Source organism: Sciurus carolinensis, chromosome 5, assembly GCF_902686445.1.
Source record: "Sciurus carolinensis chromosome 5, mSciCar1.2, whole genome shotgun sequence".
Taxonomy (NCBI): Eukaryota; Metazoa; Chordata; class Mammalia; order Rodentia; family Sciuridae; genus Sciurus; species Sciurus carolinensis.
In genome coordinates, this window is record NC_062217.1 from 7,050,127 (window position 1) to 7,338,484 (window position 288,358).

A 288,358-nucleotide genomic window follows, 5' to 3' on the forward strand; every position below is an offset into this window, starting at 1 on the left:
TCCAAAATATATTACATGCCTCTCTTTTGATTTTTAAAAATTGTATCTCAAATATATTGCATTAATAACTGTGTAGAGGTTATAGAACATTTTATTACATGTATTTCTAAGTATTTGAAAATGATCGATATTATTGTACATGGTATTACTTTTAAAAATGTACAAATGACTTCCTTAACAAGACTTCTAAAGTGCAAGAACTAAAATTAAAAAATCAATAAATGGGATGATGTCCATGAGATGATATAAATTCTTGAATATGGATTAGTGCCACTTTGGGTTATAGGTTTTTGCCAAAAGAAAGAGTTCTTGTGTAATATTAAATTGTCAAAGTGATTATTTATTTACCTTTCCAAGAAAATATAATTATACGAAACAAGAGAAAATGTTTCCTTGGTTGCTAAGGTAGCATTTTGACATTAAGAAAAGAATGAGCTTTTAGATACTACACAAAGGGAAAATGTTTGGTTGTTCTTATTAAAAAAAAAAAAGAAAAGAAAAGAACGCTATTAAGCACCTGAATAGAGAAACCACTATACTTGCTGTTTGAAAAGGAGACTTCCATAAAGATCAAAGAAGAATCCACTGTGATGAACCAAAGGAGTTTCCTTGCTGTATGTGTTACCATCACTTTATCAACTAAGACGGCTCATGGCACACTGGATGGTGTGAGTCCTTTAGAGGTCATTCCCTCTGAATTTTTAAATGAATATATGAATTTTATACAAGTTCTCAATTATGATGCTATTGTATTACACTTCAGGAATAAGACTTTTTCCCACCCTCACTATCTCTGCAAATGTAAAACTGAGAACTTAAGCTATCAACAGCACCCGGTACCCCTGCAGTGTAGAGTAACTGACCAGCTGCTAAGAATTGTCAACCATTGCCACAGTGCAGGAAGTTAACATATTTATCAGATACTTGAGATGGAAAAATGGTATTTCATGGGGACTTTTTACCCTATGCCATCTGGTCCTGAGGTGCCTATTACATCTATTATTGACTCATTAAAGTCAATGAGGTGAATAACACAATTAAACTTGTTTACTTGTCATGTAACAGTCAGTGAGCACTGAAATGCAACTTCAAGTTTCTGCACCACCATGTGGCACAAACTCACCCCAGTAACACTTAGGGACTCCCCAAATTGATCTCAGATTACTATCTCTCAAAATTATAGTGTCATTTAAAAGTACATGAATATTTGAGGCTACTTTTTAACATGCAAATGCCATATCACAGTCGCCATGAAAATTAGTCTTCATAATTAAAACAATAAAACAGAAATAAATGGTCAATGAAGACCCAGCACCGGTTATGTGCTCCTGCCCCCCCACTAATCATTTGGCTGCAGATGGCTTGCACATTTGAAAATTGCTTGCAGAAAATATGGTTCCATTTGTGTAGGCAGAGCAGCAATAGGCAAAGTTATCAGAATAAAAAAGCTCCTTTCCACAAGGCAGTTTAAGAATTCATTATTAGATAAGCTTTTAAACATGTACATAAATGGCTGTGGTAAAATAAAGATATTATTCTTATTTTATAATATTCCTTCTATATTCCATCATAAAATGATAGAAATACCTTGTGATTGGACCTAAGAAAAAATCAACATAACAAAAGTTTTAAGACTCTATAAACATTTATGTAGGTATCTAGAGTAACACATTCTAAAAGTACTTTTCTGTGAGATAATACTTTAAATAATATAATATGTATATTTTTCATTTATAAATTCATATTGATATAAAGCAATATGTGCCATTTGATCATTATAGATATTGAAAGCTCAGACACATTAATGGAATGCAGCTTTAAAATTAAAACTTCCTTAATAAATGATCCCAGTTTTCAGAAATAAGCATGATCTTCATCATTTTCAAAGTAATTGTTCATATATTATGACACAGATATACATCTAGGTATATTTAAATCTCTATGGATAGATATGTATCTGTATATAGGGAGATACTTAAATTACATATAGATATGTTATATCTATATATAAATCTATATCTGTGTCTATATCTATATCTCTCTCTATATACACACACATATATATATGGATATGCATATATGTGTGTGTGTGTATATATATATATATATATATATATAGAGAGAGAGAGAGAGAGAGAGAGACAGAGACAGAGAGACAGAGAGAGAGAGGCAGAGAGAGGGCCAACCACAATTGCAGCATAATGAAATAATGTCTTCTGATAATTTTTTTAGTCTGAAATAATTGCAGGTTTTTCTCACTTTTCTCTGTATACACCAGCCAAGTACAAACAGCTAAAGAGAGACATGATTGACTGGCAACTGCCATCCATTTGAGGTGAAAGACATATTTATTCAACTTAATAGTACAGTCATCTTTCTCAAATATAAATCTCTCCCCATCAGGATTCATATACAATTTTCAAAATATACACATACTTTACAATGATATCAATATATCTTTTACCAAATCTGGACAAATAAAATCTACTAGAAATTATCCATTCAAATGCTCAATCTCAATTGCAGACAAATAGCCTAAGTGCTTTCCATCAACTAGAAGACATACAGAAGCATCGTTGGTCATTAAACTTAAATAAATAGGACAATGAAAGACACATTCCCCAAAGGCCACATGCCTTGTCAACAGTTATTTTTCAACCCAAATAACTCAATTTAGAATTCACATTGCACACTATTTAACAAGATTAAGTGGCCAATGATCCAGACATTCAAACCCAACTCTCTAGGTTATTATGACTTAAAAGTTGATGCTTCTCATGTTACAAAAATAAAATAGAATACAAAAATAAAAACAAAAAATAAAGTAGAATGGTAATACAAAAAATATCTATTGCCTCAATGTACTGCACAATGATGAACAAAACTACAATTGAGTCACTGTGTATTTAAATGTGGTCCTTCCATGAAACTCTCCTAAATACATCTCAGACACTTAGTTTAAATATGACAAAGTTGCTTCTTTACTGTAATACATACAGGAAATATTTAATGACCTATGAAAACTAAAAATAATACCAGCTTCAAATTTTCAGGCTTTTCTATGAAATAGGTTTATCATGTTTTTAAAATACTATTAAAAGGACCTAATATTTTACTCTTAATATTAATCATTTATGTTAGACTTTGATAGAACACTGATTGTGCTTCCAAATGTAATGTTTTCATGTACATTTGAGGAACAATTGTGATGTTTTCTAGTCACACATAGATAAGGGCAAAGGTTAAGTGGTGTGCATGTTGACCTTATTGATAATTTTCAAGTAGTAAAAGTCCTTCCCATTAATGAGCGCATAGCAAACAACACTTCAAAGAAGACACAACATAAAAATTAGATTTCGGTTCAGCTCAACCTCATGACTATCTAATCCATTTAAACAGACAACGGAGTCTTTAATTACCTAAAGAAAAACAAAAGTCCATTTGCTTTTCCACAAAGAATTTAAATCATGTAAAAGTAAACATACATTCAGAAGCCCTATAAATTCTGGATGGTGTTCAACAGGAAACGGCTTGCAAACACACTTCCAAGAAAAGAGCCTTCTATCACATGAAAGTCTGCCTATATGATCTTCTTAGAAAAGATAATTGCAAAAATTAGGCTATTAATTGTCAGATCAAGTAACCTTCTCGAAAAGGAAAATTGATCTGCAAATGGACTCTTGGGATGAACTGAGAGCAGCCAACCCTTATGGACCAGATAAAGTAAACATAGGATCAAATGTTTCATTTTTGGAACCATGAGGAAAGAAAGAAGATTTGAAGTTGTGAAAAGTCACTTATAAGTATTTTTAATGTGTGCGATGAATCCAGAGCAAAATCAATTTAATGATAAAAAAATGTTGGCTGAAAGAAAACAGTAACTTTAAAACATGCAGTATTTGACATGGAGGCCATGATTTCTTATAGAATGTTAGCAGTAAGACTGCCTACCGTGAATATAAACCAGTGGAGGGAGATTTTTAAGAATCGGTGGTATATAAAATGCATGGTAATTTTATTTTATAACTTCATGAAAAAAACAAATTCACAACTCATGTAAAAAGTTAATTTGAAAGGATTACTCAGCACTTTTCAAATAAGGTACAATACGATGATTGATAATATTGAGTAAGTAGTAATAGGGACACATAAACTTAGACAAGAACAGCATCCACAGCAACGCAGATTAATATTTTTAGCAGGATGAGGAGGTCCAAGGCCCATGAGTGCTTCCAGGTAGGATCCGAATGTCACAAGCTCTTCCTCTCCCAGAAGCCTCAGGGGTTTTTCAAAGGGTTCTGAGGAGCATTCTGCATAAGTTTAGATCCACTTTATCCAAAGAGAACTCCTCAGCATCTTTATTTATTCTGGGCAAAAAAAAAAAAAAAAAAAAAAAAAAAAAAAAAAAAAAAAAAACTCCCTCTTCTTTTTTCTTTTAAGAGCTCTGAAAATTATCAAAAAGTCTCAATAATCTTCATGAATATCAAAGCACCTTAAAAGGCCAATGTTTTGATGATTGAAGTGTAAATGAATAAAAAGCATATGAATTAAATTTCCTGTAAAGCACACAGGCTTGTAAAAATGGAGGGAAAAGTAATTCCAAGAGGGACATTTGGTAATTTAACTTCCAGCGTTTCAAAGCAGTTCAGGATGTCATGGAGGAAAAGCAGACTTCAGGCAGATCACCTCACTTGGACTGTGTTTTGTAGGACAGGGATGATTCTCCACTCAGCAAGTTTGTGCTGAAATACAGGATAGAATCTTAGAGGTTCTTTCACGCCTTGACGAAATCTTGCAATGATGTTGAGATAACAGACATAAGCAAATAATGTGTCTATGTTTCGCTTTATATTAAAAGACCAGATTTAACTGACCATTTTTAAATTATGTTAGAAAGTAGTTAATTATGCTTTAATTAACATCTTCTCGACTAATTACGTTTTAGATTATTTTACTGATGCTTCATCCTGAAAGGAACTCACATCAGGGAGCCTAAAATAAAGTAGAGAAATAGAAAATTGTTGTACTTTTGGGCAAAGGAATAAAAGATAAAGTTCACTTTCTCTTGGCAAGTAAGCCCAAACCTCTTTTTATCGTATTGTATTAATTTATATCAATTTATATACCTCATAAGTCACTTCTTTCTTGTACACTGGATTTTTTTTTTTTTTTGGTATATTCAAAGCCATAGAACCATTATGACAATTTTAGAACACTTTCATCACTACCCAAAGAAACTCCATTCTTTATTTTTAATTTATTTGTTCCTTTTAGTTATACAGGACAGTGGAGTGTATTTTGACATGTATATACATGGAGTATAACTTCCCATGTTTGTGGCTGTACGTGATATGGAGTTACACTGGTGGTGCATTCACATATGAACATTGGAAAATTATGTCCGAGTCATTCTACTCTCTTTCCCATTCCCATTCCCTCTTCCTTCCCTCCACTCCACCCTGTCCAACCCGCTGAATGTCCCCTTCTTTCCACCCCCCACCCCTGGCCTATTGTAAGTCAGCATCCACACATCACAGAGAACATTTGGCCTTTGGTGTCTGGGGACTGGCTCATTTCACTGAGCATGATCTCTCCAGTTCCATCCATTTAGTGGCAGATGCTATCATTTCATTCTTCTTTATGGCTGAGGACCTCCATTCCTCCTAGTCGTCTTCGCCATTCCCTCCAACCCTTCTCCACCACCTCTAGCCCTTGCAACTACTAATCCTCTTCCTGTGTCTAGTGATGTGCCTATTCTGGACACTTCAGATAAATACATGATACATTTAGTAGGGCTGCTTTTGAGGTTTAGGAATTGTAGTGTGTTGCAGTACTTATATTTATCACAAAATCATGCTGCACTATATGGTATCAAATTCAACTTATTTTTTCTTGGGTTGGTGGACATTGGGGCCATTTCTACTTTTCAACTATCACTACTCCTGCCACAAACATTCACACACGAGCTTTTGTGTGGATATGAGTTTCCATTCCTCCAGGTTATGTGCCTATCATTACATAGCTGTGTCACTTTGTCACCTTGTAGTTAAATTTTGAGAAACTGCCAGACTGTTTTTCACAGTGGCTGCACCACTTTGCTTTCCCTCCGGCAGGGGCTGAGGTTTTCAATGTCTGTCATCCTCATCAGCTCCTGCTAGTGTCTGTCCTTTGTTCTAGCCATCTCAGTGGATGGGGGTGGTATTCTTTTGTGGTCTGACTCCTGTTTCCCTGATGGCTACAGCTCTCTAGATACTCACATTCTACTGGAGATCACATCTTAGTTTATGCAGCTGATGCATGCAGATAAAAAATAAAACATGACTCCAGACAGCTAGAGGGTGACCATGTATAACATAGAGTAATGGGACATAGATCAACCAGGCACCAGAAGGAACCACCTGACAAGGTGACCTTTGTGCTCAAAGAGGAAGGATGAAAGAGAACTTTGTCACGATGGCGAACATAACTTGCGCTAAAGAAGACTGGTCAAGTGCAAAGTTCCTAAGGCAGAAATTAACTTGGCACTTTGAAGGAATCTAAAGCAACCTAGAATGAGTAGGGCAAGGACACTGAGTGGGAGGCAGGTGACAGAAAGCAGGACCAAGGGCCATCGTGCATCAGATGCTCAGTAAATGCTTCTTGTTGGTGTTATTTTACTATTGCTTGTGTTACCAGGGATGTCAAGATTTGAATTGTTAAAGGAGAGGTGTAACTTCAGCCGATGAAATGTTCTGCAGTTTCACCACTTTTAAAATGAGTTTGTCCTTGAAGTCAGGTGGTATAATGGGAAAGTCAGAGGTTTGGAAACCCTGGATCAAAATCTCAGGATCATCACTTTCATAGCAAATGTGCAAGAAGTAGGGGGTCTGGAAAAGAGGGATTGGCGTCTTTCACAACTATCTGCAGAGTTTGCGTCTTGAATTTGAAGATGTTCCAGTTTTTTTTCGGCTTGACCAATCTGGGAATTTCCTTTACTCTCCACCAGCAAGCTTCAGGGTGTCGTGGCACAACCCTATCCTGTGGACTTCCAATGTCCCAGGTGTGAGAGGGGCGTCTCCCCTCCTGTGAGGCTTGGGTGAATGTCAGATATGCCTTATGGTCAAGAGTGTAGGTGCCCATTTTGCAGGATTTATCGGCAAGCATGAGAGTTTCTGTGACTGACCTATCCCTGGGGTGTCATGACCAAGACAGACATGTGTCAGCTGTCTGCTCAGCCCATCAGTCCTCATCTGAATTCAGTCGGGGTGTTTCAGGTGTGCCCTTCATTTCCCTTGGCTCCTGGCTCTGATGGCAGATGGTCTTTGCCAAGACTTGACTTTGTCCCTCTTCTGACCTCACTTCCTCCTTCCCCAGGTCCCAGCCTCTGAAAGGTTAAAAGAAAGAGTAAGAAGGTAGAAACTGTATGTCTTTCCAAAGTTCTTCTGTAATATTCATATCGAAAGCTGTGACTTGAAAGGAAAGAATGTCTTGGTCCCTGTCTCATGCCATCTGTCTATAACCAGTTCTTAGGAATGACTGAAGAAAACTGGTGTAGAGTAGGACACCTTGGTGGCCACTATTTCAAGGGTAGGTCATTCCCCTGGATGGCTTCTTTTTGCCACCAGTTGTAAGAAGATTAACAGAGTGCACTCTCTCAAAGAAACATGGTGTTGGAGGGAACTTACTGTGCCCACTCTATCATGGAGTCTGATGCAAAAACCCAAAACGTTCCTTTTAGGTAATGAACCATATGGTGTAACCAAAGTCTCCATTTTCTATGCATTTGATTTCAGAGAGAGGACAGCTGGGTTCACATTTTGGACATCTTTCCTTTTCTCTGCTTATCCCATGATGGAGGATGACCTGGCAGCTTTCCTGACCCCCGCTTGCCCTGACCTCTCTCCCTCTCAGACACTTGGGCTTCTTGGCCATCTCCAGAGCAGCAGCAAACCTGGGCTCTCTCCTCTTTCTCTTCCCTCAGCACAAAATCATCTCTTGCCTTATGACCATGCGGTCCCCTATCTCATTTCCTGCAGGACATAGTTTGACCTTGGCATGACTTCTATACCATTAATATTTGCTTTTTCTTAAAACTATTTAATACCATATGACAGAATACCATCTGCTTCCCTAGGAACATTTTTTAAAAATATATTTTAATGCTATTTCTCCCAAGTTAAAACATTACCCAACAGAAAGAAGACACAATAAAAATTGGTTGAGAATGCTTGAATGCAATTGTTCTGAAATTTTTCATTAATGATGAAAAACAATTTGGGGATAAGGCAAGAGACATTGAGTTAATATAGAAAGAACTGAAGCAATCAGACTGAATGTGTGTTATTTTTATAAGATCAAGATTGACTGTAAAGAAATAAGACAAGGGTGAAACCAAATGAAGTCATGATTAGTAAGTGGGAAGGTAGTAGAAAGAAAGGAAGCAAATGGAATTAGGTGTCTATTTTAGGTAAATGTAATATAAAATATGACATTTTTCAAAACACTTAAGACCATGTTCCTTTGTTTTCTGAATGTTGTAATGATCCTATTTGCATCATACATTTTCTACTCAAATGATGACTTTCCCATTTTAACGATCTCTTTGGCATCGGTGCCGGCCACTGGGCATATGTGCTCCAGAGTCCTTCTACCCACTTCTGCATATTTTGCTCCTTGGAGAACCAATTTGGGAGGTGAATAATGAAAGTGATGCTTTCAAATTGGCCCAAAATTCTGGCACCAGTTATGAGGCTTTATTTCCTGGTAACTGAGGGTTATGACATCATGAAAATGGTGTGTATTTGAAGGTGGACCCTTCACTTGCAGGACAAATGTACTGTTAAGTATGTCTCCAAAGTAATAGACTGGAATTAGTCTCTCTGCTTTAGCCCTGAGCAAAAGGGAAGCAGGCAGTTGTTTTACTTCCATCCCAGTTTTATCCCCAGGAGAGTAATGAAAAGGGGCCTAACCAACTACATTCTCTGTTCTAGAAGTACAGATGGGTCAACCCAGAGGCAATGACAGTTCGGGGTTCAGGATTCTCCCAGGGTTAAAAATACACACTCTGAGACAGGACAGAAAGCATCTGTAGACTATTGCTGGATGTTGACCAGCCCTACCATGGAGAGGAAATAAAAAACAAGGAGAATGTAGTGTTAGCTCCTCTTTTTCTGCCACTGCATTCTCAGTGGGCTGAAAATGACTGGAATTCAGCTGTCCCAGAGAATGGAGTCCTCATGTCTTCACCAAAAACAAACAAAAAAATGAATAAGCAAATAAACAAACAAGTTAAACTCTAAAAAATAATAATAGTAGAAAGAAACGCTCTCCAGATAATGTGTTCAGCAGTAATTCCTGGACAGGTTTTCTCAGTTGTTGATTTGTTTGAGTAACAGACCTGGAGCAGACTCAGCATACCCTGTAAAGTGTTAAATCCTTGCTATTCCAAAAATGATTCCTGGTTGGTCCAGAATCATTAACATGGCTGGAGTTACTAAAAATGAAGTATCTCAGCCTTCCTTACACCTGTGGAATCAGAATCTGTCACCTTAACAAGGTCTCCAGGTGATTCTCAAGCAAGTTCGCTTTTGAGAAGCTCTGGTTAAACTATGCATGCATATTCACATGGGCCCAGGGGGAGGCATTAGAAAGAGAAACTTGGAGCTTTGGAAGAGGCAAAAATGATTGGGCGAGACTGAGGCATACTTGATAGAAAGTATACGGTCCTCACAAAGGACTGTAATGTGAAGGAAATACATTGTTCAGCAAAGGGAGAAATCTGCCCATATTTTCCATCTCTTGCTTGAAACTATGATTTAGCATGAGTTACAATAGAATGTTATTTCAATGAGATCAACTCTAAAGTGGTGCCAATTTTAATGAACTAGAATAGAGCTTTAGGTAACCATGTGTGAAGTTGAAGTGTATTTTAAGACAGTGATTATGAAACTTGGAGATAACAGGTCTCCAGGATTGGCAGGGAAGAGAGCAAAGGCAAAAGTGGATAAAATTAGTTTGCCCTCCTTTTCTAATACCCAGGTCCCTGCCTATGCTCAGGGCTCAGACATGGCACTGCTGGACTGTGGGGTGGTCAGACTAAGGTACCGCTATCGACTGACCTGTCAGTGCTGACGCCCATTGTGCACCTGCATCTGTACCTTCTCACCATTGATTGGGTTGTCCTGTATACCTTCCTACCTTTTTTACTATGTTCTTTATTTCTGACCTGTGAAAGTTGAACTATTACCAGCAGTTTATTCTTCATGAGTTACCCTTTCCTTTTGCTGTAATTTCTCTTATGCTACCAATGTTAATATTTTGTGTCTAAATTTCTGCTATTTTTGTTTTAAGTCTAATGTGCATAGATGACTTCAAATCTCACTTTTATAGCACAAGATTTTGTTCTACTCCTCTAAATACATTTGTCTGATAATATTAATTAACCAAGAAAAATTTAAAGGTGATATTTGACTTTGTTTTACACAATGTTTATTCATTTCAACGTTTTGATCTGTTTTTTTTTTTTTTTTTCTGGTTTTTCATACATGCTATGGGCTATTGAATATAAAATTGCTGTTAGCAATTGAGTTGTTTGCTTGCTCTTGATGGAGTAGTCTCTCTTAATGCTGACAGTTCTCTAAACTCAAATTCTCCAGCTTATTTAAGAATTAACCTGGGCAGTCACTCCAGCAGTGTCCCATCCTCTGCACTCTTAAACTTTGGGCTGGATAAATCTTCGCTGCTGTGGGGGCTGCATTGTAAGATCTTTGCCACCCACTGGATGAAAGTAGCTCCTCCCTCTCTGATTCAAGACATGCCTATCAAAAATATCTCCAAATATTTCCCAACACTCTGTGGATCACAGAACCACTCCTGGTTGAGAGCCACTGCTCTGCCGAAACTTGTCTTCTAGAAGCCACTTTAGAAGCACCCCGTTTTTCTGTTCAGCCTTCCTCCTGGCAGTTGAGGGCCGTGGCACTCCTGGGATTCCACAGCACCCTTTGGCTGCTTCTCTTTTCTAACATGGCTCTGATTTTCACTCGCTTCCTTTGCCTTCCCTGGGTGGCACCTGTTGTCACCACGTGGTATCAGGCCGCAGGAAGACGCTGGCTTCACGGCCCCCATCCTACTGCCCCTGCAGGTTGCCTTGTCTCAGACGCCCCTCGTTCCGGAGCGCGGGCCCCTGGACCGCAGCTCTTCACCCACGTCGTCTGTGAGCTGTGCTGTCTCCTTCCACATAGACTGTCCTGCTTCCCAGTTACAGGCCACTACTGGTACCTGCTTATTAAAAACACCCGCGTCTGGAATCCCATCTCTCCCTTTGGTCTCAGACCATTTCTAAAGCTAAAAATATTCTGTGGTTTCTTATCTCTTGTCTGCACTGCTTTTCTGTCCTCCTAAATGGTCTTCTGGGCTGACAGTTCCCAGACGCTGGTCCACTGTTGCACATTGGTAACAAATTTATGATCCTAAGAAATAAATTTAAATATGCCATTCCACTGATTCAAAGACCGCTTCTCTCATGCTCGGCTTTCTTAGTATCTAATGTAGTCATGGTTGATGGAGAGTTTGGAGAACTTTGCCGTCTGGTCCAACACCTCCAGAGTTCCCACCCTTCCAGTCTCCGGGCACCAGTAGGCTGACTGTGCTGCATGAACGGCTCTTCCCAGGCAGAGCCACCTGCCCTACTGCTGCCTCACAGTCGCTATTGATTCTTCCCATAGAAGCTCAGGAGAGGACGAAGGTCATAGAGCTAGAAACGGGCACTTGTATCACTACGTTCAATTGTCACACAATGTACTACAGCTATTCTTTAGACCTTCATTTTCCTCTTAGAAACTCTAAGATCATATGGTAGGACTTGCATCTTTTTGACAGCTAAAATAAAGATTACTTATTAAAAAAATAACTTAAATAAAAATTTCTATTGAGTCAAGATACACTTCACAATAAATTTAAGAAATGAAAGTAAAAGGTAACAGCACCTGTCGTACATGGGTATGTCCACACATGCACATATGTATGTATGTGTATATAAACAGAGACAGTGAGACAGTGAAGGTTGTCTGAGCTGCATTACTACAATAAGAAAATTTCTAAAAATATTTTTGCTCTTACATTATCTACATCATACAAATATCATAAACATACAATATGAGTTTAGTGAAAAAGTTATTTTGCATGTAAATGAAAATGAAACTATTTCACAAAGAGCAAAATAATATAAACATATTGTTATATGACAGCTTTCATATTTAATCAAATTAACTGCTAATAAATTTCATATCTCTCAGAAATAGGAATGGCAAAATATATTCCAAAAAGTAATAAAAGCAAACGTATATTTATATTGGATTTTCAGATGCCAGAAGTCCTCATTAAAGAGCTTACAAGCTGAGTGTTTTCCTTGCATTCTGCTTAAATGCATACAACTTTCTTTAACCTCAGCCAATTAATTCCATCATCTTAGCAGTACCCACATGTACTTTGGATTTCAGCTCTACTCATTCTGGGTTAAGGTCTGTGAATCATGGCTCAAAATTGATGCAATCTTGAAAATGAAAGACCAGCACTTTATCCTCTAATCTTCTTCAAAATATTGACCCAGTGTCCATGGATGTTCATCATTGCTCAGGGATAAATCAGTAAGGCGATCTTAATGGAGTTAGATCTCTGAATGCAGCCACACGTGTTGGCTGGGCCTAGCCTAATAACTAAGTCAATATGTTCAAACCCTTAGTCTGTGTGCAGTGATTTTATTAGAGAAAAGACATCTCTGCCCATTTTTCCTAATTGTTTTAGGAGTTGAAGCGCTGCCGATTATTTACTAAATTGACTTGTAAATGGAAGAAAGACATTTATTAGGCATTTCTGTTTTTCTGGTACCTTTGATCAAAATGAAAGAAAGAAAATGGAGAGATATGAGGATCAACTGCATAGGCAAAGAAACTTATCTTTCCAGTTAAGCAAAGAAGGAATGATCCATATAGGATTTTGAAGAGAGGTTTTCTGCTGCAGTGCACAGCAACCATTCATAATACAATGTCACATCTGCCAGACATAAATGTGGCAGGCTCTTTTCTCATCTTCTAGATAACAAAGTAAAATTTAAGCTCTGAATAGGTCCTTCCATCGAGATTTGTCCTTTGACCTTATAAACTCTTTATTCAGGAGCAGAGCTTAGTTCTAGAATATCATGCCTTATTGTTACCCACTAATGTAACTTTTTGTTTGAAGAATAGAATAGTGTGCAGCTGCTACTCTATCAGGTTGACTGACAAATCATTTCAGAGTTTCATCCTAATTAGATCAATAAAAGTTAATCCCTAGGAGAGTATAAATAAGGCTTGCCAATTACACACTTAATTTAGGGAGAAGTAGTGCTACTCTCAATAAGTGGAACTATTAAGACTATTCCATTGCTCTTCTCCAACATTTATTTCCCTGGATTACTGAGCTGTAGTTGTAACCCGTTAAGTGTGGGACAGATTTGGGGTAAGGTGGATGAGAGGAACAGTTATTGGGTGATATTTATGGCTGTTTTGATGTTTACGTTTCAATGCCTATGGACTGATTATAAAAAAGAAAAAAAACTTGATTTTGCAAAAGCTCACATGACTATAATAATTGCTCTAAATGCTTCTTTGAGTGGTACTAGCATGTAGATAATGGCCAGCGTCTATGTGAATGACTTAAAGCCATTCCATTCTGCCATCTCCAGCAAAGGCGAGATGCATTGCAAGATTCTGAGAACCACCACAATGTGATGCGGGCAGAGAGCAGGTCGATTGGCCATCATCACTGATAATTGCAACGTCAGCTCGAGCAGCTCCGAGTGTCTGAAAGGTAAGTGTGTTCACTAACAACAGAAGCACTTTCTATTGATCAGGAATTGATGCGGTCCTTCGCTTTATTTTCCATGTAGAATCACCAATTACAATGCAGTTATAGATATCATGGTTGGGTGCAAATTGACCATCCTGAGCTAGATGAAAACCAAAGAAGAAAAGTATAGTTTTTGTTCTGACCAAATAAATCAATTTGGGGGTTTTGTTATTTGATTTACAGTTTAGTTATTTGTTTTGCAGAACATATTATTACTTTAAAATTGATCTTTCCAGTTCGTTGACTTTCCCTTCCACATTTATTTTAACATAAAGTGATAGAAACATATTTCATTTCTTAACATCAGGAATGGGCATATACACACATGGATTTGTAAAGGTGTAGGCATCCAACAACTACTCAAATAAAATTCCATCTTTAAAAACTGCAATATGTTTTTATTATAGTTATTTAAGTAATATTTATGTTAATCCATAAAACAAAAAATACCTATTTTCATTTTAAGCATGACAATGCTCACAATTTCTATATGCATTGGGTTAGATTTATATCTAGGTTTTGAAATTCTTGGATATCTCTCACCTTGGTCTGTGTTTGGGAAAATTCGTGTACCTGATCCTGTAAGTGGAACGTTTCTCTCTTCTTGCCCATCACAGTGCAGATTGAGAGCAACCTCCCTGCTGTGCACCCTCCGGGAACAGGACCAGTGTTTTTCTACTAGGACAGCTGAGAGGGTCTTTATGCAATCTCACACAATATGGTGGTATGACCTTTATATTGAGCTCATAGCTTATACACCAAGACAGTGCATGCATTTTGGGTGATTATGCTGAACTAAACTTTATCATCTGTGTTTTGAGAAGTGAAAGCCATCTATATCTAGGGCAGGTATACGCACATTCAGAGAGAGAGAGAGAGAGAGAGAAATGTCTGAGAAACATCCACCAAAGTAAAATGAAACCATCTAACCATCTAGTTGCCCAGGCATTTGAAATTCTTCTGTTTACTTCTCAATGTTACATGGAAAAAATATAGCATTGTTGATGTTCACAGTGGCTAAATGTGAGAAAGCCACACTCTCTTACAGCTGAGCAAAATGGGGGATGTAGAGAAGGGTTGTCTTCCTTGCATGGCACAATACAACCATCAAGAATGAGCTCACGGCAGGGCAGTCCTGTGGTCTGCTGCGCTTTGGTTATAATCTCCGACGAGCAACTTCCCCTGGCCCAACTCTCCATGTGACCTGTGAGGTTCCAGCCTACCCATCCAAGCTTCTTTCCACTTTGGTCAGACACCAAGGCTAACTTCAGTGGAAGAAAATGCCAGAAAGATTAAGTGAAATCTATGAATGATGTTGAACAGTTACAATTGGAAGAAAGCCATAACAACTCAACCCTTATTTTCAAATAGACATCTAGAATAACATTATCTTTGGGGAGGGGGGATTTGAACATTACTCATTTTGAACACTTCAAATTTTCTATGGTTTCATGCATTCACGTTTACACGGGCAGGTGAGGAATGATCACGCACATGGAGTCTGGAGGCCTGCCAGCCTTCAATTCAGCAGAGGCTTCTCTGACCCCACGAAATGGTCATGTCACCATTTAATCAGATACTTGCGTGTAATTGTGTTTTGGATACACAGGTATTCAGACACCTACACAACTGTATTTAAACTTCAAAGGGAAACTTTCTAAGGGGTATTTGTTTCTTATGGAAATAAAATAAGAATGAGCCATATTCAAAGGGCGAGGAAAGCTATACACAGGAGACCTCTGTTTTATTGTGGTTTAGCTCATGGAGCAAATATGTTTAGTGGTTTCGGTCTACTTCCTTCGAAAAATGTCCACATTAAAAATGACCACCCAGGTTAGCAGAATCTGGCATAATGCTAACATCCTAGAAAACAGAAGTCTCTCTCCAGGGCCAATGTCCACTTCCAACTCTTACTAAATTTCTTTTCCTTTGGGAAGAGATTTAAGTAGAATCAAGAAAAGTTATTCTATGGATCTAAAAAAATACAATAAATTGTACACTTTAAACCCATAACGATTAAATCAAAATAATTTATTGTCCTCCATTTTTTACCATAAATGGAGACGGTCCACTAAGGGATCAACCAAAAGTGAACTGTTCCCCAGTTGGTTACAAAATTTATTCAGTTGTCACAGGATTGTGACCTGGTAACCTGCCTGATCTTAGAGAGGTGGAACGTTACAAATGAGAAGGTGGTTGGGCTGCATAAAATTCTTTCCTAAAACAGTACAGTATTGTCAAGAAGCTTTATGATCCCAACTCCATGTCACAGGGCTCTGGAATGGATTGCTAGTCTCATTCCTTTTGTTCCACTTTCTGTTCCCTTCGCTCAGCAAATGACGGATTCCTGGGTAAACCTGAGACCCCTAGGAGCCATAGAGCAAACTCTGCATCACTGCACCAAACCCCAGTTCTATGCAGGGAGCAAGCGTGAAGTTTGCTTTCAAAGATCCCATACTTACTTGAACATACAGATTCCTTGAACTATTTCTATCAGTAAGGAAGACTTGAGGAAGAATTGTATGCAATTGACATAAAAATAAATAGGAATGCTCAAAGAAAATTAATGTTATTGCTTCCAAGTTGAATAAAGTGCTTCTCTTTAAACACATTGAGTGAAAATTCTGGAACTATTCGGCATTGATCTTTATGACCTGACTTCCACCATTCAGATTTATTTAGAATGGATTAAATAACATTAAGAGTTTGCCTCGCCTATACAGTAAACTGGAGAAAATTACTAGGTAAATATACATGACATCAGCATTGTTTGTGGATTTCTCCTAGATTACCTGAATACTATTTTAATTTCACCTAGCCAATTCTTAACTGATAGCTAACTAAATACTATGGAAGAGTAGTTTAAAAAAAAAAATATACTTGATCGTCCAACTTCGTCAAATCTTGAATAATCTTTTTTCAAGTACATTTGCAGAAAAGAAGAGTTCAAACAGTTTCCTATATTGTAATAATAATAATAAAAAAAGTCTCTACCTTCTACCTGGGTACAATGCACATGAGATTTGATGGGTAAATGAAGAACTCCAATATTCATACCAGAGTTCCGTGTAGGAAAGCAAGGACTAATAACTTATTGAGAGGAGTTAACACTGACAGCAATTTTGTGACAGCTCTCAATCTTTTATCAGTGAGTTTTAGTTTGCAATAAAGAAACCATTTCCCAAGTTGTTAGAAAATCACTGAGTGGAGAAAGATACAGGAGGACTTGCTTCTGGAGGAAGAAACAATGCAGGAAGCGTGTTTATAAAAGGAACAAAACTGCATGCATTAGTAGAGAGTACTCACCACTTATTCCAGTAAAACACTGGACTAGCAAAGCATCCAATCAAAACAATTCAGTGCAAACAAGCACAAAATTCTAAATCAGGTAAATGAAATCACACCGTAGGGCTCTCGATGACTGTGACTGTCTGTTTAACCAACTTGGAGGATAGTGCTTCCCCAGATTGACTCTGAGTCCCGCTCCACAATCCTTAACCTTGACACCCATTACAGATTCCTAGATTGACAAGTTCAGTAAATCAACTAAAATGAAATTTTATTTTTTGACTTCTTTGCATTTATTCTTTATTAATCACATACAACACCTAATGACATTTTCTTAAAGGTGACATTGATGGTGAAGAACCTTCAAGAAGCAACAAACATGATGGCAGAATAGGTGAGAGATCGTGAATTCCTTCAGGACAGAGCCTGACAGACCATTTTAGAGTCAGTGCTGATTGCAGTGTTTGGCATCAAAAGGAAATCAATAATTGCTTTTGAATTGTTGAATTAACTCTCTTCATCTTGTGGTGAAATTTTTATCTTAGTTGAAGATTTATCTTGTCAACTAAAGCCACTTGATCGTTTAGGTTTGCTTTAATCATCTAGTCAATAACTTAATTGTTGCTGTATTTGACTCCCAAGTAATCCATATAATAGTGGCAAATGATATTGTATGCTTACATTAATCAATTACAGTAACTTGGGGAAAAATAGCCACATTACATTATAATACAAATACTTCTATAATTCATTGATTAACATGAAATGTAAGCTGTGATTTACTTTTAATGAAAAAAATTTTACTGTTATTCTGGTTCTACTAACAACAATGGAAAGGAAATACATCTTTCAAGTGAGTGATATTTTCAGTACAATTATTATCACAATTCCCTACTAATTTTTGTTTGTTTCTCTTTCAACTGAATAGAACAACTCTGTCTCATTATGGTCTTTTTCAATTAAAATGAAGTCATGTGGCTGAGCAAATATTTGCCTGGTTACAGTATTGGATTAATAACACCCACAGCAATGGCAATTAATTCTCTCATCACTGATGTTTAATATGTCCAATTTTAATCAAGTCTAGGGGGATGCAGTTGAAAATTTTTCTCCTATGATTTTCTTTGTATTTGCTATAAGATTTTCTTCTTTTCTTACACATATACCCTAATAATGTCCTCACCTTGGTTGTCATGAGATATATCAAAGAATTAAGAACTGATCATGAATGCATTCGATTTCTACAAGACAAGAAAACAAGAAACACTAAATACAGATCTCATTACCAAGACGAGATAATTGGTTCTTTGATATTAAAACTCCAAGTTTTATGAAGGGGGCTATGCTATTGTGAAGTTTAGGAAGTCATTTTGAGGAAAGTGTTGCACATGTCCCTGTAACAAAGAAATCATATATGAATGCCCACATGTGCATACCTGTGAACAACGTTGGGGCCTGTATGTGTGTGTGTTTGTGTGTGCGAGATTTGGAATCACACCAGGGCTTCATAATGCTGGTAAGCACTAGACCACTGAGCTGCTGCTTCTACTGAACTCACGCAATAACATATTTCCTAGTTTCAGGATATATTTAATGCAGCGCTGTCTCAAGGTAGAATGATTCAAATAGATGTCCACAAAATAGTGCTTTTCTGCAGATTTTTTTGGGCACTGGGGATTGAACCCCGGGATGCTTAACCACTGAGCCCTATCCCAGTCCTTTTTATTTTGAGACAGGTTCTCACTAAGTTGCTTAGGACCTTACTAAGTTGCCGAGGCTGGCCTCCAACTTCTGCCTCCGCCTCCCTAGTCACAGGGATTACAGCATTTTTATCAGGGGATCATTTAAAAATGCACACTCCAATACGATAGGTGTAGGGAGGAGACTGAGAGTCCAATTTCTGTCATGCTTCCAGAGCCTCCTGATTGGGAGGGCCAGGAACCACATTTTGAAGAACAAAATCCTAGGAGACAATTTTTGTTATTCCCCAACTTAGATTTGAAGACTTTGCTCACATGGGGACTAAAAGAGCACACACAGCTGTGGCCTGGCGTGAACAGAAGACTGCATTAGTGAAATGCACCTCATCCCTCGGAGTTGTTTCATTTCCCTTGGGGAGTGAGGCATTTCCTAGTGAGGTTTTATTCGTCAAAGCTGGGAGCTCTTCTACTGATCTCTGTTTCAGTAGAAGAAATTTGGTATTAATGAATTAATGATAGCATAGAGAAAGTGCCTGCCATGTGTTTTACAGAATATTTCACCTGTTAAGCAACCATCCTGGGATCATCAGTTTATATCTTTAACTTTCATTGTCTTTATATCTGATTATATTTCAACCTCTATAATCGGTGTTCTTAAATGAAACCCAGGAGATAATTTCAGGTACCCCAAAGTATTCTATTAAAACATGAGGATTATAAAAGCTGTATAATTTTATTTTCCAAAGATCTCATTCCCATAACGATGTGAGTATTAAAAATGAATTCACAACAAAAGTGAATCATATCCATAGTGATATTGCATTGTGATTTTTTAAAAAATCTACAACTTGACATTTTCTGTGCTTTTAAAAAAATCGAACGTAAGGATTTCAGAATCTTTCCTGAAAAAATAATTCAAAGGACATAATCCATGAGCTCTTCCTATATAAAACAAAAATAAAACAAAACATGAGCCAGCAGCCACAAGAGACCCTGGAAGGCTGAGGAGGAACTCAGGCAATACTGAAGAGACCTGGTGGGAAAAACAGTAATACTAGGCTGCATTTATTTAAGCATTTGATATTCTCTTAATCATGAAGCGTTTCCCTTAATTTTGAACGTTTGAAGTGCGCATGATAACATTACAGTAGCTGTTGATACTCTCTTCAATTCTACACTAAGTCTTTCCATTGAGTCTAATCTTGATCAAGAAAAGCAACTCTCACTAGGCCTTTTATTATTAAAGACACTTACATCTAAATTATTTCCTCTCTAATTGGAAAGAAAAAGCATTCACTAGTCTATAAACCACATATAAATTAGAAGTTTGTTTCCTTACTATTTTTTTTTTAATTTTTACAAATCCAACCAGTTTCCCAAATAATATGTTTACACAGTTGTGATAATGTCCTTGAGCATTTCCACTCTTCTGGAACTTCTGTTTGGAATCAGGCATTGCGTTCCTCTTGCCCCTGACATCCGCTTCTCCTCCTCCTCCCAACCTTCTACCTCCAGTTCTTAGACCCTCCCTTAGTGTGGCTCTCCTACGCTCTGCACTATAAACTCCAGCCTAAAAAGCCGATCACAATAAAGTCAGGAAGGGCTCTGAGACCTCTTCCTCAGATTATGTCAGAGCGTGAAGCTGCGTGGTTATCTTCCAAGCTGGTTCTGTCTTCTAATCAACTGTGTTTTTTTTTTTTTTCAATTATTTAAGAAATATGCTACTATGCTTTTACCCTAATTCTTACATTTTTGGCACTCTTTAAAAGTTTTTTAAAATCAAGCTTTAAGGCCTTCAACCTAAGGCATTGCTACCTCCTCCCTGGACCTTCTCACCGTCCCGGGCCACCATGGCTCTCCCCTGAATGTTCCCTTCCTAGACTTTCTCAGGGTTATATTTTCCTTCCAATTTTGATAGTAACAGAAGAGACCAGTTTTGCAACATTTGATTCTGGGAGTGGAATATAAAGAAGAGAGGAATAAAACTAAAGAAATGAAAACGTATTTGAATTGAGCTGCTATAAACATTGATATGGCTGCTTTTCTGTAGTTTGCTAATTTTAAGTACTTTGGATATAAACCCAGGAGTGGGATAACTGGGTCAAAAGGTGGGTCCATTCCAATTTTTCTGAGGATTCTCCACACTGCTTTCTAGAGTGCACTAATTTGCAACTCCACCAGCAATGTTAAAGTGTGTCTTTTCCCCCACATCTTCACCAGCAGCTATTATTGTTTGTGTTCTTGATAATAGCCATTCTAATTGGAGTAAGATGAAATCTTAGAGTTGTTTTAATTTGCATTTCTCTAATTACTAGAGATGTTGAACACTTTTTCATATATTTATTGATCACCTGTATGTCTTCTGTAAAGTGTCTGTCCAGTTCCTTGGCCCATTTATGATTAGGTTCTTTATATGTTTGGTGTAAAGTTTGGCAAGTTCTTTATAAATTTTGGAGATGAGTGCTCTACCTGAAGTGCATGTGGAAAAGATTTTCTCCAACTCTGTAGGCTTTCTTTTCACATTATTGATTGTGTCCTTTGCTGAGAAAAAGCTTCTTAGATGCCCTTCAACAGATGAATGGATAAAGAAACTGTGGGTATATATATATACAATGGAATATTATTCAGCCATAAAGAAGAAGAATATTATGGCATTTGCAGAGAAATGGATGGAACTGAAGAATATCATGCTAAGTGAAATAAGTCAATCCCCCAAATCCAAAAGCTGAATATTTTTCCTGATAAGTGCATGATGATATATAATAGGGGTGGGGGATTTGGGGGGTGAGAGAAGAATGGAGGAACTTTAGATTATGTAGAGGGAAGAGGGAGGGAGGGTGTATGAAAAATGGTGGAATGAGACAGACACCATGACCCTATGAACATGTATGATTACATGAATGGTATGAATCTACATCGTGCACAACCACAGAAATGAAATGATGTACCCCATTTGTGTACAATGAATCAAAATGCACTGTAAAAAAAAAAAAAAAAAAAGGTGTATTTGAGTGTGTTTTGGCCTAATTTCATCTTAGAAACAAATCCCAAACAATCTTCCCAGTATCTGCTCGGCTCCCAGCCCCCATGTTTACTCTCCCCAGGGACTCCACCAGGCTTTCCAACCTGTCTTTAATTGAGTCAAAATTCATTAAGTTTCAACTTTGTGATTGCATTAATTACTCTTCCTTTCATAATTTCCAACAATTTCCAATAATTTCATAATTCATCACACAATTAATTCCCTTCCTTTCCCCCCTTTCTTCTGAATATTTCTGTATGTCTTAAAACATTTATATTTTTAAATTAAAAATATAATTGTTTCCCCTCCTTTTGTCAGATGTATCTTACAATATCCATGAAATGTGGAAAAAAAATATGTCAACTTTTTGACTCAATGGACTCTTAAAGAAGAAAAAGAAGAAGAGACTCTGGGTTATTTGAGATGAAAATCATTACAATTCAAGAAAATGAAATAGTCATCAATGTAAATTTGCCATATCTGATAGTAGTTAGTAAATCTGTTTAGACACAAACTAAGCAGAGTATAAAAGAGTTGACTAGTTGAATTTGGCAACATTCCTCTGAGAAAATATAAAAACTAAAATACTCTTTTTGTATTCGCTTAACTTTTCCCCTATGTTTGCAAGAAGTTAAGAGAAGGTATGTGAAAAACCAGTAGTAAAATATCAAACTCTTCATGACTAAACAAGCAGATTAATGATCAGAGGGAACCACACATTTCAGAATCCTTTTATCCGGTCTTTACTATGTGCCTAAGCCTGTGAGTCGCAGGGACGGCTGGAATTGATCGCAGCTGTGGGCCTTCCTAGCACAGGCCCCATCTGTCATCGATACAGCTGGGGTCCATGCCTGTTTTCTCCCTACGATTAACCCTTGTTCATTCTGATGAAAAAGAGTCTAACGTTCTCTGCACTGAAATTCCATGTGCATCGCTACTTCTGATATTGTTCTTCTTACAAACATCGCACCACCAAGATTATTCACATGTCCCTAGTCTTTTTTTAATTCATTGTTAGAACTTCTCTGATTCAGAAGTAGTGTTAAAAGGGTCATCATCAATGAAAGTTTTATTTCCCCTCTGAACACTGAATTCCATGTGTGTACCTGGGTGTGCAAGGGCAGTACTGTGCCTGGTGAGTATGCGGTTAATAGATTCCTTCAGATAAAATAAATTTCTTGATTAAACTTTGAAAGATAAATAGTAGTAAGCACTAGTAACAAAGGGAAATTCTGGCCTCCATTCAGCCCAACTAACCCCCTTGGCAGGTTCCTTCTGACAGCATAAATGATTTAATGATCAGTGGATATACAATAAAGACTGCTTGTATTTTTTCACAGTGCTTTGTTTTTGAAAGAACATTAAGAAATGTGCCTACTGAGAGGACATTTTCGTTATACTTCACTTTCTTTTTTTTAAATAGAGGTTTGAACGCTTCTAAGGTAGTTAAAAATGTCCATAATAGTGTCTAATGAAAATCCTACTGTAAAATATGCATTTTGATAATAATTTTGCTGTATTATAAATCTTTCTCATCGAGTCTATCAAACTGAATCTTTCTTTCCTAAGGTAAAATTATGCAGTCTTCCTTGTGGTATTATTGTTGTGTTGGCTTTGTTATTTTTTTTTCTTTTATTTAATGTGCTCATTCAGTTCAAATTAAAGAAAGATTTTTATAATTCAACATCCACTCTCAACTTACAGTGAGAGCAGATAAACAAAACATCAGCTCGAATAGCCTACTGGGAAAATACTTAGGACAATAAACCCTTTAGCTTTTGAAGTGACAAGGCGCAAAGTAAGAATATAATGTCCATTTATTGACAATTTCACCTTGTTAATTGACTGTAACTCCTAAAAAAGTATTACAGCAACTAGAGTTCAAATACAACTTGAACAAATCATCATTCACACTAACATGTAAGTTAAGCTTCAAAAATGGAAAGATATATATATATATATATGTTTTTTTTTTAACTGAACAAAAATTAAAATCTGTTCAGTGAGAGGGTCAGTTGAATGGATTTTGTTGTTATCCAAATGCAGGCCATGACATTCCTACTGACCCAGCAGCAGGCCACACTGTAAGCATGGCTGGGTCCTGGGAGGCACAGAGCCAGTGTGCAATTCTAACAGTGTTAGAAGATTTTATTCATCCTGAACTGAAGACCTGGCCCAAAGAAGGTACTAAGTACTCCAGGTTGTGCACAGGTGGGAGAGAAATGTAGGGCCAAGGAGAAACCCTCTCTGGTTAAGGTCGAAGGCCTTTTCCACCCATTTAACCTTGAAAGCTACTCTGTGCAGGAGAACAGAGCTGGTAGCCATGGAAGGAACCCATTGCAGCATTAGGCCATCAAGACTATCAGGCCATAAGGGAAAGCAGCAACAGGTCCTTGGAGGGTCACCTTCAAAGGAAACTGCATGGCAGCATGAAATGAAGGCAAGGTCAGCGTGAATCAGGTTCCTGGTCGGTTGATACCTTTCACTACAAGCAATTCCTTTTTTGCCTAGAAACATTATAGGGCATTGAAGGACAACTTTAGAAAAGAGAAACCTTGAAATCAAAACGGTTCATAATGCATGTAAGTCCTCTACCCTATTACTACTGAAAATACTTCTGGGAAACAGTAGCTTCAGTGTCACCAAGGAGCTTGTTAGAGATGGAGACTCCATGACCTCACCCCTAAACTATTAACACAGTGTTTGTATTTTAACCGAATGCACCGGGAATGTTTTCACATATAAAAGTCTGAAAAACATAGCTTTATGAAATAACTGGAATGATAAAAGAGTTCTCTTTGTGGAATTAGTCAAATTTAATAAACATTTATTTTTGTAAGTGTGTTTTATGTTTAAGTAAGATACATGTGCATGTTTTCTGTGCTCCTTATGAACATTTTCTCAAGTAGTGACACCACCAATTCATCACCTCTTTGGTCATATTGTGGAAGGAAGTTGTTCTCAGGTCTGTGAATAAAATATGTGCTACACTACATGCAACTACATTTCTGCCTGAACAACTGTTTATCGAGGATGAAGGTCAGTATCATTTTCAGTCTCTGAGCCTACCAAATGTTTTAGTCAACTTTTTCATTATTGTAACCAAAAGACCTGACTCTAGCACCATAGAAGAGGAAACGTTTATTTGTTGCTCACAGTTTCAAAGTTCTCAGTTTGAAGATGGCCAACTCCATTGTTCTGGGCCCAAGGTGATGCAGAATTTCATGGCAGATGGATGTGGAAGAGGAGAGCTGCTCAGGAAATGGAAATCAGGAAGCAGAGAGGAAACTCACATTCAAGGGACAAATTATAAACCCCAAAGGGATGCCCCTAATGATCTACCTCCTCCAGACATATCCTACCTGCTGACAGTTACCACCTGGTTAATCCCTGTTAGGTTAGAAGTCGCATGATTTGATCATTTTGTGTCCGAAGTTTCTTGCATCGTCTCACGCATGAGTTATTTGAAGACACCATATATTCATACGATACCACCAAAGAAGAAAGCAATGACAGAAGTAAATAGCTCCAGTCAGGTCCTTGTTCACAGTAGGGCAAAGTGAGTCTTAGGGTCAAGAGAAGCACACATAGTTCTCCAGAGCCCTGAAGGACACATGAAAGCAAATCATCAATACAGAAACTTCGTCATGCTTGCCTCCATACACAAAATGAAACTTTAGAATCCAGAATCCCATTAGTCAGAGAAACAAGAAGATAATGGGAATCATGATCCCACTTCAGAATGCGGCTGACAAAAATAATGCAGAGAGCGATTTGAATTTCTCTGAGGCATTCATCTGAGTCTGTGCATCACCCTGCTCTAACAGAGACAGATGGTTAAGAATTAATGAAAGGAAGACACCGAAAAGCACTGAAATGATTTCAGAATCCATTTCCCAAAACATGGCATCTGGCTGGAAACAGATTCTGTGTCGTGCCTGTGAGGTCCATTAGGTGAATTCTTGTCTCAACCTGTTTGTTGTGTATTTTTTCTTTCTTTTTTGGTTCCTGTTTCTGTCTTTCCTCCTTTTCCTTATTTACCTCTGTCTCCTTTCCTCCCAATCCAGCATATGAAAAGCTTACAGTCAAGAGGTACTAAAAGCGATTTCTTATCTAATATTCTAGCCAAAGAGGCATCCGCGATGATGACTGTGTTGCCCTCAATAATAAGAGCTATTCTTTTTCTTTACCATATCAACATTTCCTTACTCCATTCTGAATGTCATAATAAGGATGAGAAACATTTTGCTTCTCAGAAATGGAGTGACTAATTCTGTATTTGTCATTTTAATGAACAACCACAGGAAAATACGGGTTCAAGTGAAGACTTAAAGAGGCATTTGACTTTCAATCGCAATGAGTTTCTGGGCTTCAGGAATCTTTCTTCTTTGTATCTTATTTCTGGAGAAAAACAGCTTGAAGCTGGAGTGACTATTACCATAGTTATAAGAAGACGGGTGATTAATTTTCTATGTAATGTATGCCCCAAATCAACTAATTAAAAAAAAAAATCTTAGACATTCTTAAAATACAGAGTTTAGGAAATGACTCAAAAATATGCTTATTTTAAATGTTTTATTGATCTTCTAATAAAGAAGAGTCCAAGCTAGAAATAAGAAATGTGTTAACCATTACTCCAGCTCAGAACCATCCTGTTTCATATTGAACTAGTTAGTCCTTGAAGGCGGCCCTGCAAGTTACCAGAAGACCGCACCTGAAGGAAATGATCTGCACTTCTAAGGCCTTAAATTCCATGCAGCGTTGCCTGCTCTGAACTAGTAATTTCCCCTGAATCCTGCATTTCCCTGTCTTGTCTTATTATGCTTCTCTATCTGAAAGCATATTTCATTATTTTCCAATAGTCATATTAAATTTTCTTTAGTTTTATTTGGAACTGTATGAAACCCTCAGGAAACTCAGAATTGCAGTTTGTGAACTGAGTTATGAACTCAGGATAGAGACCATTTAGATCAGCATTTTGTCTTTCAGAAAACATACATAAAGCCCTTTAAAATAGTCCCTAAAATGTAGTCATGGTTTTACCAGCATTGGATATAACTATTTTTATCACCATTGTTATATTATTTTTTTGAAATACTAAATTTTAATTTCTACACTATAAAACATTCTGAAAATTTAATATGACATTTCTACAAGTATCACCAGCCTGACCACCAAAATATATTTTGTATGTTCAATACCAAATTGCCTTGATTAATATTAAGATCATTTGTTATATTTTCTGGTATAGACGTGAAGAAAGAAAGTGCATTATAGTCTTGAAAAAAAACCCTGTTTTTATTATTTGTTCTAAGATTAAATATTCACAAGTCCTCTAATGAAAATGTAAAGTTTAGTCTGCTATTTATTTTCTTTTTGCTTTAAAAAAATATGGAAATTTAATATATTTTGAACATAAGCACCATGATAAGTATTTTTATTTTTATTGGGAGTAAATAATAAAACTTTTGATAAACATTCATTAGAGGTACTAATATATTCACCTATCATGTGCAAGAGGAAACCAAGGCTTGGACTACTTAAGTGAGGCCAAGAGCACGCGTCAGTGAGGTTGGAAGGGGGCTCAAGTCCTGGGTGTGGTTTCAGAGCTTCCTTTCTCATCCTCGATGCCCACAGCAAACACCCTCTAACAAGAGAATATGGGGTACTGCTGAGCTCTTCCATATCATTTCCCTTCTTACTATAATCCATCAGATTTTGCTTATTGTCATAGCTGCATCATTTTAGTGGCTCATAGAACATTTGATGGCATGGGGATTTTATACTTCTAGCCAATTCTTTTCCATGTTAGATTATGATTGGGAATGTTTTTGCCAATTCCAAATATGGCCCATTTAAATTTTTTTCTAATATTTTGTTTCATTAATTCTGCCGTGGAATATTTCTAATTCATAAAGGTCATTTCAAATATCACTCTTATAGGCTTATATTTTTTTCAAGTAATTTAATAACACTGTTTATCTTATAAGTAAAGTACCAACTATTTCTTAGAAGTCTTTGATAAAAATGCTTACTAGAATGTATCTCAAGACAGGCACTCTGATCATCTTGCGTATGAATATAAGAACGGTTGTACTTTGCTAGCTTGTTGACAGGACCTTCATGGAAATGGATAATAGGTTAAATGACCAGAAGAACAGTTGTGTTCTGTGCCTCTCACATGTGAAACCAGGACAGCCTTCGGTGACTTTGCTCCTTTAGGATGATCCTCATTTCCATGTCTTTTTTTTCTTATGCAGCAAAATACTTGTTTCCAGGTTAGATTCACAAGAAAGGAGATATATTCATGTATTCACCCATTTTCTCATTCTCCATGACTTTAGTGAATGTCTATCCAATCAGCCCAAAATACATTTATTTAACTTAATCATAAGCAGGACATCGTGCCAGCAGGATGAATTGAAGCCATGAGACCCACAGAGAGCATGCCCTGATCTGCTGCATGCTTCGCCTTTACTCCCAAGCCTTCCTGTGCTGCTGACTTGCTCTGATGTGAATCCTAGCCTTAGCTGTTTCAATATGATGTAGCCTCATGAAAAACAAGTATCTCCCTGAGGGTCTGACTTCCTACCAAGAGGACACATAATCAGCAAGGAAAATGAGATCAATGTATGCAGCTTGCATGAATGTTTGCAGAAGGTGTTGAAACATAAAATACATTATACAAAAAAAAAACATGAACATATGCATTGGCTTCAGGAATGTGGGATGTTTTGGATCTCATTTAGATCAAGGCTGCCTGTGTTTCCTGATGACAACATTCTACTCTCTTGGGCTGAATTCTCTCGCAGTCTAATATTAGTAAAACTCTCCTAAAAGCCATAAATGCACCTCCTCTCTTGAATATCAATTCTGTGAACACAGCAGTCATTATGTTCTACAGTTGCCCATGAAGCGGGTCTCTGAAATGCCTCTAGAACCCAGATCCCCTCCATACCATCAGTCCACTGAGTCCAGCGACACTGAGTCATTGAAAAAGGTAGGGTTTGCTGAGTAGGGGATTCTACAAAAATGAAATGTGACCATCAGGATCCTGCCATGTTCCCTCACACCAAAAAGATAGAACATAAACGTTCCTCTAGAATTTATATATTTGAATCTCTAACTCCATCAATAAATGAAGAAAAGTCATGAAGTATATGCTTGGAGAATAACTTTAGTCTCCTTTTCTATTCAAAATGTGTATTTCAGGTATATATTGTCCTCTTTAATAAAAATTTGAGAAAAATTTGTCCAAAAAAGGACAAGACTACATATGTGTATATACACACACACATATATATAACACAGGAGATATATATATGGATATGCACATATTTTATATACATGTCTGTTGAATGTATTGAATACCCTTATAACAAGTATATTAAATATTGAATGTTTCTTAAATATCAAATATTCCCCACTTAACCTACTCATCAGATATCTCTTTTCATTCACACATTAGACATGGACATATATATGAATACCCACAATTTGAGTGAAATTTTTAAAATTTTTTCCTTCTTTCTAGCAGTCTACATCTAAGAGAATGTCTTCTGTGTGTGATTTCTTAAAATCATAAGGGCAAATGGCTAAGGATCATTGTTGGAATCGTTCAGAAAATAGCAGGCTCTTGGTAGACATGATCTACACAGGAAACAGACCAACTATCAAACATTAGTGAAAAATTCAGACATTTTTTTGGATGTGCTAGTCTTCACATCTTCAGAAATAAGAACCAAGTCTACTAAAAGGACTTAATGTAAACTCGGTGGCTCCCCCAGCTTTGTATCTGCCTGGTGTGAGGAGAGGTTTGACCTTCCAAATTACCACTGGGTCCTGACAAGTAATTCCTCACAGCCACTCTGTCGGAGTTGAGAGATGAGTACCTAGACTAAAAGCAGCAACTTGAAGAGCTTAGGGAACAAAAGCACCATGCTTGTCCTTCTTTGTTGGGTGAAATCAGTAATTTTAAATAGCACATGCCATAGGAAGTGCAGCAGGTATGGGATCTCACGTTGCCTTCAGTGAAATGGTGTCACTTTAGATTAGGACAGGCTTTGGTTGTCACACCCTAGTCACTCAGAATCAGTGCAGTCTGGACACATGCATGTGGAAGTGTGTCTTCATTTCCTCATTTATAAAATGAGCACATGAAGAGCCATTGTTTACCTATAACTGATGAAATGTCACATTTGCAAGTATATTGAGATGACAGACTAATGGCATAGGCAAGATGGTGTCATGGATGCCTTACAATTTCAGAAAACATTGAGGCGTATTTCATAATCACATCAGCCTGCTTCCTGTAAGATAGCTTTGCAGCTACCTCCTCTGTGTGGTTAGAAGGTCCTCAGCTCCACAAGCTTCCATGTAAATAAGGCAGTGTGACCTTTGCTCTATTTAATAAAAACAGCAAATCAATGATTAAGTCACTTAATGATTTTTGGACTATCCAAAATTTCTATATTTTATGTTAAAAATTGAGTGATATTATCATTGTCAAATGTCAATTGGTCTAATTCATCTCCAGGAAAGAAAGTTCCTTTCATGGAGTTACTAAAAAGAAACCAAGATGTTTATATTCTATTCATTCTAAAATTTAGAAAGAAATTGAAAGGATCTAAAGTAAAACTTTTACCTCACAATAAGATAACTGAATTCCAAACACATTACACCCATTTTCCTTTCAACTAATACATAAAATATAACAAATCTAAACAAACCCATTATATTTATGAACATTCAAATCAAAATATCTTCATTATTAAGCCAAGATGCTTCTGAAAAATTGCAGCGACAAAATGAATAAGAAGTATTCCTGATAATCCTCCTAAATTCCTGAAGTACCAACTTGTGCGGTTTGCAGCTAAGGAATGTCTGCATTCTCAAATGCGAAGGCTCAATTTCCCCATGTTACCTGATTATTTCTTGCATATAACAAAGATTTAAGTCCTGTTCCTCTTTTGTTTATGTGATACACAAATATGTATTGGTATTACATTCAGAAAACATTAAATACATTGACAATGTCTTCTTAACATATCCACATTATTTGCAAGACTAATAACTATATTTGGTCGTATGCCACAAATACACAGCAGCTAATTTGGTAGCCACTGAATATATTTAAATACTTGACAAACTAGGTATAGGACTTAAAAGTACTTTTTGATTACTAATGAAATTTCTCACTAAATTTGTTAGTGTAGAGGCACCAGCCAAGATAGGTGGAGTAGTGGAACACATGGTGGAAGGGGATTAGCTAGAACCCTACATCGGAGCAAAGGTCGCCATGGTTGATTGTTTACTAAAAAGTCAAAGTGGTGTCTTCACCAGCTCCTTTGGAAAACAAAAGGCTCAAGGAATTATACTCACCTGCATGAGACCACTTTTAAAATAATGCCTCTATTTTGCATTAAGTCCTTTGAAAAATATGCATGGTTCTCCTTGATTCTTTGTTGAAAGTTGGTTGATATATTTATATGATTAAATTTGTAATACCAACGATTTGAATGTTAAGATGACAAACTTGATACCTAAGATTATTTTCCCAATTGGTTGTAAAAAAGATCACAACACGCAAGTAAATTAACCGGCAATATTAGAACACAATGGAAACAAGCAAATTGCTGCTTTCTCTTCCTTTCTCACCAAAAAATAAATTGAGTGTGGAAGAGGCAAAATATTTCGTGAAAATTAAAGACTGAACATTGAACGAAAGGAGTGTTCTCTGGCTTAAAGTCACCTGAAAACTAGGTCTCTGAAGATGCAGAGACTTCAAATAGAAGCCTACGCTGAATGAACCTTTAAAAGACAATGTGATTTTCACAGCTGTATTTAGATAGTCACAATTGCATATGATAAATGTTCTCTGAATTAAAAGAAATATTTTAAGAAATTGAATGGCTACTACGTGTATTTTATCAAAACCTTGAAGTATTATATACCTTAAAAGGAACAAAAAGTGGTGACTGCAAATATCACATGCTTAGTCTACATATTAATCTGATTGTGACAAGTTAAACGGCATTAAATAAATCATAGTCTGTCTTCAGGCTAAACTCATTCCTGTGAAGGGTAAGCATTTTGTAAGTGCTTAATATTTGTTGTTTTATTAAAAACAGCTCATGTAATACCATGCATCTTCAGCGCAAGCCCCCCTGGAACCATTACTGCTGTTGGAAGCCTTGGATTTTGCCTGTGGCTAGACCCTGGCATTAGCTTCAGCTGTAGGGATCCATTAGCTGGAGCAGTCCTACCTTGGTGGCTGATATCACTAGTCCCTCCAATGTTTAAAAACCTTTGTCCAAATAAAGATCAGGAGAAGGCTTTTCCAGCATATCAGTCATTTTCTTTCTTCTGATGAACAAAAAGAAACAACACTTAGGTTGAAAAATTACATTTAGCACTCTGAACACAACAGAATATTTTTACTTGCTATGTCTTAATGATTAATTTTGGCATTTTAAGAGTGTTGACTATTTCCTGTAGTCTACATTGTCAGACTATTTAGAATATTTTTGCTGTTATTGATTATTAGAATAACTTTGAGATAATTCTGTATTAAAGAAACAAACTTATGAAAAATAAATGCTACCTGCAAGTATATATTATTTGTCTAAATTTTTAGAAAAATACGATTCTATCTTTGCAACGTTATTTTCATTTTTCGCAATATTGGGGATATTTGTTCAGGTTCTCTTTTTATCTCTGTTTATGCTTTGCTTTCTCAACAGGTAAATTAATATCTACCACATGTGTTTAAACCTTTCAAGGATTTGACTTTCAATTGTAGAGGTTTTCCGAGTTTCAGGAACTTTGTATTTTCAGTTTTAGTTTGGAAGGAGATAAAGTGCTTGAAGCCAGATGCCAGTGCCGTAGCTACAAGGAAACTGGCCACCAGTTCTCTGTTAGTCAGATGATGAAACTAACCTCAAAATGCAATGCTGACATGTGTCAACAGAGAGTCAGGATATCCACCTCTAATCACCACAGGAGGTTTTTAAAAATTGTCTACTAGACGTCTAAAAGACTATTGACTAGGGCCATAGCACGTCACTGCCCTAGGTGGCAAGAACATTTTACAAACCATCTACTGTTTCCAAATTAACACAAGCATACTTGGCAATATGCAGCCAATTACCCATTTATTTTGAAACTAGACACCTTTGTTTTAAAGTACATATGTAAGAATAATGGACAAGGATTCTTTGGGAGACAATTTTCCATCAGTGTCTTGCATTTCTGCACATCCTACAGAGCAGAGGCCGTGATCATTTTTGTTCAGACTCTCCTTTCCAGGGTGTATTTATAGCAAAAGCCTTGCAGGACAGAGACAGCATCTTGCCCTATGAAGCACATGTCACATTTTTTATTGACTTGTATAATAAAAATAATATCTCTTTCTAGGACATAAAAAATATTCAGGTAGGTGAATGTCTTCCATTGCACAAAATCTTCTAGGTAGTTGTTTCCATGATTGTTTCAGCTATCACCACTTCCAGAAAGCAAATTAAGTTGCAGTGGAAATCCAGGTCAGACATCAGTCTTAACTCCTAATTAACAGGTTGGCCGACCTTTAGGCATATGGGAACACAAGGCCTCCAAAGATGCTGGGAATGCGGTCTCCACCTGAGTCGCCATGTGTTCAGAATAAAATGAAAGAGGAGATGGATATGAAGAGAGTGAACAAACACCAGCCCAAGTCCTTCAAAAGAATAATAAAAGGGGAAAGTGTGCGTCTGTAAGAATCCAGGAGTGAAATCTAAGGTAAAGTTACACAGGACAGACTTGGGTTTTAGGTGAACATCAAAAAGAAATAAAACCATGGTAAATTACTTAATAAATAGTAAAATATAAGCTCTGTCAAACTTAAGAAACTAGCCAGGAAAAATAAACAAAAATAAGGGTCAATAATGCATTGCCCAATTTTAAAAAATGTTGAAAGATAACAAAGTTTGGTAAGGATGTGGAGAAAATGGACCCTTATGCACTGTTGATGGAAAGGAGGGAACAGACCAAGAGATAAAATAGAATGGAGGTTCCTTAAGACATTAAAATTAGAACTACCATGTGATCTGGCATTCCCAGTCCAGAGTACATATATAAAGAATTTGAATCAGCATGTCAAAGATTTGTCTGCCCTCTCAAATTTATTGAAAAATTATTTATAATCCCAGGATACAAAATCCAACTGAAGCATCCACTAGTGGATAAATGGATAAAGAAAATGTAGTATACATGCACAGTGAGATACTCAGTCTTTAGAAAGAGGTAAATTCTGTCATTTGCATCTACATGGATGAATCTGGAAGACATTGTGCTAAATGAAAGAAACCAGGCACAGAAAGACAAATACACGTGACGCAGTTGTCTATGGAACCGAGAACAGCTGAAATCATAGACATACAGTGTGGAATGGTAGACGCCAGAGCTGGCGAGGGTGTGGCATGGAATGGAGAGCTCTTGGTCCAAAGGTATGAGTTTCAGTTAGAGTAATAAGTTTTTGAGATCTATTGCACTACCTCATGAGTGTAGTTAATAATAAGGTAACGTATTTCACAATTGCTGAAAGAGCCCATATTAAAATTTTTACCCCATAGAAAAAAAATAACTATGTGAGGTGGTAGATGTGTGGATTATGATTTAATCATTCCATGAAAGATGCCTGTATCATAACTTCACATTGTACCCCATAGATATATACATGCATGTTTGTCAATTAAAAAGAAGCAAAGAAGAAATAAGTTGTAATATGGGCATCTCCAAATTTTTTAAAAAAGGGATAAAATAAAATATAAGGAAAAACAAGACCAGTAAGGAGTTTGCTTAGAGAAAGAGGGCATAATGTAAGTCGTGTGATTAAATCAAACTTCTATTCGAAGCCTATAAACATGAGGCTATTTATATCATATAAAATAACATTCTTCTCAAACATCTTTTGATTCACTACTACTTACAGATCCAAGTTCAAACTCCTTATTCCAAAACTGCCATCCATTGCTGAATAGTGATCTTCATTACTTATCCATTCCCTTCATTGTGTCAACTATTTATTTCCCAACATCTTTGCTGACTTATGTTTCTAGGACTTGGAGTCAACTCCTCAGTTTCCTCCTTTCTTTCCTAATCCATGATCAGTTCCTGCCTTTCCTCGAAATCCTGCAAGGTCAGCCCCTCACCCTACCATTGCCTCACCAGCACGGTCCCCTCACCAGCCACCGTCCCATCTGCTCAGAAGCCTTGTGACGGTCTACCCAGTCGCTGTTCAGTTCCACCGTGGTACTACACAAACTCAGGATTGAGCTAGTATATAGCTCAGTGGTAGAGCACTTGCCTCGCATGTGTGAGGACCTGGACTCAACCCCAGCAACACACACACACACACACACACACACACACACACACACACACACCAAATAAATAAACAAATAAATAAGAGTGGAAGCCGAGTATTCCTCTAGGAGCTGAATCACACCATGGTACATCTTCACTCAACAAAACTCCAAGAAGCTTGCAACTCATCAGAAGGTACCAGAGGCCTTGCCTTGGACTGAAAGCATTTGTTCCGTTCCCTCTGAGCTCATCCTCTGCTCTTCCCCACTCACTCACCCTGCCTCTTCCTCACACGAGGGTGCATCTTCCCCAAACCCCTGTACCTGTCTCTCCCTGCCTGGCCCTTTCTCTTGTAGAAAAGCAAAGATTCTTCTTTTCTTTTTCTTTCAAACGTCTTCTCAAATGTGAGTTTCCTTTGGGTCACTTTAGACGTCATTGTACCGCTTTCCCATCGTCCTTTCTTCCTAATGTTTGGCACATTCTGCATGACACTTTACATTTTATGTGCTGATGGTTCATTGTCCCTTCTCTCTATTTAACTGTAAGCTCTAGGAAGATGGGAGATTTCTTCTTCCCCCTTTGTTTATCTAAAAGCAGTTTCGCCAGTTCCAAAAATATGGAATTGCATTTGTTATACGATCAGTAAATATTTGCGGAGTGAATTTGTGTAATTTTTGGGCTCTGTCGATTGTCCTGGAATACCCATCTTTTAATTTTCAGACCTTGTACACTCATTTAAAAACCCAGGACAAATAGCACCCCTTCCATTAGGCCTTTTAAATTCCCTCCGTTCTAATTAAATGTTCTCTCTGAAAGATTTCAAAGTATTTTAAATTCCTGTTATAGACTCTTTCACATTGTACCATGCTTTCAAGTTACTCAGTACATAGCTGTTCCCCCAGTAGAATGTAAACTACTTTTAGTTATGGCTATATTGAGAGGGGCAATCTGCCACAGGCCCCGAGGGTCCCTTGTATGTGGGAATGCCAGATAAAATAAAGGATGCCCAGTTACATTTAAATTTCAGATAAACAACAAATGCAATACTTGGAACACACTTATACTAAAATATTTATGCTCCTGAATTTCAATGTAAATTCTAGGCTATCTCTGGGTTTTATTTCCAACCTTGCTTAAGGCATAAAGGTATACATAATGTCTTCCAGAAATGAATGTAAATAAATCCTCACACTCTGTGGCTCTCCACTTCAATTCCTCTCAAAAACCCCCGATACTGCAGCCCTACAATCACTTACTTAGACAATCTTAGAGAATGTCTCCGCTGTTTAATTTATTTTAAAATTAAAATGGACTCATTAATAACCATACTCTATGCCTCATCCTCTGCCCCCAACCACATACTTCTAATGGAATAAATCTGTACCTTTATCCCTTCAAGATCAATTGGAGATCACGACAATGGAATTTTATAAGGTACTTGTGACATTAATCACTCACATTGTAAGAATACATTCTTATTATGGAATAATATTTGACTTACAGAAGAGGTGCAAAGACAAATTGGAGAATTCCCATATACTCTTTCCCCAATTCCCCAAATGCTGTCAGCTTATACATTGATGATACCTTTGTCTGAACTAGAAAGGGTTGGTGCAGTGTGATTAACTCATTGCTTGGCTTTGTATAGATTTCTCTGGTTTTTCCACTAACGCCTGTTCCCTCCAGGATACCACATTGAGTTCAGATGTCACAACTTCTTAGGTTGCTCTACTGGAAAAGTATTTTAGTCTTCCTTATTTATTTTTTTTAATTTTTTTTTACGATCTCAAGCTTCGAGGAGTACTAAGTAATTTGTAGGATGTGTTCTTATTTTTTTTTATGTTTGTCTGTGAGAAAACCCAGAAGTGTAATTACTATGATTAGACTGGTATTATCCCTGTTTAAGAAGGACAGCCACCAAGATAAGGCACCCTTCTCTTCCCACCTTTCCAGGGCCACATGGTGGCAATGTGACCCATCGCCTTGTTACCCTTGGGTACATGAGTAAGTTTTCTCTACTTCAAACATGAAGTTTTTCCCTTTGCATGATGGTGATTCGCTTTCATTGCATGTTCTGCTGGTTCATAAGCTGCCTTTCAGTCAAGTGCTTGGATAGACATAACTGTTCTCCAAATTATATCTCTCTGTCAGCAACATATTTATTTCCATTCAAATATAGTTACATTTTTATTTCCCTACAAAATTCAGTTCAAAAGCACCTGTAGATTGAAGAAAGAAGGCTACCATTAGTATCAGATTTTTTTAGATATGGAAGCAAAATCGTTCAAAGTATGGAACAGAATTTGTATTTGCCTTCTTAGAATAAACTTGGCGTTCAAAAGGAAGGCACGTTCAAGCTGTCCACTTATGACTGTGCAATGTTATTAGACTTGAAAGTTGAAATGATAATTTGGAGCTAACAAATTAAATGAAGGTAAGTAATATCTATATTGCATGATGTTTTTTTTCCCATGTCAAGGTATGAATCACATGGACGGCAATAGAATCCAATCTATTACTATTAACCTTCTTAAGTTGGGTTTCCCAGAAACACACAGTCAGAAGAGTTCTAAGAAAAACTTGTAAGGGAGACAGGAAGAGGGAGTGGAAATGGAAGGAGGCCGGCAAGTGTTTCCAGCCAGTGTGTGGAAGTGAGGAGGGCTGGCAGCTGAAGGGCACAAGAGGAAGAAACCCTGTGCAGCCAAAGCGGCTTGATTCCACCAGCTCAGTGCTGTCAGTGTCTCCGGGATGCTGCTGCCATTTTGGGATGCATGATCTGTGGTGAGGGACGTCCGAGAATTGTGTGGTGTCGGGAGACTCTTGCTATCCACTCATGGGGGCAGGAGCAGCCCACAGCTGTAAATTACAAATGCTTCCAGATATTGCGGTGTGTTCTGGGGGCCCCCCTCCCAAAGCTCCCACAGAGAAAGGCTGCTTGTGGAGAAACGAGTCAGTTATTAACTGGTAACAATCTTATGACTTAGGAATGTCTGGGTGTGATCATCCACGTCAGTTCAGTGCCCACTACCTCAAACTAATTGTTTAACTGACAACCCTTAATAAATTACCCAATTCTCAAGATGAAATGTAAGGACACTATTTTTTATTTGTAATTTTTCTGTTCATAACTCAAGGACAGAGGGCAACACAAACTTTAAAGTATGCATCAATCATGCCACTTTCTTGGAATCTGTCAATGCTGATCCCTTGAGTCTGCAATAATCTGAGCACCCTTTTCTAGACTGTGAAGCAGTTTGTAACTTGCTGCCACCTTCCTTTTGGATGCTCTGAGTCTGTTGCCTCTGGGTCCACCCCTGCTATTCCTTGTCTCAAGTACCTGCCTTTCCTATTACTCACCTGACTAACTTGTCCGTTTTTCAGTTTCCACTGAAGTATATCTATCATGTGACTGAAGTGTATCTATTTTGTGACTCACACTTGCTGCCTCACCTCTATTACATGCATGCTGTCTGATCTACAGAGTTATTCTCCCCATCACAGTATTTACTAATTCCTATGGTATTGTTATCTGGCTCTGCATTGAACACAGTCTTTGATACCTGTTTCTAAGACTCACCATCATATGAGTGACGACCAGTCACATGATTGACGGTTCCCATCACTAATCCTTGTCTACTCACAGAGAAAACCAAATAGTAGCCTAAGCTCAGGGGTTTCTGGTATCCCTGCCACTTTCAAACTTGGTTAGAAGATCACTCTAAGGGATGCAGGATTGTTGCATCCAAGCAGCAGACACAGGGGCTGACGGACTCAATCCAGAACTGCCAAGCTCTCCTTGGGATATGCTTCAGCCAGTAGGAATGAGCCAAAGCCATGTAAACGACATTACACCTTTCCTCCTTTTGTGGTCTCTTTGGAGTCATCACTTCTTACTGTTCTTAAGAGTAGACCCACCTGCAGCAGATGAGCCACCTGCTTGCCTTCTGTGGCTGGGAGTGAAGGGCAGCCATGTGGAGTGACATCACTCAACAGTTTGCATCTTCACTCACCTGTTTCTTACAGTGATCTCAAGTTGCAAATCCAAAATCATGCATCTGTTTTAATCTCAAGATTAAAATGTATCAACTGGTTGGAGGGAAAACTGGATAACAGAAGTTTGAACATGAATTTGTGAATAGAAATAAGTGTCACCAAAGACATTCTATGCCCATATAGTTTCTATCGGTTTTTAATAAGAAATTGTCTGTTCATCTTACAAAATAACATCACCTTGAACAAGGTATGCATTCAAAACATAATTATTGAACAAAATGTGTATTATTTTACTTCAAAATAGAGACAATTTCCACTGCAAACCTTTTAAATTGGTGAAAATCCAAACCGTGGACAATGCCAAAAGTACATGGAATTCTCCTGCATGGCTCGTAGCAGTAAGAAATGGTGTGCCACTTTGGAAAACAGTTCCATTATTTACCCAAATATGCTTAGAATGCATGTTTACACAATAACCTGCACATTGGGAATTTTAATGGTGGGGGTGGGTATAGGTGTGTGGTTGTAGAGGCATGGGGAAGCTCCACTTCTGCACAATGTTGCTCTGAATCTCACGCTGTTTTAACAAATGGTCCATAAAATCGTATCAGTTAAGTGCTCCCCCAAATCCCTTCTTCCTGAGAGGTATAGGAACATTCGAGTCCCTAAATCTATTACTGAAGAACTTAGTGTTTATACTATTGATGGCAAATGGCTATCTTAGAAATTTCATGGAGATATGCAAACTAGCTGTTCAAAATTCCCCATGAAGGATCTGCCTCTTCTTGACCCTACACAAGTGTGAATTACTTTAGAAAATACATCTTCATAATTCTCAGTCCTATGTTCCCAGCTTTGCCCTGTCACATTCTCCCACAACATCCATGAAGTATTTGGTTGAATGAGTGAAGGTAAAAATAGAGATCCTTTTTAATGCAGCTCTTATTTTACCATCCTGTTATGATCTCCTGGCGTCTTATTTAACGTGATGATGAAAGGACAAGAGCTGAAGGGATGTAACCTACAAAATCAGGCACTTCTCAACTTACAAAAGGTCCACAGAGTGAGGTAAGTTAAAGCGCATTGTTAGTTGGAGTGTGTGTGTGTGTGTGTGTGTGTGTGTGTGTGTGTACTTTTATGTGTTTAATAAAAGTCCAACTGGTTGGTCTCTGATAATGAGAATCCTGATTGAGAGAGAAAGAGGAAGGACTTGGGGGCTTGGCTATTTGCATGGAGGAGGGCCTGTGATGAGTGGCAGGGACAAACCAGCTCAGTGTGTGAGGAAGAAAGTGGCATTAGGTGGCAAGAAAAAAGGACAGGTGGAAGAGGTTCCAGGTAAATAGAGGAGCACACTTTTTCTGCCCTGTGATCTCAGTAAGGAAATAAGAGAGGAAGCAGAAGAGGGGGAAGAACAAATACGGAAGTTGGTAAAATATTCTAAACATTTCCTGACTGGATACCCTACTATATTAATTGTTAACCTAATTTTATTTTAGTTTCTGTCAGGTTTTTTCACGAATTTTATCATTCCAATGATACCAGCTTCTTTTTGTCCCAAGAAAACATGGTTGGATCTTTAAGAGACCATTGGATGAACTATCAGCATGGGACAGATGTGAGGTTAGTCTGCTGGTGTGGCCACTGACCCCTGGTCATGCCTGGCATTTTATTTGATTGAACATTGTCTTTCTTTGAAATCCTTAAGTATCTGCAGAAAGCATGTTTTTTAATCAGAATCTGCTTGACTTCGCAGGTCTATTTATATCTATTCCACACACAATTTGAATTTAGGCCCTGGAGACTAACCATATAGAACATCTCAGGCACTTAACCTGGGTGACTGAGCAAATGGCTGACAGATACAGGTCACACTAAGGTAGATCATTTGGGAAAATCAGCTCCTTGAATCCAAGGAGCGCTGGACAGCTCAGATGTAGGGAGGCAGGGCATTCCCTTGTTTATCAAGCAGAACAAAAAGCAGAAACCCAAAGCTGCCAAGTCTCCTTCCCTGCATCTGTCCTGTTGGCTTTCCTGCCTTTTCTCATAGTAGCTGGCTTCCTCCACGTGGTGGCAAAACCTAGCCAAGGACAACCCTCAAGACTCAAATCATGAGATTTTGATCAAACAGAAATAAAAGCTCTTTCTTAAATCTGCTGAAAAATAAAATCTCAGAAAAAGACTCGTATTGAGTGCACAGAACTGGATAGGCCAGTGGGCTCTGGAAGCCGAGGCTGCACCAGGAAAAGCAGCCTGTTTCACTACTGCAAGGGAAGAGGGGTTCTTCAACAGAGAGTGGTTGGAGAGTGGCCGCCAGGCCCAGAAGTTCAGCATATGGATTCTGAGTGCTCGCAGACCAAGGGATCTCAGGAAGCAAACAGCAAACTGTTCCTGCTGCCGGGAACATATCTTGACCTCTTCAGAGTTACAGCTCTTTATTTCTCTTTTGTTTGTTTGTTTGAATTGGATGAAAGATACTCTATGGTGAGACTCTCAGAATGTCACACAGTTAGGTAAGAGAGAGGTAGGAGGGGTGAGGTCGACGGAGATGGAGATGGAGACTACATTTTCTGAAAAGTAACACAGATTTTAAAAACCACTGTTTCTTCAGGGAGTTTTCAAGCTCTGCTCAGAAGCATTAATGTTAGTTTTGGACTCCACAGGACCGCAGCCATCTTTGGAGTAAAACTGAAGTCATTTGAGATTCAACATGTTACCCAACCCAGAGGGCAGAGGGGTCCTGAATTCCCATCATCTGGAAACACAGCTGTTCAACTTCTTTGTTTGCTTTTTGTACACTTAGAGTGTGAAACACTTAATCTTATTGACTAGATATTGTTTGAACAGTTTCAGTTCAACCTCACCAAGAACTGCTTGAGAAATCCATCTGGTTGAAACACTTAAACAAACTGACTATTATGAATGACATTGAATAAAATTATCCAGGTGGCATGAGCCATTGGTTAATAGTTCATGCTTAATAGTCATTTCCACGGCTTACCTAAATTATACAGAAATATGTAATTAACCCTTTTGCAGTTGCAGGCGTTTTGTTGCTATTGTTAATGTAATCCTTTTTGTTTTATTATTTCCAGTCACTCACTTAATTGAAAATGTCCTTGCTGTAAGAGACCCAAATTGTCCTTCTGAGAGAACTGTGTTTAATTAATAGTCTCAATTATTGGGGGGGGGACTCAAATTGTCCTTCTGAGAGAACTGCGTTTAATTAATAGTATCAACTATGGGGCGGGGGATGTGGGATTTAGAGTCATTTGAAAGTGTAGCTCAAACCCCATCCCCATCACCCTTCTTTGGTATCTCTGTTGGTAAGATGGGTAAGAAACATAGTACCAGGATGCTACAGAGGCTGAGTGGGTCTCTCCAAGATCCTAGAGAAAGCAGAGTCACACTCAGATATTTGTTTTCTGAAAATCTCTTTGGCAGCAAGTGTGATTAGAAGAACATAAACTTTTAGTATGAATTTTTAAGAGTGTTATGAATTGAGGCAAGGAATGTGGACTAGTGTAGAATTGTCAGAATCAAGAACTGAAATAGTGTCTATAAGGGTAACTCATAACTGAGGGTGGTTAGCAGATGAGATTCAGACCTCAGAATTCCCATGTCCCCCAGTTACAGTGTTTAAACCACACCGTGAACCCATGATCTATAGCACTAGTTACCTCTTCAAGGTTGGATGAGGCTGAGAAGTGTTGTTTTAACTCTGATTGTAATTGGAATTATCTGTTAGGTTTTTACGAAAAACTAGTTTGATCTGAATAAATTAAATCAGAATCTAAGATGCAGAATTCAGGCATAGCATTATTTATAAGATCCCAAAATGATTCTATAGAATAGTCTGACCTGGGAAACTCTCAGAAAGAATAACTAGGAAGATCATGAAAAGCCAGGTAGATGAAGATGCTGTTTACTGAGAAAGTGAACATATAAAAGTTAATGAGTTTGAAGGGATTTGACAGAGAGGAATATTTTTGTGCTTTTTGTGAATGTGTTGAACTTAAGGCACCTAAAGGACCCACCTGATAAGGATGGCTCAGAGGACATGAGGTTACTCTGGATCTCAGAAAGGAGGCACTCATTAAAATCTTACGTCAGTGTATCAGTGATAGTTAATGCCATGAGCAAAAATAAGATCTCCCAAGAAAAGCATTGAAACATTAAGTCACAAGCCTGAGTAACACCAAAATCAAGGCAGGGAAAGAAATGGGGTAAAGAAAGAGACACCAGGAAACACGTTGGTGATCACACAGGAAGGAGACTGGGCTGCATGTGGTGATTGGATCCAGCCATTGGCTATGGAACTACATACCAAGGAAAATTGGAAATGCAAAGAATAAAGTGGCTCCAAACCAAAAGCAGATGAACTCATTTGAACAGCCTTGCAAAGACTCCCCTGCCCCCTAAATGAGAATCAATTTATTGTAAGACAGAAAACTAGACTTAAGCAAGAGGCCCCACCAATGTCCTCAGCTTGTCCAAAGCCGAGCTCTTTGCAATGTTCTAGAAGTTATAATGTTCAAATTCTATAAATTAATTAACTTGCTTTGAGCAGTTGGAGAACAATATTTAAATCCTAATGTCTTTCCTATTGGGAAGCGTATAATCGTAGAGTAAAGAGGATTGCTTTGTATTTTCCTTACTCGCATCTGGGGAAATAAAACAAAACTGCATTTCACAGCCAAAGAATATTTTGGCAGAACCTTTCAGGGTTGTAAAGTACAGAAGTTACTCTAGCCTCTGGAATTTAAATAAGTAGTTTCATTAATTAGGAAACTGTGACCTGGGTCATGCAAGAATTCTCAGTATTTCTAGATTAAATCACTAAATTGTAACAATTGACCTTTATCAATTAAACATGCCTAGGGAGAACTAAGGTATTGTTAAATTTATTATTAATATGTTTTAAATATGTTCTACTCTTTTAAAAACAATGCATTTACTCTGTATTAGCTGCCTTCTCGGATCAGGCCTGGAGGACCTCAGCTTTGATCCCTCCTATTGCCTGGTGGCGGGGGCACGGCCAGAACCTGGGGAGAGTGTGGTCCATTGCTCCCAGGGGGTGTGTACCTGGCTCTTCCAGGTAGCTTCGGGAGAAATCCAGTCCTATCCTAACTCCGGCCTCAGATTCCAGTGTGATCTCCGGGTAATCCATCACCTGGAAAGAATGAATGGTAATAAAGAGAGCCGAATGGAAGTTTCTAGGTAAAATTCTGAACATGGAATTTTCAGAGATAATAAACCATAAATGCACAATTTTACTTTTGTTATAGTCAAAAGAAGAAGTATTTGTTCCCTAAAACTGGAAATCCCTTATTTCTAATAATAAGGAGTGTCAAAAGCAATACATAAAATTCTACATTTTCAGAGAGGAGGATTCTTTTGTTGTTGTTGATTTTAAAGAAACAGCCACTCCATTCTGTGTGAACTGTGTCTATTTCTGCTCCAGGCTCAGAGGGAGCTGGAATCCCAACTCTAGTCTCCTGTCCTGTGCTTCCTGGCACCTAGTGCACACAGAAGAAGTCCTTACTTCCGCTATCTCTTTTTCTGTTTGGCCACTGTTGAAAGTTGAATGACTGCTTTCCCCCACTCTCCTCAAAAAGATGTTGACATTTGATTTCCCCCAAATGAATATAATATGCATATATTACAGTTTATGTGGTAAAAGGGACTTGAGAGATGTGATTAAATTGTGAATTTTAAACGGTATGATCATCCTGAATTATCCAGGTTGACTCAGGGCAATCAGATATTATCACAAGTTTCTTTTTGTCTCAAGGTGGCAGAAAGAGAGTTAAATGCAGAAGAGATCAGGGCAAGGTGACCTAGGTAACAAAGACCAGATTGAGGTGACCAAGGCTCAAAGCATGCTTGCAGGCACCAGAAACCAACCGGAAAAGCCAAAGAATGCATCCCCTTGTGCTCCCAGAAGGAACCAGCGCAGTTCACACCTTGACTTTAGCCTCGCAAGTCTCATTTTAGGTCTTCTGTTCTCCACATATGTAAAAGGACGACTTAATGTTGTTTGAAATTACCAAATTTGTGGAAGTGAGTTACAGCATTCATAGTAAACCAAAACAGCCGCTTCTCGCACAATCTTAAAAGTGTGTTCACCCCTGCATGGTATTCTGGACACTGCTCAAATGACTCCTCAGAAAACTTCCCCAGAAAAACAGACAATTAATTCAAAAGATTTAGACCCCAAAATGACTGCCGATCTTCAACAGCAGTCTGAAAACAGGAAGACCATAAAACTACACCAGAAAAATTAGCCAAATAACTGAAGTGCTGGTAGAATAAAGATATTTCAAGACCTGCACAAATCCCTAATATTTTTCTCTGTAATTACATTTTCTCACAAGTCTATTATAAGATGAGCTTCATTCTAATTTGGGATATTTTAAGAAAAAGAAAAGCAGTAAAATCAGGAGGCCCGGGATGCATCCCCAAATTGGCAGTGGAGAAGAGACGCACACACTGAAGAGAACCCTGGTGGGAACCAGCCCAAGGAGGTGGGACCACTCCTTCAAGGAGGAGAGTGACCCAACGGGAGTGGGCATGATTGTGCACAGGGCTGCATTTGATTCCTAATAATACATGGAAAACTGACTAAATTAAAAGTAATTTACTCCATGAAAAGCAAACAAAAAAATGTAGCATGAAGGATAAACAATCCAGGTACACTATGTAGTTGGAATAGTAAACACAATTGTGTAAACAGGACTAAGGCTCTATCATATGTATGCTCATTTTCATAGGCAAGAGAAGGGTGGGACTGGGAAAGGAAAAAGAGCCATGTAATAATTTTGGGAAACAAATTATGACTCTATTTGAGGAATAAAAAACAGGAATAGAACACTGATATTTAGAAATTTGGGGGAAAAGAACAGAAATTTGGCCAAAGTCATTGAAAGAAGGGTGGACAGCCTCTGAGGGTTTTTGCTACTTTTCTTTTGGAAAGCCTGTAGCCTAGTGAGAAGGCACATACCTGTAATCCCAGCAACCATGGAGGCACGAGGACTTCAAGTTCAAGGCCAGCCTCAGCAACTTAGTGAGTTCCCATTTTTGAATGAAATGAAATGAAATGAAATGAAATATTAAAAAAGGTCTGGGGATGTAGCTCACTGACAAAGTGCTCCTGGTTTCAAACCCCAGGATGAGAAATGAAAATAAAATAGTTAGAGGTTTTAAAATTCTATTATAACAAATATAATGATGACACAGAAGACTGGTTCACACACAGCTAAAAGAGTAATCAACTGCACTATTAATTTTGGACATGCAAACTGTAATGGCATACCAATTAAAGCCTATGATCATGGTAAAATATGAAAAAAGGAGAAAGACCACATGTCCTGTCAAAATATGCAGAGGGCTGGGGATATAGCTCAGTTAGTAGAGTGATTGCCTCATAAGCACAAGGCCCTGGGTTCAATCCCCAGCACTGCCAAAACAAAACAAAACAAGAATGTGAAGATATGAAAAACCTCTGCAATATTGGTGGAAACAAACAGCACTGCCATTCTAAGAATGAGCTTGATCACATACTGAAGTCACATGTTACCCTATGGCACAAGAGGTCCCTCCCCCAAGTCCCATGTGAACACCCTGGAGAAGTACTTTCCAGAGGCTCAAGGTGTTTGTTCCTGCAGCATGCCTCGCCATGTTTTGCTGGCAAATAAATAAATAAATAAATAAATAAATAAAAATAAGATGACAACCTTAGTTGCATAAGAATGATATGTAAATAAAATGTGGTAAAAGCAAAAAAAAAAAAATGGGATCTTAAGGAGCAACGGAAGTCGTGCAATTATATTGACATATACACCAAAGTAGATATCCAGTATTAAAGATTGTACTGTAAGAAGAAATGGAATGAGAATTGTAGCAAAAAATTAATTACACTTAAAATATAAACACAAACCATAAATCTATTATCAAGGAAAGTTTATAAATCAGAAAGCATGTAAACATCTTGCCTAAAGGAAATTTATTACATACCAAAATTCATGTGTCAATTGGATTGAAAATAAAACTGAGAATGAAGTATGAAAAGTAATCAGTACAATAGAAAAGTACTTCCATCAAATTGAAAACAGCAAAACAACAAACGGATTAAGATATAAATTCTTACTCTGGTCTTAACCAATAACAAAATTTAAAATAATAATCAGAACATCACCACTGAGTGAGTAGAGGCATAGGAGATTGTATGAGTTGTGACAAGGTATTTAAGCATAAAATAGTGCTTTCATAACATTTTCAGCTAATAAAATAAATTCCTTAGGAAATCATAGTGGATAGAGGGTTATAAACTTTAAATGAGGAAATATATTTATATTTACACATATATGCATATGACTGCAATTTATATATATGAGTACAAACAACATCAATTTGTCGTGCACATTGACTGTAATGAACACAGTAAATTTTAGGGGACTTACTTCTTTCCAGGTAAATTTTCTTTTGATTGGAATCTAACAGAATATTAAAAGGCATTCCCATAATATTAATAAATAAACAAATAAAGTAACCAGCCTTACCTATAAATATAAGGACTGAGAAGAGACTCCAGAGGTAGAGTGCTTGCCTAACATGCATGATGTCTTGGGTTCATCCCCGTCCCTGGAAGGAAAATACATAAGTGAATAAATAAATAAGGCATTTTAGTAAAAGACCAGTAAAAGAGAGGAAGGGAACAGGAGGAGGGAGGATGGGAGGGAAAGGGGATGTACTGGGGACAAAAACAGAGCAAATTACACTCCATGCATGTATGGTTGTATCAAAAGGGACTCCACAGTATGTATAGCTGTAACGCACTAATAAAAACATTAAGAAGATTGAAAGTAGGTATCATGAAGTAACACAGAGAAGAATAACATTAAAACAGAAGAGTTTAAGAAAAAAAATTCATAGGAAGAGCTGGGAACAATCTATAAGTCCTTTGGAGATGAATGGTGAAGTGTGAGTTAAGAAATATTTATTAAAAAAGGAGGGCTGGAGTGGAGAAGGTGCCTTAATAGGTACTTTAAAACTTGAATATAATTAACTGTAAATCACCAACTCACTAATCTACTTGGAATTGTTTTATGAGTTGGTAATGGGCACCTCAACCTCTGTTCTCATGTAATTCTCTAAACACATTTTCACATGTTCTCATCAAAGCTATAGAAATATGACACAAAAACTCCTTTTGTCCTTTTAAAGCAATTTTTCAAGTTAAACTCCTTTTCAAAGTCTCTTGAAAGAAATGCTATTGTTCTTTCCAAATAGGAGACCAAGTGTCTTTTCATTGGGGAGTTTTCTTGTCCTGGATTATCTTATCTGCTTCTGTGGGTTTTGACTGTCCATATTTAATAGCTGTTCGTTACATTTGTTCTGAAGTTTGGGCTGCTTTAAACTGCCATTGTCAAAGACTTCCTATTATTTATTCATCTTTTTATTACAATTATATAGCCAGCTCTTTCATTACAAATGTCATTTCAGTGTATTTTTGTTTCATTAAGATACAAATTTCAGTATTATTTGACAATATCATTGATGAAGAAATGGCTATTGTTATAAATATAAGAACCATGTTTCTAAAAGTGATTTAATATAGGGAATATAGAGATTATATATACAATTTATTATAATATAATAAAGTCTAGAAAATCCATTCATGTTTGTCCATAAGATGCAAATTGGTTTAGAATCATTGGCTCTTTTAACATTTTTCTCCCTTGGACAATATTTCATATACTCTTTATTATTATCACCTAATAGGATTAATTGGTTGTTAAAGAACATATCTATATTGAAACAGAATTAAAAATTTCTCCTGATCCTACCCTGGCTGAAGTGGAACTCTTCGCTAGTGCTACTGTTTGTCTGATACTTCCAAGTGTTTAACGAATCCCTGCACCTGTATATAACCACAGTGAGCTTTATGTTTAATGTGTCAAATGACCTTCTATTCAAATGTCTAATTGGCAGATCAGTGAACTCGTACACCTATAAATTCATGCCATTTAATAATCCTACCTTGAGTCTATAAACTTGTGTTTTGAGTTATCTTTCCATCATTTGGTGATAATTCTGAAATATTGATACATTTTTCCTTGACTGTTGAAAACATCTGTCCTCTATCACTTTATTGACCTATTAATATTTTTGTTTTCTTTGCTGTCATCTCAGTTGAGTTGGATTTTTAAGGATCCTTGTCTATTGTCTTAGTTCATTTTCAAAGTGAAAGTGTTGTTTTTTTTTTTTCTTTTTCTTTTTCCAGGTAACAAAAGTAATAATTTATTTACAGAAGATCTATTGCACATTATTGAGAAACAGAAGTGGTAGAAAACTGATTACCAAAACCAATTCACTATCAAGAGAGGTACATTTTGTCATAAGAATTATAGAGCTCTAAGAGAAATAAAATTTGATTCAAACATAATTGGCAAACAAGAGTTCTGTCACTTGTGAGAGGCAAATAGATTAATCTAACTCTAAAGTTGAGGAGTTTCTAAACTTCTACTGAGAGGAATAGTTCATTTAAAATGCTTACTCACATACTTAAGTTCTAATATTCCCAAACTCAGAGTAAAAAACATAGAAAGAGGACTTTTAAATAGTCATTGTTAAGCTCATTCTACAGCAGTGGGAACGACTTTCAGTTACTGGAGTTGCTGTTGATGGGAGATGATCCTCCTTCCACTGAAAGTCTGCTCCATCCACGACATTCAGGATGGGGGCCATTGTGAGCAGTCTGGGGAGAAGGAGACACCTTGGGGCGAGAGGAGGTCACGAGAAATGGTTCCTCCAAGAGAGGCAACTGAAGTGGTAAGTCTGGGAAGTTTTGACATATGGTTTCTTGCCAGGAATGGGCATTGCTAATTATCTATGCTTATTTCTCTATCAACAGTGTCTTTGAACCACTATAGACGTCCTCAGTGACCCCGAGACCTGTGGTCCTGACCCTCGGAATGAGAAACACTGAATGCAAACCAGAAAGAATTGCTCTGAGCTGTGTTATTTTTGAACTACAAAATGGCTTACATGGTTAAAAATAGAAATCTGAATGCATGTGTCAACACTTACTGAATGAAACACTAGTGTCTTCTTTCAAATCCAGCATCCTCACTAAAGTAGAGAGCATTTTTCAGTCACGGAGGGTCAAGTAATTGCCATCGAGGTCCTGGACAAAATAGCTCCTCTAACACAGTTATTATCTCTTAATTACCTCTTATGGGTATCTTAACTTATATTTAGAATTGCATCGAACCAATATTAGTTATAATTTTATTCAAATGTACATCTGCATGTTTATTTTCCATTCATTTTATATACATACCTCAAGAAAAGTAAAACCTACGTAATTTTGTACTGAATATTCCAAAAACAGTGATAAGTGATGATAAGTTAGGTTTTCCGACAAGATGGAAGTTATTCAGTTGCAATTGTTAATAAAAACACTTTTTCTTGTGACTTTATAAATTGTCCTCCAGGAAAACAGATTTCCACCACAGTTGCAGTTAAAAATGCAGGAGCTGAAAATGATTTGGGAGAGATGATCATGATTTTAAATAGTACAGTAGTTTACATCAGACACACAACAGTAAATCTGGGCATTTAAATAGGTAGACATACATATTCAAGTTAAATCTGAAGCAGAGTACACAATGGAAGCACTTTATGAAGTTTTTCCTAATTATTCTTGTGTTAGAGATTACCTTTCTCTTATTTTAAAATCTTGCATGATTTATCTAATTACAATACAGCCAAATTATATAGAAGAATTTCGATGATTAAAACATGTATGGAGAGCCCTCTGGTGTGCTAGTTCATAAAATGATCTAGAAAACCTGGATTATTTCACTCTAGGAATGCATCCACTGTGAATAATCATCCACGGCATGCTTGTAAGAGTCCACATGATGTATTGTATGAAGAAGAAGACTGTGATTTTAATGAAGATAATTACCCACAGGGCTTAAACACACATGCTTCCTATAGGCATAATGAATATATATCTATATGCACAACAAGTACCTGGTATATGTACAGATCCTACCTGGCAACCTCCTTCTAAATCCACCAAGAAGAAGAGTTTACCCTGCATTTTAAAATAGGTCAGCTGACCATTTTTTAATAATACCATTAAATAATCACACTAGTGCTTCTACATCTGATCAAATTTGTTCTTTAAAGTCATCAACTTGGAAGACATTATGTTTATTCCACGATCGATATTATTCCTAATAATATTATGAAGAGAATATGTTGAGAATCCTGAATATCCTAAGTGGGTAAATCCAATCCTCAGGTCATTTGTCACTTATGAATAATGATCTTTTGCTTTTTTGATAGAACAAAATATTTCTCCTTTGAATTCCCATTCAGGTCTGCCTCCTCGGAAGATTTTGTTTTTCTTCTTTGGAGTTCCAGCTCAGTGAGCTCTCTTTTCTGAAATTATCCAGTATGTAGTCACAACCCTGATCCTACAAGAGTGCAGAATTTCCTCCCACTCAAGAGACTGCCTCCTTAGTGAGTGTTTTGCCTCTTATATTTGATTACAGGTCCTAAGAAGTCAGAAACCAATTTATATCTCTGAATATCCCAAGGCATATAACATGGCACATTAAAATACTGCATTGACCAAAAATATTTTCTTGAATATATATGGCAAAGAAAACTGTAGATCCTACTTGATATTGTAAAATAATTTCAGGTTCCAAATAAAATTACTATTAAATCTGAACTGGTAGTCACCGGTTAATAGGTGTAACTTAGACAAGGAAGGTAGAATTTAGAGATATAAAAAGAGTTGGGGTTGCTTCTCTTTTCTTTCCCTACTAAGTCATTTATTGATTTCCAAGCCCCCTGTATTTGTTATATGCTGTGTGTCAATTGTTGATTTGGTTCTAGGGAAAGAAAAACAAAGGTCAAACTCTGCTCACTCACTTGCCCATGCACCTGTCCTACTGGAAGCTCAGAGTCTGATAGAGACTTTTCTCATTTGCTCAGGTTCTTAAAATTGAAAGCTCAGCAGAAATTTGCCTCGTAAATTAAAATTACTCACGATCTAGTCCAAACCTCATTTTCTCTGTGAGGCCTTTCCTGACACTCGATGCACCCATGGCTAATAACTTCTACTGCCACAATCCCAAGGCACACAATTTCCAACTCTCACTTACTCGTCTTCTTGTAAAATAATTATATGTTCCAGTGATAGAGTTTCTTATTGAACAATTATTTATTTTCTTAAGAGCATGACTTCTTCATGGGCACAACACATCAAATGTAAAATTAACCAAGTATCTGTACAAATATTCTAATATAGTAATAAAAAGTGATGTTCACTATAAGAGGTTAATATTTCATATCAGGACAAAAATATCAGGATTATCCAAAATCAACAATAGGTAATAGGAAGGTAAGACATCCTGTAAAGTCAACTATAATAAAACTGTGCTTTTGAGTCATGTGATCATATATTGATCTTTCAAAATAAAAGGTTTCTAAAAGTGAGACTGGAAGCCATAAATAATTATGCCCGTATACAAGTAGAGTGCATATGGGATATAGAAAGTTCCCATTCAGTTTCCCTGTATTTGGGGGAATAGGTGCACTTTGATCAGGAATAAAGAAAGCCATTGCTAGGCATAGCTCCAGACAATCTATGCAGCAAAAGAGTCTTATTAATCTTATTTCTCTCCACATGAATGCTACTACAATAATTCCACTCAGGTCTCTTCCACCTAACACAGCATTTTGCTCTTGTGAACAATCAGTCCATAAATTTAACTTAAATATCACAAATTAGATATAAGCAAACCAACCAACGAAAAGGAGGATAAATCCGCATGCAGGTTTTGGAGCCAAGTAAATATGCTAATTTAAACGGGCACTCATGCATAGTGAATTATATTCTAATCCATACCACAATTTCTTTTTTCAGTTCTTTTGCTCAGTAGACTCTGGCATAATTTGTCTTAAACAGAAAGAACAACACTACTGCTCTTTTCATTTCCAAGAATTCCAAAACTCAAGTGCAAGAAAAAAAAAATATAGCCCTATAACTTCTGTTACAGGAACACAATCCTAAACATATGGGAACAGATACAGGGGTTCCTTGGGCAGGATCCTGTATTTGTTCTGGGTGTCACCCAGAGTTGCCCAGAAAAGCTCTTCTGTCCTGTTGTTCCACCCTCAGTGAGTGATTATCCACTTTCTTTTGAAGCTCTCACCTCTCTATACTGCTGACTCTGAGCTCAATCTTCCACCCAAATGCCACCTGGAAATATGCACCTCCTCTTAGTAGCTGTCTCAACCCAGCTGTTGAACAGGAATTGATAAAAGCATCATACTTCAAATATGTTTTCTCTCCTCTGTTTACTCTCTGGCTAACGGCATCAAAAGAAACATGCCACGACTTTTAAGGTTCTCAATACTACTTTTCTGATTGATTTATAAAATCTGGTTTTCCACTCCCCTTACAGTCTGACACACTTTGCTGTCTCCATCTTGGCCATAGAGTCTGTTAAAGTTATTTAACATCACACACAAAGTCTTCCCTAATCAGAATGTAGTATTTTCTAGTTTATTTTCTGCAACTTTACTTCACACAAGTATGTGAATGCAATGGCTTCACAGTACCAATCCATGGCTCACGTCTTCTAGCACAGGGTGGGCACGTTTCCCGTGCTGGTGAAGCATTGGCACGTTCTCTTCTGCTAATTGTCTTTCCATGGACTTTTCCAGTTAGGTTATTGGGTGACTGGTCCCTTTCTTTACAACCTCTGGTCATTATGAAATTTTACCTTTTGGCTAAAGTCTGTATTAAAACTATTCTCCCCAAATCTACGGAGTGTCTTTTGACTTTGGCGGGTGTTCCAGATGAAGTGTTGAGTTTCATTTGGTCAGCATGCCATTCCTTTACATTCACTCTCTTCAGAGTTTTCAGTTTCCCAAGAATCTTACAGGAGATCTATAGTTTTAGTTTTTAGCCTTGAGGTTATTTGTCCAGTCTCAATCCCTCCTCCTTCCTATTAAAATGTGTCCAGTTTTATTATTTTCCTAAGCAATAGTAAATATTAAGTTGCACTAGCTGCATTTGTTAATCATCCATATTGTCCTCCTGTACTGAAGGGAAATGGTCAACATCATCATACATCAAATTCTTATTTAACCTAGATCTAGGATCTGGTTTCTCTATTCAGTTCCATTGATATATTTGTCGGTTTCATTGATATTATATGTCTATAATATAGATAAGATTTCCCGTAGTTTGTAATGCTTCTCCTCATTCAATTTTCTGGTATTATTCTGACTTTTAAGTTTGCCTCCTTTTTTCTCTGTCTGGAATCCCTTTCCACTCTTGGGATAAGGCACTAGCAAAGACTTTCCCCTAGAAAGAAGATCATTGTTATGGGGAAGATTAGTCATGTATTTCTTGTGGTTGACTATTCCTCTCCCTATCCCAGAGTTTTAAAGACATCTTCCTAGGATCATTATCCTGCAACACTAATAGAACTCTAGAGAGCAAGCCCATGGACAGCTGCCACCCCATTGACAAACTTCAGCCACCATGTTGTCTCACTCTTATTAACCCACACTTAGTGCTAAAAGGTGCGAAAATTAAAATTCCTGTGAAGTGGCAGTGTAAGGCATTAGCAACTTCTGCTGTAGGGCAGTAGGTATCAGCTTTACTAACCTCTGGTACCCAGGTCTGCAGATATCCAAATAGTAGTTTGTACTATGTCCATTTGCTTATGGATTCAAGAAAAGTCACTGATTTTTTTTAGATTGGCCAACTTCTCCTATTGTAAAAACCAAAGTTATGACTTTTAAATTCTTTATATATCCTAATTGAAATTATTCACAATTTTTCATGAACAAAATGCTGCCTAAACATATTTTCAGAACATTTTTAATAAACTAAGGTATAGACTCCAAGTATACACCAGAATTGAACAATTATATAAATGAATGGCAGATGATTTCCTACTTTTGGTTTGGTTATTTACAGGAAAGTACAATGAGGAGTTTGAAATGACAAATGTAGAAGGCAAGGAAATAAGGCATGAACTCACACCTGGCTTAATATGGATGCAGATGATACATGCAAAAATTTTTATACCTATGCCCCTACACACAGTTACTACATGCATATATTGTCCTAGTTAAGTCAACTGGAGAAGAAAAGAGTCACACCACCATAGAAATGTGCACACTGTGTTCCAAAATCTTGGCTTTTATTGCTGTTTTCCAGTAAAATGAACATGGCATCCTTGGACAACAAAAAGCAGAGCAAATAGGGGAAGAAAATCCACAAAAAGGATCCTGGAGCATCTTGAAGTATCGCTAAATAAAGAAGTACAAAACACAAATATTCCAAAGCACGTAAAACTTGATGATGATATACTGATGGGTCACAGGAACCCAGTGAAGCAACCCCTGAAGGCCAAAGCTGCAGCCATCTGAGCCAAAAGGTTAGTGAAGTTACACTGCATTAATTCCCAAAATACGAAGTGAAATGCATAAACACATACCCTTACAAAAAAATGATTCAATTGTGAAATAAGAGGAAGGATGGATGAATATACAGTGCTATAGATTTCCAGATATTTTCTACAGATGCAGCACCTTTTGTGAACGGAGCGTAGTTATTCATTTTTTATGGTAGGCTGTATATAATAACTTCCAAAGAGTTGAGAATGGAGCAGCGAGGTAACTTTATAGTGGAAGGCCTGGACAGACGTCACAAAGGGCAAGCAACTGAGCTTAATAACAGGGATAAGTTTTTTTTTCACTGTAAACATCTTTGATAGAAGATCTTTCTGAAATCTTTGCTGTGAGATTTTAGTTCTATGACATTCCTCTCCAAAACAAATAATCCCAATCTATCCAATTAGAAAAGCATCCAGCACATCTCACTTCAGGGAGATTCTACAATGCCTGCCAAGCACTCCTCAAAACTCTCATAATTACTAAAGATAAGAAATGTCTAAGAACCTGATAGTCAACAGATGTCTACAAAAACATTATGATTAAATATGTCTTGTATATTCTAGGGCTCCTACAACCTGAAAGGACATTAGATGAAAATTAGGAGATTCCAAATAAAATCTGGTCTTTACTTAACAATATTGTGTCATTTTTGGTTCATTACTTAGAACGAGAAAGCCATGCTGATATTTGACATGAAGACGAGGAAACCAAATTTGAGGTATATGGGATTTATTTGCACTATTTTCACATGAACTCTAAATTATTCTAAGACAAAAAGAAATTAAGTAATTTTATATGAAATTCAAATATATGAAAACAGGCATAAATATGTCCATATAAAACAGTAATACTGAAGAAAATGTAAAGATTTGTCAAAATATATTGTAGTTATTTTTTTAGTTCACCATATACCACAGGGGAAGTAGCTTCTCATTCACAAATGTTTCCTTAAAATTTTCAGTTTTCCCAAGAGAATTCTGCTTTTCTGCTCTGCTCAGTTCAGAATTGAAGAACGATTTCCTGCATTAACATGATAACTCAGAAAGTCATGTCCTGAGAACTTTCCAGGGAGTAAAAGTTCACTGGCCCTCAATATCTATCAGAAGCTTAGCAGAGTGAAACTACACCTCTGTAATATTACTCCAATGAAATGAAATCCATCTATTCTGCTAAGCAATCTAGAATGTTGACCTTAATAATTTTTTCTGGTCATGATCTTTTGCTTAGTTTCTGGAACACTGTTGCCTAAAATATTCTGTACTCTTTTTTTTTTTTTTTTTTTTTTTTTTTTGGCAAACATTACTTTTACTTCTTTTTCACTTTCTGGGCCATGAAAAATCTTTTTTAAACAAGTCATTAAGATGAGACTCAGAGACCTTACACCCAACTATCCCTGGCTGTGGATCAGGTATAATGGCTACCTGGAGCCTTCATATCAATTTGAGTTATGTTGTTTTGAATTTCTCTTCGGCTTGACTTATTTTCAAGGATAATAGGAGAAACAGGAACCTTATGCTCAGATCAGTTTCCTCTGTAATGGTGTTTCCTTGAGGATATTGTACATTACATTACAGAGCGTCCTCATCCCTAGGGTTCCTGGGGGAATGATCTTTATATTCTTAATGTCAGGAAGTGGGAGGTTGAAGAATGGGAAGGCATGCTCAATTCCTTACCTTATTTTAGAAAAAAGTCAAAAGTTATTACATTTAACTTAAATTTGATTCTGTTTGGAAATATAAGTTAAGGTATATTTTGAGAAATACAAAAGCAATTTTAAAAATGTAATAAAAACAGGATGGATCTTTTTGACTGGAGAAAATAAAAGTAAATATAATACATGCAGCAAAAGAAAAAATAGATTAAAAGCAGCAAAATACACTTTACACATCAGATGACTGAGATAAAACCTCTGTATCAATTATGACAAACCTGGTTCAAGCTATTTTTAATAAAAAGCAAGAATTTCCTGAGGGACCACACTTCTTGTGTGGGAGAAACGTCTTATTTATTTTCTGACTGGTGACTCTATGGACACATTCACCGGAACTGCTTGCTTATGATTTGGGCCTTTATCTATTTTCATCTCTTATCTACTTTAATAATTTTTTTTTCAAACTAAACACATGCAATATACAGTAAATATCCCAAACACAAAAGAAAATTTAGAAAATAAAACATTGGTCCCAAGCATAAGACAGAGGAAAATAAGTCTGGCTATGTTTATATTAGAAAATAAGAATTTGAGAGACTAAAGAAGATTAAATAAAAAAACATTCTGTAAAAGATATATCTTACAAAGGACAAGTATTGAGCATGAATCTGAGAAGCACTGAATATACATTAAGCAAAAATGTATTTCAAGAGTGTGCCTGGCGGGTGGCACATGCCTATAATCCCAGCAACTCTGGAGGCTGAAAAAGGAGGATCTCGAGTTCAAAGCCAGTCTCAGCAAAAGCGAGGTGTAAGCAACTCAATGAGACCCCATCTCTAAAAGAAATACAAAATAGGGCTGGGGATGGAGCTCAGTGATTGAGTGACCCTGAGTTCCATTGATCCCACCCTCAATTTTTGTTTTTTTCAGACATATAGCAAGAATGGGAGATAACTATTTATTGAGAGGTCTTTTAATACTGCCGTTTTTGACAAATCAAATAAACAAAAATCCCCAAAAGCATCTGAATCACGTAATTGACAACACTGAACTAAGGTGCACCATCAGCACAGTGCTAGCCCTTCTCCAGCTGGTCATCTCAGACCCCAGACAAGCACTGTAGGTCCTTGCCTCTGATGTGAACAACTAGGAATTAGAAAATGGTAAGTTAAAAAAGTATGTACACCATTTAGCATTTGTGAGAACTCTGAAATATATATTGAGACAAAGAAATGCAAATATAAGTACTGACAATATACACCCTTTATGGGATAGAAAATGTTATACATCAAAGGAGTATATGGCTAAGTTTGAAATAAAGGAAATGCTCAAGATCTCATAAATTTGGTACAGTTCTGGTACTGAAAATTAGCCAAAAGTCCTGCAGAAGCAGCCCCGGGTCTCTTCACTCCATTAGGGTGTTTGTGCTGCGTGAAGCTGACTATCCATGTGTCTTTAGACTCACTGTAGAAGTTCCACTTCCCTGAGGAAGTGTCCCAGCCAATTCGCACTAAATCTAAAGTCCTGGTTTGTGAGCCCACCCTGGACTCTTTGTGCCAATAGACAGGTGGACAGGACACCAGTGAAATCATGGCTGCATGGAGCAGGCGGGAGAGGGATTCTGGGCACCAGGGAGCGTTCTCTTGGTACTCTTTGTATTCCAGTTCTCACTGTAACCGGGAAAGTGGAACAACCATAACCCAACAAGGAGCCCAACTCCTCTGGACTGAGGATCTAGGTCAGTGAGTGTGGGGAGGCTCTCCTAAGGGTGAGAAAGCAGGGAAACGGTGCATTTCAGTTACACTGCAGGGCACACAGCACCAGTGGGAGCCACGGCCTGCTTTACCAACTTCCTCAGACCCAGCAGCAACCAGGACCTTGGAGAAACCGTGACCAACAAGAGGAAATGTGATGTGAAAATCAGGTGATTCTGAGAAGGGAAAGAAAACTGTAACTCAGAGAGCAGACCCTCTTCCAGGATAGGCAAGTGCATCCTCCAGTTACTCTAGAGAGGCGATGCTAATGACTTTCAGCTACCCCCTCCAAGAGAGTGTCACACTTGCCTGGCAAAAACTGCCTTTTCCTGAGATGCTTGCAAACTTTTGCCTCCAGTCCTGTCTCCCAGGGGCCGCCCACATTCTGTAGCTTAGGGATGCTGGTCACAGAGTCAGCCGGGTTCCAAGTCTCTGAGCAGAACAAGCTTTGCATTGCAGTTTGCACTCTGGATCTCCCTATGAGATTGGTTGAGCTTAGACTTTTCCTTTTGGTGCCAAATTTTGTTTTCCTCAGTCCCTAACAGTTTTCTTTTCCTTCAAAGTACTAATTCAATAAATTCCTTGCATACCAAATCTATTTAAGGTCTTCGGTGTGGGAAATTCAACCTGAAATGAATATAAAATAGAATGTCAGAAGCTGAGCTCAAGTGAGCTGGCATTTTGTGAGACAATAATTATCTTATTAGGACAAAACACATCAGTAAGTCTATGAATATATTGATTTTCAAAAGAAAATTTCAATCACTGAAGAACAGATTTTCCATGGCACATAGCAAGAATCGAGCATATGGTCCATCTAACTTCAGCCCTTCTCTCATGTAATCAATGAGCTAGGAGAGATATTTATGTAAAAGCACCTTTTATCACTGTGACTGTTTTATATACTTCCTGGAGTTCTGGGGGAAAACATTAAGTAATAAAACAAATATGGAATAAAAATAGTAAAAATGAGTAGAGCAAATTTCTCTCGTGTTACCAATACTCTATCATGAAATATTATATAATAAATTCTGTTACTTCCAATAGATTCTACTTAAAAAATATAAACCATAAAATTAAAGAGTACAATAAAATATCCAGACACATGAAGATTAACAGACATTCAAAGCATGTTGATAACTAGTTTGAACAACAATAGAGGGATATATTTCATTCACACAGTATTTGTGATATGGAAAGTCATGCAAACGTACTTTCGAAAAAATATGAAATCCCACATGAAAAAAATTGTGAAAAATTATTGAAAGTTATTTGCACTATTTATGAACTCAGAGATAAAATAGATCCTAAATAAGGAGAGTAAATAGGACAAGAATAAAAATAATTTTTTTCTGAATTATTGAGTGTTCCACACAATGCAAATGTATCTTGTTATTTTATTAGGGGGCAATACAGTACAATTTTCTAAATTTCTCAGACAAAAATCAATATAAATCTTCTACAAGTAAGAACAATGATTGAAACTTGTGCCATTTACATAAATATTGTAGAATTTTCTAAATAGATAGACATAGGTAAGTTCTTTAAACATAATATAAAAAATTGAACTTGGTAACTTATTCCTATAGCACATTATAAAAAAGAATCAAAAACAGAAACAAAGATTTAAAGGTGAATTTCACATTAATTTTATACATTTTATTTTTAAAAAGTAGTAATTTAAACTGTTATTACAAGTTACTGTTACTTCAACTACAGTTTGAAATTTTGTGTGAGGCTCTGAGTTTGATCCTCAGCACCACATCAAGAAAATAAAATAAAATGAAGGTATTGTCTACCTACAACTAAAACAAAAGTATTAAAAATAAATAAATAAATATGCAATAATATAGTCATTGCTAAATTATTTAAATACCGTAAATATTTTTTGAAATAAATTTTAAAAACTATAAATAGGTAAGTAGACAGAAATATACATTTATAGAGATACGTAGTTAAATATCAATTTGCGGGTTACGTGGATTCCAGAATGAAAAGAGACCAAAATTCCAGCCATGCAAATACTAATATTGGTTGTTATTACTCATCTACTGTTTTACATATTAACAAATTTAACAATAGTGAATATAAATTACTTTCACAAAGAAAGAAAATATCCATTAAAAATAATTCTTAAAAATATAGTAATAGCTTAATCAATTTAATAATATTCAAATTTTTAACTGAATTATTAGTAATACATGTTTTAACTTCATTGAAGATATTAATGTTGCATTTTTTTCCAATGTTTTGTCACAATTACCCTGAAACATAAATTAGTGATGAGAAAATATGTAAAGTGAACTGACAAATCTGATAGACCTAAAACAGGTTCTGTACTATTTGGAAAAACTATAGAAGTCCATTATTCAAATTTGGGTGATCGCAGTAGATATCATGATTGTTTTAAGAAAAAGACAGTTGACAAAATTCTTATAGTCCCTCTTGTGCCATGATTTGCAGAAACTATCTTTTTTTTTTATTTGTTCTTTTTAGATATACATGACAGTAGAGTATATTTTGACATATTATATGTACATGAAAAATGATTCTAATTAGGATCTCAGTCTTGTGGTTGCACCTGATGTGAAGATTCACTGTGGTGTAACCATATATGATCATAGGAAAGTCATGTCCCATTCATTCCCCTGTCTTTCCTATTCCCATCCCTCCTCCCTTCTCTTTATTCCCCCTTATCTAATCCACTGAACTTCTATTCTCCCCACCCCCCTACTGTCTGTTAACATCCACAAGGTAGAAAGATCATTCAACCTTTGGGTTTTTAGGGTTGGCTTATTTCAATTAGCATGATAGTTTTTTATTTGTAATATCCTGATTTATTAAAAAATCAATGATAAGTAATATATATTTTTTCACTATATTAAGTATAATCAAATTCCAGCAATAGGTATAAAGATAAAGAAAGGAGGTTTTCAATAATTAAAAGACGTTAAACAAATTAGAGGATATGGACATAGCATCCTTCCTAATGTGGATTTTAACTGATATCAATGTAGGCTAAAATTACCACGTGAAAATGTCACCTGTAAGGTGACATTAAATGATCACATTTTTATTAGTAGTTCACAAATGAAAAATGGAACCTAAACATAACTCCACAATTCACACACATCTGTGCATTTTCTCCCTTGCAGGTCTGTGAAGAGGTTGGTCGTCCCTGTCACAGAGAAAGATTTCCGGGCATACACATTCAGCATCCATGCAATATACACACAGGATATTGCACATATACATTAGAATAGTACAAGCATTACTCTCACTATGCTCAGGCCATTGGGTTTAATCATCCCATGTAACAATATTATCTAAAGGCCTTGTCACACGTAAATAAAAATTCAGATTCTTAACTTACCAATTTTTTTACAGTAAGTGAAAGAATATGAGAACATAACACAATTCTAGTGACACATCTGCATTCTGTTCAATATGCAAAACTCTGTGAAATTGGACTGACTTCCATCAAACTGATACTTGGTAAGTGAAAAGAGGCAACACAGAAGGAGCCAGTGCTAAATACTTTTATGAGTGTTTAGGAAGAAAGAGAAACAAGTAGCAAGACAAAAGTCAAAGCATACAGAATACAAATTTAATGCTAATATGCATTTTGTGGGGAAAAAATTAATATTACTAAATCTTTCCTTAGTTTTCCAGATGAGTTTCTTTCTTTGTTCATCTACTCAAAAAAGGCAATTTTCTGATATGTAGATCTAATAATAAATGTATTTGTCATAAAATTAGTGTTTCTGTTCTTGATATAAATTTGAGTTTAGTTTGATTAAACTTTCCTTTAATATTAGTATTGATTGGTTGATTGATAGATACTGGGGATTGAACCCAGAGGTGCTTTACCACTGACCTACGTCGTCAGTGTTTATTTTTAAGTTTTTATTTTGAGACATGTCTTCCCAAATTGCTGAGGGTCTACCTAAGTTCCCAAGGCTGCCCTTTAACTTGCCATCCCCCTTCAGCTTCCCTGGTCATTAGGATTCCAAGCGTGTGCCACTGCTCCTGGTTTGTCCAGTACTCTCAATGACCACTGTTATCATATTGAACTGAAGTAAAAACATTTCAACATCAAAGTGTCCCTATGCTCTATAAAAGGGTAATGACATAGAACAGGCTGAATCATGTGGCATGCTCTTTCATGTTTTAACGATTCATCATGGGTCACATCATAACTGACTCTGCTCCGGTAATGACTGGGATCAACTCACTGAATTGAAATGACCAACTCTTTGGCTATATGGACATGACTTTATCACTGTATTGATAAGATATCGACAATTAGCTTCATCTTTATTGCGATCACCAAAGATTTTGTGCTTTATGAGGAAAAGAGGTTCAGGAAAGGGAGTTTTGGAAGTTTTTGTTATATTTTGTGGATACTTCAAAGAGCCGACTGCATTGCATTGCTAAAACATTTCAAGATTTTGCCGTCTTTAGCATTGTCAGGAATCATTCTAAGTAACTTTTTGGAGAAAGGAAGCATTTAAAAACAAACCTTTAAAATAAAAAAGAAAAGATTTAGTGCTTTTTTGTTTAATATTAAATAAATGCAATTTACTTATAAGTAAATCCATTGCATGATTATACAACTACATTAGGGACACAACAAAATTCAATTTAGTTATACTCAAGCTAAAAATAAACAACACTTGCATCTTCTGAAGTCGTCAAAGTAGAATTTTACTGCTGAAGGCATCTGAATATGTAGGGAAAAGTCTTTAGTTTACAAAGTAAACCAAAATGGACCCAAAAATATAAAATGCTTAAACTGAGTATTAAAAAAATCCATGTCCCTTCACTGATGTTGAAAACAAACAGCTAATCAATATTCATCCATGAAAATAAAATCATATATATGCAATATGTACAGAATAATACATTAAAAATTGCAACGGCTGCTACATATTTTACCACTCTCATTTCAATATTATTAATTTGATATTATATCATTTATAGCTAATATGATATAAAATTATTAATCATCTATCTAGATTACTCTAAATCAGTTAATTGATTCTGCTATGTTTTTTAGCTTATGTGTTTCTGTTGCCAAACATTGCCTAATTATAAATTCTAACCATATTCAGGAAATCAATGTTCCAAACGTTATATTTTCATTCAGATAGCAAGTTTTGGTTGCAAGTAACTGAAAGGAGTCAAGATTTATTACCTGAAGATGCAGAACCACCATGGCCATAAGAACACTATAATTTTATCTGATATGTTAATGAAGAGTAGTAACTTAGGTTAATGAGAAGAAACTAAATTTGAAGGGCAGTTCACATTTCATTATGAGAAATATTTTATATTGTTAGAAACTCACAGCATAATCATGGGGAATATATATTCAGAAAGTGAAAAAGTTGAACTTTCAATTATCTTTTAGGTGCTATACTCTTACATTGTGAAATAAGTGAATTGTGAATTTCACAATACTAATATCGATACTAGTATCTTTACTTACATGTCAGAAAAAAAATAAGTGCTGTGCATCCATTATTATAAAAATTAGGTATACCTTGTCCAGATCTGTTCTTCAAATTATTCACACACCTTTTTTCCTTCTGAGCCACTCAAAAGACGGTGAAGATATTTCTCTAAATTTGTTTATAAATACAATATTATCATACTCAAGAAAATAAATATCAACTCCCCAACATAATCTTATATATGTAGAATAATTCGAACATTGTCCTGAGTATTTTACGGCTTCTTTGCTGCTTTACTTTTTTATCCAGTGATTAACCAATTTTACACACTTTTCTGAGTTGTTTATCTGTGTCAGCGTTTCATCACTGTTAGCAAAATACTGGAGAAGAACAACATAGAGGTGGAAAGTTTATTCTGATTTGCAGTTTTAGAGGTTTAATTCCACCCTCAGCCGACTCCACTGTCCTAGGCCTGAGGTGAGGCAGAACTTCAGGGCAGAAAGTTGTGGCACAGGAAAGCTACTCTGTAAAGGGAGCTGGAAGGCAAAGAGAGGGAGGGAGGAAGGGGACGAGGTAGATACACTCAAGGGCACAGTCCCTGTGACCTACTTCCTTCAGCTACCCTCCACCTGCTTACACCCCCAGATTATTAATTAATGATTAATAAATAATAATTAGTATTTAATCAATATATTTAATTATTATTTAATTGATAATTAATAAATAATTATTAATCCACTCAGATTATTAGTTAATCAAATGTATTGAGCCACTGATTAGCTTATATCTCTCATCATTCAATCTTTTCTTAAAACCCTACCTCTGAAGCTTTCTGCCTTGGAGACCATGACTTCAACACACAGTTGTGGTAGTACACTTCATCTTCAAACCATGCATTATCATGCTGGTTTTAGTAATGTCAACAGTCTCCTACAGTTCAGCTCTGCATGGTTTTTGAATTTTTTAAATTCCAGTGACATTTTTTTTCTTTGATAGAACAATCTCTAATCCGGTTGTGATGCATGTAATGGCTGGGACGTGAGGTGTCCCCCAAAGCTCATGGGTGAGACAATGCAAGAAGGTTTAGAGGAGAAATGATTGGGTTATGAGAGCCTCAAACCAATCAGTAAATTAATCCCTTTATGGAATGAATTCAGTGATGGCAGAGGTGGCTAAGTTATGGTTGGAGAAGGTGGATCGCTGGGGGCACGGCTTTGGGGTATATATCTTGTATCTTCTGGGTGGAGTCTCTCTCTGCTCCCTGCTCATCGGGTGAGCTGCTTCCCTTCTCCGCACTCTTCTGCCATGAAGCTCTGCCTCCCCTGGAGCCCTGAAGAATGGAGCCGGTGGTCCGTGACTGAGACCTCTGACACCGAGAGCACCCACATAAAGTTTCCTCCTCTCTAATTGTTCGGGTCAGATCTTTCAGTCACAGCAGCAGAAAGCTGACTAAAACATATGTATCCTCTAGGGTAGGTCGTGCTACACAGTTTAGAAATAGTACGACATAGATATTATGGCACAAATCCCCTCACAAAGCATGGGGAGGAGGACATTCATATGTTCCCATCCTGGGTAGTAATAATTTGCACGAAGGTGGAGACCACAGATGCTTCCACAGTAAGGGAGCATATTTCACTTTGAAAGTGATCCCTAAGTCTTGTCAGAGTGCTTGGAAATCCTATGAATACTTGGTCAGCTCCCTAGTACCCAATGGAAGAAACTTGCATGAACAGTTTTTACAATGGAAGTTACTTGTAAAGTTAAGTTCTTATAATTGTACGTTTTTCTAAATTATGTGGCATTTTCTGTAAAATTTTCTTTCATTTTTCCTTGTCATATTTCTACAATTTCTGAGTTTACCATGTAATCATTATTTTTTAAAATTATTTATTTTTTTTTTAAATTTTTTACAGGCTGCATTTTTATTCATTGTACACAGATGGGGTACATCAATTCATTTCTATGTGCATGATGTAGATTCATACCATTCATATAATCATACATGTGCATAGGGTAATGATGTCTGACTCATTTCACCATTTTTCATACCCCAACTCTCATTTCCTTCTACATAATCCAAAGTTCCTCCATTATTTTATTTTTTTTTATTAAATGTAGTTTTTTTGTTTTTTGGTTTTTTTTGTTTTTTTTTTTTTAATTAGAATTTTTTCACAAAACGACTTAGGCTCCCTTTCACCCGGAAGCTCTGCGCTTGTAAACTGACTTTTTCTGAAATTGTGGAAAGGGGACTTGAACCCCCACTCCTCTTTGTCCACTCACAGTAACTATGCTCACTTTTTCTTTCACTGTTAAGAATCACCATTTTTATTGCTGATAAAATATTATTGCCATAATTATTCTTAGTCTGTTTTCTAATGCTATAACTGATTGCTATAGTCTGGGTAATTTATAAAGAAAAGAAGTTTACTGAGATCATGTAAACAGGGAAGTGAGGGCCTTTGTGCCATATCTAAAAATTGAAAAAGGTCAAAGATCAAGAAGGAACATGAAAACAAATAAGAAAGGATAAAAAGAAAGCTCAGGGGGCACCAGATTTTATTGTAGCCTGCTTTCATGATAACTAATCTACTCCTAAAACAATAGCACTAATCTATTCAGAGGGCTCAGCTCTCAGGAATCAATCACCTCCCATTAGGCTTGCCTTTCAACATCACCTGGTTGGGGATATATTTCTAACACATGTATTTGGGGGCCATAACCAAACCATAGCAGTTATTAATTTCACTCCAAAATAATTTCATCCCTAACATAAGAACTTCCAAAGTTTCGTCCAATCACAATAACAGGCTCAGAATCCAGCTTTCTGTGACCTCTATCATGTCCTGATATGTCTCTTCAGACATGCCCTTCATCTGCAGGCAAACAGACTAAAAAGTGTTATTTTTCATCCTTACATCCAAAATACAATTATGAAATGGGCAAAATAATCAAGGATAATATCTGGCCTGAGTTCAAGTGAGAAGAGAGTTCAACCAATCCATGTAAACTCACGAGGACTAACATGTTATGTTTTCCATTTTTAGGTGCACAGGTTTTAAAGAAACAATTTTTGGTTCTTCTTTTCAATTTAAAATCTTGAATAAAACAGTTTGTATAGATATTTAATTTTCTTTTCACTCAACTTTCTACTTTAATTTAATTTAAAAAAAATTGTCATAATAGCTGTTAAGACTAGAGACAGAATAGACTGGTTGGGCCTCTAAGCTGATTCTCTAGGCTTGTTAATGATGCAAGCATAAATGGAAACCATTAATCTTCCATGACCATAGGATATATTATGCCAATAAAAACAAAGGTTCCTAACCTCAGTGTGATATTGGATCAGCTTACAAACAGGAAAATAAAAATTAGAAGCAGTAAGTTATTAAGACTTAGAAGAATCACAGAAAATCCATCTATCATCATTAGGGAAATGTCCAGAGAAACTAAGTATTTTTAGAGCATTTGTATTTTAATGCTTAGGAGCAATTGGGGTCTCTTTCCTTCAATATTTGACTTAAAAACTTCCGCTCTAAGATTTACATCAATTAATAATATGTTAAAGCAAATGGATACTTAAAAGCTAATGTAAGTATAAAAATTTACATGATTTTGGCAAATGACCAATCTAAGGAAACTTTATCATTTTGATTTCATTTCAAAATCATGAAGTACTATGTGAAAAAAAAAAACTACTAAAACTTTCTTAAGTTAACCTAATTTTTTAACTATTACAAAATTTAAAACATTATTTAAAAATGTTATTTTTAATTGATGGAAACACTACCTCTTGTTAACTCTCTTATTACTGAGAACTTATAATGCCTGATCAATTATCCAATGAGAAGAACTGAATTTTATTGTCCAGCAATTAACTTTATGAAAATCTGATTATTTGATAAGTTAGATTAGGTTATATCATCCTGGAATTGTACAGCCAAATGTAATTTCAAGAGTCTTTATTTTAAACATTTCATGTCTCTAAAACTGAAGTTCTCTGGATTAAATGACTGGTCTAGGATCACACAGTAGGACAGCAGAAGTGAAAAGTACTTCAGGCAAGTGCCACTCTTTCATTAAGCTAGGTTCTTCAAATTAGTGAGAAATAATGAATTGAAAAACCATCATTTTTATATCTTTCTATAAAACTGAGATTTTTATGACAAGTAAATTTAATTCTAGGGCCATAATTGGACTTGTTCTATAAAATTAAAAAAAAAATAATAATGAGCATATATTTAAAATAAAAGACACTGGGAAAGAACCTAATAGGGATCACTAAAAATAAAATAAAATATGAGTTGCTGAATTGGTCTTCAATATCTTAAGGCTACAGTAGTTCACCACAGTGTCATTAAGGCATTGATAAGTGTGGGAAAAGTCTAAGAAATGCCGCTAGCATGACATTGATAAATGTGGGAAGGACACGTGAACTCTTTCAGGCCAATAGCCTGTTTTGAACCCATCTGCAAGGCTGCTTTACAGGAAATGACAATCCTCTCTGCTACTTAAAGAAAATGATTGTATCAGGTCCAAAGACAGACTTTTAATAATGGAACCAGTTGTTTGTATCTACTTTGCATTGATTTTTTTTTCCTCAGAAAATATAATTACACTAGCCGAGAAATTCTTTGCCATCCCATGTCATTAGTTTTGCACAGCCTACACCACTTTGGTGTGACAGATTTCACCCTCTGATTACAGCATGAAAGAAATCACTCACCTCAGCCCAGCCTGCTAGCCTCTGCCTCTCCTGCTTCCCCCAGTTCCTGCTCCTTATCGGCACATCTCCAAAGGCCTGAAGCTCTGCTGCCTCCCACCAGCAGCCCTGGAACAGGAAGCTGCCAATCAAAAACAGGGTGGGAGGAGCTGGAGGCGCCCTCCCAGTAAGCTTGGGTCAGATACAGTGAGACCCCATGAACTGCCCTGGACTCTGAACTTTATGAATCCCTTGTGTCTTGGGAAAGGCATCTTTAATTAGGCCATATTCCAGCTTGTGTGTACAGAGGGGACATAAATTAATCTCCCTGGGTTTGATGAGAAGTAGAGTGATTGCTTCCTCCACTGAAAACTGCTTCCCTGTGCCTTTTCATTGATGTTTGATCTGCTGCTTCACAATTGAGCTGTTCTTCAGGGATTCTGTGATTAAGAACAACATAGACAAAAACACTTCTCCATGAGTTGCTCTGAACCTATTTGCAGTTTGAGTGCCTCCAAACAAACCTCCCTGTTGATTGTGCTGTAATTTAGGGAAGTTCATAAAACATGACCAGCCACCTCTTGGGAAGAACCAGCAAGCCGTTTTAAATCATGTGTAACTTTGCACTCCAAGCAGTGACCTAAGCCACTTCTATACCTGTTAGTACAAAAGATGGGTTACTTGCCATGCAATCAAAAATTTCCAGAGTTATCTGCACTAAAGCTCTGAGTATCTGGGACAAACATAATGAATTATAGAGGATCATATTAAGTAAATTAAATCAATTATTTAGTGAATATATTTGTGGTGAATGCAATTTAGATGCTTGTGGATTTTTTAATAAAAGTTAAAAAACAGAGAATTAATATTTTAATATTTTAACTCCGACAATGTCAGTAACATGAGAATTATTTTTTAAGTACTGTCATCATATAGTAAATTTAATTTTGAATATTTAGAAAAAGCATGTGAAAGCTTGATAGGTAAGGACAAAGACAACTGATAATCATATTAGGACTGTAAAAAGAGCACACCTGTGCTCAGAAGGAAAAAGTGCTAGAAATATAGGTCTGCAACACACTGGGGTTATTTATAAGTTTTTAATGTGAGTATTTGTAAAGCCTAGTATCACTTTAGTTTCTTCTTTGGGCATTAAATGTTGAATTCTGGAAGAGTTCTGAATATACTCTTGTAAACCTCATGCCAGCCTTATTTCATGGCCCAGTTAATCTGATTCAGATTAATGATCTTGTTTGCACCCTATACCATAAAAATCAGTCACAAGTGACAAGGTATTTATTTTGGAAGCAGTCTACCAACATTTCAAATACAGAGATGTTGATGTGTACAGATAGTAATATAGATACATGAATAAGACATCAGCATCCATGTCCATAAAGGTGATTTGGTATCTGAAACATCTTCTAATTGGATAGCACCAGATAAAATTGATTTATTTCTTTTAAGTTTGGTTTTAGCAATTTCCAGGCAAATGATTTATTAGAATGACAGAGAAACATTGACAGTTCAATAACACTGATCAACGATGGAAACCAGTGGACAAATGGTACACTGTATGCTTTGGAATGGCATCCAGGCACGGGCCCCTGAAAAGACATTCAAGAATTCTAAGTATGAAATAATGTTTGTGGGTGTAAATGTTGTCTGTCTCAATGTCCATTATTCACTTTAGAATGCAATTTTACTCTTTTGTTAATGGCTCAATAGGTCAGATTTTGTGTTCAAACTCTTAGAGCCAAGAGTATTTCCTTGGAGTAGTTGCGTCTTTGTTTTATTTATGTTTAAAATCATCTGCTAGGTAGAAACTTATCTTCCATAAAAACACCTCTCTGACACATTTTTTTTCCTTCACCTTTTCCCCATCAAACTGGTCAGAGAATGCTAATTATTAAAACTGGGGATCTCAGTGGCTAAACAAATAGCCTTTTTTTTAAATTTACCTTTAATTTCAAAAATTATTTACCTTTAATTTCAAAAATGAAAACGAGTAAAATGTTTTGTAAACAAACAGCATTATCTCTTTTACAAACATACATGCATTCACAACATAACTGCCTTTAAAAGTCCTATTTTCACTTCTACTATTAAATCACTACTAAAGTGATTTTGCCATTATAGCAAACTCTATACTGACTAATTGCTTTCAGAATTTTACTTTCTGGTTTTCTCTATCTTACATAGATTCTAAAAGTAACAACAAAATCCAACTTTTTTTTTTTTTTCCCCACTTGCCAACGACAACTTTATTTAGATACCTTTTGGGTAAATTCTGAGGAATTGCTTCCCCGATTCTCAGTAAATCTCCATGAGAAAATTTGCATGTAAACAAATAACAACCCTTTTATGATGAAGAGCCACAAATCATTGTTTTAAATTTATCTGTTTTATATATAGTTACAGAGTGATTTTATTTCCTGCAGAATTTAATCTGTAATCAAGGGTCAAATTCTGCACAATAAATACTATAACAACTAATATTAGTGGCTCCTGTTGTGATGCAGTACAAAATTCACATTTTAGACAGGCCAAATTTAAGCTCTGGACCATCTTTCTGTTTTATACTAATACAGGTATGAGAAATAAGTTAAAGAGCCAATGAAAATATTTTCAGTTTTGATTTGAAGCATCTCCCAAAACTGACCCTGAAATAGGACTTGGGTGAATGTAGTTCATATAGAAAGTGAACTCAGAAAGCACAAGTAGAAAAAGGGAAAAGTAAAGAGAGGATGTGGAGAATAACCAATGACAGTTATGTTATGTGTCCACTTACCAGGGGAAGGAGCTAGCACACAGTCCCAAGGGGCGTCTGGAGAAACCAATTGAATTTCCCCTGAAGGACCAGGATGCTGGGTATTCAACCACCTACTCACATCATCCTTTGAATCCTCAATGTTAATGATAGGATCACGTATTTAATAAAATTAACCAACCAGAGCTGTAATCTCAAAAAAAGTTACATAGGTACAGCAATATTTTAATATTTTTAATATGTTTTAAGCATGTCAGTAATTAATGCAAAATATAAAGCACAAACATTTTGGATCTCTTTCACATTACTTGTTCTTTTTAAGAAAATATTAGGCTTATGGTATATAAATTTTTTTAAGACCTACTTAATGCCTTAAAAGAAATACACACACTAGGAGTCTGGAAAAGTAGTTTGTCAGAAGCTTGAATTCAGAGAAAATAATTTTCTCTGAAAATAATTTTCTCAGAAAAATGTTAAGTTAAAATAAAATGTCTATATCTCATGGGGCTCTCTTGATAGGGACAGGTGATCTCCTGTGAACCAAAACTGATCACTAATAGGATTTTGCAAGAGACAACTGAGAAGAGTCCCAGGAATATCCAGGTTTAGCTCCTCTTTACTGGAGGGGGCGTCTTCTTTGAGGAGCAATTGTGCTAAGTGTACACCTTAACCAAGGGAGAAGACCAATTCGGCTCAGGTTAAATGGAATTCATCTTCCAATTTATATGTATGGATGATTACGCTTGAAAATTAGGGTTATTCCAAGGAAAATTTCTCATACATTAGATCAGGTATTTGCCACATACTTTGGTTGCTGTACTCTAAATGTTCAGAACCTGACAACAATCCAAGGACTGGGTGAAGATCACTGCCTTCTTTTGTAACAATTATAACAACCTTTACACTGAATCAATGGAGCACAGTGACGCTCGCGGACAAGACTGAATTTGGAGACAAGTGGACACTGGCAGCCTGCCATTGCTGGGATCACTGGTAAGCTGCGTGCCTCCTTACAATTGGTTCTCTTTCAAAATACATCAATAACATCTGCTGCAACTGTTTCAAAGTTTTAAAATCAAGTATGCTAAGCTTTAGGCATGAACAAACAGTTCCTGCCTTGAATGTATTTCCATAAAAGCCAAGTTACTTGGCTTGATTTTTACACTGTTTTTTTTTTTATTGTTATTATTCCAATACAAACAGAAAAAGATTAGTTATGCAGAGGTTACATTTTTCAGAATGGTCAGCAAGGTTGAAACTGCTGTGACTTCCAGTGTTGAAGTTAATGCTCACAGAGGTGGGCCGTTCTTGCTCTTCTTGTGGTCCAGGATCAGAACAGGCAGGGGTCCCAGGACTGGCCAAAGCACAGGTCATGGTGCCCCTCCAGGCCTCTCCCTCCCGCTCCCATTGGAAAGTCTGGGGAGGGCAGCTGGTCTGGCTTGGAGCAGCCCAGCTCACTCACCCACACCCCTCTGCCTTACGGGGACAAAACTCTTCCTCTCCTCTTGCTGCATTGTTTTTGTCTGAGTTCACAGATGTGACCCCTTATTTCTTGGAATGGTAAATCCAGATACCTCAAAATGCATGTTGGGGTGAGTATACGGTGTAGCTATGTGGTCATTAAGCGAAGGACTGAAGATCAGAAAGGCCTATGGTCTTTTTTTTTTTCCCCCCCAAACATATGTTCTTAATTCATTCAGGAAAAATAGAGTACTCTACTAATTTCCAACTAAATTATTAGATTATCATGTTACATCAGGATGAAAGCCTAATGTCTGGACACTTGCCTTGGACTGTCATCTTCCTGTGACATCTGAATCTTGTGAAAAGAATGAATAGTTGTCAAAAAAGAAATTAATATTTTCTTGATCTCTTTGGGATAATATAATCTCACTTCCGTCTAGTTGAAATGTATAGCACTGTGCAAATAATCACCACATATTGTCCGCTTATTTCTTGCCAACAGCCTGTTTATATTTCTCAAAACTCCTGATATGTATATGATTATTTAGAAAGAAGGAAAAGTGTTATAGATGGATTCTCAAGGGATAAGACAATCATCAAATCTCTGTGTCACTTTTAACAATTCTGAATGGGAAATGCAAATAAAAAACTAATGAATTTCACAGTGAAAAAGGCCTGCAGACTTTTTTTTTGAGTATATAACATAATCATCTTCCTTACAATCAATAATGTTTTGAATCCATTGAAACTTTTATGACACGAACAGTAATCTCATCAGTCCTGTGAGTAACTTGCTTCATGAAGCTATTCTGAAGCACTGGGGAAGGAACTCATCGTTTCAGTAGCCATCCACACGTAGGGTCTTTCTGAGAAAAGCGACAGAACACATAAGAGTACGTGCACTTGTTTAGATGCTGCCAAAGATGTGTTGTTTTCATCGTTTAGTCAAGTTTGGGATGTAAATGTCAGAAAACTCAGCTCAAACACGGTTACTTTATTGATTTCGGCAACTGAGAAGACCAGAGCTTATCTGGCTTCTGGCTCAAGGGGCATCATCAGAACACAGCTTTGCTTCTGTTTCCTTCCCTCAACCTTGTTAAGTGTGTTCTCAGAATCCACCTGGGAACAAAATAACTGTATCTTCCTTGCAATTGGGGGTGTAGCTAAGTGGTGGATTGTGTGCTTCCCACGTAAGAGGTCTTGGGTTCTATGGTCAGCATCAGAAAAATGTGTATAAATGTGTATGTGCGGGGGGTGTACATACGCTCATCAATGTCTATAACGTTTATATATGTATGTCGATGTGTGTTTGTATGTTGATGTGTGTATACATAAGTTTATGTGTATGTATGTATCATATGTATAAATGTTCATATGTGTTTATGTACATATTTTTATTTGAGGTGGAATTCAGCAAAGAGATTTATTTATTCACTTTAACTGGGCTGACTGAACCAAAAGCCAAGGCATGCAGTCTTCTGATTAGCCTGTTTTGAGTAATGTGTCTTTGCCAACATCACATAAAATACAAAAAACTAAGAGTGTACAAATATTTTAAAGGAAGATGTTATGTATCTTTTACACAAATATTTTGTATGTTTATATATGTAATAATGCATAAAATGTATATAAACATTTAAATGTATTAAATAAAGATTTTTATGATTATACATACTCAGAAATACTAAAATTTTGGCATTTTTAATATGAAAATTGAAATCATCTAAAACTTAATTCAAGGTGATGCGAAGCAAGGAATTGCTTTTTAAAACTATGTAAGATATAAATTAAGAATTCAAGTGCTATTAAATCAGAATAGAAGGAAAACCACAAAAGGAATAAAATATAATACAGCATTCATACTTGACAAAAAAATTACACATTTAAAGACAGTCAGTTACATTATCTATTTTCTAATCTTAAGAAGATAATGTTATTAGCTATTAAATTAAATATTAAAGCTATTAACATTAAAAATTTATTAATCCTTTTGTGTGTCCCATAGGAAAGATGGTCTCTCTGATCAGTGAGGAAGTAGTTGAAAGGATGGAGGGATAAAGTCCCTGTGCCTCAATATCGAAGTGGGATTACATGAAAAAATCAACGCAGACTGCGAGTGAGGCTCAGTGGTACAAGTACTTGCTCAGGATGAGGAAGGCCCTGGGTTCCAACTGCAGCACGAAAAAGACAGACAGACATAAATTAACACCACTCATGAAAACTTATGGAAATTTGCATCAGTTCCATGAGTTTGTCAGTCACAGTTTTATCCTCTGCATGAAGCAACTTCCAGCATGTGTTTATCAATGACCTTTAATTATCATAATTACACATAAAGCGATACTTTTATCATATAAAGACAAATGATACTCTCCTGATTTACTTTCACCGTGACTGGAAATGCAATAATTTCAAAAGTGGAAGTGGTGAATAATGATTTAACACCAAACATAGAATTACTGGATAACTTAGTATCTCTAAAATTTCTGAATATTCCTGCAATAAAACAGCTAACCAAACAAAGCAACATGTATCATAGTGTCTGAACATGAATTTATTAGAACTTAATAATGGGATATATGTTTCTATCTTTTGTCTGCATACTATCCAGTGTCACTTTTGTGAAAATTGCTCCTCATTCATATTTTTGCAAAAGTAAAATCTGTGCTGCTTAAGTGCGTACCATTCTGCATTCAAACGACAAAACGACCTGGTAAAGATTTCATGAGGTCTGGGGCTTCATGTATGTTGCCACTGCTATTGTCCATTACTTATCAGAATTGCTGGGATTAGTGGGTAGATAAAAATTAGTGCAGGAACAAACCAGTAGTCAAATGAAAGATGGAAAATATACTTGGATACAATAGGCTTAGGACTGTCTGAAGTCAGCAAATGTGATTATTTCTCTTGGATTTTGCAGTAAAGGTTATACACTTCATAGTGAATTTTGTTAAACCTACAGTGAAAACAGTGAGACAATACGAAGCATGGTAAAGTTGGTAATGCTGGCCCACAAAGGGGAAAAATGAAGCAAGAAATTGGCACCTGGATGCTCTAATCCCTGAATTCAATCTTCTTAGAGACTGAGATTCTACCCTTCCTTCAGCTCTTCAAAGTCTTTGAAAATTGTTCCCATTAGCTTCTCTTTTTTACTTGTGAAAGATTGAATAGATTCAGTTCTCTATGGTGAGAGATTCTTAATATCTATGACAAAGTAGTTTTCATACATATTTTACTCCATGTTTTCTCTCATCACTTGAAGTAGTATGATTAATTTTCAACTTTCATATTTATTTGAAACGTGCATTTCAACCAGTGGGCCCCCACTTCTAAACAGGTTGCCACATTGATGTCCCAAACAAACAAACAAAAATAAAGGGAAATGCCTGTTAGAAGGTAGAGAAATTTAAAGGAGATAGAGAGGCTGAGGGAAGTGAGCCCGTGAAGTGCCTGGGCAGCAGCCTTTATCCATTCCTCCCATCTGGGAATGATCAGGTGAGAAATGGAGTCACTCTTGGAAAGGGTAATTGGCACACAGAAGAGGAGGTGATTTTTTTTCATGTTGTGAGAAAGGAAAAAATATGTGTTGAGTCAAGCTTACCTGCTTAGTGTTCACATGATATATATCCTTCCTCTGCTATAATTGTGTAGATATGCATGCAACAACCCCAACTTGTGAAAAGTCTACCTCTCACACTCATTTAAGCTTCCAGAACTTATCAAGATGCTAATTGAAGGAGAAAAGAGTTTAGAATGAAGAGTGAAGAAAAGAGAGAATGAGTATTAGCTGTGATGCATAAATAGATGCAGAACCCTCTAAGGGTAGGGAAGGCTAATGCAGAGATCCAGGCAGAGCCCAGCTAAGGGTTAAAGATATGTCTCACAGACAGATGAGCTCCCAGGGAAAGACTGGAAGATTTTTTAGTACCAGGCGTTTAAAGATTAAGTAATCTAATGTGCAGCTGGCTGGCCACTGAAGCTAATGGAATGGAGATTTCAGGGATGATACATGAAAAGGAATACAGAGTTTTTAGGATTTGCTCAAAAAACAACTGCATAATCCCCAGGAAAAATAAATGTTGGGGAGAAGAAATCAATTTTCAGAGTTGTCACATTTTCATGTTCATACTATCAATTTTAAACAAAAAATTCAATTTATGAATATAAGCCAGTAAATATAGTCTACATTCAGCAAAAAAGAAATCAGTAGGATTTGTTCAAGAAGAAACTCAGATATTATACTTCCAAGACACAAAATTCAAGTTAGTTATTTTAATTTATATTCAATAAGGCAAAGGAACTGAATAATGAATTAAAAGAAAGTATGAGAATGATAAGTCATAAAATTTAGAAAATCAATAAAAATAGATAATATAAAAATAAGTAGCAAAATAGAAATTTTGGAGCTGGAAAGTACAATAACTAAAATAGAAAATGCACTAGAAAGGCTTAAGATGAGCAGGTCAAAAAAAATCGTAAACCATAATAGATGTTTAAATAAATTATGGTGTATCTATATCATGGAGTATTTTTAAGTGACGCAAATAATAATAAAACTCTTACATGCTATAACAAAATGAATCTTGAAAACATTATGCTCATTGTCACAAGGATGACACAGAAGTTCCCTTATTGTATGATTATATTTACATAACAGATCCATAATAGGCAAATCTGTAGCAAGCAGAGTGCTCTATGTTTGACAGGGTATGGGTCGGGGGACAGTATGCAACTATTTGGAGCAGAGTTTCCTCATTAATTTGTATAAATATTCTGAAATTAGATGGTGTTTATAATTGCAAAATATAGTATAAATACTTAAAATGTGATATTTTCATATTTAATATGATAAAGGTTATACAATACATATGTAAATAAAAATTACTATTAAGAAAAAGCTTTAAAATCATACTTCTAGAAGTTTGGTATCTATAAGGGTAGTTTGGGAAGCAAACAAACCAGGAAACGGGAGGCTGAATCAGCCGTTTTAGTGCAAACCAATGGTCAGGTTGTACTGACAGTAACTTGAATGCAGTTGAGAACATCTCCTCATCTGACCAATGAAGGAAGAGCCACTCAGGAGAACATCAGAATTGTTAAACATAGGAAATGCATCGACATGGAAGTGTTATTTATCTCCTTAAGATTACCTCTATATTGCTTGATTTATTGTATAATAATATATGATTTGTGGGATTCTAGAATGATTAACTTTTTGCATAAAATTTGTTCTAAACTAGGAAGGATGTAAAAATTAGCTATTCTATCATATTGACTGAACTCTGAAATAATTCAAATTCTCTAGGCATACCATTGAGAGAAGATACTGACTGAAGTTTTAGGCGGCCTCAGTAATGCTAGATTTTTCCAGAAAGAAAAAGAGGAATGAATCATTCTGATTGGACAAGGGCTCTCCATCCATGGAAAGAGGTATGCTGTCAGATGTTACTCAATCTTCTTGACATCAGCTGACACATAAAGTAAAAAAAAAAGTCAGAAACTGGCATTTATAGGACATTCGTGACCTAGGGCTGGGGAGATAGCTCAGTTGGTAGAGTACTTGAGGCCCTGGGTTCAATCCCCAGCACTGCAGGGGAAAAAAAAAAAGACTGATGTAAAGGGAATTTGAGACTCAGATATAACTATTGCTACACTGATTAAGTATCTGTAACTCCACTGTATATTTTAAATGACTTTGACTTTAACTTTTACGTTAAAAAATTTTCTGTTGTTGCCCTATTTTTTGGATGATAAAAACAAGCTTCAGAAAGTTTAGGTAAATCCTCCAGGATTATAAGTGCAAAGGTATGATTTAAACCCAGTATTTTCCAACTCTAAATCCAGTTTTCTCTTCCTTATTTATATATGTTCTCATAATAAAATGAGAGAAGTCCTTAACTTTGTGTATCAAATCTCCAACTCAAAAATTATGTTAAGGAATTGTTAGATTACATGCCATATATGTTAAAGATCTACTAGCTATTTAATAAGCATAATAAAACAATTAGGCAAGTTTTCACTCTGCAATAACATTCAGAGTATATATGGTAAACAGGCATTAAGTAAAAGCATTTTACCATGAGCATATTTACTAAAACAAGTATTACTTTAACAGGGAAGAACCGATCCTGCATAATTCAGGAATTCTGCTTGCTTTTATCTATCCCGTTGACTTTTGTCAAAAAAGCATAATTAACTATAAAAAGAAAATTTCTTTATAGCATGTTCTATGAGAAACTGAAAAGGGAGCACTAGAAGATTGTCATTCTGATGTCTATTTTAAGACTATTTAAATGAGGCAACCCAGATAATTACACTGTGGAAGGTATCTTTCCCTATCTTTAGGAAGCATTTTAAGTAATAATGCAGTACAGAACCATTAAAGTCAGTGCAAATAAATGGGATCGATTTTCACAATGATCCTGAGGTGAGGGGCACATACAATGGCTAAAAAAAATAGAAAATAAATATTAGTTGGGTAGGAGAACTAAAATAAGCATGACTTCTTACATTGCCACACAGTGGTTCTCTAATGGTTTACAGAAATTAAAATGTCATTAGCTTTACAATATGACCCTTACCTCTTCACTTCCAATGAAAATTTAATGAATTTACTAAATATCACTAAATCTTCAATGAAGAATAGTCTAGTCTGCGAGGCTAAGTGGAGTTGGTTAGCAGGTGATACTAATTCAGAAATTTAAGGGTCCCTCTCCATGAGAACATTTAACTTTGCTCTGGTACCTGATTTTGTAACAACTCCTTGAAAGCTGAATTAAATGGAAAGACATTAGTAATACATATACGTACATGGGCCTTAGTATGAAATGATTGCCACAGGCCTGGATGACAACATCCCCACTAAATAAGAACAACTCTCTAAGACGGCATAATTTTGGAGGTGCATATCCTGAACACTCCTTCTATTCTGACACTGCCATGGTTCTCCCTAAAGAATTTCTGTGAGAGGATCCCAGTAAATTTTAATAATCTGCTTGAAGAATCTGGTCATGCATAATTTCAGTCCTGTCTGAAAAGACAATGCTATGATGTCTTTACTCTCAAGGACATCTCCAATAGAATGAAAAAATTAAAAAAAAAAGAAAAACAATATGTCTTAAGTAGGCCAAACTGAGCCAACAAACATATAACATGTTTTACTAAATTTGAATTTTAAGTAAAAATAGTATTTTAGTGTATGATCCAAATCTTACCTGTGGCATACTTATGTTAGAGTATGTTTATCGTTTATTTAAAATTCAAATTTTCCTGGTGTCCCCCATTTTCTCTGTCAACCGTGCATTCCACGTTAGTTGCAGATTAATGAACACAAGCCAAATAGAATGAAAATCTCCAAGTGATACATCTTGGTAGGTAGCCATATAAAAATCCAATTCATTTAAAGACTTTTTCAAATTTTTAGAAAAAATTTGGTTGAATTTCATATGTTGGTAGATTTAACAGGAGAGAAACTAGGGGGAAGAATCAGACTGAATTAATTTTGCTTGTTACCAAACATACTTGTTTTAGTTAGCTTTTTTGCAGCTGTGACGAGAGCCATTAGAGGCGAGGAAAAGTTTATCTTGGGGCTCAAGGCTTCAGAGGTCTCAGTCCATAGATGTCCAACTCCATTCCTCAGAGCTGGAGTTGAGATAGGACATCCTGGCGGAAGAGTCTGGTAGAGGAAAACAGCTGAAACAGGACACCAGGAAGCTCTGCTCTCAAAACACATACCCCAAAGGAATGCGCCATGCCCTACCTCCCTCGCCACACCCTACCTGCCTACAGTTGCCAACAGTTAATCCCTATCAGGAGATTAATGCACTGATTAGGTTAATGTTCTTATAACCCAATCATTTCTTCTAAACTCTCTTGCATTGTTCATTTCTTCTAAACTCTCTTGCATTGTCTGATACATGAACTTTTAGGGGACACTGCCTGTCTGAACCATAACAACACTCTTCAAAATAAATTCTTTTTTGTTTTGTTTTGTTTTATTTTTATTTTTACAGACTTCATTTTGATTCATTGTACAGAAATGAGGTATAACTTTTCTATTGTTTTGTACACAACGTAGATTCACAACGTATTTCTATTGTTTTGTACACAACGTATCATTCATGTAATCATACATATACATATATCAGTTCCGTTATTTTAATAAAATACTTTGCAAACACTTCTATGGATATAGTTTGAAATATTATGCAAATTTTCTTTTGACATTAATACTCTGTGGATAAGTATGCAGCTAACAAATTATCAAGTATTTTAATCATTTTTAGCCTTTTCTCAATAACCTGTCATTTTTCTATTTCATGTTTATTATTATCACCATCTAGAAAGGAAATAAAAAATGGTTAAATTCAATGAATTGATTTTTCAGTTTAATGAAAGATGAATTTAAATACTCAATGTTGAAGTCAAGTTTTAGATTATGTAATGAATAAATGACGTTTGGCTATCTTTGAAGTGTTGCTATTTTATTGAGATCTTATACATCATTATACATAATGGTGTGCTTCGTTGTTACATATTAGTACCTACCCTTGGCTTAACTGTGCAGATTTCATTCCCGAATAGGCCCCTTTCCCCCCTTCCTTCCACTGGTCCCCTTCCTCAAATCTACTAGTCTCCCTTCTATTTTCATGAGATTCTGGTGAACTTTAATTTAGAAAAAAATGTCCTGAAATTTATCTGCTGAAATATAAATTACACTTACACTTCAAGAATGACCGTATTTATATTTTTCAAAATATATCTTAAATATCATGTTCATTGTTTAATTTCTCAAAAAAGAAATGCTTCATTCAAAATGTCAATGTTCAAGCATATGTACACATATATACTCTATATATGTATGTATATACATATATATATTTACATTTGTATAAGTTTACATAACTACATATAAATATACTTATAAATAAGATGTGTAGCTACATATAAGTATATGTAATATAAAATATAGAATGTTTTATATATTTGTGCATACTACATTTATAATATGTTTATTTATACATTTTAGTATATTTACATGAAGGAAAATCAACAAAGGTTAAATAACTTTCAAATTTTAATCTTTAATTAGTAGTTATCACTAATTAGTCTTAACTTCTGTGAAAGGCATAATCAAAAATATGTGAATTTTTAAAATTTTACACTAAATCAATGTCAAGGACTTATATTTGTGTCTATCTTTCTTACAAATCCATTACTATCTATGCTGAATATCCCTACTCAATCTTGAACAAAACATACATGGTGACTCTTACCAAATGTTGGTAGGAGACTTAGTATAAAATCTTAAAATCATTCAACATTAAAAAATAAAATGTGAAAATAAAGTTTTAACTGCAAGATTATGGTAAATTGGTAGAAGAGAATCACCTGCAAAATGAGAATCTTATTTTTTTACGTTCTCTTTCTCCACAGATCTGAGTGAATAAACAACCATAAGACAGATGTTGACTGACTTTACCCTCTGGAAACAATAGTCAGGTTAATAACTTGACCTGCATCTTAGAAAGAAAATTGAAGCCATTCTTCCACTTGGTTTAGACAGTGACCATGAAAAGAAGTTATTATAAGCAACGTAATGAAGACCATAACATTTTTGTCACGAGCAAATATATCACTGGCAGACCTAAATTTCAACTCAGAATTTGAGATCTCTCTTAAATGAAACAAATTCTGTGAAATAGTAGAGAAATCCATACTTAGGGGTACAGAAGGGAATGCTGGTCACAGAGGCTACAGGAAATAAGACTGAAACCTTTTTCTTTTTCTTTGTGGTGTTGGGCATTTACCCTCACGCCTCACTTACACTAAGCATATACTGTGCCACTAAGCTACCCCCCTATCTTATTTCTTAAAACCTGATTACAGAGTAAAACACTCCCATATAATTCACCCACCAAATCATGAAATTAGGTGTGAACTCAATATTACATTACAAAGTACTATTGCTATATGAGGGATATGAGGAGAACCAGGAGACATGCATATGCTCATCAGGTGGGGAACATGGTAGTCTCATGGTCTTAATGAAGATCTTTTGTAGAAGGAAGAATCCAGACCAGGCCACAACTCTTGCACATGACATATGGGTACCCCCAGAGGACTATCAGGATCATAACCCTGCTTCTGGTAGGCCCTGAAGAACAGTGTCTAGAAAACAATTGGCCAAAATAAAGATTTACATCTGTGTATGGGCAGGGGCTAACATTTGGGATGGATAGTTTCATAGTTAGAAGAAACAATTGGAAAACAGGTGACATGCAATTCTGAGGACTAGCCAACTATATGCCAGCATTCCCTGAGAAAATGGGCAGGTGGGTTCATCGCATTGGTCTGCTGATTACTCTGGGTCATTTTCATCACGGAAAGGCAGGATTTTGTTCTCAATGGAGTAGACATTTACTCTGGATCCTTCCCTGTCCCAATGCACCTGATATAATCACCATCCACAGATTTCCATGGCATTATTAATGGTCATATTAATGAACATAGCACTGCTTGTGACCACAGAACTTTCCTACAAATGCAGCATGGTTAAATGTACTGAAGTACCTGAAATTTACTGGCCTTAGAATGATTCATGATCCCTTGAAGCAACTGGGCGGAGGGAATGGAGGAATTACCTTTTGATAACTCAGAGTCAGCTATGAGAACACTTTGTGGACTTAGGTAATATCCTCCATGTTTCTCCAATAGCTGGGAGTTAAGGGTTTGGCAATAAAGAATGAAAACGTGAATAACTTCTTCATATTTCCTATTCTGATTTATTAGAAAAAAAGTTCCTTCTCATGAAAATGTGAGTCAGTCAATGTAGCAGTCTCAGTTTAAGAGAATGGATCCTCTTTCTGGGGGCCTCAGCAATGATTCCATTAAACTGATTGAACTGATTGAACTGATTTCTTGAAGATCCATTGGAAGTAGACAGATGAGTGTACAGTGTGTGTGCACATGCACACAAACACACTGACGGGAAATGGCAATGGGCCAACACCCAGGAGAGTTGTGCACACGGGTCTAGTGCCCTGGGAAAGCACAAGGAGGATGTGAGACCGTGGTTTACGGGAGTGCATGCTCGAGGAGCCTCCTGAGCTGGACCACCATGAGGCTGCCTCTCAGGAGCCACAGCATTTCCAGAAAACAGTCTTCACAGAACTGGGACCCTGGTATTGTGGATTCCTTCTTCCTCACCTTCTGTCTCCTACCGTTTATCAAAGTAAATATAACTTTTCATTATATGGTCATTTTCCTCCTCTATCTTCCTAACGTGACTGAAATGCCGAGAGGCGAGGCCTACCTCTCATTTTATACAAGCACATTATTTTGACATCCATCACAGTAGTCTATTATATCTACCTAACAAGTGAAATATTCTTTTTTTTTTTTTTTTTTCAGGTCATTACTGTCTTCAAATCTCCAAACAATTTTAATTTAAAAACATTATATTTTCTCAACTCTTCTGTTCTTATGGGTTCATTAAAGAAAATACCACAGCACACTTATGTTCTAGGCCAAAGTTCTGGGATCGAATTTTCATCTTATTTTCCAAAAATGTTACTGAAACTCTTTAAGTGTTTTACAATAAGTGAGAAATGTATTTGAATAAACGAAGTGTGTAATTCTAATTTATACAGTATTTTGCAGACATGTCTCATCCTACGTGTGTTTCTTGATTGAACTTACCCTTTTCATCATCCACCCTTGGTTACCCTTGCATTTGGGAATCAGAAGTTTGCCTGTTTATGTCCTGGGGGAGACTTGTACTTTAAAAGTCAGAGTTATAAATTTAAAAGTCAAAGCTGTCTTTATTATTTTCCTTTACCGGTAGTATTAAATTTCATGCATTATAAAACATTTTATTCTTCATGTAAATTCTAAGTTTTTACCTGGTTATTAAACACACATCAATAATATACTTTTTCATATTTTCTGAACATGAAAAGATAAATGAAAGTCTTTTGTTTATAAATAATTCTTTAGCATGTAAAATTTGTATATAAATGATTAGCATAAAAACTATAAAAAATAGAAGCTACATTAAGTGTGATGTGCTTCAACAAATTTGAATGTCAAATATTTTATGTCAAATATTAGGGTGTATTTATATAAATACAGAGTGAAAGTTAACAAAATATTGTAGAGATCTGAGAATATCACCTCAAATGTAGCACAGACAATACAATGAGATTTGCGAAAACCGTAAGAGCAGTTAAGAGTTCTTAGAAGATATAATAAGAACACTCTACAAGTGACTAATGTGTGTTCATGGGAGAGAACAAGAAGTGGAAGCAGAAACTTCAAATATATTGAAAAATTTCTAGAATTAAAGAAAAGAATTTTTACCTGGAACAAACATAATGAGTCTCAGGCAAAAGGACTCATTTTTAATGAGCAATAATTTGTACTTCCATAGTGAAATTATCATATACAAAGCAGGGAAAAAACATAAAAGCAATCAGGGAGGAAAATGGTACTATCTACATGAAGAGAGACAATCACATTCTTTACAGATTTGGTTTTAATAGAAAGGAGATCTGAAAATTATGTACAGTGACTTCAGAATGCTGAGGAAAAAACAGTCAAGGTCATGCATACCAGATTAAAACATCACTTAAGAGTAGTTAAGAAGTAAAGACAATTTTAGTAGACAATGGAACTGGAAACTCACGCCCGAATCAGAAATAATGTCTGGTTCAAAATGTAGACAGCTGTGTTAGGAAGTCTTTTGAGTAACACTTGTACTTTTCCTTCCTGATTCTTAGTATCTCCCTGCACATGAAGGTATTTAACAATTATTCATTCAGGGTGTAAGTTTGAAATAACTTAAATTGCAGTGCCTCTTGGAGTTATGGGAGTAAATTAGCTGGCCTAAAGCATTGGTTTCCAAATCAAAGTTTGCATCTTCTAAAAATCTCCAAGTATTTTCATAGATTCACAGAAAATTTAGTATTGTAAAATACTCAAATCTTATATTGTCAAGTTCCACATATATCCTTCCCTAAATTTGATTATCCTGAAATTTTCCTACAGTTGAGGTAATAGGATTCTTTATTTCCCTCCTCTCCTTTCAAGTCACCATTTCCCACATAAGAAAAGGAGAAACTCCAAGCACACAGGCTGAAGCCTCTTTTGAGACATTGCAGCAAGGTATAAAACCAACAAGGGTGCTTAAAAAAGAAAGAAAGTAAAGAAAACAAGGAAGGAAGGAAGGAAGGAAGGAAGGAAGGAAGGAAGGAAGGAAGGAAGGAAAGAACAAAAGAAGGAAGGAAAAAAGGGGAAAAAAGATTCTTCTAATAATATTAGGTGAAATACATTTTGTAATTAGTCATCTGATGCAATCTTAGAGTTTTATGTTTACACCCATCTTACACTTTTACCAGTGAAGGGTGAAGTGCAGCATGTGAAACAATCTTTCAGCCTGTTTGTAATATTATCTATGATCATACATTTTAGAAGGAGAAAATGTAGTGTTTTATATTTTCTCAAACATTTGCTCTAACAAATAACATGTTTTTTATTAACTTTTGTGCAGATAATTAACTGATACTATTTTCTACCTTTACTGTTTTTCCTCTTTGCTGTCACTATGTATTTCTTCATTCTTTTCTTGTATGTATTTGATTTAGGATATTCTAATTTTTTGGAGAATGTCACTATGAATCATTTACTTAACAAAAAAACATTAATAGGACTTTTTTTGTAAACCTCACACTTCTACTTCCCAGTGGACTTTTCTTACCATTGACCTTCTCTTTGATTTAGTGTTTGTTTTTAATGAGAACTATTTTATTTTAGCAGTAACTAATATTCAACCCTGGATGCATTAGTTATTAGATATGAACTAGTCTTCATTACAGATATATTACCATTCAAATTTTACTCTTTATTGTACCAATTATTTATTTATATGTATAATATTAAAGAATTAATTTATTATAAATATTATGCACAGTGATAATTTTATGTCTTTAGAGAGGCTATGCTAACATTGTTTTTTGATTATGCATTTCAAGAAATGGAATTATGCCAGCCTTCTTGAGCCTCCTGTGGAGGCTTCCCATTGCAGGAGTCTTGTGTACATTTTTCTCACTGACTTCCTCTCAGCGTTAGACTGGGAAGATTCACACACAATATACTTGGCTACTTTTATTGTTCTATTTTATTCCATTCAATAAATTATACCATAATTATTTATCAATTTATCTCCGAAAGGATGCTGGAGTTTTCCTTTTCTTTGGACAACATTCATTACACTCTATTGATTCTTGGCCATGTTCCTTATACATACAATCATGCATTACTCTCAGGAATATACTATTGAGTTGTGTTACTGAATCAGAGCTGTGCTGATCTATAGCTTCCAAAGGAATGGTTTGGTAGATAATGTATTTCAAAATGATTTTATAAATTTATACTTATACATAGTGAATATGAAATTTATTTCTTCCAAATTATTGACTATAATTGATATTATGATCTTCTTTATGTTTTAACAATTCAGGTGGGTCAGTGAGGGTTGTACTTCTCTGTAGTTTTAATTTGCTTTTCCCTGACAACTAATGCAGTGAGCAGATCATGGTTTCATAGGCTTAATGCCTCCTGAAATTAATCTATTATTAGATGCCTGATATAGTCTCTTCCTTCCCTTTCTGTTGGCTGTCAGACATTTACTTATTTTTCTGTAAGACTTTTTTGGGCTTTCTGATTATTTGCTTACAAATCCTTTTGTTAGTTATATGTATGACAAAGACTGGCTTTTATTCTTTGTGGTTTTTGTGAGACATTGTGGCATCTTTAGATGAATAGATTTTTCTGAATTGGAATGTTGTTAGATTTTCCGTATTGTGTTGAAGACAAACTTTCCCTAACTTGAAATCATGTACATACACTCCTAAAATACCTTTCATAATTTACTGTTTTGTTTTTCATATTTATGTCTCCACAATTTATTTTTGCATATGTTCAGAGATAAGGCAAAAATTCTTTTTAAAAAATCCATATACACTGGGTATGGTGGCACACTCCTGTAATCCCAGAGACTCATGAGGCTGAGGCAGGAGGATCGCCAGTTCAAAGCCAGCCTCAGCAAAAGCAAGGCACTAAGTACCTCAGTGAGACCCTGTCTCTAAATAAAATACTCAATAGGTCTGTGGATGTGACTCAGTGGTCAAGTGCTCCTGAGTTCAATCCCCAGTACTAAAAAACAAAACAAAAAACCACATGCATAAGTGGGTTCAAATTCCTTTATTGAAAATAACATCCTTTCTCTTCTGGTCTTTAATGTGAACTTTGTCCCACTTCAAGTTTCTATGTAATGCTTCTGATTTTGGACTTTCAATTATATTCTGTCCTTCAGTTTGTTTTGTAGTGCCTCAATATCACACACTCCTTATCACTAAAACTTTAGGTAAATTATGCATCTAATGAAGAAAATGTTATTTTTCTTTTAAGATGGTCTTGGAATAGTCACACATTTTTATTAGTGCATTATAGTTATACATATAGTATGTGCATTTTCACATAATTTTAGTTTTTTTTTTAAATAGTGTTTTACAGATAGACCCGAATGTGAAATTCACTGTGGTGATTCCTGCACGTCCATTTCTCTCCAGTGTACCTCTTTTCCCATCCCTCCTCCCCGTCCCTCAGCCCCCTTCCTCTGCTCTTCTGATCTCACTTCTATTTTCATGGTAATTCCCCTCTTCACTTTTCTCCTTATTTTGCTCTAGCTTCTCTATAGGAGAGAAAACATTCAATCCTTGACTATCTGTGTCTGATTTCTTCCACTTGGCATGATGTTCTTTAGTTCCATTCATTTACCAGCAAATGCCATAATTTCATTTTTTTAAGGCTGAGTAAAACTCCATTGTGTGTATGTACCACATTTTTTAATCCTTTCATCTGTTGAAGGTCACCTGGGCTCATTCCTTAGCTTGCCTATGGTGAGTTGTGCTGCCATAAATATTGATGATGCCACACATATATTTAAGGAAACTTGCTGAGTTCCACCAAGATCAAATTTTGATCCAGGCCTGGTGGTGCATGCCTGTAATCCCAGCGGTTTAAGAGTCTGAGGCAGGAAGACTGTGAGTTTGAAGCCAGCCTCACCAACTTAACAACTTAACAATTATTCAGATGCTCTCTGTAAATAAATTATAAGAAAACGGGATGGGAATGATGTGACTCAGAAGTTAAGCACCCATGGGTTCAGTCGTCAGTACAAAAAAAATCAAATTGTGTCTGGTGCTATTTTCATTAAGATCACATAGAATCTTGAGATCTATTTGGAGACAATGTCTACTTTTATTAGCTTTTCTCTTCCAATTAATGAGCACGATATATATCTGCATTTATTTAAGACTTTTTAAAGCAAAATGTATAGAGAAGTTCCATCTCATAAAATGAATAGTTTTTAGGGAAGTTAAGAATATATTTGGACTTTTCCTTTTGTGTAAGAGGATACCTTAGAGGGAGTTAGCATTACTCATTAGTAAGCTTTCAGATTTTAATTTTCATCATAAGGAAGCAAGCAGGAACCCCAGTTCCTCAAGGAATAGTGTTTTGGGTGGAATGGAAATGGACCACAGTTTCCTAGAGGACCCAGGACTAGGATAAACTGATTTTCAGCTTAAATTGTCAGACTTAAATTGTCTCTTAATCTGTGCAGGAGCGACTGAAACCACAGACAGGAGCTGAGGAATCTATGCTGCGGGGATTTGGCAGATGAGGTACAAGAACTCATGGAAATTATTTCACCACTGCTCTTAGTAAACATGGTGTTAGGAAGGCCACAGACCCGAGAATACTTAAGATTAAGGAAATACACTCTAATTACATGCCTGCACATACTCTTGCCCCTTACCCAGTTCCGCCCAGGGGTGGTAGAGTTCTGTGTGTTCCCTCGCTTAGCCCGTTCCCCTCCCCACCTCTCCAGGCCCTTTTCCACTCCCTGAGTTGACCACCACTCGTTCCTGCCCTGGAGTACGCACTACCTCTTGCATGCTGGATAGCAAACCCTCTCAGCAACCAGAGCTACTATCTTGGATAAGAAAAAAAACTGCTTGTGCTATCTGCTCAACATAAAAGTTGACTTACTGGCTTTTTGTTGTCTCTTTGGGTTTATTTTCTCTTCCTTATTTTTATCCAGCTAAAAATGATATCTGTCACAGACATATTTTGTAGAATCTTTCAAGATGGATGAATGTTTAATGATCATGAATACTTGGGATTAAAATTCTATCAAAATGTGAAAGTATTATTATTAAAGTGCATGCTTTGTAGATGATAACACGGTTCAGGCAATATTATTTTGATTATCCCTACTGAGTATAAAAGGCAGTTCAAAGTAATTTGCAATTTTATAGGCTGAGGAAATTATATCCATGGTAAGAAAATAAAAAAAGAATAAAAAACTACTTCTGTCATTGCCTAAGTGCTTTATAGTTTGGAAATCTAGCTCAATGGCAGATTCTTCTCACAGTCCCACAAGTTTGAATGACTTACTTTGTTCATCTTTTGGGTACATTTCATGTGCATTTTAATAAATAATTAGTATGTTGAGACAAGAGTGCAGTTTGGATACAATTTCTATTCAACATAACAATTAATTGAGAAAGGATGTTTAAAATTGAGTTGAGTTTTGAAACCCGTTGCACTATCTTGTCATGGCAATGTTAGTATGGGTGCTATGCTGTAATTATGTTGTATAATTTCTAAAATGAGTAGCAAACCTGCATCATTTTTCAAAAGTTTACTTATTTTCTTATACCAATTTCTTCTTCTAAGAAGTTCACAAAGAAATAAAAGTACCAATATAGTCAAACATTAAGTACTTCTTTTATTTTCCTTCATAGAGTTTCTTTATATTGGACTCTGGGTCTTCAATATCACTGTGCAAAGTGTAGCACAGCATGATATTTACCTGTTTTTTTCCGCATCCACAGAGTGACTGATGTCCAATGTCCAATGAAAATGTCATAATACTCTGGATATTACACCTTTGTAAAGTACAATAAGAATGAGTTTTAGAGGTGGTCACTTTCCTCAAGTAAACTTTTGTTTCTGCGGTCACTCGATCATTTCCAAATGATGAAACAGAAATGATGGAAGGCTCTGCAGCCACCTGTGCAATGCCAGGGTTGGCAGGTAAGGTTTGCCTCACTCCACACTGCACACTCCGGGGACTCTGCAATCGCTGCCAACATTTCACTATCACCGCAGCAGAATCACCGTGCGCTGCTACCTTCTAAGTGGATTAAAATATGATACATTTAATTAAATTTTAACCAAATAATACTTAGGAATATACAATGGATCACATCACAGAAATTCAAAGTATGATCATTTTATTTTGACCCATTCATACCAACACGTATTTCTTCTCAAAATTTGATTCCCTGTTAAGGAAAACAATGTGCTTGACATAAAAAAAATATGGTTATAATTAGCATTAAGATTATAGTCAGTATGATAAAAGTCATAATTTATATCTTCATGGTGCTTCATGAAATCAATACCAAAATGAATGTGTATAAATAATACTGTGGAGAATGTAATGATTTCTCTCTGTATTTACATGTTAATATGCAATGATCTGCAGTAATATTAGAGTTTCTTTTTCCTCTTTTCTTTCTTTTTTTTTTTTTTGCTTTCACTTGAACCCTCTTCTCTTATAACAGGTGTACACTTTTAAAAACATATGTACCTGTGTATAGGATTTGCTATAACTTTTATTCTTATTGCTAACACATCAGGATTGTGGTATACAATTTAGTTTGCAATTGTTCTTATTTAAGAATGCAGAGTGTAATTCCATAGAGCTGACTTTCAATTCTCTAGGTTCAATTTGCAGAAGTGCAACTCTTGGGTCAAGGTTAGAAATGTGGTTTAAGGTTTCTTTTGCCTTTCTAAATACACCATCAGATCCATTGTAAATGCAGTTGATTGCCCTTTTTATTTCCCATATTCATACTCTGTTTTCTTTTTCTAAGTTTCACAGTAGCCCCATATTCCAAAATGTGGACATAGAAATTATAGTCAGTGCTTCCAGCTTGCTCTTGGTTTGAACAACAAATGGCTTCAACAGTAAAGAATTTTAGTGTCTCTCTTGCTTTTGGACTTTGGTTGGTAGTTTGGTTCATTTCATGTTTAGGTAATTTTCACCTATTTCCTTATTATATAGATTTTCTTAGATTTGTCTGTGGAGTTTAAATACATAATTTCTTAGTAATTTTGTGATCCAGTGGTTTTATTTCTTTACATTTCTTGAATCTGTATTTAGATTATTAAATTAAATTAATTAAATTAAATTACATCATTCACTGATTAATTACAGTGGATCAGGAAAGCAAGCTACTTGTTATAAAAGTGTCCCTTTCTTATTACTACATATTTGGTAAGTATTTATTCAACAAAGTGCACAGATTCTGGGTCAGGAAAGGAAAGTTGACATTGCAACTCTCCTTTCTTTTATCTGGCAGTCTATATAAGATTTCATGGACACAATTTTCCCCAGAATTTCCTTAATACAAATTGCCCAATGCACCAATTGTTTCATGCCCCAACCTCCTATCTTAGAAAATACTGGATCCTAACAGTGGATTTAGAAAACGACTAGAACTGGATGAAACAGATGGCTTTAGTTATCAGTGGAGAATCCCTGTGACCTTTTGCCTGGAGAACTGGAATGAGTGTCTTTGTGTTAGATGTTCTGTTGACTTGGATGTCTCAGCGGCCCAATGCGATCTAGCCTTCGCCTTCTCTTGTTCCTAAAGCACATGGTGCCACTCCAACTCCAACCTCAGAACTTCCATCTTCAGGCATGTGGGCAGTGGAGGAAACAGCTTTCTCTGCTGAGCACTGATTTCTTGCCTCCTCCTTCTTGGTAAAGTCTACTGCACCTATTACAATGACTCTAGATATCTCTAGTTTTAAAAAGCATATATTATAAAAAAGCATGCAAGTAAAGGATATTCTGCACACACAGAAAAAGTCTTTTGAAGAAAAGTCAAAGGAAAATTGATTTCTGGTTTCTATAGTTGTGGGTTTTAGAAGGGTAAGGGGGTTTGAGTCTTGGAAGTGTCCACTGAAATACCCTCAGTCTATACAATTCTTTTATCGGTAGAGTCCTGTCCTGTTTGATAGTCTCATCAAAATCATTATTCATTTTTTATCATTTTTCTTTTTTTTTAGTCTCTAGCACATTTTTTGGTTCCTTCTTAAAATATCAGTTTCCTTGTTTGTAGTGCATGCTGTGTACACTAGCCATTCAAATTCTTGGCACCTTAATTATAGTTACTATAAATTTCAACTATGATCATTATAATATCTCTGACACATCTGAGTCTGATTCTGTTTCTTCACTTCACATTTTTGCCTATTAGTATGCCTTGTAATTTTTATTTATAACCAAGCATAATGTCCTATGTAAAAAGAATTTTGGCAATATGGTGGTGGTCAGATATTTGTGTAGGGAAAATGGTCTGCAGACCTATGATCAATCCTAGTCTTTTTATGAGACTGTGGCCCATGTATTATGAACTTCATGGGTGCTCTCAAGATTTTATCTGTTAGGTGAAAGGAAATGGCTAGAGCTGGCTTGGTTTTGGCATATCCTTTTTCCCACCCACTGAGGCTCAGATGAGACCCCAATGAGTGAGGCCTAAGTAAAATGGTTTTTCTTGAGGGAGTGTATTGTTAAGAAGTACAGAATTATCTGGTATAGTTCAAAATGGTTCCTTTTTCCAGCCACTGCCAGAATACAGGGTGATTTTTCTCCAATATTTGCTGTGAGAACCTGATAGAATTTCAGAAGATATATACATGGAAGTGTGGAGCACTCCATGAGTGGATCCCTCAAGTTTTTATTACTCAGATCTGCCCCACTGCATCCCTAGTAGTCCATCAGTTTCTGTCTCGCTTTTCCACCCTGCATTGGTTCCTGGGAGGGCTCCTGCTTATGGGTATCTCCTTCAGTAAGTTCTGGAACCACATATCAGCATTCCTCCTGTGACATCATTATCTGATGAATCTAGGAAGAGTATATTTGAATTTTTTTGTTTTTTTTTTACCAATTTTAGGTCTTAAATTTTTATTTATTTATTTATTTTTTGTTGTTGTTGGTATAGGGATAGAATAGTGACTTCCAAACTTCTTTCATGACAGAATGGAAATTAGAGGACATGTTGTGTTTTGGGATTTCCTTGAAAATAGCACAGTCTAATCACATACTTACTGAGTATTATTTGAGCCTGAAAGACTATACTTTTTCAAAAGGAAAGACAACTTTCAGGTATTACAGAAGTATTATCAAACCATAAAGATGGAAGGAAGAATAGATAGTGAGTTTCAAGATATATTTGTAGTATACATGGGAATTAAATGTGGTTTCTTTTTCTGCCTTAAAAAATGCATGTTATTGGTTCAGCTCAGTATTAGAGCACTGAGGCAATCCTTTTGGTCCCCAGTTTTGAAAGAGAGAGAGAGAGAGAGGTGGGAAATGTAAAGAAAAACAGAGAGAGGTGCTACATTAGAACGTGTGCATGTTCCATGTTCTCTGGAAGGACTTTTCAAAACACCTTTGAAAACACCTGTGAGGTCAGGCCCGACCCAAGAGGTACTGAATGCAAATCTGCATATTAAAAAAGTCCCCAGATAATTCATAAGCAAAACTTTGATATACATTGCAAGTATGGAGAAATTCTCATTCCTATGTACATGAGTATATCTTGATTACTTATATTCAATAAAATTCATTTTAGCTACCATCCATCATTAGTATCCTTCATTTCCATAAACCTCTTGATGTACAGTACAAGATAAAGTAGATAAATGTTTCATGGAGAGTACATATTCCTTTCTCTGGAAAGCAACATGTATTCAAATAAAACAAATGACTTTTCCATATTGGGTTTGCCCTGAAAGAAGAATCATGTAAAGGACTAATTTAAACAGCAGAAGCATTTCTGCACCAGGAAAGTGGAACAACTTTAAGCCTTTCTGACCACAGTGAAGCCTATGTAAATGTCAACTTTTCCATTAGGTGTTTATCTTTAAGGAGGTAAAAACAACCTCACAGGTTTCTTCTTTAAGAACAATTTCACTTGCCCTTATTTCCATTCATTTTCTACCACCCTATTTGAAGTATCCATGCCCTATGCAAAATTATTTTTTAAATCATATATAATACTGCCTTAGCAGAACTTTTCACAAAACCAAGGCAATGGAAGAAAAGATCATGTCTAATAACATTGCATATCCCAGTATCATTTAGAAATGAGAATTACTGATCAATTGCTAAGCCATTCATACCTGCATATTTTCCTCCCCTTAAAAAAATGCTGCTATGCTATCTTCTTCTTGGAGAGAGAGAGAGAGAGAGAGAGAGAGAGAGAGAGAGAGAGAGAGAGAGAGAGAGAATCTAGGTTGAAATAATGTCACATGATTAGAGTATAAGCTCAGTGAAACAGACATCCTTATTATGCTTGTCTGTGGTGTCCTACTACATTCAACAAGGCCTTGTGCATGTATATAGCTATATGTACCAGTACATTAGAGATAGATGTGGGTATATTTTTGTATGTATATATGTATTCATACATATATATATAAACATATACATATATTTGTGTATACATAACTAATAAGCAAAATGAGTGTAAACACTGAATTAAACTATATCTTGGTTGGGCTTATTTGTTTCTTTCCTAGAAATTATATACTGTTTTTATTTGAAAATTTTTGTTTTAATGTTCCCAAATAGAATTTTAAGAAATCTCCCTTTTCTATTCGTAAAAATTGTCTTGAAATATGTAGAAACAACTCCAATGATGCTGGCAAAACTGGAAATCCATATGCAGTAAATGAAATTAAACCCCTATCTCTTACCCTGTACCAAACTCAACTCAAAATGGATCAAGGATCTAGGAATTAGTCCTGAGACCTTTCACCAAATAGAAGGTAAACTAAGCCTGAATCTTGTCTTAGGACCAGACCTCCTCAATAAGACTCCCAAAGCACAAGAAATAAAAGCAAGAATCAATAAATGGGACAGATTCAAACTAAAAAGTTTTTTCTCAGCACAGGAAACAATCAATGATGTGAAAAGAGAGCCTACAGAGTGGAAGAAAATCTTTTCCACACATACTTGGAGCACTAATCTCCAAAGTGTATAAAGAACTTAAAGTTTACACCCAAAATACAAAGAACCCAATAATAAATGGGCTAAGGAACTGGGCAGACACTTCATAGAAGAAGATATACAGGTGACCAACAAATATGTGAAAAATTGCTCATCATCCCTAGTCATTAGAGAAATGCAAATTAAAACCACCCTAAGATTTCAATTAACTCCAATTAGAATGGCTATTATCAAAAACAGAAGCAATAATAAGTGTTGGTGTGGATGTGGGGAAAAGGCACACATATACGTTGCTGGTAGAGTTGCAAATTGGTGCAGCCACTCTGGAAAGCAGTTTGGAGATTCTTCAGAAAACTTGGAATGGAACCATTTGACCCAGCTATCCTACTCCTCAGTTTATACCCAAAGGACTTAAAATCAGCATACTACAGTGATGCAGCCACATCAATGTTCATAACAACTCAATTCACAATAGCTAGATTGTGGAACCAACCTAGATGTCCTTCAATTGATGAATGGATAAAGAAACTGTGGTATATATACACAATGGAATATTACTTAGCCATAAAGAAGAATAAAATTATGGCATTTGCTGGTAAATGGATGAAGTTGGAGAATACCATGCTAAGTGAAACAGGCCAAGCCCAAAAAATCAAAGGCTGAATATCTTCTCTGGTAAGTGCATGACTATATATAATGAGGGGGGTGGTGGGGGAAAGAGAAGAATGAAGGAACTTTGGATGGTGTAGAGGAAAAAGGGGTGGGAGGGGTGGGAGATGGAAAGATAGTAGAATGAAACACACAGTATTACCCTATGTGTGTGTATGATTACATGAATGGTGTGAATCTACTTTGTGTACAACCATAGAAATGAAAAGTTGTACCCCATTTGTGTATAATGAATCAAAATGCAGTCTGTAAAAATACAAAAAATTTAATAAAAAATAATGCTATTTTGATGTCTGTATCTAAGTTAATCTTTCTAAGCCTTCAACATGGTGATAAAGCATACATTTTTTCCATATATGATTTATTTTAAGGGTATCAGGCATAAAAATAATTTTCACAACTTAGCACTTTCATCCTCTTCTCCACCCTCCTTCCGTCTTTCCTTTACTCTTGGTCAGAGTGAATTGTGGCTTAGTAAGGAGTTGGGTAGCTAGAGCTGTCCATCCCTCACATTCATGTTAGACATGGAAGAATCAGTTTTCCATGGAAGGAAACTGAAAAAAGACCAAAGTTTCATAATAATGAGAGCAACATGTAGTTCCTGATTTTATTCTCAATAGATAAAGACCACTATTTGAACAAGAAGCAAAATGTGGATGGGTTCTGGAGACTAGATGAGAGTAACGTGTCAGTGTTAATTTCCTCATTGTAATGGTTATCCTTGGGTGTGTGGGCTAGCAGCCACATGTTTAATAGTTCTTCTTTTTAAAGCAGTTTTGCATTCACAGAAAATGTTGAGCAGAAGTACAGAGGGTTCTCCTAAAACCCATGTTCCCCACATAGGAGCAGACTGCCCTGTCAACATCATAAACTAGAGCGGTGAGTTTGTTAAAACCAATGAACCTACATCGACACATCATTATCACCTAAAGTCCACTGCTTACTTCAGAGTCCATTACTGGTGCTCCACATGCCGTGAGTCTGATATTTATCTACCACTGTAGCACCAAACACAATAGTGACACTGTCCTACAAATCCTGTGTCCCCTCTACTTACCCCTCCCCTCATCACGAATCCCGGCAAACGTTGAGTCTTTTATGGTATCTGTAGATTTCCCAGCATGTCATATAGTGTGGGAAATACGAATGAAGCTGTTCTAAACTTGCTTGTCCAGGTGTCTCATTTCACACCAAGGATCACGATTGCTGAGTGCGTGGTGTGGTGGGAGATTGGCAACCTGGCTCATGAGTAGTCTTACCATAATTATGGACACCAGCAAGCAATGAATGAGAGCTGTGGTCACTCCACTGCCCAGCCCCACATGTTGCCAGTGTTGTTGTCTTGGTCACAGTACATAAGCAGAGGCAGTTCATTGTCATTTTAATTTGCATTTCCTTAGTGACCTATTTTTGTAGGGAATATGTACTGTAGAATCTTGAGTGATTAGGGCTATTAGGAATCTTGATTATTATTTTGTTATTATTAAACAACAAAAAAGTGACACCTTATGAAATAAGTCCAAGGATATAAACTTCTTTGCATTCTTTATGCAACTTAAACAATGTTTGAAATTATTTGAAAATGAAGATTTAGGTAAGGAAAAATTCATGATAAAGAAACATAATACAATTCATGTTGATTCTTCATAAAACATGAAAACACTGGATCTGCTTTCACACAAGTGAGCGGGAAAATGACTGTGGTAGTAGTGGTCACAGAAGCAGCAAGTTAGGATTCTAGCACATAAAACTTCTGTGACTCTGAACTTGGAGAAGATCAAGTGCCCCCTTTACCTAACATGCATGTAGCAAGAGCATAAGTTAACTCAATCCAGTCCTTATAATTTTGATATAACTAAAAAGAATATGGAGTTGTTAGAATAAAGAATCTTGTGATATGAAAACCAGTTTTTGAATAATTACCTCACAGAGAATGCATCACATATATGACATATAACTATGTATATATTACATGAACGTATGTGTTTTTATTGTGCTTATTCTAATAATATGCTAATCTTATTTTGAATGTAAAATTAGAGATGGAACCATTGTGAAGCAGGTGGAATTCATGCCCCTGTGTAGCAAAGCAGTTGAGCTGTGGTTTGCTTTACTGAATCCTCCACTTTTGTTGCCTCTGCCACCAACCACCGGGCAGTCTTAAGGTGCCTAATTCACCACTGAGACAATACTTCACTGAACCTTGATGAATAAGTGACAGGGTGACTATGCCCAGAAAAGGTATTATGCTTTTTATTAGCAGGTAGGCAAATTCATCTACCTAAAAAATAACCTTAAAGACCATACAGGAGTTCATAGTAATCACAGTAGTCTCCCTACTCATCAAGGAATACAGTAAATCCACCACTACAGATTTTGGGTACAAGGGAAAACATGCTCAAATGCCCTTTGTACCAGCATTATCACCTGCTTGGGGTTTGGTGCATAGGAGACATTACTTAAAACAGAAAGAACATTTGAAGTTAATGTTGACAAAAAAACAAAATGACGATTGAAAAGGATTTCAATACAGGCTAATGATGGAAAGAGGAGGAAAGCTTTCTAGGAGCCAAGAATGAATTTTTCTAAAGCTTTTTCCCTCATAATATGGGTTCACAAATTTTTGGACAGGGAAGATTAAATGAAGCTGAATCCCCTTGATGTATAGGAACAAGAGGGTAGGTTTGGTGGAATGAGAAAGAGCTTTTAATCAAAGAAAGTGAAGATTCGAAGACCCGTCTCTGTGTGTGTGTGAGTGTGTGTGTGTGATTGTGTGTGTGTGTGTGTGTATGTGTGTGTGTTTGTATACACATAAACTAACCAAACCCTAGGTCATTTTGAAATTTCACATGCCAAACATCATAGCCAAAACATTCCAAGTGTGTACACTCAAAAAGTCAATTCAGTCCTATTATCTAACTTGGTCCTCATTTTATATTCCCTCTATACAGTCCCTCCTTCCTCCATTCTTGCCCCCCTCCCACCCCCCATTATGTGTTATTATCCACTTATCAGCGAGATCATTCGTCCTTTGGTTTTTTGAAATTGGCTTAACTCACTGAGCATGATATTCTCCAACTTCATCCATTTGCCTGCAAATGCCATAAATTTATTTTTCTTTATGGCTGAGTAATATTCCATTGTGTATGTATACCATAGTTTCTTTATCCATTCATCAATTGAAGGACATCTAGGTTGGTTCCACAGTCTGGCTATTGTGAATTGAACAGCTATGAACATTGATGTGGCTGCATCACTGTAGTATGCTGATTTTGAGTCCTTTGGGTATAAACCGAGGAGTGGGATAGCTGGGTCAAATGGTGGGTGAAAAAATTGATGAACATTGATGGAAGTTCAGGAAAGCTATGATCATATTTGATCTCCTCATCCACTTGCCCCACTCCCTTTTCAGTTTTCAATAATCTAAAAAAAAAAAAAAAAAAGTTACCATATCTCAGTTCCCTAACTGAAGACTTCTCAAGACTGACTTTAGGTTGCAATCAGGAGAATCTTTGGTAGCAGGAATGCTTTTTTTTGATAAATGACATATAAAGTTTTCTACAAGCTTTTATCACATATAAACTTTATAAGTGTTAGTAGATGATTTAAATTTTATTTTTCTTTTATTTGCAAGCCACTGGAGGGCCACAGGCAAGGGAGAGGCAAATCAAATTTATGCTATCAACATCTCTGGCTGCTGGACAAATAGCTGCATTTGGCTAGATGCAGGGACAGAAAAATTAGGAAGATTTTGAAACAGTTTAGGTCATAAGTAATGATAGTTTTCAAAGCAATTTTAACAGAAATGATAGAGAACAATGGTTAAAAATAAGAATCCATTTGAATGTAGAATTAAAATTGCGGGGTATTGCATGAAGATTCTGAGATGAGAAGAATACTGAATAATTCCATTTTGTTGTTCTGAGTTTGAATGCTTATTGGCATACAAGAAGATGTACTGACAAGGCAGTTACATATGAGAAAATAGACAAAATGTTAGATCTGCTCCCTGTAATGAATCATCTGAGATATAAAGATAGAGATGTATTTGTGGGAAAACTGTGTCTGTCCAGATATAGTACCTCACAAGCCATCTGACTGAATTTCCTGTTGGTTGCCTCAGGCATCTATAAAAATTGTCAAATAATTTTGACCTCTGGACAGACATTTGAAGATGTGAAGAGGATGCTATCTATTATGTAAGACTCCAGAACAGTATGGGTGAAATCAATCCACGGGATGCCTTCTCCTAAGGCTAAGGAGTGCTACTGGGTGAGACACCAGGTAGCAGAAGACCTGGATGTGTTTCCTCGTGTGAAATGTGGTCCCTTGCACTAAGTTTTTACCAGAACAAGGACATTTCTTGAAGCACTACCTCTAAGTATCATAGAGTTCTAATCACATTTCTTTCATTTACCCACCAAAGGGTCTTCAATGCTTTGACATCAAGTATTCCAGATCTTCATTTTACTCTGTGGTGCCTAGACATACTGTCCAGAATATCATTACTTTCTTAGTGTTTTAGAAATTGCTTTGAAATTTGAAAAGAATTTATGGTTGAATTGCAATTTCAAATGAGTGCAGCTTGTTTCAAAATTCTAACAATAGCTAATTAGCCTTTCAAGAGTGTAGAATCACAGATCGGTTGTCAATTATTTTATTCTTTAATATTAATTTTGTTAAGAATTAAAATCAGGTCCTTAATGGAATGTTTCCTCTCTATGCACAAGTTTTAAAAAATGTCATGAACTTTAATTCTCATCTACTAAGTATGACAAAATTTTAGTATGCACTCCTTTGCCTTTAGTGGTAGGAGGCTTACAAACAAATAGAATCAGATCTGTATTTCTATGACTGAAAGTTTACCTAATATGTATAATACATAAATAAGATATATGATAAGTGACAGATAAAATCTAACATTTTGTATCTGAGACATATGGCCTATCACATGCAGCATTTTGCTGAATACAACAGAGAACAGTCTGCAAGTTATGGAGGTGAGGTAAAGATGGTTATAATTGTGGAGAGATACACAGAACATACTAGAAAGCAAACTCTGGCCTATTTTTATAGCTTCTCATCAAATTATAATCTCTAATGATCCCTTGCGATAGACTTCTTAACCGTGACCTATCTCCTTCATTTAGACAGAGAAATATTTGTTTTAAATGCACGTTGGATCCTGTCATTTCCTTACAGGTTACATGTCTGTGGCTATAAGTTATACTGTTATCGTTGTGTTCTTTTTAGTGAAAGAACATATGTGTGGGCCCTGCTTCTTCTGCTCTCTTTCACCACCTCCACTCATTAGCCACAGTCCACCCAAGTTCAGAACAAAGACCTCCATCACAGCACAAAACCAGCTGCAGCTTCTGAGTATCACATTTTCCTCCTGGCAGCTGATTTCCAGAGAGCAGGCATTTGTTATTTTGACCACCATTAAAATACGAAAGCCATTTGGAACCCTTCCTTCCTTCATATCTCCACCTCTGCCTCTCTCCTTCCCTCTCCCCCACTGTAAATGATGTACTATCACTCACACGAGGCGTGGCACATGCTACACCTTCCGAGAATGCTTGCTGAATGAACGGCTGTTAGTTTATGAACTTCATTTTATGTAACTTGAATCTCTTAGTCCATTATCCACAGAGGAGATAATATATAATTTTCCTTACTGTGAGGAGTGTACGTGTGGCTGTGTCTGCAGGTTCATTTGGTGAACCATTTCACAGTTGAAAAAGGAATTGTTTGGAGTTACCTGTCAGTTTTTGGTAAAGGGTTAGACAATCTATTTGGTTTGTGAGACCATAACCATTTTAGCATCAATTCACATCTACTACTGTGACAAGAAAGCAGTCAGAAAAACATGCATACATTAGCAGCTGTATTTCAATAAAACTTAATTTACCAAAAGAAGTAGTGGGCCAGTATGGACCATGGAACGTACTTTGTCTGGTCACTGACCTAATTATTTAAACTGCTAACTTAAAGTGTTTCATGGCACATACATTTATGTCACTATTCGTTGACAAGTTCAATCCTATTTTTACTTCCTACATAAAGATCATCTAGGTTAACGCTATTAAAAGGGTCAAAAATTTATTTGCCCATATTGGACATAGTATAATTCTAGTTGATGAGTGAAATATTGTGTCTTCTGAAAAATGTCATAACATATGAGCTTATGCAGTTCATGAATTTGGGTCTAATCCCATAGAAGAAAGATCAGAGTCCATCACTACGATATTTCACTTGTATCCACTTGCATCGGGTGCAGATTTGGACAATTCAATCTTCCACTTGGATTCATGTTCTCTTATTGTTGTTGCTTAATTAAAGCAATGGTCTTGGTGACCATTCTATATACAACTAAGTAAAACACAAAAGAAAAATAAATCTAAAAAATAACTGAATAAATTCAGTTGTTTGAAATTACAAAAATATACTTGTGTATGTATACATATGCATGTTTATACACATGTTTCCTTTTGAGAAATATTTATAGTTATTAGTGAGTTTAAGGTGTTTACAAAAAAATAAAAACTCAATTTATATCTCCAATCGCATTCAAATAAGCCAGACTCTACATACTATCAAGTATCTTTAAGGAAATACACTAGAGTTTATGAGGGTCTTTCATTAGTCCCAGAACTGTAATTGAGATAGTATATATCACCTACATACAGGTGAGAGACAGAATATAAAGAAGTCATTAGGCTGAAATCTTTTCAACCCAAATATTCTCTACGTGTTTAATTTAAAAAACTGGGGTTTTGACTCTCAGCAGTGGATTCTCCACTGTGACGTGCCGATTCCCAAGAGAATCTGCTCAGACTGGGAAAGGCTTTTGGTGCAGTACTTAGGAGCTGCATCCTGCAGCAGGCATCCTGGGGTCGCCGGGTGGGCTGACTTTCAGCAGGACTTTCAACATCTCTGCGATGCAAGTTCTAAGTTGAAAGAGGAAGTAAAAGCTCTCTCGTAATCTGTTTTATGAATACTTGACATGAACCACTCAGAAGGAGAGACTTAAGTGTTTGCTTTCTTGTTTGTCTTTAGAATATGTCGTGAGTGGTGAGTGAATATTTTAGGATTAAGTTGATTAAATTGGAAAGAACTGAAAACCAGAAACAAACGTGACCAAGCTGCACAGGTGAGGGGGGAAAGCCCTGGCCCTGGCACATCGATTTCACATCAGGGATCTTCCACGGGGAGTCCTAGGACCACCATTTGTGACATCACTTGGAGCCAGCTAGACAAGCAGGCTCTCCTCCAGCTGCAAAGCCAGATGCACAATCTGCACCCTTCCAGACCCCTAGTGGAGTTTTGAACATTCTTATGGGAGAAAATGGCTCATTACCAAACCTGAGCAGTGGTTGTACTCCTTTCCGTCACCAGGACCATCCCCCGATCAGGCACTACCTGTATACCCGTTCAGTCCCCAAGGGAAATGGGCAACATCTCAGGGGCTTGTCCATGTCCTTGAAGAAACTCAGCCTCAAGAAAAAGACAGGCTACAGTCAGCATCAGGGATGGCCAGTCCCTGGAGTGTGGTAAGTGTGGCACGTGAACAGCTTCAGGCCTTTACTAGTATCAGGACAGGTAGCTCCTTCTACAGGCCCTTCTCTCAGCCAGCACGCATACAGTGGGCATCTGACCTGCTCCTCGTGCAGCCAACCCCCGTACTCTGCCTCTCTTCCCACTCCAGGTGCAGGTCTCTGGAACTCATGGCTCAGCACAGTGGCACGCTGTGCTGAAACCTCTGTGGTAGTATAAAATCCTAATACTTAATCTACAGTAATATTCCTACTAATTTCCAACCAACAGTTTTTACAACCAATGGACTATTGAAAACTAGAAAAAACAAGACTTTATTTTAAAAAATTATTTACTAAAATACAACCAAATTTCCAAAATAATTAACATTAATTCTAACTAAATATTTATATTTATGAATTAAACTTAGGTATGCCTCTTACAATTTTTAGTATTTTAACCCAAGTGCTTGAAAATGTATTTATTTTAACTTTTTGATGGTCTACATGGGCTTTATGTTATTTTATGAAAATAGATTGTGGTACTGGGCATTTTGAACATAATTATATTTTACTTTTCTGGTTCTTTCCCTTGTTTCTATAAAACTAAAGGAAAATCATGACAATAATAGAATTAGTCATGCTGCTAAATTACAAGCACAAGACATGGAATAAGTATTTATCATTTATTATAAGCTTCTCTCTATTTTTCATAGGCAAACACTGCTAGACCATTAACAGAAAACTTAAATATGAGCAAAAAAAACCACTATATTTTAGTTGTATCTATATTTTTTCTTGTTCTTCTTTTTTTTTTTTTTTTTTTTTTTGATACCAGGCATTGAACACAGGGGTGCTTAACCACTGAGCTCCCCACCGTTTACTTTTTGTTATCAACCAGGGTCTCACTATGCTACTTAGGGCCTCACTTAAGTTGCTGAGGCTGGCCTTGAACTTGCAATCCTCCTGCCTACCTTTCTCAAGTCGCTGGCATTAGAGTCCCGTAGCAGCACATCAGACTGAATGTGGTTTTATATGTGATTTTCCTCACAAAGCCTTCCTGTCAGTAGTCCACGACAAAAAATAGGGGGAATTTAAAACACGATTTTATATACATGCGGGTTGACTGTGTCTTATGCAGTCTGTGTTTGTTTTCTGTAATCCTTGAATTGAAACTGAAGTCTCTAAGTGGTGAAGTCAGCAAGCGCCAGGAGTGCTGTTGTTTAGACTGTGACAAAGTGTGCACCCTCTGGCCCTTCTCGGAGACATCAGCTGGCATGGACCACGCTCCTAATACTCACCAGCTGGTAAGACGATCCTGGATGACGGCTTTAATTGACCTGATGGTTCCTGAAATGAGATCCATTGAACATAAGAGACAGATAATCCCAGCAAGAGTGCTGATACCTCCCTCGAGATGGGTCTCCTGAAGGTTGGAAGATCAATTTCTAAATAAAGGATTAAAACCCTCCTGATCTTCATGTGCGTCACACTGCAAAGGCTGAGAGGTGGCTTAGCGAGTTGGATGGACTCGATCCTACTTAACGTTCAGGTCACGTGGAGGATGGCACAGGTCACACAATCCTGCACGTTACTGGTGATTCATCAGCCTCCTTCTGGCCTGGTCACAAGTTTATCAATCCCAGTGAGGCCCAAATCCAGGGGCCAGGCCTTACCGAAGAGTTCAATTGCACCACTCTAACTATAGCGTCATATGTGATTGTTCATGGAAACATTTTAGTAGCATCAGAGAATTTGCTTGAAAATGACTCAGTGGTTTCTTCTTTCTCTAAGAACAAAGAGCAGTGCGTTTCTGGAGGGGTCTGAAAACTACAGAGTGGATCGGAGGTTATTAAATTGAATTTATCAGTGCCGGGAGAGTGTGACATGATCGAAAGCATATGGATTTAAGGTCTGGCTTTGCCATTTACTAGTTGTGTGGTTTTGTACAAAATTCTTTAACTCTCTGAATCTTCATTTCCTTACCCCATTAAACACAAAATGATAAGAAACATTTGTTTAGTGTTACTCTCAAGGATGTGCTAAACATTGAAAGAAATTAGGATATTAAATGATAGAGTTGTGATTAATATACTAATGTATGTAAGTAATGTATGCTAAGTGTTCTGAATGGATTTTCATAGAGCTATTTCTATCAATCATATACTTTAAGATAAAATGCTCACAGTCTTTATCCCTTAATGTCTAATTTGGCTCCCAAGATGTAAAGGGTTCTCAATACCAACTATCATATAGTCTTAGATAGTTGTCAAATATCCCAAAGTCCAAAATAATACATCACTAAAAATTCTTGATGCTCATTGATTAAAAAGGATTCAGTGCAGAGTACATGATAAACATTTAACTCTTGGTTTAAAGGACAAAGACAAATAAACTAAAACTTTAGTTTTGTTAATGTTGTGAGTGAAACTCTAGGAAGGCATAGATTGCATTCTCTTGAGGATTGAGGAGGTGGAAGATCAGGATGGATTCTTTTTTTAAATTTTTTAATATTTTTTTATTTTGACAAACTGCATTTTGATTCATTATACACAAATGGGGTACAACTTTTCATTTCTGTGGTTGTACAAAATGCAAATTCACACCATTCACGTAATCATATATATACATAGGGCAATACTGTTTGTTTCATTCTACTATCTTTCTGTCCCCCACCCCCTCCCACCCCTTTTTCCTCTTCACCATCCAAAGTTCCTTCTTTCTTCTATTCCCCCGCCACACCCCCTCATTATATATTGTCATGCACTTATCAGAGAAAACATTTGGCCTTTGATTTTTTGGGTTTGGCCTGTTTCACTTAGCATGATATTTTCCAACTTCATCCATTTACCAGCAAATGCCATAAGTTTATTCTTCTTTATGGCCAAGTAATATTCCATTGTGTCTATATACCATAGTTTCTTTATCCATTCGTCATTTGAAGGGCATCTAGGTTGATTCCACAATCTAGCTATTGTGAATTGAGCTGCTATGAACTTTATGAGCTGCATCACTCTAGTATGCTGATTTTGAGTCCTTTGGGTATAAACCAAGGAGTGGGATAGCTGGGTCAAATGGTGGGTCCATTCCAAGTTTTCTGAAGAATCTCCAAACTGCTTTCCAGAGTGGCTGCACCAATTTGCAACTCCACAAGCAATGTATGAGTGTGCCTTTTTCCCCATATCCACACTAGTGTTTATTATTGCTTCTGTTCTTGATAATAGCCATTCTAATTGGATTTACATGAAATCTTAGGGTGGTTTTAATTTGCATTTATCTAATTACTAGGGATGATGAGCACTTTTTCATATATTTGTTGGTCACCTAGATATCTTCTTCTGTGAAGTGTCCACCCTTTTCCTTATCCCATTAATTAATTGGGTTCTTTGTATTTTGGGTGCAAAGTTTTTTAAGTTCTTTATAAACTTTGGAGATGAGTGCTCTGTCTGAAGTGTGTGTGGAAAAGATTTTCTCCCACTCTGTAGGCTCTCTTTTCACATTATTGATTGTTTCCGGTGCTGAGAAAAAACTTTTTAGTTTGAATCTGTCCCATTTATTGATTCTTGCTTTGATTTCTTGTGCTTTGGGAGTCTTGTTAAGGAAGTCTGATCCTAAGACAACATGATGGAGATCTGGGTCTACTTTTTCTTCTATTTGGTGAAGGGTCTCAGGACTAATTCCTACATCCTTGATCCATTTTGAGTTGAGTTTTGTGCAGGGTGAGAGATAGGGGTTTAATTTCATTTTACTGCATATGGATTTCCAGTTTTGCCAGCACCATTTGTGAACAGGCTATCTTTACTACAAACTGGAACAAGACAGGGATGTCCTCTTTCACCACTTCTATTCAACATCATCCTTGAAATACTAGCCAGAGCAATTAGACAGACTAAAGAAATTAAAGGGATACAAATAGGAAAAGAGGAACTCAAGTTGTCACTATTTGCTGATGACATGATTCTCTATTTAGAGGATCAAAAAAACTCCTCCAGAAAACTTCTAGACCTCCTAAATTAATTCAGCAAAATAGCAGGATATAAAATCAACACACATAAATCTAAAGCATTTTTATACATAAGCAATGAAACATCTGAAAAGGAAATGAGGAAAACAACTCTGTTCACAATAGCCTCAAAAAAATATAATACTTGGGAATCAACCTAATCAAGGAGGTGGAAGATCTCTACAGTGAAAACTACAAAACATTAAAGAAAGAAATTGAAGAAAACCTTAGAAGACGGAAAGATCTCCCATGGTCTTGGATAGGCAGAATTAATATTATCAAAACGACCATACTTCCAAAGGTACTATACAGATTTAACACAATTCCAATTAAAATCCCTATGACATTTCTTATAGAAACAGAAAAAGCAATCATGAAATTCATCTGGAAGAACAAAAGACCCAGAATAGCCAAAGCAATCCTGGGCAGGAAGAATGATGCAGGAGGTATCACAATACCAGATCTTAAACTCTACTATAGAGCAATAGTAACAAAAATGGCATGTATTGGCACCAAAATAGACAGGTAGACCAATGGTACAGGATAGAAGACACAGAGACATAGTTATCTCACACTAGACAGGATGGATTCTTAAGATTGTGACCATTCTTGGTGTTGATGGTGAAATGCCTGACTCATGCCTTGTCAGTGAAATGTGCTGAGCTCGCTGGGTTGGGGGCCAGAGTGTACACAGGTGCAGAGAGGAGAGCAGAGGCATTTTTGAGGGAGTGTAGTATACATTGCTCCTTATAAGAAAAATTGCCATTAAATTTATATTTCAATCAGCAAGCACAGAGCTTTCTCCAACTTTGTGGAATGTCAACATACAAGATTGCATAAGGGATGAATATAGAGTATAAATGACCTTATGCTGGGAATTTGGGTTATTTCCAGAATGCAATAGGAGGCACTGTATATTTTTTATCAAAATTGTGTTATTGAAAGAAATCATATTAGCCTGAATTTTAGAAAATGAAATATAAGAGGGGAGGTCAGTTAATATATTTCACAGTTACCAAGGGGAGGGAGTGAGGAAAGAAGCCCCTTAATTAGATGTCAGCCTGTGTTTGCTGATTGATATGGGAGGTGATGGAGGGGAAAGCTGTGGATTTATGTTATTAGAATACATATTTATATTATGCAATCTAAATAAAAATTACAAAATGAGGAATAAGTTTTTTAGAATAGTATTAGTTCTGCATGTTATGATTTTGACGCGTCTTAATAACAAACAACATTTTCCCAGAATTATTTGCAAAGCATGGATTTTGTGATGGAAGAGTTTATGTGTTAACTTGAGGGGGCTAAAGGACACCCAGACTGCTGGAAAACTGTTATCCCTGAGTGTTTGTGTGAGAATGTTTCTAGAGATGCCCTTTCAAGTCAGTAACCTGAACAGAGGTTCACCTTCACCAGTGTGAGCATGAATGGCATTACCCAATCCACAGAAGGCCTAAAATGTGATTCAGGGGTGAAGGAAGGTCAGATTATCACTCTCTTGAGCGAGGACCTCCATCTTCTCCTGTCCTTGGATATTCTTTTCTTCTCTGTTTACATTTTCATGGGAATCCCTAATAGTTTAAGAAAATACACTAAAGAATCCCTTTAGTAAAAGGGGTACATCTGGGCCGGACATAGAGACTGAGAGGGTCTTCAGACACAGAGAAGCTGAAGCAGGAGGGATGGATGAGTTACCCAAGTGGACTCTGAATGTAGACCGGAAGGAGGAGGGCTTGGAACTCCTGTGCAGCTTGAAGGTTTATGGAGGCAGAAAAATCTGAGCCTCAGTCTGGCAAGTAGGCAGAAGGACAAGCTATTGTTTCAATTATGATGTGATAAGAAAATTTTGCTGCCTTTATCATTGGTAATGATATATCCTTATGATTATTTTCTCCTCCTTGATGCCACTTTTTTTTAAATTTTTACAGACTGCATTTTGATTCATTGCACACAATGAATTTCTATGGTTTCTACGGTTGTACACAATGTAGATTCACACTATTCGTGTAATCATACATGTACATAGGAGAATGATATCTGTCTCATTTCACCATCTTTCATATCCCCCTCCCTCTCATTTCCCTCTATGTAATCTAAAATTCCTCTATTTTTTTCCCACAGAAATGCTAGATATTTATTCTGAACTTAAATTTGGCTCCTTGTGTCCGTATTGTAACTGAAGTCTATGGATGTTCCCAGCTAAAATTGTTTAGCATTAATGTTCTTGGAATAACTAACTGTTATACAAATTTGATAAACAATAATTCCTTTAAATAATATACCATTTTAATGATTTATTCAAACACACAGTATTCAGGAAACAATGTGTTAAAATTGCTTCAGAGAATACGATATGATTATTTTACTTAGTATGCTCTCAGGTTGTGAAGGAAGCAAACAGATAACATCTGTGCTCCATAAGCATTTCCATAAACCATCTAGTCAGTGCCAAAATGCTTATATAGCAATGGGAGAAATCAAGATTATTTACTTCCTTTTTAATTCTTTGTTCTGCATACCTCTTTTTCTCAGTTCCACACAAGTTTTTTTTTTTTTTTTTTTTTTCCTCTTTTGTCAGCTTTTCCAATCTTAGGTTGGAGATTATCGGTTCTTAAAGACCCTCTTAATTTACCATCTATTAATTCTGAAATCATGTGCATGTCTTTGGTTTGAAATAATGGAAAACCTCAGTAAGATGGTCCTACCTGTATCACAAACTTAATTACCTTATGCCTCAGGAAATCTGGATGGAGGTGACTCTAGTTGGCTAATTCAGTCTCAACCACATCCAGCCAAGGATCAGCTCCTCCCTCTGCGCTCCACAGTCCAGGCACCACAAGCAGAGGGGCCTGTCCTCCTGTGCGCTCCTTTCATTTAGTTTATGGAGGTCCTTGTAGACATCCCTTCCAGCCCAGTGATCAGAACTCAGTGACCAGAACTGGGTCATGTGCTTGTTACTAACCTAATTACTAATAAGAATGAGGAGACCAACCGGGATGCAGATATATCTCAAGGGAGCGAGTGGCAAACCCAGGAGATACTCAGGTGTCTAATACTTCCAGGACTAAAGGAGGAGAAGCTGCTAGTGGGGAGTAGTCACATAAGTGCGAAGTACACTATCTGCTGTTCCTTCTTACTTTCCTTCCGTGAGTGTAGAGTGCAGAAGTACAGATCTCGCCTTCCCCTTCCGAACTAATTCTTCTGAAGTTAGATCAAATTTGAAGCAAATTGTGTCTGTTGGTCACAAAAGCTGCTCAGATTTCCTCCAGCTGCTATTTTTTAAACGTGAAGTTCAACTAACAGAGACATTTATGGACCTCAAATTTTGATTTCCTAAAGATGTTCATACTGTCAGCAAACTGTACATTTTTAAAAGGATACGTTTTACTGCATCAGTAGTTCCTTTTCTTATAAATTATTTATTTATTTTTTAATTTTTTACAGATTGCATTTTGATTCATTGTACACAAATGGGGTACATCATTTTGCTGGGGTTCATACCATTCGTGTAATCATACATGTATATAGAATAATGATGTCTGTCTCATGCCACCATTTTTCATACCCCCTCCCTCTCATTTCCTTGTATGTAATCTAAAGTTCCCCCATTCTTCTCTCACTGCCTGCACCCCCACCCCATTATATATCATTTTCCACTTATCAGGGAAACCATTCGACCTTTGGTTTTTGGGGATTGGCTTATTTCACTTAGCATGATATTCTCCAGTTCCATCCATTTATTTGCAAATGACATCAGTAGTTCTTTTTCTTCTTATTATTATTTTTAATTTATCTTTTATTTTTTTACAGACCACATTTTGATTCATTGTACACAAATGGGGGACATCATTTTGTTTCTATGGTTGTACAGGATGTAGATTCATACCATTCATGCAATCATACATGTACATAGGGTAATGATGTCTTTTTAGATAACTTTTCAAGAACAAATGTGATCTAGAATTAGTAGAGTATATCTTCTATATACTAAATGTTTCTGCTTTGCATAGATTTTGCCAAATAGAATCAGTGATGCCATTGTGAAATTATCTATTTATTGCCTTTGTGGAAACACTTTTTAAAAAAAAAATTTCTAAAAGATGAGTCCAGAGAGAATGAAAATATATGTTTTTATACATAAATCTGATTCTTAATGCAGAGGTCTTAAATTTTACAGTTTCATTCATGTTTTTAATCTGCATTATCATGACAAAGTGAAAATACCACACTCTATAAAAAATAGGTCCTTCTACAGACATGTCATCAAAATTTCCTGGTGCTCTTACTCGCTGAGTGTGAAAACATTCACTGATACATTTATTCATGCAATAATTGCCAAGTAGCAAGTTGTTAACTGTTTCAGGATGCAAAGCCGCATGAAGAATTGTGAGATATTTCACTGGGGAGAAACAATATAGAGCCATCTTTCTTAATTTGATCTCTGAGGCATCTTGAATTTTTTATTCTGTTTCTAGTATTGTCAGCCATTGTTTTTCTGAACTACAGCCACACAGAACCTCTCTGATCTTGGAAAGATACCCCTTCTGCTCAGTCCAGTGGTTCCATATATGCTCTTCCCCAAACACAGAAAACACACGTCCCTTCACACTGTACAACACCATCCCTGGCCTCCCAAGAGGCAGAAGCACACGGGTATTCCCCGCCCTATAACTGTATAGGGTATTCCCCACCCTAACTCACTAGACCCCTGGATTTTATATCATCTGGAGAAAAAATCTCACCAACATGTTAAACCAGTTGTTTGATTTCTTTTTGCTTACACCTTGTATACTAATTTTTAACTGTAAAAAATTATGCAATAATATATTTTAATGTATAATGCTGAGTTCCCAATAAAGCCATTGAGACTTCTTCTTAACCTCCCAATTGAGATAGTAAGTTGTAAATGGTATTATTTCCTGGAATTAATGGTGACTGCTGGCCCTTCTTAGATCTCTCAAAGACAGGAGTGGTTAAGTCCATCACATCATAATTTAATTATGAGTCTCGTTCCTGCAAAATGACCTGGGTCTTGAATAATCTCTGTGGAACACCTCAGGCTCAGACAAGTGGCCCACCTGGATAAGTAAACTCTTTTCTAATCGAGAAAGAAGATCTCAGTGTAGAGCACTAGCCTAGCATACATGAGGCCCCAGGCTTGTTCCCAAGTGCTACAAAAAATAAATAAGTAAACAGTAAAAAATAAGATTAAATAAATAAAAAGAGGATCTAAAATACTTCATATCTGGATAAAATGGAAAGCAGCGCACATTTAATATGGTACTTTAGCACTATCTTCACTCTCTTCCGTTGACAGTATGTTTGAAATGTTCTGAACCATCAGATCACCTTTGCAAAACCTTAGGCATCAGAGATACTCTTCACTTGGCTGATCACTTTAGCACGTGAAGTTAAGAGATGCCCAGGTCAGTGACAAGGCAGGACAAGGTAAAGGTTAAGTGCCGCGTCTTTCATCTCCTACTGGAAAGGAAAAGCCAGATCTGGCATCCCTCCGGTCAACTTGTAGAAACCCTGCTGCTGATGGCAAACTAGGTGTAAGTGAAAGTCTGCCCGCTCCGTGCAGGGCCCTGAGGAAGCTGTGCTCTAGGCCTCCTGTGTGGGCCAAACCACAGGCAGGCTCTACCGTGGTGGGTGTGACATCGGTGAGAGAAAAACGGTATGTAGTTTGTAGCAAGTGTGAGAGGAAGGATCCAGAAGTCGACCTTGTTTTCTGGGGCAAGGCCATGGGACCAGGGCAAACCACCCACGGCCCTTGGGAAGGCGCAGGCTACTGGGACTTGATACAGTCAGTCATGGATATGGAGCAGTCAGGCATCCAGAACGGCCTGTCCTGAGCTGCGTCCTGTCTGGCCCTGCAGGGACAATAGGGGAGCACACAGTGGCAGTCCACTCACAGGACAGCAGGGACACCCCAGGACTAACCAGGACCTTAGGGGCCACACGAGCGAGCTGCAGATGTCCCTAGACCTCCGCGGCTCCCGCCTGCTTTGCACTGACGCTGCACTTTCAGCTCCCAGTGCTCCTCCACCAAAAGGCGGAAGTCTGTTCTCTGAGGAGCATGGATCAGTTTGGCTGTGGGTTTGCCTTTTGTTTGTCCGCAGGACCTCAAATGCCGCTGATATTCAGAGGTTATGGAACGTGTGATCCACATCCGTGACATCCTACACAAGACAACATCTGACGCGGGGAAAAGGGGCAGCAGTGAGTCCGTGGCCACAGAGTGACATTTTGGATTCCTTATACACCTAGCAGAAGTTGGCGGTGTGTCAGAGACTGGAATGACCCACTGAAAGTAGAAATGAAGCATCGAGTCAGTCACGTGGGAGTCGTGGTACTGTCGCCAGGATACATCAAGCAAAGTACTTTCTACGTGTAGAGGCTACCACAAAAAAGAATGGGTGAGTCTGAGAAGAAGGGACCCTAATTATGTTCACTCTCATCGACATTCCTGGTGAATGTTTTCTTGGTACTATGACTGTAATCTCTGCCGGATTAGAGATCCTGGTCCCTAAATTGCAGGAGGTGACACTCTTAAGTGACAGAGAAAGTGGTAAAGAGCCTGCCTAGCCTACAGAGGGCCCTGAGTTCAATCCCCAGCATAGAGGTCAATCAATCAAGCAATATAAAAGAAAGCTTATCCATAGCAGTCACATGGGATCTTTTGGGTACCAGGTTCATGTACCAGTCCAAAGAACAGGAGTAAAGATCTTGTCAATGACAATTGACCATAGTCACCAGGAGACACTTTGGTTACCATTATAGTAGTAGGATAGGTAGGATAGGTAGGATTATGTGTGGGACACAGGAAACCCTCTTAAATGAGGGTTGCAGACCTTTCAGCAATGAGGGATGGGTCACACTACCAGCTAAGCAACCTCGATTAACCAGAGGAACAGCTAAAGGCAAGGGGATTTTTAAATGGTGAGCAGAGGGGGATGCAATGAACAGCATTTCCAAGTAGCAAAGGAAATACTACCCTTATTCAAACTCCATTCCCCTAGCAGGAAAACATACCCACCTTAGGCCTAGAGGGGATGTTTCCCAGACAATATTGGAAAAGCTGATCAGAATGAGCCAAAGAGGAGTGTAGACTGCCTGTAACTTCTCTACGTATATCCCCCTTTGAGAGAAAGCCTATGGCCCAGTTTTGCTGGGTATTGTTAACTGACATCTATGTCTCTTGGCTCCTTAAGATTTCCCTCTGCTTTCTGATGAAAGCAGTCACAGTCATCTTAGGGAAGTCTTCAGTCAATCATTGTTGAAGGTGATAGAACAAGATTCCAGCTCTTTACCTCACATGGGGGCTCCCTCCTGTTCTGTCATACTGTCGGCTTCCCAGCACACTCTGCTGGTGATCTTCCAAATTTCCCACCCTTTCTTGTTCTTTCCTAGGAATTGCACCCCAGTGAGACCACTGTGCTCTTGGCTCTAGTCTCAGCATCTGTTTTACAGAGAAACCAATGAGAACAATATTTGACCTATCAAATCTCGCTTCACCTCCTTCCCTACAAATGTCCCAGGAAGGTTGTATGAGAAACCGCACTAAAACTTAGTGGCTTAGAGCTACTAGATTATATTTACTCTTGAATCTGTACTCAGAACAGGTGTGATAGGGACAGCTCATTTTTACCTACTCCATTTCAGGTGATGTCAATTGTAGGCTAATGGATAAAATTGTCTGAAAATTTGTTCACATTTTCAGTGCCTGAACTGGGGACTTAAAAATCTGAGAGCTTGGTTTCCCTCTCTCTCTCTCTCTCTCTCTCTCTCTCCAATCTCTTATGGACACTAACACAGAGCTTCAATTTGGCTGAAACTTTACATGGAAGAATATGTCTCCAAATTTGCACCCACAGAAAAACAGACAGACAGACAGAGAACAAGACAGCAGATGCATTGCTTTTAATGATCTCACCCTTTACAGCACAGATTTTATTTTTAATGTTGTTGCTCGTCCACTTGGTTTCAGGGTGAGGGAATAGGGACCCCCTATGTCCCACTGAGGAAATGTCATCATATTTTCCAAAGGACAGCATGTACTACAGGATATATGGGCTGAACCATCTTTGGAAAATTCTCTCAGCATCACCAAAAAAAAAAAAAAAGATGTTTTTATATTCCTTTAATTAAAATAATTATCTATGCCTGCATCTTTATGGTACTTCACCCCTTCTATCTTGAGATAGAAAAGGTACAAAATGTACTCCCACTCCAGCCTAAGAAGAGTTCCACATGTGCTTTAGGTCTTATCCCTTCCTATCTACTTCTTATCCTTTATCTGTAATTTATCTGTTTAGGTGTCTAGTTCTTAACCTTATTTTTTTCTAATATTATCATCCCACCTGCATAAAAATCACATTTATCCTTCTTTTTTAAATTTTTAAAATTATTTTCTAATCAGTTATGCATGACAGTAGAGTACATTTATGCATTTTGATAAATCATACATAAATGGAGTAAAATTTCTCATTTTTTCTGATTATGCATATTATAGGATCACATCAGTCATGCAGTCATATATGTACATGAGGTAATGATTCTGTTTCACTCCATTATCCTTTCTGCCCTCATATCCCTCCCCTCCCTCACTCCCCTCTACCTAATCTAAAATAACTATTCATTCCTAGCACCCCCTGCTCCTTATAGTGAATTAGCATCAGCATATCAGAAAAAACATTCAGCCTTTGGTTTTTTTGGAATTGACTTTTTTCACTTAACATGATATTCTCTAACTCCATTGATTTACCAGCAAATGCGAGAATTTCATTCTTCTTTAAAGCTGAGTAATATTCCATCTTTCATATATATATATATGATGAAGGTCACAGATGCAAGAGGCAGTTGGGATAGTAGACCTGCTTTATTTGGAGGCAGCAACAACCCTTAGTCAGTCCCCAGCCAGTTCCATTTAGCCCCCAGTCAGCATTTAGCCCACTGAGTCCTTCCGTAGACCTTTATCATATACAGGCCCCACAATGACGGCACATCGCCAACAGGTTACACCAGCGGGCTCATGCTGACAAGCATCAGGTTACAACCTCGAGTGCATACCCTGAATCAGAGTGCTTAGGACCTTGACTACACATCAAAAATAGCCTCTGCATGGGAGCCTAACTACAGCCATTTTGGACCTTCCCTACAGTCTTGTATCTATACTATCCTTACAGTTTCTTCTCCTTCACTTCTTACTTAGGAATCCATTTGTGTATCTTTTTAAATTAAGATTGCTGCAAATGCCTTGCCTCGGTATGTATTTTGTCATTCATGACTAAATGAGAGACAATCTAATTGGGTCAACAAATAATAGTCACACTCATTTTCAGAGCATGCACTGTGCGTCAGGGTGTTTTCTTTAGTAGGAACTCTATAATCCCCATCATTATGCCCATTTGAGAGGAGGAAATTGAGGCTCAGAGAAGTTATTCATTTCAGCACAGAATTGAAACACATTCCCTGACGTGAAGCTGGCCCCAGGCTCTCTGCAGGCTCTCCCCAGGTGATGTCACGCATCTTTTACTATCATACTTTCTACTCTGAAATGATCAGCATGTGTTGGCATGGTCCAAATTATGACTGTGCAGACTCAGATCTCTGCAGAAGCTTCCAGAACAAAAATTGTCTTTAGAGGGAATTGTGACGCATAGAAAAGACAGAAACAATAACAAAGAAGCAGATGTAGTGCCAAGTTTAAGTGCCAAGCAAGGTATTTATGCTCCATTGTGAGTGCTGAGTATGGAGGCTCAATTTTGGAGGTCACTTTGGAGCTGTTAGAATTTGTATAGTGAAACCTGAGGGAAATTAAAGGAGCAGAAGAGGCAGCATGAGGCAGTCAATGGGCAATGTTGGTGAACTGTGCACTTCTTCAGCCACCGAGTTAAGTGAAACTCAGTCTGAGCAAAGTCAGCACCACCCGTGGCTCTCCATGAATGCAGTGGCTCAGCCACTAAAGAGGAAACTGAGAAGGAGGACAGTCTCCTAGTGAGGACACTATCCTGGTCGAACAGATTCCCTGGCAAGAGAGGAAGACCCAAAGAAGCAAGTCGAAGTGAAGAACTCAGAAGGCGACCTTGAGTTGAGTCAGAGCTCCCTGCCATTCTGCAGAGCCCCGCATTCTCAGCTGTCTTCTCAGAGCACATTCTAAGAATGTTCATAAAAGAGGCTTTTCTTCCTGTGACAGGTCCTATGCTCCCCCTCTGTCACGTCTTCCACGCCAGGGCTTATGGCTTATGATCACATTTCACCTCCTTACCTTCCATGTGTATGTCTCCAGTGCTTCCCTTTAAACAACACGCACAAGAGAGAAAGACACACTAGATAAATACATGAAATTTATTGAGATCTAGGTCATCGGAGTTTAAATTACCAAGGGTAAATGAAGCTGGCATATATATATATATATATATATATCCCCCACCTTGTCGAAATCCAGAGTGGATGGAAAGTGACAAACTACAAACTCAGCTCTAATTAGTCTGTGGAGAGCAGTAAGTTTCAAGAACATTCAGTTCAGGCAAGACTTTGAAGAAGGTGCAGCATTGGTCTGAACCAGTGATAGGAAATCCAGGACAGGCTAGACAGAGCAAAGCAGGGTTCTGCTTATTTGGGAGCAATAGGAAGCCTCAGGAATCACCCCCCACCACAAGGATACGCTGATGGCCATCTTCCTTCCTGAGAGTTCGTCATCACCTCCATTATCCTCTAGTTAACATCTTCTACCTCTTGGATCATTGATGGAGAGGCAAAGGTTACTGCTCCTCTCTGCATTCATAAGATGCCACCCTCTGCAGGGAACAGAGTGGTCATAGGTAGGTCCTGGTGAGCAGACGATGCAGCAGCTTGAAGAAGGAATGCATGTGTGTGCTGGCACCCCTCATTCTCCTCTGGGTGGCAGAAACCAGGAAGGAAGCTTGGTCTGAATGGGAAAGGCTCTCAGGGAGGTTTGGCCATCTGACAGTTACCCCAGGAGATGAAATCAACGGAGAAGTGAGAATGTAGTAATATCTGTTCATTATCCACTGAGAAGTGAGAGCAGTAAAAGAAGGGACCTCATTCCTCATTCCTGGGGATATTATCTCTCGTTAGGGTCTCTGGCCACCAACGTGCACATGGTGCAGATGGGCAGCAGCTGCCTTCTGGGGAGGGCAGTAGGGTGGGTGATGGGAACCCCAGACGTGCTGGGCTCCACTTTTCCACCGACCTCTGGTGCTTTTGTTGGTCCCCAGCGAGGGCCTTGCAAGGGCTTTGTTTCTAAGACCCCCACTGTGTGAGAAAGGAGGGCACATTATCCACCTGGATTGGAATTATTTTAATACACATGGGTTTTTCTAAATTTTCAGGGAAAAGCCATATATTTAAAATCCAATTTCTAAAATTAAAAGTCTTAGACAAAGATATAAAATGGTAACAAACCTAAAATATAATAATTTTAACTATTTTTCAGAAATATATGTTAACACATCCAACTTATTTTAATAACAAACCCTTTTGAAGGTACAGAACTTCCCTTCAACACTCTAAGCTTCACAGTCCTAATGAAAACGGAGTTAATTTTACAGACAGAAATATAGAAAACTCAGGCTATAAATAAACAATTCGAGGAGTGAGCTATTTCAGTTTGAGCTAATGAAGAATGACATTTAAAAAAATACTGTTCAGATAAAAAATAGATGCTTACTTCAAAATTTTCCTTGGATTTGAGGTTTGCTATTCCTGTATACTGAAAAGCTTCTGTTGGTTTAAACAGTGAAACTTGTTTTCCATCCCTAACAACTAGTCATTTCTCACGGTCTAAGGTAGAATTTTTTCAACTTGTAATTGTTATTTATGAAGTTGTCAGAGGTGTTAATAAGCACACATTAATAAAACTCCTGTCTGAAATTGAATACTTGGTAGACTAAGGGTTGAGGACCAGCGAACACATTCAATTGGACTGAGTTAAGAAATACGCCCGAGTTCCTTTCCTCAATTAGGGGTGCAGCACACCGAGGCTTAAGGTAGCATTACAGCATTTATGCTTCTATGCCAAGACCAACTCCCAGACAGGGCCCAGATGTTTGCTGCAGTATGTCATGGTGTGGAGCAAGAACATGCCCGGACTTCAGGTGGGCATACTCAAAGGTCAATGTTTGTTTTTCCTGTTTTTATGTTGGTAGTATAAATTTTCTGGATTCCCCCCACATATACATCTTAATTTCAATCAGGAGTTGTGTGAATGTGTGTTTGTGTGTTTCTGAGCAGGAGAAAAGTGGGAGTGTGCGTGTCTCTGAATCTGGTTGATTAGAGCAGTCTTCAATGTGCGGTACGCGTGCCGTCATAAACGGCTTGCCTGCAGGGACGCATTGTGAGAAATGTGTGTCCTTAGTGATTTCATGAACATCCTGGAGTTCACCACTCCACCAGCAGAAATCTAGGTGTCATGGCCCACTCTACATGTAAAGTCTACGCCTGCCTGTCTGCTCTCCAAGGCTGCGTGCTTCATCGGACGGCATCCAGGACCAGGACGCACCAAACGGCGTTAAGATTCAATCAAGCACAAGAGAACATTCTGGATTCAAGAAATGCTGAAAACACAAGGTGTATGAGGCTGGGACTTACCGTGGTGTACTGATTTTCAGGAAACTTCCTTTAACGTGCAGAAGGAAAACACTCCAAAATAGTGATAACATATAAGACAGTCAGCATGTTAAAGTAGTAGTAGTGGTGTATCACCCTTATCAAGGATCATGTACTAAGTCACATGCTGGCTTTTACATGATGGGCAGCACAGTAGGTCTGTTTACACGGGCAACACCTACCACTGACCCGTGAGGGATATGATGGATGGTAGTTAAGATGGCTACAACACCACTAGGTTGGAGTTGAGGCTCCTGTTTGATCTTACAGATCACCATCACATTCAGTCCGTGGTTGGCCCAAACCTTGGGCCGTTCATGACTGTACCTGTGCCTCCAGCTGTGAGCAGTTTCAACATCATGGGCCGCCGACCATACGGATGTGCTTGGCGGAAGACCCAGTAGATTTGTAGTGACCACCAAGATGCCTCACATCAGCCAACTGCAGCACCAACCAATCTCCCCTACTCTCCTGGAACCTCCTAAGCTAGTGGCCTGGGTGGTGTCAGCATCCGGGCTTGATTTTTTATGTTTTGTCCCCCTTCATAATTAAATGCACTTCCAGTCACGGCTTGCCTGTGTTCAGTTGTTTCCATACTTCTGTCTTCTAACAAGTCAGCCATTCCTGAGCGAGCACTCTGACCGGGATAAGAAGAGACAAGGTACTAACTTTTCCATACTTTTAGAACAGTTGATACTATTGGACTTTGTGAAGCTCACCTCATTCTCGGAAAAGTATATTAAAACCTCAAGGTGAAGAATTCGAGGGGATTTTTAAAAAAGGATAATGCAGTCTTGCGTGGACAGAGGGTACCCAATCAGCTGAGGATACGTGGAAAGGAAAGAGAAGGGGGACAAAATGAGACCCAGACAGGCCTCAGAGGGGGGGACGTTTGGTGCAGTTATGTAAGAACTTGGCAGAGGACCAGAGGAAGGACACCTGGCTGTTAGACACCTGCTTTCAGTGGGAGGAGAAACAGGACTAGGGTCTCCTCAGAGTCGGTCCCTCAAACCAAGAAAAAAAATGACATAACTGTTTATGTGAAATTAATGAGCATTATTTGTACCCAAAGGAAAGAACAACAGACTTAAAAATCCCCAGCAATGCTAAAACACAAGAATTCTTTCTGATTATCGGTCATACAACATACCTAGATAATATTGCTGACAGATGGCATTTGAAGTTATGAGCATATTCCGGAGTGCATGTAAATGACCTAGATGTAGTCCACACACATGATTTTCTTATTTCGACAACTTTCATGTCCAGCAGTGCTTTAAATTATCTTTGATTCAATTTGGAAACTTTAAAACCAAATTGCAGGATTTTGAACACTTCAGCAGAAAAATGTGATTTTGTCACTGAATTTAAAAGAAGTGTGCAGATGAAGTCCCTGCAAGACAAACAAAATTTAAAAGTTTCTGGATCTGTCTGTGCCTAAACCAGAGCAACCTGTTATTGTTATCACAGGGTGATGACCGAAAGTCACCATCATCATGGCCAGAAAGTGACCCTGAGAGAGAATCCTGCATTCTTTCACTAAGTATTATTTTCCAGTAAAATAAAGAATGTGTCCTAAATTCCCATTTCAAACATGAAAGGAGTCAACAAAGTAAATACTATGCAGTAGAAGCAATGAAATGTATCACTTACCATTAAAAAACTGATTCACTATTTTACGTAGGTTGTTGTACCCCAGGGTGTCATACTGCTGCAGAAAGCATCAACATCCTGTTTTTCATACACAATGGCAATTTCATGATAACTAAAGGACAACACGGTGACATGTAGCACCACCTCCCCTAAACAGTGCTTTGCAACTATCACAAAGAACTTCCAAGCACCTGTCCGTCATCTCCCTGTTCCATCTCCCTGTTCACCTCCTGCTGTCTCTTGAGTTTGATCTTATTTGCTCCTTGTTCTTCATTGGTTTTACCACATGCTACACATACTACACTGCATTTCAATTGAAATTTTTTGAAATTTATATGAACAGAAGCACACAAAACAAGTAGTTTGTGAACAGCTTCTTAAGCTCATTTATATGTTTCGTTTGGAGAGCGTAACTGAAGGTCGTTGCCTTCCGTGTATTATCTTCTTTGTGGCATGTGTATTTTTGTTTGCCAATGTATATTTGTAAGAATTTCATGATTTATTTTTTTTTTACAGATTGCATTTGGATTCATTATGTACAAATGGAGTACAATTTTTCATTTCTCCAGTTGTGTGTGATGTAGAGTCTCACCATTTGTGTAATCATATCTGTACATAGGGTAATGATGTTTGTCTTATTCCACCATTTTTCCTTCCCCCACTCTCTCCTCTGCCTTCCTTTCCCTCTACATGACCCAACATTCCTCCATTTTTCCCTTACCCCTTCCACTTCTCATTATGTATCATATCCACTTATCAGAGAAAACATTCAGCCTTTGGTTTTTTTGGTATTGGAATATTTTACTTAGAGTGATATTTTCTAACTCCATCCATTTACCTGCAAATGCCATAATTTTATTCTTCTTTATGGTTGAGTAATATTCCATTGTGTATATATATCACAGTTTCTTTATCAATTCATCTAGGCTGGTTGCACAATCTGAATTTAACTGGCGTAGCCTATAGAGCACCAGTTCTTTAAAAGTGGTCCTGCTTATTTTTATGACCTTTCAATGGACACAGCTTAAAATTTTCCCCAGTGAAAAAATGATGTATTTTACAGTTATTGAATATGATAACAGATGTGTGTATGTGTGCAAATATATGCATATGTATATACAACATGTGACCTTAAGATAAAATTAAGTATTTGATATGTTTTTTTTTGCTTGAGAGTAGAAGGTTCCTCATACGGTAGTAAATCTGCTAATATATTTAAATAGTTTTGCTTTCTTTATTTTGAGATCTTATTATTAAGTATATCCATTATTAGGTTTGCCATATCTTCCTGATAAAATTTTATCTTTAAAATTCTGTGTAAAATATCCCAACTTATATCTAGAAACTGATTTTAAACATATAGTCCATTTATTTGAGATTTAAATGCCAGATTTCATTTGAAAGCATTGACCTTTACATTTTTCTTTTATTTGTAAACTTCCTGTGTAATTTTGCATTTTATGTGCTTCACATAAACACAATGTAGCTATTTTCTTTTTTCAATTTCTGCCACATATGAAGTAGTTGCCAACATTAGAAAGCAGTACATCTTTGTTAGCTGTGATCACTGAAGTATTTGAATTGATTATTGCATCTTTTTACTTACATTCTCTGCCTCTTTCTAGTTTGTTCTTCTTTTATTTTCTTGTTTTCTGGACTTAATTTTTCCCCTAATAGTTTGAGAGTTATATACTCTTTCTATTTTAGTGGTCCAATGAAAACTTTAGACACACATCTTAAATGTGGTTATGTGAAAATTAAATCAATACCTTTCCATGGGCCCAATGATAGGCCTACAATGTGTTTTAACATGTACACATCTTCCCTTTTTAACTTAACAGCACTTATTTACGCCTCGGTGGTTTCAGTGCACTAGTAAGACAGTAATGTTTCAAACATTTGCTATTATTTTGTACTTTGTATTTTTTTTTTTTTTTTTGCAAAATTCATCATTTGGCATTCATCCTTCCATTTTAGAAATTTATGTTAGAACATTGGTTCATCTTGGATTCCATTCTTATCCATGTGCATACTCACTTTGAAGTTTGTTGCTTTCATTGTTTTTGTCTCCATTTTCTCATTTTTTTTCCTCAAATGATGCTATATTTTACTTCTAGTTTAGGGTTGTATTGGGAGAATCTGTCCCACAACGGCCATTTCATCCACTGGTCACCAGTTCCCCTCTGCTCCCCTCCTGCGGCAGTCTGGGAGAAGCACCATGGTGGATGAGCAGGTGGGCCCAGCTCCTCCTCCCCGGGCCCAGCTCCTCCTCCCCGGGCCCAGCTCCTCCTCCCTGGGCCCAGCTCCTCCTCCCTGGGCCCAGCTCCTCCTTCCCGGGCTCAGGGTGAGGTGAGTGGAGCCAGGACCTGAAGTGGATGCATGGCCCACATCCTGCATTAGACTGAACGGGACTTTCCATCCTGGAAATCAGCATGATTACTAATCCTTCAGAGAGACCAGAGAACCATGTCGTCTATTTAAGGTATTATTTAAATATCAGGAAAGGAATTCTAGAGTGCTGAGGCTCAGTGTGGGAAGTATCTGTTTTTTCTCTTCTGTGTCACAGAGTTCTTTGGTTCACATGGTTCAAGCAATCTTTTTATATTTCTCTCAAATGTCTCTAGACAGTCAAATTGTTTCATTCCTAAAATATTTGTCTAGAACTTAATTTTTAAAATAAATTTACTGACAGACTTCAAAAGTAAGTGACAAAAACTGTGTGCAGTGGCACATTCCTGTGGTCTCAGCTACTTGGGAGGCTGAGACCAGGAGAATCACAAGTTCAAGCCAACTTGGGCAACGTAGTAAGTCCTGTCTCAAAATAAAAAATAAAATGTTCTGGGGATATAGGTCAGTGGTAGATGACCCCTGGATTCAATCTCCAGTCCCCACCTCAAAATATGAATAATAAAAATGTTTTCCTATGAATAATAGCAGTTGACTTAGAGACTTTAAATACATCAGACAACACACATCTGCCTTATATATTTTATTTTCTTTTCAAATATGTCTATATCGTGGCACTGATCTCAGGAATCAGTTAGGAAGGCAGGTGAGGCTTTACAAACTTTGAAATGAGATAGAATTATACATTTTTTGCCTAATTCAGAATTATATTAAATAATGAAAGAACACACAGAAGACTACAGCAATGTTAGTTATAGAAAATATAATTTAAATGATGTATTTAGGCAGATTGGAGTGACAGGCTAAAAAACGAAGAAAAATAAAGAGTGTGAATAATCTCCATTTTCCATAGCTTCAAAATACGGGCTCTGTCTTGGTATAGTTGGGTCAACAGCCTGCTGGGTGTCTTCCCCTCGCAGATGCTGCTCCCTAACCAACAGCCAGTTCACAGGTCTACTCCCTTGGGGTGGGGGGTTGTTTCCTAAGGCGTGGTCTGAAACTGGAAGTCAGGAGGGAGGGCAAGTCCCACAGATGGTGGTAAGACAGACATTAGTCTAGACTGCATGTAGAGAAACGAATTTGTAAAATTGTATTTATATTTTACCTTGTAAAAAATCTAAATAGTCAAAACCTAAATTGACCCAATATAACTTACATAGTTTTATAAAGGTGGAAAAATATTCACATCACTTTGACATTTTTAAGAAAACTTGCCAAGAACTTTATGTTATCTGTTTCAGGTGTGCTTTGAAGTCAAAGACCTTTAGACTATCTTTGAACATTGCTATCTTTCTTGGAATATTTGGAACGGATTACGATATGTGTTACCTTCCTTAACTTGTTTTTCAGAAGGTTTGAGATTATTAGTAACCACATTGAACAGGGACAAATGCATAATGGTATTGGTACATATACGGGTCATGAAAATCTGAATTGTTTTCAATAATAGAGGTCGTTAAGTGGAGGGAGAGAAAGAAGTTTGCTGGTTGGTGGGTGGCAGTGTGGGGATTCGAATCCAACTGATACTTAGGGTCTATACTCAGAAAATCTGTAATAAACTGCTCTGGGTTGCATGGGGAAGCTGGTTTTGTGTTGGTGGGCTCCAATTGTGGTCATGGTTGAGATGATAGAAATACAAACAAACTCCATTCTTCAATAAGAGAGGGTATCCTCTCACTATAAGAGTAGAGACATGTAGCAAAGAATAGTTAAAAAAAGTAAATGTGGCTGGTCATGGGAGCAACCTAGGAAAATCGCTGAAGATTGGTTAAAAAGATGCATTAAACTTCAGTCTTCATAATGCAGCACATGCCTAATCAGAGACTTGTGAGTAGCAAAGAAAATTAAAAGATTCTTGAAATAGGTATATAAAGAAGGAGCATTATTTGCTAATCAGATTTTAGTGGCACATAATCACACCATTTTAACACAACATTTTCACTTCACGTGATATTCTCATACTTGCACACTTTAATTACCATTTGATCATATTCTTTTTCAGTTAATATTACACAGCTTTCTATTTTACTTCACATCCTTCAGTTTTCTGATAACTGTTAGGTAATTTCCTTTTACATTCCTGTGCATTAAGTTGCATAGCCATTCTTGTATTTTTCACGTTGGTGCAGTTTCTGAATTTGTGCTATGAAAAGCCACTCAAGACAAGAATACTTGAAAAATTCACATCATACCTTTTTCCTGCTTAAAATCTTGCAATTGTTTCCCTGCAGCTTTGAAAATAAAAACCCCAAGTTCTCTCCATGGTCTCCAGACCCTAAGCAATGTGACCCCTGATGCCACCTCCAGCCATGTTCTCTTGCCCAGTGGACCTCAGTCACCGGGCTCCCCATCATTCCTCAGCTGGATCAAGGGCGCCAGAGTCAGCAGCCTCCACCTGCCGTCTCCATTGCCGGAAGCTCTCCTCCAGCTGCCGCACCACTGAAGGCCTTCCTTCTCTGGGTCTGCTCCACGTTTGCCAGTGCTTTGGGCTCTTCCTGGCCATCCAGTGTAGAGCTCAGCTTTGTGTTCCACTTCAGAAAATCTTATTCTGCTTCATTGTTTTCCTCATGAATTTTCTATGTGAAATATAATAATGTATTTATTATAATAATGTGCGAATTTTCTCCTCCACAAGAATGTGAATTCTCTCATGGCAGGGACCTTGTCTGACTTGTAGACTGGTCTATCCCTAGGAGATTAAACACAAGATTTATCAACATTAGTCAATGAATGGATGATAAATGAATGAATGGAATATCCCTCAATAGTTTCCCACTAACCTGGAGGGGAATCATCTTCCTCCCCGTTAAGTGAAGTCTTCTAGGAAGGTTTCTAGAAGATTCTAGAAGAGGTTAGGCTCAAGAGCCTTGCTCTTCTAACCCTGTTATCAATCACTATGTTCTTGGACTTTGGATCTTCAGCTAGTTTTCCAAGATTGGTAGTAACAATGAAAAGCTTCAGATTCAGGGAGACTTTGGTGTTCCATGGGATAGCACAGGTTCTGATATCACATAGTCATTGGAATTGAAATTTCCCAGCCTTCTTGAGCTGACTTGCCTGATCATTTTCCTAGATTGGTCAGAATTCTTCTGTGAGTCTTGTGGTTTACTTCATAGTAACCTAAAAGAGGAATGTTGGTGTCTGAAAATGCTAGGAATTCCAAGTTCAGGCTGTAAGCTGGCCTTAATCTCCATCCAGCCTGTCCTTCATGTTGAGTCTGAGAAAATGACTGCTCATCCTCTCTGGCACCGTGTGTCCAGTGAGACTGTCAGTTAGTAGTAAGTCTAACAACCTAGATTTCATGGCGAGAGCTAAACAGCCACAAAAACATAGGTGAAGTTTCCAGTAACTTTGTGGGAATACCTCCCAATGGGCTTTGTATGCTAATAACCTTTTCCTTCAGTAGCAATTTAAATGTATAATTATTTTTACAAGTTTAAAATATAGCAATCAATGCTTATTGTGAAAGCTGTTAATTTTTTACACAAAAACAACTTTTAAGGATTTCAACTGATTAAATAAATAGGATGATGAACAAATAAGAAAAGTTGTGAGAATATGTTAGTTGAGTTTAGAAATTTTTGAAGTAAGAGGTATTTACAAAAATTTAAGTTACAATACACAAGAGTCTAATAGATATTATGTTATATTATAAATTGCTATTTTTGTAAAATTATCTCACATAATAACAGTTATTATGTGAAACTCAAAAAATTTAATATTTTATTGAATTTTTATTTTCAAATTTCCTTTATACTTAATCATAAAGCGTCATTATGTAGTTTTTGCACCTGGGGCTAGTAAAGGAAATACATTCAATATGTGAAAATTGTACAACAATGAAAAGTTAAAAGTAAAGTCATAGGATTCATAATAAATCATTTATAATCTACATTTTTTAAAATAGACACTAAAATATATGTAGTAGAAAAAATGTATCCACTCCTAACCAACCCCACTTTTTCTTTACAGTTGACTTCAGCTGAGAGCAAACATCAACAATGAATTTAAAAATTTCAATATATTGAATTCAAGAAGAAATGAGTTGCTAACTTTTCAGGAAGCTTCTAAAAATTTGATGAATGAAATTGTAATGATAAAATCATGTTGCAGTTAAGTGTTATTCATAGTATTTCAAATTTATTGTTGAATCTAAAGGTGATTTTATTGGGATGATTTTGAGATCTGAGTGAGGAAAACAATCCTGCTGCTGCCACCCTGATGTTTTGATGTTTGCCTGTAAAACACAGAGCAGAGAAGCAGCAAAAATATACTGAGCCCACTGTAGGCCAGACAGGAGTCATTTGCAGCAAATATCAATTTCAACAGGCAATAATTCATTACTTAGCCTGACTATGAGAGGCACCTGAGTTATCAGCAGAGATATCTGGCTGAATGTTCATAGACGATGCTGTTATCAAAAACTTAGAAACATTATCTGTTTTTTTTTCTTTTTGATTTCTCCCTATAAAATATTGTGTGAAAATATCTTAAAGATGAAATGATGGCGTCATCTTTATTTCGGGCTATTTTGTGACTTGTCCTATATTTCAATACTCTTTCTCCAATAGGGAATACTGTATGGTATCTTTAGTGTATAGTTGAGCATGTTGGTGCACACATGTGATTCTGGATTTGGGAGACCAAGACAGAAGGATCATAAGTTTAAGGTCAACCTGGACAACTTAGTGAGACCCTGCCTCAAAAAATATAAAGGACTGAGGTCTAACTCAGTGGTAGAGCATCCCAGAGATCAATCCCTAGGGAACAGGGCAAAAAATGTCCACCATCAATTGTCTTACTAGCAGAAGGCAGTGTCCAGGAGGTAGCCAAATAAAATGGAGAGCTGCACAGTAAGACCATGACTGACTAGACGAGGTATGAACAGTGAACCTTGAAGGACAGAGCAGGACAGAGCCTTCCTGAACCTAAGTGACAACTCTGTCCCAATTAAGGAGTGGTAGATGTGTTCAACAGTCCAAAATGGACTGTGAACTTGTTCTTACGTGTTGACAGCCCTAGTTTTCAAATCTCAATTAGAAAACCACCCACAAGTGCTTCGTTTCCTGTTTTAGAATCTTCATTTCCTGTTTACTATGAAACATAGGAAAATAGTGATAAGGATACAAATGGACATTGTCCCTTTCACGACTGCATCATCCCTTGTGTCTCAAAGGCAAGGATCTCTATCTCAGCCAGTCATCTCTCTAGGGTCTAAAACCCTTGGCCACGTTTCCCTTTCTGTCCACTCAAAATTAAGAAAACAAAGATGAAAACAATGTTCTACAGAGAAAGCAAAAGGAAGAAAAATAAGACCATGGAAGAAAGCTTTCTTACCATCCATGTGGAACAGCTAGGTGGGTATTTAGAGAGAGGGAGTGTGCAAGGACTGTGTTGGAGAGGACAATAGAGAGGACTGGGAGAACCTTAGGTTCTGGTCCTCCAAGGCACAGAAAGAAGTGTAGGACAATATCCAAGGTCCTGAGCACAAACACAGTTTACTATGCCAAGATGAAGATGTGTATTTTATATGTGTACAAAGTTGATATGCAGCAATGTTGTAGAAAAAAGTAGACCAGCCACAAACTACAAAAATGGACCCTGAAGAAAGGCCTCAAGAGCCCGCAGCATCTGTGGATAAGATGCTAGAACAATTGAGTGACTACCTTGAGGAGGAGCTCAGTGTAAATTCTCACACAGAATGTCTCATCAGAGGAAGAGATAAAAGAAATTGTGCAAAATGTTTTGGTGTGTAACCTAGAAGTCATCACAAGTTCCTGCATGTGGAGAGAAGACAGTTGTTAATATCTGTGGAGCCATGCTAGGACGCCAGTATTTAAAGTAGAATCTTGGGGAAATGTGTATTGTTCTTGATGCTGGACTAAGTGTTAGCTCAGTGCCAGACATGTTTCCATTTATTCAGACTCAAGGAGAGATTCACTATGCAGGTGAGGATTTGAAATGGACAGTAAGCCCAGTACCTTCCAAGGAGGAAGATTTCAGATTTGGGTACCTTGTCACTAATCAAAGGTTCATATTAAACATTTAGTAGTTAAGGAACTTTTGTCTTTTACAGAGGCTTGCCTGGAATCCAGAATGAGGACCTGAGGCTGAGGTCACTCAGCTGTTTGAAGAGAGAAATTGTGCTAATAGAGTCATTTGGGTGGGACGAAGATATGTACCTTTTCCAATATTTTGCACAGGACCACCCTCGCCTTGGCATTCAAAATCACTGTTTCTGTCACTTTGGCATTTGTGGTTCATTACAGAACCTTGCTTTACATTGGCAGGTAGGTTGAATATTATTCTTGACACTTCATTTTGAATTGATAAAATAAATAAATAAAATTTATCTTCTTGTCATACATCCCAAACATCGAACATAAATATATAATATTTTTTATTTCCAAATAAAATTTGCCCTTTCTTGATTGAGTATAATTCAAGAATATACATTGCCTTTTGTAACAGTAATTTTATTCAATTTCCAGGCCCTGTCCTTCATTTTGGAGGAATAAAGTTCTGTACTTTATGTCTATAGATACTCTCCAATGGGGCAATTCAAAAATAAAAGTGCATCCTTACCATTAAATTTTTTTGCTGTTGGCTTGCTCCAGAACTTTCCCCTCATTTCAATGTAGCTTTTGTATGGGCATGTGCAATAAAAACGCTAATAAACTTAATAAATGGTTCAATTGCATGAGTGCACCTGTGTGTACCTTCATCTCATTATCCATTTCCTCAGACATTGTCCATTACCTCCTCTTGGTCACAGAACCCTATTGTAAGTCTAATAAATAGTGCAATAAAAGTAAATAATCTGAGAAAATATTACAGTGCAAACTGAAAATAGTTTTGTTGTAAATTTATGCATGTTTTTATCCACTATGCTAAGCATAAGTATGCTGTCGTTCTACTGTTCTCTTTATGTCTCCCCCAGGAATATGACCAAAATCCTTATTTCTTATGAGCTCCATTCAGATATATATTAGAGCGGCTCAATGCCAGAAGTTATTTTCTCAATAGAATTACTGAAAACTGTTTCAGGGAATAGTTTTTGTATGTGTGTGCGTATGTGTGTGTGTGTGTGTGTGTGTGACTTCGGATATGACCTTCTAAATCTATCCACCTGCTCACAGTGAAATACAAAATTAGAATTTTTCTTCAGATAAAGTCGACACAAAGTGCTTTTATTTCCTGATATCTTCAAATAAGGACAAAACGCATTTTGCTTAAAGCCTCTGAACACTAAGTTTATTTCCAAACTGATCCGCACATGTGAACTCTGAATTATTTTAATGTTTAGGAAGGCAAGATTTTTAAAAGATATTTAGTATGAAGGTGCACATCAGATTGGCATATATGAAGAATGGACTCAATTCCTCAGTCTCACTGATTTAAGAATACTTTAGATCTTATTCACTAAATGAGATTTGAAAACAAGATGTGCCATTCAATCAGTAAATGCAAAACCGTTTGCCAGGAGATCCATTGGCAGCTGAGGGGAAGTGTATGCATTGATACCCTTGAAGGTTCAGAACTGTCAGTCAGACAAGCTTTTCACAAGGTGTTTACAAGACCCAGGAAATGCAAAGAAATGAAGATGTGATTCTGGACTGATAGGTCCTTTTAGGGGATTTGAGGAGGCTCTAATGAACTCTAGATTTGCTTCCTATCTTCATTCCCAAAGAACACACTAAAGCAGTGAAGCTACCTTACAAAAATCTTGCCTAAATCTTAACTGGTTCTTCCACTAACCAGTAGAATGTGTGCATACTATACATTCTTTGCATATGTACACACAAGTATAATTTTTAGTTTGCTCATGTAAAGAATAGAATTGTCCCGTTAAAACAAATTTCCTTCTTTGAACTAAAAACATGACAATGGATAGCCAGATAACCTCTGAGAACCATAAAAAAAATAAAGGCAATGCATAGGAGCTTATGCATAATGAAAAGAGTAAAATTTCAAACAAGTGGCATATAGAAAAATTTGGATATAAACTTTGGTTTTACCTCTAATCTGAATTAGTGGCAAAACATTAAATTTGAAAAATAGCATTTCTCCAACATTTGTTTTTTAGGTATTCCAAAATCTTTTATTTATAATAAAATTTTCCTTTTAATGAATGTTTCTATGTGCTAGACCATGCTACTGTGCAGAGCCTCCAGGTAGGTTACCCTGAGCATCCTGGCAACCCTACAAAGTGAACTTAGCTACATTATTCAAAAGAGGATCCTCAAATAAAGATCTTTATGGTAATAACAACTAAACCACTAGGTCAAATGCATAAATGGCGTAGTTGGTAGAAAGGAGGTGAACCCAGGCTATTTGGGTCCCAAGCCCTGGGTCTTTACCACCACATCTCCGACCTCCCGCGGTTTTTCCAGTCATGGAGAACCCCTCTGTCTTTTGTTGCCTGCGTAAGTGCTCTTACTTGAGTGGTTTATTGGCCACTACTTTCTGCCCTGCTTGGCTGCTCTATCCTCCCAGACTTACTTTCCTGCTTGAGTCCCCTTCCCTTCTCCACTTAGAACACAGCCCTAATGAGAACAACGGCTTCACTACATCAATTTTTGGATGTAAATGGCATCCTTATAAATGTGCATAAATACTTTTGACTTTCAAAGTAGTGCAAACCAATGGAACATTGTTAACGGTTCATTAGCACACTGCAATGCACCATTATTTTTAGAACAGTATCTGACCTGAGAACAATTTTCTTCAATAAATTACCTATTAGAATTTTATTTAATGACCCTAAAATGAATTCTGTAAGCTATGCTTTCTCAAGAACATTTAGAAAATTTGTACTCTACACTATTAAACATCCAAACAAATTCAGACACATAATAATTGTCATATATAAATCAGTTGTTGTATTTTAGTATTTTGCTCATGAATATATATTTTGTATCTAAATCATTTTACTTTTTATAAATATGTGCAAGTATAGGTTAGTAAACAATAAACATTTCACTTGATTCTATTATTTTAATCATAGCAAATAAGTGTAATGGAATAACAGACATTTAGTGCTGAAATACACATAAAATAATTTTACCCCTACAATGATTCTTCCTTGATCAAAATGATCATAGAAAATGATGATTTTCAGTATGCTATGTTCTGGGTATAGAATATATGAAATCTTTAACTGCCCATAATTGCTGTTATTCCTTTACTCCTTTATGTAACATTATCTAACATATCTACTGTTAGATAATGTTACATAAAGGAGTAAAGGAAGCAATTAAAGACTGAAACCCTAAACATACCCTTCCCATTATATTCATAATAGTCTACCATTTTCAAACTGAACTTCCAAACGTCTGGTATTTTGAATACAAGAGGCCCTTGAAGGATGCTTGTTGGAATGAAATAAACCTCACGAACTTAGAATAGCTTCTGAGGAATGTTCTCAGAATTCTGCCCCTGCAGTGTGACCCCACATAATGAGTTCCATAATACGGCATGCACTGTAACATGCCCTGTGCCCTATTACTTTTATGGAGACATTTAAAGTATTAGGCTGTTGTTGTTGGTCATCTCACAACTTCAACAGTAAACAAATTCCTTCATCTTCACTCATTTATTTCCTAAGCATAATTGACCAAAGAGTTTATAAAGGTGTCCTGATGTTAAAGTTTACTGGAAGCAGCATTCCCCAAAATGGTAAGAGAACTATTGTCCCAGAAATCAACTTCTCTGGTGGGGAAGGGAGTTTGTGTTAATTTATTTAGGCACATCTTTGTCCCTTTCAGGATTATGATTTTAATCTACAGTTTATATTAGCATTTTTGTTATTGGTGGTATACAATGCTACTAAAGAATGAAGAGAGATATAAATATAATTTGGAAATGTTCCAGTTTTGTAAATATTATTATTAATATTATTATTATTATTATGGTATCTTCTGTAATGACAGTATTCATGATGAAAATAAAAACAGCGTGAACATATCTGTAATTTTAAAAAGTCTTCAGATTTATTTCAAAATAACATCTACTCACAGAATTCTCCTTTTCTTACTTTGTTACAAAATCCTTTTACTTTTTACATGCATTCAGAAATGATTATAGGTACAAGTTATTTAGGACAAATTGCTTCATATTGTAAATTTGTTCTTGACATAAAAAACAGCTCAGAAACTGGAAACTATGTTAATTTTAATAATGGTATTAAATGTTCCAGCTATACACTAGAAACATATGCATCATAGTTATGCCTATAACCAAGAAATAAATGAAGACTCCTCAGTACATGGGTTTGGAGTCAGGGACCTGGGTTTGAATCAAAGTTTTGCCACAGGAGAACTGTACTGGTTAGTTACTAAATTTCACCAAATCTCATTTTGTAAATCTTTAAAATGGTTGGAAATTCTCGTGTATGGTGAGGCTACCTTATCTTTTGAGATGAAAAACATGAGAGCAATATTCCAATCACCTATAGGAAAGGTAATGTCCATTCCAAGATTTGTATATATCTCTGTTATTGGTTGAATTGTCTACACCCAAAGTTCATATCCTGAAGGCCAAACTCATAGTACCTCAAATGTGTTCATATTTAGAGGTAGAATTTTTAAAATGAAGTTATTAGGATGAACCCTAATCCAGTATTCCTGGTGTCTCCCTAAGAAGAGGACCTGTGGACACAGACACAGACACATGAAGAAGAAACACTATGTTAAAGCATAAGGAAGACAGCCCTGTGCATTCCAGGCAGAGCAGCCTGGAACACACCCTCAGAAGGAACCAGCCCTCAAGAGAGTTGAGCTCGGGCTTCCACAGGTAGAGCCCCGTAGAACTGCCAGGCTCTGTCCCTGGAGTTTGGCACTTGCTGCCGTCAGCCTTGAGACTGCTGCAGTCCCTGAGATTCCATGTGTGGTTGGTTCTGGCTCCAGTGTCCTGATTCCAGCAAACTCTGTCTTCTGTCCCATGAAGACGTTACCTAGGACCTGAAGGGAGATGGCCTGTTCTCCATTTCCTGCTTTGTGTTCACTTAACAGAGGCGGACAGTGCCCAACCCTTGGATCTCCTAAAAGCCCCTCCCTGGGTGTCTGACCCTGGGGCTCGACACTGCAGCAGCACAAACAGCAATGCTGAGCCTCCTTCGCCCCCAGGCGAGTCCTCCCTGGGTGTCCATGAGGCTCCTCGCCTGCAGTATTATTGCCCTGCAGGTTCCAGGCTCTGCTCCTGGGGACATCTGCTCTTCATCCCTTGTCCCCCAAATCTGCCTCTCTCAGAAAACAATCTCTGAGCCTTTTAGCATTCTAAGTTATTTCTTTTTATATCCTCCTAAGAAACTGCATTCCCTGCATTTTATTACATAGAAAATCTGGCATTCCATTTGGGCCTGGCCTTGCATTAATAAAATCTAAGGTTTCTCCCTCAAAAGTCCTGGCTAAAATTTAGAAAGGTCAGCATTACTTTTCTTCTTCTTTTGTCTGTCTTCAAGAGCAGGAAAGGGGGGAATAGATGTGTATTTTTCTATTATTTTAAATCCTACCATCATGTTTTTATGTCCGAATAACTAGGTATGTATCTTTGTATGTCTGTCTCAGTGAGTGACACAGAAGGGGAGGATGACACATGTTGGATGAGTAAGTAAATCAGTAATTAGCTTAGGGATCAGCTGATGTGCATAAGTTAGTGTCTTTATCATACAAATGGATCACTGCAGGAGGAAGAGTAGGAGACCCACCAGAGAAGGAAAACCATGGCAACATAGGAGGTGAAGCAAAGATGTCAAGGAAACATGAGCAGGTGGATTGTGAGCGTGTAAATGTGCAATGGCTGTATCCACCTGCACAGGTGCTGCGCGTCTCATCTATGAACCAGTCAAGTTGTTCAGCTGCACCCTTACTCTTCTCTTCCAAGCAAGCATCCTCACTTTTTTCTGTATGACTGGTGGAGAACTTTCCACATCTCCAAGCTCCTCTCTTTGGCCTGACAATACTTCAACTCATGTCTTTCCTTTGTATTTGCCTCTAAGTAATAAGGAGGACCCTGAACCTTCCACACGTTGCTTACATATTTAACGTCGTCACGCACCAGTTCTGACCTCCATAGAACACTGGAATACAACTCAGCCAGCCATTCCACAGCAAGGACCACCTCCTCCCAGTGTCCAGGAACCAGCTCCTCACTTCTGAGAAATCTCCAAAACGGCCTTGAACGTCCATATTTCTACCCCCAATCTCCAGGTTTTCATGGCGATCTTGTCTTATTCTAGCATGAACTTCAAGACACTTCTGCTCCTATCCATCACTCAGACTGGAAGTACCACACACCCCTGCAGACGATCATTACTACAGCAGGCCTTACTGCCTGGCCATCCACGGAATGACCTCTGAATAGAGGATCTTGACCAGGAAAGTCCAATGAAATATTTTCCTTCAGAAGCACACTACCTCAAGATTCTGGACATTTCATTTAAAGAGTTCTAAAAACAATTTATTATATCAAGTACCAATGAAATTCATGTAACACAACATCTGTGTTCACCAAAATGAGTGTATTAAATATATGCTTAGCCTCAACATAAACCTCTTTAGAAAGCAGCTATAAAATCATTTCATAACAGACATTCTTAATCTATGGTCTAGATCACTAAGGGGCAAACATCCACCCATGCCAATATAACAAGTAACTACAGACAGAAAAATAGATAGACATAGTGAAATAATTAATATGTTTATATTTTATAAATAAAGCTAATTTGGTAAAAATTTCCAAGCATCCTTTGTTGGAACAAGTTACCCCCTCCTCCACTTTCTTAACCCTTCTATTTTTGCAATTTTTATTTAAAAACTTTTTTCTAATAAAATTATGAGGAACATTGAGATTTTAATTTATCTTAATATCCTCACCTATCAAGAATTCTACAGTAAAGTACTGTTTTCTGATACTGGGATAGAATCCAGGGCCTTGGGCATGACAGGCCAGCACTTTAACACTGAGCTATAGTCCCAGCCTAAAATATCCAATTTTAAATAAAAATTACATTTTTAGTTGAAAGCGTGGGAATTACTACCAAAAAGGATACCAAAGGCTTAGTACAGGCTGGATTTACTAGTCTATACAGTTAAGTGTGCTCCCAGAAGCTGCAGAAAAGAGTGATGATCTTAGCGGGAAACGGGGAGCAGATACCCCAGCACACAGCAGAATTCCTCAGGTCTCCTCTCTTCCAAACGCCACTCCTTCCCACAACACGTTCTGCTCATTCGGACCTGGTAGGCTGCGGTCAATCCTGCCCCGCTGGAGACACCAGGCTTTCATTAGCTCAAGGAGACTTTCCTTTCTCTCATCCTCAACCTGGAAACCCAAAGCTCAGCACATGTGCTCTACTACTTGGATTCTGTAGGGAAATCAGCCAACAGTAAACATAATTAGGACAGGGACTTCCTTAGGTCCACTCCACAATCAGAGGCTGAAAAGTGCCCCCAAGGCTGTCTGCTGGTCAGGGGGCCACGGAATCTCCCAGCCTCTCCGTTCAAGATGCCGGAAGCCCTCCAATTCTGAGAGATGAGGCATACCCCAGGCCAGTCCAAGGCTGAAGGTCTGAAAGTCCCCTGGAGAGCCCTGGTCCAAAGGCTGAAGAACGTGGAGGCTGAAGTGCAGGGTACCAGGAGCAGGGGTCTCCTGCTCGGGAAGGGGGCCTGACGTGAGGACTGCTCCCCAGTCCACCACCTCGGACGTGAGAACACTTTGATATTAAGTCCACTCTGAGATGCTGCTTTTCAGGCCTCTTATTTCTTCTTGATGACTATTCAATGCTTCAATGTGCCATGCATTCAAACAAGGCAATGATGCAGATTCTCTATCATTCAGTTTTTACTTACGCTTAGATAGGGGCTACTACAGTCCCCTTTAATAGGCAAGGAGACTGAGGCTTAGTGAGCCAATTACTCATCCTTATTTAACCTGAGATCAAACTGTAATGAAGTCACTGAGCCAAGACTCAGACCCCACAGGGCTCTTCCAGAGCCCAGTCACTTTCTGCTACATGAAAGCCATTTTCCTATCACATGTTTCCTGTCTTACTGATCCACAAAGGTTAATGTCATGAGAAACTCATTACCTAGGTGTGAGATTTGATTTTTGGATTTAGATTGTTGCAAAAGGACTAGACTTCAAAAAATAATCACGTGTTCTAGGACTAGGAAAATATCAACAGCTGAAGCCTGCTGCAGTGAGACCACATGTTCACAACATGCAGGGCGGCATTAAGATCTCTGTTCTCAAAGAAGAAATGTCTCATCAATCTCAAGCCAGAGGGAGGTAGGTTGGCCCCTCCTTACCCAAGGGAGGATGTGGATCCAGCCCAGGGGCACACAGTTGCTCTTCTGCCCAATCCTTCTGTAGTGTCCCTAATTTGTTAAGTTTGTTGTCCCAGCTGATTCTGGGACAGAGCAAGCCTAACACTCAAAACAAGGTCAAGATTGGGTGATAAGCCAGGCATAGTGGTCTATGCCTGTCATCTCAGTGTCTCTGGAGGCTAAGGCAGGAGGATGGCAAGTTGGAGGCCAGCCTCAGCAACTTAGTGAGGCTCTAAACAACTTAGTGAGATCCTGTTTCAAAAAAAAAAAAAAAAAAAAAAAAAGGGGACTTGGGATATGGCTCAGTGGTTCAGCATCCCTGAGTTCAATTCCAGTACAAAAAAAAAAAAAAAGGAAGGAAGAAAAGGTATAGTTGGTAAGGGAACTAACTAAGCAGATGATCATGAAATGAGCACACAATGTAGGAGGCAGAAGTACAAGAGGAGGCTAAGGAGAAGACCAGAACTCCAGGAAAGCCCTTGGGAGCTATGAGGAACTGAGAAAGAATAAAACGGGAGGGAGAGGGACATGTGTGAGTGAGGGCCATCCAGGGAGAGATGGGCGGCAGGCCAGCAGTGCTGCCCCAGCAAGAGGGTTGAGCCCACAGTACGCCAGGCCTGGGTGAGGTGCGGTCACCAACTGCGATTGGCTCACAACTCTCCACGATTCATTCTGATTCTGGCTTGCCACGGTCTGGGTAAAGATGCTGCAAGTGGCTCCTCCAAGTTCTTCTCTCCCTTGAGGCAGCTCCAGCCCTGCCAGGTTCCTGGCCAGCAGGCTGCACTCCCTGCCCTGGACCTTCTGTCCAGAGCTGTCCCCTGGTGGTTCTCTATATAACAAATTCCCTGAACATCCACCACTGGCCAGTTCCTCCAGCCTGTCACACCTACTGGCTCTTCTGATGAGGAGACATTCGCTCTCGTATTATTTTAAACACTCAGTGAACCTGTGATCTATCAGAGCAGTCCCCTCTTGCCCACAGTTTAGATTCCTGAGGTCTCAGTGACCTGCAGTCCGCCATCATCACCGTGGCTCTATCAGCACAAGTTCCAGGGGACCTAAGGCTGCCGCTAGTGCTGATCCCTGCGCTTCACTCCCTCCCATCCGTAGGTCCTGGAAGAGGGGCGCACGGCACAGCAGTGCGATCTGAGGGAGACTATATCCCCCTAACTTCCAAGTCACCATGTATTGCTGTACTTGCTTTGTTTGAGTCAGTTATTGCTGATCTCTTATCATGTCTGAATTTAAGTTAAACTTTATCACAGGTAATAAAAGAAAAAACAAAGTCTATGCGTGGACTCAGACATCCACTGTGGGTCTGAGCATCAATACTGTCCTGCAATACATGCATATAATGCATTAAGTATTGCACAAATCACAATATTAATAAGCATATCCTATAAAGCCTATTCCTCATCGTCCTTGTCTTTTGTTGCAAAATCTAGAGCTACCTCGTTCTAGATTCCCTGGGATTTCATATGCAAGTAAGGCTGAAACAGAAACAGAGGAAGAACGGGGAATAGCAGTGTAGACTAGCCCTGTGAAAGCCGCTGGTCCACGGGAGGGGTGGAGCGCAACGCCCGAGCCCTACCTCAGACCTCCCTTCACCTCCGTGTCCACTTGCATCATCTCCACCAAAGAGCACATACACGCCTTGCGTCCCTTGCAGGAAACACTGAGCCCTTCCCTCGCCACCAGCCTTTCTAACCGAGGTCTCCTAGGAAAGTGGCCGAACCAAGAGCTGATTTCACATACACACTACCCACGCGCACAGACAGCAGGACAGTTTCTGCCACTTTTCTTCATCCTAATAGTTTGTGTGAACCCCCTGTCATGGTCCTTACGGAGATTAATCATAAGGCACATATACATCCCTAGTGCTCCCAATTTGCAGGTAATCACCAAGTTCCTTAGGAAAAGGAGACCTGTCCAAGTTAGCTGATTGAATAAGTGACTGAATACACTGGTACATACAAACACGGTGCGACTTTGTGTTGCTGTGGTTCCTCATAAAAAATATGTTAGTGTTGTGTAGCTTAAAACTCAAAAGCTTGATGCACTGTAATGCATTTATGTACACACCACTGTTTACAAATCCACATGGGCTTAGAAACCACAGAGGCCATCTGGGGTAACTGAAATGCGAAATATAAATAAACGAGCCAATTAATCAAAAAACAATTTTTTGTTTCTCCGTGTAAAGCACAGGGAATTTTTTTCCACACTAAAGAAAAATTTGTATTTAAGTCAGTTAAACATTTTTGAGTTGGGGAATCCCGTTCCCTCTCTCTGGAAAGTTTGTACGGTGCCACAATATAAATAGCAGCCGTGGACCTGGCTGGCACCCTATGTACTTGTTATTTTTGGAATCCTGTACTCTTCCAGGCCAGTGAGAGCCCACAGTGAAGGCCAAGGACAATGAGCAACACAATTTGGAAATGACCATTTGATAATTTCTGAAGTTCTTTTCCACAGCTTTGAGTCAATGGACATGAGTTTCATCAAAGCCAAACACTCAACTTGTTAACATATTTTATCACCTGATCTCCAATTTTTGCATCTTATGTCATTGTTCTACATAGTTTAAATTGTTTTGCTTTTTAATCACCACTGGTAAGTATGTAAATGGTAAATATATTTTTTCTTAGTACCTCTGCGCCCATATAAGTCTACCTGTTGGGCCTGAATCATACATTCTATGCTGAATCACCCAGTAGCAGCTTCCACAATTGAAAACATCTCTTAAGGATGGAAAATTATATTCTAGAACATGTCTTAAAACTTCATCCCATACCTGTGAAAAGTTCTTGGCCACATAAGAGCTAGGAAAAATTACAGCCTCACAAAAGTATCATAAATATAATGCATTTCCTCTTGTATAACTAATGCATTCCCTCATATGTAAAGCTTACCTATAATGGTGTATTTATCAAAGTGGTTGGGTATTTTCATTCACTTTTATAGCTATTTGCATTCTACTTTCATCATCCAAAACACAGCACAATATGTCTGTGAAACAGAGTCAAATGTTGCACGCATAGACCCACACAGTATGCAAAATCATCGAACTTTGAAGCTCATGGGGTTGGTATTAGAAACTTGAGGAGAAATGTGTTTGGAGCTTTACCAAACCAATAACTTTCAAAATGCAACTTTAAACATTTGTTAAAGTCATAATGTGGGCAGATATGCACATCCTTAAAACATAGCAATGTTTTGTATTTACTAGATGTACGGGGAGATCAAAGACTTTGTCATAAACCCTCCCAGTACTGTTTGAAGCCCCTCTTTGAGGTAGAGGTCTGGCTTTTCTTTTCTTTTCTTTTTAAAAGCATAAAAATCACATGCAAAAACAATGACCTATATTAATAGCATATTTAGAATCTTAACCAGTGCTTCCTAACATTAAATTCTACATTTAAGGCTTTGATATAAACCATGTTTAAAATATTGAAACAATTGTCTTATTTTATGAACACAGCCTGCCAACATTTATTGCACACCTACCCAGCGCAGAATATTGCAGAAGGTACAAAGCCTGCCAGACTGTTAAATTTGCAACTCGTTTTCCAGAATGCTCTGGCAAAAATATTCATTTTTTTCTTCTCAAATTGTGTAATATAATTAATAAAAATATTTAAGTTTTTTATGCATCTCAAAATATATCAAAAAGCTGAGAGTTACATCTGAATTATCTACAGGATCTTGATAAGATGACTCTGTATTTTAATAAAGAAAGTTCCAGTTCGTAGTTGACTGACAGTCCCATGACCAAATGTTTACCACTCGGTGTTAGTCAGATTTATATTGTTGTGACCCAAATACCTGATGAGAACAACTTAGAGGAGGAAAAGGATACTTTGGTTCCTGATTTCAGAGGTTCAGTCAGTGGTTGGCTAACTTTTTTTCTCTGGGCTTAAGTGAGGCAGAATGTCATGGTGGAGGAAAGATGCTCAAGTCATAGCATCTAGGAAGGAGATAGAGAGAGAGAGAGAGAGAGAGAGAGAGAGAGAGAGAGAGAGAGAGAGAGAGAGGGGGGGGGAAGGGGAAAGGGGCCAAGGACAGATAGAGTTTGAATCTACACCCCCATGTGACCTACTTACTGAAACTAAGTCCCACCTCCCAGTAGTCCATTTGGCTATCAATGATTTAATCAATTGTTGTGATAATCCATGATGATATTGTAGCTCTAATTATTGCCTAAAACTCACATGTGAACCATGCTTCCAAGAAATGAGCTTTTGGAGATGTGCCAAATACAAACCATAATGGAGTTGTTTTTTTTTTTTGTTTTGTTTTGTTTTGTTTTGTTTTTTTAATATGCAGGGAAATGTAAAAATGTGAAATTTATTTCCAATGTAATTCATTACATTAATTGATAAGAGCAGAAAACCAAAATTATTTCAATAGATGCAAAAGCTAATCTGATAAATCCAAAAATCCCCCTCTTTTGTACAAGACAGACACATTAAAGTTCTGATATTTCAGCATCAATTTTATCTGACATATTCTAAATAATGTTTTTCCAACAAAATTTAGTTAAGAAGTAAACAGTTAATGTTTTAGGTTCATAGAAACAAAGAGTACCCATTACAGAAACTATACATTGAAAGTAATTACAAAGTTAAAGTGCTAGTCAATGATACACCTCCCAGGCAGTAGTTGGCCAACGATAATGTCATAGTAGGTGTAGAGAGCTTGCATTATAGGTCTGTGTCAATACCAAGTGCATATTGCCGTAAATATTACTTGGAAACAGGGTTATAAGAATTTTTTGTACTTTTCATCATTTTTTTCTGATTCATTATCTTCTGAATGGATAAAGGAAATACCCGGCATGGAAATACTTACATTAACAAAGGTTAGATACTTGCATCCCACACCTGTTCTCCCTCCATGGGGGGAGGTAGGAACAAAGTGCAGGAAGAGGGCCCATGTTTACGGCAAAGCATGATAAAAACCAGCAGGCAGCCAGGAAACAGAACTTTTCTTTCTTTTTTCTTTCCTTCTTTCCTTTCTTTCCTTCCTCCCTTCCTTCTCCCCTACCCCTCCCCAACCCCTATCTATCTATCTATCTCAAAACCACCTACAGTTTCTGTTAGATTTTCCTCCTTCTCCAAAACTGCAATTAAACACAGGAAGGTTGGGCTATATTTTATATAAATATTTGTGACAATCCAATGAACACTTCCCAACTATTCACATTGACCTGAATTTACCTTTTTGACAGAGTTTTGCACGTTTGCAGAATCCTGCTCACTTGCTAGACTCCCACGTTTCACTCTTATTTTTTGTTTATTTCTTTCTCTGAAATAAAAGAATTGTGTTTTGTGTTAATCTCCCACTTAAGCAGAATCATCTTCTTTTAGAAGTGTGAAGACAAGATGGAGGTTAGGAGACTGAAATGAGACATTTAGGGGAAGACATTTTATCCCCACATCTGAAACCTCAGACCATGAGTAGCTAATGGCATTTTGCCCAAGAAGGAAGAAAATTCAGGTCAATGTGAACAGTGAGGAAGTGTTCATTGAATTGTTACAAATATTTATATAAAATATGGCACCATCTTCCTGTATTTAATTACACTTTTTGGAGAAAAAGAAAAATCTAACAGAAGTCGTAAGCAGTTGTTGAAATGGTCCACCGTAGAGCACATGCCCTGGCAAAGAAATGAAAGTTATATTATGTGCTACCTTTTCATCTGCTGCATGTCTTTGCCAGCTGCAGAGACATGTCAGATGCCATTATTCTGCAACTTTTACCCTCTTTCTCAATGGCTAACCTCTTGTTGACAGTAATCAGGACTTGATGGAGGAGCCTGTGAAGGTGTTATGTGACAGTTGGCACTAGGGTGATATAGTATGTGACAGTTTTAGTATTGCATCCCGTAGGATGATACATCATCAAATAATATTTCAGATAATCCTCAGTCTTTCAGTAGAAACGTAATTGTTACTCATCTAATAATATTTCCAGATGGCACCATGGGTGAGGTATGAGCTAAAAATACAGGACTAGGTCAAGACAATGGGTCCAGAGCAAAATGAGCAGGGATTGTAGGACAGTGCAAAACTCTTTGGGAACCAGGTCTCCTTAGAATTGCTCACTGTGGAGGATTAAGCAAAAAGAAACGCACATGAAGTTATGGAATACCTATTGGATCAGGTGGTGTAATGGGAATGCTAGTCCCATAAGATTTGTTCCTAAAGGGCAAGAGTTGTAGGGAAAGTATATGCATTTTTCCTTTGTGAATTTCAGGTTGGGATATCCAATTATTAGAAACAGCAGTCTAGCAGACAACCACTGATGATTGACATCTGCATATTACAATATACTCTTCTATTGTTTTCCACAAGTTTTGATGTGTCCAAGACTAAAACTCAATAGATTTGTTATCAAAATTCACCTGTTTATCTTGGAAACAACTACTTCCATTAGCAGGCACTTTCTTTTTCTGTACTAGAGGATACTAAGAATTCTTTGTATTGACAAATTTGCTAACTCTCCCAAAGTTTCAGTGTATTTACTGTGATAGAGGGCACAGTTTTTTAAAGTATTAAACTTCTTGGTAAATATAGTGATTTCTAGAAAAGTCAAGAGTAATGACACCTACAAGATGCATTTTCCAAACTTCAAGCAGATATTTAATAAGTAAATGTTCTAAGATCCTGACATGCTGAAATTTTAATCAGTGAAGGGAGTTCTTCATATTTTGGAGATGAGAAAGCTAAGAAACATATCCTAAATATTTTGTAATCCCCCAAAACAAAGTTTATGTAATTGTTCTCATAAAGTATGCCTGATTTTTATGATATATGCCTCCCCAAAGTTCTTTTTTCTTTAAAAAATGTCAATGTATATTGTTTTATACATTAGAATGTTCCACTTACTTTGTTTTTTAGTTTATCTTTCAATTGAATGAAATAAGATGATCCAAAGTCTCAGACACCAATTTTTGGTAATCTTTCATAAAAACAAACATGAATGAATATTTAGTTTGGTGCAGTTTTCCATTCAAATATTTTTATTTACAGATTAAATCTACAATATACTATACTGCATATATAAATACATTGTTTTTCTACCACTTAGAAAAAGGATAATGTGTTTCCATAGATTTTCCAATGTGAATATCTGAGTACTTTATACACTTCTCATGTAGCTCCTAAGAACCTCTTCAAGTTAGGAATTGGGATAATTTCCTTGTAACAAGCTTATAAAAAATGAAAATTTCTTGGACAAGCTAGAAATCTGATTGAATGGATTTGCTATGTCTCAATGTGGATACCCAATCATAGTTAGAAGTTGTAGTGCTCTACAGAACAATTGACAGATCATAATTTAAAATACCTATTACACATTTGATGAATAACCCAGAAGAAAGGAGCTTAGAGACTCCAAACACAAAGTAAAAAACGAAATAAAGATTTTACTTACCTGAATTTGATCAGTTCATATCGCAAGCATGTATTGAAATATCATACTGTATCCCATAAATAAATAGGATTACTATGTATTAATCAAAAAAAATTTTAAAAGTATAAGAAGACTGAAATGTTAACTTCCATGCTGTGATCTTTACACATTGTCCATAAATATCAAATAATCACACTGTATCTCATAAATTTTTATAATTAAAATAATATATAATATAAAGAAGTTAAAATATCATATTTTCAGATATTTTTCCTCCATGTAGCTTCTATGTGGATCAAACGTATTATTTTTTTCAGAATCAGTGGTTTTAATTGATTTGATCATAAACTAATACAATATGTCAATAATGTATACCAGTACAAATGTTATGTTTAAGTAATTAAAAACAGTGGACTGTCTCAATGTTCAAAAGTAGGATTGCTGGATCATATCATTGTTTCATTTTAAGGAGTCTTATTATTATTTCACAAATGCCTGAAAAATTGGCACTCCTCCCAATGGTTTGCCAGGGCTCCTGTTCTCCACCTCTCACCAAAACTTGTCAACCCTGTATTTTTGCTATTAGCGATTCTGAAAGAGCTGAGGGGATATCACATTGTGATCTTGATTTGTAATTCCCCAATTATTAGAGATGATGATGATTTTTCATATATTAGTTGCTCATTCATCTCTCTTCTTCTGGGAAATGTTTGCTCAAATCCTTCATCCATTTTAAAATTGGGTTGTTTGTTTGCTTCCCATTAAGTCATTTGTGTTCTTTATGTATTTGGGCTATTATTCCCTTATCAGATGTTTGGTTTATAAATATTTACTCCCAGGGTATGGGCTGATTTTTCATGTCTTAAACTGTTTCTCCTCTCAATTCCACTTGCCTACTTTGTGGGTTTGGGTTTCGTCCTTGTGTGCCTGTGTGTTTTCTTTCTGTGCCTATTCTGTTAAAAGTCTCATCTAAGAAATCAATGTCTATACCAACAGCATGGAGCCTCCCAAGCAAGCTTATAGTTGTTTTTTGCCATTTCAGTTTTTACGTTTCATTATTTTGTCCAAGGTGAACTCATTTTGCATATGGTATTAAACACCAATCCAGTTTTATTCTTCTGTATATGGATATCCAATTTTCGTAATTTGATTTACTGTTGAGACTGTCTTTTCCTCATTATATATTCTTGGCACCTTTGTTGAAATCCATTGACTATAAATACTTGGGGATAATATTAGGTTTGGTCGATATGTCTGTTTTAATGTTGTTATTATGTCATTTTAGTACAATCTCATTATAATATGGTTTGAAATCAGATACCTCCAGGTTTGTCCTTTATACCGAGATTGTTTTGGCTTCTCAGAGTGTTTTGTCTTTCTGTATAAATTTTGGTATTTCTTTTCTTTTTGTAACCTATGTTAAGATTCCTAACCTGTTCCTAAAACTATGTGTTGTTCAAGAAAAATGTTTCCCCTTCATTATAAAAATTATCCACAATATCCAGTGAGGATAGCAACAATACTGACCGCTAAGTAACAAACAAAGTGATTGTCCTATATATTGTTTTAGCAAATTAAAGGAGCTATATTATTTGTTGATTGATTGATTGCTATTTTTTGTACTCTTTTTTTTTCTTTTAAAATCTTTGTTCTCTTTGTTGTTAAAAGAGTTTTAAAAATTAGACAAGTTAAATTTAACAAAGTTTAATTAACACCATGTTAGGACACAGTTCTTTACGTATGGAGGCCACTTTGACTCAAGCTTTATTACCCAATTAGACAGACAAGTTTTCACCAAACCTACTGCAGTTTAACAATGTCAATTTATTAACCAACTCAAAACTTTCTAAAATGTGTTATCCTGCATTTAAAATGAATGTTCGTACTTGACAACAATTTTACTACAACCCTTAAATATGACTGCCTTCAAAAACCTTTTCTGTCATCGTTCTGTTCTGAAAAATATATACCTGTCACTGCTATGTTCTTTCGAATATGTTTCTAGAGATTTGAGACCTGCTTTGTCTGATATTTTGTTATTTATATTCAGTTACTATATAAAGTGGTCAATTGAATCTAACATCTTGGTTTTATTTTATGCCAATAGTGTATGCATCTATTAGACAAAGAAAATTAAAAGTGATTTCCAAGATTTCAATTTTAGGACACATTTTATTCTCTTGAAATTTACAGAAGAAGCAAGATTCTAAAGGGCAATTTCCTCTTGAAATTAATTTCTAAAAGAATTTCCAATTTCAACGTTTCTAGAGTAATCATATACATGGAGCAATCAGCTTAGTTTGGTTTACTGATCAATGCATTTTATTGAGGATGTGAAAATTGCAGGGTCCTGCACTTACCCCAAGCAAACTCCCTGGCTCTTCCAACAAATGAAAAGGAGGGAGGAAGAAGAGGAAGAAGGCAAAGTGAGAGGGGACACAAAAGGTGAAGAGAGAGAGACACAGGAAAAGGAAGAAGGAAATTCATTTTGAATATCACTAGAAGTCAATACTGAGGTCTGAGGGTCCAATGACTGGCTAAAGCAACAGCCTCTCTTTGGATATTTCAGAATTCCATGCCAGGTGTGAATAACCTCAGGACAGGGAGACTTTCTGCAAAGTACATTAGTTCTAAATTACTAATAAAAACCAGATTTTATTTAGCACAGAGTTGGTATGGGAATTGAAATTCCAAGACCCCACATTATTGTCCACTTAGGGATACTGTGTTAGGTAACAGTAAAGAAGAAGGGGGCCGTGGAAAGGCCTGCAGTCTCAGCATGAGGCTGCAGAGCGCCTCTGAGTGAGAACTGTGACTCTCAGGGCTGGAATCTGGATGTCAGCCTGCCTGCTCTAATCCCACGGGGTAGGAAGGAAAAGCGGGGAAAATAGGAAGCCAACGAATGTCAGCGTCCCCCACCAATTGCCCACTGCTGTTCAGGTACTCTGCCACAGACACACAGGGACATCTTTGTTTCTCGATTCCATGCCTTGGTATTCCCACCCTCAAGCAAAGCAAGACACACATGATGGCTTTTCATCTCCTTCCCTTCACATTATGCTACAGTTCCTACACATCCGCTATATTATGACCTTATCAAGCAGAGAGAAAGCGAAGCGGGATTTTGACTTGGTGCACACCCAGAATGGGCTCTGAAATCAGAAGGCGTCTTCTTGGAACACCAGCACCTGCTCCAAACCCGCCCTCCGCCTACTAAAAGCTGATACCTGTAACAGGTTTTATGTCACCATGTCTCTTGACCTCTTCACCAGAAGTTTTTCCTTTGAGCTACATAAAATCCTGACAAGCTCATTAAACACATTTTTTTCCCTCTTCTCATGTATTTCAAATTTCTCAGAACACAGACGTTTTTGTTATTGTAGAATCACACAGAACTCATGAAACAGAAGAACGCTGGGGTCTAAGGTGGTCTGGGTTATAGACAATGAGCCCCTGAGAAGCCAATTCAGAAATGGTGGCTCAGGGTGCTGGTGGGATGAGACCAGACCTACAAGGACACTTTGAGGGGCTGGGTTTGCTCTGTGGGGTGGAAAAGGAAACAAAAACAAGGGCTTACTTGCTCCCAACAAAGAATCACTGCATTGACTTTAGAGTCCCACATTGCCAACAAACAGGAAAGAGAAAATTAGCTGGAGGAAATGGAACATGGAATGGTGGAGGTAATAGCTAAGGAAAGTTTGATCATATTTCAGTTCTTAAGTAGGAAAACAAAGAAAAAAATGAACACAAATCATCTTCAAGAAAGCATCATGGATGACATTCTTCCGGTGGATGTCCCTCAATTCTGAGTGTGACTTTCATATGGGGACAGCGCAGAAGCAAGGGCAGCCACACACACCCTGCATTGCAGTCTAGTAGGATTGATGACCCCAGGTGCAAGGCAGGCTGTTTGTAAGGCAACTGCGCAGACTTTGGGTTTGTTTCTCAATTTCTCTACGAATCTGTCCTTGTGATTCTTCAGAGTAACAATTCTCAAAGTTTGGGACAAGAGATCTTCACCCCTTGCTTCAACATTCCTGTAACTTTAAAAGTGCTTTGAATTAAAAGTTCTCACTATCTCCATTACACGTGTTTTAAACCTATCGTTATTATAGGCTCAGGACTGTGAAGAGCTTCAAAGCACATACCACACCATTTAATAAATTGGTTCAAGTGCTCTGGAGGTTATTTTCAATCTAGTGACACGTTTTACACAGCATTCCCTTGTGAGCATTAGGAAGGCAGAACCGTGGGTATTCTCATGGAAATAAACTGTTTTTGTAAACATGATTCAGCAGATTGAGTTTGTCAACATTTCAGAACCATTGATATTCCAAAAAGTCACATTAAAAAAAAAATTAAATAGGGCCAGGGACGTAACCTAGAGGCAGAACAGGTGACTAGCATGTGTGAGTCCCTGGTTTTTATCCCCAGAACCACACACATAAAAAGTGAGTAGAATGTTTCTGTTTTGGGATGCTGGGTCCCAACCCTGGGTCTCCCATATGCTGAGGACACACCCCTGAACTTCATCCCAGCCCCAAGAGTCAGAATCTTTGAAAAATACCATTCTGGATAAGAGAAGAGGAAATAGTTTTTCAGAAGCAGGCAGACTACTTTTTGTAAAAACTTGTAATAAATAATCATTGTATTCTGACAATTTGTACATGACAAATATCCAAGAGCATCTGAGAAATCCAAGGAGCACTGCTTCACAGATACCGTGTGAGCTTTTATGGAGAGGTGGACATTTTCTTCAATTTCTACGTGGAGGAGAAAGGAAGACAAGTCTCTTGAACAAATAGGGTGCATCTCAGGATTCCAGTCCACACGGCAAAGCAAGACACAGGCGGCTGTGGAAAAGAGCTGCCTGCAGTGAACCAAAGGTCAGAGTGAGTTTTGAGTCACCTGTAATTCACAATTCAGAGTAATGCAGAAAGACAAGCATGAAAAATAAGATGGGCAAAAAGTAAGTCACTGCAGAAGTAATATCTTTGAATTCATATTCCTTTAATTTCTCTCTGGCTAAAAAGCAAAAATAAATAAATAAATAAAAGTCCACTAGCTTGGGAATCTATACCAATTCTAGTGCCAATTGGTCTGACTCAGGAGGAGACCTTCTTCCTTACATTTGGAGGATCCACTGAAGAGTATTTCTAGGAACAACTGCAAATCCGATCAGGATTAAGACATTACCAAAATGTCTGTTTGAGTTCCCCCATCAGGATAAGAAAGGGAATATTTAGGATAGGAATTTTGAGTCACATAATACCATTAGCTTTTAAATCTGAACACAGAGAAATGAAGTTTCAAAAGCACTTCAGTGTTTCCTTACCTGTGTTTATGGGTTTACATGTTGTTTCCAAGAACCTGATTAAACAACAGAATGTGAGGCAATGAGTCAGAGTTTAATATATTCTCTAGTTGGTGCCAAGAACTAGTTCCAGATCTTTTTAGGTTGCTATTTGACTCTCTCAATTCTCATATTTCTAGTGCTGTTCCAGTCATTTCTTGAATTAGTTAATAATTCGTAAAGGGCAGAGAACGTTGACTCTCTGCTTATGAGCTTTAACTAAGTTTAAAAGACATCACAAGTGTGAATCTAGTCCAATAGGACTGAGAAGTTTTCAAGAAGAGATACCTGGGTCTTCAGAGTGCAGAGGGAAGATCAGGAGGAGAAACAGCACCATCTGCAAGCCAAGGAGCGTCCTCAGGAAACATCAAACCTGCTTACTCTTTAGTCTTGGATTTTTTTTTTTTTTTTTTTTTTTTTGGTGGTGCTGGGGATTGAACCCAGGGTCTTGTGCATGCGAGGCAGGCACTCTACCAACTGAGCTGTATCCCCAGTCCTAGTCTTGGATTTTGAGCTTCCAAATTGTTAGAAGATAAATTTCTGTCATTTAAATGACTCAGTATATTAGATTTTTTATGGTGCCCCTAGCAGATGAATATGATCATCTTTATATTTCTTAAATATTACACTTTAGTGTTCTGTTTAAAGTCGTTTCTTTTCAATGTCTGCGTTTTCTGAATAGTTAACTGCATCTACTCTCAAACATTAAGCCTTCATCTCTATGCAGGTCACCTACAAATTCATATCTTCTTTCCAACATTTTTTCTTAGTCCTAACCATCCAGCAGCCTCTGGACAGCTTCATCTTCTGGTCGTGCAAGTCTTCTAAACCAAAAATGTCTAACACTTAGGTCATTGCAACTCCACCCCTTCCCCAATTTACTACCCACTCCTTCCTGATTACATGGTCTATACTGGCACAAGCCAGAAACCTGTATGGTAATCCTCTTACCACATCTTCACAATGGCCCCAGGACTGACAATCAAGTATGGAGGATCTCTTAAATTTGACCCAATCACCTCTTAGACATCCAGTCACGTCCCACAGTTCACACTACTGTCTCTGTAGAACCTCAGCCACCATCACTGCACATCTGGAAGAGAGCAACCAACCCTTCCATCCCACTTTCCACCCTGACTTCCTCCTTCCCACTAGGGAGTATAAGTTTGATCACTTGATCCCAGTTTCAAAGCTCTGAGTCCTTTCTAATAGCTCTGGACTTAAATGGCTTATATGGCTCCATATTATACATTTCTTTACTTGCCACACATTTTCTTATTATCCATATCCAATCAATTCTAAATTCCTTTCAATTCATGTTATTTTCAAAAGGAGTTTTTGAAATCAAAAGAAATAAAATGTAGACAACTAAGGAGTTTATTTCGATAATATTTTTTACCACATGAGTGGCACAAATTCCAAATATAAAATTTACAAGAATATGAATATTCAAAGCAACCTAAACCCTAGAGATACAGATAGTGACTCGAAATAATGATAGAACTATGTACTAATTTAAGTTTTAGTAATGCTTTATTGACTGCATGCAACAGAAATCAACTCTTGCTAATATTTTAGAGGAAGAGCCTCTGTAGTAGCTGATGGAATTAAACTAAAAACTGAGAGAAATCAGAAAGCTGTGGAAGAGCTACCAGGATTGCAGGAGAAAATCATCAGTGGTAATAATAAATGAATTTTGACCTAAGAACTCAGTCTTTTATGAGGCTGTAAATAAATGATGACAGCGTTTGTGTCTTTTCATTTCAAATTCTTGGTGTCTGAGAATGAGAGAGAACCTGACCGTCATAGTTAGAAGCAAATGTCTGCGTCTGGACCTACCACTAAGCCCGTTTGGCAAGTACGCACAGCAGAGTCAGGGCACCGGTGCCCACTTACCACGAGGACCAGTCATTTGCAGAGGGCCAGCAACCACCTAAGGGATGCCTGACGTGGGTCCACTGCTCCAGCCAGTGTGCGCTAGAAATCTAAGTCATGTGTATTTGGTGATTGAGAGAAAAATGCTCTTTCTTGAGGACGTTTTAGCAATTGATGTTGGGAGTGGTATCATATTAAAAGAGTTTAATTAATTACTCTAATTACCTATGATGAAAGAGGAAAAATGTGAAAGCTTTCTTTTGTAGCACAACTGGATTCTTTGTATGCATATTCAAGATGCTTTATAAGACACTCTGAATGGATCAAAGGAGTTCAGTATTTCTACATTTGGAGTCCTAGTGAACATTTAATTTATATATAAATTCTAGAGGGTTGTTTGAACAGGGTCTGTAGATTGTTTTGTCTTCCTCGATATGGATTTCAGCCCAAGGCAAGCCCACCTGCTAGGTGGTTGTTATCTGCAGGCCTTAGAAAATGCAGGCCTGCTGAGCAACACTGTGATCCCCCCTTGCCTGTGCGTCCAGCCTGCACACCGCCGGACCCCTTTACCTGGAAGCTGCCTGGGAGTCTTTTGTGATTGAAATCTCTCTGAGAATGAATGTGAAACAGCTGGCCATGTCTGATGTCTTAAAGGTGCACACATGCTCACTTCTTAGCTCTGCCCTCTTGATAACTTGAGCAGATGTTGCTGCAGTCACATGAGTCATCTGAAATAGAGGTACCTCAGTGTGACTCAAAATATCATAGAAATTCACATCGTTCTCATAAACCAAACCATATATGTGAGTGTGGTTATAGAAACCGAAATCATCTACTTCACAGGAAATGCTTTGGGAGGTCTTAGCTGCATGGGCCTGATGTCCTTCTCACTAAAACTTGTTGGTTTTTGCTGAAATATGAAAATTTTATTTTGATGATGCCTATAGATTATCCTCACACCTAATCAGTTTGCAGTGTGATGAATAATCCATTGCTTGGCCAAAGCACCAAGGTATTTCTGTCATTCGAAAAGAGTCTTAGTGAACAATTTAAATTATGATCATTTAAATTGTCTTAGAAGGGATGATATTCAGTGGCGTAAATATAAGAAGAAAGTGTACTAGGACAACACACTAGGACAAGAGGGAAGTGCCTGTGGCTTCACTGTTCAGTGCCAATCCCTTCACGGCTTCCTGTCTTTACCAGGGGATGCACATCATTGCTCCTTGTAAACTTCACACTCTTACTTCTCGCATTTTCTCACAGGAGCTGGTCGCCTGGACTTGGGATCTTCTCTCTGGTTTTGACATTTCCTTTATACCATTCACAACGACAGCACTGGAGGAGGGGTACAAAACCAAGGGCCATGAACAAAGCATGATTAAAAATCTGTTACTGCTTATGGCTTCTGGGGTTACAAACATACATAATTTTTAAGAGAAAAAAAATCAGAAAACAAAAGCAAGACTATAAACTGATTTTTTTCCCTTTGGTGTAATAACTATATCCTCATAAATAAAACATCCGAATAATACTGGATTTAAAAGAAATAATCATATAGCATCTAAATTAAAGAACAGATAATTTATGGTTAGAGGTGGCTGTAAGTAGCATAAAAAATCAGCAGGGCTTTGGGTAACATAGAAGCACTCTGTCATGAAACTGGGTCCTGAGACATTCCTCCCAGCATGGCTGAAGTGATGCACACTGACAGGTACTGTGGCTTCTAGCACCCATTGCCAAGTTCATTTCAAGGTTGGAGATGATGCATACATAGAGCTGGGCTTTTAACCTACACAGTAGCCGGCAGAACGCTCCCTTCCAAGACAGCACAGGCCATGTGAACACACATGGGCTAGATAGTCATGCCACTCACAGCTACCAGGGCACCTGGGACACGGACTCAGATAAATGAGCTGGGACATCTTCTCCCACAGAAGGTGCCAACCATGCCTGAGGAGAACCTGCCTCATGGTTCACATGGCAATTACACTCCATGTGATGTACATTGAGACTTTCTGATATTGTGTTCACCTCACAGAATAAAACACATTTAAAGTGTAGAAACAGTAAGTGGAGAAAACTGAATACGAGAAGTGGGCATGATGTCCATTTCCACCTGTGCCCAGAGCAGTGTCTGCTGTGGAGCCTGGCTTGCAGAAATCACATTGTCATGTTCTAAAGCATCAGCTCCAAAATGCTAGGGAAGACTGTCTCTGGCTCCAAGAGGGAGACATAAGCAAAGGCCCCGCGTCCTGGAGAGGTATGCATAGCCAGCTTGTTGCGAAGGGGCTTTTTGAAAGCTGAGGAATGGAACCAGGGAAAGGGCCATTGATTGGGAAGGAGTCAGAAGCAGATCTGAAGAAAGCTGTTGAACAGAAGACCATGAGACCTCAGAGAAGCAATCCACAAACCTGCCCCTGAAATTACCCCAAGCGCTCGCATCCCAAACTGCACTGCAAGGCAGGACCCTGCAGATGAGAGTGGGCAGGGGATTAACATCCGAAACTAACCTCAGTAGTCACACTCCGTGTCAAAGCCAGCCAAGGGAAGTGTCTGGGTCAGTCTTCAGCTAAAGTCCTAGGAGGGTCAGGACCTAGAGGTAAACTGTGACTTAAGGCAGGAGCAAAGCATAAGCAGATCAGCCCTCACACATCCTAAAATCCTCCTCCTAAGGTTTCATCAAAATTGAATTTGCAGTAGAAGGTCACTGTGCACTTGCAAAAACAAGCCCAGGGGACAACAGTTAGAAAGATCAGTGAAAAATAATTCCATCTTCAGACGTCAAGTGCAGTGTTGGAATCATCAGGTTCAAAACAGAAAGCCTGGGGCTGGGGAGATAGCTCAGCTGGTAGAGTGCTCGCCTTGCAAGCACAAGGCCCTGAGTTCAATCCCCAGCACCGCAAAAAAAAAAAAAAAAAAAAAAAAAAAAAAAAAAAAAAAACAGAAAGCCTGTTGTTATTAGCGGAATGTGCGGGAATATGTGATGGCGACAGATCATTCTAAAGCCAAACCTGGTCAAGACCAAGGGACCCACCAGTAGTCCAGCTTCTGGAAAAAATTCAAATAATAGGAGGAAAGTTCATATATGTTAACTGTATAATGACCATTTCCAATGTTCTCCATTCCTTTGTGTAAATTCACATTATCACTTTAAATCATTTTCGTTCTCTGGGAAAGAGTTTCTTTTACGTTTCTTATAGTGCAGATCCAAAATATAAACTTTTCAAGTTTATGTGTCTGAAAACATGTTGATTGTGGCTTATTCTGAAAGATGTTTTGGTTGGGTGTGGGATTCCCAGTTTACCATTATGTGAATTTAACATGCTGGTTCCATGTCTGTCTGCTTTTGAGATTACAAGGTACTCAGATTCTTATCTTTGTTTCTCTGTATAGATCATTCCTTTTTATTCTTTGGCTGCTTTTGAGGTTTTCTATTTGTCATTGGTTTTCAATAATTTGATTATGACATATGGTTTTTCTCCTTATTTCTTATTCTTGGGTTTTGTGAACCCCTTATATCTTTGAACCTATATATTTTTATCAAATATGAAACTTTCCGCCATCATTTTGTAAATATGTATCCGCTCTTCTTTGTGGAATCCAATTGTATACATAATACCCCACTAAAAATTCATTCATAGCTCATTTTTGCTTTTTTCATTTAAAATTATTTTCTATATATCATTCCTTTTCAGTAGATTTCATTGTTGTTTCTGCAAACTCACTAATCTTGCCTTCCATAACAACAAATCAGATGTTAATATCATCCAACCATCCTTCTGTTTCAGACATTGAAATTTTCACCATTAGAAGTTTAATTTTAGTCTTTATTGTATCTTCCAATCTCTACATAAGATTTTGAACCATACAAGCAGCAATTTGAATAACTGTTTTAATGAGTCTAACATTGACATCACTTCTAGGTCCATTCACTTGGTTGATTTCTCCTCTGATTTTGTTTTCTTGCTTATTTGCATACCTGATGGTCTGACTGGATTCCAGACTTCCTGATATTTATTATGCTGAGGACTAAACATTTTTGTTTACCAGCATCCAGGGAACTCCTGCTAATCTTGCACTTCTGTTCAAGACGCAGTTAAATCACATGGAAACAGTATGACACTTTTGGTTCTTAACTTGTGATTTTTTAGGTGTCCTAGGCAGCGAACATTCGGGGGCTAATTTTGCACACTGGGATGAGAAGAACTTCCTGGGAAGCCCTCCCCACACCTGTGCACAGGTGTTGTCTGTGTGGCACACTGGAGAAGGTGCGTGTCTGGTCTCACGTGAACACTGGGAAATGTTTCATGTTATCCCTTTAAGTGCTTCTTTCTCCTTCTCCAGTTACTTTCCTCAGATGGATGAAATAAAAAACTTGATGAATACACTCACCGTAGAACTCATGCAAATTTCTGGGTGACTCCCTCTCTCTCCGCTGTGTTGGGTGAACTGCTCCTGCCCTGGACCTTTGAGGGCCTCAGTTCCAATCTCTTCTTCAGACAGTCCCTTGTGCCGCATGATTATGCCCCTTCCACATCCACCCGCTGAAAATTCTCTTGAGAAAAAGGGCTTGGTAAGTTAATAGGACTCATTTTAGTCTGATCCTGTCTCTCAGGAAGCTGTCTTTCATTGCCCAATGTTGAGCCCCTCAAAAGCAGTGATTCATATATTTTTGTTGAATTTTTAATTTTTTAATTTAATTTTTGCTGCTGTTGTTGTTTGGGGCATGAATCTAGTCCTCTGTATTCCAACCTGGCAGGAAGTAGAAATTCTACACAAGTAATTTGAACAGGGGAAATTTAATAAAAAGAAATGTTAACAAGTAATAATGTTCAATGCTAAGAAGGAAAATAGAGGCCTCCAAGGGCTATGCGATTACAACAGCAGACGGCGGCTAGCCTCCAAGGAGCTGAAGGGAACGATGAGCCAGACATGTGGAACATGAGAAAGCAGGCCGCCCTCCCCAGGTTGAGTGAGCTTCGATGCTTTGGCAAGAACATGGTGGTCGCAGGAACAAGCAGTCAGCTGGTGGTGGAGGAAGTTGCTGTAGAAGGTTGGCAGGGACTAAGCTACTGGATTCCCTGACACCTACGTGCTGTCACCCGCATGGCAAGCAGTGTCCTGGAGGCAGAGAGGACAGCCCTGTCCCCTTGGACCTTGCCATACATCAGGGCCCTCTCCGGTGTTGTGCTTGACCCGGCTTCACATCGGATTCGTTGGAGAAACAGAGCTACCTACAGGGCTGAGAAGCACCAGCATCAGGAAGCAGAGCAAAAAGGGTGAACTGGAGAGGGAAGAGGAGGCGTTGGTAGTGGATGACATAATGCAGTGCCTGGTAGTGACGCTGAGTGAGGGTGACCCTGAAGTAACCGGGTCCGCGTCACAGAGTCTGCACTGATATGTAGGAAGGTGTGTTTCCTGATTTCATTTACCTAAACATCACAGGGCGGAAAAGCTACCTGTGGGTGTGAGGTAAACATGGCTCCCCAAACAGGAAAGTGATTTAGAAGTCACAAGGGGGACTCAGAGAGGGACTGGCTTTGTATACTTTTTTTCCTACTCCTTGGTCCATCAATATAATTCTAATGAAGGATGTACAGTCATTATTTTATAATGCTCACAAAGCACACAAAAGAGAACAATGCAGTGTTCAAACCTGCACACTTAATAATCAATCTATGTTTTCTTTAAGTTTTGGAATGATTAATGCTTTTGTATTAGCACCCGGGGTCAACAGAAGCTCAGTCTCTGGGTTATGGGATTACTGTATCTATGCTTCATAACTTACATATGACGTATGTATGTACAAGTTAGTTGAATTGTGTGAAAAAGTCAAGAAAACCAGAAAACTGAACAGTTTTAGAGTTGTATGTAAAATAATATGAGAAACATTCTCTTTAATTTCTATTCCTTATAAAGAAAAAATAGAGGTTGTTTATACCCATGGATTCCATTTCCTCTGTATAAGGTGATTACACAATCATTCAATTAAAATATTCAAACAATTGGTTTGGGGGTCCTATATAAAAACAAAATTTTGAAAAAAAAATAATATTAAATATTAAAGATCGAAATTATCAATATCAACTTATATGTGGTTTGTTCAGTATTGTCTACATTTTCAAATCATTATTAAAGTATTAGGCGACTTTTATATATTTTTATTTGTTCTAATTAGTTGTACATGACAGTAGAATGCATTTATACATTTTGATACATCATACATAAAGGGAGTGTGATTTCTCATTTTTCTGATTTTACATGTTACAGGATGACATTGGTCATGCCATCATACATGTACATGAGGTAGTAATGTCTGTTTCACTCTACTGTCCTTCTACCCCCATTCACTTTCAATCCCTTCACTCCCCTCTACATAATCTAAAATAACTCCACTCTTTCCTAGTGTGCCCCGCATTATGAATTAGCATCCTCATATAAGAGAAAACATCAATCTTTGGTTCTTTGGGTTTGACTTATTTCACTTAGCATGATATTCTCCAACTCCATCCATTTGCCAGGAAATGCCATAATTTCATTCTTCTTTAAAGTTGAGTAATATTCCATCATGTGAGATATATATGTATATATCACATTTTCTTTATCCATTCTTGAATTAAAGTTTGTGAATAGACTTACTTAATTCTGCACGTGTGTCACTTTTATTGCACATGAAAGATATACCCACTTTAAGAGCACCAGCAGTGAGGTAAATACTAATAACTGCTGACTAACTTATTGAGGTCATAGGAAGCAATATCAATGAACTTGAAAAATTAGTGGAGCCACGCTAGTATAAGGACAACATCTTTAATGCATTTGAAGTAAATTAAAATAGAGAATTCACTATAAATGAAGGGCTTAAACCAAATATTAATGTTTCATGCTTATTAGGAATGATTATGAAAAAAATGCATTTAAAGTTTGGATACATGGGGTAAATGTTAATTATTTTGATTGGATGACCAGACTTCCAACCACATTATATTGTCACCAAAAAAGTCTAGGAAACTGTTTTCTGCTTTCAACTATTCTATACCAAATAGCCTTCTGACAAAGTGGACGTGGTTCTTTAAGTATATCACTACTTAGCAAATTGCTTATTTATAAAGCACATGTGATTCCAGGTTAAAGGTTATGGGTTGATCTATCATTTTTTGTGGGTCAATCAATCTGATTCAAAATTCAGTCTATGAGAAAGGTTCTTGTGAGAAATTCACATTTTATTCTCCTGAAATATTTCAGCTGGAATTTCTCTGTCCATCTATGTTCCACATTTTTGGACTTCATTCTGGTTGTGAAATATAATCAACTTTTCATGCACTGTAAAGCAGAAGCTTAGCAAATACTCAATAAATGTGATTAATGAAAACCTCAAACTGGTCATTCGATTATAAAATGAACCTAGACTTGAATTATAGCTTTTAATGATCTCATTGTCCATGTGGGTCAAAGCCGTCTTCTACCTCACACAGTATGTGTCTTCTGACTTCAGTCGGTATGGAAAGAGAAGCCTGGTGTTTCCTGGATACAACAAAGCCAAGGAACAAACCAGTTGGTAATATGTCTATGCTTGTATAAATGAATCTCATAAAATTAGATAAAAGGTAATTTAACAGTAATTCATTAAATTTGTATCATGAGTCACAAACAAATGTAACCTTTAGAAGTGCATATGTGAATAATACATGCTGATAAGGTGCTCACAGATTAATGAATTTTAAGACGCTTTTAAATATGGTCATGGATAGACACAGTTCCACGTAACTATACACAATTGGGACAATAAACTTATCTTTTTAGGTCTGTATTTTCAGTGTCAGGTAATAATCCAAATCTCTAACACACTTCTTCACACCAGCTTAGATAAATTATGAAGCATTTCCACTTCACTTTATAAGTGACTTCAAAGGCTCTACGTGTTTGTATTATTGAGTTTCAAGTTGAACAGATACGGCAAGAACAGAATAGTGCCTATGTACATTTGGCATGTAACAAATGTGTTCTGCAAATCAAAATAAGAAATGCATGATATAAAATTAATAGGACGATATGTTTCCATGTCTCTTTAAAATCTTCCGCTGTATTCATTAAGCAAAGTTTGTTTAGTGCTACAGTGTTCCAGGTGCAGTACTCATCACTGATGAACACGGCGAGCATTCTTCCTGTCGCAAGGGAAAAATAATAAGCAAACTAAAAGAGCAAATTGCATTTTAGTTCAAAAATTGTAAATGCAACGTGGAAAATGAATCAGGGCAGAGGTACCAGATGACCAGGCTGTTGAGTCACTTTCAACAATACCAGGAGCAGCTTGAGAAGATTGCCTGAGATGGTGTCTTAACAAAGACCTAATGGAGGGAAAGCAGTGAGCTCCCAGAGACCGGGAAGGAAGAATGACCGGTGAAAAGCAGGCAGAGGACCTCAGGTGGGAGAGCTGCTGTCATTTCAGAAGGTCCTTGGAGCTCAGTGTAGAGTAGAACAAATGGGAATTGAAGCCACAGGAGACACAGAGACACTGCAGCATAAGCTCTCCAGATTTTACCCTGGAGGGGAGAAACCACAGAAAAATCGCAGGCAAGTCGTGGGCCCTCCACACTCTTGGGCCATCCGACTGTACTTCTGTAGATCTTCATTCTAGTTTCCAAGATGACTATTTTGCTTTCTTTTGTATTCTTAAGGTTTTCTTGACCCTCCCATGTGATGCACTGCCCAACTTTATTCTTGGTTGACGGCTTGGTTCCCTGGGAAAGCCAGAGGGACCAGGAGATTTGCACAGGCTCCCACAGGGGCTGCGTCTTGTCTTCCCATCCTCCGTCTCCAGGGAGGAAGCACTCCGGGCCACACCTCCACCTGGTGCCAGGCCCAGCCCTCTGCGCTCCTTCCTGGTTCACTTGTGCTCCTGTTACCTGACCGTGTCATCGGAGCAGGAGGAGGGTTTGCAGAGGCCTAGGGCCAGCGTGGGCGAGCCGAGTGATCGGAGAGCCTTAGGCGCCTCTGTAACTGACACACTTGGGGGTAAGTGATGTGATGAGCTTCGTATTGATTATCTGAGGAAGTCGGATGTTCTGAGGAAGAGCCGGCGGTGAGAAGGGCGAATTGGGGTCCTCCACTTACTCCTGCCAGTGTATGCAGAGTACCACCCAGAAAGCCATGCACTTCAGCAGTGGCCGCACCCCAGCTGGACCTGGGCTCTCTTCTTCTGGTTTAAACAATCAGTCTCTTCAGCTACGTTTCCTCACACAGCCTGGCCAGCACGTCCCGGCCCTGTGAGTGGCTTGGTGAGGGAGAGAAGGGAGCTTGCTCCACATGCTGCACCTATGGCAGCGGAAACACAGCTGAGCACCCCAGGGCCAGAGAGAGGAGGCCCAAGTCCCCGCAGAAGCAGAGGGGTCTTCAGGAGCTCCTTCCCTTTCCCACTTCTGACAGATTAGGGATTGGACATGCCAGGGACTCTCAGAAATTGCTTGGAAACCTCTTAGTGGGTGAGTTGACACCAAGCAAAGACACACAGGTACGATAGGTATAAATGATGAAGACATGATTTTAACATGTACCTAACAATAGTCCACAATATTATTTAAGTAGTGCCTACAATCCCCAGAATGGAAATATTCATGGATTCCTCTCTTATTTAAGGGCTAGTGGAAATGGCCCCTGGGAAAGGTAGGTGAGGCAGAAACACTGAAAAATCAAACTGACATTTTCTACAGAAATGAGAACTTCAGTGTGAAAGTCTGAATGAAGGAGGTGATCTAAAGCTCGGAAGAACATGGTTCCCTCTCCACCATTCTCTGGAAGCACAGCTACTTCATATGAACCCAGGTCTAGGAGATTTAACTAAATACTGTGAGAGACACCTCTCTGGGGATCCACTGGTTTTCAGTCTGAAAATCAAGTGGAACATGAGATGCCCTGTTCCACAATGCAGATTAGAAGAAAAGCCCATCCTTTTCTCAAATGTGATGGAAATCATGGGAGATGAATCTCACTTAATATCAGAGCAAACAAAAGTTCCCAGGTATTGCCATCTAAGTATGAGCAAAAGGAAAATAATCAAAAGGACTCTGCAGACATAGCACCGTATGATAAAGCAAGCAACTATATAGGCACCATCGCCACTTGTCCCCATGACTGGCAGGACATTCTTGTGTTCAGTGACAGCACACATATTCCATGTATGGCATTAAAAAACAAAACAAAAAAACTTCTCCCTGTCCTGAAGAACTGCACTCTCTTTTTTTTGGCACCACTTACCAAGTGTTGAAAGTCAGATACCTCTTTAGTGACTGGTTTAATTTTTAACAGCTATAAGTAGCCTCATTGTTTTAACTCCACAGAAAACACAACTTGCAAATGTGGTGTGTTGGACAAAATAAAGTCCTTCCTTTGCATTTAAAACCAAAAACAAACAAACAACCCTCCTGGAATGCAGTTTACTTTATAAAACCTCTTCCTGCAGTCCAGTTTGTTTAGTGTTGTGTTGATAAACCCAGAGATGACTGACAAATGCATCTCCTAATTGTCCTTAGAAGATAGCTTCCTATAGCTCCAGTTTGTGTGGTGTTAATAAGCCCAGAGATGACTGAAGGCACATCTCCTAATGATTTCTATAGAACATGTTTTAAGAAACCTTACAAATTGGATTTATACTTGATAATTCTTCTATTCCTAGAAAATATCTATTTCTATCCTTTCAAGTGCCAAATTGAAAATAATCCACTTTGACAGTGTTACTGAAAACCGACTTTGCTTTTCTAGAGATACATTGATTTTTACTCAAGAAATAGTGTTTATGGACAAAATAGAATGTATAGATGGGTTTGTGTCGGACTGAATAATGGATGTGTAGGTATGTGTACATGGTTCATACATCTGAATCTATGTATTTGATTTTGTACTTTAAATGTGACAAATGTTTTGGCAAAAAACCTTTTTGTTGTTTATAAAGTAATTGCCTAAGGAAACCTATCATTAAATAAAAACAACAAAAGAAAGCAACAATATATATTAAAGAAGAATTACCTAAGAACTTAAAAATCCATGACAGGAGAGGACACATAGAAGGAGACACAAGAGGTTCCCTCAGGCAGAATGTAATCCACTGAGACCCGAAATACTGCAAAACAGTGATAGTATACAGATTTGCCTTACTACTGAATTGAGGGCATTCTTTAGAATCACTGGGAGGTGCATTAAAAGCAGAATGCAGGGTCCTGCTCCCAGTATGTCCAGCTCAGTAGGTTGGGGCCACCTGAGAAATCATCCGCAGTTTGGCCAAGTTCCCAGGTGATGCGGATGGAGCTGGTGTGTGGAGCACATCTTGAAAACTATTTGTACAGGGACTGGAGGAAATGACGGGAAGTAGCGTTGGGGAAGGAAGAATGTAAACACTTGGCAGCCCACGTAAGAATAGACAAGGTTGACTCAGTGAAATGAGAGCCCCGAGGTCATTAAGGATCTGTGCCAATGAAGATGCTTTCCTGATATAAAGACAAGGCTTTAATCTGAACTCTAAAACTCACACTTAGAGATTTCTTTTCAATGGACTTTGATCCATTCCCAGACTAAAAATGAAAAGTATACCACAAATATAACCCCTTAGGCTAGTTGGATGTGGTTTAAAAACTGAAGCGTAGATACCTGCCTTGTGTTCTATGGTCATTCTTCAGCACTCTAGGCAGGAACACGAAGCCTATGATGAAATGGCAGAAGAGCCAAGTCAGACCCAGACAGGCTGAAAGACAGCACAATGACAAGGTCTACCCCAGATTTGGGAGACAATGTGGGAAGCAGGTACCCAGGTTCATCATGGAGAGAGGCACAGGCGCACATCCTAACTATGAACAAACTTGGCAAGAAGGAAAAGGACCATTTTTTGTCAATAAAAAAATGGTCCAAGAACAGTTACATAAAAACAATTGAATAATTGATGAAGTTGATGTCATGAATTCTAGTTAATATTGAGTCAATTTAAATATTCAAAACAGTACTAAATTCTAGATACAGAATTGAATACCAATGATACAGAACTTGAGATGCAGATTATCCTGCAAAAGGCAGAATTGGAATGGAAAGAGAATGTGTAAAGGCATTAATTAGTCTCCTTTTCCATAGCATATTCTAATATCCAGAAATAATTATTAAATAAGAACATGATGACTTTAACTCAATGCCCTTAAGGAAATATTTTTCAACACCCGAAAATCATATCTTGAAAAATTATACGGCAGTTTATGCTATTTTATTTTAGTTTTTAAGTAAAATTTACTTAATTCTTTAACGTAACACAAATTGCTATCTTAAAATACATATGTTGTATGATAGTAGTTTGCATAGACTTTTATCTATCTTCTAGTCACTGTGTGTATCCATTCATTGGTACGTATTTATATGAACATTTGAAGATTCCTGAAATGCTGTGCACCTCACATTTTTCTGTATGTTTCTGGAGGAGAGAAGCGGTAGGGGTTCTGTTTCTCATTTTGTCTTCACTCGGATGTGAAGTACTCTTCACATTATGTGCATTCTCTATATTGTGTGTATTGGTTGTGCATAAAAATATTACTTTTCACTGGAAATGTAAAGAAATTTAACAAGAAATTCCTTGTGGGAAAAACCTAATTGAACTTTTTTGATAAATGAATTAACCATGTTATCTTTCTGGGAACAAATATCAATGTGAATTATTTATGCTAGCCATTAGAAATATCTCTGGAGTGTGTCATATCTGCATTAAGCCAGGCACAACTCAACAGGGTAATCATAGAAAGCTAAGAGCTTAAGTGTGGAGTGTGGTGAGGTGTGTGTGTGGGGTATGTTGTGTGTGTGTGTAAATTTGTATTGTCTATGGCACTGAGGTTGTTAAGAAAGCTAAAAAGAGTTTTTAAAATAATCTTTGGTTGTGCACGATGTAGATTTCTACCATTCATGGAATCATACAGGTACACAGGGTAATGATGTCTGTCTCATTCCACCATTTTTCATACCCCTCTCATTTCCCTCTACCTAAAGTTCCTCCATTCTTCTGTCACGCCCCCACCCCCCACCCCCATTATGAATCATGATCCACTTACCAGGGAAAACATTCAGCCTTTGGGTTTTTGGGTTTGGCTTATTTCACTTAGCATGATGTTCTCCAAATTGAAAAAAAAAAATATATATATATATATAAATAAATACATAAATAAATAAAAATAATTTTTGGTACCTAACTAATGTTGTCTAGAGAACCTTCATGAAGTTTTTTTTAATCACTTTTTTAATAATGGGATTCCCACTATTAAGTATACTCTTATAGTACACAAAATGTATGTAAAAAAGATTAAAAATGAGAGCTTCTCTGTTTCAGAATACTGTAATAGAGAGTCTCATTTACTTAATTTTCCCTGGCCCTGAAATAAGGGCCTGTCTGAGTCCCACAGGTGACCTGACTCTCAGTGGGAGTGTTTCCGGGTCACAGAATGAGCACATGCCCAGAAGAAGGGAGGGTTTCAGTAAATAATCTCATCTCTGCTCCTAAGAAGGTAGTCTGAGCATTCTCACTCACATCCCAGGCCTTCTTTACTTATTCATATTTCAACTTAGATAATGATGTGCTTTAAAAAAAAATTTCATGAATGTACTAACAGTGCTTTAAAATGTATGAGCAACAGAATGGGTATAGGAGAAAATAAATGTGTAGCTATTGAATAATTTCAAATAATTCAATATAAATCATTATTTTCATAGTATGTGGGTATGTATATAACTACTTACATATGCATTTCTTGTAACTACTAATTTTACTCAATAATTATTTGTTGTAATTTTTCTAACAAATATTAAATTTGTGGATTCTGTGATTTTAACTCATTTCAACAACTCCATTATATTATTTAGACATAGACCTCAATCAGGAAATTGAATTAAAAGACACATGGTTCTATACTAACTAACCACTTTTAGAGTACTGAAAAATTATATGAACTCACATTATAGAATACATTGCAAAATAGATAAAATTTCCAGCAGGGGTTTGGGGTAGGGTAGGGACTGAGATTTAAGGAGTACAGTTATTATCAGAAGTAACCTAAATGTCATATTTTTTCTTATAAATAAATTTATACCATGTCAAGAACATGAAAATGTAAATCCATCATGAATAAAATCATGGAAAAAATCTAATTGTTAAGCCTGTGAGAGTTTCATATTACTTCGGCAATAAACAAAATTTTGTGAGGTTCCATAAATCTTCTCGGAGAAGCTTTAATAGCTATACCATTATTGTTTTCTCTAACTAGATAAACATTTATTAGTGAAGCCCAAATATTGTTCCTGTAATTTCTACTTTGATTCATATGCATTTTTCTACTTTAAGCATATATTAAGGAACAGTAGTAGTAGGTCATTAAACAACACAATTTTTGGAAAATACTAATGAAAGGAGAAATATAAATAACCTAAATTAGAGTTGGGTTCAGGCTATAGTATCTTTTTATAAGAATGAGGTAGGTCATAACCAAGTTTGCTGTGTAGAAATCACATAGCTGGGATTATACCACGTGGGGACTCTGAAGTTTGCTAAGACTAGAGAGCTGTTTAAGTCAGCTTTTTCAGTGTCATGACCAAAAGACCCGAGAAGAACAATTAGAGAAGAAAAAGTTTCTTAGGAGCTCATGGCCTTAGAAGTCTCAGTTCATCGATGGCCAACTCCATTCCTTGAGGCCCAAGATGAGGCGGAACATCATGGCAGAAAAATATGGCAGATAAGTGGGTCATATATGTGGTACCAAGAAGCACAGAGAGGGAGACAGTTCCCCTCAGGGACAAAATATAAACCCCAGGGGCATGCCCCCAGAGACCCAGCTCCTACGGCCTCACTCTACCTGCTTGGAGTCACCACTGGGTTCATCCCTACCTGGGCATTGATGTACTCATTAGGTCGAGGTTCCCATAACCCAATCATGTCTCCTCTAACTTTCTTGCATTGTCTCACACATGAGTTTCTGGTGGGCAACACATAGCTAAACCATAACAATAGCTATAACAATAGAACTGGAATGTCAGTGTTCTGCAGACTGATGTCCCAGCTCAGGTTGTCAATGGAGGAGATTCTTTCTGAGAGCTACGAGAGAAAGTTTACTCCATGCCTTTTTACCGGCTTCTGGTGATTCGATGGCCGTCTTTGTTGTTCCTCAATTATAGATGCATCACTCTTGTCTTTGCTTTCATCTTCACATTGGGTCCTTCCTGTGTTCAGGTCTGTGTTAGAATTTCCAGTTTTCATAAGGACAACAGTCATAGCAGGTGAGGGGACCACCCTACTCTAGCTTGCGCACACTTTTCCCATTTATGTTTTTAACGACTTCTTTCCAAATAAGGCAATATTCTGAGAGGTACCAGTGGTCTGTACTTGAGCAGAGGGATTTTGGTGGGACACAATTCAAACTATAACAAGAATCCTCTGTTAATTATAAATGCTTTGATTTCTGAAATGCAACTAGAAATGTGATTCCTGGAAGCCAGAGAGCAATCCTGGTTCATATGTCAATCACAGAAGAGCTACATTTATTTCTAGAGTAGGGATGAGGACAAGTATGTCAGTGATCTGCCTAGGCATTTGCAGTAGACAAGGAGGATTCGGATTCCTTTGCACTGCTAGAGACTAATCCTCTTCTGGTCGGAAAAGCCCAAAGACCCTGAACTCAAGTGTGTACCAGGTGCCAGGGACCCAGGTGTACTTGATAGGTGATCTAACACTCATAACAATTTAAGAATACAGGCAGAACACAACTTAGATATACGGAAGATTAAATGAGTACTTCAACAGATCTTATCACAAGGGACTTTGACTCCTGGTTCCAACAAGTTTAGGAGTTTGGACTGATGAAACCTTGTCACATGGAGTCTATGCCAGTCCTCACTGGAGAGAAATGATCCACCCATTTTAGAGTATTTGTCTATTCAAAAAGCAGTTTCCTGGCATTTTAAGCTGTATTCAATCGAATTTTGCTTAGAGTAAAATGGGGATAACCTTAAAATAATACTGGATGAGTTCACGAATAATTAGTGATCAAGTGCTACAACAAGATATAAGGCCAGTCGTAGCCCACACAGATTAAGAAATTGAAAATTTAAAAAGTGCCACTTAGTTAGCCAGTCTTAGAGTGCAGCTTATCAACCTGAACTCTGCTTCAGAGCCAAAATTAAAGGGAAAAGCAACCTCTAGTTCACCAAGAGAGCAGTCTGCAATCCCCATGGGTGGTGACATTGACAGGCAGCAGCTATATTCTCCCGAGAGGAGGGATGTGGACACATTCTGCACTGGGCAGAATCTGAGCAGTTCCCAGTACTGAACAAGAAAACCAACGAAGGTGCAGACACATCTTTTACCGCTCCCTGGAAAAAATGGTGGCACCTGCTGACTTGTCTGAATTTAGGTGACATGAGCTAGGATATCAAACGATGTAATTGTACGTACCTGATCAACTAAGATGCGCTATGCTTTCCATATATACAAAAATACATGAAGTTTCACAGAAATGACTTTCCATTGGCTAAAATTAAATTTGTAGGCCCAAACCCTGAAACACCCCACAGATTTAACAAAGCGTGTCTATAAACAAGTGTGCCAAAAAGCTGTGCTTCTTTACACAAAATATAGCAATTGCTTGAAAGTGAACAGAAATATAACTGTCGTTAAAATTTGCCATTCTCTGACAGCTATCTGAGCAGACTCATGAAGACATCTGGGCAGACTCATTATTAATTAATCAGAACTAAGTGGCAGTCACTCCCTGTTGGATATTGGCAATCAGCATAAGGAGTTTATCCTGATTTGCTACCATTACTTCTGACCAGAAATCATATTCTCTGCCCATGACATTTAGATTTGGGAAAATTTAGCCCCATTGTATAGCTTTGTCACCTGCCTTATTAGTCCTAAGCAGCAGGAAGGACACAGGAGTGGTGTGGCTTCAGGACTCTTAGACTTAGTGTGCAGGCAACCAGAATTTAACAGCCAGGTTGGTGGGGAAAGGAGAGGTGAGGAGATGGATGGGCGCTCCAGTTGTTCTTCCATGACTGCTGCCCGAGTGGAGTATGGTCAAGCACTCTGTACCAACCACATTTCTTTCACATGTTTTGACAGTAGTAATGATCATATTTCTAATTTGTCCCGGAAGACTTAGAAAACATTGGCCGAGATCCACACTGTGTTTCTCCCAAGAAGGTGTGAGACTTTGGAGCTCCATTTCAGCTCAGGGTTAGTGAAGCAAGAGGGGTGGGGGTGGCAGTGGCTGGTGTCTACATTCAGAATACCCAGACAAGATGGATCATGGTGATTATATGATGTTGCTAGGGAAATTAGATTTCTTGTGGAAGCGCCTGAGCCATTTAGCAAAGGTCGATTTAACACTAAGTCTGTGGATTAAAGAACGGTATGATTCATGGCTCCATGCTGCTGACTGTAGGGGAAGATGGAAAGAAATGCGATTCCCCCAACTGAGGGGCATGGGGGCACAGGATGGGTAGTAAGTGGGTATGGGAAGCACTTGGATAAATGAACCATAAGGCACCTGTTACTCCAGCTGCTCATGGGTATTGCCCACAGCCACCCACACTTGGGTGAGACGAGAAGAGATCAAGCTGGTTCAGGAAAGCTCCCTTCTAGTACTCACCTTCCTCTTCCAGTCTCTGAACTCCCGTGCCAACCAAGAACAGTACACCAACACTGCTTAGTTCTGCCTCTCCAGAAGGAAGCCTTATGGGGGCACAAAACCACCACTAGGGAGGATAGAAGGACATCACCTTTCCCTCAGGAGCATCGGTGGCATTGACCGGGGGACTTGACTGACACATCGAAGGATGGACATTGAGTGAGCTTATTCCTAGAATTGTCCACAGTCTGAGCAGAGAAGGTACAAGAACCATCTCTCTGGGAACTCTGAGGATACGAGTCCTTATTAGTCATTCCCCAACATTTCAAGAACACAAGAAGGGATAGCAGACATCTCAAGCTAATCTTTCTTTGTAAGTTGGAGATAGAAAATTTTCATGCAAGGTTTTATCTGTCCACAGCTCTGCAAACCCTTTTGTATCCAGTATTAGAATTTTAACAATGGAGATCTGCAGAACATAGCAATAAATGGGGTGAACAAAAAGATATGCTATTCAGTTGTAAGAGTTTAGCAAGATAATTTAGTTGACTATTATCCTGTAGAAGGAACTTAGTAATATAGGAAACTGGCCCTAATGATTTTAACCAAAGTAATAATAATTACCCAAGCTCCCAAGGTTAGGCGAGTTGAACTCCCAGGTAATTCAATGTAATCCTTAAAAGCAGTTTACTAACTCCAACAAAAAAATTTGACCTTGCTTACTGGCCACTGTGACTAATCAGTCTTGATTGTCTTTATGTGGAATCATTTTGTCATTTGCTATTGGAGCATACTTCTCATTCCACTACTCTGTACTAATTTGCACACAAAAGATATACCACACCCTAGATAAGCAGGTTTGGAAGTGTCCCCACAGCTAGGTCTCAGAGACAGGGATTCATTCATGGGACTTTCACACTAAAGGAGCAATTTGCGATATGGTGATCATTTAAGGATAACCCGCACAGAGTGGTGGTCTCACCATCTTACAAGGAATTGTCAGAAAGTGTAATGATACGCACGTTCTGATCTCGAGCCCAGAGACCCCTCATTGTCTCTCATTCTTCTAAGAGAATACCTTCATCTCTGCATCATATATTTCCATGAGTCTGGAACCAAGGGAATGAGCCCCAGTACTTCTTTTTTTTTTTAATTAATTTTTTAAAATTTTTACAGACATTTTGATTCATTGATTTCATTCATTTTGATTCATTTGATTCATTTTGATTCATTCTACTATCTTTCTGTCCCCCAACCCCTCCCACCCCATTTTACTTTACACCATCCAAAGTTCCTTCATAATTCTCTCCTTCCCTTACCACCCCCCCCCTTTTTATGTATCGTCACCCACTTATCAGAGAAAACATTCAACCTTTAGTTTTTTGGGTTTGGCCTATTTCACTTAGCATGATATTTTCCAACGTCATTAATTTACCAACAAGTGTCATGATTTTATTCTTCTTTATGGCTGAGTAATATTCCATTGTGTATATATATATATCTCAGTTTCTTTATCCAGTCATCAACTGAAGGGCATCTCGGTTGGTTCCACAATCTAGATATTGTGAATTGAGCTGCTATGAACATTGATGTGGCTGTATCACTATAAGCAAGAATCAATAAATGGGATAGATTCAAACTAAAAAGCTTTTTGTCATCAAAGGAAACAATAATGTGAAAAGAGAGCCTACAGAGTTGGAGAAAATCTTTTCCCCACACACCTCAGATACAGCACTAATCTCCAATATTTATAAAGAACTTAAAAAACTTTACACCAAAAATACAAAGAACCCAATCAATAAATGGGCTAAGGAACTTGGCAGACACTTCACAGAAGAAGATATATAGGCAATCAGCAAATATATAAAAAAGTGCTCATAATCTCTAGGCATTAGAGAAATGCAAATTAAAACCACCTAAGATTTTATCTAACTCTAATTAGAATGTTTATTATGAAGAAACACAAGCAACAACAGGTGTTGGTGTGGATGTGGGGACAAATGGCACACTCATACATTGCTGGTGGAGTTGCAAATTGGGGCAGTCACTCTGGAAAGCAATATGGAGATTCCTCAGAAAACTTGGAATGGACCCACCATTTGACCTAGCTATCCCACTCCGGATTATACCTAGAGCACCAGTACTTCTGACAACCATGTCATACCTATGAGCTCTTGTACACGAAATTGTGTGTTGGGTGTGGATGGATAATTGGAACCTACTCTAACTACAACTGCTGAATAAGCACAGCATATAGAGGAACCTGATGGGTGGGTCACAGGTTGCTCCTAGGGATAATCTGATGAAGGGATACTTAAAATCCATTTTGGGACTGAGGTAGAAACCCCTAAGAAAAAGAGTAATTGAACTTAGAATTTCTACTTGAATGTCAACTAGGAACATGCAATGGAATCTGGAAATCTGGGTCAAGCATTCGGCAGATGCCAAAGGCCCAAGGAAAAGAAGTGAGGTGGGTGAAATGTTGCGTCCCAAACATCTGAGCCTTGGGTGCTGCTGTTACTGAGGGGACATGTGCTGTGAGAGGGAGAGATTTACACATCACAGACAACGCTCCCAACACGCTAGATTTGGAAAACGCATGCCATACCAAGTGGCTGAATTTACAGATTAGTCCTAGGAAATGTGTTCCTGGGTTTCTTCTATTTGGGGAACATCAATGCTCATGTGATAAAATGTTTGTCTGTCTTTTTATTTCCTACAGAATAGTTTTGTTAGGATTCTTACTTAATAAGTATTGTCACTATTTACAGGCATTTCCATGTATTTCAGGAAATTAAAAGTGTCCACGGTTCTGGGAGAACTTTTCTGCCCCAAGGCCCAGTAGGGAGTTTGGTAAGCCATACTTGGTTCTACGGGACACTCTTACATAAGCTGAAGAGCTGGGGACTCTGCAATTCATCTAGAAAATCTCAGCCTTAAGATTTCAAAGGTGGGATTGGGTGACACCTGGTGAATGGGAGTCTGAGTATCCTTTCTGCAACCTCACCGAAGTGAGCGGCCTTGATGGTATTTTATGGGGTGTACTTGATGCTAAAGTTCTGATGCTACAAGTAATGTAACCATGAAATCCAGAAAACGCAGTGGTCATTTAGACTCTCCAGCTTTCAATCTGTTTCCTGGAGCCTGAGGATTCTCCTAAAGGCCTTGTGGCCCTGGACAATGTAGGCAGGCAGCCCTTGGGCGTATTTCAATGACCAAACACACACATGCGCATTCACGGGTTTCTTGAAATCCATGACTCTTAACGTCTCCACGCTGTATCACTGTACTAAGTCAGATCCTCTGAGAGGGACATCAGGCCAGGAATGGCCTTTGGAACTTGGTGATATTTGGTTTAATCCAGGGATGGTATAACAAGGAGGTTTACAAAATTCATCCTTTTTCATGGGGTGGAATATACATAACATAAAGTTTACCATTTTGGTCATTTTAGTCATACAGTTCTGTGGTGATAAGAGCATCCACATTGTTGGGCGGTTTTCGCCACCATCTGTTTCCAGAAATTTCTCATCTTCCCCCATGGCCACTGAGTGGCAGGTCTCCATCCCTCCACCATCCCTGTCTGTGAGCCTGAGTCCTCCAGCTACCTCATAGGATAATTGAACTTTGGGGCCTATCCAAGCACACGTAGCTTATTATCTTGGACCGTGTTGGAGCATGTGTTAGCATTTTCTTCCCTTTTTTTGTCTAACTAATACTCTATTGTTTTGTGTAGCACATTACATTGAGTCACCTGCTGACATACCTGGGAGGTTCTGCCCTTTGGTCACTGTGCCTACTGCCTCAGTGAACATGGGGTGCCCACGTCTGTCTGGCCCTCTGCTTCCACTTCTTTTGGGCATGGTGCAGACTCTTCTCAGGCCAGAAGCGGTGTTGCTGGGCCTTCTGATAATTCCATGGAAATGTTTTTGAGAAACGGTCATGCCATTTTCTAGAGCAGCTATACTGTTTCACATTCCTATTTTCTGAAAAATATAGTTATGGACACTTGTTACTACACACACACACACACACATTCACACACCGACAATTGTGTCTTTAGTTTCTCTTAGTTAGGAAAGGCCACGTGGAAATTTTCCTGCATGAGAAAACTGTTGGCAATAGCATCTCTTCCATAAGGCAACCTCTTTGTTTCTTCCTGGTTAGACACTGTGAATCATGTATTTATGCTTTCTTCTGGCTTCAGTCTCCAAGAAACATGGAACCAAGTCCTCAGCCTTCACTTAACTGTTTATTGGTAATTTCCTACAGCTTCATCCTACTTATTTAATTTAATTTGTCTCCTATCTAAATTTCCTCACTTTTTTTTAATCACAAACCACACGAGTCTGTGTAAGTAACTAGAAGAAAGCAGGAGACACAAAATTGAGCATATGATATTTAAATTGCTTCATGTTTAATTTCTATTAGAATATTTTGGGACTTGAGACAGAAAATCTGTACTATGCTTTTTACCAAGTAGGGTTAGAATTATAATAGACATGGAATTGCTTTGAATAATTATCTTCCTTTGAAGAAGGCCAATATATAAACAGGTTGAAAGTGTGTAGAAAAAAATCAATGACAGGGTTTAAAAAATTACCTCTTGCCTAATTGCTAAGGGATATGTGTATTATTTTAATTCTATATTATTGAATAATTTATTGACATGAATAAAAAGAAAATCATGTTTCTTTTTCAGGCGAAAGTTTGATGTTTTCTGTTTTCAATGAAACTTAAGTGAACAGGAAGGGGAAAATTGTTTAAAGGCGTTTCATTTTTTAAAGTGCTAACTTAAGCTTTTGAAGGTGGTCTTCCATGTGAATTTTCAGGAAGTTTTCCTTGGGAGCACCTGGGAGCCATTGAACATAATTAGATGAGCTGAGCTTAGGCCGAGTTCCATGTGCCGGCTTGGGTGCACACACCACCCATCACTCCTAAGGAGAGATGATGCTGGGACCTCAATTCATACAAAGTTCTGGAAGGATCCATGAGGGTGTGTATAGGACTTTGTGAGCTTATAGACTTAGGGTTTTTAAGTTTAAAATCTCCTGCAACAAAGGAAACAATCAACAGAGTGAAAAGACAACCTACAGAATGGGAGGAAATTTAACCACCAATTCATCTGACAGAAGGTTAACATCCAGAAAATAGAAAGAACTCAAAAAATTCATCAATAGCAAAAGCAATCCAACTAAAAATAGCCAAATGATCTGAATAGACACTTCACAAAAGAAACAATGCACATAGCTAAATAATATAGTTCATGAAAAAATGTTCAATATCACTACTCATCAGGAAAATACAGCTCAAAATTACAACGATGCTCTATCTCGTCCCAATTAGAATGGCTACCATCAAAAATCAAACAAAAAACAAAAATAGAAGTGATCCAGGATACAGAGAGAAAAAATACACTATGGGTGTTAATATACATTAGTACAGGCACCCTGGAAAGCAGAGCTTCCATAAAAAACTGGAAGTAGAACTGCCACCTCATCCACTGTCCCACTCCAGGACAAATGACAAATTCACTGTCAGGAGCAAATGAAGTCGAAAACAAGACCCCGGTACACCCATGTTTACTGCAGCACTGTCCACAACAGCCGAGACGGTCAACCCAGGTGTCCACCAACAGATGAATGGACCAAGGAAATGTGGCACATACACACAGTGGAGCATGACTCAACCAAAGGAAGACTGAAATGCTGCTTTCCACAGGAAAAGGGGTGTAATGGAAAGACAACAGGTGAAGAAAAATTAGCCAGAAACCTAAAGATAAGTAAAAGAGAAGTAAACCCAAAGCAAAGGTAAGTACTGCATATTTTCTCTTGTATGTGGAAAGGAAGGAGGAGGAGGAGGAGGAGGGGGAGGAAGAGGAGCAGGAAAACAGAGAGGATAAAGGACTATTTAAGACAGGGAAGAGGGCTGGAGGAAGGAGTAGGAAAAGGAGGACATAAGAGGAACATGAAAAATGCATGATATATACATACGTAGAAATTTGACATAGAATTCCATTAATTCACACAATTAATATGTTTTAAGAATTATACAAAATTTTTCAAATTTTAAAAGAAATTTATTTTCCAATATAAAGAAAAACAATACATGCATTAATACATAATACAAGAAATATGTTAATTCATACTAAATCAAGGCACAACAATGATCTAGTATTGATGTTTTCATAGGCATATCAATTATAAACTATATTTCCTGTAAATTATTTTTTTATTTATCAAATGCCACTAATTTTACCTTACTAATTCTGTTTTTACCATAACTTCCAAGAACTTTCCTTGATAGTCTTTCTACAATATCACTTTTCCATTATTTTATTGCCAACATTTCCAAGTCTTTTTGCTTTAAATATTTCTCTTCTGAAAAATATTTCTTTGCCTGAATTCATTCACTCTAAAATTAAAGCTTTTCATCCATATATCATCAACATAGACATATAACTATACATATGTGTGCATATATCTATGTAAATATCAGATAGATTTTTTAGTATTTTAATTGACACAAAGTTATGCACGTTTATGCGATTCCGTGTGATATTTCTATGTATGTACATGCTATGTGATGTGTAAAGCAGGTTCAGCATGTCTCCCACAAGTTTATCATCTCTTTGTGGTCAAACTCTCAATTCCCTTCCAGCTCTTTGAGGCACAGAGTAGGTTATTTCCCATAGTCACCCTACTGGCGATAACAGCGCACGAGAACTTCCCGCTCTTCTAAATGCAGCCCAGTGCTCAGGGGTCCGCCTTCCCTACCCCTCCCTTCTCAGCCTGAGTTACCAGCTTTCCACTCTCACATTCTGAGATGGGCTTTTTCTTAGATGATGAATGAGATCCTGCAGTGCTTGTTTTACTTGCCTGTTTTATTTCCTTTACCATCATGATCTCCAGTTCCATTCATGTTACTACAAGGGAAAAGATTCAGCCTTTCTTATGGCTTAATAATATTCCACCATGTGCACAGGTACCACGTTTTCTTTATTCACTCACTCTGTGATGATTACCTAGATGGTTTCCATTTCTCAGCTGTTGTGAATATGAATAGTGCCCCAATGAAGTTAGGAGTGCAAGTGTTTATTCAACAAACAATTCTTTCAATCTGTGTCCATCCCTACAGGTGAAGAGAGTTTCTTGTAAGCAGCATCAAGTTGGGTCTTATTTTTATGGGTTAAGTTACTCCATGTGTTTCAACTGGAGAGTTTAATCCATTTACAAGGAAATCATCCACAGGTAAGTTCTTACTGCAGTCACTCTGTTATATTATTACTTGTTGTCGGACGTTGTTGTTGTTCTTTCTTTCTCCCTCTCTTATAGACTTTTTCTGGGTTAGTTGATTTTCTCTAGTAGTATGTTTTGATCCCTTGCTTATTATTTTTGTTGTGTCTATTTTAGGTTCTGTTGTGGCATTATCCAAAGCTAATTTAAAAAATCACTTGATTATATATCACCTGATTATTTCAAGCTATTTTGAAATGATAGCTGATGGCTTTCTAATTGGTGATTGCTTATCATCCTTGTTTCCTCTACATACAAACACTTACACATACACAGTTATCATTTTACCACTAGAGATAAACGAATGCCTTCACCACTTATCAAAGACCTTAGTAAATGTTTTACTATCACCGAGTTCACATAAATATAAGGAACATATTTAATTAAATTTTCTTTAATTCTAAGTATTTTATTCTTATTCTGTTTATTATTAATCAAAAGTGATACATTATTGTCCATATTGTTCTATTCAGTTAGTTACAATCATACTTCTTATTTTTGTTACACTTCTTTCATTTGAATCTCTAAAACTTAATCTCAAGTTATTTTCCTCAAACCTAAAGAAAAAACTTTTGTTTCTCCCATCACTGTGTCTCCAGTACAGGCAAAACGCTCTCAAGTCTCTCTGGTCTGAGTGATTTTCCTTCCTTGTTAAAGATACTTTGCTGGGTATAAAAATTATGAATTGGAAGTTAAGTACTCTAAGTCAGTCTCAGTTTTCAATGATTTCTCTTGTGAAATCACCCATAAGGTCTATTTTGATTCTCTAAGTTCATCTCTGTTCATTTTGATTGCTTTTAAAATTTTCTGTCTCCCTTTTTCACCTTTCCTTCCAGCTTTGCTCTGTATTTCTCAACACAATGTCTTCTCCTTTCCTCTTTCTTTCTTTCTTTCTTTCTTCCTTTCTCTTTCTTTTTCTTTCCTTCTTTCTCTCTTTTATTTCTTCCTTCTTTCTTACTTTTTTATTTGAAATCAAGATGAGGGTTCATAGGATTTTATGAATCTTTGAATTAGACTATCTCATTTGTCTTTGAAAATCCTTAGCCACTGATTCTTCAGATATTGCATCTACTTCACCTCTTATCTTCACATCTTCTGGGACTGTAGATAATTTTGCTTTAGCCATCTCCACTGCACTGTCTCTGACCCTCCTCTCTCTAATTTGAAACTTTTAATTCTCCACTGCTTCTCTGCTTTATTATTTTGTAGCTATATTCCAGGGTATCGGAAGCTGATGTGTTACTTGCCCACACACCCATGCCTAAATTGAACTTTTGTTGTCGTCATTCAATTTTTAGTTTTTAAATTGGTTCTCACTTTTCACTTGTCTGCTATTTCACTACTATTTTGATATCAAATTAGGCTTATAGAAGAGATGCAAAAGCAGTCTCCATATTCGCTACACCCCAATTCCACGTATGTTAAAAGGTTTTGTCTCTACAAAACATTCACCAAAAGAAGATTAATCTCAAGATCGTACTAATGCCATTACCTACAGCAAAGCACTTAGTCACACTTCCCTAGTTTTTCCCGCTCACGTTCTTGGTGTGATCCTCATGCAGTTTTAGAAGCTGTATCACATTCATTTTTATGTAGTCTGAGTTTCCTCACATCTGTGACAGTCACTCGGCCAGACTTGTCTTCCACACCCTGACACTCTGAGTACCTGCCGATTAGCTCCTTTGCACAATGCTCTAGGTGTGGGTCTGTCTGTTCCTCCTGATGTGCCTGAAGCTAAGCATTGTGGGGAAAGCAGCCACTGGGGCTCCTCGGTTCCCATCCACTGTGAGCCTTGTCACGCTGCCTTGGTTTGGGTTGCTCTTTTCTCAATAGGAAAAGAGACCAAGGAGCAATGACTGCTGAGAGGTGGCGTGTCCCCAGGCTGTGGCATGGAGGGCACAGGTGGATGGGGAAGCTAAGGACGCCAGGTGGGGCCATCAGGGACTCAAGGGAGGGGTTTTCTCCCTTTCCTTTCACTCCCCCTTTCCTACTTTCTCTAAGATATTCAGAAGAGCGTGTGTGACCTTTCTGTCCTTCTGGTGTCAGGGAGACCAGACTGTACCAAAGTTATTTTTTTTTTTTTTTCCTATAGAGAACTTGGATGGGGACAGAAAGGGCAGGGGTCCCTGGGGGCATGAGGAGAGGCTGGTTCCGTACCACCAAGCCGGAGCTGCATCCTCTTCTATTACAGTGCACCACCTCCTGGGGGCAACTGGACAAAATGTTGGAGCTTTGGTTTACCTGAAGCTGTGTAGCAAAAAGCAAAGTGAACAACGCCAACATGACTGGTGTCAGCTTTGTGGGTTCATTGGCTCTGAAGTCACGCTCTACGGCCTCTCTGATGGGAACCTGTGGCTTGCTAACCTAAAGATAGCAAAGTCCCCTTGACTATCCCAGGTAAGCACAAGTAAGGTCAGGACTTTAGTAGCTTGACTCAAGTCTACCTTTCCCCTGTCAGACCATTAACAGGGAGAAAAAGAGGGCCTCTCCTCTTGGACCCCTCTATGCAATTCTCAGGCAAAGCATTAGCTACCAGATTTCCGGGTATCTTCTCTTTTCCCCCAAATGAGCTCACAGGACCCTTCTCCCTTCACTCACAGAAAACCAGCCATGTCTCCCCCACCACACCAAAGAAACTACCAGAGCCCCTGATTTGCTTGTGGCTCACCCATGAGTAGTCAGATCCACCTACCACTGGCTCAGGAACGAGAGAGATGAGAATCCCACGTCAGAGATGACAGACTGTATCACTCACAGAGCATCAGGCCAGTGTTTATGCCCTTTGCAAGGTACAGGGAGGACTCCGTGGTGGCCACAACACATGGAAATCTGCTCTCCATGGGAGGATCAATGAGCTCGGAAAAACTGCCGTTTCACAGCAAGCAGCAAGTGAGGCTGCTCTGTGACTCAGAGGAACACAGCACATCCACTTTCCCTCAGGTGCACCCTCTGCAGGCACTGTCCCCGTCAATGTCCCAGGTAAAGGGTGGCCATAGACTTAGATTCTCACCATCGCCAGCAAGGACAAGCAGGGTTTTTAGGGTGCATAGCCATCGCCTCACCCAGTATGGTGGTGCATTAATAACAACGAGAAAAACATGCAGGTTTAAATGTGTAGTGGTGAAAGAAACCAAAAAAAAAAAAAAAACAACAGAAGGTTGTTTTTTGCTGTTGTTTGTTTTAATTAAATTCCTTTCATTTTAAGCAAGCCACAGTGGTGCACAGCTGCCATCCCAGCAACTCAGGAGGCTGAGGCAGGAGGATCACAAGTTCAAGGCCAGCTTCAGCAACTTAGTGAAGCCCTAAGCAATTTAGCAAGATCCTGTCTCAAAATGAAAAACAGAAAGCACTGGAGAAGTAGCACAGTGGTAGAATCCACCTGGGTTCAATCCCCAGTGACAAAAAAATTACAAAGTCTGATAACATTCATTTTAAAGCTGATAAGTACGTTTATAAATGACATACACATATGACTCTGCTTACTACCTTAAGAATATTATAAAATATTGACTAAACCAAAATAAAATAAAAAGTGAGAAAAAATAAATGTAAGAACAATATTTAGTTTTGCTTTCCCTTCAGCAGTGGACTGTCTTGTTCTCCATGGTATTGTTTGCTTCAGCAATTCCTAAAGCACATAAAGGAGATTTTTCATTTTCTCTACTATTTCTTGTGTAGCATGTTATAGCTCCCCAATATGCATTTTCTAAAGAAAGCACGGGATGAGGAACATCCTACAGAATCCCATGCTCCCAATCAATGAAGTCAGCACTTAGGCTTGATCCAACTCCAAGGAGACCTCGCAGACTCAGCAGGTGCTCACAGGACGCACATGACCTGGTGCAGGGTAGTTCATAGCTCCCATGACCATGACCTGGATTCTAAAGCTGCTTTTGCATCAAAGATGGTATAATTTTCCTCATTGATTCTCATTTGCAAATGTCTACACTTGGTTCAAAACTTTCACCTGAATCTATTATTGCCCCAAAGCCAGCTTGCATTTACTTCCAGATAAAAATAGATAAAGATGCCCAATTTCAATTAATCTTCCATTTTAACACTACAAAATAACTACACATTATTTCCTTTCCCAAATTGCAAGAAAATTCAACCAGAGAAATAGAAAATAGCCAGTTCAATGTGCAATCCTGAATCATTGCATAAAAATTAATTGGCAGGTAAAAGAACTGAATATATAATAAATAATTAGAGTCTTCTAAATATAGTAACTCAGAAGTTGACTTAGACCCTGGAATTTTCATCTTACCCATAGTTAGGCTTGGACCAAAATTTGTCGTGTGTATTTCACATTTTGGAGTCTATCATTTTATTAAAAATTAGTAGGTTAATTTATTCTTCATACTAGACTTAGTGTCAGAATTTCAGAAACATAATAAAACTTTAATTAATCCAATATGGAGTATTATTTTTCATTTAATTCATCCTCTGAAGCTTTTTTCAACAAGCTATGAAGTCTTGAATCCCTCCAGTACTTAAATGGTAAACAGATTCCAGGGTTGCTAAAGAGAAAAGATCACTCCAATACAAAGAGGTGACAGTGAGAGAAAGGGTCAGTGGTTTGATGATTTAGATTGAAATAATGGTTGAGAAAATAAGTAAATTTAGTCAGAAAGAAAATTGGAACCTAAATGGCTTCTCTGAAAACATCCTGTAGCTGAGAGGTTAGGAATCCCTAGAAAACACCTTGGGAAGGTGAGCTCCTTGCTGTAGGAGGAAGCACTCTCAAATTAGGCTGGTCAGGAATTCAAGAGGATAATTGAAGGGAACAGAACTGAATTGTTGGGGAGAGAGAGTAAGTGACCTGACGGGTCCTTTCCATCTCCGCTTAGAGGATTCTATTATTTGGACTGTCTGTATGAAATCCCCACTTTAAAAAATTGCATGACTTCAAATTACCTACATATTTTAGTGGAAAAAAAAATTTAAAGGTGTATGCAGTGCATAAACAGCAACCAGTGCTGATGTTAGACAGGAAAGTATAAAAATGGAGAAAAACAGGCTCTTCTGGAACTATACAGGATTTTAGAAGAAAGGCAAAATTCTAGGAATCGATTTTAAAATGATACCTGATTGCCAAATCAGGTTACAATTCCAGCTCAGTTTTTTAACTAGCTATGTGAGTTTGCTTTTAAAATCTCTAACAGGAGACAATCAGATTAAGTTCTCCAGTCCTTGCAGCACTAGGCCTGTGGTTCAGGTTTGATCTGGTGCTGGAAAACAAAGCCATTGCTGTTTTCATGCAAATACTGAAGTAACCTTTTTTTTTTTTTTTAATTCTGTGAAGTTCAATTTTGTAGAATTAAAAATGTAATTCAACATAGAATTCTCTTTTTCTTCTCCAAGCAAAATTGCCAGGAATTTATCTTCTGGTGATTGGAATTCCCTGAGGGCAGTGTTAGAAATCCTGTGATCCCTACTCACGTCTAGCTGTGTGTCCTTTAGACGCCCCCTGTGGCCTCCTGGCTCATGCCCCACCCCCACAACACACTCAACCTACTGGCTCCCCTTTCTGTTATCCCTTCCCTTACCACGAGGATTTATTTCTTTAAGGTTCTCATGCCTTAAACTTAAAATAAAGTTTTATTTAGTGAAACTTTTCTCAACCTGTTTCTCTTTAGCTGTAATCTAATCCCACGTCTTTGATTTTAGTCTATATCCTCACAGACCCTGCGAAATCCCACCCTGTACAATCCGTCTCCTATGTCAATGATTGCCATAAAACGTCCTTGTTAAATCTGCAGAAGGTCACCTAAGAAACACGCCCAACAATCACTTTAATTGCCCACATCTTTGCTGAACATGGATTCATAGGTGTCTGGTACATGTAGGGTTCAATGTTAGGGCTTGTAGTGCAGGAACGTCCAGGTTCAGAGTGAAAGATCTGGAAGCAGACCTCGACCTCATCTGAATAACCACACGAGGCAACTCTTAGCTGTGGTTGATACTGCAAAGCAAAGCACGTCATGCCCTGGGATCGTATGATAAACAGAAACGAATTTGCCTTTTGAGTTGGAGGGACCATCCTTGAGGAAATGACTTTGAGCTGAAGAACAGAAGCAAGTTTAGTTGTGAATAAAATGTTCATACTGAGCTTGTCAAGCAATGTCTTTGAAGGCACTGGGGAATTTTTTAAAAAAAGGAATTAGACAACATTACAGCAAAATAAGTCCCCAGATAAAGAAGTAAAGAGGCAGACAGACCATGTTTGGTTCCTGCAATAAAACATTATTCTCTCGAGTTGAGAAACAATATTAACTTGACATAAAATGTTTGTTAGTTGAAGACAGAAAGAAATAGATGGACTTGAAAAGTATTTGTGAAATAAAATTAGCAGTAATGTGTTAATTATGAAAGATGACAGAATAAAGGGATAATAGGAAATTTCCTATGCCTCACATGGACTGCTGTACTCATGAGATGTAGTTTACAATAGGAGCAACTGGCAGAGGTCACTAGCTGCATCTTGGAATCTTTTGAGGGTGAGGACAGAAGACAAAAAAATGGCAGGCAGGTACCCATTGAATGCCATGGTCTAGTTTGCTATTAGAAGCACTAACCCGGCTATTAAATCTGGGATAAATTGACAAGTATCTAATTTTGTGGGATTAATATGCAGGTCTGAAAAAGGAGACTCTAGCACAGGCTTCCTGAATACATCATTATGTGCCGAGATGGACAAATAAGTTCAAAGGAGCCTCAGAAGGCTGCACAGTAAATACCAAACACTGGAATATAATCCCAAGTCAAATTAATAGGAGATCCAGAAGTACCATTGATACTAAAAGTATTCTCAGTGACATTACAAGGCTTTGAAAAGAGGAAGCTGATATTTTGAGGATAAGCAACCAGAAGTCAAGCCTATAAATTTTAGGGACAATAATATTAATTAGAAATAAAGCCTCTTAAAATATCGTCCACTATTCTTAGATCTTGCTGCATCAGGAACATCTGTTCCTCTCCTGTGTTCAAAGGGAATACACCAGTGGAGGCTGATGAAATCCAGGGGCTCCCGATTGTAAAAGTAGATGGTGAAAGAAAAGAAGGCAATGCTGAGCATCCCCCTCTTCTTGGCTTTTATATTCAGCCTGGAACTAAGCAAAAATTAGCATTGAGATGGTAAAGGTGAAGTGCATTAGCGCGGGTGAGGACCTGGGCAGAGAAGCCAGGAGAGCAAGCTGTGGGAGTCCAGGAGAACCAGGGGGACGGCCTGAGACAGGTGGGGTGTCAGGAGGCCTGGGATGGAGGCTGGCAGACCGGGGCTTCCAGGGAGAGGAAAGCGGAGGCTATGTTCTTGCTGTGCGCGACCCCACCCTCTCCCTCTCCAGTTTTGTTCTGAGGATGTCCTCTGGGAGAAACTAAGCATCGAGGTCAGAAATGTAGTTTAGTTTTCTTCAAACAAACTAACCCTGGGCTTTGTGAGAAATAAAGTATCATGAAGAAGAACACTGAGATACCCACTACGATCCCTTCATACATATTGATAAAACAAAACCATTAGCCCAGCATTATTTGGGAAACTAATTCTAAATTTACTGTACATATCTTTATTTTTTTCTAATAATTTAATGGAAATCTACTTTAGATGAGTTTTTTTTTTTTTTTTTTTTATTTGATGTCACTAGTAAAACATCTGTGGGAGTCAAACTTCAGTATCAAGAGGTTACTTTAAGGGCAGTAAAACAGTTAACACCCTGATTTCACTGAGGATTTTAAATATGGAGCATAGTCCTTTGTTTCTGGTGAAGCTACAATTTTTCCAGTGTATTTTTGTCAAAGTAGAAATTCTCATGAATGCTTCAATTAAAACTGCGTCAATATTCAAAATACCGGCGATCCAAGATGGCGGCCTAGAGGGTGACTGCACCCCCAGTCGCTCCAGAACCCAGGAGTTAAGAAGGGGAGGCATTGAGAGACTCGGACTGAAATAGAGCCACAGGTGAGTCTGCCCACTGGGTAAAGCTCGGCCCGGGTGGCAGGCCCAGATAGAGGTGGCTTATCGGAGCCGGGCAGGGCAGCTAGAGTCTTCCCAAGGTAGCCTTCCACACTCCGGCAGTGGGCTCCTCCCACACAGCAAGCTGCACGGTGCAGGCCCACAGTGAGAGCCTTTCCGCACAGAGCCAGTTCCAAACCATGGAACCAGTAGAGGGCTAGGGGCAGTTTTCTTCGGATGCGCTGCTTTATCAGATTCCTCCAAGACATCAGGCTACTGAAGGCTGGGAGGTGATACACTGGAAATCTACCGGGACACTATAAGCCAATAGCGGAAAACTGCAATATCTCAGGGTCCCACTGACAGCTGACCAATATGAGAAAACAAGGGAAGAAAATGTCCCAAACAAACCTAGATACTACATCAATAAAACCCAATGACAGCACAGCAGAAGAAATGTCAGAAAGGGAGTTCAGAATGTACGTAATTAAAACGATCAGGGAAGCTAATGAGGAGATGAAAGAGCAAATGCAGGCATTGAAGGAGGAGATGAAAGAGCAAATGCAGGCATTAAATGATCGCACCAATCAACAGTTAAAAGACCAAATACGGGAAGCAAGAGATCATTTCAATAAAGAGTTAGAGATACTGAAAAAAAAACAAACTGAAATCCTTGAAATGAAGGAAACAATAAACCAAGTTAAAAACTCCATAGAAAGCATAACCAATAGGATAGAACACCTGGAAGACAGAACCTCAGACATTGAAGACAAATTATTTAATCTTGAAAGCAAGTTGGCCAAACAGAAAAGATGGTAAGAAATCATGAACAGAATCTACAAGAATTATGGGATATCATGAAAAGGCCAAATTTAAGAATTATTGGGATTGAGGAAGGCTTAGAGAAACAAACCAAAGGAATGAACAATCTATTCAATGAAATAATAACAGAAAATTTCCCAAATCTGAAGAATGAAATGGAAAACCAAATACAAGAGGCTTATAGAACTCCAAACATACAAAATTACAACAGACCCACACCAAGGCACATTATTATGAAAATACCTGACATACAAAATAAAGACAGAATTTTAAAGACCGCGAGAGAAAAGAATCAAATTACATTCAGAGGGAAACCAATAAGAATATCAGCAGATTTTTCAATCCAGACCCTAGAAGCTAGAAGGGCCTGGAACAACATATACCAAGCCCTGAAAGAAAACGGATGCCAACCAAGAATCTTATACCCAGCAAAACTTACCTTCAAATTTGATGATGAAATAAGATCCTTCCATGATAAACAAAAGCTAAAGGAATTTACAAAAAGAAAGCCAGCATTACAGAACATTCTCAGCAAAATATTCCATGAGGAAGAGATGAAAAACAACGATGCAAATCAGCAACAGGAGGCACTAGCCTAAAGGAATAGCCAAATAACGGAGAAACCAAATCATGTCAAAAACAAATATGAGTCAATTGACTGGGAATACAAATCATATCAAAATAATAACCTTGAATGTTAATGGCTTGAATTCATCAATCAAAAGACACAGACTGGCAGATTGGAATAAAAAGAAAAATCCAACAATATGCTGCCTGCAAGAGACTCATCTCATAGAAAGAGACACCCATAGACTAAAGGTGAAAGGATGGGGAAAAACATACCATGCACACGGACACAGCAAAAAAGCTGGAGTATCCATCCTCATTTCAGATAATGTGGACTTCAAGCCCAAACTTGTCAGAAGGGATAAAGAAGGACATTACATGCTGCTTAAGGGAAGCATAAATCAGCAAGACATAACAATCATAAATATCTGTGCCCCGAACATTGGCTCATCCACGTACGTCAAACAAATCCTTCTCAATTCCAGAAATCAAATAGACCACAACACAATAATACTAGGCGATTTTAACACACCTCTCTCACCACTGGATAGATCGTCCAAACAAAAATTGAATAAAGAAACTATAGATCTCAACAACACAATCAACAATTTAGACTTACCGACATATATAGAATATACCATCCAACAAAGAACGAATACACTTTCTTCTCAGCAGCACATGGATCCTTCTCTAAAATAGACCATATTTTATGCCACAAAGCTACTGTTAGCAAATACAAGAAGATAGAGATATTACCTTGTACTCTATCAGATCATAATGGATTGAAATTAGAAATAAATGACAGAATAAAAAACAGAAACTTCTCCAATACCTAGAGACTAAATAATACACTATTATATGATGAATGGATAACAGAAGACATCAGGAGGGAAATAAAAAAATTCTTAGAAGTAAACGAGAACAAAGACACATCATATCAAAATCTCTGGGACACTATGAAAGCAGTACTTAGAGGAAGATTTATTTCATGGGGCACATTCAAAAAAAGAAGTAGAAATCAACAAATAAACAACTTAACACTACAGCTCAAAGCGCTAGAAAAAGAACAGCAGACCAATACCAAAAGTAGTAGAAGACAGGAAATAGTTAAAATCAGAGCCGAAATCAATGAAATCGAAACAAAAGAAACAATTGGAAAAATTAACAAAATAAATAGTTGGTTCTTTGAAAAAATAAATAAAATTGATAAACCCTTAGCCACACTAACAAAGAGAAAGAGGGAGAAAACTCAAATTACTAAAATTTGGAATGAACAAGGAAACATCACAACAGACACGAGTGAAATACAAAACATAATTAGAAGCTATTTCGAAAATCTATACTCCAACAAAACAGAAAACCTCGAAGACATCAACAAATTTCTAGAGACATATGAATTACCTAAACTGAACGAGGAGGACATACACAACTTAAATAAACCAATTTCAAGCAATGAAATAGAAGAGGTCATCAAAAGCCTACCAACAAAGAAAAGTCCAGGACCAGATGGATTCTCAGCCGAGTTCTACAAAACCTTTAAAGAAGAGCTCATTCCAATACTCCTCAAACTATTCCATGAAATAGAAGAGGAGGGAACCCTCCCAAACTCGTTCTATGAAGCCAATATCACCCTGATACCTAAACCAGACAGAGACACATCGAGGAAAGAAAATTTCAGACCAATATCCTTAATGAACATCGACGCAAAAATTCTCAACAAAATTTTAGCAAATCGCATAAAATATATATTAAAAACATAGTGCACCACGATCAAGTGGGTTTTATCCCAGAGATGCAAGGTTGGTTCAACATTCGGAAATCAATAAATGTCATTCACCATATCAACAGACTTAAAGTTAAGAATCACAAGATTATTTCAATAGATGCAGAAAAAGCATTTGATAAAATACAGCATCCCTTCATGCTCAAAACACTAGAAAAAAATGGGGTAATGGGAACATTCCTAAACATTATAAAGGCCATCTACGCTAAGCCCATGGCTAATATCATTCTAAATGGTGAAAAACTGAAAGCGTTCCCCCTAAAAACTGGAACAAGGCAGGGATGCCCTCTTTCACCGCTTCTATTCAACATCGTCCTTGAGACTCTAGCCAGAGCAATCAGACAAACCAAAGAAATTAAAGGGATACGAATAGGAAAAGAAGAACTCAAACTATCCCTGTTCGCTGATGACATGATTATATATTTAGAGGAACCTGGAAATTCCAACAGAAAACTTTTAGAACTCATAAGTGAATTCAGTAAAGTAGCAGGTTACAAGATCAATGCTCATAAATCCAATGCATTTTTATACATAAGTGATGAATCTTCAGAAAGAGTAATTAGGAAAACTACCCCATTCACAATAGCATCGAAAAAAATAAAATACTTGGGAATCAATCTCACAAAAGAGGTGAAAGACCTCTACAATGAGAACTACAGAACACTAAAGAAAGAAATTAAAGAAAACCTTAGAAGATGGAAAGATCTCCCATGTTCCTGGATAGGCAGAATTAATATTTCAAAATGGCTATACTACCTAAAGTGCTATACAGATTCAATGGAATTCCAATTAAAATCCCAATGATGTACCTTGCAGAAATAGAGCAAGCAATTATGAAATTCATCTGGAAGAATAAAAAACCTAGAATAGCTAAAGCAATCCTCAGTAGCAAGAGCGAAGCAGGGGGTATTGCAATACCAGATCTTCAACTCTACTACAAAGCAATAGTAACAAAAATGGCATGGTATTGGTACCAAAATAGACAGGTAGATCAATGGTACAGAATAGAGGACATGGACACAAACCCAAATAAATACAATTTTCTCATACTAGACAAAGGTTCCAACAATATGCAATGGAGAAAAGATAGCCTCTTCAACAAAAGGTGCTGGGAAAACTGGAAAACCATATGCAATAGAATGAAATTAAACCTCTATCTCTCACCCTACACAAAACTCAACTCAAAATGGATCAAGGACCTCGGAATCGGACCAGAGACCCTGCATCTTATAGAAGAAAAAGTAGGTCCAAATCTTCAACTTGTTGGCTTAGGATCAGACTTCCTTAACAGGACTCCCATAGCAGCACAAGAAATAAAAGCAAGAATCAACAACTGGGATAGATGCAAACTAAAAAGCTTTCTCTCAGCAAAGGAAACTATCAGAAATGTGAAGAGAGAGCCTACAGAGTGGGAGAATATCTTTGACAACCATACCTCAGATAGAGCACTAATTTCCAGAGTCTATAAAGAACTCAAAAAACTCTACACGAAGAATACAAATAATCCAATCAACAAATGAACTAAGGAAATGAACAGACACTTCACAGAAGAAGATGTACAAGTAATCAACAGATATATGAAAAAATGTTCAACATCCCTAGTAATAAGGGAAATGCAAATCAAAACTACCCTAAGATTTCATCTCACCCCAATTAGAATGGCGATTATCAAGAATACAAGCAACAATAGGTGTTGGCGAGGATGTGGTGAAAAAGGAACACTCATACATTGCTGGTGGGGTTGCAAATTAGTGCAGCCACTCTGGAAAGCAGTGTGGAGATTCCTCAGAAAGCTTGGAATGGAAACACCATTTGACCCAGCTATCCCACTCCTTGGCCTATACCCAAAGGACTTAAAATCAGCATACTACAGAGATACAGCCACATCAATGTTCATTGCTGCTCAATTTACCATAGCCAGATTGTGGAACCAACCTAGATGCCCTTCGGTTGATGAATGGATAAAGAAACTGTGGCATATTTATACAATGGAATATTGCTCCACAATGAAGAATGATAAAATTATGGCATTTGTAGGCAAATGGACAAAATTGGAGAATATCATGCTAAGTGAGATAAGCCAATCTCAAAAAACTAAAGGACGAATGATCTCGCTGATAAGCGGATGAGGACATATAATGGGGGATGGGAGGGGTTAGCATTAGGTTTAGGGTTAGGTTTAGGGTTAGGGATAAGGAGAGCGGTAAGAATGAAGGAAAGAAGGACTGTATAGAGGGAAAAGAGGGGTGGGAGGGGTGGGGGGGAAGGGAAAAAAAAATAAACATCATTGCCCTATGTAAACGTATGATTACACAAATGGTATGCCTTGACTCTATGTACAAATAGAGAAACAACATGTATCCCATTTGTATACAATAAATAAAAATAAATAAATAAATAAATAAATAAAAGAAAAGAAAAAAAGAAAAAAAAAAAGAGTATACGAGTAGCCGCAATCCCCTTCTAGAACCTCCAAATAAGTTCTCAAAAAAGAAGTAATTGCAAATCATTTTTGTGAACAACACTTAAACTTTATTAGTTAATACAAATAATCTAAAGATTATTTAAAATATACAGGAGGATATGCATAGGTTACATGCAAATACAGTGCCATTTTATTTAACTTTATTTATTTATTTTTTTTACTTATACATGACAGAATGTGTTTTGACATATCAATACACACATGGAGCATAACTTCCCATTCTTGTGGTTGTACATGGTGTTACACTGGTTGTGTATTCATATATGAATATAGGAAAGTCATGTCTGATTCATTCTACTGTCTTTCCAGTTCCTAGCCCTCCATCCCTTCCTCCTATTCCCCCCTGTCCAATCTGGTGAGCCATCACTCCCTGCCCTTACCCCTACTGTGTGTCAGTATCCACACAGAACATTTGGCCTTTGGATTTTGGGAATTGGCTTATTTCACTTAGTATAATAGACTCCAGTTCCATCCATTTACTGGAAAATGCCATAATTTCATTCTTCTTTATGACTGAGTAATATTCCATTGTGTATATTTAGTACCACATTTTCTTTATCCATTCATCAGTTGAAGGGCACCTAGGTTGGTTCCATAGTTTAGCGATTGTAAATTGAGCTGCTACAAACATTGATGTATCAGTGTCACTGTAGGATGCTGATTTAAAGTCCTTTGGGTATATGCTGAGGAATGGGATAACTGGATCAAATCATTCCAGTACAAGAAAAACACTTCTTGACTTTATTTGCACCCCTTTGTTCTTAGTTCCTTAAACTGCCTATTAAAAATCCCTTGCTGACCCCAATGAGCAAGGTGGACAAATCTTCATCTTCTCCGTCAGTTGACTTTTCAAATAAAAGTTATCTTCCTTGCAAAAAAAAAAAAAAAAAAAAAATTCAAAATACCTTTAGCTCTTTCAAATAGCATTACTATTAATTACGTTATTGTATTTCACATTTAAGGTAGAAGTAAAAGCATTCTATGTCCAATTCTGAGCTGCTATGTTTTTATAAATTTATATAAAAATAGGTATTATTAACATGGTATGAAGGACTTAATTTACTTTTAAAATACCTAAAGTTAAAACAACGAATTATATTATAAAATTGCAAAGATTTTGGCATCAGTGGAAGCTTTGAAGAGGGTATAAACATGTGTGAACTCCAGGAAGAGGGAAGTAGGAGCTTATCCCCACCTGAGCCTCAGGTTCTGCAAGGGTGGAGGTGTTGTGCTTCTCCCTTCTAAGTGGAGACTGTGAAATGAACACTCAGGTTCAGTGAATGAACAGAAAGTAAGGTCACCTGTTCACCTGGTTCTGTCTGTCATACAGAAACAGCCCGAAGCTATAAGATGTCACTAAAATAGCTCTATGTTATTTCACTCTTCATTTTGAAAATAAATTTCGTTGAAAGCAATTTCTATTGAAACATAAAAATACTTACATTCTGTATTTCTTTGGAAAAAAAACGCAACTCTCCATTATGGTTGGATCTATGGATTCTATTGCAGCTCAGATTTTTTGAAATAATATTTAATATACTTTAATGACATCAATACTTCTTGTATTACTTATATATTTGGTTATTATTTGGGCTTTAAAAAGAAAGACTGTTCTATGTAAAACAATTCATTTTGATGATCTTAAACAATACTTTTTAATTTGTTGTCAGTTAATGGCAGAGAATTTAAAGTTTAATTTCTATTTCTAATAAAGATATAACAGAGTATTTTAAATGTTTTTAAGCATTTGCCTCTGTACAAAAACAATATCAAGGAGAAATAAATAAGAATGGGTTCTTTGTACACCCTGAGGGGCACAAGGATTTCATAGCTCCTTGGTTGCAGAGACAGCTCTGTACAGGGATAGGGACATTGTGACCCTGTGGCCTTGTCAGTGGTTCCCTTCAAGGGCTTCAACTCACTTTTTTTCTTACTGTAGGAATCTCAAACTTAATAATGCGAATTTAGTTTTTCATGAAGAAATGAAGTAAAATTGTATAACCCCAATAAGTTAGATAACAGTAATTAGATACTATAAAAATTTACCTTTTGTTCTATTGTGTATAAAACTTGCTGAACAAATGAAAATGTAAGCAAACTTGTTGTAGTTCTATAGTTTCAATAGAGTCAAACTTTTTTGAATATGCTCCAGGAATTCCAGAACTCCTCTTTCTGTACACTAATTTATTCTAAACCATCTAGCTCACACCTTCATTAAACAGGTAAGGAAACTAAGCCAGGAGAGATTGACGGACAATCTCATGGTGAGTGTTAGAGACCCAACTCCTGAATGATCTACTAAAGTCACTCTAAAAAACATGTGACTTGCCTGTCGTGGTGGAGCGCCTGTAATTCCAGTGACTTGGAGGTTGAGGCAAGAGGATCTCAAGTTCAAAGCCAGCCTCAGCAAAAGCACAGTACTATGCCACTCAGTGAGACCCTGTCTCTAAATAAAATAGAAAGTAGAACTGTGGATTTTGCTCAGTGGTTGAGTTCCCAAGTTCAATCCCTGGTATGCCCTCAAAAATGTGACTTATCAACTGTAATGGTTAATTTAAATTGTCAACTTGATTGGATTAAGAGATGCCAATGATTAAGAGGTTTCTGGGTGTGTCCATGAGGGCGTGTCTAGGAATGATTGGCATGTGGGATAGTGAACTGAAGTGGAGACTCTCCCTAAAAATGGGAGGCACTGCCCAATAGGACAGAATAAAAGCTGGAAGAACAAGGAAGCAGATGCAGATGCAAGCTCGACTCTTCTTGAACCAGTTCTTGATCGCTGCTTCAATCCTCTGAGGATATTGGGCTCTCACTTCTTCACTCTTCCAAATTGGACTCTGCCAGTGATTCTTCAGGTAGTTTCCAGGAACCTTGATCTCAGACTAGGGTAGCACTGTTGATCCCTCTTGTTCTGGGGCTTCTGTGTCTTGGACTGCACAGCTGCTGGTTCTTCCAGCTCTGTAGCTGCAGACGGCCATTGTGGACTATCCAGCATCTGGTCATGTATGTCAATCTAATAAATCCCCCTTTTTTTTTAATTGTAAACAAATGGGATACATGTTGTTTCTCTGTTTGTACATGGAGTAAAGGCATACCATTTGCGTAATCATAAATTTACATAGGGTAATGTTGTTTGATTCATTCTGTTATTTTTTCCCTTCCCCCTACCCCTCCCACTCCTCTTTTCCCTCTATACAGTCCTTCCTTCCTCCATTCTTGCCCCCTCCCTAACCCTAACCCTAACCCTAGCCCTAACACTAAACCCTCCCACCCCCATTATGTGTCATCATCCGCTTATCAGCGACATCATTTGTCCTTTGGTATAAATCCCCTTTTTTAATCATACTTCTTGTTGATTCTGTTCCTCTACAAAACCCTAATACATCAATATTCATTAAGATTATATGTGATTTATCAATATTTCTGATAGTATAATTACATTGGTCAATTAGGAACAGCACATTTGAACATGTTAAAATACATTTTAAACTTATTTTAAGCTGTGTGTACCCATCTTCTTGTATTCCATCTGGTGGATAAAAGCCTTAATAAAAGAAAAATATGAGAATTTTATCAATACTACGAGTAATATTTTAAGTTCTAATTTTCCTGTGAATGTCTTCAAGAATCATTATACTAAACAACAAATGAATGTCCTTGGTAAGTTACCTGTTCCTTCAACTGGAGCTGAAACCCAGGCTTAATCAAAGTAAATTATTTAGCTATGTGGGTGTCACCCATTGTTTTAACTGCAGATAGACATTTATTTCATTAGTAAAATTTTTGTGCTATTTTTTCTTAAAAAAATCTTTCAGGATTTCTAAAATTGTATGACTTTAGTAAAAGAAAAAAGAAAGCTTTTGTGGAATTTCTGTCTAGAACACATTACTATGAGTGGGACAATATTCCATTCTGCAAGCATGAACTTTCATATGGGAACTCGGGCAGCATTCCTAATTCTGTAGTCTGCACACAGATTCTTTGGTGTGTACACGAATTATATTGTATGTGCAAAACAAACTGCATTGTGGTAGGTGCCATGTCACTTAGCTCCCTCTGACCTTTTGGGCCCCAGCTCTAGATTTCCGTGTTATCTTACCTAGATGTCACCATGAGCCTCCTGTGAAGATCTTTCAAAGACAAGGGGCAAGGTGGCCCTGGACCAAGGAACTCCAGAGCTTGGTTACACGCCGTGCTGGTTATGCAGGCATTTCAGCTACTTAAGTAATTTCTTAGGAGGTTTTGTTTTCAATTTGAACAACCGGAATGTACTTGGAGAGAAGAAATGTACCTTCTTATTATGATGTCACCAACTAGTCAGAGTAATTTTTCCGCTTGCTTACTTGTGGAAAAGTATTAAATTTTTTTTTTTTCCTGTATCATCTTGACAAATTTTATTACACAATCCTTTAGGTACTTGCAGTATGTTTTATTTTTAAAAATTGTGTTTCTTTCTTTTTTTTTTTTAAGAAAATATCCAAGACAAATCATCTAATTTAGTGAAAATAAGTTAGATAAATGTAAAAATCACATATGCTTAAGGAAGCAGATATGTTACCTATATTCCATGTTTCTTTGAGAGCCCTTTTCAAGCTGTTTAAAATAAAAGTTTTCTATTAATTCTGTGGAAATTGTTCCTTTTTCCCACTCAACCTGTGAGTAGTTAAAATTATTAGCATATTTTAAGCCAGCCATTATTCTCACTGCTCTATGGAATTCATAATTTAAATTTTAACATTTTGCTGCATAATTTTCTCCTTACTTTAAATTTTTTAAATATGCAGGCTGAGTGCAAGTGGGAAAAAGACTCCTTACCCCAAGTTTTTAGGAAAGATGGCATCAGTTGAAGGTTTTGGAGAGGAAAAAATTGTATTAAATAGATTTTACATAGGATTTTATCTTAAGCTACCAATTTAGACACAGCTTCAATATAAGCCATAATTCTTCCCAGCCTTCTTTAAAATTCAGCCCAGGTGGGAAGAAGAAAAAAAATAGGACATTTTGGCAAACTTGCCCCATGACTCAATTTGTAATGAACATTTTGCAAAGTTCTGCTTGTGAATCACAAAAACACATGTGATCTAGCAAAAGATAGATCCCAAAACCTTAAACATCCTGTCTATTTTAAGAGATCCAGAAGCAAGAACCAACCCTGACTTTGCTGATCTTTTAAAAACAATTTCTGGCTTTATCCGTTCTCTTGTCACAATAGAGCATCATCCAACTGTCCCAGGGACCCCGGTTCCAATTTTCAAAGTTCTGGACAAGTAGAGACTCATATTCAAGGTGTGACTCTGGCAGGCAGGTGTCCAAGAGAAGCTTGTAGAAAAACAGCAGCGCCAGTCACATGCGTAGGACAGAGCAGCCTGGCACTGGGAAATGCCCACAAGAGAGTGTCCTCCTCCTGGAGGCCCAGGGATCAGCGGGCGACCTCTCAGCAGAGCAGCAGTTAACGATGACAGTCACTAAGAATGAAAAAGGAGGCCTGTGGTTGGAGAAGTGGCTGCCGAAGGTCGTGGACTAAATAGACCACGGTGCTGTTGGCAGGCGTGGAGCTTCCGGGCACGGGGCCTGCGGGAAGGAACTTAAGAGCTCAGACGGGCCTCTGAAGGGGACACTGAGATCCTGCCCTCCTGTTCCTCCCATTTTCGTTTTCGTTCTGCCATGAGAGGAGAGCCCCCGACTGCGTCCCCCCAGGCGGAACTGCGCCACCACAAGACCAAAAGCAGCGGGTTTGTCTGATCATCCCCTGAAGCCACCAGACCTGGACACCAAACCAAACCCTCCTGTTTTTGAACTGATTATCTCAGGTATTTGTTAAAGGAACAGAAAGCTCACACACACACAGGAAGGGTCTGTTTTATGTAATAAGATACTTAAAATGTGAAAGAAAAATCTCTAAGTGTGAATTATTTCCAAATACCTACTGGTCTCATTCTTACTGCTAGAGACATAGATGTGAAAGGCACACTTGTACGTTGCTGCTGGAGGTGCAGATTGTGCAGCCACTCTGGAAAGCAGTGTGGAGAATCCTCAGAAAACTTGGAATGGACCCACCTTTTGACTCTGTTATCCCACTCCTTGGTTTATACCCAAAGGACTTAAAATTTTTATACTACAGTAATGCAGCCACATCAATGTTTATAGCAGCTCAATTCACATCTAGCTCAAACCTAGATGCACTTCAGCAGATGAATGGATAAAGAAACTGTGGAATATATACACAATGGACTATTATTCAGTCATAAAGAAGAATAAAATTATGGCATTTGCAGATAAATGGATGGAATTGGAGAATATGCTAAGTGAAATAAACCAATCCCAAAAAACCAAAGACCAAATGTTTTCCCTGATAAGTGAATGATGATATATAAATGGGAACTGGGAAGGATGATAGAAGAATGAAGGAACGTTAGATTAGGTAGAGAGAAATGAGAAGGGAGAGCGGAGAGGAAAGATGGTGGAGACAGACATTATTACCCTATGTACGTGTATGATTACAGAATGATATGAATCTACATCATGCACAACCATAGAAACAAAAAGATGTACCTCATTTGTATACAATGTATCAAAATGCAGTCTGTAAAAGGAAAAAATCTATTGGAATGGTTTCCGACCTTACACAGATTAATGAAAAACAAAGGAATGACTTCACATTAATTGACATTTTATATTTGCATTTGATCTGAACAAACTAAAATTTTGCTTGGTAGCATAATAATGGAAGACCTGAAAATCCCATATATTTGAAAGATGCAGACTAAAGGTGCTACATAAACAAAAGATGAAAAGATAAATCACAAAGTTAAGTCTTCAAATTATATAATCAATATGGCTCAACTAACATATTTAATCATCCTCAGGATACAGAATACATTGTTTTTAAAATATATTTTTAGCTGGGTGCTATGGCACATGCCTATAATCCCAGCAGCTCCAGAGGCTGAGGCAGGAGGATCTCAAGTTGAAAACAAGTCTCAAAAGCAAAGTGGTAAGCAACTCAGGCAGACCCTGTCTCTAAATAAAATACAAAATAGGGCTGGAGATGTGATTCAGAGGTTGAGTGACCCGGTACCAAATTTTAAGGAAATTTCAGGGTAACACGATTTAAAGATTAATATCTAATTAAATTGTTGAGTATATTAGTTTATAAGGCCTACAAATTTTAAATAATATACTGTGTATTATATGAAAAAAATTACAGCATATCATTTCATTGACTTTTCCTTACATGTCCTTGTGCATTATGAGCACCAAAACTGAGTTTATCTCAGGCTAATATCAACCCCTCAACAAAATGATCGTGGATATCATATAAATGCAGGAGTAGAAAATAAAAGCCTTGAATTTATTCAGTTACATGTAGTCATTACAGTCATGCCAGCCAAGCTGTAATGGACATGGGCACTGCCTTAGTGAACATGGAAGAGAAACACAGCTCAGTGGTAGGGTAAGGTTTACCTTCTGCTTCACTCATGTGTCCAGTCAAATTTAAAAGGAGCATCCAAACGGTTGTTTTGCCTTTATTTTAGAAATAGTGCTCACTTTAAAAAATCAACTTAGACAAAGTTTATTAAAATTTTTCACTACATAAATTTACCTTGTATAAATAGATACAAACAGACTTATAACAAATATTTTTGAGTAGAACGATATTTGGGTCATAGTAATACCATGAGGATTGTGTTCTAATTGGAGAATATTCATTCGATTGATAATGCTTTTTTTTAAGAAAGTTCTTCTTGTATTTTTTTTTCCCCAAACTTAAACTATCTTACTATTTCTAGGAATAAATGGAGGAAGCATATGTAAATGAATTGATTATTACCATTACAATGCACAGCACAGGTAGCCTTTGAAATGAAGTGCATCTTAAGCCTGTTTACTTTGGTAAATGAGGAGTCAAACTATTTTCACAAATGACTGAGCCCCATGTTGTGGAAAGATCATCAGTCTGAGCACCTGGGTGGCTGTAGGATCACCGCCACTTGGTTTTCCACTTGTGGGGTCCCCAGTTGATGCACATTCCAGAGAGAAGTATCAGCTTTGGAGTAAGTGAAGGTTAGCAGGTCGGACTCAAGTTTCTGAGATTTGACCTGACGCCGACTGGTCACAGGGACAAGGAAAGAGTTCAAAACCACAGAGTTCCTTCATCTCTTTACTCCTTTCTTTCTTTCTTTCCTTTTCTTTGTGGTAGTGGGGCAGAGGTATTTTATTTTTCCTCAAAAGATGTCATCCAATTAAGATGCTAATGTGACTCCAAAGGGTAAGTGACCTGTTAGAAACAAAAGAACTCAGGTACAGATTGCGCAGGCACACGTAGGCTGCTTTCAAGCCAAGGCAGATTTATTTCAAGTATTGGCAATTTGTAATAAAAACATAGAATTGTGCGCCAAAAATGTAATAATTTTATTTTCTTTTCCTTTTCTTAAACTGATGACAAAATATAAAGAAAAAAGACTTTCCAGCCTTTATAAAATACTCATATTTTATCATGTTAATTAAAATAGTTTCATAAATACTATTGCTGCTACTTTTAAAAGACTATAGAATATTCTTTTAAAGTCACAAGCAACGTGACCTTCACCTTTATTTTAGGTTAACAATTGTTTCACTAGCATGACTCTGGAGCCATGCATGGCACATAAATGAAAGTATAATTGTACTGTCTTGTCGGCCGTCAGCACTGACTCTCCAGGGCTGAGCCAGGAGATTCGGTGACACTTTCATCTCTTGACAACTAATACAAAATGACTTATTATGAAGTTTTTTATTTGATCATATCCTATTTATATAAGCATTATCAAATCTATGTCTCTGCTAGTATGTGATTAAAATGGCTTATTTATTTATTGGTGCTGGGGATTTAACCAAGGGGCGCTTAACCACTAAATCACATCCTCAGCTCTTTTTAGTTTTTATTCTGAGACAGACCTTGCTAAGTTGCTAGGGACTCACTAACTTGCTAAGGCTGGCTTCGAAGTTGCCATCCTCCTGCCTCAGCCTCCCAAGCCACTGAGATTACGAAGGTGGACGGCTGTGGCTGGCTTCTTTGCCTTTATATTTAAAGTGTGAGGGAATGCTTTGGAAAGATTTTGAACCAAAGCATGTGCCCAATGAAATTCCATGATAGAAAGGGGAAAAAGAGAAAGTCAGACTCCAAGGAGTGTCTGAGTCACCCTCTTGTCACTTGCTGGCTTTGCTTGATTGTCACTGTGCACAGTGCACAACACTACCGCGGGCTCTGTGCAGCCCCCACAACCAGGCACTGATTGACTCGTCCATTTGCTTGTTTTCCCCTCTTCTCTCTACCATGTCGTCATCACCGTTATTACATTTATTACATCCATTATTACATTTCCCGAAAGGAGGCCAGGAAAAGATTGCATTTTTGTTTTTTTTTTTTTCCTAAAACTCGATTTTTTTAAACTATATTTAATATAAGAGAACAAAATAAAAGAGGAGCAATTGAAGCACTTCTCCTCATACAAATCAATTGTTTGCATTTCAAAATTATCTCAGAATTTCTAACTATTCCTACAAGTATCTAAAATATGTTTTTGCCACAAAGCACTTCTATTAGTCTCTTTCCTGGCCTCAGTAACTCCACTAATATTGCAACTTTATAGATTTCTTCACCGCTGATGCATTTGCTATGTCCAATATGATCTATAATACATTTTGGTAGACTCTACTTCCTGAACTTGCTCAAATTTCCATTAAGTGGGGCTTTTTTCTGTTCTGTCTGTATTCAAAGCACTTGAGGCAGTAGTGGAATAATATTGGCTGACTGATAATTTATGTTAGAAAAGAAATTAGTAACATACAGTTGTTGATTTAAACATAACTGATTGATTCATATCATGTCATATTATATATAAAATAGCTCATTTTTTTCAGTTGTTTAAGACAGGAACAAAAAATGCTATCAAAGTTTTTTTTTTTTTTTTTTTTTTTCTAATTAGTACAGCTGTAATGCAGCATATACATTGAATAACTGGTCATATAATTCCTGTGACTCTTACTGGTATATTTCATGAATATCCATCCATTAGTTGAAAAAGTTCTATTAATATTACGTACCTCAGTAAAAATGTGTTCTAAGCATTCAAACATGCTCTCTTGGCCCTCACCTCCTTGACCTTCTGTCCAGTCTTCGGGTGACATTTTTTTCTAGGGCTGTGCAGAATAAAGCATCATCCCAACAAACACAGCATCTGTTTGAAGGACATCCAGGGAAGGACAGCCAATTTTGCTGCAGCCAGAATCGTGTTCCACTCCAGGGGGATCGAGGAGGGAGACGGACATTTATGTGAGTGTGAAAGTGCCACCCATGCAGGTTATTCAGCTAGTTGTCTCCCAAGCCGCCATGCTGAGTGGTCCTGTAGCCAATGTCCTAAGGATGTGTTGTTTCTATTTGTTCCTGCTCTCCAAAAATATCAAATACCTTAAGAGTATTAAAGAGACTGATATTTACCAGCGTGGCTCTAATATGGCTCTAATACAATAAATTTTATTATCAAGCAAGCATACAGCTACCAACCGTCATCAGGTAGTTCAGTCCTAATAATAAGAGAAAATAATTCTCCAATTTCAAATGATGAGTAAAGTAGCCAAGAAACACTGGAGGCATGAAGAGACCTGATAATATGTTGTTATTAATAAAGGACTGATGATGTCTGTCAAAAATCAACTAGCTGGAAAACCATGGGTGAAAATGCAAGAATAGAAGTGAACAAAGATCAACTAGAGAGAGAGTAGGCAGAAGCTTCAGAGAGATTAAAAGCCTGAAACGTTTTAACATAGGTGAGCTCTAACTTTATACACAAGAATGGCCTCTGTCGGAGTCCAAACGTCAGATAGATGTCCATGCACTGGGAAGCCCCGTGCTTCTGTCATTCTTTTTGAAGTGGCAAACATCCTTCCTCTCATCAGGAGTCTTTCAAGTCACAGGATTCGAGAGCAGCTACAACTGAGTTGATATTCCTAAAGAAACCAAAATATGGGTTTGAGTGCACCTGTTTAAAGCACAGAGTGAAGTGCGATATATTTTAGAGATACATGTTATGAAATAAGAACCCTTAGAGAACACGTAGCTCAAAGTTCAGCTCTGGTTATGTGGCCAGCTGATATATCTTGGAATATGCCTCATGCAGTGCAAGACAAATAAGAAAATCTTCATTATGTCAATTCCCATTTTTTTGTACAATTTTTTGTGACAAGATTTTTTAATCAAAATAAGTGTTATCAGTATTTTTTCTTTCAGTTGCTATTAGAAATAAGGGAACTAGTTACCAGGAGTAAACACAATGCCAATTTCATAAGAAGAGGAACAACTTTCTCCCAAGTACATCGTCATATTATTACATCTCCTCCCAGCCACATGAACTTGTTTTTTAATTGGCAACTAGTGTTCTGCTTTGTTTGGTACCTAGCCAAATGACACCTGGTTTCTGGACTACTTCATCCTGGTCAATCCAGCCTGGCCTATCAATGTATCATTGGCTAATTAGAGAATAATTGTTGATTCAGCCTTACAACATCCAGTTGCAACATCTAAAGAGAAATGTGTGTGTGTGTGTGTGTGTGTGTGTGTGTAGCATAATTGTGACGGCACGTTTTTTGGAAAGAGTTCTGATAGGCAACTTGAGCCATTTTTTCCCTCTGACTAAGCCTCTTGATGGAATGGTGCAATCCAAGAAAGCAATAGTGCTTAGCCATGTCATGCTACAGTGAAGAATAAATCAGAAGTGATCACTCGTTGTGTTCAATTTCTGAGAAGTTCATTTTCTTCAAAGTGTTATAAACTGACGGGTAGAACCACTTGCCTTCGATCTGTCCAACAGAGCCCATTGAGACCAGTGAAATGGCAACTAGAAAGTTAAATGGATGGTTTAGGTCAGCTTTGTTGCTTTTCTCCTGCTATCACACACGTATTACCAAGAGCTCCTGTTTGCAGAATGCTTTGACACTCCCACACACATGCAAGAAGCCTGGGTTGCATCTTACCCGAATGATAGTCACAGCCTTGAGAAAGGGTCTTGTACTTTGGAATGTCTGCATGAGAGTCTCAGAGAACAGAAGAGGTCTGGAGAGTCTCTTCTCCCAGGCACAGAATGACTACTGTCTTGCTCTTGAGAACGTCCATCTGCTGTGTGGGAAGGGACTTAGATTTATAATAACAGGGTCAGTCTAACACAAACATTTGGTGAGCAAGAAAAAGCTGGCATTGAGGAGGAGAATGGTTTCTTAATTTAATAAAAAGATACCTGTAGGAACTTTTCTATTGATCTCTTTCATATCATAATGTTTCAGATATTTAAATATCACATACAATATTTAATTATTGCATGCACCATATGCTCTTAGTTCTTTTTCTGGTTTCTTTTTGCATATTTGGTGTTAATTTATGGCTTTCTACCATGCATGTAATGGAAGGTCAGAGTTAAACTTGGGAAAAATGGAGAGGATAGGCTTGTAGAAATAGAAGACTCTAAAATGCTTTTACAGTGGAAAGTGAAGAATATATTACAGACAAGAAGCAATGATAAGAAATCAAAGGAAATGAGCAGGATGTTCAAAGTGCGAGAACCAAATGTCAGCTCTGTCCAGTGGTAGGTTTTCCGCTATGGAAGCCTGCCCTTCCTGAGAGAGGGTGGTCCTGACCAAGCCATCCCTGCAAACCCTGAGGAGCTTCTAAGGGTTTTGTCCACTTTTAGAGAGGACTGTTCACTTCATACTGAACGACCTGGAAAGTGTTTCTGAAAGCAAAGTGAGCAACAAAAGAAAGACTTGAGGTTGGTGGATTTGCATTTGGATAAGCTCTGCTTCCTCCTCTCAACACGGCAGGAGAAAACTGGAGCCCATGACATCCTGTCCTTGAGGGACAGGGAGTGGAAGCAGTACCATTTCCAATAACATCCACATCTCTCCTTGCTCTGAAGTTACAATTTATGGAGAGCTGGATTCAGTCATACAAATCCCGTGTCTGAGAGGGTGTAACATTCAGTAACCATAGTGAGTGATTGGATTTCATGGAGAGCTTATTAAAATCCAATCCTAAAGCAAGTCTTACCTTTTTTAGTACAAAACAAGATTTTAATTCAGGCAAAAATCTTTAATTTCCATTTTACCAGCTATATCTCAAGAAAATGCAGCAACATATACATATAAAATTAATATCTATCATAAGTTACAATATAATATGATACACATTCAGATATGTGTGTTAAGTGGATAGTTTAAATACACGGACTAAGCCTCTGCGCATATGCCTGTGTTCTAATTTATTTTTCTGTATTATATAATTATAATGAAAATAGGTAAAATTTCAAAATTTGCATATCATCTGTAAATATTTGATGACAAGATATTTGGCAATTCTGTTTTTCCTGGATTGCTAATTTTTACACACAAAATAGTTCTTATCTCTCCACTAGATTTTAAACAACTTGAGAACATCTGTCATTTTTCTATAGATTTCAATGAATTAGCATTCTTTTTTAAGCATGTATATATTATAGTTTTGCTGGAGAAGCAAAGAAGACATGCATTTTCTTATAAACTATCATTTCTTAGGAGCACTTTTGGTTTGTTCTTAATAACATTAATTCAAACAGATAAAATTGAATGAACTCATAATTAACATTAATAATTTATAATTATTAAATATATTAGAAAAAGTATTATCTAGACATTTTAAATTTTTTTATTTAAAACAAAAGTTGATGTCTCACCCAATGTCTTTATAATGCTGGTAATTTTTTTTAAGCAGTTCTTGTTTTTGTCTTTTAACTCTTACTAGTAATCAAATGTTATAAAAGGATTGTATTGGTCAGCTTTTCAAAGCTGTGAACAAAATACCTGTCAAGGAAACTTAGAGAAGGAAATATTTATTTGGGGTGTATGGTATCAGACAGTCCATGGTTGGCCAACTTCATAGCTCTGGGCCTGAGGTGAAGCAACACATCATGGCAGAAGGTGTGGTGGGGGAAAGCCACTAGCTGACTGCTCCAGCAAGCAGAGGGAGTACTTGGGGAATCAGTGAGAAGATAATCCCAAGAGCATGCCACCAGTGGCCTCTTCCTCCAACCACACCTACCTGCCTACAGTTACCAAAAAGTAGTCCATTCAAATAATTGTCCCATTAAATGGATTAATCTACTGATGAGGTTGCAGCTCTCTCATCTAATCATTCCACCTCTAAATATTCCTGCTCATGAACTTTTGGGAAGACTTTAAAGATTCATGTCATAACAACAATCAAAGAGTAATTGAATTTTCCAACGCAATTCTATCTAGATAACTTTCAACTATCTTTGCCTATTTTAAATCAGAAAAAAATTATGGCCAGAACCGTAGACTTTGAGGGCAACACATATTTTAAAAATAATAGACGTGGATGAATACTGTTGCACACATAATTCTCTTTGGTGGATGCAAACAGAACTTCACTGAAGAAGATATTAGTGTGATGAGTCTAATGGTGTATCCCCACGCAAACCACATTACGCTAAATGATTTACTCATCTTCTTTCTCCACTATAAACAGTCGCTCCTTCAACCCTTTCAGCATTTTCTATTGTCATTACCTGAACTAATCCAAGTTCTTCTCTTGTGCTCAGCCTTGATTCACTCATTGGGAGCATGTTTCCTTTGTAACTCTAGCAGTGCGACCAACCTTAATGGATATGAGGCAGGCCATACATTACATCCTTGGACTGTAACATTAAAATAGCAGTTACTTCTTCCTAAATCATCCTTGGACTGTAACATTAACATTGCAGTTCTTCCTAAATGCACAACTTGGAATTGCACAGTGACATTTTGGACCCAACACCAGGGCTGTTTGACTAACTTCCCTGCTTCCAGTCACACGTGACTGGCACATTCTTCAGTTCTACTGCTCATTTGCTGTCCTGAAGTTCAGTGAAGTCAAGCTAAAAGAGAGGTAGCACATTTAACAAAATATTCCTATATTTGACGTAATAAAAAATAACCAAGCTATAGATTTTTGAGAAGCAATATATTTCTTTCAAAATATCATTTTATCTAATGTCGATTGATTTGTTCTACTACATTATTTTGTTGGTTGGACCTTTAAATGTGGTATTTAAATGGCATTAATTTTCATGTTAATGTCAAGTATTTTGAAGACAGCTTTTATTCTTAAGAATTCCAAAATTGTTAACTTTTTTGCAACTTTAGGAAGAATAATGAAAGAATCTAAGCTGAAAATACAGATCTGTTAATAGCTAATGGCTTATTGTTTATTTCTATAGAAGAAAGTTTTTTGATAGCAATTTTTTCTGAAAAGTCAATCTCAAAAATGTTATCAAAGACTTTAAGATGATATTATGAATAAAAACAAAAATAAAAACCCTCTAGACTTAGAATCAGCAGCTCCCTAGCATGAGTTTCCGAGTCTGAAACTTCAAGAATCTATGCTATAGTCCAATTTAGATCTGCAGGAACCTCCGTTTTGAGTTACATAGACGCGGCAGTAAAGAACTACGCAGGGCAGCTTCAGTGTATCCCACTAACAGAACACACCAGTGATGGGAAGGCATGACGTCCAACTAACAGGTGACCTACCACTTGAACTGACCAATTAAAGATCTATCACAAATGTACTATAATTAAATGAACTGTCGAATTAAATGAAGAATAGATTATGTTTTAAGCCTCCAGTTTAAATGCTTTATTACAGAGAGATTAAACAGCAACTTTGCATTTAACATTGAAAAATGATGGTAATAACAATCATTTAAACCACAGGAAATTGCTGCTTTTATAGGTGGAAATCATTGAATATTGTCAATTTCCTATGGCTTAAGCTGTAAAATAGAGACAGTTTAGTGTTTAAATCAATAAGTCCAGATGTCAACCTAATTGAAATCTTGGTCTTCTTGTTTACTGGCTGTAAGATCTTAAGCAAATTACTGAACCATTCTGTTCCTCAGTGTCCTGGAATATAAAATGTGCATGATGTTATGACCTGTTTCATTTCACTGCTTGAAGAATGTAAAGACGGTTAGTAATTTGGAAAAAAGAAGTCAAATGACACCACTATTAATTTTGCACTAAATAAGTGATATTGCATGAGTATGTTAATTGCCCTGCTCAAGAACTGTTAGAATGTCACAATGATTTTCAATAAAATCCCTCAAATCCCTTGACTAATTAAGTTCAATAAAGACTTTTCCACATCTGTGTAGCTGCTTTAATCCCTACATTCCTGAAATCCTTGGAATGCATATGTTCTTCCAATACCATCTTATTAATCACTAGGCAAATACTTAGAAAACAATGAATTACTTGACCTAAGTACATTATTCCTGATTAAATAAACTATTTTTAATACTACCTTTTATTTTTAATTGAGTTTAAATTACTGGTCTCACTTTGTGTTTATCTTTCCACACTTTTTGTGTGATGCATTGGTCATGTCACCTTGATGTGTTTGAGTTTCCCAAGCTGTAAAATAACTACAATAATATCTGAAAGCAGTATACAAATGTGACATAGCATTGGAGTAATCTCTGGGAATGAAAGATCAACAAGGAACAAAGGGGAAAACTTCGTAATAATGTATTGTGGGAGAAAGCTTTCATGTATACCCAAAAATGTCCCAAAAAAGATCCCGTGACTCTTAGTTGAAGGAGACACTCCACAGAACCAGAACTGGCTTTTCCCTATTTTCTAAATACAGGGTACAACACAGATGTGGGCCTATAATCCTCGCCTGAGGCCCTTGGTTAAACAATTTATTCATTACCTCACTACAAGTAGTAAGTTATCTGAAAATAATCTCATCAAGCCTCTAGTTTTGTTTCAAAAAGACTTGGGATGTGCAGGTTTACTTTTGAAGCTTTTCAAATGGGGAAATGCTTTCCCTCCCTTGAGAGAATTAAACAGCTCGGAATGTCATACTTTGATCTAAGCTGCTCGCAATGTTCAGAAGTAATATCAAGACGGCAATTTCCTTCTGTTTTCATCTGCAGGTGTGAGCCTCAGTAGCAAAACACAAAAACCCAAACATCGAATTGTTGCAGAAAATATTCTCCATGGTGCATTTTAGCAATTATCTCATTTTACCCATGAAATGTATTTGAAGGCTAGCGAAGGGTAAGTCAGGAGTGAAGAATTTGGTTGAAATATTTTATGTATATTGGATAAAGTAACTAGCAATTAAAAGATGTGATTTTGTTGTGTATTTTTAATAGTTACATATAAATTATTTCTAATTACCAAGTGAGTAATGGGACCACATTTTCCAAAATTCATTTCAAGCTCAACCAGCCCCAAATGAAATAGCTGAGTGATCCCAAGACACATATTTCTTCTGTGTAATTTTATCACTGTGATGCAGATGTCACTCTGAGGTTTCTGATACAAAAGCAATATCCTTAGAAAACCTTCCCTGCTCAAGGTGGTAGAAATAAAAGTAATTTAGCCCCAGAACCTGAAACTGGCAAAACCACATTTAATGTCTTCTGCTTGTTCCATTCTCTCACTCTTTCTCCTCAATTGCTCAATCCAGTCCTTTTGAACAAGTTCCACCTGCTCACAAAGGGCAATTCATTCTCCTGGAAAATTGGTGGCATTCTGATACTCAAGTGTCCAAACTATGTTTCTATGCCTCCAACTTATGAAGATGAAAACAAATATAAAGGCAAATTGAGAATTTAAGTAGGTCTACAATGCAGTTTCTAATTAAAAAAAAAAAAGTTAGTTAAGTACTTACACATGAAAACTGGAAGCTTCTTTGATTCGCACAAAGATGTCCTGCCTAAGTGACATTTGCTTGATAAAATGTGGCTGAGCATTTCCAGTGTTACAGAACACCATCCACTTTTCTAGACACTATATGTGTTTTTTATAGGAAGGAAAGAAGGGAGTGAAGGAGGGAGTTGATGAAAATTGCTATGTTAATGTTCTATTACTGAGTCACAGACTGTCACATACTTAGTTCAAAACAAAACATGAGCTAATGTAAGGGCAGAGGCAAGAGAGGAACTCTGCTCTGTGCCTCACTAGATGGAAACCTAAAGCAAAGACGTCAGCTGGAGCTCACTGTCTTCAGTGGCTCCACAACCTCTTGCAAGTTTCGTTGGCAGAAACTTGGGGAACAGGGATCCCCGGAGTTCTTCGTCATTGCCATCCCCTGGAAGTCAAGTTCAGGTCCATGCCATGTAACCCCTTTACAACAGGGAGGTATACTTATTCAGAGCCAGCAGGGCAATCTCTCTAAAGCCATACACAATGGAACTTTATACAATGCAATGTCATCATTATAGTGACTACCTCTCACTTTTGTTCACAGTAATTGAAGCAGGCCAGTGCCTACCCATTATTTCACAACCCACCCATACTCCAGGGCAGTAGGTTAGGAAGGTAGGCACAGCAGGGTGTGGAATTTGGGAGACAATATTAGAATACTGCTTAGCAAACTCATGCTTCTTCTGAATAGTTTCAGTTGGAGAGGTAAATTCTGTAGACACCTAGCTATAGAAAGTGATGTGTACTTCAATAGTCAAGCACAGGGACCAGCCCTTATGCCTGATGGACAGAGAATATGGAAAGACAGCTAAAGAGGACAAGCAGCAGGTTCACACCCAACATGGTGAGGTCACAATGGATTTTAAATTCTAAAACTCCTTAGCAATCTCACGGATAGAGTGCAATAACTAATTTGCGGATTCGTATAAAGAATTAAATATTGCATGCTACACTCCCAGCAGAGAGCCTTTTAGTGTGTAATCTCTATAATCAGTCAAATGTTCTTGCATGATAACCCTATCATTACAATAATAAAATAAATCTGGAGGGAAAAACTCATGTCCATATGCTGAATATTTACACATGTCCATCATTATAATATTTCTTTTTTCCTACAGTTTAATGTATGATAGGCCATAAGATCAGGTGGTATTGCTTATTTGTTTCTGAAGGTCATGAGTCAGGTCCCAAGGACAAAGGCCTAAAAAAGTTTCCGAGGGTAAAGTTTTAACCTTACTATGAAATTGCTTCAGATAACCTTGACAACCGGAATGTTGTACAGGGAATAATGTCCCTCCTGGACAAGTAGCCGACCTGAGAGTAACTGAGATGATGAGCATTACAATTTCAGATCAAAATGTAGATGTAGGCAATTTCCCATATATCCGCAAGGTGCAGGCGTCAGAACTGGGTGTATATTGTAAATCTCAATGGAGAAAATGGACGTAATTGTTATCATTTGTCACCAACAGTGTTCCTGTCTATTTCTTTACTTGCTATAAATAAAAAGCTACTTTTGAGGTTGCTGGACGGAGTCTCAGTTTACTATTAATACTGTTTCACAGGAAAGGAAAATGAAATGTCTTCAAACCCTATGAAGAAGAAATATGGTAAGAAAGAACTATGTCACTCACAGACCAACGGGCATGATTTTTCTGGTGTCTAACACAGTCAATCTCATCTGAGATCCACTTCAAAATTACCAGTGGACGATGTTCAGTGTGCTCTCACAGAAATCCAAAGCATTAAAAGATCCTCTTCTCTGTAGGAGAGATTATGCTTAGCACATGTATTAATATCTGAGAAAAGCTAGAAACACGATTGAGGGTAATTCTTTAAAATTACAGATTGAGAGATGTCTTTATAACAGTGTCCTAAAGCCCTACAGTGTTTTTAAAGTAGACAAACTGGACATCTCTTTCTGGTTCTCTTCATTCCATGACAAAAGCACCCAACCACCTGCCCTTACCTACTCAGCTCCATCAAGGGCTTCTCCCCTGAGCCTCCAACAGAATGTGACACAGTAGACCCTGTGCCAATCTTAAGTTTTTTTCTGCCTTATACTAATTCTCTTGCTAGATGAAAATAAACCTCTGTTCCCTAGGGAAGTAGTTGTTCACATGGCAATCCAGGCACCCTCTATATCTACAATTTGCAGGGTACGTTGTGGCTGACCAAATGGCAGAACAGGCACAGGCATGTAAAACAATGGGTTTGCAGTCCTGTAAGTCTCCCATGACTTCTGAGCACTCCGAGGGCAAGAGCAGTAACTAAACTTCTCTTAAAAGCTTCTGCTACTGTCTAATGATATTAGAAAACAATTATTGCATTTCCTTACATAATATTTGACTCAAAACTATGATGATTGTATTTTCTTATAATTTTTGTGAGGTTTAGACTGGGAATATCATTTCCTCTGCATTATATGGACAAACCAAATCATGAGGCTGGGTTGGAAACAACCCATACACCTTGGCTAGAACAGTCAGAAGGTCTCCTTGCAAAAGCACCCTAATGGCACCACTGTGGGGAATTACTCTGGTCATCTTTGCAAATCTGCCACTGTCCACCCTCTTTCCACAATAATGCGTGTTCTTCCTACGTGTAAAGTGTACTCTCATGCCTGCTGCCAATTTAGGCTGAGCACCAACAAGCAGTTCTGACCCATCCTGAGGTCACCTGCATGACTGCAGTCATCTTGTGGCTCAACTCTGGGTTGGCCATCAGAGGAACGGGAGGTGGGCTTCTCTCTGCTCCACCTGGCCCCGCCCTCACTTCCTTACTACACTCAAAAAGCACCAAAGCTGAGGCTGTGGGCCTACTGAAGCCCAGGCTCAGAGTTCACACCGTCCACACACCACAGTTCCTTAGTCAAAGCAAGTAACAAGACCAGTCCAAGGAAGGCTGGAATATGGCCTTGATAACTTGGTGGAGAAGAACAAGAAAGTCACCTTAAGAGTCATGAATACAGAGGCATTTTTTGTCTGCCATTTCTTCAACTCTTATCATTTAATTCCTTCTTTAAAAGTTGAGCACACACAGGTCCAGCTGAAAAACACTTCTCTCATTGTTGAGTGGCTTCCTCTGCAAAGGAATCTGGACGGATCCATTTCCACATCCCTGGCTTTCTCTCCAATGGGAATGTTGCTTGAAATATGAGAACGAGGATGGTACTCCTGTCATTTAACACGAAAGGGCTGTAAAACAAGTCACATGTGTACTCTCGCTTATGTCCCTATCAATCATTGCCTTAAGTGGAGCATGATCCTGAGCTCTACAGTATTTGCTTTGTTTTGGCCATATTCTGTTTGAATGATATGCTATTTGTTCTAGGAATATTTTCATGTGAGTTGTTTATTACTGTCTCTTCAATTTAATTTAACTACTTTTTTTTTTTTTTTTTTGGTGGCTGGGTATCAAACCCAAAGCTTCCCACATAGGAGGCAAATGCTCTGGCATGATGACCAACACTGGGAGTTAAATTTAATATCTTTAAAATGTTATTATGTTGCATTATCTTTCTGAATCACAAGGATTGGATGTGTGGTTCACAAATGGATTATTGCTGCATAAAAGTAATGAAGAGAATTGTAGCCTAAGTACCTTATACACCACAAAACATCATAAATGCAAAAGGGATAAATTGCAAGGCAGAATGAAACAGGGACCTGTGTGTGTATTGACAAATGATATGTAAATATGGTGTTTTCTCATAAGCAGCAAATAATATACAAAACAGTGATGAACGTGAAGAAAAATGATTTTATCAATTCATGATCCAACTGCATCTGTTTTCCTACATGTCACCAAATTGCAAACTGATATCACTGAAACATTAACAGCTTTATTAGAATGCACTGTCCTTTGTGCTAAACCAATTGTTTCCATATTCTCTCATAAGAAGTTCTAAACCTGATTTACCCAAGAGAACTGTTTATTTTTTATTTTTGACTAAATATAGAGGAGGGAAAACAGAATCGTCCTAGCTTCTTTTAAATCAATCCTTCTCCCAACAAGAACAATTGTAAGACACTGTATTATCTAGAAGCTTCTAAAGTCAGCCAGGGAGTGAACACAGATATTATGCTCAGGATCAATCAGAGGAACTATTGACGGAGTTGCTCTGTTAAATGATACTGCCGGAAGTGACAGGGTATCAATGCAGTACAAGAGCAGGACTCGCCCTATGTGGACACGCGTTTTGCTCTAAAGGTGACTGTAAAGAATTCACACCACAATGTGGGAATTAACTTCTACCCTTAGTTATGTGAACACCGTATCAGAGGAGGAGAATTTTGATAGCTTTTCTATGTCACTCAAAATGCAGATTGTAGAGGAGCAGGTTTTATTTTGAAAGTGATTATGAACTATGATGTTAACTAGAAAGAAGTTGAACCACATTTGGAAAGGGCATCGATCACATGAAAAGGCAATATTTAAAATCTTTAATAAAGTTATTTAAGCTGGGATGGCATGGAGAGCACATCATCAGAACGAAAGGAGTTCATAAGCCACCTACATGAAGGTACTGGCTGAATTTCACTGAGAGCCGTATGTGAAAACTGGAAAGAACTCAGGTTTTTCTGGTGGAGTGGGTTCAACACCCGGCCTCTGCTCCTCCAGCAGAAGTTGAGCAAGAGAGCATTCAGCAGCCCCTTCCAGAAGCTTGAATTTCCACACGAGCTGAGGCAAGGACAACATGTCATCCGAGCTCTGAAAGGTGATTCTTCAACCCCAGGAAAGAAATATTTCTAGCATTTCAGAAATCTGTTAGTGGGTCCCTTTGCTCTATGACACTCTTTGATTTCTTTTCCCATGTCCTTTACTTGCTACTTTAAAATCAGTCATTCTCAAATTTGTCTCAGCAAATCTGCCTAGAGTTGTGCACTTTAGATTGATCCTCTGAACTTTAATGAGGGTATTCACTCTGGATTTTTCTAAGAAATTCTATTAAGAACCCCTAAGAATTCTTAAATATATATATATATATATATATATATATATATTTTTTTTTTTGTGGTGTAAGAAGATATACAGAATGTATTCCTTCCTCCAATCACCTGAATGCAAAGCGTTCTTCAACAAATCAATTTAATGCCATTCTTTCTTGATGATATTATTATTATCACACTTTAATTATACAAATTAATGGGTTTCTCTGTTTCCATACATGCACTTATGAGCTTTTGTTATATTCTTTCTCCCTTCTATCTTCCTCTGCCTCCACTCCCCCGATCCTGATCCTCTTTCCAATCTTTGGTAGTCCCTCTTCTACTTTGAGGGCACTTTGATTGTCTTTAGTTTCCATAATGATCCACATATGCAATATTTCCCTGTCTCTCTTTTTTAATATTTTGGCACTGGAGATTGAACCCATGCACTTTTTTCCTGAGCCCCAACCCCAGCCCAGAAAACTTTTTACTTTTCATTTTGAGACAGGGTCTCACTAAGTTGCTTAGGGCCTCATATGTTGCTGAGGCTGGTCTTGGACTTTGATCTTCCCTCCTCCACCTCTAAGGATGACAGGGCTGCTATGCCCAGCTCAATATTTGTCATTGTATGTCTGGGTTATTTCACTGAATAAAATGCCTTCCAGTTTACCCACTTCCCTAAAAAAATGTAAGGATTTTGTTCTTTAAGATTGAATAATACCCGACTCTGTGTGTGTATCTCATATTTGCTTTGCCCATTTTTCTGCTGCTGGGCACCTAGGCTGATTCCATGTCTTGGCTATTATGAATAGTGCTGCAATAAACAAGGGTATGCAGTTGTACTTGCACTTCAATCAAACGCATACCCAGAATGGTATAGTTCCATGTTTAGTTTTATGAAGAACTTCTATGCTGTTTAACTCAGTGGCTGTACTAATAATATTTAGTCCCACTAATAAGCATAGAAGAGTTTCTTTTTCTCTACAGCTTCAACCTCGCCAGCATTTTTTTTAACAATAGTCATTCCAATGGGGGTGAGATGGAATATCAATATAGTTTTGATTTCCATTGCCTTGATGGATAAAAATATCAAGCACTTTTGATCCATTTAGAGACCATTTATACATCCACTTTTGGTGAATTATCCATTGAGATCATTGGCCTGATTACTATTGTTTTCTTAAGTTTTTTGAGTCCTTTACATATTCTGAATATTAACACGATATTGGTCAAATAGCTGGCAAAGATTTTTTTTCCATCTGCGTGTGGTCTCGTTACTGTGCTAATTGTTTCCTTTGCTGGTCAGAAGGTTTCTGGTTTGACATAATCCCATTCATCATTTCTTGTTTTTGTTTTCTGGAGTATTAGTGTCCTATCTAGGAAATCATTGCCTGGGCCAATATCTTGAAGTGTCTCCCCTGTGTTCTCTTCTAATAAAGTTTCAGGTTTTATATTAAGGCCTTTGGTCCATTTTGAGTTGTTTTCTGTACAAAGTGAAAGACAAGGGACTAATTTCAATCTTCAAATGTGTGGATATCTGGTTTTGTGAGTAACGTTTGCTGAATAGGCTATCCTTTCTCTGCTGTAAGTTTTTTAGCACTTTTGTTGAGAATCAGTTGGATAAAGACATGTGGATTTATTTCTGGGTCTTCTGCAGGTCTGTTTTTTTGCCAGTACCTTGCTGGTTTACTTACTATGACTCTATAGTATGTTTTGAAGTCAGGTTCTGTGGTGTCTTCAGCACTGTTCTTTGTGCAAATAATTGTTTGTTTATTTGTGGTCTTTTTTGTTTCCCTATGAATATGGGTTGCTTTTTCTAGTTCTGTGAATAATTTCATTGGTATTTTGATGGGTGTTACATTGAATCTTTTCATCTCTTGGAGCAGTAAGACATTTTAACAATATTAATTTTCCCAATGCATGAATGTGGAAGGTTGTTCCAACTTCTAGTGTCTTCTTCCATTTTTTATTCAGTGTTTTGAAACCATACATCTGATAAGGGACTAATATTCAAATTATAAAAGAACTTGATTCAATAGCAAGAAAGCCAATAATCTTATTTTAAAAATCGTGAAGGGGCCAGGTGCAGTGGCACATGCCTGTAATCCCAGGGGCTCAGGAGGTTGAGGCAGGACAATGGAGAGTTCAAAGTCAACCTCAGAAAAAAACTGGGCCCTAAGCAACCCTGTCCCTAAATAAAATACAGAATAGGGCTGGGATGCAGTTCAGTGGTTGAGTGCCCCTGAGATCAATCCCTGGTACCTCCCCCGCAGAAAAAAAGAACTCAAATGACTCAATAGCAAGAAAACAGATAATATGATTTAAAATGGATAAAGGACTAGTTTTTTTGAAAACAAACTAAAAAAAAATCCCCCCTCAAAGAAACCACGTAAAAATGACCAACAGGGATAAGTAACCATGCTCCACAGCACAGATCTTCAGAGAAATTAAAATCAAAGTCACAATGAGATATCACCACCTACCTACTAGAATAACTATTTTCAAGAAAATATAGCAGTTTAATGGTGAGGATGTGGGGAAGAGGTAACCCTTGTGCATTGCTGGCAGGAATGTAAATTAATATGGCCATTATGGAAAAAGAGTGTGGAAATAATACCACAATTAAAATCCAGGGAAGGTTGATCCAGCAGCCCCAATGCTGATGCAAGTGGAAGGATAGGTCAGTATTCTGAAGAGAACCCCACCTCCACACTCTGCAGCATCGCTCGCTACAGCCGATATGTGGAATCAATCTAAGTACCCATCAGGGATGGATGGGCAAAGAAAATGCGGTACGTATACACAATAGGATACTATCCACTTTAAAAAGACTGAAATCCTGGTCGTTTGCAACAACACAGATGAATCTGGAGAACATTATGCTAAGTGAAATAGGCCAGGCACAGAAAGAAAAATGTTCTGTGATCGCCCTTATATGTGGAATCTAAAAAATTCTGACTCACAGAAGCAAAGAACAGAATGGTGGCTGTCGGGCTGGTGGAGGTGAGAATGAGGAGTCGGTCCAAGAGTAGGACATTCCGCTGAGGCAGGAGGAATAATTTCTGGCATCTCTTGTACAGCACCATAGCTGTGCTTGCTAACAACCTACTGTATCCTTGAAAATTGCTGAGAGTGAATTGTAAATGTTCTCACCACAAAAATGATCACTATGTGAGGGAGATGGATGTATTGAGGGGTTTGATCCTAATAATCATTTCAAAATGTTTTTGCATGCGTGTGTGTGCATATACTTCGTTTTGTTCATCACAATATATATAGTTTTTATTTTTGAATTGTACCTCCACACAGCAAAAAGAAATAAACCACTTGTAGCAAAGGGAATAAAACTAGCTAAGAAGCATATTTTATGGTTCAACTTCAATAAAGAACAACTTAAATGTTTTAGGACCAAATAAAATAATGAGACACTGAAGAAAACATCGAGCTGGAGACTTTGAACGGGAAGCAAAGCTGTAGAATAGTGCTGGTCCTGGCAGTGAGATGGGCCGCCATTCCTTTGGCTGACAGAGGAGGCGATGAGGGCGCTGAACTCCACTTCAGCCCAGCATCAGGACAGGCAGGATTTCCTTAAGTAGAAGGCAGAGTGCTGCAACACAAGGGGACAGGGACCACCAGGAATAAAAACAGGGGCAGGAACCAGCGTGGGTGTCCTGAAGCAGGAAGCCTGCAGTGTGGGGTCAGAGGCTGTACTTCCTGCTGCCGGTTAGCCTTCAAGCAAGGAAGGAAGGATCTGGGCACAACATTGGGTGGTTATTATTGGCAGCGAGGGATTCAGGTTGATGAGGAACTGTGTGGCTACTGGAAACGGCAAACTGCTCTTGTGGCTGGAGTTTCCAGGGTCAGTCGTTGTAACTGCTGTGAATGATTACAGTCAATGGGTCGATCTCTGCCAACGTGTTTACACTATCAGACTTCATGTTGTGACTTTTAAATCATTTTCATTGTTAAATTATGAAAAAATGATGACAGTATACTCTATAAATATTCTATTGTTCTGATAGTCTTTTAAAATTGGGGGTTCACATGAACTGCAGAATTGACAGGCACAGACTTAGATGGTCATCGAAACGCTCCTGCAAGGTATAAAGACTTGCCCTTTGGAAATAGGAATGTGAAAGAATCCCAGATATGTGGTTAGACATCTTTGATTTTCAATTTTATTATCAATGAACTTAGTCATGAAGAAAATGATTTGTTTAAATGTGTGAAATGGTAAAACGTTCATATAATTTTTCACTTTTTTTTCTCTGACTTTGTGTTTTAAGAATTATTCTTTTACTATGGCATTTATACATTTCTTGGAGATTTCAATAAAAATTTTCTCTGAAAACTCTAAGTATGTAACAGAAACTAAAGTAGGTTTCAACTGCTCACATGATACACCTAGCAATATCTGAGACTGGGGAAAGAGATACTCTTGCACTCAGTGGGTAGTGGCCAGGGAAGCAGCTAAGCAGTCCTTCCAGGAGCCCAGGACTAGCCCTTGTTATGGGGATGAGAGGATTATTCAGGCTTCGCTGTCAGAACTACCCAGGCTGAGACTGTGGCCTTGTAGACCAAAGCGGGAGTTCCACATTATCGGATAAATAAACTTACACATCTCATGGATAAAAGGAAATTATCAAGCATAGTAAATCAAGTCATCAAAAAGTATCTAATGCAAACTCAAGATGCAGTTTATAGGAATGAATAAGATATTTTAGCAAGAATCATGACATTTTGCACGCTAAAAACATTTTAAAAGAAATCTAAAAGCACACTTCAAATGTTAATGTATTCTGACGACCACTCTGCTAAGCAGTGAGCTTTTGTGTTCTGTTTGAATAGTAAAAGGTCACATGCAACAAGGTCAGAGGTCACCAAGGCAGGGTCACTGAGAGGGCTTATGACAGAGTCAAAAGCAGAGCTCAAGAATATAATTTTCACCTTTGATCAAATAATGTTACCTCTCAGATATTTTTAAAGCAATTGGTCATGATTAAAATTAACTCTGAATCTAAAAATTGCTCTTTTGTAAATATAAATATGCAAAAAGGCAGTAGGTGACTTGGAATATATCACATTTGTTGTCCTCTATGAAACTGATTTCCTTCTTAAGGAATCTGAGCTTATTACTATCCACAGGTGCCAATTACAGAGAATTTCCAAATTGGTGGCCTTCAGGGGATGTAAAGTTAATTAATCTTTAATTCACTCAAAATAATGAATTTCTTTTTACATATATAATTACAAGGATAGAAAGCTGGTTATTTGGTTTGTGCAGTAATAGTATTCCCTTCACATAATACAAAGAAGTCTCATTGGAAATAAAAAACAAAGAATTATCAAAAATGTCTCTATAGATTCTGAGGAGACGGTTTCTACCATAAACTACAGTGTTCTGCTGCTAATTTAGCTTGTATACAGGAACACATTCACAGTATTTTTGTACAATTGAAGATGAGAGCTTAAGATAATTTGCTACAATAGATAATTATCAAATAATTAATCTGAAAGGCTGTGAAATGTACACCCCACATGCAAAGTATGTATTTGTGATTTGTTTTATTTTTTAAGGAGTTTACAATTCCTATTGAACCCTTCAAATATTTACTCAGACGACTAATCCCATGGGTGCTCAACTATAAAGGAAGTGCAGGTGTGTTCTTGCCTTCGTAAGCCCCTTGTAGAATTAATAAAACATAAGGAGGAGAAAAGTGATAGGTCAAAGAAGAAGAAATGATAGCAATCATGATTCCATTTTACTTCTTCAAGTCCTCTCTCTTTTGTATTCTATTTTTTTAAAGGCACAGACTCTATTCCAATTTATTATAATGGCTATAAAAACAGTATTCATTTCCTTTTAGTAACTAAGAACTGGCAAACCTCCTTTTAGAGTAATCTTTGTGAATTTTCATATTGTTATTATTTGGGTATTACTGGAATGTGGAGAAAGTGACTAAAACTCAGTGAAGTTATAACTTGTCAAGGACACAAACATATGATGCATGAAGCCAGGAATCGAACATAATTCCTTCTTGCAGGACTTAGGTTTGCTCCAGGACAGATTGAGTACGTTTTACTTTTACCATACGCATCCTTCTTAAAGGCAGCGGTCTGAGAGTAATCTGTAGGAGCATGGAGCGCATCAGAGCATCAGAATGAAGCGTGTGGTCAGGAACCACTCCACTTTTCTGACTCAACCTGTCTGACAGGATAATTCAATTTATGTCTCCATATCACTCCAATATGTATTAACAATTTAACTTATGATTTCCTGCAAGTTATATGTTAACTTCATGTAAAACTTTTGAGACTTTGATATATGCCAGAAGTTCTTCTGAATGTGAATGCACAAATTTAAAGGATGAAGTAAAAAAGAAATAACTAAGGTAAACAGAAAGCAGTCCATAGCAGAGGCGTGAGCTTCGTCTTGGGCCACAGCTGTGCGCAGGAAGGGAGGGCATTCAGCAGAAGCAACTAGTGGACGCAAGCCCGAGATGAGTCATCCAGCAAGCGTGCTGTGGCAAGGATGCAGACCCACATAACTCACCAAGCTGCGACCACATGTGCGTGAGGGAGGAGTGTATGTAGCATGAAAACCGAGGCGGGAGCTGTACAGGAGTCCCTGGGCTGGTAGTTTATATGTGTCTTAAGGGAGAATTTTATAAAACATGTTTTAGTCAGAGAATGGCTTCATGATATGACTTCTAAGCATTGTGAATGTCAACAATGTGGAGGACATTTGGAAAAGTAGAATAAACTTTAGAAGAGTCTCTCTATGTCTTTAGCAAGAATTGATGAAGGACTACAGTCTTATGACAGCAGGAACTAGAGAGGAGCTATTACACATAATAAAATGCAACTGGCGGGAAGAACACAGTGACTATTAAGAAAAACTAAAACCGAACTACTAATAGAGAATTATATGCAATCTGACATAATTTAAATGAATATGTGCAACAAATGATAAAAGATTTACTGTGTCTTTCTGATGGAAATTTCTGGATCCTTCTCCCCAGGGAGCATAGGGGTAAGAGCAATGGTCGTCCTCTCCTCTCAACTTCCTCTGCATCTTTCAGTTTCTGCTAATCCTTTCCTGGATGCGGAGTACAAATCTATGCTGAACTGTGATCCTTTATGTGTTAGCCACTGGATCTCAGTCTTTTTTGATTAGCTCATCAGCTCATTGTTAAGCTTGTTAATAAAAGTATCATGTTGGGTTGGGGATATAGCTCAGTAGGTAGAGTGCTTGCCTCACATGCACAAGGCCCTGGGTTCAATCCCCAGCACCAAAAAAAAAAAAAAAAAAAAAGTATCATGTGCCTCAGCTAGACTTGGCAAAGTACCTCCTGGAAACTACCTTTTAATACTAAAGCTCTGTCCTGGAGGACATTGAGTTCAACCCACATTTGGTGGAAAGAGGGGACCAAGCATGAAGGAAAACCACCAGGGTTCAGAGCAAAGCTACTTACACATCAGACTGGAGAACCTTGAACAATAATCTTAACAATGGGTTCTAAGCAATTCCCTAATTCAAAACCCTTATACACAGAGAAAGGAGCTGAGGTCCTGAGAATTTTAATGAAGGTGTGACCTGTCAACACATTAACAGTAAGTCTAGAAATAGGACTGATGTTTTCTGACCTGAACTAGGGTACTATTACCTTTCATTGATCTTTCAAGATTCACTAAGTAGAATTTTTGGAAAGTCATACTAACAATGATTTAGATTAGACTCAGAGAAAATTCCAATATGATGTACCAAAGAAACAAACAAGATTTACTTTCCACATTGCACAAAGTTAAATTCCTCATTTACAGACCACTAATTCTCCATAGGTATAAGTTTTTTGGATGGCTTTTGCAGGCCAGGAGTCAGGTGGCTGTCAATGGGTTTCATACTAACTGTTATATAACTGTTAGTATATAATTTCTAATAGTCGTGGCTATAGAATGAAAAGAGGTCAGTATTTCACCATACCCATTAAAAGGACCCACTAAAACACTATAGCATTTAGATCCTTCCAGAAAGTAATTTTGGAGAGAGTACAAAGTAACTTAAAGTTATTTCAAAGGTCAAATATTCATTAAGTTCTAAAGTCAGCAATAAATAAGTGTGTGTGTGTGTGTGTGTGTGTGGAGAGAGAGAGAGAGAGAGAGAGAGAGAGAGAGAGAGAGAGAGAGAGAGAGAGGTTATAGTGGATCCTCTGCTTCTGAATTTGTAGCAGTATTCCAAGTTCAAACAATGTGCTGTGAGTGAAATATAAATATATGCCTGATCATTTATAAGGTTTTGCTTTGAGAAAATTCAAACAAGAAAGGCTGGTTTGAATCTTGCATCTCTTCTTCCTAGTGTCAGTGACTCCATGAGGATATAAAGTAAAACAGAAGGGAAAAATCAACAACACAAGATTCTGACAGGCAGGCACAGGGCTGATTGTTGGGGTTCAGGTATGTTTGCAAAATTGTGTTTACATATCTCGGCTTCCTGGATCTCTGAATTCTTGCATTACTTTGCAGTATTTATACTCCTTAAAATTCAATGAAAGCTCTGTGAAGGCTTCTTTTACATATTTGTCCCAGAACTCATACTGCTACGCATTTTTCCAAATGAGCAGTTGCAGTGTAAATGAGTGTGGTCTTTTAAAGCATAATGCACAGATTTAGCTCTCATCTGCGCTGAAGCAACTTCTAGCAAGGCTGCTTTCTCAGTTTTACTAAATGTATGCAGGTTAGGCCAGTTTCAGTGTGCTTAACCATTTAGTCATTTAGGCAAGCAAAGAAATCAGTCTAGAGCTGTTGATTAGAATGTTGAAACAACCCCAAATTCCACTGGCTAAAAACAAGAAAAAAAATCAGAAGAAGAAGAAAGAAAAAAAAATAAAAAGGTTAGCTCCACTGATGTCTGTTCCTTGATGTCCTTCATCACCCAAGACATCAGGCAAATCAGGCATTGGTTGATAGACCACAGAAAAATATAGTATTTCATTGGCAATGAAATACTGCAGTCCGATGCATTATCAGCAGCTCATTGGTCTGAATTGTTCTTGTGCCTGCTCTCCTTCTGCAAAGGTAACTGAAAAGCAGAGTCCCAAAAATGTGCCAGTAGAGTTGAAGATCTGGTATTGCAATACCCCCTGCTTCGCTCTTGCTACTGAGGATTGCTTTAGCTATTCTAGGTTTTTTATTCTTCCAGATGAATTTCATAATTGCTTGCTCTATTTCTGCGAGGTACATCATTGGGATTTTAATTGGAATTGCATTGAATCTGTATAGAACTTTAGGTAGTATAGCCATTTTGACGATATTAATTCTGCCTATCCAGGAACATTGGTACCAAAATAGACAGGTAGATCAATGGTACAGAATAGAGGACATGGACACAAACCCAAATAAATACAATTTTCTCATACTAGACAAAGGTTCCAACAATATGCAATGGAGAAAAGATAGCCTCTTCAACAAATGGTGCTGGGAAAACTGGAAAACTATATGCAATAGAATGAAACTAAACCCCTATCTCTCACCCTACACAAAACTCAACTCAAAATGGATCAAGGACCTCGGAATCAGACCAGAGACCCTGCATCTTATAGAAGAAAAAGTAGGTCCAAATCTTCAACTTGTTGGCTCAGGATCAGATTTCCTTAACAGGACTCCCATAGCACAAGAAATAAAAGCAAGAATAAACAACTGGGATAGATTCAAACTAAAAAGCTTTCTCTCAGCAAAGGAAACTATCAGAAATGTGAAGAGAGAGCCTACAGAGTGGGAGAATATCTTTGCCAACCATACCTCAGATAGAGCGCTAATTTCCAGAATCTATAAAGAACTCAAAAAACTCTACACGAAGAATACAAATAATCCAATCAACAAATGGGCTAAGGAAATGAACAGACACTTCACAGAAGAAGATGTACAAGTAATCAACAGATATATGAAAAAATGTTCAACATCCCTAGTAATAAGGGAAATGCAAATCAAAACTACCCTAAGATTTCATCTCACCCCAATTAGAATGGCGATTATCAAGAATACAAGCAACAATAGGTGTTGGCGAGGATGTGGTGAAAAAGGAACACTCATACATTGCTGGTGGGGTTGCAAATTAGTGCAACCACTCTGGAAAGCAGTGTGGAGATTCCTCAGAAAGCTTGGAATGGAAACACCATTTGACCCAGCTATCCCACTCCTTGGCCTATACCCAAAGGACTTAAAATCAGCATACTACAGAGATACAGCCACATCAATGTTCATTGCTGCTCAATTCACCATAGCCAGATTGTGGAACCAACCTAGATGTCCTTCAGTTGATGAATGGATAAAGAAACTGTGGCATATTTATACAATGGAATATTACTCCGCAATGAAGAATGATAAAATTTTGGCATTTGTAGGCAAATGGTCGAAATTGGAGAATATCATGCTAAGTGAGATAAGCCAATCTCAAAAAACTAAAGGACGAATGATCTCGCTGATAAGCGGATGAGGACATATAATGGGGGGTGGGAGGGGCTAGCATTAGGTTTAGGGTTAGGTTTAGAGTTAGGCTAAGGAGAGCAGTAAGAATGAAGGAAAGAAGGACTGTGTAGAGGGAAAAGAGGGGTGGGAGGGGTGGGAGGGGTGGGAGGAGTGGGGGGGAGGGGAAAAATATAATAAACATCATTACCCTATGTAAACGTAAAAAAAAATAAATAAATTAAAAAAAAAAAAAAAATGTGCCAGAAGGCCGAGTGTCAGAAATACCTAGCAATAACATTGAAGGGTACATCATACTGTCTGTCATTGGGTTCATTGTATGTGGCCATTACTTAAGAGATGTATGAGTGAATGAAGATAAGGATTGATGCAAAAACAAAACTCCTACAATTAGTAAGTTTTATGCATTTATTACCTAATACACACCATTCTGTCCTACATGTCTCTTGATGCTAACTCATTTAATTTTCTCCATAGCCCTATTATTTTGATATTCTTTCTTGCACTGCTCATTTGGATAAAGAAAGTAAGCCCAAGTGGTTATGTAGTGAGCTGATGGCAAAGTGCAAATGCAAATCCATCCATCCTCTCACAGGAGTCCCATGTTCTTAATAATTAATCTATACTGTTTCAAACTGTAAGCACGTATTGATTTTCCATTAGAATCCTAGTTGTAAAGATATGAAGAAACTTGCCCCAAAGTACACAGCAAGTTAGAAAATGAAAATCTCCTATTTATTTTTCACTTCCTGCAATTTACTATACTCTATAAGAGTTATGTTATTTTACCATGAAGCAAATAACCCGAGATGACTTAAATTCTTAAGCTTTATTTTACATGAAAATGTAAATGTTTATGACACCTCTTTTTGAAGAGTAATGGGAAAAGTCAACGTAGAGAGGAATATGATTGAAGCAAGATGGTTCAGACCACCTGGAAAGAACTGGAAGGAGAGATCTGACAGGATTTGTGTTGCAAGAACAGTTTTGCAGCATTGGAGGAGGTTAGCGTCTTGGGAGGAATGGTTAACAAATGTTATTACATTTTGACTTCCTAATCTCCTCCTATTTGGCAAAATCCAAATTGTTATTACCTGACAAAAAAATCAAGAAGTTAAAGGCATGTTTTGTTTTTGCTTTGTTTGTTCATTTTTGCAGAATGCAGAGCTTGTTCAAAGGTAAAAAGCCTATTGACTATGATGAAATTCAGTATAATTTGCTGGGGAGAAAGAATCCCAGAAAAAAGTAGACGCTACAAGAAAGACCTTACTGGGAGAGACTCGCACCCATTTAGAATAAATCAACTGGAGAAATTGCAGGACATAGGTATTGTGTAGAAATTTCAACAAATAGGAAGGAAAGCGAGGGGGAGATAAAGTCTAGGGACAGAAAGCTCTGGATATAATACATATACACGATAGACTATTACTCAGCCTTAAAGAAGAAAGTAATTACAGCATTTGCAGGTTAATGGATGGAACTTGAGAATATCATGCTAAGTGAAATAAGCCAATCCCAAAAAAACCAAAGGCTGAATATTTTCTCTGATAAGTGAATGCTGATCCATAGTGGGGGTTGCGAAGGGAAGAAAGAAGGAACTTTGGATTATACAGAGGGGAGTAAGGGGAGGGGCGGGGTGGTGGGGATGGAAAGATGGTGGAATGAGACAGATGCTATTACCCCAAAAAATAAAAGAACTGACTATTGGTCGGAAAAGTCCTTGGGAAGTGACATTAGGGATGTAAGAACCTGCTGCACGCCCAGGCCTGTCTCCTGGGAGCTCCCCGCTCTCGCTCTCTCTTCCTCGCCAGGCTGCAGGTATTACATTACCGGGATTATGTCTCCTCTTCATTGTTCCCACCATACTTTGGGGTGATTTAGAAATCGAGTAGGCGGCACTTCCAGGGCCTGCCCCTTCCCTCCCCGCCATCCCTGGGACTCGCTTTGGTTGGGGCAGCCACCCTTCCTCACAGGTGCTGTTGGAACAGCTTCCTGCGGCTTGTCTCCTACTTCATGCCCAGTTCCACGGGTCCAGGCTGGACAAGGTGCCCAGGGAGCTTCCTTCCCACAGGAGGACCCCCACACGCCTCCTCGGGCCTTCTCGTGGCTTCTCAGACCGTTCCAGGCAGGCACAGCTCAGCACCATGGCCCCTGTGCTTGGGCTCCTCTGCTGCCCCTCCGCGCAGAGCACAGCCCTGGGTCCCTGCTCTCTTAGGCAGGCCTGGAACTCCAGCCGCACTCGCTCAGGCGCTGAGGGCTCCCAGCAGTTCCCAGAAGTGCCCCCCACAGAGGGTGCTCTGCCCTGCTGCTTGGCATCCTCGGTTCCACAGTCTTGTCAACTCAGCAGCCACATGAGACCAGGCCTGAAGACCCGGCCCGTGCTTGAGTTCAATTCCACAGCGCTTTTCAATCCAACATGTCCTGCTTCTGCGTATTTCTCATTAAGTTCTTATTCCACAAGAACTTAAGCTGTATTAAAACAAAACTATGTTAATTTTATAACTTCATAGCTGTCATTGACCACACATCAGGCACTTGGTCCAAACTTACTAATTTTTTAAGTGTATTATTATTACTAGTGACTAATTTGTAAGGAATGCATGATTAGCTTGTTTTTCAATAAAGCTGTTGTTAATTTTAAAAAGCAAAAATATATATTAAAAAAGTATGTTCATACCAAAGCAAATTTGAATATTAGCTTTGCCATTTAACGGGCTTTGAAAATTGCTTATATTCTCTGATTCCTCAGCTGGAAAACAAGTTTAATTATATCATATTTATGGGATTATTATAATAAGCTAAATAATGTATGAAACCTGTTCATCACAGCCACATCTCTAAACCCAGTGATTTAGAAATAATTGATGATTTATCACCTACTAGGTAGAAAATCCCCAGTAAGAGGAATTATGATTGATGTTCAAATATGTAAACGGTGATATTGCATCGCATAAACATTTAAATTGATCTATGCTCATAGAAAATCAGAGCAAGTTAGAATAAGTTTGAAGGCAGGTTAAAAACAAGAGAGAAAGAGAGCAATAAAAATTTAGACGATTTGTCAATTCCGTGAAATATTTTCCCTCCATGTGCTGACACCCCAAGTGTCCTGATGTGGGACTCCTGCCTCTCTCTGTGACCACTGGTCACACTCAATTACCACCGATTCTCACAGGCCATGAACTGACTGACCAATACCATTCTACATCTAAAAGAGGTGTTTTGAAGTAACGCAGACCAGAAATGCACGCCAGCACGAAATCAGATACTTATCCAACGAAACAATGATCTGCCCAACTCTGGGGGATGGGGCAAAGCTTCACCCAGCAAACAGGGTACCCAGAGGAGTACTTAGGGACACGTGAATCATTAAGACTGATTTTGAACATGTTCAGTGTAGACACTGTGAACACACGAACAGTACGTGTTTATGTGACAAGACTGTGGGGAAAGGATCTTAAGAGTCCATAGAGGAAAAGGGAACCCAAAGTGTTTATCCAGTGATAGGTTTCTCTCTCTTATCTTCTAGGAAAAATTATAAAGTAATATTAATCGGGCTTTTCCAAGTGTAATAAAGCTTTCCAAGTGTTTTGCATTTATTGTTTCCATATTTAGTATCTCTATGAATCAAATTTAGAGTTTGGGTGTCTACATATAAAATTATGTAAAAACAATATAAATCCATTTTCTAAAGAGTAATTTTGTCCTGTTCTTGATGAAAGTAAGGGAGAATGAGAAACATTCCCAATTTGAATGTCTCTGCGGGCAGTCAATTCTTTACCCATGAACTCGAAACAGCATGGCCACCTCTTGCTTCATGCTGCAGTGGGGATAGGAACAGGGCTGGAAGGGAGAGGAAGGGCGCCTTGGGCTCCTCTGGCCCAAGGGATCCCTCTGCTGTCCCATCCCAGGTGCTCCAGTCCTCTGGAACAGGGAACCAAGGGCCAAAGAGCAGAAGTGATCCTCACCTTTGAACAGGGTCTGCAGGAGACTGGCCAAGGGCCAGTCCATTGTAAGTCAAGTTGGAAAGTTTTGGCACAATGAGAGAAGATGTGGTAATGCAGGCACCAATACCAAGAAGGCGTCTTCCCAACTTCAAACAGGACCAGAATGTTGCAAGCACTTCAGTGTGTCTGATTTCTTACACCTACACACCCCTTGATCCTCAGCATATATTTGAAATTGAGTATAATCATCCATCACAGGACAAGAAATCCTGCTAAAAATCCAAACTGCTCTTACTTTCTGCAAAGGAATTATGTTTTGAAAATCCTGTAACAACAAAATGCATATATGATATAGTAATGCAGGCACATGTAAGCACACACGCGCACACAAATGCATACGTGCTGTTGTCAAAGGATAGCTAGGTGTGAGAAATCGGACACATGGAATTGCTCACAACACTGCAATCTCCTGTTTTAATTTAGGAAAGCACCTTTTGTTTTCATAAAGCATTTCCCCCTGAACAGTGTTCTGTAGTGTGGGAGAGTACGACGTATAAAACTGTGATTTTTATGTGGTGGGATTAGACCATGGCTCTTCTCGAGGCAATGGGGTATATGTTAAGACACACCTGTGATCACTGAGAAGGCTATACAGCCACGCAGCGTTCACAGAAAGAGCTTCCAACACTGTCCTGTCTACTTTCTCATGAAATGAACTAATCTTCTAGCAAAGATCGAATGAAGGAAAGAGAAGCACATTTTTAAAATATTAAAATATATTTAACTGCACTCACATTACCTTTCATATCTGATAGACAAAATAGAGAATCCACAGATTTCATTGATCCATTGATTTAATAAAGTATTCACATTAGAAATTCTTACCAAAATGAAAAAGATCATTTTTGCTAATTGAGGTAAGACACTGTTAATTGTTTAAGAAAAAAATTCTGTGCCAACAAGATTAATGAAATTGCTCTTGTGAAGGTGCATTTTACATCTGATTCCATTTTCAGAAGAGTCTTGATCTGAAACTGGCCTCACGGTCCAGATCAGAAGGTAATGCTATAGTGATGTCCTTCTGGTTATTTTCCTAAAGCAAGTCTTTGAATTGATGTTAAGGTGAATCTGTCTTATACCAAATTCAGACCCAGAAGAATTTGTTGGAACTTAAACACTTTTATTTCATCTGTGTTGGAAATATCTATCTTTGTCTTCTGCTACTTCTTTTTTAAATATATGTGTTTAAAAATACAAGGGCTTGGAGGATGGAAATGGTGCAATCAGAAGTCTGAGGGAGAAACTTTCAAGTCAAGATCACTTTTTTTGACTAATCAAAAGGCTTCCAAGTATGGAAAAGACAGATTTCATTGCTGTTCAATATTTTAACAAGTTGCAGATCAATACTGCCCATGTGTCAAAAAAAAAAAAAAAAAAGGTGAAGCATCAAAGAGCGTTCAGTTTGTTTCCATTACTACCAATAACTTCATAGAGCATACTATTTGAAAGCCCTTGAAAGAGCAGACTTAGAGATGAGTAAATTGCACATCTCCACCCCTGTGCACGGGTGAGCCTGCTCTCTGGGCTGCTTGGCATAGATCTGTAATAGGAACAAGAAGTAAAAAGATTTTGATGAAAATATTTTATGGCATGAAAGTTCTGCTACTAAAATATGTTCCGTCTGTAGGGCACAATCCCAGACCATTTTCATATGGAAATAAGCAAAGCACATAAAATGAAACAATTGCAATAAACTTAAGAGTAATCCAATATGTCTTTGTATTTTTTGTCTGTAGCCTAAACACTTAGGACATTAAGATAAATTTGGATCGTGATGTGAATGTGCTTTATTATACAATAGCAGATAATAAAATTGGAATATATTTTGCACCCAGAATTAGTCAGTCTAATGCACTGTCATGTCTCCAATTAGTTACTTAACTATATTTAGAGAGCAGATGTAGCTATTGATAATTCACTTCCACTTGTTTTCATAGACTGTGAAGCTCTTCAGGTATTTATATTCAAAAAGTTCATTTATTCTAGTTGCAATGGTGCCTTTCAAAAGCAAACACTGTATTTTTGCCTCAGTGAAATTCCTGAATCACATAATAGCTCATGTGAGATCACAATCAGAAAAAAAAACAATGTGTAGCTTGCATTTCAAAGGTATTTCCTTATCATTCTTAGCATGGCCATGGACACAGACTTCAGTGAATCAGTATGAGATCATCTATTCCCATTGTGCCTTCTTTTCATAGTGCTTAATTAAGCAATATAAGATTTTTCCAAAGAAAGTAATAACATTAGATAGAGGAAATGCTAATATGGCATTGCCTTAATTTTAAAATCAAGAAAATGAATTTAATTTGGTAACATTTCTTCATTGAATAATCTAATAAATTTAACATTTAATAAACTGACCAATAACTGGAATTTAAAAGTTATAAAAAAGTACAACTCTTCCCATAAGTGTTGAATCACACCCATGTTCCCACTTTGGTTGATTCCATCATCACCATCGTCACTATCAGAATTCTCACTTTGTTCAGTGTACTCATCAGTGATTAATGGAAAATTACCTGACACTCAAGGAAATCTGCTCCTGGCTTTAATTTTCAAGTTATTTGTTTGATCATGCTTCTTCTTCTTGAAAACTCCAAGTTTTGTAAGTAGGATTTAAATACAGTGCACAGTACTTCTCTAAAGCATTTCCAGGAAATACTTTCCTTAGTTAAGATACTCATCCTGTATTGATTGCTATCTCCTCCTCGATTGTTGTCATGGTTTGGATGTGAGGTGTCCCCCAAACACTCATGTGTGAAACAATGCAAGAAGGTTCAGAGTTGAAATGATTGGGTCAAAAGAGTCTTAACCTATCAGTGAATTAATCCCTGATGGCATTAACTGAATGATAACTGGAGGCAGGTGAAGTGTGGCTGGAGGGAGTGGTCATTAGGAGCCTGCCTCTGGGGTATGTATTTGTATCCCTCTCTCTCTCCCTCTCCCTCTCTCTCTCTCTCGCTCTCTCTCTCTCTCTCTCTCTCTCTCTCTCTCTCTCTGCTTCCTGATGATGTGAGCTGCTGCCCTCTCCCACATCTCCCGCCATGATGTTCTGCCTCACCTTGAGGCCTGAGGAATGGAGCTGGTCTTCTATGGACTAAGACCTCTGAAACTGTGAGCCCTCAAATAAACTTTTCCTCTTTTATAATTGTGCTGGTCAGATCTTTTAGTCACAGTGGCAAAAAAAAAGCTGACTAAAATAATTATGCTCCTCTTTCTTTTCAAAACTGGCATTGAATTTTAAATGGTTACTATAGTTTCAAGGAATTTCAATAGAAAAAACTGTCAAATTACTTCAATGAGGTTTGAAAGTATTGCCTTGCCATTATAAATATATTTCTACATTGTATTAGCTTTTAAATGTGCTTATAATTTCACATTTTTTCATCTTCTTTGTGACCCCTCCTTTACTAATTTTAAATCAGATTTTATTTTGAATCGTTTACATTATTTAATGATTACACATAGAAGATGGTTATGTTTTCATCAATTTGGGAAGTATGTTTTGGTCTTAAGAATGATGTACATATTTCAAGTTCAGATTCTTACGAGTATGTATAGTTTGCATGGCAGCTATTCAGCTACTCAAATGTAGCTAAATCTAAAGCAGCTTTCTCCAGTAAGCTGGAAGCTACAGAGCCTGAGTAGGTAGATCAATGGATAGATCTTTGAGGCTCAGTTTAAACATGGCTGCTTTCCCAGAACTCTGTGTACTTAACCTGCTGTGAAAATGTGCTTGTCCCACCTTAATCTCCACTTAGCCCTGCACACAAGGTGGTAGTTTCAGAAAGCGACCCTGGTGAGTAAGGTACTGGCAACATGGCCTTCGGGCAGAGCTGACAGCTCACCTTCCTTGGTCATTTTAAATTGCACTGTCAAATCCTTCCTTCAGCATTTCCCTCACATTTGTGTGGGAAATAATAAACAGTGAAACCTTTCCTTGCACTGAAGCTCCTTTTGTTCTAAGAATCAGAAAGAATTTTAGGGACAAGGATTAACGCCTTTACTTCCGACAGCACAATAGCACTAAGCAAAAATGAGAAAGTCGGGGAGGTGTGTGCGTGTCTTGTGCCACCAAACGGTAGACTGTACCCTTTCTGGGGTTCAGTGGCAGTTCTGCTTATTCTTATTCCTGTTCCCCTCCTGCTGTTTGACATTTGAAGATCGGCCTTAGGGAGGCCACCTCCGGTAAAAAGAGAGTGTTTATGAGAGTTGAAGCTGATTTGCGGAATCACCACTTTCGTGACTGTTGGTAGATCGTTCCTACCTTTTTTCTTCAAGTGACTTCACTTGAAATATCTACTTTAAGTGACCTCTGCTGGTGGAGCTCCCACCAGACACACTCGTATGGTTCTTTCCAGCTCCACTGAGGGCCCTCTGATTTTCAAGCCTTCCACCTCCCCTCAGAACTCTTCTCCTATCTGCTTTGTTCTTTCCAGTGTCAACTGAATTTTGTTCCTGTTTCCATAAACCTCACACCTGGATCTCTGTAGAAACTTCCCATTTATTATGTTCTTCAAATATGATCAGATGTCTGGGAATTGCTTCAAAAAGATCGGGGGGGTGGAGGTGGATAGAGCAGAAAAGAAAATGGCCATGCTTTGATAATGACTGAAGTTTGCTGAAGCCTGCGCAGGGTTTGTTAGACGATTCTCTCTCTCCTTCTTTCTAATAGCTATCCATCTACTTCTCTTTTAAGTCAAAAATTTAAAAAGTAGTATCTCAGCTTAACACTGTATCTAGTTGTGGGGATGCCAGCGTTCATAAAGGCGCCATTCATGACTACCGATATCCATATCACCAACTGTTATTCCTCTCCTGGATGTTGTTTTATTTCACCAGCTAGACATCTTTAGAAGCAACAAAATAAAGTAAGTAATCAGTCTGGTTTGGCTGAAATCCCAGCTTAGTGTCTTACCAAATGTTGAGTCGTGCATGAGTTATTTTATTTATCTTTATATCATTTTCTTCATATAAAAAAATTAAAATGAAAGCTACCTTAAGATTGGAAGGCTTGCCACATGGACCTCAGGCCTACACATCCCTCACCCCGAAGCACCACGCAGCTTAGCCATCACTGGGGTAATTCCGTAGCATAGATTTATGTGGCAACTGACTAATCTCTCCTTTCTAAAGTCAATGCCTGGAGGCTTTTTTCTTGAGTTTTATTAACAGAGATACAAATCTATTAGAACAAATTTTAGCTTATTGCTAAAGTTTTTTTTTATATTTATTCTTTATTATTTGGGGAAGAGAGTACTGAAAATCTCTGCATTTCTAGGAAAAGGAGTTTATGTGAATTACTGTAGAAATTGAATAGCCTTTGAAGTATCTTAGTAGCATTGCAGGACTGAGTTGTTCGAACTGAATTTAACTGGACTTTTTACTCTAAAGCTGAGATTTCCTCTCCAGCTATAAACAGATTGCTCGTGTATGACCCTGTATGTTATATCAGCCTCAGCCTCCCCACCCTCCTGTCCTCTCCCTTCTGCTCTGGCTCCTGCTTCAGTGTTACTACATCAAGGAGCAGCATGGTCAGGCTCATGGCCCCGGGGGTCCCTCATGAGCATGACAAGGTCCAAACTGAAAGTACTGCTTCCCACAAAGCATTTGTGGTCTTGGATGGATCCGCTGGTGCTGAGCTTTCTGTGAAAATGACAAGAAAGGCCTTCTCCAAAATTCTGTGGATCCCAATGCCACCTGATCTCTTCAATAGCAGTCTTTGCATCCAAGTTCCACAAATATCTCAAGGGAACAATATCTTTAGACATAGCAGCTGATCATCTTTCTGCAAGTTCAATAACCATCTGAGTTGGATATAGATAATATACTGCTCAGCTCCATTTGGCACAATTTGATGTTCTCTCATCTTTAAAACTCATAACAAAACTTCTCTTCCAGTCAGTAATCAAAATTTCTAACATTTATTACATCATGCATATGGCTGCCTCAGGAAGACATTGCTCATCAATTCTGATTATGAATTTATGAATAGTCTATGGAAAAATATCCAGTAAACTCTTCAAGGGAAGCATAACTCAAGATCATGGGTAATTTACAGCTTTGTAGAATGGTGCTGGAGAGAGTATATTCCTACTGCAATTTGAAGTTCTAAGGTTCCATTTTCAATGGTGGCATTTGAACACTTTAGCTCATTCACATTTCCTCTGACATGCCTCTATCTTATTCTTGGAAATGCAAGGACTTCTCTATATCTAGCTATCCCTCAATACCACAAAGTTTTCAAAACTTTACTCCCCTCTTCCTTTGCCGTTAATATTAATAATGCCCATTATCTCTCTTTACTAGTTGGAACTCATAAATTATTTTCTACTGAACAGATATGATTTTTCAACACATGGGAGTCTAATGAGCGATTTGCTGATTTGAAAATGTTGGGAGAGATGAATGGAAGAATATCATAGGTAGAAAAGTAAAAGTTGGAGAGATAATTATTTTTATATTAACATAAATATTAAAAAACTATTATAGGTGCTTCCTTCCCTTATTATAGGTGCCTCCTTCCCTTCCAAAAGGTGGAAGCGAGATTGAGAAAATGCATGCTGGAGAGAAGACAAGCCCTTCCGAGCATCTGTAATGCATTCTACCCAAAGGAAGGACACATGATTGCTTACCCCCAAAATGTTTCAGCAGCTGCACTAAAATGTTTAACAGCCAGTAGAATAAACTTGGGTAGTCATTAAGTGAGCTTGCCTGCCTCCAAGATAATTCAAAGTCCAGCTCGTGCTTTATGATGGAGCAATGAGGAATTAATGCCAATGGTGTTCCTTTCAACCATTTTCCATCCAGATGATGTGAAACAGATCTGAGCTGTTTCCCTGTGTAGTGCTGCCAACACGAGGCAGCTGTGCCACGGCTATCAAGTCAGGTTTGGGGATATTAGTGCTATATGCAGCAGGAGAGCACGGTGGAAAGAGTGTGGTGTTGGGACTCAGAAGGACCAGCTGTGCGATCAGCAGCAGGTCACTGAACTCAGCTCAGCCTGGCAGTTGTGACCATTGAATAAGAGCGTGTCAATGGAAAATCTGGAGTGTGATCGGGTGACAGCATTCTAGGGAGAAGAGTATCATATTTGGACTGAGACCAACTCAGAGTGGTACTCATTCTCTATATCCCATCCAACCCCATCTCTAGCTCTATCACCGAATTTTTGATGTTGAGAAATGACTAAGGCTTGCTGAGCATTAATCTCCTTACCTTTTGAGTGCACATAATCATATGTATTTAATTGGGTTGCCAGTATGCATGAGGAGATAATTAAAAGCACCTAGAAAAGTGACCATCAGGTACTAACATTTTCTTATGTGCATTTTCTTCACCTTAAGGGAAGAGGTGTTAATTTTATTGGACAATTGTCTCACATTTTTTTCTGTAAGAAAAGAGTCACATATTTAATGGTTCAAACATATGCATACACACACACACACACACACACACATACATGCACAAATTCATTATCTTATAGTTCACAGTTCAGAAGTCTGAAATGGGTCTCACTGGACTAAAATCTAAGTGTGGACATTATTTTGGAGGTTATAAGGGAGAATGTATTTCTCTACCTTTTCCAGATGAAGCCTTCTAGTCTTTGCCAGTATGTGATGCACACATAAGTTCAAGAACTTATCACTGAACATGAATATGCTGATTTATGATTTAGTCAGCTTTTTCATCACTGTGACCAAAAGACCTGACAAGAACTATTAGAGAAGGAAAAGTTTATTTGTAACTCAGAGTTTCAAAGTTCTCAGTCCATAGACAACCAGTCCCATAGCTCATGGTGGACACTGTGGCTGAGGAAAGCAGCTCAGGACATGGCCACCAGGAAGCTGAGAGAGTCCACTCTGCTCATCAAAGACAAAATATAAGCCCCAAAGTCAACTCCCAGTGACCCACTTCTTCCAATAACACCCTGCCTATCTACAGTTACAACTCAGTTAATCCATATTAGCAGATTAATGCACTGATTACATTAAGGCTCTTATCACCCAATCGTTTCACATAACCTTTAGGGGGACTCCACATAACCAAATTCTAACAGTTTATGTGGCAAAGGAGAATTGAGATTATGGATGGAAATAAGATTATCAATTAGAGCACAATCAGATACTAAGTTTATAGTTAACTATTCAGTGAAGACAATGTAATGACAAAGGTCCTTACAGGTTAAAAAGCAAGGCAGAAGAAGGATCCCAGGGACGACAGGGTGAGGAGCTATTGGTCAGATGTTGCAAGCTTTGAAGATGGAGGAAGGGGGCCATGGTAAAGGGTTTGGGAAAACCCTTGAAAATGACAACCACACTTCCCTAGGAAGGATTGTTTTACAAGGTGGAATAGGAAAGAAACTCATGTTTCAATTTGAAGAAGCTGTTCGATGGTGACGAGGTGGCATTGGGAACACCTTGACATGCTTGGGAGTGCTGGAGGTCTGATGTGATTAGGTGTGCATAACACCTGCGTCAGTCAAAAGGATGCTGTTGATGGATGGAGAAGGGACCTTGAGGACAGGACAGTAGTTCTTCATGCAGGAAAATGAGACACTGAAGTGTGAGTTTGGTGGAGGAGAGAAAAGTGTTGGCAACAGCGTTAGGAACGAATTGGAGCTGGAAGGTCTTGGAACAGGTTTGGAGTCTGTTACCATAGGTCAGGGAAGAGCAGAATCAGAGCATAGAACCAGGAAATGTGCATGTATGGAAAAGATGGAGTGAAAACAATATCTGGATTCTTTTGGAAGCAAGAAATGAAAGAGAAGAAAAATCTATAACACGAATGAGTAATTTTCTTAGCTTCATGATCACATAAAATGTGAGAACAGAAAGACACATTTGAAAAGTAGAAGTAAAGAAAACTTTTTAAAAAATAACGTGGAATTTGAAAAAAGCACAAAGGGTGGATGGGGTATTATTAATACTGTAATACACTGATAACATTTTAGAAGTTTATTTTTAACCAATTGATTCTGTTGTGTTATTTTATCTGTATTAAACCCATCCCTCATGATGCTGCCAGAAGACTCAGATCCAGTATTTAAGTAACCACACCTCCACTTAATCTTTTAAAGCTTTTTTTTTTTTTTAAGGACTCTTTTCATTACATCTAAGATCTTGAACCTGACATAAGAATCCCTTTGGGTTTTCTTTTTTTATTTTTAACTTCTTGATTTTTTTCTATTCTTTTTTTCCTCTTTTTTAATAAGAATCATAGGCTTCTTCCAGTAAAATAAAGAAGATGACTCTTAGAAATAAACAAACAAACAAAAAAATAGGTGGAAATATAAGGACTTGAAGCCTTGGCATCCAAGTTTCTGTACTTCTCTCTAGTTCTAGGACCTATAGATAAAATAAAAATAAAAAGGCAACTAAAAGATTATATCTGTGCTGCTTACATGCAAACATTTCCATATGCCTAATTTATTTTAATAACTTCTCACCCTTTTATATGAACATGGATGAAGGAGCTTCTAAAATAAGTCACCAGATTTTCTTTCATATTGTGCATACGAGACAGGAGAGACTCCAGCTCAGTCGTGATGAGACGTAACCTGCTGTCTGCCATGATCTAGGCTGAAGAACCCCCACCTTGAAATCCCAAACTTTTCTTATTTTCTCAGTGCGTTCATGCTTGCATCGTTCAGGTTACTTTGACTTCGTTTTCAAGAAAAGGGATGAAGTTCGATCGGCTTGAAAAATAAATGCCTATTTTTCCCTGTATTTATTTATTTATTTTTGTTTTAAACACCGCGTGTGGTCTGAAGACCTTGTAATGCATTTCACTCTTACAATAAAAAGAGAGAGAGAGGGGAGAGAAATTGAAGAGCTTCACCCTGACGAGATCTCATCACCAGACAGGGCAGAGGATGACAGTATCTGATTTGTAATCTGATTCCCCTTGACAGTTATATGCAGTTTTGAAATGGAGGTACATAGTGATATTGAGCCAGTCTGATAAAAGATTTTAAAAATATTACTTGGTAGACCATTTAAATCCTTTTCATCCCTGATGTTACTTTAGAAACCTAGTTTAGTTTTTGACCTAATAAACGTCTTTGGAAAACTGAAATGATACAGATCAAAAGCACTCAAACAAGGTGGTGGGTGAAATGTTTAACTTATGTTACTTCAAGTGTTTGGGGTAGAGGTAATTAGTTCATTTCTATGCATTTTAAAATGCATACATGCAATATTAATTGATAAAACTTTAAACTGGTTCCTCATTTATATCTTAATTGACCTTATGTTGAACATATTCCTTTAATTGATCTTTTAATACTTAATAACAATCCACAATAATACAGTTATAATGAAATCACAAATTTGCTATCAGAATGTTTGCATCTTGTGTTTGAACTGCTTTAAAATATTGAATGTATAATAAATTTGAAAAACTTCATGATATGACACATTATTTGAATAATAAATGAAAATAAAATCCTTTCTTTATTGTCTTCCTCAAATTCAAGACCTTGAATACTGAAATAGTATTAATTATAAAACTCCAGCCTAACATATTTTGCTTGTTTTCATCACTTCAGCATAGTTTACCTTCGGCTTGTATCTACTTGAAAAGTTGGTGAAATCTTTGAAAAATATGAGATATGGATATACTATTTCTACTGATTAGAACAATAAAGTTATCCTACACGCATGACAAGGATAATGTGCAGGGCCCACAGTTAATCAGAGTTTGTCACCGAGAGGAAGCAGCAGGAAACAAAACCTGACAATTCACAGTTGAGGAATAAACGCAGAATTCGATCACAGGGCTGCCTTGACAAAGGACAGCAGTCTGGGTGGCTCCAGCAGCATGTTGTGCTTGTCTGCTTGCTCTGGACACCGGAAATCCAAGAGCAGGGTGCCCACAGGCCTGGCTGCTGAGACTCTGGGTGAGTGAGTGCCACACTCTCCCCTAGCTTCTGGGCTGTGCTGCCATCTTGGACAGCCTTGGCTTATTGGAACATCGCCTAGTTCTCTCCTGTCACCTCCTCCAGGTGTCCTCTCTGGGTGCATTTCTCCTGCTAGGAAGCCCCTCATGACCCCCATGGTCATCAACTGAGAGTGTGTTTCCAAATCAGGCCACATCTGAGGTCTAAGAGGTCCAAACATCAACTCTGTTTGCTAACCCGTGACAATTATTTTTAAATTTTTTATATAATTTTATGAAGATGAATTCTAAAAACTGCATTTGTGAAGCGTTGGCACCACTGGGACATTCAGTGAAGTTTCCTCCAGCAGCTCTTGCTTCCTTTGGGATTCTCTCACTCCTTCAGGTGAGACTCCCGTTGTTCCTGACCAGGGATTCTGCTTCCTAACTCCACCCTGGGCTCGAGGGAGGCTCTGGATATTAGAGTAACTGATTCCACTTTGTGAATGTATAATTTCTGAGGGGACATTTTTAAAATTAAGGTTCAGCAAATCTGGTGTGAAAAACAAACCTGTTATTTGAGAAATAAATTCCTCAAGTACATTGTAAAATATCAAAATGAAGAATGAGTGATATTTATAATTATTTTTAGATTCTCTTTTGAATAGATTGAAAGGATATTATGTATCAGACAATAAAACCAGGAAAACACAATGATCTATCTGAATTACCTTGGTTTCTCTAGAAATTCCTGGGAGGGAAGCACACAATTAGATGGAAAGGCAGAACAAGGTCCCCATTAGCTGGAACTCTACTCAAGATCCCAGTGATGCCACAGAATTCGAGGACAGCATAAAATACTATGGAGGCGGGTTGGGGAGATAGCTCAGTTGGTAGAGTGCTTGCCTTGCAAACACAAGGCCCGGGGTTCAATACCCAGCACCACACACACAAAAAAAATAATAAATAAATAAATAAATAAAAATATCCAAATTATCCCAGACTTTTAATGACAGTTAGAGTCTTTGATTAGAACTCCATTCTTAAATGGGTTGACATGAGAAAGTGTCTCTTCCTAAAACACAGAATGTACAGAGGACTATGTTCTGCCAAAAGGTTTCTTTCCAAAATCCAAAACAAGGGCCCTACATCGGCACACCTTGGGAAGGAGGGGTACAAAGTAAAAAAATTAAGAATAATAGTTTTTGCACAATAAGTTAAAAGTAATCGTAGACTTAATGTTCATCAGTGGGAGGAGCTGTGTGTGTGTGTGTGTGTGTGTGTGTGTGTGTGTGTGTATTCATGAGACTCTTATTCTCTGGATGAACCTTGACTAAAATAATCATCACGGAAATCCAGAGACACTCTCAATCATTCTTGCCCCTCGTCTCATCCTCCTCTTGGAACGTCTTGGAGGCACATAATAAACTGTCTTCAAAAGGCAAAATCACTTGCGTTTCTCCCTCAGACTTGGAGGTGGGCTCCATTTAGTTCACAGGAATGGACTCTGCCAGGTGTTGAGCCAGCGGGAGGGATTTTCAGAGACAAAGGGCGAAAGGCCCTAATGGTTTTAAGAACTGAAGAGTGAAATGCCCTTAACGCCTGCTACGGCTTACTGACGAGGACAGGGGGTCATGTTCCTAGGCCTCTGTCAAACTCAGTGATTTCTCCCTTTAGAGGAGGAGAAGGACCCACAGACTAAGAACCTGGGTTTGCAGATCTGGAAGGGACTGTGGCAAAGGAGATCTGTCCAGGAGTCCGAGCAAGAGGTGTGGATTGAATGTCTGGGAATGGACTCCGTCCTCCGAGGTGCAGAGGCTCGTGGCCTTCCCCACTCACTCTATTGCATTCAGTAGTACCCACAATTCCTAGGAAGTTAGCTGAAGAAGCGGGAGCATTTCAAGGTGAACATCTTTGATGTCTTGGCTGATAATGTGGCCAGTATTTCAGTGGATAATTGGATAAATCAAAAGTACCTTTAGCCAGGTGTGGTGGCACATACCTATCATCTCAATGACTCGGGAGGCTGAGGTAGGAGGATCGTGAGTTTAAAGCCAGCCTCAGCAAAAGTGAGGCACTAAGCAACTCACTGAGACCCTACTCTGTCTCTAAATAAAGTACAAAAACAACAAAAAATAGGACTGGGGATGCAGCTCAGTGGTCAAGTGCTCTGAGTTCAATCCCCAGTACCACACACACACACAAAAGAATAAAAATAAAAATAAATGGTAGTCTTATGTGAATTAAGATTAGTTGCATGGACTGAGAAGATTTATCTGGATAAAACTGAATTTCATCCTTTTGAAAACATGATTAGGAATTGTTCATAATATGAACTGAGTAGAATTATAAAAAAAAAATTCATCTGAAAAGAAGGGGAGAATACATCCTTGAAATTATGAACACAATTTCGACTCACATGTCTTCAGCCAGTACATTCAAGCCAGTATTCCTCAATTATGAGAAATCTGAGAAATACAAATGTGATTCCAGGCTGTCTTAAGCTCAAGTCCTATATAGACCCATCATGAGAAATAAAGACAGACTTGAAACAGGGACATCCAGCAGCCTGTCCTTCTTCCATAACTAAGATGTGCATATAAATGTAACGTCCAAATAAAGCCTTGACGTGGCTTGCAAATTCTTCTGCAACATTCATTAGCAGTGATGGTTTCCAGAAAGAACTGAGCCTCTGTCTTTTGAGGTTGCAGTTTGAGGTATTTTATTAGACACATCAATGTTAAATATAAACTCTGTTCAATTGAACATAAAAGACATTCCTAAAAAATTTGTTATGTGAGGGAAATTGAGCGTATTGTGAAGCCAAAAGGCTGAACATATTGCAAAGGAAAAGAATTCCCTTCCGCAGGAGGTTTGGATAGCGGAGCTTCATTTACACATCCTTAAGAGGGCTGTAATGGACAGCTTTCCAAGTGAAAACAGATACTGTTAGGAATGAGACTGTAATGTGCAAAGAATATATTGCAAAAACAGAAAAGTGAGATAGACGAGGCTCCTTCCTTTTTATATTAAAGCATTAGAGACAGAATTATCATGGATAGATCTCTAGGGGTAATTTGATCAACATTTAGCTGTGACCTTTTCCATTTGAAAGAGATGATATGTTTGCTTTATGACTTCTAATATTGTTAGTGACGAAGTCATACACACACATAATATGATAAGACCTATTTAAAGTTGTTTTCACAATGTCAAATATAATGCATACTTCATTATTAATCCATTCTTTTCATTATGATGTTGTTTTAAATGATGTGTCATCAAATGTATTCAGGATAATCTTATTCTAGAAGTGATTTATTGTGCTAAATAGTATAGGCTTAAATAATTGGCATGGAAAGAATGAGACTCATGAGGAATGAATCAAAATTTCTATATGGTTTATTATTCACATAGGAAAATATCTTATTCAAATAGTAACTTTCATGTAATTTCAACATCATCAGCAAAATTTGCCTTTTTAATTAGTCAAGGAATATGAAAAGAAGACAATGGAGAAAATCTATGAATTAAATACTATATTAATTGTGGGAGTTTAATTTTCTCCAATATTTATGTTTTTTTTTAATTTTGCATAATGTTAAGCTTTTAGAGCAACAAGAAGAAAAAAAATTTTTTAGGAATTTTCACTTTTTCACTATCTGTCCTAGAACATAAATCAAATGATACAATTGATAATGCTTGAAAAATCAACTTTCAGGCAAATTTATGATTTCTAGCATCTATTTGTTAAGCAAAGTAGTAGATAAACCTTTTGTTTTATATGTGATTCATCACTTTAGGAATATATAGATAAAATAAAATGTACCCTATAATGTAAGATATAATACAAGTCTGTTCTCTAGTAAATTTTCATGAATATCATCTTTGGAAATTTGAATTGTTTAATCCAGTGTGTATGTTTGAAATGGTGTTGCACTGGTTGTGCACCTAAATGTGCACGCTGAGGTCAGTAGACATTGTTCCAAATAGTAAGTTGTTGATATTAGAAATGATCATAAAGAAAACTAAAAGCAATAAACAAATTAATGATAGAAGTTGTTGCACATGTAGCACAGAATAATTTACAGTGCAAGAAATTCCAAAGACTGAAATGTGAAATGATGTAAATCACTATGAGTGTTGTATTTATTAACAATCAGCGAAGGAAGGGAAAATGCAATTAAGAGGAGAAATGTTGAGTCTGTGATAGAAAGATAGTCTCCAGGCTGCTGCTGGGCCACCTCCTTACTTCAGGAAGACTCCTCAGCACACTCCATCCATGGTAAAATCACAGGGTGATGCTCTTTTTGTTTGCTTGGTTTTTCTTTTCACTCACAGTCATTTTGTTTTATTCAACGGGCTTTTATATTTCGCAACGATAGCACAGATGACAACGTATCTACTAAGTTGCAATGCTACTGGGGAAAGAGACAAATTCTGTGCCCATAAAAGATTTTCAATATAGACCAAATTGGTCAAAATTCTTTACTTAATAAAGATGCCTCATGGAAAAGAGAAAGGATAGTCTTGGTTTATGTATTTTAAGGACTGACTGCATGCATGTCTTAAAAACAAACATTTAGGGTCTCTTGCCTAAACTTCTTGTAGTTACAGGTGATTTAGGAACCAATAAAATAGATAAATGACCTTTGGGGAACCCAACCTGTTTCTAGACAAAAGAGGTGTCTCAGAATTGAACAGCTTTTCCTATACATACTACTTTCTAAATGTCATTTTAATTATCCTTTGGAGATAACATGCCTCTTCTTTTATGGACAAATTAAATCATTAGGGTGAGAAGACAGTATTCCCTTATTGTTCTATCAAATATAGTCACTGGGACTTAGGACAGATCATGGCAAAAGAAACCACATTTTTTTTTTTTCAGAATTAGAACCAGAAATTTCTAGCAGCAATATTTCATGACCCATGTTGATTTGAAAAGCACATTTCTTAATGGCTATGGAAATGAATATTTACACACACACACACACACACACACACACATATATGCATATTTATACAGGTAGGTATAAAGTAAGTTGTTGATATATATGTGTATGTATGTAAACAGACTGAACATACATTAACTGAGTGAATCATTCTACTATTTGAAGAAATAATATATAAAAATAATGGAATGAAGAGTATGTAAAGCCAACCTAGTTATATTAAACACACTTCTGCTTGACTTTTCATTTAATGTTAGTGTTTTTGCAATAACACAAACATGCTTAAAAACCCAATCTGCTCCCTAGTTTTTTCTGAAGAGCAAAAATAAGCTTGATTCCTAGTGTATTTCTTAGTATTTGGTATTTAATCATATGAAAATCTCACTATTTAGTCAATTGAAAAATCAGAAGTTTCATAATTCATGAACTAAATAAAGTTACTTTTGAGAAGCTGCTCATTGATTGAGGTAGGATGGTATATATTATTTATCAACACTGATGACAAGAAAGTGGAACGTTGTGAGACAGCTGGCTCTTTCCATTTATCTGACTTGTTGTAAAACTGATGGGATGAGTATATAAACAGGAAAATGTAGTATGGACACATCCCTGTCCTAGCAGACTGTACCTGCTTCCTTAATTCTGAGAATATATTTAATGTCTTTTATTCAGTTTTATATACCTACTAAAAGCCGTGCACCACAAATTATGAACTAGAGCAATGGAGACTTGTCTGGGAATGAATATACAATTCCGTTATTTTTTTTCAATAAATATTTACTGAGTATTCAATAGAGGCAGGCACTCTCCAAGGTACTAGAAATAAAATCCATGAATAAAACAAACTGATTCCTGTTCTCAGGGTATTTACAGTCTAATGGGAGAAAGAAAAACAAACAATGAGCCACGGTAGTTTGTAAGATGTACCTAGATAACCAAAAGCATCACTCAGGGGAAGAGAAGCAGCAGATACAGTGAAGTCTACTCTGTTTTGAACAGGATACCCAAATGTAGCTAAATGACTTATTTTTAAACAAAATCTTGAACAAAATAAAGGATTGGTCTGACAGAGCATGTTCTGGAAAGACTGAATTGCACATGTTGTGACCCTGAGGTCAAAGATCAGTTGCCGCCTGCTCAGTAAAGGAAACCAGGGAAGGAGAAGGGAAGCATTGGGTGCAGGGATCAGAGAGGTGAGGAGCCCCCCTTTTGCCTCATTGTGGGACACATTAGGGACTAGTATGTTATTCTAAGTGTAACACAGAACCCTCTAATGTTTGAGGTAAGGTAATATAACGTGGTCAGATTTATTCTAAAAGGTTCCTATGGCCTCCGTGTTGAAACAGGGCACAGGTCAAGTGAGAGTGGTCCAGAGGCTCTTCTGATCCCGGAAGAGATGATGAAGGGTTGGCAAAATTGGGAGACAGATGCGATTTCGAGGGAGCTAACTTGGGATATATTATGATAATTTGGATTAAATGTTTGCATTTCTTTTAAGATTGAGTCCATGTGCTTTTTTGCAGGACACCTGAGTGAATGAGGTTGCCTTGTACAGACATCAAAAAGTTTACTAAGTACATGACCTTTAACCTCTCTAAAACTTGTTTTGCTCATCATCAGAAGAAGAAGGAGAAGGAGAAGGAGGAACTGAAGAAGAAACCAAAGATACCTACTTGCAGATTTAACAATCTTCTTTTAAACTCTGGTTCACTTTTTGTGTAGAGCTACGTATAACTTTTGTTCTGTGTTTCACATTTTAAGTTGTTTTATGGTACAATTCTCACTGCATTCCAGTGAAGTGCATTTCTTATTAACAATAAACAAGCGGACAAAACAAACTTGAGACCATGAGAACCGAGGTGCCCACCAGCTCGCCTCCTTAGAAGCCTGGGTGTAGGCAGTGTTCGCGGTCGCCTGCGTTCTCTCCACGCTCTGTGTGCCCCTTCCAGAATGCCACAACAGTTCTCCGCCTGGGGTAAACAAAACGGTCTCCACCGTTAGAAGCTGACTTCACTTCACCTGGATTTGAAATTACCTTGGGATACAATTAGCCTCCCCAGAAGGTAACTTGAGTCACACTAAATGTAGAGAAGAAGGCAAAATTTCCCTTCATTATTTCCATCCTTTTTCCTTTTTCTGTCCATCCTATGTAAAGTCGTCCTTATGTACTCAGAATACCTCTCAACTATTGTCTCTTTTCTTTTTTTAAACAAATAGAGGGCTTTAGAGGACTTCTTAACCTCAAAACATACAGGAAGTCACAAATCATCTGACTGGAGTCAAATTTGTATATAAGGCAGCATATACATTTTCATATTTAATCATTTAGATTAATTTAAGACTTTCTATGTGCCAGGCACTGTGTCGATCATTACAAATAACTTAATAAGATAGGATAAATCCCCACAATAAATTGTTTCGAGGGTTGACACTGGTGCTCATGAAAACAGAAACCAGGATAAGCCCCTGCCCTCAAGCTTAATAACGAAGGCTTCACGTGCTCAGAAGCCCTTGGCATTTAAGCACCTCGCGACTCACCCTTGCTCTTGCCTGGATTCATATGGCAAGCCAGATGTCCTGGAAATGCCCAAAGGGTGGAGATTGCCTTCCCACCGTCTGGAAACGGTCCTTTGTAATATTGAAATGACACCGTCTCCCCTTTCCCTACGCCCATATCAAAAACCACACACAGCAGCTGGATGTTCAATTATTCAGGCTTCATAAGTACTCTTTAATTACTACTGTACACCATCTCTCCACTTAATAACCACAGAATTATACTGCCATGATAGTTATAACTGTTATGAAAAGGGGAAATGTTTTCATTAAATATCTATTTTTATCTTTGGAAATTGTGCACTTTTAAAATAATTTAATGATCTATGTTTTCTTATTTAAATTGACACAATTATTTATTAATTTATTATTGAATTTTTAATTTTGAATTTTCCCTGTGTTTTAAAAATGAAGTATCCTTAATTTTACTGTCATTTGTCCTATGTTTATAGTAAAGTAAAGGGACTATAGGATATACAGAAGATAAATAAATCACAATATATAGAAAATAAAAGAATGGTAAATGCTTAAGAAAACCTGCAAGAATGTGAACACTCCGACCTAACACAATTCATGTGCCAGCAATGCATGTGGGCTTTTGCACACTTATTTATTGATAGAGTTACCCCATCATAACTATACAGGGATAGTTCATATCACCAACTAACAAATAAGCACCTTCACCAAGAAAGTACATTAGTGAAATGTCATATGAAGTATAAGAATAACAAAATAACAGTTATCTTAAAATGATAGTGTTCAAATATTAAAATATCTTATTTAAAGAAAACAATCTTTCTTAAAGAAATGTTTTCAAAGAAAAATCAGAATGGTTAAATGACCATGGTAATTAAATAATTTCAAATATCTCTCATTGACTACTAAGACCAGCCCTTCACAATATAATTCTCATTCTGTGTAACTCTGGAGTGAGACTTGCACACTAGTTCCAGTGTGTGAATACGTAACGGCTCCTGTGGGTCATCTACAAAGATTTCCCTGGGTGAAGGAGCTACATGGGATGGGAACTGGTGAGTTCCCATCTATTGTGACTACTTGAAGTTTTTATTTCTGTTTTAGACTCTCTTTAGACTGCACATTATTTACATTATGTGCTTAGAACTGTGTTGTACTTCTTGGTCATTCTTTATAGAATAGGGCAAATGAATTTCTACCCTATGCCAGAAGTTATTCACTAACATAAACCCCTGGTAGGAATAGCACTTAAATGCCCTAAGTTGGTCTTAGAAACGTCAAGGATAACTTCTGGACATATTGACGAGTACTGGATATATTTATTTTCAAAACCTTGTGAATAACAAATACTAAAATAAAATTTAGTTGAAATTAATTACTTAAAACCTGAAATGAGCATTTAGAATAGAATACGTCTACTTTTTGCTCAAATTTCGGATGAGGCTTCAGTCATTCTCTATGTACGGATGATGTTGTAAGTGAAATGTTAAAAGTAGCTCACTGGGGTTTTGGACACAGCTCATCAGTAGAGTGCTTGCCTAGCAAGTTTTCAATCCCTAGTACATAAAGCCCTGGGTTCAATTTCCATTACATAAAAACAAAGGAAAACAACAATAACAATAAAAAACTTGCTCTGGAAGACTTCAGATCTAATCCCTTACAATATATGGAAAAAGGTGTGATTACAGATATGACTGAGCTAAGACTCTGGAAATGGGGACATTATGCTGTATTCTGTAGGGGACTATATAAGATTGTATATATTCATGTAAGAGGGACACAGAAGAATATGTCACACACACACACACACACACACACACACACACAGAGGAACATAGAACAAAGAGAGATATTGAGGATTCCAGTCTTCAGCGAATTGATCATAAGCCAAGGAATGTTGGCAACCACCAGAATCTAGAAAGGGAAGAGTGGATTCTCCCTAGAGACACCATGAATATCAAGTTTGGAAGTCTGGATGCCAGAATTTTAGTTGTTTGAAGTCACACAGTTTGTGATAATTTGCTGTAGCAACCACAGGAACATACAAAAGAGTTTTGAGCTGAGCTGCTTTGGTATATTAATAGATTCATTCCAAGACAGTAGTATTCTCAAATTGTTTTCTGTTTCCACAAGCCAAAAACCAATTTCTCTTTTATGTCAGAGATATCTTCTCCATCATACATTCTTTTTGCCTAACCACTCTTCCTGCTGTTATGAGCTACAGCTTCAGGTCTCTGATGTAGCCAGAGGCCTCTGAAGACCTCACCTCAACCACACCTGGCATCTTCTGCAGCTTCTTCAGCTAGCAGGAGCTTCTGTGTCCTCTTTCACACGTAGAGGTCTGAGGGGTTACACCCTCTGGCTGGGGTATTCCTTGCCCAATGGCTGATGGGAGTCAGACTATAAATGGTCTGAAAAAGAATATGTTGAATTGGGGCCCTTGATGTCAATTTATTGGCTCCGGATTTAAGGTCCTGGCCAGAAAAACTGAGTAGATCCTAATAAGATACTTAATTTTTTTTTCCTTGAAGTTTAGATATAACAGTGGCATGCTATATACTGAGCTGCTTTCTTCTTCCATGTTCTTCCACCATGATGTCCTGTCTCATCTTGGACCCAGAGCCATGGAGTCAGCTGACCATGGACTTAAGCTAACGTAAGCTTTTCCTTCTTTATGTTGTTCTCCTCAGGTCTTCTACTCATGGCAATGAAAAAAATGAGGTACGGATTTCAAAGACATTTTAGCACATTAATAAGCAAGGGCTCAGGAGGCAAGAGAGGAAATACTAATTTTGATACATTACATGACACGAGAACCCATCACATGATTACAGTTCCTGAAGGCCCAGCAATCACTTACATTTTGAGATAATATAGAACATACTGACGAAGCCAACTACATAATTGATCCCTGACCAGTTTATTTAAAGCAGGTCCAATACAACTACAGACACACCTGTAGTCAGTTTCCTGACCCCTGAGTAAGTAATTAGCAACAGATTAAGGAGCTCCATTTTGAAAACTACTATATTCCAACTGATCCCAGAACTTTGGAGTGGCTCAGTGTGGAAAACAGACTGTTATGGTTTGGATATGAGTGTCCCTCAAAGGCTCATGTGTGAAAAAATGCAAGAATATTCAAAGGTGAAATGATTAGGTTTTGAGAACCTTAACATGATGGGTTGATGAACTCACTGATATGGGTTAACCTGGGTGGTGACTATAGGCAGGTTGGGGTGACTAGGGGAAGTAGGTCCCCGGGTGTGCCTTTGGGGTAAGCAGAGCTCTCTCTGTTTCCTTGTCATCTTATACTGAGCTGCTGTCCTCTGCCATGCTCTTCCACCAAGATGTTCTCCCTGACCTTAGGCCCAAACTATGGAGTCAGTCGACCGTGGACTTAACCTGTGAAATTAGATCTAAAGTAAACTTTTCCTTCTCTATGTTGTTCTTGTCAGGTCTTCTGATCATAGTAATGAAAAAACTGAATAAAACACAGACCGAGTGGTAATCCCTAAAGACATTTGCCTCCAACTGAGATCATAAAGCAGAAAGATCACTGCATCTCAGGGGAAACTGCAGAGACAAGCACAGTATCCAAGATTTAACATACACAGGAGTTCTGGTCCCCATTAGGTTCCCATTCACCTAATCTGCTTTGTACCTGCAAAATCCAAATGGGGCATGCGCATGGTAAAGTATGGCAGCAAACCCTATTGCCACCACAACTTTAGCTCCTGTACTGGATGAAATATCAGCACAAACTCACACTTGGTTTGGTTCCTAATTCCTGACAAAAGCATTATTTTTATGTTCATCATTAAAGAGAATCACACATTTCAGTCACGTCCTACATCAAAACACAGATTGTGTATTGGTAGTGTCAGATTTCCCTATCTACTGGAGAAACATACACAGCCATCCTCAGTGAGACCGGTCATGTCAGTGAGCCACCAAATCCTTCGAAAAGCACTTGACACTGCAGAATACAGGACAACGTTCTAGGAACAGTACATTTCAGGGTGAAGAGATCCAATGAAATGGAGTCCAGGGAGATTCGCAGGTCAACATTTTTCTAACCTAGCAGAGGAAGTTCTTTTGGGTAAAATTTTGCTAAATACTCTTTGTAACACAAAGAAAAAATATAAGACAATGTGCTTAAAATCTAATTAGAAGTACTGATAAATATTCATGAAACCTTGAGAGAATAACACATACTGTTAACTCTACTGCTTACATGATGAACCTCTTAGGTATCACAGGCCTTAGGAGAAGAGAGAAGTGTGGCTAAAGAGAGTATGGAGGACCAAGGACTGGAGCAAGGACCCAGGAGTAGTATTTGGAAAAGGAAAGTGAATAATACGCTTTGCGTGCAGAGGACAGTACAAAACCCACAGTGTGTAAGAAAGGGCACACTCAAATCTTAAGGCAGGGAAAAAATAATAAAATGAATAAGAAAAATACATAAAAAATATTAATTGTTGGGATAGATAGACCACCCGTGGGCCGCCAGGAAAAGAACGGTGGAAGAGAGGACTGAGAAATCAACCTTCTGACCCAACTGGTCCAGGTCTCAAGGACTCTTCCTTAACAGCTCCCAGATATGACCAACCGCAAAAGGTCCTTAGGTACTTCCTCTTGTGCCAACAGACCCTCACCCTCACCCTTGTGCTAATAAAAGTTTAGTGATCACTTTTCTCCACATTTGCTGAAGAGGACAAAACAGAGTCCAGTCCATTGGCCTCTTTTAAATTCTATCATCCCATCAATCAGCTATAGGGACAGATCATGTCCATAAAATCCCTTGGAAACAGATACCCATTGGCATCCCTCTCCTGGGACCCCTCTGTCTTAGGGAGCTCTGCTTTCTTTCTTTCTATTACTCTAATAAATCCTGTTACTTTGCTCTCACCCTTGTGTTCGTGAATTTCCTTCTTCGAATTTGCAAGACAAAAGAACCCATCCATCCTCTCAGTGCTATATTGTCCTGAGATAATGAATGGGTTTTAAATCTACTCTGCTGTTTTGTTAAATTGTAGTACAGTAAAATGTGGAGGGGTCAGAGAGATTTCAGAGGAGGAATTGCATGGTGAGAGCAAAGTTTGACAGAGCAGCCCAGGAAAGGAATGCCGAATGGGAACGCCTGACTTTCTTTCTAATTGTTTGGCTGCTACTTTATTGTCCTCTTAAAAAATTCTTTCTCTACCTACCCAATAAATCTAAGAAGATAATAAATCTTCCTGCATAGCCATTCCTCATTCTGCACTTTCTTCTTCTGCAATCTCATTTATATCCAGGGATTTACTTGCCACCTATACAGAGATCTTGAACATTTTATTTTTTTAATCTCTAGACCAGGCCTCTTCCTCAAGCTCCTGGATTCATAAATCTACCTTGTTCCTAGACACCTCCACTTGAATGATGTGTCAAACTTAACAGGTGATCAAGAGTTAGGAGGATTGTTAGTCAGCCTCATGTAATAGAAACTGACAAAATGCAGGGTATGCAGGTAAGTGACTTGTTGTTGTTGTTGTTTGATCCTGATGCATCACGGCCAAGTAGTCCAGTGCTAACACAAATGGTCAAAGTCCTAGTCTCCCACCTTAGTCAAATTGTGCTGTCCTTAATATGTGGCTTTCTTCCCCACAGTGATGAGAAGGCTACTCCTCCTTTAAGGAATGCATTTCCATTTCAAGCAAGAATAAGTGGAACAAACAGGGAAAATGGCATGTGCAAATGAAGTTTGTTATTTTTCCAGGAGAACAGTAGGTTTTTTGAAAGCCCCATGCAGGAAGCTTCAATTTCAGACTCACTAGCTAGAAATATACTGCAAAGTTCCCCCTAGATGCAAGTATAAGAAAAAATTCCATTTCTACCCACAGGAAGTGCCAGAAACTTGGAAAAAAAAATTAACAGGATGATTTATAAAAGACATCGAACTACAATTCAAAAGACTTTACTACAACATCCAAAATTCAGTTCTTGATGATCTCCTCGTATTTAGATCCTCAGTCTATATCCGTGAATGGGTCAACAGGCCTCTAGTTATTCAAGTTAGATGGACAGTATTTATCTTTACATCTCCATATCCACTGTACCACCATGTGTATTTCACATACCCAGCAGTGACTAGGGATTTCCATGTAGCAATATAGCTCCTGAGTTACTGAAGTGTCATTCAAATTATTGTCCTTGCATCTAACCTTGCCATCAAGCTCTGCCAAACAATTTACCACTTTGCACCCAGTTATCTTCTTAAAGACCAAATTGCACAGTGTCATCCAATGGCTTACATCGGCCAAGACTTCCCCTTGCCTCGCATGAAGATCCTACTTGTTCACACAGCAGACGGCACTGCTTTAGCCTGGAAGCTGACCAGTTGCGTATAGGCTCCCTCTGTTTATTCCAGGCACATTGGACCTGTTTCAGGTCCTTCTCTTTCCTGGTTCGACCTTTTGGGGTGTAAGCGTGTTTTCTTCTGCCAGGAGCACTCTGGTCTCCTAATTTCACTGAGCTAACTCCAGTCTATCTTTGGAATTTTAGCTCTATTGTTACTTACTCTGAGAGCATCTCACTGTGCCCTCCTAACCAAGCACACAATTCCAGTTTATTTCCATCGGTGTTTGATCATGCTCATCTTCAAGTCATGTGTTCCGAAAAGGTGTCCATTAGTACATATTTATGAAATAATTAAAGCAGTATAGAAAATAAGAAAGGAGAAAGAAATTGAAGCAATTCAATTTATTTATCTTCATTCTATATGTTCTTCAGGAAGATAAAAGTATCTCTAAAAAGCGTCACCTTTTTAGTTTTTTTTTGTTGTTGTTGTTGTTTTTGCGGTGCTGGGGATTGAACCCAGGACCTTAGTGCATGCAAGGCAAGCACTCTACCGACTGAGCTATCTCCCCAGCAAAAGCGTCACCTTTTTAAATGGAGAAAATAGTACTCTGGAAAAAGATTCAACTATGACAAATTAATAAGAAGAAAAATAAATAAGAAAGCTTTAGGCTATTTTTTACTTAATATGAATGCAAAATCCTAAACACAATATTAGCACACAGAATGATTCTGGATATCAATTTAATTAAAAAAAATGTTATTATGCTGTTTGTTCTAAGTAATTACTACATCGATAAATGTTAGCTATAATTATGAAATTTTTACATCAATAGGTCAAGGGTTATTTAGATATATTTTAAAAGAAAAATACTTCTTGCAAAGACTTTATTTTAATAAGGAAAATACCTCTATTTTGCAAATTATTATTTTAAAATAAATAGTAGCTCTACTGCAATGACCTCTAAGTTAGATTTATTTTGAAGTAGTAAAAAGTCTATCTGAGTTTGTGCTATATTCTGGAAGTTCATTTTAACATTGCAATAATTCAAATGACAACAATGAAAATAATGAAATAAAATTTGGAACTGAACAGTAAAAAATGTTATTAGCAAATAGGAAAAGAATTAAAGGAAAAGAATGGAGGGCTTTTATATGAATTAGGAAAAAGTCACATACTAAATTTTATAAGACAAATGCTATAAAATGTTAATTCTGAATATGCTCATATGGTTTTCAACATGTTTATTTTAAATTTTGGATTTTGATGTTCCTTGATAGAGTCAGAGAGATTATTTGCTCTGTAACTTTTAAATGAGGAGGAATTGTGTTAATTAAAGTTTTAGGGATTGTTATATAGGGAGAATGTTGGTTTTTATTCTTTTCAAACTGGATCTTCTCCTTGTGCTTCGTTAGACACTAATGTTGATAAAATAATCCACTGGCTTACCTAGTCCCTTCAGTACCTCCTCTGTCCTTGAAAGTGTAAGAAAATGTATAGGGACTGATACAACAGCAAGTGGACATTTTCAGAGGGCTTTTTGAAATAAGTGCATCAGAAGACACAAAGTCAAGAGTCTGTGCCTTTCCCATGTTTTAACCATGGATCTAGATGTTTCATTTTTTCATCTCTCTATTCATTCCCATAACCCCAGATCTCTCTCTATCGTAATTATTTTCAAAAGAATTTCAAATTTTTAAATGACATCTTGGGTGAGAAATCATACTCTGGGGGATATATTTGGTCTTAGAAATGAGGTCAATGCCCCTCAAATCTAAGTATGATGCTTGTGTCTGATCAAGTTGCACAGTTGTGTTTTTGATCAAATGTCACAAGACTTACAATATAATGACAGCAATTAATGTGTGAGCTTGTAACCCGGTTGTAGCTCCTGCATTAAAAGCTGCAAATTTGTAGAGAAAGTTCTGAGGATCTTGGAAACTCTGTTTTATCAACTTAAACTGTGGTGATATAAGTTTTTATAATTTGTATATATCTATATATTTATATATGCATGTTATATATAATGATATATGTAAATATTTGTATATGTAAATTTATGTATATGTATATATGTGTACACATGCATATATATACACCTATGTATAAACATGTATTTATGTATACATATGCTCTATATGTACATATACACAAGTGTGTGTGTGCTTGTGTGTGTGCATGCATATTTCTCTTTTTGGCAGTGTTGGGATCAAACCCAGAGCCTCATACATGCTAAGTATCCTGTCCCTGAGCTACGTACCAGGTCCTCAGAGTGTTTGGGGTCAGTCGCTGCTATGTAAGATTAGTTTGCTTGCTTATGTTTCACGTAGATTCTCTATAAATGCCTTGGGGCTGTGGGAGCATTTTGGACATTCATTGGTCCTATTCTGACAAAAGCAAGATCACATGAAGTATCCACTAGCTAAACTTTTGGTGAAAGAATGAAAACAAGTTTAATTTATAGCCCTATAGTTTCTAAAAAATAAATATTCAACTGCAATGCTTCAACATTAGTGCATGTTCAGACAGAGAATATGCTTTCCTCCTGATTCCACAAGTTGTAGGACTTCTGTTTTCCTCATTTAATATATCTTGGGTGTAAGTACACATGAGGGATTGATAAACTGCTTTCCATGTTCTACGAGAAATTTATGATCATCGTTCCCATTTTATCAGAAAAATAACACTTTTAAGTATACATTTACATGTATAAAACATTCTTCATGTAGTTTTGGGATGAGATTGCCAAAAGTGTATTGAAACTGTGATAAATAATATTTACTAGATTCATTCTGAATCAGCACCTGTTTCTGTGGAGATAATGACTTGTTGGGAATATTAATTTCTTTCTTTCTGACATTTGATTGTGCTTTGCTCAAATGTGACTTTAATTTCAGGATTTCTCAATAGAATTAGCCTTTCTTTGGTCTACACATAACATTGACCAGGTTCTATGGAAGTGTGAAAAGGTCTATTTGACACAGCACCTCACAGAGGAATTTACCTTAACATCTTCTTATGACATGTCTCTATACTCCAGGTCTTGCTTTATAAATTTTAGAGGATCGCACAAATTATTAACATCAGAATGCTGCCACTCATGGATTCTAAATAAACAAATACACACACACACACACACACACACACACACAATCTGTCCTGTTTGTTATCTGCTACCAGTTCATATCACAAAAAAGTAAAATTATTTTTTCTTAGGTTTTGTTATTTTGATTCTACCTCGAAAACACAAGGTGTTTCTGGGGAGTAAATTTTTTCAAATTATGTCATTATATTGTTTGCAGGTACAAATATGTGAAAACAAAACCCATCATTATGTACAATAATGCACCAATAAAAACTGAAAAAAAACAGGAAAAAAAAAAAAGGCATATACATTTTCAAAATGGTAGGCCTATGTATGGACAGGGTTCACATCGCCCAGTACTCAATTCAAGTCTCAAAGTAATTTTCTAAAAGGTCATAATCTGTTCACACCTCCGTGAATGTTGTTGGATCTGTGTTTTAAATACTTTGCACCTGAGAGGTGTTCATTGTGGAAGTCAGCAGTTATGTTCCCTTTCAGACTCCTCACATGTGACTTTGTGTATATCGGCTGGCCTTTCTTTCTCAACCTCCTTTGGTCTTTCTTAATTGCCCAGGTTCATTTGGATGTCACAGAAATGAACCTTGGTTTCCTTTTGCTCTTTAAATGTTACTCCTTTTGTGTAGCTCTGCAGTCACATTACCCCAAATTGATATAACCTGTATGTCCAGCCTCTCTTTGCTTGAGCAAATTCTGACACCTACCCAGCAACCACACATGCATGTCTAAGAGTTATCTCAGATTTCCTGTGTCAAACCTGAGCTGATTTCCCTCCCTGAGCCTTCATGCTGGGATAAAACTCAAACCACAATGCCTGTCTCCCGTGATTGTGAATTGGAAAAAAATTCCTTTGGTTAGATGCAGATCAGCACACTGCATCACTACATGGCTTTTTAAAGGTATCTGGACAAAAATAACCAGGAGCAGGGTGCCTGGTTTGGTAGAACACAGTGCACAGACTGTATACCCACATGCATAGTCATCTCTTGCTATGCTGACTCCGCAAACCCTTCTTTCAGTAAATAATGATTCTGTTGTTCTTGTTCTTGTTGTGGACATGGACTTCTTTATCTCACATAGGTCAAACAATCCATGTTCTGGAAACTTCTCTAGGATCTGCCTCCAAGTCTTATCACTTCTCTACAACTGAACCATCCACTCAAATCTGTTGCCACCCACAGCAACAATCCCGCAGTAATTTATCGGAGGTGGACTGGAAATGAACTATTTCTATTATCTTTATCTGGGCTACTTCCTTGCTTGTTTGCTTGTTCGCTAGTTTATAGAGGAAGAGAGGCTTTGCTTACTTTTAGTTTTAGAGGAAGAGAGGCTTTGAGAGGAAGAGAGACTTTGCTTAAAGGAAGAGAGACTTTGCTTAAAGGAAGAGAGACTTTGCTTAGAGGAAGAGAGACTTTGCTTAATTTTAGAGATGCTACTCTTTCAGAGAGGCTACACTTATCAAAGGTCTACTGCTTCTTCTTAGAGGTGTGTTCTGCATCCTGTGTCCTAAAGGTGCGTGCTAGAGGTGCGTGCTATCAGAGGTGCTTTCTATCAGAGGTGCTTCTTAGTGGTGTGTCCTGTGACCTGCGATCTGGAGGTGTCTGCTTAGTCCCACGCTCTGCAAACTGCAACCTTCATTCTGCGATCTGCGACCTAGAGTTGTCTGCTTAGTCCTGCATTCTGCGATCCGCAATCTGTGACCTAAAGGTGTGGCTTTAGTCCTGCGTTCTGCGATCTGCGATCTGCGATCTGCGATCTGCGACCTAGAGTTGTCTGCTTAATCCTGAGTTCTGCAATCTGCAACCTGCGACCCCCGCGTTCTGTGATCTGCAACCCAGACGTGCGTTCTTAGTGGTGTGTCCTGCATACTGCCATCTCCTCCCAGGTGAAGAGAATGTCTTATATACCCTAAGGCAGCCAATCAGTTTAGGATTAAGTAGCACGGTTGGAGCATGCGCCATGATACCAATCAAGAAAGAATGAGGAATATCTGTTGACCACTGGCACAAAGGAGACATTAACTAATCAGGCAAAAGTAGATCACACCATTTTAACACTAATTATGCGCCACCTCTTGGCCCAAAGCCAGCCGCCATCCTAGGGCTCTCTGCACAAATCTTGGTCACTTTAATTACAAACTTCATTATCATAGTACCTTCTTATTTCCCACCTAAGAAATATTTTTAATACAAATAAGATTTGATGTTTTAAAATAACATTAGTTTATTGCTCTGTTTTTATTGCTCTCCTACCTTCTCATTCCCATTGGAGATTAAATGTTCACTTGACTACAAGACCAACATGATTTTCCCAATTCACAGACCTTTAGTTTTGTCAACACAATTCGTTCAACTGAAGGAGTTAAAAGTAAAATTTCTCTTGAGAAGAGACCAGTAGAGTACCCTTCTTACACAAGGGGGCATAGGAAGTTTTTTCAACATGCTAAGCTACCCAGGCACTCAAAGGCTGCTTCAGCCAGGGTCCCTGGAGGCTTGACTGCTGTTCAAGATGGCAGCAGACCTTGGCATCAACCATGTGGTGCTGGTTTTCAGGAATGCAGCATGCTGGAGTTAGGGGGTCTTGGAGGCTTCCCACAGGGTTTCAAAGGAAGGCCTTGGTGGCCAGGCAAAGTGCAGTAGGGTTGAAAGTCCCTGTGGGCACTCCCTGAGTGGGCAATGTGGGGATATTTGAGGAGGAAGCCAAAGCTACAGTGAGATTATGAAAAGCTAGTACAAAGGAATGTGCACTGAGGAAACCTATAGGAATCACACAGAGACCAGGCAATATGTCACTTGAGCTGCAACAACCAAGGCCACAGGGGCAGAGCTACACAAGCCCTTTGGACAGAACATTACCATGCCAGGTGCCCTAGATGCTGGAAGTAGAGCAATAGGACTTTTTAGCCCAGCTGAATTTCAGTCTTGCTTTGGTCCCAACCCTTCTTTCCATGACCCTATTTTTGTAAATGGAAATATTTAGTTTGTCCCTTTATATAGTGGATACTTGTAAATTGCTTTTGATTTTTATAGGAGCTCATAACACAGTCTATCCTGAATCTCAGAGGCAACTTTGAATTTGAACTTTTGGGCAATCTTGGAACTGTTCAGACTATAGGAACTCTTGGAAATGGACAAAATGCATTTTGCATTGTGAGATGATCATGAGCTTTGGGGACCCAGGTGGAATCTTATGGTTTGAATGTGAGGTGTCCCCCAAGAGCTCATGCGCGAGACGAGACGATGCAAGGTTTTGAGGAGAAATGATTGAGTTATGAAAGACTTAACCCGATCAGTGAGTTAATCCCCTGATGGGATTAACTGAGTGGTGACCAAAGGCAGGTTGGGTGTGGCCAGAGGAGGTGGGCATTGTGGGTGTGCCTTTGGGTATATATTTTGTTTCTGTAGAGTGTATTCTCTCTCTGATTCCCAATTATCATGTGAGCTGCTTCCTTCCACCATGTTCTTCTACCATAATGTTCTACCTGACCTGGAGCCCCAAGGAATGGAACCTGCTGTCTATGGATTGAGGCCTTTGAAACTGTGAGCCCCTAAATAGACTTTTCCTCCTCTACAATTGTTCTTGTCAGATCTTTTAGTCACAGCCATGCAAAAGTTAACTAAGAAGCCAGTGACACATTTCTTCCATTATTATAGTTTTATATTGCATTCTCATGAGTTCTAAGGCACCCCCTCCATTATTCTTAAGCCAAATCCCTTTGCTTCCTGTGTTTCTTTGTGCTCTTCCTATTCCAGATTGTTCTCCCAAAACGTACATGAAGCAGTGCCCATGATCTTTCTTTGTATGAAGAGTGGTTTCCCTTTACTCAGAATGAAATTTGTAGTGAAGCAAAGCATGTTGAATTTTCTGCCTTTTAAATGAATTCTACCAGCATTGCAGCTCTGCAGGAAGTACTCATAGAGTGTGTAATAATTGCTCTTATTATATTTGTGTTTCTCACTGTGTAAAACAATCCTCACTGCTTAAAAGCAAACCAGTTCCTTTCCTTATGAAAAACAACTATTATATATGAAAGAGCTTTTAAACTTCCTCACAATAAAATATCTGCTAATTCAGGAAAACAACAATCTCTGCCTCTTCTTTTAATAGTCAAATCACAAGAGGAAAAAATGTGCCAGAAATGTAGAAAATCACTCCTTCTCAACGAAGTTCCCCTTTAACTCTCTTCAGTATTTAGAAGGAAATCAATATAACTATAGTTATTAGATTCAAATCTGTTTTCTAAATCTCAGTTCTCCTTCTCACTGAGTATTTGCAATGGTGCCAGCTGGTCTTGACTCTCCCGTGGATATTGGTTCTGCTCTCTGGGGCACTATCTTGTCTTTCATTCTACCTCTTTATTTGGAAGGCTGACTTTGGTCTAAATGTGCACTACATTCTCAGAGTGAAAACACTTTAGGGTTCTTTATTTTCCCTCCAACCTTTTGTATTTCTGTGTTAGCATGTCTTCCACTCTTTTTTTGGCTGCATGGTTAACATCAGTACCATTCTTCCAAATTCCTATTCTGTTCTACAGATCTCTGCAGATGATGCTCCAGAGAATCTGTATTGCAACTCTCCACCGGTTGGTTTCTTCCTGGATTCTCCATTTCTGCTGATCTTATCAGAGTTATCTTGGTCACTTCTATGGCATATTTTTGCTTTCATCTTTAGTTCTTTCAGCTCAGTCACAAGTATTCATGGAGACCTGACCACAGTGGGTTCATCTTTCATAATGCATTTTCCGTCTTTCTCTCCATTTCTTTTGAAGCATAGGCCTTTACCACTCTGCCAAGCTGCTGCAAGAGCATTGTGGAGGTCCTTTCTGACTCATTAATATAACGGCCAAAGTAATTTCCACAAGGAATCGTCCCACAAGCTTTCTGAGGCAAAATAGCAGGTCCTAAATAAATGTGTGTTAACAGATGACTGTATTTTACTAGCTTTCTGTTGCCAGTAGAAAAAAAGATAAAATACTCCAAGTTGGCAACTAAGATTTATACATCATGCTATATTTTGCTTTTCCTGCAAACCTGTTCCCAGACATGAACTCTGCTTTTCTGACCACCTGATGGATACCTGCATCAATAACTTAAGAAGGGTAGGAAAGTTACTTTTGTTTTTATTCAAATGATAAATATCTTTCAAGCAGAAATAAAACTGATCTCCCATGTAAAGTTGCCTAATTATTCAAATTCTCCATGACTCATATTTTGTTTGTAGTGTTGCATTATTTAACTCATTGATCATGAATCTGACCCTTTATATTATGAATAACTGCATCTGTAGGTCACCATCTCAAAGCGACTACAAATATCATTTGTCCAAGTTAAATTTTTACTTTTTGGTCTCTCTCCACTTGTTGTACAATATCTTTTTAAATCATGTTATAGTGTAAGAATACTAGAGCAGGAGTTCTGCTTTGCAATTCTGATCATAGCAATATCTTTTGGTAATTCTCCCCATATAATTTTCTAATTTCATCATCTAACATTTTACATCCACACACTACTCTTCAAAATTCTTGTTGTTCCTTTCATCTGTAGTTGTCAATCATTCTGGTATAATGGCTCATCTTTTTCGATGTGAAATTTGACAAGCTTCAAACTTTAAGGTACATGATCATCCATCTAGTTTCTCACTTGAAAATTAATTTCTCTCTTGGGTACTCCATTCCACCAACTAGTGGAAAGAATGCTCTTACCGATTCAAGTCACTTTTCCTCAATTCCAGGTTTTCTACATTAGTTAGTGTTTCCCACCTCCTTCTGTCTCCCACTGATGATGGTGCTGGTGAGAATACTCCAATTATCTGCTATGATTTTTTCACCAACATTGTTAGCCATGGCGATGTCTACATTTTTGCCGGGACATGTAGTCCAAGCCACATTGACATCTGCAAACCCTGTTCTGACCTTGCAGTCCTTATGATTCTTGGGCTTTCTAGGCATATTGGCTACTCTGAATTCCTTCTGTTTTATGAGGCATCTGGGGCTCTTAGTATTGACATCAGTCTCTCCTTACAAGCCTCTCATGAATTCACCTGTATTAAGACCTCATGTTTCTACATATTTCTGTCATGGTAAGACAGAGATTCCTAAAGCACTTTAGCTTTTACTTCAAGTTCTGCTTTCCTATTAATGTTAGGCTGTTCCCCACAGTATTCCATCCACCTGCTTTTGGCATGATCTTTATATGCTATTCTGGGATCCATCAAACATGTCGCCATTTGTTTGAATCCCTATGACTTCTTTTCCTACCATATGTTACATGCTAATTCAGGTTCAACTAATATTATTCACTCTATGCCAACTCTGTCATAGAGATTAAGAGCAGGTGAGGTTGATATCTGAACATAGAGAGAGAGGGGGAAGTTGGAGGCAGTATATTCACCCATCTCCATCATTCAAGAGAAATTTCCTCTAATATATTGTAAATAAAGTTTTTATTTAAGTATAAATATAACCAAGCCCTCAATCATAAGGGAAGTATATGATCAAATTGAAAGGTCAGTAAAGCATCAAATGACTCAAGGAAGACACATTGTAATTAGGCCCTTTGTTACCTCTCCCCAGCCACAACCCCAGATCCCAAGTCACCCTCTACTTACATCTGACATCACAGGTTTTTCAGACCTACACATAAAGGTTATAGCCTTTATGTTTCTGTCCCTTGAGATTCAGACCCTGAAATTATTCCTTACACTTACTCATTCACCCTATGATATTGGATATTCACGCACATATCCATATTTTTGTAGATGTGTATTTGGGATGTTCTAAAATGTTAGTAGTTATGTGAAGTTTGATGCTACACACATGTGCATGTGCACATACTTCTATTGTGCCCACTGCTGGGTGCATGACTAGGAAAGGAAGTCTGTATCTGTGTGCATCCATCAGTTTTAGTTAATACTGGAAACCCATTTAACAACATAGCTGGATCAATTTAATGTGGGTTTTGTTTAATTTCTTAGCTTCTTCATCACCAGAACTTTAAAATTTGGTGAATAATTGAAGGCAAAAACTACATTTGTCTACCTTAAATTACTAAGAATTCTGCTGCTTCTCCAAAATTTCTTCCCTGAATTCTAAGATTCACACCAACAGTGGCACATGATCCCAGGTGAAAGCATTTGAAGAATGTTTGTCCACACATCTGAAAATCCCTTAATACATTGGTGATGCAATCCTGATTGGATTATAGTTCTCTAATACATTCAGTGTGTGTTTGTTTGTTTAAAATTACTTTATCCAGTTTTGCAGATCTCTGAATAAGAACATCAGTCTTCTGAGAGCTGTCATTATAACATACTTAGCAAAAAATACAAGTATCTCCAGTTGAGCATCTCTGAGGGATGGCTGGTGATTGTTCCAAATCTGAACTCCCCAAGAGAGCTGAAGTGCTTCCTGCCACAAGAAGTACAATGGGTGTGCTCTGCATGGGTGAATGGTCACAGGGAGCACTTGCTGAAAATCACTTCCACAGAAGATGCTGTACCTGTGCCTCTGGCCACAGATGAGGTGCAGTACTGAGTTCTGAATGCATGTGTGCTTGACTCTGCCTTCAGACGTTTTGAACAAAGTACCACTGGTAAAGTCCACCACATCTGCCCCATTGCACATGGCGGATCCCTTCCATTCCATGGCTTCCAGTACTCGTGGCTTGGGAAATAGATCTGAATATTGATCCTCTAGTGTGCCACCCACTAAAATTCCCCTTTCCTCTCAAACTATTGATTTCCATATCATATTCAATGTCAGGTTATAAACATGAGATTCAAATCAATTCCTAGATAGTAATTGAATGTCAGATACATAGGGAAAGACTATCAAGCACAAAGAAAGGACATTGAAAAAAAAAAAAGATAAGGATTCCAAAGAGATAATTTATTTCACAAATTCACACATGTTTTTACTTATAATAGTGGAGACCATCTTTAATTACTGGGCAAATTATATTTACTTTTTAATTATTTATTCAACAAATAGGTAATATGGTTACTACATGCTAGGCAGAATTTTTTGTGTAATATCACTAAATGTCATAACTATATTTGTTGACAAAATAAGTATAAATTCATATTATTTCAAAATATGCACTGAATTTATGATTTTTTAATCTATAGTAATCTTAAAAACACAGTTGTTTCAATTTGTGTTGCATCTCAAAGAAATATTAAAGACATGATACAATTAGAAAAATATAAAATGCCCAGGGTGGGATAGAGTGGAAATCAATCTCGCGCTTCCCACCGAGTGAGTTTACTACTTGTCTAGCAATTATCGTGAGTGCTTTGCCACCACTGCGAGTGAGAAAGGAAGCTGCCATTGCTGCTGCTCGGGTGTTGTATGTTGCTATTTTATCCAATCTACTCCTGTAAATAACTTCTCGAAAGCCTTAAATACCTATTTCAAAAGCACTTCTTAAAGCAAAGTACCCACTCGTTCTTCCTTCCCAGAACTCAATATTTCAACTGCCAAAATTTCACAAAAGACAGAACAGGCCTACTGAGAAAATGGAACAATATCAAACTAGCACCCGATTTTACATTCAAGTACTATGGTTTCCTTTTTGCTTAATGTTGGCAATACATTGTTTTCGTTAATTCATAGAAACCCGAATGAAAAAAATGAGTTGGAAACAAAATACTTTCAACTGAGCATAGAAACACCTATGCTTGATTACCCTACTTCATTTATCTATTAAAGTATGTGTCAAACAGCAATTTTTTCCCAGGCCATTTGGGAGCATACATGGTATGTCAGAGGCAAGGTTAGTTCTAAGCCATTTCAAACTGAGATAATTCCACTAAACCCATGGGAAAATAATCTGTGCCTGGATATTAAATAAATGGAATATTCCCAGCTCTGCCACTGGCTCCTCTGTTCCATGTGGGCCATATGACCTCACTACAACACAAAGAGAATGGGAATCCATGATTCACTGAGGCGACCCTTACCTGCTACCTGCCAGTCCTATCCGGAGTTTTCCCTGAGCTCTCAGCTGGGTCTTAGCATAGAATTCTAACTTCCTGTTGTCTTCAGAGTCCTTTGTCCTGCCTCATACTTTCCACCCTCCCAGGCCTCGCTGTGCATAAATCTGCTCAAATCATCACTTGCACAACATTTTCTTCTGTAATTGTGCCCCCCTGTCATATCAAGTAGAGACAGATCGGTTTCTCTATCAATGTCTAAGATAATCTTATCCTATTCTATATCTTGAACTGACCTCCCACTGGTCACCATGACACAGCTTCCTTTCCTATCCCTTGTTTCCCTCCAACCTCCTGTTCATCCTCTGCATCTATCTGCCCCTGCTGTTCTTCACTATTGAAACACACTTCCTCTTGCCCACCTTTCTACTATTTTAAGAGTATCATCAATTCAGTGGTCTCCACCAATTATATTAGATCATGTTTTAATTTTCTTTATCGCCAATTAAATAATAGAAAACAAATAAATTTGTCTCCCCCCAAACACTGCAAGCTCCTTGGGAACTGAGGCAGTGCCTAGGCTGAAGCACCCGCGTGGGACCTCACAGAACCTCTGAATAAGTGCTCTCTGGGTTACTCGCCCCATGCGTACAAAGCAGGTACCCCGACTTAATAAGAAGAAAGCAAATTTTCGTCAAGAAACTTCATTGATACATAGCTGATACCACAAACAGGAGTATGATCAAATTGAAAATTCTCTAAAGGGTCAAGAATCAGGTAAGGAGCTCATATGCACCAACATGGTCCAAAAGATCTAAGGGAAGATGTAGGGGACGCTGTGAAAGAATTTTGTTAAATGTTCAAACCCGTTATTGTGGGGTCTCATGTCCCTCAAATTGAAAAAATTGGGGATTGTCAATTAGATTATTTGTAAAACTTAAATCCATAGTTAGAAGGATGTTATGATGATACCTGTTTGAGTTTTTCTGTAGATTATATATTTATTGTATAGCTATATGTTACCAGAGAGATGGGGGAGGGGCGGAGTGTTGTGCTCACATGATTATAGGTGTGGAAAATTCTGATTGTAGGGACCACAAACTCAGACTGGAGTTGATTCGGCAGTATTGAGGCAAAGCACCTTCTCCTGGACACCTCATTTGCTTTTCTGTCCTTCAAATGATTGAATGAGGTGTGCCCACATTATCAAGGGTAACCTACATTAATAAGTTCTACCAAATACCTTCACAGAAGCACCTAGGTTAACTTGACTGGAAAACTGGGTATGAAGTCTGTCTGAGTGGACACACACAGCTCCCTATCAGAAGGATACCTGGAATTCTGCATGATCATGCTCAATGGCAGGAACACTCGGGATGTGAGAGTGGACAGGAGTGACAGGTGGATGCTCCCTTGAGACTGATCTGTTCCAGCAGAAGTTACCAGCACACAGAACGTGTTGTTCTCACCCACTAAAGAGGGATCCAGAATTAAGTCATCTTGAATTCCGCTGAGTAACTGAGCAGGGCTGTCTAAAAGAGGTTCAGCCTCATGTCAGAGTTGCTGCTGCTATCACAGGATCCCAAGAGATGAGAAGAGAGTAGAAGATGAGCTAGATGAGAAAGGGACACAAATACGCTGTTGGTGGGGTTGCAAATTAGTTCAACCACGATGGAAATAATCCTGGAGTTTCCTCAAAAGACTAGGCATGGAACCTCCATATGACCCAGCTCTCCCACCCCTCCGTTATTATCTTCAAGAACTAGAGTAATCCTATTACAGTGATTTATGCATGCCCACATCTGTAGCCCCACAAGTCACAGAACCAGCCTAGGTGTCCATCAACAAACACATAGATAAAGAAAAATAAAGAAAATGTGGTACATCAACTCAATGGAATTTTATTCAGTCATAAAGAAGAATGAAATTACATCATTTTCAGGGAAATGGATGAAACCTGAGATCATTATTTTAAGTGAAATAAGCCAAACTCAGAAGGTCCAAGGTCATTTCCTTTTCTCTCATAGTAAAAACTGGAGAGGAAAAAGGAAAAGAAATGGGGTTGTTCAGGGATCTCATGAAAATCACAGGGCAGTCAGTGGAACAGAGGAAAGGAACCAGGGGGATGGGTGGAGGCTTGGGAAGAGGAGGAGCTGGGTGTGATATTAGCCAAATTATATTTTTATATTGTGTGCAGGTATAAATATGTAAAAACAAATCCCTCCATTATTTACAACTGTAATCCACCACTTTAAAAATATAGGGAAAGAAAAAGATGAGCCAGATCATCATGGCCTAAGGCATTAGAGACGGCCCTGGATAGTCAGGGCAAGGGTGGTGATGTCTTCACAGGATCCAAAGGACCCAGATTTTAAGAACCTCAGTGTTGCAGATAGCACTTTCCTTCCACTTAAGGACCAGTGGAGACACAGAAGTTGTTGGTTCAAAACTTCAGGGATGTTTCCTTCATCTTCACCCAACTCAGGCAGAAAGCAACTTCCTGAACTTAAACTGTGCTTTCACATAAGCTAGTAAATCTGCTTCCATTATGCATTGGAACTATCAGCAATTTCACTCCATTAATCTTCAAATGAATTCGTTCATGGAAATTAAACACACAAGTGTGAATCATAGAAAAATATGCTCCAAATTCTAGTCTTTTGACAATAGCAAAGATAATGCAAAAACATCACATCTACATTACATTTAATGTGAGTTAGCCCTTCTCTCTGTTTTAGTTCATGATTGCAATTATTCCCCAAATATAACTATGCTCTGCTTTATTCACTTAACAGAAAAAGCATGTTATTCTAAGTGCTTTGTAAATGTGATATTAATGACTATAAAAGTACTTTCTGTTTAATGTTGATATCTTAATGTACTTTCTGTTTCATACTTACAGATTGTTTCCAAAACTTTGCATTATACTTATTATTTGGGGAACAGTATTTCTCCATGTTACAGATTTTTATGATGTTACAAGATCTTTGTTTTTAATTATTGGGCCAAAATAGAGTTAGCTGATAAAAGAATATGAGAATTTTACTTTTTTTTTTATATTTATTGCTCTATCTAGCACTTATCTATAAGCCCTAATTTGAACCCTGTCCTTCTATCTAGAGAAATTAGTCAAAAATATTCCTTCAAAAATTAATTTAAAGAACATTTAAATGTTATTATTATTCTATACTACACTTATAGGCTCTAAGAGACACTTGCAAACTACAGAGGAAATATTTTTCTCTTTCAATACTTTAGGATTTACTGGAATGAGGGAGGAAGTCCACCCTCAATCAAGTACAAAGAATAAAAATAGAAAGATTAGCTAGAAGGAAAAAGGAAAGGAAGGGCAGATGGAAGGGGAAGGGAAGGAAAAAAATTTAAAAAATATAAATAAATGGGAAATAAAAAAGGCAGGCCTGAAGTGATAAAGATTCTGTCAACAAATACAAGATATATTAGTTTTCAACCCGCCTTATGGGGAAGTAGTGAATAAAAAAATGTAGGCATGTGATCGACACCAAGTTCATGTGTAAAGGCAGGAATATGTACTTGTTCAAAGACTGGTAAGTAATTGTTCAAAACTCACATTTAATATTCACATTAAAATAGAGGGGTAAAATATTAAATCATGGGACATTCAAGACTCACACTTTACTAAGCAGAGTCTAACGTGAAAGGGCACATCCTGAAGAAGCAGTGCAAAGCACACCCCAGGGGCACACTTGAACAACATCAAGTGGGTTCCTCGCCTTTCTGCGCTGAGGGGATGGTCTGCAGTCAGGACAGAGGTGATCACGACTCCACCTATGCCCAGGGCAAGCAAGCACAGGGCTCTGTCACCCTGCCAGTGAAGATCAGAACGGCAACCTTAGGATACCAACCATGGGAGTGCTAAGCAGGAAATCACTTTGTTCTGACTTGTCATTGAAATCAGAAAGGGAGAAGTCTGATTAGACCATCAAGTTCATTTCCTACAGGCCAGAGCAAGAAAATCATTTAGAGAGCAACACCTGGCCTCATAATTTTTCTGAGAGAGGGTCTTGACTCCCTAATTAGGATGACTGAACACGTTCCAAATAACTGTTTGTTTCCTTATTTGCAAATGATTGCTGAACATAAGATGATTCAAAGGGACTTCCAAATGCAAATACCTCAATTAAGGAGGACAGGAAGATGCGATTCCAAAGGAGACGATAAACCAGCAATTGATAAATTGGTTACTAAAAATATTTTCCTCTCAGCACCATTGCTTTGAGTGTACTAAGTGTATTGTCATTCCTTCCTATAGATAGCAACTGATGCAGATTAGGGAGAGGATGTGGCTGGCTTCTTAGGTTGAACAATCTACCTTTAATTTTTTTCCTCTTTCTCATAATTGCTAAGTTTTCCATTGCCATGAATTTTCCAGTTTGAGGCTAAGTGCAGCATTACATTGGAACAGGAGTCTGCATAACAATATTTTTGAAAATTAATTAGGCATTGAGATAATGACCCTTTCTCCTCCTTGGGATTCTCACTTGGTTAGAAATAGTGTGATTTTTTTTTTTTTTTTTTCCTAAATCGAGCAGTGGCTTTTATAGAACAAAGAAAGAGCTGATTCAGTGTGGGCGCCTTTTGTTTTTAAAGTACTGTCTTCAGTTGTGAAATTAAATTAAGAAGGCTGTGCTCAATATTAATGTTATTTCCCATTGCTGGGAATTATATTTCTGGGATTATATTTACTGCAGTGTAAGAAGTATTTGGTTTAGATTGGTCAGTGAGTTGTTCTTAAACATATGTTTGTAAATCTGTTCTTCAGGCTCAAATATCAGGGGACTAACAGGAATGTTCCATGAGTTTTTTAAACTCATCGATGAGTGGGTGGTGGCAAGGAGACCCTGCCCTCCTTATAAACCAGCCTGCCTAGAGGAATCACTGCGACTCCAGAAATTTAGAATTAACTAACCTGGATGCTTTGGGGGTTCTCATTTTATTAGTGTCCCCTGTATCAGAAACGCTGGCATCAAAAACTTGCAAATATGTACGAACAATGCTGAAGTTCTATGTCATGAACTCCAGCTCCCCATAGGAGATGTTCCAGTGCCATACTTACCAAATAAGTCTTCATTAAGTCCCCAAGGGAAGACCAGGTTCAAATTTGGAATCCGAACACTCCTGGGAGTTTCTCACAGGAACGTGACATCATCAAGGGAGTGAAAACCAACCTCCTCCATACAGAGATCCTCACTCTCATCTCACCCCTGCTCTGTCCTGCCCACAGGTGTGTGGACTCTGCAGCCCACAGTGTGCAGACACCTCCGTTGCTCCTCAGCACCATGGGTGTGCATAGCAGATAGGACCTGCTCTGTTGTGTGGGGACAGGCCTCAGATAGGCCTGTGTAGGTCCAAGAGTGGGCCTGGGACATTTCATGGGGGAACGTTGGAGCCTTCAGCAGCCAGAGGATGGTGCAGGAGGAAAAGGATATAGGCTTTTCCTGGCATGTCCTTCAGGGTGAGAAGTGTGGCCTGAAAGACCTGGACCAGACCTCCAGAGCGAGTCCGTGGTGCCAGAGAGTAGCCAGGAGTGGGGTCCGCGGCTCGTGCTGCTCTGCTAAGGTCCACTACACCTGGCTCTTCCTAAACCAAGGCACTTAGTTGCTCTATGCAGGAGTGGCGCTCCCTGGGCTTAAGGAATGGTCACTTCTCAGCATTCTACAGCACGTCTGTAGTACCATAAAAACATCCCTCAGGCATCTCCTGACATCTGCACAGCTATGACCTAAGAAGTAGTCCTGATTTCTCTCAGGGAGTGTGTTTGAGATAGAATGAATGAGCCTGTGTCTGTCTCCTCTTGCCTCTGTCTCTGTGACTGTCCCTTGGCACCATGTCTCAAGTCTTCTGCCCCACCACCTCCCTGCATCCCGCCCTCTTGTCCTTTCTGTGGGGTGTGATGTCCTCCTTTCTGACTCCAGGGCTCCTGCCTTTTGCCTCACCCTCTCTACAGGCACGTTGCACACACTCATACACTGAAAGGCACCTGCAGCAGAGCAGGGTAGAGGTAAGTGGGAGAATTAGTGAGACAGGCCCCAGCTGAACGACATTTATAAGAACTCTGTCAGTTTCCACATATTTCTTTGGGTCAGAAGAAAATAAGTGTACCTGAAATGCCGCCATTTTAACAAGATGAGTTAGGTCCAATTAAATAAAACACAACTGCTACTCCTTTGGGTAAACAGATGGCACATAGCATTCTCTTTACTTACTGAAGGAGAGAGGGATGCTATTAAATGCAGTTTACTGGCAATTAATTGGAAAAATAGCAATGCCAACAGCCAAATTTGAGAGAACAAAGGACTGTGGCATTTCATTAGATAACTGAATTTATTATTTATTTCAATAAATAACCTGTACTCTTCCTAAAGGAGATTATGTCATTTGATTCAGAAACACCTCTTTTTCATTTCCACATTTCCATAGAGGTGATTATGCAGAGAGTCACATTGAAACAAATGCTGTGGGCCGTGGGTTTATCATGGAACAGCTACCTCTTGTTCCAATTTAGAAACCGATTTCTAGGTCTTGCTATTTCACTCCCTTCCTATTCAATGTTTTTGAAATTTGTCTTAGAATTTCATGACTATATTTTAACTTCTAGCAAAGTCAGTGCCAATGACCCTTTATATAAGATTAATATGACATTTGTATGTCCTGTGACATTTACTGTCACTGTTACAAAACTAAAAGTTGATTTTTTCTAAATTATAGTTAGCTTTAAGTACCTGTTGTCAGTGTTCATGTAGTTTATATATATGTGTGTATGTCTCCACATACACACAATATAAAATAATATTCATTCTTGTATTTGTTATCTAATTTCTTTAAGAATAAGAATTATCATCTAGCAATTATGCAAGCTGGAGAGACCACTAATAATATGGATTAGTTTGTAAATGGTAACCGGTGAAATTTAACATCATTTCCCAAAGAATTATACAGAATTCTTATTGTTAAAATAGTCTGGATAAATTCCACTATAATCAGTAAGCTTCTGAAAAAAATCATTGAGGACTATGTGAACTTGAGACATGTAGGCCACGAAAATTATACAACTTTCAGATCTGAAATTCTGAGTGCTTAACACAAATAGAATCAGAATTTTGTGGTTGCTTGAAAATATATGATTTTATGTAATAATTCATTTTTTAAATTATATGTCCTAATGGGAGTCTTAAACAGAATTTAGTGGTCACATGACATCCTTTTATTTGAATTCCAAGAGTTTGGGGAATCTCCTGGGGAGGGGAGAAGGACTGAATCTAAAGTGAGAGGGTGGCACAGACTTCTCTCGTTCACAAAAAGGAATCCCTTACCAGATCAATTTGATTCAAGCAAAGCTTCATAGTCTGTGTTCATTTTTTGGAACCTCTTAAACATAGGGTGTTATTCCCCACAATCCATTCATGCAGTGGTCACTTAAAATCATTTTCAGGGTTGATGTCTACGTGCCTTAATTTACCACAGAAAACATAAGGGTCCGTGGATTGCTCCCATAACTTGCTTTCTGAGCCAAAAAGTTACTCAAATAAACTCTGCCAAGCTCATTGCAGCCGCTTGTCCGTTAAGTGGGCTTTTTCCTGATTCTTTGTTTTTTTTCTCTCAATACAGCTCTTCTTCATTAGCACTCCCCCTTTCTTTCCTGTTTTTGAACATGCTTTATTAAAAGAGAGGCAATAAGAGCAACTCTTCCACAAGTCTGATTCCTTTTCCTTAAAACATTCACTCTTTGAAAAATAAGAAACAAGCTGGAAAATATCGAGGTTCAGTTGTGTACCTTTCAGTTGATAAGTGAGATCGTACTGGTACCCCTGTACCTGACATGATCTTTGCTGTAGCCTGTTAAGAACACACAGATATTTAGAATGCTGCTGTGTCCCATGAGATCGCATCACTTATGGTTTTTTGGATCAAACGTTCCCAACACTTAGGAGGAGAGTAATTACTCAAGGAAACAAAAGTTGTCCCTTTTTTTCCCCCCTTCTTTTTCCTCTCTATGATGTATGAAGGCTGTGGAGGTGATTGATGCAATTCCAAATACCATGAATTTGGCAAATGTATACAATTGAAAACTACCCAGCTAAATGTGTAACTTGCATTCTTAGACAAGTGAATTTACATTCATTATAAGACAGCATCCTCTAGGAGGATTCTGTGAATCGAGTCACTAGGATCTACACTGAGACACACAGTAGTGTGGTTCCTTTTTGTTTACCCATTAATTCCAGCTGGCTGGTTCCATAGACTAAGATGAGAAGGAGGGAGGAAAGAAAGACTGCTGTCAAGAATTATGCCCGGGCAGACCGTGAAAGGAAATGGGTCCGTTCAGAAAAGAGCCATGGGAATGAGGCCCACCAGCGCTGGACAGTGTCACCTTAAGGAGCAATTTCATTTTCTGATAACTTGATAGCTTTTTCTCTTGCTCTTTACTTTCAATGAAATTTTACATTTAATTATAGTGATTATGATTATCTTTTTAAAACCTGGTGTCATCGTCCAAACTCTCCTTTCCCTTCATCCTCCCACCTCTCCTGACAAAGAGTCTACCTCCCTTGCATGAAGTTATTCTAGCATAAAATCACTCTTGCTGAGGGGAAATACCCAGAGGAGCAGTTGCGATAACTCAGCGCGGTAGCTCTGCGTGGTTGTCAGGAAGAGCGCTCGCTCATGCCCAAGGCTGTGCACAGAAACCACCAGGTGTTGTAACTGGGGCCCAGGTGATGCACAGCCGTGCAGTGGGATTCAAGTAGAGGCGTTTCAAAACACTGCGTCGGAAATGCTGAGTCTTCACGGAGAGCTTTGATTTTGGAAGAAGCAAGTGTTTCATAAAGCCATCTCCATGGCACCATGCTCCCACTTGCCTGCTCACTAATGAGGGAGAGTTCCTCTTATGCCTCTGGAAATGTGCTGACTTCCGCTTCATATTCAAAGATTTGTACACCCAGAACACTTTCAGGTGTCTTAAATATATACATCTCTCTCTCTCTCACAAATGCATACAAAACACTATACATACATATAATACATAACACTGTATACACATATAAGCCCTTAGGTAAATATCTAATTTGTGTGTGGCTGACTGTGTGCGGTTGAAACAGCTCTTTGAAAAACATAAATTTTTATTAATGTAAAATTTCAATAAGAAATTATTACTTATAATTATTCTATGACTGCTTCTTCCTGTAAAATACCCAAATTCATAATGGTTAGACAACAGGTAAATGTCAGTGTGTTTTTTGCAGGTTGAGCACTCTCTCCAAAGGCAAAGAGATGTGTCACTTCGATTCTTTAGTTTACCCATTCCTAAAATTGATTGAAAAAATAAAAATATACAGGAAGTCTTCTCTTTTCTCCCCAAATACATGAAGCCTTCCTTAATGGATACTATTTCAATGAAGTATACATACTAATTCAGTTCAGAGTCATGTCAAGAAGTATTCCTTGAAAGATTAAAGGGCTTAAAAGTTATTCAGTAAAATATTATTCTCCTTAAAGCTCTCTGTGTTTACATGGTCAACTTTTCTTTCTTCAATCTTGTACCTTAGTTACTTCTGACGTCCTGCAAACTCTGTGATGTACAAAGAATGATACTTCACCTAGGGCGCCAGGTCCTAGGTATTTTGGTTACCCCATGTTCTCAGTGAAGTTTCCTCCAGGGTGTTTCCTGGAAAATTCTCCATTTCCTCCTGTGTAGCCCTTTGTGCTGTTGGACTGGTGAGAGACCTGGGGAGCGACAACCAAGAACTTTGTGGAGAAACCCATGTGCCCCATCTTGGGTGCACTGAGTGTCAAGTATCAGAAGGAAACATTATGATGGATTTTCTGGATCTAGGGCATAGTCTAGGTATTTTCTAGAAACCATTAAATTAAATTTATGCCTCAGAAATTCCAGATGGTATGTTCATTTTTCCTAGAGATAGAATTCTTCTCTCACTTAGACATTTTCTTTAAAAAAGAAAGAAACAAAGAAAGAAAAAGAGAAAGAAAAAAGAAAGAAAGAAAGAAAGAAAGAAAGAAAGAAAGAAAGAAAGAAAGAAAGAGAAAGAAAGAAAGAAGGAAGGAAGGAAGGAAGGAAGGAAGGAAGAAAGAAAGAAAGAAAGAAAGGAAAGAAAGAAAGAAAGAATCTAACCAGATAGCATTGGAAGTTGAAGAGAAAGCAAGGAAATATGAGATCTTATATTGCCATTCTTAGATAATATTTAAAGGGTTGGTCAATCCTTGCTTGTAAACTAGTTAGAAGTTCAATATTAAGCATCTCTTATTCAGATTCCTCTACAATATGCTAACCTGAGCATTCTGGGGACAAGTAGGCACCAGTGAATGGTAGATTTATCATCCCTATTATTATTTTAGCTTTCATAAAACTTAAGACCATATTGCTGTGCCGGATATCATGCTGGGATCTTTGTCTAATTTGTTCTACAAACTTGCCTGATATACATTATTATCCCCATCTCCTTGAAGAAAGGGAATTGAGGTTGGGGAAGGTTGGGTAGCTTGTCCCAGATCACCGGACTGGCATATTACATGTAGGACTATCTACCTGAGACGTCTCCCTGTATAATGCTAAATATTCTTTTAACGATTAGGAAGGAAGACCTGTTAAATTGGAATGAGAGATCTGTAGTTGTCAAAAATAATTCAAAAACTGTAAATAGAATGAGTTCACTGAAGGATAATGAAAAGTTTTGGATCCAAAATATGGATTCATGATCTCACTTTCACATAGTAGCATGGACATGAACAAAATTAAAGTGAATGAACAAAGAAGTAAGGGAAAAAAGATTGGTCTTCTGCCTAACGTTGCCCATGCAACATACCAAGTGCTTTACACACGCTGTTATGAAACATCACAACATCCCCGGGCTTTGGGACTTACCATCCAGGCCAGCAGGATGGAATATGGGCACAGCCAGACAAAGGGAAGCTGGAGTTCACGAGGCTGGAAGCCATGACACTTGATTCTAAGGGAAGGTTCTTGGCGTCCCAGAGAGCACATATCATTTCCATCACAGCCGGATGCACAGAGACATTCTTATTTACAAAATGAATGATAAATACATAAATAAGTAACAAATAAATTCTCTAATTATATTTTTGCCTATTTTCTGTTAAGTACCCCCAATCATGTAACTAAACAAAGATGTCAGTATCCAGCTGGGTTTGAATAATGGAAAAAGCAAAATATCCACAGAAGGTGAAAATAACACTTATGAGACTACAACATTTCAGAATGTAATTTTAGCTACATCAAAATAAGTCAGCCAAATACTCTCCAAGCTCTTTTATTACTGATATTAAAATATATCACACAGGGATGAAGTATCTCCTGAGTTCCCGCACACTCCCTGGAGTCGTGAGCTCACTTCCATGATTTTAGGGTTAATCAGTATGTTCAGAAGATGAAGCTGTGACTTGAAACGTCTCAGTAGCAGAAATTGAATTTTTAACACTCATGTTATATTTTTAATCGTTCCTTTCCTTCTTTCTCTACAAAAAAAAAAAAAAAAAAAAAAAAGACAGTGATTACAAGAGGCACCTTGGGTTTGTGTTCATCTTAGAGCCACCGACTGCCTACTAGCCTGGACTCTGGGTGTGCTGCATCTTGGTTTAAAAGTGGATTTGGGAGTTTCAGTGTTTGACATGTTTGTTTCCATATTCCTGGGATATAAAGCTGATTTTCAAATGCATAATTTTCTCTTACATAAACCAAAAAAGCAAATAATATATTTTAATAAATTCAGAAGGCTTTCCCACACTGAAATCCAAAATCCTTATTAAGAACATTAACTTCTGCAGCACACAAGGTAAGATTAAAAACAACAACAAAACTGTGCTTTCCGTACATGTCAATAGTCTTAATTATCTAGGAAAACATGACTACCCTGTATATTTTTTCTTTTGTAAAATATCTAAAAATAGGGTTTAAAATATTACTGTAAAATGCATCATGTCTGAATAAGTTAGTTAACACAGCTTAATTTTTTTGTTGTTGTTCTCTCTTTCTTGAGGGAATGGACAGTTAATTTTGATAAAAATTCTTGATCAAGAAATACCACTTTTATATCCCAGGTATAGTAAACAAGTGCATGTAAGGTGAAAGAGAAGGTAGTAAATTAAACTCAAGAATTAATTTGCATTATTATAATGTCTATACAATGGGACAAATTCTGAGTAATCTTAGTTTTCCTGGAAGTATACATTTTAATGTTTATGTTATTTTGTGCATGTTATTTTATCAAAGAAATTACACAGGATTATTTGATAATTATCTTAATGCAAATATGTCACATTTTAATGTTAATAGTGATTAAGAGGTTGATGAACCCACACATACACATGTTTGTTAAGTGATAAGGACTTTGAAATTGAAAAAAGTAAAACTTTTCAGAGAAGCATGATACAACTTAAAGTCAGTGCTCCCTTTATAGCGGCCCATAATCCTTTCTGTAGAACCTGTCAGCTACAAATTTTTGAATTAAGATTATAGTACTGAGGAAGTTTCCTGCAAGTCAAGCCAAGTTATTCCATGGTTGAAGGACATCTTAACTATAAATGCAAAAATAACAAAAAAAAATGCTGAATTAATTGCACAAACCTAGTTGACTTCAACTATTAGAATTTTTTTAAAATGACTTAAGAAGAGTAAAGGAATATGTATCCACTATGTATTAAGACCTTTGCATGCCAAAGCTCATAAAGCTTATATTTTAACAAAACCTTCCTCCTGATCATTTACTTTCTTCCTCTCCTAGGGAAGTCCGATATGGCCCTTTTATTTCATCCCTAACAGCCGTCAGGAGTTGGTTTCCTGTTCTTTCTGCTACAGGACTTTGCCATAATTAATTGAGATCAAAGGCTGTGTGAGGGAAGAATGTAGGGGTGTTCAAACTAGCGAACGAAGGGGCCGATAGGATCATTAAGCAGTATTATCAACAGAGTTCAGGGTCTAGAGTAAGTAAACACATCAATGTGATGTTTGTGCAAATAAAATATAGGAAGTAGATTAACCCCCAGTACAGATGCTTAGAAGAAAAGCATTAGTAGTGATGGAAGAAACATGAGTGTTGACAGCTGTTAGGCCAAAGGCAGGTCAGGTGGCACTACCTACAGCGAGGAAACGCCCATGGCTTTCCCTGATCGCAGCACACTTGGTTGATTATTTTTCATATTTTCTCAAATTTGGGGGATAAAAAAACCCCTCTAGAAATGAGACAAAGCAGGGGGGTCCTGACTCCCCCACCAGGGTTTGCCAACTCACAGGAGTTGCTTTCAGAGAATTCCTTCCACCTTCGACCGGGTTCCAGAGCTGCAGACCCTCCCCCATCCGCCTGCAGCCTCTTCAGGGTGGCTTTAGTGACAACTCCATCACTTCATTTCTTTTCCTTTCTTTTTCTTTTTAATTTTTTCTAATTTGTTATATAGGAATGCACTTTGACACATCATACACAAATGGAGTGTAATTTCTCGTTCTTCTGGTTGTACGTGATGTAGAATCCCAGCATTCATGTAGTCATACGTGTACATAGGGCAATAATGTCTGGTTCCTTCCTACCCCATACCCCTCCCCTCCCTTCACCCCCCTCTGCCTAATCCAAAGTTACTCAATTCTTCCCTTATTGTGAATTAGCATCCACATGTCAGAGATAACATTAGGCCTTTGTTTTTTGTGATTGACTTTTTTTTTTATATTTTATTTTTTATTTTTTATTACTATTTTTTATTTAGCTTTTAATTTTTTACAGACTGCATTTTGATTCATTGTACACAAATGGGGTACATCATTTCATTTTTATGGTTGTACACAATGTAGATTCACACCATTCGTATAATCATACATGTACGTAGGGTAATGATGTCTGTCTCAGTCCACCATTTTTCATACCTCACTCCTTCTCATTTCCTTCTACATATTCTAAAGTTCCCCCATTATTCTCTCATTCCCCACCCCCTCAGCCCCATTACATATCATTCTCCACTTATCAGGGAAAACATTCGGCCTTTGGTTTTTTTGGGCTTGGCTTATTTCACTTAGCATGATATCCTCCAATCCATCAATTTATTTGCAAATGCCATAACATTATTCTTCTTTATGGCAGAATAGTATTCCATTGTGTATATATACCAGAGTTTCTTTATCCATTCATCTGTTGAAGGGCATCTTATTTTCCTTAGCATGATATTCTCCAGCTCCATCCAGAATGAAGAGAAAGAAAGAGAAAACACAAATTACTAAAATACAAGATGAAAAAGGAAATACCACAATGAACACTACTGAAATACAGAAGATAATTAGAAACTATTTTGAATATTTATATTCCAATAAAATAGAAAATCTTGAAGACATCGGCAAATTTCTAGACATACGAACTACCCAAACTGAATCAGGAAGACATATATGATTTAAACATATCAATTTTAAGCAATGAAATGGAAGATGTCATCAAAAGCCTAACAATGAAGAAAAGCCCAGCACCAGACAGATTTTCAGCCAAGTTCTACAAGAACTGCAAAGAAGAATTAACACCTATACTCCTCAAATTATTCCTTGAAGTAGAAAAGAAGGGATCCTTCCAAACTCATTCTACGAGCATCTCCATTTTTGATGAGCTAAGTGAAAGCATCCAACCCACATGCGCAGATCTCTGTCAAACACAGCCCAGGCGCCAGAGCGAAGTTCTAACAAACCTGTGCAGAAATCCTCAGAAGGGTGCCACAACTCAGTGTGTGCTTCCATGAGCCCCCTTGCTCCTCGTCTTCCTAGGGAGCAGTGCAGGAATCCAGCCCTATGCTCTGTTGTTCCAGCAAAGCCTGGTTCAGATGGGATCGCTCACCTCTTTGTGATTTCTACCTGGGATTGAGCAAAAAGAACCTCAGATGAACTAGTAACACTAAGACTGGGAGCTGGTAACAGTTAGGGCTGGGGATGTCATTAAGATCTCTAGTTTTCTTTTTTATGATTTGTGTTCTGAATCGAGCAAACGAAGCCCACATTGATTGGTGGCAGAAATAGATGGTTATTTATTGAAGTCACGTTTATCATAAGCCAGAGTTATATGGGGAGTTGTATGGGGAGAGATGAAAATAAACAATTAGAAGAATGTCTAAGCACAGTGGCAACCCAAAGGGAAGACTGTCCATCCAGGTTCCTACACCAAGAGCCAAGAGAGGCTTCTGGGTGAGGAAAATCTTTGTTCACTCTGGAAAGATCACAGTTTTATCCCAGATGCTCAAGTTGCAAAGGGCATTTCACAGGGATTGGTGCCTAAGTCATTAACACACTCTGTAGAAGTGTAAATAGTTCATTATGGCCTCAATCAGTAATCAAGGGATATCTGTGACATCACCAGGGAAACCACATAGTGAAGAGCATTTCAGGTATATAGTGTTCGATTAAATATGCCCCCATCCTTCAGTAGCTGTGTGAACCTAGACAGGCTATATAACCTGTGCCTGTCTGTAAAACTGGAATGATTCTAGAACATACCCCAGTGGCTGATATGAAGATTAAAATAGTTAATGCTTGCAAAGTATAGAAACTCCCAGTAAGCACCATATACATGCTCTAATCTAAATGTGATGGGCAAAATCCTCAGGTAAAATATGTTACTATCATTTTTCCCTATTCAATGTGTAGGAATCTTAAAGAAATTTATCTTCTTGGATCTCTTGTTAATTTACTGATCTTATTACCTGTTCCATTGATAATTTTCATCTTAAGAGTTTGCTTTTAAAAATTATTATAATTTCTCTTTACAATGTGCCTTCTTGCTTTAGAATGTCTACCATTTTACTTGAATTATAACAGCAGGGACACTATTACTGAAAGCCAACTCTAGAATCACCACAGTACCCTGTTGGCAGTAGAGTTCATTGCCTCCGGCAGGAAGGACAAGAGCAACTCAGCAGGGCTTCCACAGGGCATCTGGGCTGGGAGGAAAGGTGGGATGTATATAAATGTGAGTTCAGATTTCAGCTGGGTCTTCAGGGTGAGTCTGGTCTGGGTGGGTGAGGATTCAGCAGGAACTGTTGGAGGCTGACGGAAACAGCAGAACAGGAATTTTGGAGTCAGGGAATGCACGGGACCTGAGGACAATGGCTGCCCTTTGGTCTTTCTGCTGAAGAGTTGATGGGAAATTTCTGGTACTCACAATCACGCCATTTGCTGAGACTGGAATCTTCTGAAATAGTAAAACCAAACTATAGCTATGAAGAGACTGTGGGGACAGTGCCAGAGCACCCGAAGTGTGGCCACCCCGTGTGAAGGTGAGGGGGCTGCTTCTGTGTAAGACACTGTCCAAGGCTGAGTTTTGAGAGGCAGGCTGCGGCGGTGGCAGCGCTTAGAAGGGTGGGTTGTGAAGGCAGATGCCGCGTTTCGGTCCAGGCTTCTCAGGTCACTTGCTGTCATCTTGGACAGGAACTTCACCGCTTTACGTCCTCATTTGTAAAAGGGAATAATTATAATAGTATTTGATTGTGGTTTGTTAGGACATATAAAAGAATCAACCCACGTTAAGCTCTTAGGACTGTCACAAAGTGACTATTCAATGAATGAGAGCTATTATTGATCTAAAATTAAAGACTAAGGAAGTACTTTTTTTTGTTCATGTTATAGATTATCTATGTTATAGCTATTGATCCAAAATTAAAGAAAAATCTTTTCTTAGGACTTTCTCCCATGTATATAGGATGCATTACTTAATTAACCAGCAAGAGGAGAAAGTGGCAACGTAAAATTAAGTTCTTTGTTTACTGTTTTGGTTTTTTTCTGACTATCTTTTATATCCTTTAAATGAACTGTTTTTCGAATTCCCATCTGCAGTTGCTGCTCTTTCCATTCTAGTCCCCACCTCTCCTGCTAAGATCTCTGATCTTTCCCACGTCTGTGCACTGAACACCCCTAATGTCAGGCACCAAGCCAACGATGGTCCTCCATCTTTTCACCCAAGCCTATTTAACCTGCTATGATGTTCCTTATCTCAGTTTCCCCCTTAGACTCCCACTGATGTACCCTTGAAATGTTATGGAAGTCCTCCCAGTTCCCACGTGGTCTTGGTCCCTGAGGTTCCCACACATAGTCCAGAAAGTTGCTAATTCCTTTTTGGCTCTCATGTTCTTACCCCAAAACTCTCCCTAGAGCTATCACCTAGAGACAGATGCTTATCATCTCTTACATGAACTATTTCAATCACTTTGCAATGGTTTCTCTGGATAAAAACTATTGTTTTTATATCCTTCATGCTGCTGCCAGAATTTTCTCAGTAAAACATAGATTTTGCCAAGACACCTGTTGAAAGATCTCCAATGAATCAATGCAAAGGTTAATGGTCACAGTAGTATTCAGTTTTCTGCCTCATTTCCTAGTCACATCCTCCTCTGTCCTTATTGCCTCAGGTGACACCGTGACTTGCCACAAATATGCCCCTGCTCAAGGTCCGTCTTGAAATGATACACTCCCTGCCTCTTCCGCACGTCAGTGTTCTGCTTGTCCTTCCTGTTGAAGACTCTCTGTATTCCATTACTCCATATACCATCATTTCCTCTCCCTCCTTCTAAAAATGGTGGGCAGGTTCAGTTTTTAATAAAAACCACACATGAAATATACAAAAAAGTCTACATAAATGAATGTCTAATAAAATGGGGAAATAAATTGCAACACATCATATTTTTAAGAAGGTGACAAAAACAACAGAAATCACAGTTTATATCATGCATTTTCTACTAATACACTACCTAATGGATCTCCATAATACCAATGGTTTTCCAATTCTGGCTGATATGGCTTGAGTATGATTGATTGAAATGTATTTTAGATTATTGATGACCCAGAATTCCTTTATCCTGAAAACATTGTTACTATTAAAAAAATCATAAGATCATGGTAAATCCAGGGAGGTTTATTAATGTTCTCTCCTATATGAGCTGAGCATCTTATATATCCCTCCATAGATCAATTCTTTTTTCTTTACCTTACAAAAAGTTTCCACACCACTACATGAGTGCCTCTAGGAGTCCTTGCCTGTGGACATGCAATCCCTCTGCCTCAGGTGTGTTAGGACACAGGTGAGCATGCAGTTGCAGTAGAATTTGTTTCTACCTGAGAATGTCTAACGATAGCTTAACTCCTTATAGAAGAAACTTCAAACACATAACCATATTCAACTGAAATTAATGAACCTAAGACCCAACTTCCTTCTAGCTGACCTCTCTTAATGCAGCTGGTCTCTCACCATCACCCACATGAAGGGTAATGAGATGACCAGGAGGACTGAGTGGGGAGACCTTTAGACTCAACAATGTCTAATGCTGTGGCTCACTTCTATTGCTTGGACCCAGACTCAAGGACAGTTCCTAAAGAAGGGTTCACCTTATCTGCATTCAGTTCTTGGTGAACTGGAAATAGTAATTTAAGACTTATTTCCTACTACTTCATAGAGTACTTGACACTTGCCTCTACACAATGCATTTTAGTGTACTTGGACAATGAGTGTCAATCATCTGAATGTCCTCTTGGTGTGTATATTCTATGGATAGCCAACAGTCACTTGTTGATTTAAATGGGATTAATTTAAAAATAACCAAGAGCCATATTGAAAATTGCATATTTTTTTTTAACACTGTGGGATAGAGGTCAGAGATAGAACAGTAGTAGCTGAGATTAATTTTAGGAACGTCTATATTTTAAAAACTAATTACTTTTCATATAAATTAATTGATGTGGCATTAAGATGTTTTCAATCTGATTATATTTTACACTTAAAATAGATGTAAATGAAGGATAAAGAAGCAAAACTTCTATTAAAAGGAGGAAATAAATGAAAGATTACTGTCCCACATAATAATGTTAGTAAAATTGCAGTATCTGAACTAAAATATTTCCTTCAGTGTAATGGCACATTAGTTATGTATGTTCTAAGTTGAACCATGTGAAATCACCAATATTTTTTCTGTTTCTAGCATATAAAAATACAATTCCATGCAATTCAATCCAATATATTACTGTATTTGTTCTTCAGGTCTTAGTCATGAAAAAAATCAGGAAAAAGGGAAACATTTTTCTTGCCATGCTCAGTCCTTAAATTGCTTTCAGAAATATTACAGATTGTGCCAAGTAATACTCGGCTAGGGCTTATGTCTCACTTATCTACGTTGACTGCGAAAGGACGATGGATATAAACAACAGCAACCCCACCAGGGAACTGATTTACAGCCTGCTATTCTCTGTGATTTCACACCATGGAGACCCCCCTGTGCACGGCCTTGGATAAATGCTGGAGTGCAGGATCTAGGTGGGGGCTTTATGTGCAGACAGGGGAACAAAGCATGACCCGCCCAAGGTGACACACCAGGTAATACGCTTTTTCTTCAGAAGGCACAACCCCAGGCAGAGTCAGCCTGCACACAGCTATGGTGGCAGAACCTCTGCTTTTCTCCACCAGGTATGCACAAACGGCACCTTCCCTTCTCGTGTTTTCCATCAAAGCTTAGTTTTATTTATGGCATATATTGATTAACAATTGAGGTGAGGCTGGTAATTACTGGGACACAATATAATATGAAAAATTAAATTTAACAAAAGTTTCTTTCAAATTCAATTTACAAATAATTACTTAAGAACTAATGTAGGTGCACTGTAGAACACTTGGAAAAGACCAAAAAAAAGCAAGGCTAGAAATTGATAGCTGTTAGGCTGCTTGTGATATGCCATGTATATATTTTAATTTCGAGTCTGCCAATAATGTTTCTATGCATATGTATCTAGAAACTGTGCTGCTGGGTTTTTAAAGTTACAATACCCTTACCATGATCTAATGTGGCTGCCATACAACAGTCTATGTTCCAATGTCTTAGCCGGTGCACAGACACTCAGAACCTTCTCTGTGGTCAGTCTCGGTGTGTGTGTTCCCTGCGCTCTGCCTCTCTCCTTTCCGGTTTGTTGTTGGCCTGAACAACCACTGATCTGCTTTCTGTCTCTGGGTTTCATGTGAACTGAATCCTGACCTAGGTGCTCTGTGACAGGTTCCGTTAACCTGGCCTGACGTTTCATGGTTCATCTGTGTTGGTGCGCTGGCGGGACCAGCATTCCTTTCTGTGACTAACAGTCCACTACAGGCACGTGCCATGTTTAGCCATTGGTCAGTGGGGCACGATCCGTTTTCACCAGCCGGCTACAACACACAACACGGTGATAAACGCCCCTGGGCAAGCTTCTCTGTGGTACCCGCTTCCATCTCTCAAACTTGCACGCCACAAGGTCATACGGTGGCTTTATCTCTAATCATTGAGCAACTGCAAGTTGGTCTTCCTCTTGTTACACAGCTGCAGGAAACTAGTACAATATCATCAGAGGTCCCACGGGGGCCTTTAAAGAGAGACTTCTCTCTTCCCATCCCATTCTGTCCCTCTTTACCAGACACCTCCCCTAGCCTCCCTCACACCACCATGTTTTTCTCTTTCTCATCTGTTTCCATCCCGTTTTCTGACAGCCAAAGTGCAATAATTTTAGAGTGGATAGCTACAATGATGATGTTTTTGACAAAAGTAAAAATGGAAAAGCCAACAGAGTTAATTTCAGAAAAAAGAAACCATTTAAGAGAACTGTATTGGTGCAATAAAAATTTATTGAATTACAGTATTATGTGAAACCTAACTTGATGATGAGTAATAAAGATTATATCAAACACACTCAAACTCATACTAGGAAAATACCTGCATATTAATGATCCGCTCACTGGTGAGATTCCCTCCAGGAATTGCTCTGGCCACAAGAAGACTCCTTGCTGTAAACCCATCCCCGGGCCATTCTGCCTTCAACAACCAGCCCTTGCGGGCAGCAGAGGTGTAGGGGTTGGGTAAAGTTCCTGGATGCCTGGAAGGTCTGAATGCTGCTGCAGAGGTCCTCTCTGGCTGACTTACTGGGGGTGGGCAGAAGAATCCTAACCCAGGAATAAATTATATTGCATACCGAAGAAGAATTAAGGGTGCAGGTAAAATTATGTTTGCAGGTCAAGTGTTTTAAGGTAGGAAGATGCCTTAACTTTTTCACAAGAGCCCATGGTAGTCCAAGGGTCCTTTAGGTGGACAAAAAATAATAGAGGGTCAGCAGCTTGAAAAACACTTGACCTGCTATCACTGCCTTTGAAGATGGAAAATAGGAGTCAGGAGGTAGAGAAAGTGACCTGCCTCCAAGAGCTGGAAAGACAAGAAGAGGACCCCCCAGACCACCAAAAGGAGCACAGACTCGCCAGCACCTTGCCTATACCCAGATGAGACCAATTTCAGACTCCAACCTCCACACATGTAAGGGAATG